The following is a 286714-nucleotide window of genomic DNA, read 5'->3' as shown; positions in this document are numbered from 1 at the left end:
AGCCCATGCGACTTTGGACAGGCACTTGTTCTAAAGACAAAAGGAACTTCAGAAAAAGAAATATGAACTTTGTGTTATCGGTTTGTTTTCAGGAGGGGTAGAGGTGTAGTGATTCTGAAACTCTCGTGTGTTATGGGACGAGCAAAGTAGCAAGTGTAGCATCTTCTTAAGAACCGGGTCCGTTGGCGGCGCCTGGGGGGCTCAGTGGGTCAAAGCCTCTGCCCTCAGCTCAGGTCATGATCCCAGGGTCCTGGGATCGAGCCCAGCATTGGGCTCTCTGCTCAGCAGGGAGCCTGCTTCCCCCCCTCTCTCTCTGCCTGACTCTCTGCCTGCTTGTGATCTCTGTTTGTCAAATAAATATTAAAAAAAAAAAAAAATGTAGGTCAAAATCTAAATGTAAAAAGTTATTGGAAGTTTTTGGAAAAGAATTGAGTCCTCAGAAGATGGAGCTAAATTAATTTTAATATCAAAATATACAGTAGTAGAAAACTAGAATTGGGTTTTTGTTAAAATGACAAAGTTCTTAGATGATGGGCCTATTCTCGACAACTTATAAACCAAGGTTTTTACGTGCTCCGAAAAAGTTACGTTTTGTCTTTATCGGGTCTTGGGTTACTTAAGTTGAATCTTTTTTTTTTTTCTTTTAAAGATTTAATTATTTATTTGACAGACAGAGATTACAAGTAGGCAGAGAGGCAGGCAGAGAGGGAGAGAGGAGGAAGCAGGCTCTCCGCCGAGCAGAAAGCCCGATGCGGGGCTCGATCCCAGGACCCTGAGATCATGACCTGAGCTGAAGGCAGAGGCTTTAAACCGCTGAGCCACCCAGGCGCCCCAAGTTGAATCTTATTTTTTTTTTAATATTTTATTTATTTATTTGACAGAGATCACAAGTAGGCAGAGAGGCAGGCAGAGAGAGGTGGGGGGAAGCAGGCTCCCTGTTGAGCAGAGAGCCCAATGCGGGACTCGATCCCAGGACCCTGAGATCACGACCTGAGCTGAAGGCAGCGGCTTAACCCACTGAGCCACCCAGGCGCCCCTGAATCTTATTTTTGATAAATTTCCCAAAATTCAGCTTCTAAATGAAGTCTTGAGTAGGCTTACTCGGTATGACGAACTATAAGGGAAGCCTTATCAAATAACTGATGATAAATCCTCTTAGGTTAGGTTTTGTGGGTGAATGCTAGAACCACTCCAGAAATTATACAAAATCCCTAAGTTTTTTTTTTTTTTAAGATTTTATTTATTTATTTGACAGAGATCACAAGCAGGTGGAGAGAGAGGAGAAAGCAGGCTTCCCGTGGAGCAGAGAGCCCGATGTGGGGCTCGATCCCAGGACCCTGGGATCATGACCTGAGCTGAAGGCAGAGGCTTTAACCCACTGAGCCACCAGGTGCCCCCCAAATCCCTAAGTTTTGACAGTTCCTAGTAGAAGGTCATGAGCTCTCCTTATAATTGATATGTTGTAGGTCACAGAAACATTTCCTTGTCAACTGCATTATGAATGCTCCCTAGTGCTTGAACCGTGACCCTCTGAATTGTCTTTATGGTCACCATTTGACTCTGATCCTCTTACAACTAACTGTCTCAGCTTCAAGGAGATCTATGGAAAGGACTTTGGACACATACAGGTTTCTGATACCTTTAAGATCCTAAAACTAAATTTCTAGAACTAGTGGGAAAACTGTATTTAAACAGAACAAGAATTAACAGGGGGCCAGAGAAATTGAGGAAGATTATAGTTTTTAGGACTCTTACTTAAAACGTTGTTTCTAAGGTTTGCGCTCTCACATTTAAGGAAGCTTTTTCTCTTACCCTTCTAGGACTTACACAAATTTGGTAAAATTTTCCTTTGTAAACTAATATGAAACCTTTCTCCCTGTCTCATCCCTCCAGAATTCAGAAACTCCCTGAGTCTCCTTTGATGGCATTTGTTATTTTCACAAGTTCAGTAAGACTCTGTCTCCTTGGTTCTGTTACCAAGGCTTTGACTGGAAGGTCATATTTGAGTGAGACAAGCATGGAGTCAGACATGACCAGACAGCTTTAAGGAACTAGGGTTGACTTTATGGAGCCAAGGAAGCCTGTTGGAAATAACTACCAACGTGCTACCTTGTTGACAGAGCCCCTGGAAGTCTTACCTGGTGAGTTAAAAGTCACTTCCTAGCAGTACTAGCCCCAGGATATTTGGGGGACCTTGAGAAGAGACTAAATAACCAAATCTTGTAGCTATTACAGGTAAAATCAGAGGGTAAGTGTTTGGCTTGGACTCTGATCTTGAGGCTATTAAAAGCTCAGTTTAGGGCACCTGGGTGGGTCAGTGGGTTAAAGCCTCTGCCTTCGGCTCAGGTCATGATCCCAGGGTCCTGGGATGGAGCCACACGTTGGGCTCTCTGCTCAGCAGGGAGCCTGCTTCCCCCTTTCTCTGCCTGCCTCTCTGCCTACTTGTGATCTGTCAAATAAATAAAATCTTTAAGCAAAAAAGTTCAGTTTAAAATTCTTTGTACAAAGTTCCAGCAGAGCAGATTTTTAAAAAACTTATATGGTCAATCAGTACTCCTGTTGCATTTACATAATTAGGCCCAGACATTAAAACTGGGCTTCTTTTGCCAACAAGTTAGTCTTAATTGGGCTGAGGGTAATTCTGGAAATCCTGTTTTAACCTACCTTTGTGGATGTTAAATTCTGATTCTCATTGCCTTTGAATGTTTGCCTCTAAAACTGGGCTAGATCCTGAATTCTTCTAGGTTCCTTGAGCATCTGACTAGGATTCTCTAAGGTTTCCAATTTTCTCCTACTTGACTTGGACTCCCTCTGCCCTCTTCCCGGAAGCCCTCTAAACCAGAGCTAGACAATTTCAGGTAAATGTCAGAGACATCGCCACAACAGCCCACGCTTAGAACATCTTTGTGCCGGTTGCTGTATGGGCCACTAGGACCACCAGGGGCATTCGGACTGAAGACTGAGGAAGATCCGTCAGCTTGCCACCATCTGCCCTCACTTCAGCTAAAGATGCTTCACGCCTGACAATCTAGAAATTTCTCCCTGGCTGCCCTTAGCACTCAAGTACTGGGTTAACAATCTGTTCCAACCAATCACATTTTTCCTTTGTTTCCATAGAAATGCCTCTTATTGTGGGAATGCTTGTACAATATAGGCCTAACTCTGAGAGCCTACCTCTGTTTAACTGAATTTCTTCTCAAGACTGGCTGCGTCATGAGACATGAAACAGACTTCTTCCCGAAGGTCCAGAACAGTTAAACTCTGGCTAGGAGGGATTAACGTTGATCCATAATGTTTGTGTGAGGGGAAAAAAAAAATCTGGGTCTTTCCCTCACTTCTCACCAAACCCTGGTCACTTCTCTATGTCTTGATAGTTGGAAACACAAGAGGGATCTACTTATTAAGGAACTTGGTTCGCCCTTTCTGTTTGCAGTTCCAGTGAAATTAGAAGGCTAGTCCCTGACTAAACTTCTTATTGAACCAGGGAATCAACTCCGGATGGGGCTTCCTTGCCTAGTTATCGAGAGGAGAAATCTTGATTCTTCACTTCGGAGAACATTTTTACCCTGGTGGGGAATAAGGGTTCATGAATACATGATCAAAAATCTTTTTATCCCCTTAGGCATGTTGGCCCATGGACCTGCTCAAGCACGAGCAGCCCCACAAAAACCATTCGGTTCGATGACTGCGCCCTGGGTAGTGCTGGACCAGAGAAAGACCTTGGGTTAGATTTTGGCAGAACAAGGAGAGGGCCATGCCAGGTAATTAGCTTCCTGCTGCATTCACGTTAATTCTCCAGCCGAAGCGGACAAGCCCCTGAGACAAGAATAGAGAACAAGCCCATTGCAGCAACAGATTCCTGCTCAAGTCCCTGGAGCAAGAGGGGGACGGGTTTTCTAGGCTTTGGGGATTAACCAAAATGAGCTTTTCTGTTGGGCTATTCTTTTTGTGACTTACCTGCTCCTGAAATTTGGCAAAATCAGGAATTGAAGCACCACAGTTAGGCCAGACACCGAACACGGCTTACAGTCAGGACCAAAACCATTTGTTTCCTCCAGTCCGGCCCTCGGCGGCTGTCCCGCAGGAAGGAGCTAGACCGGTCCTTATCCCCACCCCTGTTCACTGAGGAATGGCAAGGAAGCCCCGCAGCTCCCACCACATAGACCTATGGCTTTGCGTGCCTGGGACTGGAGTCACGGAGACAATTTTACAGGTTTTTAAAAATAGTAACAAAGTTGCCTGCCAAACAGCCTGTAGGATGCTGTTCTGCCTGACCTAAGAAATGTCAGGTGCTGTGTTTGCAAGAAGCAGCTTTGAGGGGGCACCTGGGTGGCTCAGTGGGTTAAGCCTCTCCCTTCGGCTCAGGTCATGATCTCAGGGTCCTGGGATCGAGCCCCACATCAGGCTCAGCAGGGAGCCTGCTTCCCCGACCCCCACCTCTCTCTGCCTGCCTCTCTGCCTACTTGTGATCTCTCTCTGTCAGATAAATAAAATCTTTAAAAAAAAAAAAAAAAGCTTTGAGTTTTACCAAGTCCCAGGAACTTCCGCCTTTGTAGTCCCAAGCCAGACTCACTAACGTAGGCACTTGAAGTGGTGCGGTACCAGCCACTGAAGCCAAAGGACTGACCGCCAGACGGGACTGGAGGGGCCAGAAGGGATAAAATGATCCAGAAAGGAATCCTACCCTGACCCAGTCCCCAATCAGCCATCAGCGGGACTCAAGCCCCTGCAGCCCTTACCCTGAATTTTCACCCTTTAAAATCACTGCTTTATAAACCGTTGGGGAGTTGGGGCCTTCTCCTGGGCCGTGCCACATCAATAAAAAGCCTGTCTTCACTGCAAAAGCTTGGTGTCTGTTTTTCTTGGCTTGTGGTGCATCTGGTGCACAAACTCCCTTGGTTTGGTTACAGGCTTAGTTCTGGAAGAGCCGGGGGGCCACGGAGCCTTCCTCCTTAAAGACACCCAGCAAGGTAGCAGTTTAAAGAGCATCTGGGGGAGGAATTTAATCTCCGAACACACTGGAAGCAAGGAGACTTCTTTAAGGATAAAAGAGCTGGTGGAGACTAGCTAGTCCTCCATAGGCAGACGCCTGTGGGAACCACTGCCACCATCTGCCACTGTGTGCCCGCAGCCCCCGCCCCCGCTCCTGCCCCCACACACCCTGCAAGCAGCCCCAGCAAGGACAGGCACCCTCCAAAGGAACTCCTGCCCTGGGCGACAAACCACACACCATAGCACCTGTAGTCCCTGCAGACAAGCCTTACAGCTGGCAGAGGGACGGGGGCAGGCATTGGGCCTAATTGCTGGCCTGAAAACCTCTCAGGGGCAGCACAGGGAGCGGGCCCAGCTGATAGATGGGATGTAAGTATTTGCAGTTTAAATAGATATAACTTGCAGTTTAAATATGAAATATAGGGGCACCTGGGTGGTTCCATCTGTTAAGGCTCTGCCTTCCGCTCAGGTCATGATCCCAGGGTTGAGGACTGAGTCCCACAACGGGCTCCCTGCTTAGCGGGGAGCCTGCTTCTCCCTCTTCCTCCGCTGCTCCCCCTGCTTGTACACACTTGCGCTCTCCGAAATGAATAAAAGTCCTTTTTTAAAAAATAAATACAATAGTGAAACTTGGCCTACATTTAGGCACCTGTAAAAGCAAAAAGAAAAAAAAAAATCACCAAAACACAAATGAAACTTGGTAAGACCGGTTTTCAACAATCATGCTGAACATAAGAGGCAAAAATAAAACAACTTACAGTAATCTAACAGTTCTGTAGTAAAGTACACGGAGAACAGACATTCTATGTAATACATAAATACATCCTGACCTGAGCTGAAGGCAGAGGCTTTAACCCACTGAGCCACCCAGGCACCCTGAGCCTAAAGAAGATTTAAAAACAAAAAAAAAAAACAAAAAAAAAAAACACAAAAAAAAACTGGCTCAACATCACACACTTAGACTCTCAGGAGGAATTCAAATCCAGGCCGTCTTGTTCTGAGTTCATGGCATTAATTGCTTTGCGCGGCCCCTCCCTTCATGGAAGAGTTGAAATTAACAGACTAGAAAAAGCTGAACAACTAAAAGCAGAAACTGGCTCTCTGCAAAGACCAGTAAAGTATATAAATCCCTGGTAAGTGCTGATCAAGAAAAATTTCACCCTTTGACATTTACAGGCGCTGCTTCTGAGCTCCTGGAGAAACTATACCTTAACATTTACCAAGGACAAAATGAGTCTGCAAAACCTCAGAGCAGGGGCTCTATTTCTGCCCTGAGGACACATTGTACATCTGCTTCATTAAAAACATCCTAAACAAAGACAAAAACAAACCTTGTTCCATAAGATTAAAGCCATATAGGGGGTGCTTGGGTGGCTCAGTGGGTTAAGCCTCTGCCTTCAGCTCAGGTCATGATCTCAGGCTCCTGGGATGGAGCCCCTGCTCAGCAGGGAGCCTGTGCTCCCCCTGCCTCTCTCTGCCTACTTGTGATCTCTCTCTCTCTCTGTCAAATAAATGAATAAAATCTTAAAAAAAAAGACTAAAGCCATATAGCCTTGCACATACTCAAAACATAAGATAAATCCTGTAATGTTCTGGAATATTCTTTGCCATGATGATTTGTGACTCTTTCTGTAAAAAAGATATATAACCCTGCACCAATGTTGCTTCCCTAGAGCATTCTCTTTGTGAAGACTATTTTTCTGGCCAGCTGTCCTAACTTAGGCTTGAATAAAACCCCTTTCCTCTTTAAAATAAAAAAAAAAATTTTAAAGATTTATTCATTTTACTCTGATAGACTGATTCAGATAGCATGAGAGTAAAAATGAGACTAAGAAAGGCAGCATACCTAATAACATAATTCAACAAGATGACAAAATACATGAGAGTATGAAGGATACCTCTATGGCAATACGCTTGAACACCTAAAGGAATTCTGCTTTCTTCCAAAAGCCTGAGTGTCCAACATGGACGCCATCTACTAGGCAAGGTATGCCATGTTATACTGTGGTAACAACCTTCAAATTCCAGTGGATCGGGCCTTTAGTTTCCCTGAATAACAGGTGGCCCACAGCACCTCATGGGGTCCTGTCCAATGAAATGGGAGTTGGTCCTTCCAGTGGCTCGTTTTCCAGGTCTCTAATAACAAACACCATGTTCCCAGGATTCAGGCAGTGCAAGGGCACATCTGCTGTTAAAAGGCACCCCCCAGCTGGGACACCTGGTTGACTCAGCTGGGAGAGCATGGGACTCTTACAGCCTCTCCAGGCTAATAAACCAAGCCAAGTACTTGTCATCAGACTTTGCCGGCAATACCTACAGACTTGGGTGACTCATCTCAGATTCCTGCACCTGCCGGAAGTGGCCATAGTTGCTCACCTGGTAAGGCTGCTGGGAACACTGTAAACAAGATCAGTTTCCCTAATTTCACCCACCCACTTTAGTTCCTTAAAGTTGTCTGATCCTATCTGAGTCTGAGTATGTCTCCCTCAAATAGGACATTCCGGTCAAAGCCTTGGTAATATAACCAATATTTCCAGTTGTCTCCTGTCATAAGGGGAACAGATTCTTATCGAACTTATGGACATAAAATACATTGCCATGGAAATGTAAAAATATTTAATGAGAATTTCTGAATTCTGGAATCAGGCAGAAAAAGAGATGTTTCATTATTTGTTTACAAAGGAATTTTTTTCCAGTTTTCTAGAAGTCCTTAAATCTGGAAGAACAAATATTAGAAAATTGGCAATATCATCTCTCTGGATTTGTTTAGCCCCATGTTAATTCTTATTCTGTCTGAATGCAGTTCTCCCATTAGTTCTGAAAATTCTTAGTTTTGTGATCATAAAGGTATCAGAAATCTGTAGGTGTCCAAAGTTCTTTCCATGAATCTCCTGAAGCAGGACGATTGGAGTAAAACAGTGACTGTAAGTGACAAGAGACTCAGAGATGGCCATGATTAAAGATTTGGTTAAAGTTCATTATAATGCAGTTGACAAGGAAATGCAGTTACTTCTGTGACACACAACACTTCAATAATTAGAATTACAAGCGATGGCATTCTATCAGACATCAAAACCTTAGGGATTTTATCTGGTTTCTGGAACAGTCCTAGCATTCACCCATACAACATAGCCTAGGACGATTTCTCATAACTTGTTGGCCAATGCTTCCCATGGAACTTGACATACCAAGTAAACAAGCTTAGCCAGTTAGAAAGATTTCCTTTATAAGTTGAGTTTTGGGAAGTTTGCCAATTATCAGAAGTTTTTAAAGCACAGGCCTACAACAGACACATGAACAAGTGCTCAACCTCACTTGGCATCAGGGACACACAAATCAAAACTACAATGAGATACCACTTCACACCAGTCAGAATGGCTAAAATTAACAAGTTGGGAAATAACGGATGTTGGCAAGGATGTGGAGAAAGGGGAACCCTCCTACACTGTTGGTGGGAATGCAAGCTGGTGCAGAGGAAAACAGTATGCAGGTTCCTCAAAAGGTTGAAAATAGAGCTACCCTACAACCCAGCAATTGCACTGCAGGGTATTTACTCTAAAGATACAAATGTAGTGCTCCGAAGGGGCACGTGTTCCCCAATGTTCATAGCAGCAATGTCCACAATAGCCAAACTATGGAAAGAGCCTCAATGTCCATGCCTAGATGCCCATCAATTGATGAAAGGATAAAGAAGTTGTGGTATATATATATATATATACACACACACAATGGAATACTATGCAGTCATCAAAACCCCCCAAATCTTGCCATTTGCAACAACGTGGATGGAACCAGAGGGTATTATGCTGAGCAAAACAAGTCAATCAGAGAAAGACAATTATCATATTGTCTCCCTGATATGAGGAATTCGAGAGGCAGAGTGGGGGGTTTGGGGGCTAAAGGAAAAAATGAAACAAGATGGGATGGGGAGGGAGACAAACCTTAAGAGACTCTTAATCTCACAACACAAACTGAGGGTTGCTGTGGGGTTATGGACATTGGGAAGGGTATGTGCTATGGTGAGTGCTGTGAAGTGTGTAAACCTGGTGATTCACAGACCTGTACCCCTGGGGATAAAAATACATTATATGTTAATAAAAATAATTAATAAAAAATAAAGCACAGGCCTAAATAGGATTACAGATTTACAAAACTTTAAAACTTGATTATCTATTTAGCCAAGATGGCAGTAAGAGATTCTAAAGGCAAATTTAAAGGGGTTGCATAACTGTTAGAAAACCTAGCTCTTTTATTATTAAGCAGATTCAACTTTAAGTTATCCAAGACCTGATAAAAGACAATACATAGAAACCATTTTTCCAGGTGTATTAAAGAAAAACCTTTGTTTACAGTTTCATACTACAACCAGACCAATGATCTAAGAAAATGCAGTCATTTTAACAGAAAAACCAAACTCCCATCTTAACCAGCATACTTCTGAAATTAAAATTTCATGGGGTGCCTGGGTGTCTTACTTGGTTAAGCGACTGCCTTCAGCTCAGGTCATGATCCTGGAGTCCTGGCATTGAGTCCCACATCCGGCTCCCTGCTCAGCAGGGAGTCTGCTTCTCCCACTGACCTTTCTCCACTCATGCTCTCTCTCTCTCTCAAATAAATAAAATCTTTTTTTAAAAGATTATTTATTGGGGCGCCTGGGTGGCTCAGCTGGTTGGAGCCTCTGCCTTCGGCTCAGGTCATGATCCCAGGGTCCTGGGATCGAGCCCCGCATCGGGCTCTCTGCTTGGCTGGGAGCCTGCTTCCTCCTCTCTCTCTGCCTGCCTCTCTGCCTACTTGTGATCTTTGTCTGTCAAATAAATAAATCTTAAAAAAAAAAAAAGATTATTTATTTATTTATTTGACAGAGATCACAAGTAGGCAGAGAGGCAGGCAGAGAGAGAGGGGGAAGCAGGCTCCCTGGTGAGCAGAGAGCCCGACTGGGGGCCCAATCCCAGGACCCTGAGACCATGACCTGAGCCAAAAGCAGAGGCTTAACCCACTGAGCCACCCAGGCGCCCCTCAAATAAATAAAATCTTCAAAAAAAATTCATTCCAGAAAGTTTACTTATTTATTTTTAAAGATTATTTTGGGGAGAGCACACAAGTATGCACCAGTGGGGTGAGGGGCAAAGCGAAGGCAGGCTCCCTGCTGAGCCAGGACCGGCGATCTCTATCAGGAGCCAAAACCAAGAGTCAGACATTCAACCAACTGAGCCACCCAGCCTACCCAAAAGACGAATTTTTAAAATAATTTATGCAGTCCCTATAGTCCTCCCGGTCATCTCCCATGTTGATATAGGCACATTGAGACAAGAACACCGAAGTGTCTGCCTCCTGGATCTGTGTTCTGTCCTGGTGGTGGGCACGAGGATGGGCTGATCAGAGCCCCCATCAGGAACGAGGGAGTCTCAGCTGTGGGGAGGCCACCAGCAGACGTTCTCAACTCTCAGAGGCTGTCAAGGATGGTCTTGACTGAAGAACTTCCTTGCCAAGGTCATAGCCTCTTCCCAGGTGGTCCCATCCAGTGACCATTCATAAGAGGGTAGCAAAGTCTGGCCCTTTTGCTCCAATTCAGGAGGGTTCTCAAAGGCACCCCATCTTTTGGAGCCTCAGAGAATCCGCTCAGCTTCTACCTAACCTTGCTCCCTTGCCCTCCCTTCTCTTCCGCAGGTGTCCGTAACTTTGATAATAAGCTTTTTGACCTACTCGTCTCCGTAATCTTTATCCCGACCACGCAAAAAAATTCCTTTCTCAAGATTCCCTTCTCACAAACCTTCTACAACTTTCCTTTTTAAATTCAGATTTTGCCCTAAGTTTTCCACTTTAAATAACCCGTCTCGCTTCCCCTGCATAGAGTTGTTTCCCTTATTAAAATTCTCAACTGGGGCGCCTGGGTGGCTCAGTGGATTAAGCCGCTGCCTTCGGCTCAGGTCATGATCTCAGGGTCCTGGGATCGAGCCCCGCATCGGGCTCTCTGCTCCGTGGGGAGCCTGCTTCCCTTCCTCTCTCTCTGCCTGCCTCTCTGCCTACTTGTGATCTCTCTCTGTCAAATAAATAAATAAAATCTTAAAAAAAAAATTCTCAACTGTCAGTAAGCGCAGTGGATCACCAAATCGCACACCTGAAACTAATGAAACATTGTGCATCAACCATCCTCTAATTCAAAACAAAAACAAACTGTTAGAAACCGTAGCTTCTAGTGAAAACTAAGCAGATTACGTATAAAACTTCATGAGACATTACACAAAAGTCTAGGTTTTTTTTTTCCCCTTTCCCCTCCCTGACAAAGTTTGCAACACAGATAACATGAACAGCAGGGTCCTACCTGACTTGTGAACACAGGCAAAAACGAAAGCTTTACATCAGACGCCGGTAACTCTAAAGATGTGTCCATTTTAATTAAACCAATGACCTTTGCACGTTTTCCTAGATGACATGAACTTGGAAAACATCTGGGTTAGTTTCTATCTTTCAGAGTTTAGAATACCTCGAACTCTTGCACAAACCAATTTTAGCAAAATCACCCAAGGTTAGAGAAAACAGCTCACATTTACAACGTACAGGGACCGCACACAAATACACAAGTAGGATCGAACGAAATCTTAGAGGCCCAATTTCCAAATACCTCCCTTTTATAAAATAAAAATCAAAAGGTGGTATTATAATTTACGGATCCATTTTTGGCCATTTTCCCCTAGAGTCTAATGGATATTGTTACCAAGCATTGCTGGGGCGGGGGGGGGGGGGGGTTGTGCAGTTTTGAAGAACACAGCCCAAAGGGCTACAGGCAGGCGCTGACCGTCATTTCCCATTTTTCAATCAGAACAAGGCTGCTTTTATCCAAAGACACTAGAAGCTCCAGCAACAAACCAAAGAAGCTCAGAGTACCTCTGTGAGCATCATTTATTTCTCCCTGAAAGTTGGGGCTGCACCAATTGAAGCAAATAGTTTTTTTGTTTGCTTAAAGGATTTTATTTATTTATTTATTTTAAAGGGGTTTGGGGGAAGACAGAGGGAGAAAGGGAATCTCAAGCAGACTCCCCTCCCAGCACGGAGCCCCATACCAGGCTGGATCTCACCTGAGATCATGACCTGAGCTGCTTAACCGACTGAGCCACCCGGGCGCCCCAGCCCCTTCCTAATGGAGCAAGAAGAAAGGCTAAGAGAGCCAAACCAAACGGGAGGAAGGAGAAGCTCACCTGCCCTCACAGAGTTCTCACCAAGAGATGTCTGTCCACACGGAAACCAAAAATGATTTCTTTGCCACAAGAGTTATAGTAAGCACCAAGGTCCCTGGCGGGCAGTCAGGGTGGGGTCCTGGGGACAGTCCCTAGGACAAAGAGCCTGGGCAGCTGCTTGCACTCCTCCCAGGACTCTTGTTGCAAGCTTGGGGGCCCGAACCCCCGCAAAGAGCTCCACGCTGACTTGCCCGACTTGTAACTGAACCAGGGCCCACAGCAAAGTCAAACTATGAGATACTGAGGATAGAGCAAGGAAAGGATTTACTGCAGAGGGAGCCAATCCAGGAGTCCGGCAGCATGCCTCAACTCTGCCTCCCGAAAGAAGGACAGTCTGGGCTAGTTAAAGGCAAAGCAAAGAAAGTTCTGGGTAAAAAGTTTCAGGTGCACCTAGTAGTCCTGTTAACCCTTTAGTTGCTGGTTCCATTTCCACATTGGCACTTCACGGGTTTTACTTGGATTTTAGGGAACCGTTCGGAAGTGTGGGGTTCTGTGTAACACATTACGATTTTTCCTATTTAAAATGGATATGGAGGGATGACTGGGTGACTCAGCTGGTTAAGCGTCTGTCTTCCATTCAGGTCATGATCCCAGGGTCCTGGGATTGAGCCCCGCTTTGGGCTCTCTGCTCAGCTGTGGGTGGGGGGTGGGGGTCTGCTTCTCCCTCTGCCTCCTGCTCAGCCTGCTTCTGCTTTCTCCTGTTTCAATCTCCATCAAATAAATACAATCTTTTTTTTTTTAAAGGTGTGTCCAGGGGTGGCTGGATGGCTCAGTGGTTAAGCCTCTGCCTTGGGCTGGGGTCATGAGCTCAGGGTCCTGGGATGGAGCACCACATCGGGTCCTTTGCTCAGCAGGGAGCCTGCTTCCTCCTCTCTCCGCCTGCCTCTTTGCCTACTTGTGATCTCTCTCTCTCTCTCCATCAAATAAATAAAATCTTTTTTAAAAAAGGTGTGGGCGCCTGGGTGGCTCAGTGGGTTAAGCTGCTGCCTTTGGCTCAGGTCATGATCTCGGGGTCCTGGGATCGAGTCCCGCATCGGGCTCTCTGCTCAGCAGGGGGCCTGCTTCCCTCTCTCTCTCTCTGCCTGCCTCTCTGCCTACTTGTGATCTTTCTCTGTCAACTAAATAAATAAAATCTTAAAAAAAAAAAAAAGGTGTGTCCATAGATAGACTTGTACATAAACATTCATTGTGTGTTCTTTGTAATAGCCAACTGTCTGCCAGCAGATGAATGGGTAAAAATTTTTAGTATATCCATAAAACAGGACGCTATTCAGCAATACAAAGGAACAGACTATTGGTGAGCACATGAATGAGCCTCAGAATAACGATGAGAGCTGAAAGTTGCCAAAACAACAAAAAAAGAGTACACACTCATGACAGCATTGATATAAATCTCTAGAAAATGCAAACTCTGGAGACAGACCATGGATCAGTGGTTGTGTGGGACTTGGGTGATGGGGGGGAGGAAGGGATTACAAGGAAAACTTTCCTAGCATGAGGGATATACTCACTATCCTGACCATGGTGTATCTCCATAAAAGCTCATCAGATGCTATATTTTAAAAATGTACAGTTGGGGGGCACCTGGGTGGCTCAGTGGGTTAAAGCCTCTGCGTTAGGCTCAGGTCATGATTCCAGGGTCCTGGGATGGAGCCCCACATCGGGCTCTCTGCTCAGCAGGGAGCCTGCTTCCCTCCCCGCCCCCCCCCCGCCCGCCTGCCTCACTGCCTACTTGTGATCTCTGTCAAATAAATAAATAAAATCTTTAAAAAATAATAAAAAAATAAAAATGTACAGTCGATTGACAATTAACCTCAAAAAAAAAAAAACCTATTAAAAATAGGAAATAACTTTCCAGTTAACATTTTTCGCACAGAACCTCCGATGGTCACGAACATAATTTTTTATTCCTGACATTAAGCGGAAAATGCTTCTATGTGGAAGACGGGACTAGAGACCTTGCCACACAAGTTCTCCCAGCCCAGGGGCCCTGTGGGTCCTTATTCTGAACTCTGCAACTCCTGCGGGTGTCAAGAGGAGGAGACCAGAAGGGTCTGGGGGTTCCCTGACCCCTAGGTTCTAAAAGCACCTGTACCGGCCTCCCCTGAAGCCTTCCGTAGCCTCAAACTTCCCGGTGTCCCCACATCCCTGTTGGGCGGCCTCCCGCTCCATGCTCCGCGCCGACCTGCTTTCTCTAGCTTGCAGACAATCTGAGAAAGCCAACGTGAGCCCCAGGCCTTCTGGAAGAGGCTTTCCAAAGTGGCCCATGTCCTCCTTGTACCCGTGCGAGCCCAACACAGCCGGCTCCCGTGGACTCCGGGCTGTTTCTGAGCCGCGCCCTAGGGGGCGGCGGCGGTGGCTGCGATGTGCTCAGTCGGCCACCAGGCGGCGCCAGGCCTCCCGCGCGGTGCACCTGCCCGCGGAACGTGCCGCCCTCCAGGCACATCTCTGCCTACTGCAGGGAGACAAGTCCCGGCAGAGGCATTGAGAGGCCGCCTGTGAGGGGGCCGAAGCCGTTCCCTGAGTTCCTCTGGACACCGATCTGAAAAGGTCCATCTGCGATCTCCCCTCCCACCCACCGACACCCCGTGGCGGCGAAGTCCTGGTTTGGGGCCTCTCCAGGCATCCCCTCTCCGCAGCGACAGTTCTAGAGATTCTGGTTTAAAGATCTTTCCGTCCTTACATAAACGTTTTCACCTTGGCTGTACTTGTGAATCACCTGGGGGGCCTGAAAAACCCCGATTCCCCGGGACATACGGAACTTCCCTCACCTTTCACTGATCAAAGCAAGTCACAGAGCCACATCTAATTTCAGGATGCCCGGGAGAAACAGCTGTCTTTGGTGGTCAGCACAACCATCCCAGCCCTCCCAGCGCCTGGGTGGTTCAGCTGGCTGAGCGTCTGTCTTCAGCTCAGGTCATGATCCTGGAGCCCTGGGATTGGGCCCCATGTCAGGTTCCAGGCTCAGCAGGGAGCCCGCTTCTCCCTCTCTCCCCTGCTTGTGCTCTCTTTTGCTATCTCTCTCTCTCAAATAAATAAATAAAATCTAGGGGCGCCTGGGTGGCTCAGTTGATTAAGCTAATGCCTTCAGCTCAGGTCATAATTCCAGGGTCCTGGGATGGAGCCCCGCCTTGCGCTCCCTGCTCAGCAGAGAGCCTGCTTCTCTCTTTCCCTCTGCCCGCCGCTCTGCTTACTTGTGCTCTCTATTTCTCTGTCAAATAAATTAATAAAATCTTTAAAAATAAATAAATAAGTAAAATATTAAAAAAAAAACCAAGAGAAATAGAAAATTAGTGAAGAAAAAGAGGTACCAAAGAAGATGATGCAGGGATTTTATAGGTCAGTTCTCTCTAATTTAAATGATACTCTCTAAAGAACAGATCACCCTGAAGCTATCCAAATTACTTTCAGGTGCAAAGCTCCCTTATGTGTCTTACGAAGTGAGCATTGTCTTAAAATCTGATAAGAATCATCATATAAAAATACATTATGGATTGGGGCGCCTGGATGGCTCAGTGGGTTAAGCCTCTGCCTTCGGCTCAGGTCACGATCTCAGGGTCCTGGGATCAAGCCGCATCGGGCTCTCTGCTCAGCAGGGAGCCTGCTTCCTCCTCTCTCTCTACCTGCCTCTCTGCCTACTTGTGATCTCTCTGTCCAATAAATAAATAAATCTTTTAAAAAATACATTATGGATGAAGCTCAGTTGTGGAGGGGTGTGCGAGAATTACAATGAAATTATTAGCAAACTGACTGCAGACATGTAGTAAAGGAATAATAATAGCAAAGGCTTTAGATAGTACCTACTGTGTGTCAGGCACTGTTCTAAAGGCTTTGCAATGTTCACTAATTTAATATTTACAAGGATCTACTATTTAGATGTTACTATTACTATCCCCCTTTTATAGATGTTATATTCCTTGCCTTAGAGCTGAGATGAAAAACGTGCAGTGAAGGCGAATGGAGAATGGCCGCTCGCAGGTGCTTCCCGCACCTCTTTTCCTGGCCCTAAGGGAATGTGGACTTGCGGGCCCTGCTGTCAGTTTGGGGGAAAGGCGGAGTAATGTAGGTGTCACAGCAGATGACGGCTAATGTAGTCATCTCTTCGTTTTTGCTGAGTGGAGGTTCATATGTGTCGGGGCTGTAAGAATCTGAGTCAAACCACTGAAGCCGATTTGGGGGAAGGGAGACAGTCAGGGAGGAGTAAAGGCTGCCCCCCAGCTCCCCACACACTCAGACCCTCCTCTTCTTCGGAACCCTGCAAAGCTGCTCTTTCATTTTCCTCTGTAGATTCAGAGACCTCTGGTGCCTTCAGGCCTCCGTGATTCAACTCTGAAGACAGGATCACATTTCAGAAACATCCATCTCCTTCCATCAGGCCAAATCTGTGTCTACCATTTTACTCATTTCTTGAATCTCAACTTCTTTCAAGCCCCCTGGGAGGCTGGACGGAAATGGCAGTGAGTTAGCACCCTAGCCTGGGTTGTAGGAGGTGGGGAGGCGGGTCATACATGAATCCGTTCTTTCTTTCTCTCTCAGGGGTCGGTTGCTAGGCCTGCTTTTCTTGGGTGTATAACGGACAGCCAAGTCCCCCTCCAAGAGCCCAGTGTTCCTATCTCTCCAATTCCACCAATGGGCAAAATTCTGCAGGTCCCACATTCTTTGGTCTGAGCTGAGACACTCCTGAAAAGATTAGGGCAAGACAAGGGAGAAAGAAGATGGGTTTTCTGAGCCTTCCTGTGCAGGACAGGGAAGCCCACTTATTAAGGCAATGAATATGGGGAACCCGTGGCCTGCTAAGCATGCTTCCGGTGTTGGCTACTGTGGTGAACAAAAGAAACTCCTTGGCTTCCTTGTACTTACACTGTTGAAGGAGGGGGTCCAAGCAATAAGCAAATAAAAAGGAGAGGCCAGTCAAGGAAGGTGGAGAAAGAGTGCTACTTGATCCTTGGGGTTTGGAGGAATCCTCTGTAGGGGGGAAGCACAGGGGCCAGAAGGTGGCGAGGGAGTGGGGACCAGGCCAATATCTGGGGGACAAGTATTTCAGACAGAGAGAACAGCAAGGACAAGAGTGCAGAGGTGGGATTGCTCATGGGGTGTCTGAGGAAAACGGTGTGCATAACTGATTCAGGCTTAACAGAAATGTGGAAATTAAGGTTGTTGTGTCAGACTATGGGGATCTTGGCTGCTGGTTAATGGCGTCCGCGCTGCTGGCCAGGTCTTATCTCCCAGGCCAGGCTCTCAGGAACCACCTGGCACTCCAGTTCTCTGCCTTTACCAAGAGGTTAGCCAGTAATTGTCTATTATTCTGATAACCCAAACTGATCCATGATATGTTTTTTGAAACCAACAGCACAGTGTTTCTGAAATGTTAATTTTTAGGAACAACAGCGAGTCTCTCGATGGGCTTGCTTCCAGCACCATCTGCACCGAAGTCCTGTCCTGGGACAAGAAGAGCAGATGACAAAGTCCTCTGAGCCCAGAGGAGAGATTTGGAATCTTCATCCTTGTCCTTAAACCCCAAAATAACCTCAGGGTGTCCTGGTTGATATTTACTCTGGAAGTTTATTTGACATTCATCTAAATTTCCTCCTTTCAGGCTCACGACAGTCCTGATATTTGAAGGAGAGCCGTAAAAGGACAGCTTGCAAATAGCTCCTTGTCCCACAGTGATATGATCGAAGGCTCATTTTACTGAAGGCAGGCTGCAGGGACAAACCTGTCTGCTTGGGGGAAATGCGGCACGAATAACTACAGTAAATAACAGGCGGGGGAGAGGCCATGTGTAGAAATGGGGGCTGGCGATCTGCTTCTATGAAGGGCCAGAGAGTAACTATTTTAGTTTTTGTGGGTTAAGAGGCAAAATCAAAGATATCATGTAGGTACTGACATAATAATACAGAAAGCACATTGTTGATGAGACTTAAAATATAATATTGAGTACAATTTATTTTTAACAGAGGTCTATTGGTTAGAAGAATGGATTTGGGAGGCACCTGGGTGGCTCAGTGGGTTAAGCCGCTGCCTTCGGCTCAGGTCATGATCTCAGGGTCCTGGGACCGAGCCCTGCATCGGGCTCTCTGCTCAGCGAGAACCCTGCTTCCTCCTCTCTCTCTGCCTGCCTCTCTGCCTAGTTGTGATCTCTCTCTGTCAAATAAATACATAAAATCTTTAAAAAAAAAAAAAAGAAGAATGGATTTGGGAGGGATAATATTTTGCTTAATTGGGGCTGAAAATCAGTGTTCCTAACACGTTCTTAGCTCATAGGCTATACAAAAATAGGCAGATGAAAGGATTTGACCTATAGGCCATGGTTTGCCAACCCCTGGTATAGAAAGTACTGTTTCAATGTTTAAAATGGGCCTGAGGGGCGCCTGGGTGGCTCAGTGGGTTAGGCCTCTGCCTTCGGCTCAGGTCATGATCTCAGGGTCCTGGGATCGAGCCCCACGTTGGGCTCTCTGCTCAGCAGGGAACCTGCTTCCTCCCCCCCCATCTGCCTGCCTCTCTGCCTACTTGTGATCTCTCTGTCAAAGAAATAAATAAATAAATCTTAAAAATAAAATGGACCTGAGGTTCCAGCTAACATTACACAGGGAGAGAAAAAAGTGGGGAGAGAGAGAGAGAGAGAGAGAGAGAGAGGCTTGAACAGATTAGAAGACATATATTGACACTCTGGAGATAATATGATCACACATCTATAAAACCAACAGAATCCATAACGTATTAGAACTGATTTTGTTGTAACTAATCAAAAAATGTCATCAAGCTTGCTAAAGAAATCAACTTATGAAAACCAATACTGTTTTTCTATAGCCAGAGAGAACTCATGATAACAACTAGTGGTTACAAAAACCGAAAACTAAAACAGAGAGTGGAAGCATATAGGAATCACCAACCACGAATATACAAGAAGATGACTAAGGAGAAAACTTTAAAACTCTAAAAAATAAAAAATAAAAAAGACGTAGAAGATGATCTGAATAAATTGGCAGACTTGGGGTTCACTTTGTGTTGACTCAGTGAACCCTGTCAGTCTTGTGACCTTCAAAACTTGTGCTGTGGTGACTTGTTAAGCAAAGCAGAAAATCAACCCGGGACACACGTCTCCCATTCCGCTGGATGCGAGTACACTTTCCTCACTGTATTTTGATGCCCAAGCAGAGTTTCCTTGCATATATTTTTAACTCCTGGAAGGAAACATGGCATATATGACCTGCTGAGTAATCCTAATTCGTACCTGTCTGCCTTTGAAATATTGCTCACTGGGGCTCTTTGCAGCAAATTTATTTCCCTTCCTTAACTCAATTTGTTTCCAGGCCCTAACAATGTGTTGATGGACAGTGAGGTAATACTAGGATGATAAGAAATTTAAAAACAAAACAAAACAAAACCTTGGGATTTAAATATCATGGTGGAGAATCCCTGGTCAGACTTGGCTGGGAGCTGGGGCCTCCAGTTCCTGAACAAAGTTACCAAGAGGCAGTAACATAGCTCCTGGTAGGGGCAGGTTCCACCACCTTTTGTATGATCCCCGATTCCATTAGATATTCTAGAAGATGTTTAAATGGATCTGACAACACGATGCCTTTCTCTCTGTGTGTCTTTTTGGCGAAATAACCCGCCTGGGTTGACATCAGCAAGATGGCGGAAGTGGTGGTGTGAGCCTTCATCCCCTCACAGAATCACCTGTTTCAGGCACCACTCGTGGGTGAGAATCCCTCAGTGGGAGTTGGAAAGTACACCTGGGAGGTTCCAGCACCCAGGTGGAGCAACATAATCCAAGACTAGACGCACCGAAGAAAGTTAAAGGAATAGTTTCACTTCACCGGTGTTACCGCCCCCCCTGGGTGGCACAGCTTTGGCGTGTCTGGGAGCTCATGAGAAAGCAGAATCTCAGGGAGGGTCACGGCTTCTTTATCCCGAAGTGAAGCAGTTGTAAGCAGCGGCTGTGAAGTGGCAGTCAAGTCTTAGTAGGACATAAGTAGGACGTAAGGCTGTGCAGTAAAAAGTCGCAAGCCTGCAGGCCAAGAAGGTGTTATGGCCCACTGCACCCAAATCCTTTGTTTCCAATGGGCTCAAAGTAGCCACTTTAAATTAAGAAAGGGAGATGGGGTGGGAAGGGCATAAATGCCAATCTAGAAAATCCCAGTGTTTCCAGGCTTAAATCTATGCTTGAATAAGATTTTTGGGGATCTGGTTATCGATATGAGAGAAGACAAGAGTTAAACGCATTGGAAGCCTACTACTGTCTTTGAAGAATTTGCATTGCCAAAAGAAATTTAGGTCTGGCCTGTAGCAAAAGCATGTGACTCTTTAATCCTCAAAGTAATCTCACCAAGCTTTGACAAGCGGAACTTGGGTGTGGCTGGTGTGCAATGAACCAGAAGCTCCCAGAGCCAGGGGCCACAGAGGACAGTGGACATAAGACCATGTTTCCACCACATTCTCCTTTCTCTCACTTCCTACAACTCAGCTTAACCACACGGATGAAGACAATGGTCCTAGGGTTGGAGAAACAAGATAGAAAGAACAGAATTGTCAGCATTGGAATGCTTGCTTCAGATGGTTCAGATGGTTCATGGGAAGGCAAAATTAATTCTATCTTCATTAAACCACACCGGATTATGGTAGGGTTCCCCCCTCTTTTTTCCTTTGTCCCTTTTTTAATAGCAGGCAAGGTAGATAAACTAATGAAGTGTCCCAAACTGAGATCTTGAGGTCCTTCCCCACTACACTGGTTCCTCCAGTTGACTGGAGAAAATGGCAATTCCATCCTCCTAGTTGCCCAGGCCAGACTTCTTGGAGGGTCGTGTATCCTAACCCCTAAGGATGCACAGCATTAAACCAGACATAGCATTTGTGATTTAGCTTGGTGCCTCCCAGAATTCCAGGCAGCACATGCATAGAGTGGGTCCCAGTTCTAGTCCTAAAAAGATTAATACTCTTCAACCAAAGATCACCAGGAACATACTGGAGTTGAACAAGTTGGGTTAATTATTGGAGGAAGGAAGAGCGTCACCATGGGGAACCATGAGCATCTCGGTAAGAGAGGGTTAGGAAGAACCTACTACAGCATTTGGGGAGGATCTGGGGAAGCTCTAGATTGGGTGCAGTCAGAAAGCAGAGGCAAGTCAGATTGGTTATCTTAATAAATCTTATCCATAAGGAGCGGACATGAGCATGAGGATAAAGACGTAAAATTCACTCATTTTAGCAGAGAGAGGGCATATTTGTGCAATGACCTTGTTTATATGATCTCAGAGTGATGTAGTCTGATGTTGATGTTTGATGAGATTGTTTATGTCTAATTGGATTAACAGTGGTCTAGCTGTGAGCATCATGCCAACTTGTGATAACACTGAAGCCTAGTGGTGGGAATCAGGCTGGTTCCAGAATAGCAGGGGCTGTTTTTTAACTTCTTAAATGGGTGATGGTATCTCCTTTGCAGGCCACAGGCAGTCAGCTTCCTTCTGTGACCCCACTGGCCACTGTGACACTTGCTCCCAACCCTGCATGAGTCACTGCATAAGGGACCCAGCTCTGTACTCAGAACCCAGAGGACGGTGCTGCTCTGGCTTGTTTGCCCACATCATTTCTTTCTTTCCCTGCCTTGTCCGTCCATTTCCAGAAAGACTGCTCTGCTTCTGATCTACAGACATCTTCACTCTTTGCTTGCCAGTGTTCTGAACATTTCTTGACTCATTTGCATCAAGTGTCTGGAGTTGGAGGGTAGGTCTCAGTGTGAGCTCAAGCTGCCATCTTGACCTGAGAACAACAGGGGGTCTTTCTGTGCCTCCCTCTTGGCTGTCATGTGACTATCCAGCCATCTCCCATCATGAATGCGGCCTTCCTTGTATTGTTATTGTTGGTAATGTCTTATGTGTTCTCAAGGGTATGTTAAACCATGCCCCTCTGGGTATTAGCTGTTCTATCCCTGAAGTGTTAACATTTAAAAATGAGGGGGTCCTATGGAGCACCTGGGTCGCTCAGTCAGTTAAGCATCTGCCTTTGGCTCAGGTCATGATCTCAGGGTCTTGGGACCGAGCCCTACATCAGGCTCTCTGCTAAGTGGGGAGTCTGCCTCTGCCCCTCCCCTCAACTCATGCTCTCTTTCTCTCTTGCTTTCTCTCTCTCTCTCAAATAAATAAATAAAATATTTTTTTTGACAGTTAAGCTTTTTAAAAAATATTTTATTTATTTATTTCACACAGAAAGATCACAAGTAGGCAGAGTGGCAGGCAGAGAGAGAGGGGGAAGCAAGCTCCCTGCTGAGCAGAGAGCCCAATGTGGGGCTCGATCCCAGGACCCTGAGACTATGACCTGAGCTGAAGGCAGAGGCTTAATCCACTGAGCCACCCAGGTGCCCCCAAAATCTTAAAGAAAAAAAAAAGAGGAGTCTTAGGTGCACTTGGGTGGCTCAGTAAGTTAAACATCTGACTCTTAATTTCGGCTTAGGTTGTGATCTCAGGGTCCTGGGATCGAGCCCCAGGTTGAGCTCCATGCTCAGTGGGAAGTCTGCTTGAGATTCTCTCTCTCTCTGCCCCCTTAAACCAATCAATCAATCAATCAATCAATCAATCTTTTTAGAAAATGAGGGGTCCTAGATTTTCTTGAAATCTGGCATCAGAGAGATGGCTACTCCATCTAACAGACTTGTTGCATCACTGAGAATTTTGTGTCTCATGCACAGGTGATTGGTTTTCATGTTGTTGCTATTGCTTCTCTCTTGGGTCTTCAGGCCCTTGTTTGCTTCTGTGTTTTCTCAACTCTGATGAAGCCAGACACAAATGAAAAGGATAGTTCTCTGGAATAAGGGGTCCCTGAACTGGACCTACTATATCACTTTAATAGACTTCAGTATGAAAACATCCAAACTGGGGACAAATGACACTAGAATGTGTACTCCATGTGTTTCATGCACATTTTCAGAACACATATAATAATGTGTTTTCTTAATTTTACTTCTTGTGATGAAATGTGACTTTCAGAATAAAATGACCTTCTTTGAAACTCTTTTTGACTTGTACAATAAAGCGTTTGGAAAAGATCCATAATTTTGACTGAGGTTTGCAACAAGGAGATAAAAGAAGTCTCAATAGTAATATTGTTCATATGCTTTTAAAACCCACTACAGTTTAAGACTTTATTAGTTATGGAAACTGTGTATGTTTGTGTATGCATATATATTGAATACAATACATGCCTCCAGTAATGCAGTGCCATTGATCTTGATGCATATCAGGGGAAAATCCCTTTTATGACAAGCACACAGAAAATGATAGCATGGTCTGACTTTCAAAAAATGCCTCACCATCTTTCCTATAGCTTTATTTTGCTAAATGTTTGTTTTGTTGTGATCTGTTGTACCTCACAGCACCATTGTGACCATGGTGATGCCTCATTTGCATGACATGTACTGATGTGTATGTTGTGTTTAACGTGAAATACATTGTCACTGAAGAGTCAAAAAAAAAAAAAAAAGGAGCTGCCTGGGTGGCTCAGTGGATTAAGCCGCTGCCTTCGGCTCAGGTCATGATCCCAGGGTCCTGGGATCTAGCCCCGCATCTGGCTCTCTGCTCAGCGGGGAGTCTGCTTCCCTCTCTCTCTCTGCCTGCCTCTCTGCCTACTTGTGATGTCTGTCAAATAAATAAATAAAGTCTTAAAAAAAAAAAAAGAATTACTCTACTCAGGAACTTCCCATTCTCCCTGAGAGGAAAATTCGCAGTCCACATAATGCCATATTAGGTCCTGTGTGAACTGGAATCAGCCCCACAATTCTGACCCTGGTTTCTTCTCTCTTAAAAAAAGAAAAAGAAACCTGAAACTAATGTAACATGTGTGTCAACAATCCTTCAATTAAAAAAAAAATGAGGGATCTCCCCCTGACTAGTTGACTTTTTACATAGCCTTTCGCCATATTTCAGCCAAGCAGACCAAATGCTGAGGTCTGGAGCAGTAAGTCTGAACCTAACTTATTCTTCTGATCTGGAGGCAGAGTACGATGTGGGGAGAGCCACATGTCTCTAAAGTCTTCCCTCATTAGCCTTATGTCCATAATGACCAAGGCATTCCTTTTGTATGACAACCCCACCCAGGTCTTGCTAAGTTGTATACTATTGCAAAAGGTTTATAAGTGGGGGCGGATCTTTAATTTCCTTTTCCCCAAAGCCTGTAAGCTCCCCAAAGAAGAGGCTGATGGCATTTTGGCCCCTTGATGCCTCCTGACTGGAGCAAGTGCAAACTGTGGAAGGTAGGGATTGCTCACACTTAATAGAATTTCATTCAGTGTGCTCACAATAGATAACCGTACTGATTGAAAGAGCTTTACCAAGAGAATGGAAGGACACTGACTATCTCCCAGGAGGAATGACATGGAGAAGCTGAGAAATGGGGACATGTCCTGAAACATGTTGAGCCGGTACCAAGGTCAGCAGCAACTGTCAGCACCATTGAAAAAGAGAATTCTAGGATGGGGCAAACTCTGGACACGACTGTCTTATCAGGTCACTAAAAAAATGGACAAATCAAAGGGCAAGTGGCACTCACAGGGACAGAGAATTACTGCAGAGGAGGGAGAAACTCAGGGACGATTCTGAGAAGCTAGAGAAGGGTTATGGGTTCAGAGGTCACGCCCCCTCCATTCATTTGTCATCAGCCCCACATCTCTCATATATACAAAGACAAACCACAGGACTGCAAGGCTAATCATTTATTGCCCAGGTAGAAGAAAGTCTTATTCATGGTAGAGTTCTCCTGGGTATGGCAAAGAGAGTTGGAAGTTAGGAGGAAATCTTTGATTCTTGGTCAGTTGATGAGTTTTCCTAGACAATTAGGGAAGATCCTGAAAATGCAGACAGAGCTGATGCTTCCACAAGTGATAATGGTGGAAATCAGGTCCCAGAACTTGTTACTAGATGGTGTGGGGACCATGGAAGGGAAGATCCTGGAGCCCAGATGAGGAAGTATTCACTCAGCACTAAATCAGCAGATGAAAAAGAGAACACAGAAATGTATTAAGCACTTCGTGGGTTGAATTAAGAGCAAAAAAAAATTTTTTATTATCAAGCCAAATGGTGAAGAAGAAGATATCAACCTGTGTTCTAACCTACGTTATTTGTCAAAATAGGGGAGGGAGGGCAATGAGTAAATGCCTTTTTTTTTTTCTGTTGCTGATTCCATCTTAATCTTCCCCAAACTGAATCTATGAAACAAAGAAAGGAAGCAAAGAGGGATGCTAGGCTTGTTTCTGCCATCTTCAGCAAGAGACATTTTGAAGAGTTTTTGATAAATGGAGAGATAATGGCAAAGCCATAGCTACCTTTTATTAAAGACTGACTTTATGCAACCCACATTATCTTAACGAAGCTCCACAATATATCTAAGCTAGGAAACCAAAGAGAAAATTCAGTCTATTTTCCAGCTTACAAGACAAGCAGGCGTTCAGACAGCTCTAGTCTGAGATAAAGTTAAGGATGTGCAGAGATCGAAGGAAGAAATGTTTGCCATACATTAGAGGGTGAGATGGCTTCTGGGCATGGAAGATAGACAATGAACACAAAAATAGGTGTGTGCACGAATATTCAGGAATGAGTATGAAACTCACACCCTGTTACTCTTTCCCCTTTTCAAATGTTTAAGTCTTAATCATTTTTAGCACATCATCAATTACTGAGGTCTTTCGCCAGCATTATGTCCACGAGGTAACTCGGTAGCGGAGACACTGTTGTTCCCCTTGTATTTGTTTAGGTCATTTGTTCAAAAGCTCATGGTAGGAATGAGTCCTGAACCCAGCCACTCCAATTCCACATCTCAAGCTCTCCCCATAAGCTTCCTTACCAAATTATTTTCATTATCATCTTTGGACACAAACCCCTAATGCTTCTGGAAGGCACTCATCCCTGGCCACCCTCTCCACCAGAGATCACCAACCTGGAGTCCTGGTCCTCTTCATTCCCTCGGGCCTGCAGACAGCGATCTGGAAAGACAGAGCACATGAGAACACTGACCCCAGTTTACTTTCCAGGATAAAACAAAGGGGACCAATTGGGGGGATTGTCTTCTCTTGGTTTTTTCCCCTTCAGTAACATTGGAATTTAGGAAGGGAAAGCCAAAAATAGCTAAACTTACCAACTTCGGTCAAGTCGATTATGTTTTCCTTAACAATTCCATGGTTTTGGCAATATTCCACAAACCTTTTCTTGACTTCTTCACCCACGTCTGGTTCTCGGGCTGTGGGAAGAGTGACAGGAACTGTTGTGTCTTAAGGAAGTCCCTGAGGCTCATGATGGGGTGGCTCCAGATGGACGGAGAAATGGACAGCACTGATTGGGTGCCTAGGTGGAAGTCTTGGGGATGAGTTATAACCTGTCTTGAATGTGACATCTTCAGGATATACTTCTGGCATGATGAAAGATGTTATCATTTTCCCATCACCAAGCCTGAGGGATTACCAAAGGTGAGCATCTGTCTTCAGGGGAGCTAAGACATTCCAGGATAAAATTGGGAGGACTGCTTTGTCTCCAGGCTTACCTTCCTTCCTCTCCCTCCCCACCCCAAGATGAGTGTCAGTGTGAAAATACTCTACCATAGAGCTCCATCAGTTGGAATGTGTGCTCCTCCTTGAAATTCACAAGATGAAACACAATATAGTCAGTGTAGTCTGTTTCAACAATGCTAAATAAATTGTATCCATCATCTGTGGAGGAAACAGAACACAGCTCAGAGCTTATTTGGTCCATGGAAAGCAAGGGAAACCCTTTACCTGGTCTCATCCACAAAACAAATTCAAGTGCATATGGTGGAAGAGATAGAGAGTGATATCTAATGCCTTCATCTACATCTCCCGTGGGCTTCATGAGGCAACATCCCAAGGGATATTGGTACAATGACTACTAGTGGTAGAAAAATTTAACCAAAGTGGCAACTTATGCTCTATCATCCTCCCTGAGGCTCACCTACCACTCCTGACCATCTCTGCCAACACTGGTTCTCTGTCCTCTCTACAAGCCCCGCTGGCTTTCCATACCCAGTGCTATATGCTGAGCCATGAGCTGTGGCAAGGCCCACCAGACATCATCAGAAATTGGGCAGGGAATGAGAAGCTGTCCTGCCACTTGTTTTTCTACCAATTTTCTTTTCTTGGTGGACGTACATATAACCAAACTGCCTTCTTTATCTGATGGTGTGATGTGGCAGGCATTGGCTTTTGGTATGCAAGATTCTTCCCGGTTCAGGATATTGTCTATGAGATGGCCCCCATTACATCATGTGCATAAACACTGATCGGGAATGGGTCAAGATTCTGAAAATATTGGGTTTAGTAAATTCTTGGGCTTGGAAGTAGAATATAGAAAGACATTTTCATGTACTTACACACAACACTATATTCACCATCCTTTTCTGTTTTGTCAGTAACCAGAGATATTTCAGTACACTGTCCGTCCACTCTGTAAAACAGAATAAGCTGCTGTATTGTGGACTAGCTCCCCCACACTCTACTTATGAGTTTCTGATTCCACTTAACTGTTGAACACTTTGGGGGTGCAGTTTCCAAAGAGCTTTTATTTGCATTATTTCACTTCAGGTGACACTTTAAGAACGAGTCAAAGGCTTCCATCACTGGTCTTCTGTCACCATTTCCCGCTATCGCTACAAACACCTGGTTAGAAAATTAGCCACGGACTCACCATGTGCCCACCTCTCAGAAAAGTGCTCTACAAACATTACCTCACATGGTCCTTGCCAAACACCACAAGGGAATTATTATTATCCTCTTTACGCAAGGGAAAGTTGGGGTGGAAAGAGATGAAGTTTCTTGGCCATACAGCTAGTAAGAGAGAGGTTCAATAGAGAGAGAGGGTGCCAATTCCAAATTTTGTGCTCCAAACCTATGCCACACTCCTTATGATTCTGAAATTCTCTACTCCTTACCTCCTCTACTCCTGCTTTAATATATTTTTGTCATTATTCTTTCCTCTGAATCTAGAAAAGGCCCAGGTTCTCTAGGTCCTGGATCAGTGTCAGGTAATAGGCTCTGATTTTGAGTACAGACCCGGGATGTATGTGTACGTCTGAGTGCCCCACGCAGAGTTCCAACGCCATATTCAGACTCTCGTGTTTCCTTTCCCAAGTGAAAAAGGCCACACTTACTTTGTATGCATGTTAACGAGCAGAGAAGAGTTGCTCAGGACTTTGATGTTTTTCACAAAAACCCTCATGCTACCACCTTCTTCTATCTTTTCCCTGACATCGGAGGCCACGAGAATGGAATACCAATATCCTGAGATCTGCAATAAATCAGTAAAATGATTGGGTAAGAAAAGAGGAAAGGGAACACCACAGAGACACATCACGTGTCTCCATGAACCCTGGCCTGTGGGCTGGGACTCATGATGGTGACATGAACGTGGAATTAGACCTCAGGTCAATTGGTGCCACATCCAGGGCTCTTTCGACTGTCCCTCCAGGGAGAAGAGAGGTCCCCCAAACATTGCCATCTTTTCACTTGGGACAACTGCTCTTAGTGGAAAGTCTGAGCGCCCACCCTCCGGTACAGCCATGTTGCCCCAGATTTCTCCATACCATCCCCCAGGTATGAAGCTACTGCACTCTACCAACTTTACCTTCGAATCATCGAAGTTTCTTCTCACAACATTGTTTCCTTCCTCGTGGGCACAGACTAGAATCAGCCCCAGACCCAGCAACAGCAGCTTCATTTTGGCAGGAGATGATACCGTCTTCCCCACAGTCGCTGAGAGGGCGTCTCTCCTGGATGGTGGCTCCACTCCCCAGCTCCTCTGTTTTTGTATCTGGTCTGGGTCTGGTTTTTTTGTCCAGGGGACACCACCTTTCCTCCTCCCACTCTATGAAATGGTCTGTCATTCACTGGTGTGGGGCCAAGGATTGTTCTTGCCCTTTTGAAACTTGGCAGTCTCATCTCTTTTAGATCTACTTGGTGGCCTTAAATTTCCCAAAACACATAGTAAGAAAAATAGTGGGGGAAAAAAAAGAGCTGCCTTTTGGAACCAGATTTAACCGTGGATCTGGCTTGGAATCAGAAAGGCGATGATGTGGGGTGGGAACGCACTATAACTGGGAAGAGGAGTGTGTAAGGGGTCAATATTTGACCACTCACATAGTGTGCAGAATTGGGCATGCCACTCCATTGTTACTAATTTCAGAAGCAAAGAGATTATCTCTACCAAAGATGATAGTACCTTTCATGAAACATTAAAATAGAGTTGATCAAAGAAGGGTCAAGTAAAATAATGAAATATGGTTTCGGGTATTCAGTATATTTTTATTTCTTTTCCTTATTCTCTGAACCACTGTGGTTTCCCCCTTCCCCCACAATGAACGGACAAATTGTTTAACGCTGTGTATAGCTCACTAGACCACAGGGCCTTGCAAGAGAGACGGAGAAGTGCAAGATGTCCTCTGTTCCTTCAGGTAACCTTCGGTGCAGTTGGGGAAATGCTTCATCTCCTCAAGAAAACCTTGATGCGACCAGCATATGAAATAACCCGACTGAGCAGGACTGAGTCCAAACCATCGTGGGTCAGAGAAGGGGTAACACTGAGGAGGTGGTATCACATAGAAAGGGCTTAAGAACCTGGCTTTGGAGTTAATGTAGATCTGGGCTTCCTTCCTATCTCTGCCATTTTGAAGCCATAAGGCTTTAAAATCTTTCTTCAAAATCTATTCCTTCAAAATCTATTCCTCATAGATTACTATAGGGATTCGATGGGATGATGTGTGTAGAACCCTCAGCGTAATGTCTGGCACATACTGGCCAGAGAATTATTCCTGGAGAAGGTGGGACTTGGCGTAGGTCTTGAAAGTTAGGGAGGGTATGAAGATGCGGAGGGCATGTGGGAAGAGCATTGCAGGTGAGTAGAGTCTTGGCCCCCCAGCTGGGGCTTGTCAAAAGCTGTGGTTCATGTATGCCTTGTGCCTTGTCCCCTTCTGCATTACCCCCAAAACAGAAAGAGGTTGGTGTCATGGACGGGGCAGAAGGCAGTGAACCTAGGAACTGTGGCATTCTATCTGCAGCTCCACTGAAAGAGGCACTCCAGGAACACCTGGGTGGCTCACTCGGTTAAGTATCCCACTCTTGATTTGGGCTCAGGTCGTGATCTCAGGGTCCTGAGATAGAGCCCCACATCAGGCTCTGTGCTCAGTGCAGAGTCTGCTTGAGATTCTCTCTCTCTCTCTCCCTTCTGCTGTGCTAGCTCCCTCACTCTTTCTCTCAAATAAATAAATAAATCTTAAAAAAAAAAAAAAAGTCACTCCAGCCCCTGTGACTATTCCTAATTCCTGCTCAACCAGCATCCAGGCACTGGGATTTTGAGTTCCATGTAACTTTAGCCACTATGGGTTGGCTATGGGTTTTCCTGCCCCTTGATGGAAGACTTGACCTTGAATTGGTGGCAAAGGCTGTGTACATTACTTCCTTCATTCGCTTAACCAACATCAATATCACAGTAGGGACTTTTTTTTGCTAGAAATAGGAAAATAGATTTTAAATTTATATGAAAAGGCAAAGGGTCTAGAATAGCCAAGACAAATTCAGAAATGATGAATAAGTTGGAAGATTAACAATATTCTATTTCAAGATTTTTAAATAAAACTACTATAAGAAAGACAGTGTGGTATTAGCATGATCAACACCTATACGAATGACTGGCTGATTTTTGTCAAGGGATATAATATTTTCAATAAATGATACTATAACAGTTAGCTGTCCATGCAGTGAGATGAATTTCGATCCTTACATCATATACAAAACTTAACACAAAATGGATCATAGACATAAACTGAAAACCTAAAACTACAAACTTTTCCAAGAGATCAGAGGAGAAGATCTCTGTTACCCTATGTTAGGCAAAGATTTTCTAGATACAATACCAAAAGGATGAGTTCTAAAACAGCAATTTCATAAATAGGATGGCATCAAAATTAAACAGTTCTGTTCTTTAAAAGTCACAAAAGAATGAAAGAGACAATTTGGGAGAAAATACTTGCAATTATATATATATATATATATATATATATATTATTTGTAAGCCAATAGTAATGAAGATGAGGAATAAAAGGGGGGAAAACTAAAATGTGATTTGACTCAATTAAAGACTGACCACTTAAGCCCAGAAGCAGAGGCAGAATTTCTTCCCTTCAGATGAGTGGAGCATAAGCTTTAATAGACATACGTTCTTTCCCAGTCCAGTGGAGAAGGAGAGAGAGGGTCTCTGGGAAGTCAAGGTTTTGTGGGGAAAGAGCTGAGAATGGACTTGCCCTTCCAGTTTATGGGCCCCAAGAAATGGGCCCCTTCCCTTCTGCTAGGGCACAAATAGCACCTCTGATGAGGCCGTCCCAGTCAGCACAATGACAGCAGATGGACTAAGTGTACTTTTTGGCCTCTCATGCTGTATTGGGAAGCTAGTCTTTGCACCTTATCTTTTATGGGATCAGCTGATTAGGGTCCTGACTCTTGTTAAGGGTAGTCAGTCATTCCAGGGAGGAACTGCCTAGGCCCCAAATATCTACCGATCTTTTTTTTTTTAAAGATTTTATTTATTTATTTGACAGAGAGAGATCATAAGTAGGCAGAGAGGCAGACAGAGAGAGTGAGAGGGAAGCAGGCTCCCTGCTGAGCAGAGCGCCGGATGTGGGACTTGATCCCAGGACCCTGAGATCATGACCTGAGCCGAAGGCAGCAGCTTAAACCACTGAGCCACCCAGGCACCCCTATCTACTGATCTTTTAAGACCAGAGAGTGAATATTCAATCCTATAGCCACATTTCAAACATGAAGCCTGAATCCAAACTGCTATATTACGGTAAAGTTGCATCAGCAACTTTTATAGTTAACTTTTATAGTTAAGGCTTTTAGGCTTCATCAAGCTTAGGAACAATCTGGTAACCGAAGAAAGAAGGTCTTGTTCAAAGTCACATTTGTTCAAGGCTGTGCCAGAATTCACTCACCAAGGCAAATAGTTACAACGAGGAGGCAACAGTACAAATATCATCTATCCAAGAGCCTGATACGCAAAAATAATATTTTAATGTCAGAAATAGAGTCAGAACTCAGTATTAGATAAATGCTTTATAAATATCCTTTCATTTCATCCTCATAGGAGCTTTATATGATAGGGATTATCCTGTTTTACAGAGGTATGAACTAAGATTCAGAGAGGTTAAGTCAACAGGTCAGGATCACACTGTCAGTCCGTAGGAGAACCCATATTTGAAGCCAAGACTGTCTGATTCCAGAACCCCGACTCTTAAGACTTCATTTGTCGAAGATCAAAGCTTGTTGTTTCTGACATGAAGGACAAATGGAACAGGAATAAGGAATGCTTTAGACACTCAGAGGCATCTGCCTGGTGGTTACAACTGGGGAAGCCACATGCAGAATTCTCAGAAACGTAGAACTCTGGGTGGAGCCGCCAAGATTCTGACCGAATGAAGTAACAACTCTTCTTAGTAAATGGATATTTGCTAATTGAGTGGGTGGATGGATGACATGAAGAGACTGTTCTTCTTATAAGGAATTAGGAGATACTTCCATACCAAAAAGGAAAATTTCTTCCCTTTCATTCATGGCTTCAAATGAAGAACCCAGTTACCAACACATTAGGACTTCCTCTCACACAACACCAGATACAGGACATTTTTATAAGTGACTCAAGAGAAGGGTGACAGTCTTCCAGGTGGTTGAGAAATGATTGGTCTACATTGTGACTCAGCGTGTGGGCAAGGGGCATATGGAATCCATATATGAATGGATAACAATCCATTTAGAGCCAGGCAACTGGACTGAAACGAATTGGCTGACTGGAAATGGACTTAGTGACCTTGTCTTCAGTCATACTTTTAATGAATTGAACAGATCACTCACTGAGAAAGCCAGTGGGAACATCCAAGCCGTGTTATATAATATTAAAACATTTTCAGTGCCAAGAATGGGAAGAAACACAAGCTTATTTAATTCATGTGCCAGAATGGAAGTATTTTTTGGTCCCTAGCACCCAGCGTGATTATTTATTCTCTTGGTACCAACTCAAATCCAGTTCAAAAATATCCACGCCCTTTATGAATGAAAGGTTGCTTGGGGCTAACAACATACCATCTGTGTCAGCTGGGTCCTCTGGAAAGCAGATACTGAGACAGATTTGGGGTGTAAAAGGCTTACCAGAGAGCCACATTTGCGATCTCTACGGGGCTTGGCAAATTTCACCCTCAGACAACAAATTATGCTTCTCTGGTGGGTTTTTTGGGTTTTTTTGTCTTTTGTTTTTTTCCAAAGGATGGACGATCACAGCTGCACTACACAGGCCTATTTTGCCTAAGGGAAGATATTTTTTGTTTACAAACATTTCAGCAATTCCCCAGATTATTCCATGGCAACTGCACGGAAAGTGCAGCAAGGCGCCGTGTGGCCCCTGGTGGCCAGCCAGAGAACCGCGCTGCGTCCCAGTCCCACTGCCCGTCAGCAGGACCTGGGGGAACAGCCTCTAGCGGCTTCCTTTCGTCCGGCATGCATTGTGAGGTTTCGGCCCTCCGGAGTACTAAATAGTGGCTAATTTTTGTCATATGCATATATACAAATATATATATATCGCAACTATTAGAGGAAGAGTCTCAGCGGTCTACAGAACTGGTACACGTTAGGGTCTGAAAATTGGAAAAGTCTGTTATTTTGACAAATTTGAGAAATCTAGCAAAAGCTCTTGGCTCTCATCTTCATCTCTTTGATTTCCATCCACAACCTAACCCTAATCCTAACCAATCTTCTGCACAGCTTGCAGAGCAAACTTATAAAAACAGGAACGAGATCACTTTACTCCACCGCTCAAAGCTTCCTCTTCCCATCCCACCTAGAAAACCGTCCGAAGGGCTTGTGGTGCTGATCTCTCCAAGCCCAGCCTCATGTCCCCATGTGCAAAATCAGATGGCATTCTTAATAAAAACAAAAATGATAGCAAAATAACTTCAAACTCGTGAGAGAATGTAATTTTGAACCCGCAGTTTACAAAATCCAGCCAAACTCTCCAATGTAGAAATAGGATCAACACTGTTTCACCTATGAAAAGTTGAACATATTTACTTCCACGAATCACTTATCGAGAAGTTTCTGGAGGAAGAGAGTCACAAAATGAGGAAGGAAGCAAAGAAAAAGAAAGATGTGGACCCGGGATGGTACACAAGAGAAGCAAAGGGAGATCCGTGAATAAGGGGAAAGGAACGTTCTAAGACAAGAGCAAGTACCTGAGGGGAGACGGGATCGAGGGCCAGGATTGCGCCTCCGAGTTAAAAAGAAGGAGAAGGAGGAGGAGGAGAAAACAGGAAGAAGGGGAAGAAAAGAAACAAAAGGCAATTCATACTTCCGCCACATACTTAATGAATTAAGAGAGAGATACATAAGGAAAGTAAAACTACAAAATAGTAAGTAACTCTAAGGAAAACTGATGTTTCTGGAAGAAAAGATGTGTAATAACATTACACCACTGAGTTCCAGTATAAGTCATATTAAGAGGGACCACATAAGGTAAGGCCGTGAGCGCAGCCACCTGTCTGGAAGTCTGCGAGCCCAGCCTGATACTGATGCTCTTTACCCATGGGAGCGTATATACTGCAAGTAGCCCTGGACGGGCTGGCGACTCACACTCCTGGATGTGTGCATGGCTCACAGCCCCGCGGTGCACCTGGCTCAGGGGGTATTTGATCCATGCTCCGATCTGCACTCAGGCAGCAGGGATTGACCTGTAAACTGACAGATGGATCACATGTATGGGGCTGTGTACCCATGTGCTTCTGGGAGGGGCTCATTTCCCCGGGGGTGAAACCCACTGGGACAAGGAGCAGGTGCATGGACAGAGGATGTTTGCACAATAAGTAAGTCTGCCATTCCTCACTCTCCGTTTGCATATGGTGCTCCCCATGTCCCACGAACAAGTATCACAGTGGACCCACAGTGAGTAGGAAGGAACTCTGTGAGACTCAAGAAAGGTGGAGTGTGTTGTACGGACAACTGAGGAAATACAGGTGCTGACGACAGAAGAGAGGACGAGCCTTCTGTTCCAAGGAGAAACCGCTTCCATCTCAGCAAGAAGCCAGTGGTGGTGTAAGAAATACAAACGATACCAAGGAACCGCATCTTGTCCTTTTTCATTAGAGATACATCCCTGCAATTACTAATGCTGCAAATTATGACAAAGACAGGAAAGAAAAGGTAGCACGACATGGAAATCCTTTTGAGTAAGTGGTCTTTACTCACTCATCAGGAAGCCGGACGGAGAGAGTGTTGGTGGAATGCACACATGTCAAGAAATGAAATGAAAAGTCAGTTAGTTTTGTGTGGCATTCTTCTACTGTTCTGGGAGAATGAAATGCATCTGCATGCATGAGTTACAAAACCCAACTCGTTTAGTTTTGGTGATTCTACATATGCACTGAATGCTGTTTATTGCATTTAAAGCCAACATGGCACAATAGGAAGATGAAAAGGAAAATTTATGCTAATAAATGACAATGAAGACCACAGGAGGGAAAAAAAAAACCTCTTCTATTGTTGTTCCTTTCAGGGCACAGTTTCCCTGCTTTTTTGAAGATTTTATTTATTTATTTGTCAGAGAGAGAGGACAAGCAGGCAGAGACAGAGAGAGAAGCAAGCTCTCTCCTAAGCAAGGAGCTTGATGCGGGGCTCAATCCCAGGACCCTGGGATCATGACCTGAAGGCAGAGGCTTTAACCACTGATCCACCCAGGTGCCCCCTGGAGCTCCATTTTAAAATGAGAGGCAAATCTTTTCTCCGAGGGCGAATCCACAATTACCTACAGGCACGGCCCTGGGAGGCTGTAGTTAAGGCGGGTGGCCGCTAGGCGGAGACAAAGCACGCGGGCGTGGGCCACCGCTTCCAGCGCGACCCCACGGGGGTCTAATTAGTTGTCCGCCAGACTTCCTGAGCGAGGTTAGCCCCCCGCCCGCTCTTTTCGGTCTCTCTCTCCCACGCGGCCCTCACCAAGCCCTGGAAGTGGGCCAAAGAGACCAGTCGAGAAACCTCTGTGGGCACCGGGAAGAAAATGGGGATCCAGAAAAGAAGGTGAGGCGGGGCGAACGTGCCCAACCCCGGGGAGACTGGGGCCACCGGGGCAGGACGGCAGGAGGGCCCGCGCGCGGCTCCGCAGGGTGCGGTGTGCCCGTGAGCTCGTGTGTTCACGCACGGGGTCATCCGGTTCTGGCGAGGACCGCGAGGGGCCTCAGGGCCCAGCACTTGGTGGCAGGATCACAGGAGGCGCGGAATGGTTTTGAGGCCTCCCAGGCTTAAATGAAGTCATCCAGGGCTTGGCACCAGCACCGCCTGAGGGGTCAGTCAGAGCCTGGATCAAAGAGGAAATCACAGGGCACCTGGGTGGCTCCATGGGTTAAAGCCTCTGCCTTAGGCTTAGGTCATGATCTCAGGGTCCTGGGATCACGCCCCGCATTGGACTCTGCTCAGCGGGGAGCCTGCTTCCCCCTCTGTCTCTGCCTGCCTCTCTGCCTGCTTGGGATCTCTCTCTCTCTGTCAAATAAATAAATAAAATCTTAAAAAAAAAAAAAAAAGGAAATCACAACAAAATTAGAGAATGTTCAGGTCAGTTAAATAACAATGAAAATGTGTCATATCAAAATCTGGGGTGAGGGGTGCCGCTAATGCCCTGTTTGGAAGAACATTGTAGTTATAAATGCTTTTCTTTTGAGAAGAGAAATCTAAAAATCAGTGCCCTAACGTTTCACTGTATGAGGCTCATGGAAGAGCGAAGTAAACTCAAACTAAATTGAGGGGGTGGGTGCTGCCTGCAGGGCTCCACCGCTCCTCTCCGTTGGCCTCCTTGTGCCCCTCAGTGTTGGGGTACTGGCCCTGGCACGTCCTTTATGGGAGCAGGGGTGGGTGGGCGTGGGCGGGGGCGGGGGCGGGGGCGGGGGGGTGGGTGGGCAGGTGCGTCCTGCCAGGGCGCACTGGGAGAGATCAATTAAAGCCCCAGCCCCACATGGTGGTGGTTTCTACCCATAGGGATCATTTCAACCCCCGCAGGTCTCACTTTGAGAGGAGTAAGATGGAGAAAGTCCCCAAAGCAGCTCTGGAACCCTCCAGATCTTTGTCACCAACTTCTCTTTGTGCTGTTAAAAATGGCTTTAAAGAGACCCCTTAGGTGAGACACACAAGCTTTAACACTTTATCAAGTGGCCAGTCTCCTTTTGGAGAACTGCAAAATGGGGCAAAAAGCAAAATATAATTTAATGACTGGTCCATTTTTTCTCCACCATTTTGGGATGCTACTGTTCCCATAAACTAAATTCTCATATATTTTTCTGTTTTCTATTCTCCAGATCCAATGGTTTCATCTGCAGTGTACCAACTACTTTGTTTCCTACAGACTACTATTTGAACTGCTTGGAGGGCAAGCCCCATTTGCTGCTCCTAATTAACATTCTTTCAGTTATTCAAATATACTTATATTTAGTGTGCTAAATTTTATTTTAAAATCCCATTGAATGACAAGGATGCTGAGACAATTAAATGCGGGAAATAGTTTTTTCAACAAAGGTGCCGGGATAACTGAATATCCACATGCAGAAGAATAATGGGCCCCTACCTCACACCATATACAAAAAAGTTACCTCGAAATGTATCATAGACCTAACAGTAAGCACTAAAACCGTTAAACTATTGGAAGAAAATACATAACTCTTCAACTTTGGGTTACAACAAAGGGACAAACAATAAAAGAAAAGAATAGGTAAGCTGGACTACATCAAAATTAAGAACTTTTCTGCTTCAAAGAACATCAAAGAAAAAAAAATTGCAAATTACATTTATAAGGGTTTAGTATCCAGTATAAAGAACTCGTACAATTCAACAAACAGACATAATCTAATTTAAAATGGGCAAAGAAAGGATCTGGACAGACATTTCTCCAAAGAAAATATACATCTCTGTGTATTTATAAAAATATTTATGAAAAATACACCTATTGTATGTGTGTGGAAAAATTTATGAAAATATACAGGTAACTTTATGAAATTTATGAAAATATACATGTAACAAAGAAAACAAGTATTGATGAGGATGTGGAAAAATAAGAACCCTCACATTGCTGGTGGCTTTAGAAAATAATCTGACATTTCCTCAAGAAAGTAAACATAGAGTTAACTTGTGACTCAACAATTTCACTTCCAGGTATATGCCCAAGAGAATTAAAAACATGTCCATACAAAAATTTATACATGAATGTTTACAGCATCATTATTCACAATAACCAAAAAGTGGGAACAACTGAAATGACCATAAACTAATGAATGGAAAATAAAATCTGGTAGACCCATACGATGGAATTTTATTCCACCATAACAAGAAATTAAGTACTGATTTCAAGGTCCATGGATGGACCTTAAAAATATTAATGCTAAGTGAAAGAAGCCAGCCACAAAAGGACACACATTGTTATTTAACTGATATGAAAAGGCTAGAGTAGACAAATCCACAAAAAGAGAGTAGATGAGTAGTGACCAGAGGCTGGAGGGAGAAGGGCAATAGGGAATTACTGCTAATGAGGTGATGAAAATGTTCTGAAATTAGATAGTGATGACGGCACCATGACTCTGAATATACTAACCACTACTGAATTATACTTTAAAAGAGTGAAATTTTTGGTGTCAGAATAACACCTCAATAAAACTGTTCCTTTTTAAAAATTTCATTGATTTGATTTAAATTTACAAATCAAAGATAAATTTTAAACAAATTGACATCTTTGTATTATTTTTCAAACACATTTCTTCATTTATTACATTATTCTATGTTCTTCTGGAAAATCTTCTCCTATAAACATCTCTTGGATTTTTCTTACTCCTGGTATTTTTAGATTTTTTGTCAATATTGTGACTGTCACTTTTCCTATCACATTTTCTATTTTTCTACTGAAGATAGTTTTTTATTTACACATTGTTGATAGACTATATATCTCCACCTTACAAGTTCTAGTTAGATTTTCTTTTTATTTATTTATTTGACAGAGAGAGAGAGAGAGCACAAGCAGGCAGAGTGGCAGGCAGAGAGAGAGGGAGAAGCAGGCTCTCCACTGAGCAGGGAGCCCCATGCGGGACTCGATCCCACGATCCTGGGATCATGACCTGAGCTGAAGACAGCCGCTTAACCAACTGGGCCACCCAGGTGCCCCTCCAGTTAGATTTTCTAGTCACCAAACATACCATCTCAAATGATGTCAGTTCTTTCAAATATTACTAGCTCAATTTTTTCTCTTATTAAGTTACCTGGGACCTTCAGAGGAATGCTAATAGTATTGACATCAAACATCATTTCTCATTCCTCCTTCTGATAAGAATGCTTCTGGCTATTCATAATGTTTACATAGGTTTCTAATAAATATTCTTTATCAACATAAGTTAGGTTTGCTTCTATCCCTAATTTAAAAACACCAATGCCTGTAGAACTTTGCCAAATATTTTTATATCATCTGCTAAGTAAATTCTATTAATGTACATTTCTACTTTTGAACTAGTTTGGAAGTCCTACGATATATCTCAGTATTGATTTTTACAGAACAGATTTGGCTTGCTATTCACTGAATATAAAATTTAACTTTCCTTTTATTTATATTTATATTCCTTTTCTTATAGATGTTGCTTTTTCCCTTTCTTTCCCATTGTCCTACTTGCTAGAGTTTGTCTATTGGCTCATCAAACATATTTTTGTCCCTATTTCATAGATGTGTACTTTTATACTTATTGAGGCATTTCTTTTATTTTCCTTGGTTTTATATCATTATTCTATTTCCCTTTTTCTGTAATGTAATACTTAACTTATGCCTTAATTTTATTATTTTCTAATAACTGTCTTTTTTCTGTTTGGCTTTATCCTTTAACAGAAAAGTTACTTACAAAATTATTCTGTGATTTTTAAATAAGTTTTGTGTTGCCATTTTAACTTATTCATATCTACTTCTTCTTCTTCTTTTTTTTTAATTGGACAGACAGAGGTCACAGAAGTAGGCAGAGAGGCAGGCAGAGGAGAGGGAGAAGCAGGCTCTCCATTGAGCAGAGAGCCCGAAGTGGGGCTCGATCCCACGACCCTGGGATCATGACCTGAGCTGAAGGCAGAGGCTTTAACCCATTGAGCCACCCAGGTGCCCCTTATATCTACTTCTTATCTTATTGTGGTTTTAAAAAAAAATGGGAAGGGTTGAATATTTCCCTTAGGAAGAGTTTAATATTTTCTTTGTAGACATATTTTTTAATGGACCATATACCATATGTACACAAATATATAAAAATATATGTATATACACTTTAGTGTATATATATTTTAATGGAATATATATATATATATATGTGTATGCGTGTGTGTATACACACACACACACACACATATTTCCAGCATTCATGGAATATTTTTAATGGACTATATATATATATATAATACACTTTGGCAAGAAACTATATATATACACACACACACACACACACACACATATATATATATATTCCATTAAAAATATTTCATGAATACTAGAAAATAATGCACATTTCTCTGTGACATATTCTCTTATATGGCTATTAGACAAACTTGTTAATTTAAAAAACTCAAACCTGCTATAAAGTTGTTTCTTTAACAGTGAAGAATAACATGAGAATTACTAAAAGGATAAAAGATGATATATAAACAATTTTCATCATCCCACTAAAACTTTGTGCCTGAAAAACCTTTTATTATAAGCAAATATATAAATATGTAATAAATTATTCAAACAAGGTTGGGGATAATTCCATTATAAGTTTTTATCTCAACAAGAACACATTTTCAGGATTAATTGCAAGAACAATGCTTTTACTCAGTACAAACAAAATGAACATTTTGCCTAAAGTTTTTCTTGCATTAACAATCGTGGAATTTCTTACCACTCAGTGTTCGGGTATAAGTGATGACCTATGGCTGCAGGCTCCGCACATGCATTACTCTGACAGGATTTCATTTCTAAAATGAGTTCTTTGATGTCGAATTAAAGATGTACTTTGACAGAAAACATCACTGCATTTATTACATTCATAAGGTTTCTCCCCTGTGTGTGTTTGCTTGTTTAGTAAGGGCTGAGCTTAAGCTGAAAGATTTCCCACATTCATCACACTGGTAGGGTTTCTCTCCCATATGAGTTCTCTGATGTCGAATTAGTGATGTTCTATAGCAAAATAGTTTTTGACATAGATTACATAGATAGGGCTTCTCACCAGAATGAATTTTTAGATGTTCAGTAAGGTTCAGTAAGGTGTGTGCTTCTGCTGAAGGTTTTTCCACATTCCACATTCATTACATTCATAGGGTTTCTCTCCAGTATGAATTCTCTGATGTTGAATGGAGGCTGGGGTATGACTGAAGGCTTTTCCACATTCCGTGCATTTATAGGGTCTTTCTCCAGTGTGAGTTCTCCGATGTCGGATTAGTGATGTGCTATGGCAAAAAACCTTCTGACATTCCTTACACTGGTAGGATTTCTCCCCAGAATGAATTCCCTGATGTTCAATAAGATGTGTGCTCCCGGCTGAAGGTTTTCCCACATTCAATACATGCGTATGGCTTCTTTCCAGTATGAATTCTGTGATGTTGAGTAAGGGCTGAAATATGACTGAAAGCCTTCCCGCATTCATTGCAAGGGTAGGGTTTTTCTCCAGTATGAATTCTCTCGTGATTTCTAAGGGATGACTTATGACTAAAAGTTTTTTCACATTTGCTACATTCGTAAGGTTTCTCCCCAGTATGGACTCTTTGATGTTGAATAAGATTAGTGCTCTGACTAAAAGCTTTTCCACATTCATTGCATTCATAAGCCTTCTCTCCAGTATGTATTCTTTGATGATGAATAAGATTAGTGTTCTGGCTGAAGGATTTACCGCACAGTTTACATTCATGCTTCTCTCTCATACAAATTTTCTTAGGTTCCATTAGTACTGAACTATGGCTTTACATTTAAACTGTTTCCAGAATACATAAGGTTTGAGATAAAAATGCATCCTTGCTTATATCTAATAAATTATTTTCCATTTATGAGTTGCCTTTTAAAAAAATCAACTGACACCTATGCTTTAAGCTTCTATCATTTATGTCATAATTATGTCATACTTATCTTTAAAAACTCTCAGTTGTTTGAAAAGAGTTGAGCTCAGGTTAAATATTTCCTGAAAATTATTATATTAATGATTTTCCTCTTTAACTGAGTGTCCTTGTAATTCACTTTTACTAGTGTTTCTCAAGTTGGTTATCAAATTCCAATTCTTCTATTGCCAAGTTTTAGGAACCATCATTTAGAAAAATGTCTAACATTATGCCATGACACTATTCTTTTTCAGAAGCTTTCTGCTTTGGAGTTGATGTTCTGACTTTGGATATAGTATCCAGGATTAAGGAAAAGACAGTATCTCTTACCTCTGGAATATAAAAGGAAAAAACAAAACTTGCTCATCAATAACAGAAAAATAATAATAATAGTAAAAATGAACCAGTGCTGTAATGAAACAAAAGATTATACAGTATAACTCCTGATTAATATGGAAGTCTAAAGAAGGGAAGGAGCAATACAGATAGGAGAGTAAAAGAAATGGAAACATTGAGACAAAATATATATAACAAAAAAAAAATAAAGACACAGGTAAGTACATGACATGAAAAAAGTCAGTGACATTAATTCAAATGAATGTTTTTGGAAAGCAGAGATTAAAAAAATAAGAAAGGAAAAGTGAAATGTGACTGGATAATAAAAACTCTGACAAACACAGAAATTCAATACCATATAGTAGGAGATAGGAAAACTAAAGTTTTTAGTAGCAAAGTGATAAATATGAAATATTTTAGATGAAGATGCTTGTTAATTTTATTTAAAGTGAATAATGAAAGAAAAAGGCTATTGAATTCAGTAAAAAGGATAAAATAAGTGTTATGGGCCTGGACTAGGATCATACTAGCAATAACTTAGTGTAGGAGTAAATCTAAAACACAAAAAAGAAGAAAGAAATTTTAAAAAACACCAACACTGATTATGGGGACTTTTTACAAAATGAAGTTTATAAGGATACAAGTTTCTTTGTCAATAACTTTGGAACTAATGGTCGTACTAATTGTTGTACTAACAGAGGAACTAACAGTACCCTAATAGTGGTACTAATAATAGAAATATTGAAGGAAAAGGAGGTGACTTAGTGTAAGTTGGTGATTTCATTTTTCATAATATTGCGTCTAAAGTGATTGAAAGTGAAGTGGGACATTTAATGGAGACAGACTCTAAGCAAGAAAACTATGGGGACAGGATTCAAATGCAATATTTGGAATAAAAAAAAACATTTCATGGAGTTAATGACATGGGAGGACTATGAAGATATCAGAATGCACAGACTCTCTGAGATAAAAAATAAACAAGTAGAAAGTAAACCTTAAAAGCATGTGCAATTGTGCTAAGGCAAAAGTAAAGCTAATTAAAAAAGCATTTGGAAAGGGACAAGAACAATAACAAAAAAATCAACTGATGTCACAGAAGCAAAGAAAAAACATCGAATGCAGCAGAAACTCTGACTACAGAAAGGACTAAGAACAGGGTGCTATCAAGAAAGAATTTAAGATTCAGGAGTGTCTTCCAAATAATGTTAGTATAAAAATAGAAGATAATAACCTACTTCAAAGACTACAACAGAATAGGAATGGAGGCTGTTAGCTACAAATGCAGCAAGTCTGGTAATGAAAGGAGAGAACAAAATTAAAAGGTGGATAAAAATTAAATTATGTTATGCAAGGAGTTCTTTTAAAAGAAAAACTTTTGGGGCAACTGGGTGGCTCAGTGGGTTAAAGTCTCTGCCTTTGGCTCGGGTCATGATCCCAGGGTCTTGGGATCAAGCCCCGCATTGGGCTCTCTGCTTGGCAGGGAGCCTGCTTCCTCCTCTCTGCCTGCTTCTCTGCCTACTTGTGATCTCTGTCAAATACATAAATAAAATCTTTAAAAGAAAAACTTTTGACTATTGGAAGTTAGAACTGAGAATGACTGAATTATGAAATAATTAATAAATCAAGGTCTTAAAACCTTGATGAGTGGAAAAGAATGGAGTCTGGGGTACAGAAGGACAGACTAATTAGCAGTAGAAGAGCTGATATCTATTTCTCTAAGATCACAGAGTTACGTAAGGAGATGGATAAAGATATGTAGATATGAAGCTGATGTTCGAACTAGATGAACTCAGTTTTTGACACCGATTAAAGGACTCTGCACAGTGGGCACTAACCAACATTTCTAAATCTACCTCCTGGTACCAATATTGTTACTACCACCAGCACAATGGACAGATGGACTGTTACTTACAAGGATTTCTAGCTATTTGGTTGTTACTTAGCTATCTGATTTTTTTCTTGGTTAAGTATTCCCCATTTTTTCCTGTTATCTATAAATAGGGTTCTTCCTACTTGAAAGATAACATCCAATTTAAAAAGCTGATATCCCGGGGCGCCTGGGTGGCTCAGTGGGTTAAGCCGCTGCCTTCGGCTCAGGTCATGATCTCAGGGTCCTGGGATCGAGTCCCACATCGGGCTCTCTGCTCAGAAGGGAGCCTGCTTCCCTCTCTCTCTCTCTCTGCCTGCCTCTCTGCCTACTTGTGATCTCTCTCTGTCAAATAAATAAATAAAATAAATAAATAAATAAATAAATAAAAAGCTGATATCCCATTCTTGGTTTAGGATATAGGCTTGGATGTTTATGATGGATCTCATAAGTGTGCCCTAAGTTGTCTTCAGGAACTCTGAGATAAAGGAATCTTGATGCTAAGGTGGCAAAATAAAACTATCCACTTACAATGTTGTGAAGAAAAGACATCTTAACTCTGTACGCAAACAAAATAAAACACCTCTGGTCCCCAAACTCAAAGCCCAATCTCAGATAAACACTTATAAAACATATTTTGATATTTGGGGGAAAAGTCACTGTAATCTGCATTAATTACAAAGCCTTACTTATCTACGGAGACAAGCCTCCTACAATTGCCATCACATCCCTTACAGTGTCTGATAATGATCTGGTTCTTTTCGTTCCTACAAGATAAAGTTCACCAGCACCTCCTCCAATGTCTCTGGTTCCTAACACATCAAATAACTACTCACTAAAGGATCACTCATGCAATCATTTATCATGGAAAGAGTAAAGCTAAGAACTGAAAATAACAAAGTGGAGGGCTAGCAAGTTGTTCAAAGACGATTTGCAGTTCTAAGTAAAAAAAAGTGGTTAAAAGTACATTATTTGGTGACACTATGTATCTGCTGAGAGTACAAAGAAGCAAAACAAGAGGAGAGAATGAGAACATTGCAATACGTGAAGGAATAAGGATGGAAGATTTTCCCAACTGATGACTCATAGATTCAAGAAGTCCTAAGCCAAAAGCAAGCTAAATACAAAGAAAAGCACATCCAAGGATATCATAGTCAAACTTCTGAAAATCAGGGACAAAAAAAAATCATAAAGCAGTATAAGAAAATAGGCATGGTCACCTCAAAATAGCAACCCTCTGCTCACTTCTCAGCAGTTAAAGAGAACCAACTGAAAATGCATGTTTCTGGATGGAAAGACTCAGTATCTTAAAGACACCAGCGCTCTCTTGTGAGTTGAAGGTACCCTCCCCACTCAAATATGCAAAAGTCCCAACCCCCAGGACCTCAGAATGTGACCTTACTTGGAAAGAGTTGTCAGTGCAGATAGAGATGAGGTCATACTAGAGTAGGGTAAGCCCCTTGTAAGTCATGTGAAGACACAGACACACCGGGAGTACACCATGTGACAATGAAAGCGGAGATTAGTTATGTAGTGTAAGCAAGAAATGCCAGAGACTGAGGGCAAACCACCAGAAGCGAGGGAGGATTCCCCTACAGGTTTCAGATGCATCATGGCCCAGCCGACACCTGGATTTTGGACTTCCAGCCTCCAGAATTACGGGACAATACATCTCTATTGTTTTAAGCCATGCACTTTGTGGTATTTTGCTAAAGCAGTCCTACAAAACTGATATGCCTCCCAATTTTACTTATAGAATATGCGTTTTTCTAAACAAAAACAAAATGAGGCCAAACGGGGACGCGTCCGTACTATGTAACAAAATATACGTAGGTTCATTGAAACAGGGTAGTCCTGACACAAGAACAGACAGAAAAAATAATGAAAATGAATAATGAGCCTAGAAATAGGCCCACTCTTTTTAGGGATGTAATGCATGATAAATGTGGCATGTCAAATACTTGGGGAAAGATGGAGATTCAATAAATGATCTTAGGACAAGGGCCTATCCATTGAGGGGAAAAAATAAACTTAACGCCGTTGCCTTAAATTGTTGGTGAATTAGAGTGAAACATTAAAAGTAAAACTACAAGGGGCGCCTGAGTGGCTCAGTGGGTTAAAGCCTCTGCCTTCGGCTCAGGTCATGATCCCAGGGTCCTGGGATCGAGCCCCACATCGGGCTCTCTGCTCCGCGGGGAGCCTGCTTCCTCCTCTCTCTCTGCCTGCCTCTCTGCCTAGTTGTGATTCTTCTCTGTCAAATAAATAAAAAATATTTTAAAAAATAATAATAATAAAAATAAATAAATAAAAGTAAAACTACAAAATAACCAGAAAACATATCAGAAAAATATTTTTATAACCTTGCAGTGGGAAAGTCCCTTAAAAATGTAAAACCTGGTGTTTATATAGGAAAACATTCAGATCTGACTACATAAACCTATAAGGCAATCAATGAAACTAAGAGAAAAGCCATACTGGGAGTAAATATTCCCAACTTAATAAAACAAAAGGATTATTAGCTGTATTATATAGAATTTCTACAAGTCCATTAAGAAAAAATATAATGCAATACAAATGTGAGCAAAGAAAACAAACAGGAAAATTACAGAAGAAACACAAATGGCCAAAACAAATGAAAAGATTTTCAACCTCACTTTTAATCATGGGAACTCAAATTAAAATGAGACCTCATTTTTCAAACATCAGATTGGCAAAGATGTTAAAATACAGATAATATCCAGTATTGCTTACGTATGTGGGGAAACAGGTGCTCTCATACAACATTAGTGGATTTTTAAACTGCAATAGCCTTTCAGGGAGGGAATTTTTTTTTTTAAAGGGCACTTATTTATACATATTAAAGTCTCATTATAATCACACCAAATTTATCATTGTTCGAATCATATATTTTAATAATAATCATGTTACCAGCAAAAATTAACCCATGGCACATTATACTTCCTCTATTATTACATTTATTGTACTTCAGTATTCTACTTTCAATGTTCTCTTTTCCTTCCTAGAGCATAATCTTCTTGAGGACAGTGACACTGTCTAACTTACTCTTCTGTCTTTAGCTCCACACATAGAACCTGGCACGTATCACACATCCAATAAATATTTCTTGAATGAGTGAGACTTCTCTCGAGTTCCAATCCAGCAGCCTTCATACAACAGCATCCTGCCAGTTACATCTGCTCCCTTAAAGAAGTATGACTTAAGACACTATTTTTCCGGGGCGCCTGGGTGGCTCAGTGGTTAAGCCGCTGCCTTCGGCTCAGGTCATGATCTCAGGGTCCTGGGATCCAGCCCCGCATCGGGCTCTCTGCTCAGTGGGGAGCCTGCTTCCTCCTCTCTCTCTGCCTGCCTCTCTGCCTACTCGTGATCTCTCTCTGTCAAATTAAAAAAAAAAAAATCTTAAAAAAAAAAAAGACACTATTTTTCCTTTGTCTTAAGAGTCAATCAGTGTATAGACTGTATTATGATATTACCATAAAAAATTCAGAGTGAACAGGATTAGGATCCTAAAATATCATCTGATCTGTCCCCCTTCTATGCAGACCTACTGACAGCTAAACCATCAGTAATTAGATTTTTCAACCCAGCATTTATGGAACATCTTCTAACTGCAAAGGAAGTTTAGAGTTAATGTTCCCTGTGGTCAGCTTTCCTATTTCTGAGCAAGGACTATAATCACCGATTTTTTTTTAAAACCCCATGTGCTTGGTAGGGCGCATTTTAGATGTTTCAGTGAGTACTTGTTGATTAAATTCTACAAACTGATATTTATTCCTTTTTCAGCTTGGTTTCTGGAAGCCTGCACCTCTGAATTCTAAACCATACCTCTGCTGTTGCTGGGTGAGATTTCTGGATCTGAGCAGCCAGACAGAACCCATGACAACCCCCCAAAAATGTCATCATAGACCCTGTCTCTCTTCCTAGTACACAGGTGACCTGACATCTGTCATTAAAACTCTCTGTGGTTACTGTTCTCTCAACTCAGAACCATCCCCACAATTCAGCCAGGCAAAGATATGTGACTGTCCTAATCTTTGCCATGTTCCTCAGATCATCTAACTGTGAATTCTTTGGGTTTTTTGGGGGGGCTGACTCTGATATTGTTAGAGAAGTAGAGACAAGAAAATGAACACAGGACCAGATGCTAGAGGTTTTTACCTTCAGAACCTTGCAAACAATGTCACAATATCAGGCATTTGAGCTAGAAAGAGGTTTGGGAAACACGACAACTAATTTCCTAGTTTTCCCAAGACACAAGTCCAGCCAGCAGGAGTTAAGAAATTGGCCTAAGGCCACACAGCTAGCCACGGGCCGCGCTAGCACTGTAGCCTCTCCCCCATTCTCAAGTGCGGAATTATTTCTCTCCATTAAAAATCGTCCAAGCACTACTGATGAAAAGAAAATGACAAGAATGACCAAAAGTATATTCTGAATTATCAGTCAAATCCAGAGATAAAAATTATTTAAAATTCAGGGGTTTAGAGGTTTTAGCAATGGGCTATTCAAGTTTTCCTGAATCTTTCTAAAGACATGAATACATTATAAATTAAGTGTTGAAATATTGATGAACATAACAAAGTATCCATTTTTAATCAAACAGGTAGACAGCTGTAAACATTTTTTTTAAAGATTTTATTTATTTATTTGACAGACAGCGATCACAAGAGGCAGGCAGAGAGAGAGAGGGAAGCAGGCTCCCCGCTGAGCTGAGAGCCTGACGTGGGGCTCAATCCCAGGACTCCGGGATCATGACCTGAGCCAAAGGCAAAAGCTTTAACCCACTGAGCCACCCAGGCGCCCAGCTGTAAACATTTTAAATGGACAGACTCCCAGCTGACACATGCAACTTGAATGCCTGTTAAGCAAATCTCCACTCACAAATGACAATGGGATCTGCACACAACTGAAATCAATATGCATTTCAATGGTTTTAGCCCAAGCTGATAATACAGACATCAAAGCTTTGAGAATTGGCTAAGGTGTCTTGTCTTTACTGTTTTTGAAATAAACTAAACTGAAAATGAGACACACTTGGAAGAGAAGGAAATCCTATACATTTAGCTCTGTTTCAAGAGAGCATAGTTGAGCTCTTCGAACAGAAATCCCTTGGAACTCAAGAACGACAGAAGCATAAAATAACTGTAGAGATTTCTTCCAAGGCATAACAGTGTAGGTGGATAGTATATCATTTATAATTTTTCTGGAAAAATTACTGTTCTTGATATATCTATTTAAAAATACATATATATATATATATATATATGAACAACAGAACTACCAAGAATTTTACCCAATAATTATCCCAGACACTGGTCTGGGTACATGAGAAGAAGTGGGATCTAACGCACAAGTAGAGGGGTTGGCCATAAATGAGAGGAAAGACTACATGGAAATACTTCTAGAAAGGCTGGTGAATGTGAGGGTGGAGAGCCTTTGGAAGTTCTTTTCTGGTTGTTCTCTTCTCTCGGTGAAACAGGAAGCAGGATCATCAGCGGAGGGTGATCATGGGGAAGGACCTGGAGGTCTGATGTGAGTAATGTGTTAGTTACTGCCACATAGTTGGCAGGAACGGGAGAGTAAAGAAAACAGGGAAATCGGGGCACCTGGGTGGCTCAGTGGGTTAAGCCTCTGCCTTCCGCTCAGGTCACGATCTTAGGATCCTGGGATAGAGCCCTGTATCAGGCTCTTTGTTCAGCAGGGAGCCTGCTTCCCCCTCCCCCACACCCCTGCTTGCCGCTCTGCCTGCTTGTGATCTCTGTCAAATAAATAAAATCTTTAAAAAAAAAAAAGAAAGAAAGAAAACAGGGAAATCATCTTTCAATCATCTTTCACCTGGATTGCTGCCTTAGTTCCTAATTAAATGTCCTACGTCTGCTCCTGTTCCCATGCAGTCTATCTTCAATAGAGCATCCAGAATGGTTCTTTTAACATATAAGCCAAATCATGTCACTTCTCTCCTCAAAATCCTCCTACAAAAATCAATAAATTGCATGTAAATTATACCGCAGTAGAGCTGATTAAACAAGAACTACTATAGCCAACTGCCTATGGCTTCTCCTCTCGCACTGAGTAAAAGCCAAATTCCTACACAGCCCTATGGGATCTGGACCCCTCCTACCTTTCCCAACATCTACTATGCTGTTACTCACTCTTCTGTCCACAATGGCCTGCATAAAGGCTCAGCACATTTGAACCTCTGGGCCTTTGCATTTGCTGTTCCCTCTGCCTAAGAAGCCTCACCCCAACCTCATATATGTGCAATGCTCACCTTCTCATTTTCTTAAAGTCTGTACTCAATGTCACACTCATGAATAACAGCGGTCCTTGGCTCTCCCTAAGCCTGTTACTCTAGTGTAGTTTCCTCTGCAAGTCACTATCTGACACACTTACATTTACTTGTTTATTGTCTGTGTGCCCACCCTAGACATTAGTTCTGTGTACACAGGGACTTTGCTTTGTTCACTGCTGTATCCCCAGTGCCTCAAACATTACCTGGCAAAAAAGCAGGCCCCCCATTAACATTTATTCAATGAATGAAAGAAAGAAAGACCTTTCCTCCCACTGGGCAAAAAGAAGATATTTCAGGAAAGAAAAAGTAAAACCGAGTTGCATTAAGATTTACTTGTATATCTTATGTGCACAAAGTTAAAGTTTCCAGACAGGCTCAAGAAAGTATGCCACCTGGAGTGAAGTATGAGATGGAAAAGTGTGCTGTTTCCTCAGTCTCAATTCTCACATGCTTCTCATAAGTGAGCATCTTGTTACGCTAGGAGTTATTTCAATATTTAAAGAATATATTTGGGGAGTACCTGGGTGGCTCGGTCAGTTAGGCGTCTGTCTTCAGCCCAGGCCCTGATCCCAGGGTCCAGGGATGGAGTCCCACATCAGGATCCCTGCTCTACAGGGAGTCTGCTTCTCCTTCTGCCTCTCCACTCATTCTCTCAATCCCTCTCTCTCTCAAATAAATAAATAAAATCCTTAAAAAATGGTTGTCTTATAAAAAAGCAAGGAACACATTTGGGTACATTTATACATGTATTACTACATAATTGCATACATTAATGTGTACATATAAATTATGAGCAGTTTAAGAAAATTTCAAAGGAGGGGCGCCTGGGTGGCTCAGTGGGTTAAGCCGCTGCCTTCGGCTCAGGTCATGATCTCGGGGTCCTGGGATCGAGCCCCGCATCGGGCTCTCTGCTCCGCGGGGAGCCTGCATCCTCCTCTCTCTCTCTGCCTCCCTCTCTGCCTACTTGTGATCTCTCTGTGTCAAATAAATAAATAAAATCTTTAAAAAAAAGAAAATTTCAAAGGATATTTAACTACATGTGATTTTTCAAACTTCAGGTAGGCACTTTAGAAATTAAAAACAGCTTAGGGTACAAATTGGTCTTGAAAGTTTTGCTCACCAAAGACTATGTGATCAGATCTTTCTTCTTAATGCCATCTTGCCTAGTCAACTAGAGACCTGAGAAGGCAGAGCTGAAAAAGACAAGGGCGTTGAGAAATCAGGACTGTCTTTACGGGAACCCTGTCTGACTACCTAGATGTGAATCAGAACAATCACTGCTCTTCATAGCCCACAGAAAGTAGGGAAGCAATTCCACACCTCCTTACAGAAGAGGCTTCAGAAATTTGCCTACAGGGGCACCTGCATGGCTCAGTGGGTTAAAGCCTCTGCCTTCAGTTCAGGTCATGATCCCAGGGTCCTGGGATTGAGCCCCGCATCGGACTCTCTGCTCAGTGGGGAGCCTGCTTCCTCCTCTCTCTCTGCCTGCCTCTCTGCCTATTTGTGATCGCTGTCTGTCAAATAAATAAAATTAAAAAAAAGAAAAGAAAAGAAAAGAAAAGAAATTTGCCTACAAAACAACAAACCAAAAAAACTTCAGGAGAAACTGTTTTTCAGAGGAAAGAGCAAAGAAATGGGTGTCAGAAGACCTACATCCTACATTGGGGGGGCGGGGGGGTTGCTACTAGATCAGTCTTCCTCTAATTCCCAAACAAGGTCTGGAGCGGCCGTCCCTGCCCCTTTGAGTATCTGATCCCAGCACAGCCAAAAGACCCGCAGGCCCACGCTCCGTCCTCTGACCTACCCACAGCTCCCAACCCACAAGTGACAGCCCAAACTGCGACCCTTATGGCTGGGATGCCCAGCCAGAGCTCTGCCTCCCCCTAATCCAGACACAGCCCTATACCCGCTAAAACCCAATGCAGAGACCCCCCCCCCCCCCCCGCCCTTGCACTGAACTCAGACGCGAACTCGGATCTCCAATTCTCCCATCTTTCTTCCGCCCCCGCCCCTGAGCCGGGAAGGAGGGTTTTCCAGGCCTCTCGCGCCCCTGCCCCAGCCCCTGCGGTCGTGAGGTGTCCTGAGCGGAGGTCCCTCCCCAACTACCACCCGGGGGCAGAAGTCAGGAAAAGAACAATCTCACCAGGCCAAAGAGAAATGAACGGCCCCGGACTATCCAGAGCCCCCTACTCCGCAAGCCAGGAAGCGCGCCTGCGCACGCGGCCGCCTAGAACTACATTTCCCAGCATGTTCTGCAAAGGTCGGGCGCCCTGGAGCCGCATCTCCTGCGGTTTCCGGAGTTGCCTTTCTGTCTCCTGGCTACTTGCAAGCTGGCGTGGCCTTCTTCCGTTATTTAAAAAAAAAAAAGAAAAAAGGATGGAAGAAAACTTTTCTCTTTTGCAATAAGCAAATATGAGTCCGAAGGGATGCAGGTTTTTCGTTAACCTTTTCATAAAAGGAACGCCTATTCATTATATTAATAGATGAATATAACCTTTTATTCAACAAGTAAGCTAAAAAGGGCAGGAAAAAAAACCAACCCCAAACTAGATGGAATTCCTTAACAAAGACATAATCACTATTAACACTGCTATAGACACAGTATTCTAAAAGTAAGTCTCACAGTCAGCCCCATTCTTCTTTGGAATTTGGGGATTTTTTCAGGACTGGTATGCGTATTCTAGACCCTTTGTAATGGTATTTTATTTTCATTTCAACTCAAAATTCTCATTTTTTCCCCAAGATTTTATTTATTTCGGGGGTGGGGGGGATGAGCGGAGGGAAGAGCAGAGGGAGAAACAGATTCTTCACCGTACAGGGAGCCAGACATGGGGCTGGATCCCAGGATCCTACGTGACCTGAACCGAAGGCAGTCGCTTAACCAACTGAGCCACCCAGCCGCCACAAACTTCTCATTGTTAGTATATAATATACAATTACTGTATTACTTCTATTCTGTAACCTTGCTAAATTCACTTTTTTGGATTTCTCCTTCTTCTTCTTTCAACAATATATCTTAAACGTGAAACTCTTAGAAAAAATTCAATACAATATGTGTAAGGCTGCACGTTGAATACTACAGACACCACACAGAGAAATTAGAGACCACATAAGTAGAGTGATATGTCATGCCTGTGGAAGGGAAAGTTCAAATTGCTGAGAGGGTTATCTCCAAATAGATTTATAGGTTTAATTAAATCCAAATCAAATCTCTTCGGGTTTCTTTGTAGAAATTGACAAGCTGATTCTAACATGATGTAAAAATGCAAAGGGTCTAGAATATGCATAATGATCCTGAAAAAAGAAGAATAAAGATTATTTCAACACAACAGAAAACTACAGAAAGGGGCGTCTGGGTGGTTCAGTGGGTTAAAGCTTCTGCTTCAGCTCAGGTTATGATCCTGGGATCCTGGGATTGAGCCCCTCATCGGGCTCACTGCTCAGCAGGGAGCCTGCTTCCTCCTCTCTCTCTGCCTGCCTCTCTGCCTACTTGTGATCTCCGTCTGTCAAATAAATAAAATCTTTTAAAAAAGAAAACTACAGAAAAAGTACAATGTGGTAAGCATAGATGTAAATATCAGAGGAAAAAAGAGAGTAAAATATATATATATATATATATATTTAATTTCTGACAGAGTGGTAATTCAATAAAAAAGGATAATCCTTTTTTTGGAAAACGTGTTAATCAATTGCATATCTCTATGCAAAAATATGTACCTCAATTTTAATTCACAAATATATTAAAATTAACTGAATATGGCTCTTAAACATAAATGGAGCTAAAACTAAACAAATCCCTAGAAGAAAACAAAGGGGAAAAAATCTTTATGACTTTAATTTCAGCAAAGATTTCTTGAACACAGAAAGCACAAACCATAGAAGGAAAAACTGATAAACTGGACTTTTCAAAAATGAAAAGTTTTCCTCCTCTGAAGAGACTGCTTAGTAATTGAAAAGACAAGCCACAGTTAGGGAGAAAGCATTTGCAAAATATATCTGAAAGAGGGAACTTGTATTTAGGATACAAAAGGAGTTATTATCACTCCATAATAAAAAGACTAATGATTTGATTTTTTTTAAATGAGAACAAGATTTGGAAATTTCACCAACGTAGATAAACAAATTGCCAATAAGCACACATAAAGATGCTCAGCATCATTAGATTTTAGGGAAATGCAAATTAAAACCACAAAGTAATACTCTACACACCTCCTAGAATGGCCACATTTTTTTTAAACTGAGGGACATTTTATAAAAATCCTGAAAAGTATCCTCAAAAGGACAAAATCGTGAAAAACAGGAAAGAGTAGGAAGGTCAGTTTTGTGATTTTTTGTTAACACTTGTTAAGTACCGTCCTGGGGTATCAAATGTCAAGGCAAAGTTCAACAAAGACTGCAAGGGAAAGTGAAATAAAGAAGTTTATTACTCGCAGGTCCTGGAGGAGTTACATCACACTCAAGGAGGCACATGGGGGAGGTTATGTCAGGCAGAGAGTGAGCAGCAAACGTTGGAGCATATGGCTTTACTAGGGCTTGAGGGTGTAGTGCTTTGGGATTCTTGGGCTAAGGCCAGATTGGTCAATTCAAACTAAAATGTATGAGTTTTTGGTAAGTGTTGCAGGGGTCTTATCTAAGGGAAGGATGCATAGTCCCAGGAGAGACTGTTTACCAGAAGGACTACTTACCTGTGACTCTTCAGGCTGATACCTGAAGGGCGGTTATATGAGGCATGCAATGAGGGAGGGGCTGGTGTCAATTCAAGTCCTCTCCAGGCCACTTACCCACAAAAATTGGATTCCAAGGAGGCAGTCTCGAGTAATTTAACTAACGCATCAATAATTGCAGGCCAGAGGAGGCAAAGGAGACATGATGACTAAATTCTATGTGAAATATCTGCACTGAATTCTAGAACAGAAAAAGGATAGTGGAATTCAAATAAAGCTTAAAATACGATTAATATTTATGTACAAATGTTAGTTTTCTAGTTTTCACAGATGTACAATGGTAACTTTAAGATGTGAACATCAGAAGAAACCAGGTGGCCGGCATATGGAAACTCTCTCTACCATCTTTGTAACTTTTGTAAATCTAAAATTATTTTCAAACAAAAAGTTTACTTAAAAAATCAATTGTGTGTGGGCTCTCTGCTTAGCGGGGAGCCTGCTTCCCCCTCTCTCTCTGCCTGCCTCTCTGCCTACTTGTGATCTCTCTCTGGCAAATAAATTAAAAAAATCTTTGAAAAAAATCAGTTGTGTGTGTGCATGTTTCTGGACATTCTCTTCTTTCCATTCTGTTGATCTAGTCTTATGCTTGACCAATATCTCTCTGTCTTTACACTTAGAATGATACTTACACTGTCTTGAAGTCAGATAGTGTTAAGTCCTCCGACGTTGTTAATTTTCCGGCTCTTGCACTTCCATACAAGTTTCCATACAATTTCTATTTTAAAAAAAAGCCTTTGGGCTTTTGATTGGTGTTGAAAATAGATCAGTGTAGGGACAAATGACATATTAACATCATTGAATAATTCGGTTCATGGAAGATGATCAACCTCTCCATTTCCTTAGTTTTAAAGTTTCTGTGAGCAATAATTTGCAATTTTCAGTGCCAAGCTTTGGTTAATTTATTCCTTTTTTATGGTTTATGATGTATTAGTAAGTGGATTCTTTAATTTTATTTTTCAATATTTGCTTGTTAATATGTACACATACAATTTTTTTTTTTGTATATTGGTCTTTTATCCTAAGAACTTGAAAAATTCACTTGTAAGATTTAATCTTTGAGACACCTGGGTGGCTCAGTCAGTTAAGCATCTGACTTCAGCTCAGCTCATGATCTCAAGGTCCTGGGATGGAGCCCTGTGTCTGGCTCCATGCTCAGTGGGGAGTCTGCTGGTCCCTCTGCCCCTCCTTCTGCTTGTGTTCTCTCTCCCTCTCAAATAAATAAAATCTTAAGTCTTAAAAAAAACTGATTTAAACTTTGTAGATTCCTTAGGATCTTAAATATATAAGATCAGGTTGTTATGAATAAAGATTTACTTCATCCTTCCCAAATTGTATGCTTTCTTATTTTTTTTTCTTTGCTTACTACATGGGCCAGGACTTCTATTACATCATTAAATAAAAATGAGGGGACGCCTGGGTAGGCTCAGTCCATTAAGCATCTGACTCTTGGTTTAGCTCAGGTTATATGTTGGGGTCTTGGGTTTGAGCCCCAAGTTGGGCTCCACACTCAGTGTGGAGTCTGTTTGTCCCTCTCACTCTACTCCTTCCCACCCCTGCCCTGCTCGCTCTCTCTCTCTGGAATAAATAAATATCTTTTTTTTAAATGAGGACAGATATTTTTGCTTTGTTTCTAATCTTATGTAGAAAAAAACCATAAAACTGGTTGAAGTAGAGAAGTTACCATCTGTTGATCATTTGTTGAAAGTTTTCATCACAAATGGATGTTGAATTTTGTCAAATGTTTTTTCTGCATCTATGGAAATTTTGTTTTTCCCCTTATCAAAAAAAATTGAATTACATGGATGAATAATCGATATTTAAAGAAAATACTGCATTTGGGAATACACTCCAATTGATCAAGACATATTTCACTTTTTTTTTTTGCCCATTGCTTGATGTCTCTCTCAACTCTGTATGCTTTACACCAAGTGATATTTTTAAAAGTCTATCATCTTTTTTAAAAAGATTTATTTGAGAGAGAGGGAGAGAGTTCATGGGGGGAGGGGCAGAGGGAGATAGAATCTAAAGAAGACTACCTGCTGAGCATGGAGCCCAATGTGGGACTTGATCCCATGACTCAGAACACAACCTGATCTGAAATCAAGAGTCAGACACTTAACCAACTGTGCCACCCAGGTGCCCCTCTACCATTAACTTTTGATGTCTCTATAAATGCACAGGCTTCATCTTCCTTTAATTCTATACATCTCAAGAAAGAGTGGGGGAAAAGCTATTTGTAATTTAGTTACATTTTGTCCTTTTATGTTTTTTAAGATGTGGGGAAAATGGTGTCATTTAGTATGGGAAGTAAGGCAGGTGCAAATATCCATATTCACTTCCAAATGACTCATAATTTGGGTTATGAATGCCATTTCTACAAAACTTGTAGAAAGATCACATGTAGTCATTACTTTGTTTTCCTGATTAATCAATTTGCAATTGACTCTTGAACAACCAGGTTTCAACTGTGTGGGTCCATGGATTTTTTTTTTTATTAATACAGTACAATAATCTAAATGTATTTTTTTCTTCCTTATGAATTTCTTAATAACGTCTTTTTTTTAAAGATTTTATTTATGTATTTGAGAGAGAGTGAGAGAGAGAGCATAAGAGGGGAGAAGGTTAGAGGGAGAAGCAGACTTCCTGTGGAGCAGGAAGCCGGATGTGGGACTCGATCCCAGGACTCCGGGATCATGACCTGAGCCGAAGGCAGTTGCTTAACCAACTGAGCCACCCAGGCTCCCTAATAACATCTTTTATCTAGCTTATTTAATTGTAAGAACACAATATGCAACACATATAACATAAAAATATGTGTTGATTGACTGTTTATGCTACCAGTAAAACTTCCAGTCAATAATAGATTATTAATAGTTAAGTTTTCAGAATGTTAAAAGTCATACATGAATTTTCAGCTGCACAGGGGGACCCTAATCCACATCGTTCAAGCATCTCCTATACTCATCCATTTAAAAAAATTTGTACTACACAGTGATCAAGCCAAGCACATGTGGTTGAGATTTTTCTACCATACTCTAAAAAAACTTTTGCTATTAGGCCTGAACCAAGATGTCTAATGTAATTTTTTGGAAACATGATTTTTCAAAGTTGCTTCTCAGTATGAATTTTCTGGTGTTTGATAGTTTGGGAGCTATTGTTGAAGGCTTTCCATGTCTAGTATATTCATAGAGTTTTTAGGCTTTATGAATTCTATGATGTGCAATGAAATTTTAATGACTGAATTGAAGTTTTCTCATTCCCTTAAAAGGGTTTCTGTTCCATATGAATTCTGATGAACAAAGAGAGTAGATTTCTTGATGAAAGCTTTCCTACAATTATTACATTCATAGGGTTTTTCTCCAGTGTGTATTCTATGAGGTGCAATGAGGTGTGACTACTTACTAAAGGTTTTTCCACACTCAGTGCATTCATATGGCTTCATCCCAGTACAGATTCCTTGATGCACAATGAGTTGTGATTTCTGGGTAAAAGCTTTTCTGCACTTACTACATTCATAGTGTTTCTCCCCAGTATGAATTCTCTGATGTTCAATAAACTGTGAGCTCTGGATAAAGGCCTTCCAACAATCATGGCATTGATACCCTTTGTCCCCAGGGTGAGTTCTCTGATGTACAATGAGATGACTTTTGAATGGAGGCTTTTTTACATTCACTATTCTCTAATGGTTTCTCTCCAGTGTGAATTCTGTGATGTACACTTAGTTTTGACTTCCTGTTGAAGGGTCTTCCACACTCATTACATCCATAGGGTTTCTCCCCAGTATGAACTCTCTGATGTACAATGAGCTGTGACCACCAGATGAAAGCTTTTCCATAGTCACTGCATTCATATGGTTTCTCCCCAGTATGAATTCTTTGATGAACACTAAGTGTTGACTTCTTGATAAAAACTTTCCCACATTCATAGGGTTTTTTCCCCCTGTGTGAATCCTCTGATGAATAATGAGGATTGACCTCTGGATGAATGCTTTCCCATATTGACTACATTCATAGGATTTCTCTCCTGTATGAGTTCTCTGATGTACAGTGAGTCGTGACTTCTGAATAAAGGCTTTTTCACATTCATTACGTTTATGGTTTATGCCCAATATGAATACTCTGATGTATAATGAGTCCTGATTTTTCACTGAAGGCTTTCCCACACTGAATACATTTATATGATTTCTCACAGGTTAAAATTTTCGGTTGAACAAAGAAGTGTGACTTTTGCATGAAAGTTGTGATGTGTTCACTAGATGTTCTGTTCAGATTATTCCTTTTCCCCAGTACATTGTTACATTCATGGTCTACCTCCGCAGTTAGTGGCTTATTGTTAATGAATTCAACTTGGTTCAAAAACTTGTCTTGGTTTTCCAGGTGATTTATCTCATCTTCAAGTATCCAGTCTTTAAAAGTTGAGTATACAATCATGTTATGGAGTATCACTTATTCAGAAATGCTCTTGTGTGGGGTTAATTCTTTCATCTTGAGTCTAATACAAAAGCCTGAAAAAAACCCAAGTGAAAATGATGTTATTTCACTCTTGAGCTCCGAAGAATACACAAAACAAAACATGAAAATAGAAAACAAATAAAGCTCTTCATTTTAATAGAAATAGATAGAAATCCGATAATGAGTGTAGTCAGCTTTGAAATGTAGGAATATGACCTTAAAACTCAAAGACAGAAGAAGAAACAGACATAAACAAAAAAAGGGAGCAATGGAAAAAAAACAATTGATGAACTCAGTGTCAAAGTTCTACATGGTATCACTGCCAATCCACCCCAAGGCTTTGTGAAGAGAACAGATTGAAAAATCATTTGAGGAAAGAAAGAGGAAGGATGCTAGCAAAGGAGAAGGAAGGTGAGTTAAAGTGACCAGCAGAGAGATTAAATCCACACTAAATATAAAAATATTCACAAATGGGACTCCTGGGTGGCTCAGTCAGTTAAGTGTCTGCCTTCAGCTCAGGTCATGATCCCAGGGTCCTGGTATTAAGTCCCACATCAGGCTCCTTGCTCAGTGGGGAGCCTGCTTCTCCCTCTGCCTGCCGGTCCCCCTGCTTGTGCACTCTTGCACCCTCTCTTGCTGACAAATAAATAAAAAAGATATATTCATAAATATAAGTAACCAGGCAGAAGCACAACTACAGGGTAGGGATTTCCAAGTACATGCATCTTAAAGAGTCAGATGACATAAAAAGCATAGGATAGGACAGGCTCTATTTAAAGGCGGGGGATTCTGAATTAGAAGAACAGGTAGTTTCAGAGGGAGAAAAAAAGGTAAAAAAGGAAGAAACAGCCATTCGTAATTGGGTGGTGGTAATGGGGAAAGAAGAAAAAGGGAAATTCGGGGTCCTGGAAAACAAAGAGAACCAGAAAAGCTGAAAATCTTCTTCAGTCCCGAAAGAAAGGAAGGAAGGAAAAGCCCTGCTATATTAACAGAGAAGAACTCCATAATATTTAAAAATCTTATGAAAACATTGTAATGTAATAAAAATGAACAAAAGAAAAATATAGTCCATAGAGGACTACTACAGAAAATCAGAAAAAGAATTTGTGCAGATATCAACAGAGGAAATTGTCCCTGCCAAAAAAGAGAGAGAGAGAGAGAGAGAGAGAAAGAAAAACCTAGCCATAAAGTAAAAGAAAATTTTGTCTAAACTCCAAACAGAATTAAAACACTCAAACAAGCATTTCAGGACATAGAAAACAACCATGAATCAGAACTTACTAAAAAAAGAGGAAAAGAAACAAAAAATGGAGTGATGAAAAAGAATCAGTTAAACTTGGAGGAAAAATGAAAGATTAAATCACAAGATGTGGGCAGGGGTAAGGAGAATTTAATAAGCACCACTGAAAAAGGTAGGAAAACAACCAAGATAAGAAAAATGATATTAAAAATCCAGTAAAAATGGTTACAGAGAAAGGAGAAAAAGAAGGCAAAGAAGACAGGCAAAGAAGGAATATTTATATTACTGGAGTATCTGAAAAATTTAAAAACACAAAGCAAAAGATAATAACTCTAAGACATACCATACTGAAAGGAAGGTGAGAAAAACAAGGTAATTAGAAAGGATATGAATATCATTCAGTAAGTTACTTTGATATAGGGCATATCTAAGATTGGGTGAATGCATAAAGGGAGGAGTGTAAGCCCATTTTGGAAGAATATGGTGCTAAAGATGTTAGCCAAAGGGCAGTTAACTGATCAAGAAATGTCCTAAATGACATGGGCATAAATAAGATCCAAAGTACAGATAAAGGGGTTACCGCTCTCTAAAAGTTAAGCAAAGAAAATGGACTGCATGGGTGTTAGATACATAGCAGGGTTATTTAGGTAATTGACAATCCCACAGCAACTGTCTTCAGCCACTTCTAGACATCTATGACCTTAAAGAATGACTTCTTCAAAAATACTTCAGAGATAAATGTCTCCTTAATCAGTATTAATCTTACAACCCTGTTTCCCATATGCTAGATTCTTACTTACCTGAATAGGCCCAACTTGAGATTTCTTCCTCCTTCATCCATGGATCTCCTTTATTCAATAAGATTACATCCGACTTTAGAGATTGACACCCTATTTACAGGAAATGATACAGGACTCAGGCGTTAGTGGACATCCAACCATCCTAGAACTCAAGTACACCATATGTGCACCAGCATAGCTAAAATTAAAAAGACTAGTATTACCAGATGTTGATGGAACTCTCATACATTGCTAGTAGGAAATAAATTGGTATAATCTCTATGGAAAACCATCTGGTAGTATCTACCAAAGTTAAACATACATGCACCCATAGGAATGTTTATACCCAATAGAAATAAAATGCTTATTTCCCCAAGAAGATGCATATTAGAATGTCCGTAACAACAACAACAACAACAAAAACGAACATAAAAAAGAAAAAAAAAGGACAAAAAGACAAAACTAAAGAACACTAAGATTAAGATAAAAAAAAATGCCCATAACAGCTTTATTCAATGACCCAAATCTTAAACAAGCTAAATAACTATCAACAGTAGAATGGATAAGTTGATGAACACCCTATCCTCATTAAATGGAATATGATGCAACAGTAAGGAGAAACAAATATTGTCAAGTGCAAAAACATGGATGAATTCCACAGAAACTACAGTAAATGAAAGATGCCAGACAATTACAGTGATTACACTTACATGAAGTTCAAGAACAGAAAAAAACTAATCTACAGTGAGAGAAGCCACAAGTATTTAATCTCTGAGGAGGGGTTGAAGGGAGCCTACTAGGATGCTTGAAATATTTCATACCTCGATCTGGGCAGTGATTAAATAACATAGGAAAAAAATTCATCAATTTGCATAATTAAGATTTGAGCACTTTACAATATATGCTCTATTTCAATTAATCTATGAAAACTAAGAACTTGGGCACAGCCCATTGTTTTTAACCCTCAAAGAATGAGCAGGATGCAGCACCCATTCTCTTTTCACCCACGTCCACTGGACTATTTGGTACTCAAAATCAATATTCTTTTGACCTTTGTAGCTTGAAATGAAGCTCATTAAACATGCAGAGACACAGCAGCATTTAGTAAATAAGAAAGGAAAGGCAGTCAATCGGGTACTTCGATGGATTTAATATATGTTCATCAATTCCTTGGCATTCTTCCCTTCAAGAAGTCCTTTCCTTCCCTTAAGCATGGGTTGGACTTGGTAACGATTTCTAATAAACACAATACGGTAGAGGTGAGTATGTAATTTCAGAGACCTGATCACAAAAGTCACTGTGACTTCCTTCTGGCTCTCCTGGATCACTCTATCTGGGGAAGTTTGTCATGTCATGAGAACAGGGCCCCAAGATGAGGAACTGAGATCTCTTGCCTGTGGATAGGAAGGAGCTGAAGGCTCCTGTCAACAGCCATGTGAGTGAGTTATCTGCAAAATGGATCCTGCCCTCCCAGCAAGCCTCAAGTGACAGCGGCCCCTGCTAACATCTGATTACAACCACATGGGAGACCGCAAGCCAGAGCCACGCAGCTAAGCCCTTCCAAACTCTTGACCTATAGAAATTTTTAGTAAAAAACGTTTCGTTTTCTTTTTTTTTTTTAAGATTTTATTTATTTATTTGTCAGAGAGAGAGAGCACAAGCAGGCAGAGTGGCAGGCAGAGGCAGAGATAGAAGCAGGCTCCCCACTGAGCAAGGAGCCCGATGCGGGACCTGATCTCAGGATCCTGGGATCATGACCCAAGCCGAAGGCAGTGGCCCAACTGACTGAGCCACCCAGGCATCCTAGAAAACATTTGTTTTAAGCCACTAAGTTTTGAAGTAATTGTCATGCAGCTGCAGATAACTCAGTATCCTTTGAGAGAAGGTATTCTTACTACTGAAACAAGGTTGCTATAGTTCTCCAGCAGCACATCCCTGCACAGGTTTCCTTGAGCAGAGTCCAGCTGCTGCCACTCCTCCCAAGTGAAGTCCACAATCATATCTTTGAATGACACAAATCCTGGCCACAGGACATTCCTGTTCAATCCAAAGTGAAAAACACTGGGTAATATGTGAAAGATGCTTAATTATGCAGAGTTCCTCATAATACATTAAAGAAGATGTTTCCAATGAGGACAGTTTTACTATGTGGGAGAAGCAGAACTCCTAGTAGAAAAACTCTACTACTGAGAACCATTCATCTTCTCTTTCCAGCAAGAAGCACATATTAGGCCACAACACAACCAGCATTATCTGATGGTCAGAATACAAATATTTTTGTATACAACTTGTACACAATACAAATTCCTGTAAACAGGAAGTTTACAGACTATTAAATGGAGACAAACAAGTAAATATATAAATGCTATCAGGTGTTAAATGGGTTATAATAGGAATGTGAAAGAAGAAATGATTCTATTTTGGGAGGTTGAGATGAGTTTTATAGAAGATATATAGTTATACAAAATGAATAATGAAAAATGTAAAAAAAATTTTAAGTAAAGATGAAATACTTTTTTGAAATGTTAAAAACGAATAGTGTAAACTCCAGTAAAAAACAGAGGAGGGAGAAAGATCATTCTAGATGGAGAAAGGAGTAAAGAAAAAAGCGATGGGGACATGAAAGAGAACATGGCAAATTCAAGGAACTGTTCATACTTTCGGAATAATGCTCAGATATCATTTATTCACTTACTGTTTTCACAATTTTTACATATCTGCATGCCACTCATACTATTTTTGACTTAATAGTTTTAACAACTCTTTTACTTAAAGAAATGATTTTAAGAGGAAACCACTAAAGGGAAACCCAGTATCAGTTCCTGAAATGAAAATAAAAATCTGCAAAACAAGCATAAACTGATGAAATGTCATGTATGGGGTTTACTTTAAAATATGCTGGAGAACAGGGACTTTTGTGTGGCTCAGCTGGTTTAGCAACTAAATCTTGGTCTCATCTCAGGTCTCGATCTCAAGGTTGTAAATTCAAGCCCCACACTGGGCTCCACACTGGGCATGGAGCCTACTTAAGAACAAAAAACATACAAACAAAAAACTCTAGAGAACAAATAAAGGAAGAGAGAGGAGAAAGACATAAGATTGGAAAAACACTGATAACTGTTGAAAATATATGAACAAGTTTATTCTTTTTTTTTTTAAGATTATTTATTTATTTATTTGGCAGAGAGAGATCACAAGTCGGCAGAGAGGCAGGTAGAGAGAGAGGGAAGCAGGCTCCCTGCTGAGCAGAGAGCCCAACGCGGGACTCGATCCCAGGACCCTGAGATCATGACCTGAGCCGAAGGCAGCGGCCTAACCCACTGAGCCACCCAGGCGCCCGAACAAGTTTATTCTTTATTACTCTTTGTTACTCTTTATTCAGGAGTTTATTAAACTGTTCTCTACATTTTTGTGTATGTTGGCATTTTCCTTGAAGGAACTTACAAAAATTAAATACAACAGAACCATTGTTTTAAAGTTTAAATTAAAATAAAAACAATAAAATGTAAGCAATATTAAATCTGATCAATTTATTTTTTAAAATACCTACTTAGAGATCATAAGAAGAATAGAATAATTTATTATCAATTAGTAATAAAGTACTGCTTTGCTTTTACTTATTTTTCAAACCATGATTAGGTTCTACCTCAATAAGAGAATTCAATTTGGGGCACTTGCGTGGCTCAGTGGGTTTAAAGCCTCTGCTTTCGGCTCAGGTCATGGTCCAAGGGTCCTGGGATCGAGCCCCGCATTGGGCTCTCTGCTCAGCAAGGAGCCTGCTTCCCTCTCTCACTGTCTGCGTCTCTGCCTACTTGTGATCTCTGTCTGTCAAATAAATAAAATATTTAAAAAAAATAAGAGAATTCAATTTTAAATGTGATGTAAATCAAATCCAACTATGATGTATCTGAAAGACGGTAGGAAGATGAGGGATGGCAAGCAATCAACTAAGAGTGCTTGGGTTTTGAACTAAGAAACTAACATCCCCCTCAAGTCCAGAGAATAAGAAAGAGCAGGTTTGGGTGGAGGTGAGAGGGGGAATCAAGAACTCTACTTGTCGGGGCACCTGGGTGGCTCAGTGGGTTAAGCCTATGCCTTCAGCTCAGGTCATGATCTCAGGGTCCCGGGATTGAGCCCCGCATCAGGCTCTCTGTTCAGCGGGAAGCCTGCTTCCTGACCTCCTCTCTCTGCCTACCTCTCTGCCCACTTGTCACCTCTGACTGTCAAATAAATAAAATCTTTTAAAAAGAGAGAGAACTCTACTTGTCCAACAGTAAAAGGCCAAATGATTCAATTTAAAAATGGGCAAAGGATATCAATAAACATTTCTCCAAATAAGCTATGCAAATGGACAATAAGCATATGTAAAGATGCTCAACCTTATCAGTCACCAGGGAAACACAAGTCAAATCCACAATGAGATACAACTTTACAACTAAGAGGATGGTTATAATCAACAAAATGGAAAATACAAGTGTTACCAAGGATGTGGAGAAATTGGAACCCTCATAGGTTGCTGCTGGGAATGTAAAATGGCGCAGCTGCTCTATAAAACACTTGGGCAGTTCCTCCAGAAGTTAAACGGAGAATTACCATATAACCCAGCAAGTCCACTAGTAGGTGGGGAAAAAAGACCCCCAGTAATTGGACAGCACCAATAGAAAGATAAGATGGATTCTCTCATGTAAAAGGAGAGAAACTATAATTTTAATCAGCCCAATGACCATGGGAAACAAAACCAGTTAGGATATTATGAGGTGACAAACCTGCACAAAAGTCAACAAAATCCATAAAATCCCTTGCAACATATCTTGTCATGTTCTCCAGTGGCTGCCACATCCTGAAGCTGCCACCAGGAACAGCAGGTATCCTGTTTGTCATTCTACTCCTGGAGTCATAGCTTAGGACTGGAGTCTGCCCAACATGGAAAAGAGTAAAGAACTTGCATTTTTTGCCTATTTAACCCCAAACATAAACCTTCCCCTTCAGAGCACATTTCTGATTGTAGCTGAAGGCTGTCATCTCCCTGATTTACATACTGTACAGCAATAAAGACTTCCCTTGCCTCTGACTAAATCTCTCCATTCCAGAAATTTTGGTTGACATAGGCATATACCCAAGATTTGAAAACACGTACTCAAAGAGATACTTAAGGCCAATATTCTTTTCAGCTTTATTTACAATAAAGCCAAAAGGTAGAAACAACCCAAGTGTCCATCAGTAGATGAAGGGATAAACAAAATATGTTTAGGTAATGGACTACTACTCAGCCATAAAAAGGAATGAAGTTCTGATACATGCTACAGCATAGATAAACCTCGAAAACATGCAGAGTGAAATGAGTTAGCCACCAAAGGACAAATTTCATATGATCCCACTTCAATGAAATATCTAGAATAAGCAAATTCATAGAGCCAGAAAGTAGTTGTGAGGGGACCCAGGGTTGTGGGGGTAAGGGAAAAATGGGATTTATTGCTCAATGGGTACAGGGTTTTTGTTTGGGATAATGAAAAACTTTTGGAAACAGAGCATGGTGATGGATTCACAAATTGTGAACATAATTAATACTACTGAATCATACACTTGAAAATGATTAAAATGGCAAATTTTACATTATATTTCACCACAAAAATTCTATTGGTCCAAATTAACTTTGGTTTAAGTTTCCTCTGTGAGATCATTCCCCCTGGTGTAGTTTCTATCTGTGACTCACCAAGAAGTAAACTCATGTTAGTTCGGTTATAGTACCAACAGTACTGATAACGTGATTTATAATAAGAAATATATATTTGGTCTTTGTAATTCGTGGCATAGAGCTCCTAAAACCCTTGCAATTTCCTGTGATGAAGGCAATAAAGGTGACTTTTGTTATGTTATGATAATGAGGTGGCTTTTGGAAAGCACCTAAGGAAAGGGTGGCTGGTCACCAGGGGAACCAACCAAGAGTAGACTACTGGAACTTCCAGTCCACTCCTGATTTTGGGGGACAGAGGTGGGGTTGAAGGTTCAATCCATCAGCAATGATTTAATGGATCATGCCCACAGCATGAAGCCTCCAGAAAGACCCAAGAGTTCAAAGAGCTTCCAGGTTGGTGAACCAAGAATGCTTCCACATGCCAGATGCCAGGTGCCAGCACTGGACTTCAAGCTTCTTTGTTAAGGACCTTGTCTTATGGCTGTCAATTTGTATCCTTTAACATTCTTTGTAATCAACTGACAATTGAGTGGGTAAATTGGTTTCCTGACTCCTAGGAGCCACACTAGCAAATTAATGGAACCAAAGAAGGGGGTTGTGGGAACCTCTGATTTATAGCTACTCAATCAGAAGCACAGGCAACAACTTGGACTTGTGATTGGCATCTGAAGGGCAGTCCTGTGGGACGGAGCTCTTGACCTATAGGATCTGACACTATCTCTAATGGGTAGCATCAAAATTGAGCTTAATTGCATGCAGGACAGCCAGCTGGTGTCGGGAGACTGATTGCCTGGTGGTAGGGGGGAAGAAACCCCACACATTGGAATTGGGTGCAGAATTACAGGTACATAAACTGGTGTTCCCCCCAAACTTTTAAAATCAGAGCCTGGATACTGTGATATGATAAGAAATATATATTTTGGTCTTCATCCCTGGTTCCTAGTCAGAATTTCTAAAACCCTTATAATTTCCTAAGCAATAAAGGCATGGTGAGCATCTTTATTCTAATATTTGGTCTTTGACTCTGGTTCCTAACACAAAACCCCTAAAATCTTAGAATTTCCTGGATGACAGGAGTGTCTTTTGTTCTAATGAGGTGACTCTTGATGAGACATTTTCAGTTAAAAAAAAAAAAGCACACACATCAATAATACATACCTTTAAAAAAAACAAATTATTTCAGTACTGAGATATGGTCATTAAAAAGATATGTAGCTAGGGGCAGTAGGTTGAGTACCCAACTCTTGATTTCAGCTCAGGTTGTGATCTCAGGTCATGGGATAGAGCCCTGTGTGTCCAGCCCTGCACTCAGCAGGGAGTCTGCTTGAGAGGCTTTTTCTCTTTCTCCCTGTTGCCCCTCCCCCACCCATGCTCTCCCACTCATCTCTCTCTAAAATCAAAAACAACAGCAACAAAAAGAAAAGATATGTAGGTAATTCTCATCTTCCCCCCCATACCTCAGGGGGTCACCTTGCACATCTAAGGAATGGATGTTCCCCACTTTTAAGACTACTATACTGAAACTGTACTACATAGTGCATATAACCAATGGAACATAATAGATAAAATCAGATATATATCTTCAAATAAAAACATTTAAAACCATATGACAAGATGCTTGCTAGCAATGTTTAGCGGAGTGATAAACCAACAGAAATGAGCAAATTCACTTGATTACCACTATCCATGAAGCATACTCACTTGATATTCACTTTGAGGCTCTCAATATATTGCATTTTAAAGGAAAAATATTTCATTATTTATTGGTTAAAAACTGCAAACCAGGGGCGCCTGGGTGGCTCAGTGGGTTAAGCTGCTGCCTTCGGCTCAGGTCATGATCTCAGGGTCCTGGGATCGAGTCCCGCATCGGGCTCTCTGCTCAGCAGTGAGCCTGCTTCCCTCTCTCTCTCTCTCTCTGCCTGCCTCTCTGTCTACTTGTGATTTCTCTGTCAAATAAATAAATAAAATCTTTAAAAAAAAACTGCAAACCAAAATTGATACTATTATGACCTTTTATAATATTAATTCCATAGACAAATTTCACAAACTTTTATTCATGGATCAAGGCAGATTTTTTGATAGCTATGTACTTGGGCCCCATGATTTTACTGCCTAGAAATTGAATTCTGCCTTGTTATTATGCCCCGTAGTTATTTTAGGAAACAGTTTAAGGAACAGCTATAGAGAGGTCTCCCGTGGAGTTTATCACAGGTTGGTAAATGTTAAAGACACTGACTATCTACAACATATGTATGCATCAAGAGAATAATTTTAAACCTAAGTGCCAAAAATTCTTTACTTCCCTCAAGAAAATATCATATTTAATGTGTAATATAAATCCTATCATTATAGAGGATATGCTTAACTTTAATGAACTATAAAAGATCCTATAACTTATATGACTGTATTTCATGTTTCCTTGGTCTAGATCTTCTATTTATTTTTCCAGACCTCACAGAGATTGTGAAGGAGACAGTTGACTACTGTGGATCTGGGGCTATAGAAATGTCTGGGCTGGGGTTTATAGACTGGCAAGTCAAGGTTTTAATGAGTGAGAATGAGTGTGGGTGAAATTATCCAGAGAGAGCAAGTGGGTTGAAAGACAGGCAAAGGGAAAAGGCAAAGCTTTGAGAAAGGGTCTTTGAGAGACTTCGGCTTTTAGCATTTAGTCAGCTACAAGACAGCAGTACAGGATATAAAGTCCATTCACCAGGTAGATCCAAGGGTGGAAACAAAACCTCCGGGGGAAGTATGGGAACTCTCCCCTGACCCTCACATCCTTACAGGCATAAAACGCATACAAGAAAACCTAGCACACAATGTGCGTGGAGTGCTGCCTGAACGCAAACTGTTATTATTCAGGGATGGAGTCCGGGTCACTGGTCTTGAACTAGCCCTGTGGCTTTAGGCCAGCCACTTTCCCTCAGTTCTCGCATTTGTAAAGTTAGAGGAAGATCATGAAATACTCATTTGGGTATTTCAGTGTTTGCTAACATAGAGAAGAAAGTTTCAGTGTTAGTGTCAATGAAAAGCACTTCAGAATCCATGCAGTTTTTTAAAAAATAATACAAGCCATATAATAGTGTTGTTACTGTTAAACAAGGAAGCTATTAAACGGAGGTGGTTCTAATGCCTTAGTAATCCTAGTAAGCAAACCCAAACCAAAGCCTATAAATGCTTCAAGTTTAAGAAATCAAAACCTAAGTACACCTAATCACCAGCGAGGCTTTCCCAAATAAGAAAACTGCTTAAATTATAGACAAGTAAATAACTGCTTTGCTTTGCTTCAGATCTTATCTATGAAAGTCTTGCCTCTAGCTCTTGTCAGTGGAGCATTTCTAACCATCTATAGGTTGGCGCTGCCCAGTTCTTGAGTTAATTACTACTGCTCAAATTAACTTAAAAATTGTAATAGGCCTTAGTTTATCTTTGAACATTACTACAAAATATCCAGCTCTAACTGATGCTGAATGACACTATGAATTAATTCTCAGGGTTCACTCAGCTCTTTTACTCAGATACAGTGGACGTCATGCTTTGGGCATGACCTCCCCAAACTTATGTCAGGAAAAGTTCTATTTGTGCTTCAAAGCTTGGCTCCAAAATCCTGTTCTAAGTTTTTTCCAGAGGTTACTGACATCTGGGCCTTTTTATGGACACAGCCACATATGTCTTCCTCTGTCATCATCATCACTGCCTGGAAGTGGGATTTTCAGTGTTTTTGTCTTTTCTTCCCTGGGGTCTGACAGCTACTCAAGGCAAGACTGTCAGAATCAGCTTAGTTTTCCTTTTTTTCTTTAATACATACTCGTATGTCTATTGAGTCTTCCACCATAATGTAAAGCTCATTCCTTCCTTCACTTCCACACATTTATTATTGTCACGGTTGGTAATGCAAGGTAGGAGCTCAGAGTGTGAGAGTGACAATGTAGTGTGTTCAGTGACCTGAGAGAGGCATGGCTGGCGCTGTGGGGCACAGTAAGACGTAACTAACTTGGTCAGGGACTGGGTGGTAGTGGCGGGGGTGTGGGAACGGGTTCTCACAGAGGCTAAGAACATGATTTTAACACCCAAGTCTTGGAAGGGGAACAGGAGTTTGTCAGGAAAACGAGGTGAAGAAAGAAAGTCTCAACAGAAGAACAGCAAATTCATACCACTTCTCATATGCCTGATAGCAGACTAATCCCAACTCTACCTCTTTGTTCAGGTGCTTCCATTTCTAAAGAATTCCCCTGCACTCCTATTTTGGGGGGGAATTCCATGCCAAAATTCCATGCCAAAAATCAGAGGAGTCTTATGCTTTGTAGTTCTTTTACACATATAATCTAAGTCAGGGGTCTGCAATCTACAGCCCTGAGGCAAATCTGGCCTGCTGTCTGTGTTGATAAATAAAGTTTTATTGGAACACATTCATGCTTATTCATTTACAGGGTGTCTATGGTTGCTTTTGTGCTATAATGGCAGAGTTGAGTGGTTGTGCAAAAATCTGAAATATTTACTATCTATTCCTTTACAGAAAAAAGTTTGCTGACCCGATCCAATTTAATGCTAAGGGAGAAATCACTATTATCCCTCTTACACAGAAAAAGAATCTGAGGCACCAAAAGGTCACGTTGCTGTTAGTGGTGCAGCCAAGATGTAAATTCCCAAAGTCTAACCCAGAGCTTGTTCTCCTAGACACTACACTACACCTCAATGAATGTCTTTTGAATATCAATTAATTCCTGTTGGTAAAGAGACAAAGATATAATTTGTCATCCAACCCAGAACAGCGTTGACAATGAAAAGAGGTGTAATTACTAACTATATCCGGACAAGGGGCACAAAACCTCTCCTGGGCAATCTGTGACATGTGATCACCCTAGAGATAGGAACTGAGATACACAAGACAGAGCAAAATACATAGATGAAATAATGAAAGATGTTTTATTTCATAATCCAGATAAGTGAACTTTCTTGCTTTAGAATCGTACACATATACATTAAGAATACTTTCTGGTGAATTTTTATGTTACTTTATTAGCTTATGATGCTTCATCTTACCCAAACAATGAAAATAATTCTTACTGTCCAAATACTCCAGGTTAATCATGTGTGTGGGGGTGGGGAGGTGTTCTGTTCAATATTCTACTCTATTCTCAGCTGGCTTATAAGGTAAGAGGACACGTGGTCAGACAATCCATGGAAATGACATGATGCACATCAGAAAAAAAAATGTGTAGAATCAGGAGCAGCAGATGTGTGCAAATGTGTGAAAGCTACTTAATTTGATACCAATTTATAATACAAATACTGCCTTCAGTCAATCAAATATACTCAAAATGCATCTAAAACTGGTGGTTCTTATAGATTATTAGAGAAAAGAGGTGCAATCGATCAGGGAAAGCACATACAATGGAAAAAACAAGACACCTAGGGTGGGGCCCTGGAAAATTTTAACTGGTGAGGAATAAAGGAAAGGGGAACTGATGATGGGAACAGAGGAGAGAGGGAGGGAGCAGAAGATCAAGAAGAATGGTGTCAGAAAGGAAGAGGGAAGTGTCAAATGTCAGATGCAACCAAAAATCCACTAGGATAAGGACGAAAAATGTCCCTTGGATTTAATAATAGCAAGGTGGTCTTTTTAGAAATTGTTTCACAGTATTGATGAAGACAGAGCCCTACCAAATTATACTGAAGCATAAATGTGAACTGAGGAAGTAGAAACACCAAGGTAATACCAGTTCTCAAGAAGCTTGTATATTAAGGGAGAAAAGGATGAGAATTCAGGTTACAAGTTGATATTTTTAACATATAAGGGAATTTTTAAAAGAGTTTATTTATCTATTTGACAGAGAGAGAGAGAGATCACAAGTAGGCAGAGCAGCAGGCAGAAAGATGGGGGAAAGCAGGCTCCCTGCTAGGCAGAGAGCCCAAGGCAGGGCTCAATCCCAGGACCCTGAGATCATTCCCAAAACAAAAGCAGAGGCCCAACACACTGAGCCACCCAGGTGCCCCAACATATAAGAGAATTTAAGCAGGTCAAAGACTGAATTATTTCTGAAGAAACACGTCTTCAGACAATTAAAAAGACACAGATCAAAAATTCAATGGAAAAACAGGACCGGTACTTCAATAATAATTAAAGATATGTAAATTAAACAATGAAATTTTCCATACTGATAACATTTTTAAAATTGATAATATCCAGTATGAAGATATCACATATGGAATTATTCACACATACATGTAGATGGGTGGCAGACATTTGGCGATACTCTCAAAATTTAATATGTGCCGAAATAACTTCAAAAAAGAGAAACAAGGGGCGCCTGGGTGGCTCAGTGGGTTAAAGCCTCTACCTTCAGCTCAGGTCATGATCCTGGGTCCTGGGATCGAGCCTCGCTTCAGGCTCTCTGTCAGCAGGGAGCCTGCTTCCTCCTCTCTCTCTGCCTGCCTCTCTGCCTGCTTGTAATCTCTGTCAAATAAATAAATAAAATCTTAAAAAAAAAAAGAGAAACAAAGTGGGTGGGCTTGCTCTCTTCACCTGACTTCAAAACTTAGTATAAAGTTATAGGAATCAATTTAATGTAATAGATAAATAGATAAATGGAACAGAGAGTCCAGAAATAGACTCTCACATACATAGTTAGCTGATGTTTATTAAACTTTAGTGTCGGTGATATGAGTGGTGGGGTTTATGGAAACGCCATGTGGAGTTTGTGGCAAGCTGCAGTAGAAGAACGCAGGGTCCTCAAATTCTGGAGCAAAGCCAGGCCATCTGCAATGGAGGATTAGATGTTTTTGTAAAACATCTGCTGGCAGGCTATAGCCCCCAGGTAAAGACAGAATGCATGACCATGGGACACTAAATGACTACACCACCAGAACTACCCAGTATGAGGGAGAGCCTGTCAAAACCATCAAGTCATGAATTAAGTGGGTTTCGAAAATATCCATTTTAAGATACAAGTGGAACATTCAGGAACAGCAGGTATAAGCAAGCACCCGGCACCCACGACTGTGACATCAGCATCCCCTGCAGGATCTTCAGGTTGATGCCTGAATTCTCTATTCTTTGTGGTCAGGAATGAGCAGGCAAGAGGAGAGATCACTCTCTTAGAAGAAGTGAATAAGCCTGATGTCAGTAGAAAGTGAGCTGCTATCACACAGTGTGGGCAGGGAAGAAAACATAGAACCCAGGGGCACCTGGGTGGCTCAGTGGGTTAAGCCTCTGCCTTCAGCTCAGGTCATGATCTCAGGTCCTGGGATCGAGCCCCGTGTCGGGCTCTCTGCTCGGAAGGGAGCCTGCTTCCCCCTCTCTCTCTCTGCCTGCCTCTCTGCCTGTTTGTGATCTCTCTCTCTCTCTGTGTCAAATAAGTAAATAAAAAATTAAAAAAAAAAAAAGAAAAAAAGAAAACATAGAACCCAGGGGTCCACTTCGTACACCTTGCCTAACTGTGACCGTAACTGCACAGGTTCTGGTCTGAGAAGGGCATAATGGCCAGTGTCTTATGTCGGCAGAGGCAGCTGAGAATGGATTATGGAAAAGTGAGATGATGATTTATTACCAACTTCTGGCCACTATAGCAGCAGAACCTGTAGTTTATCTCACTAATCTCTCTTCTAACGTCTCCCCAGGAAAAAAGAGACTCAGAAATTCTGGAAGGAAATGTGTGTGTGTGTGTGTGTGTGTGTGTGTGTGTGTGTGTGTACACGCATACAGAGCAAGGGATGTTTTTATGATAGAGTTGTATATCTAGATTCTTCTTCAAGGAAAGACTTGCTGCTTGGCTATGTGGGATGCTGGAAGAAGACAACCTCTAGCTGTCAAGTATGTGAAAGTAGGCCTCAGTTACAGAGAGCTGCCTCACCCAAGGTCATGCCCTTCACAGGGCAGCCCACATCTGATGAGCGAGCAAGATGGGGTATAATACAGTGAGTAGGAAAAAACACTCCAGAGCTCTTCGCCAGGTTGGCAGAGGCTTTGTTGGGCCTGAAATGTATGTAAACTTTTCCCTTTGTCCAATCCTAATTTTTCTCCTTCATTTCACAGGTATTGGTTTTAAATAAACATTGGATTCCTCCAGCTCTAGCTCAGTAACTGCCTCCGGAGAACCCAACCACAGTTCTGTTGTGGTCAGAGAACATGTTCTCGATGATTTCAGTTCTTTTAAATGTACTGAGACTTTGTGACCCAGCATATTTTCTGTCCTGGTGTTCAGACCATGTCCACTTGAGAAAAATATGTGACTCTACAACTTAGAATTAAAGTTCAATAAACACCAGTTAGGTCAAGGTATCTTATAGTGTTCCTCAGATAGCGTATGCCTTTGCTAATCTCTCTTTTTAAAAATATTTTATTTGTTTGTTTATATATTTATTTAGAGAGGGTGCACACAAGGTGGGGGAGGGGCAGAGGGAGAGAATCCCACGTAGATTTCCCGCTAAGCATGGAGCCCAAGGTGGGGCTAGATCTCATGACCCGGAGACCATGACCTGAGTCAAAATCAAGAGTCGGTCACTCAAGTGACCAAGCCACCCAGGTGCCCCTGTCTTAACTAATTTTTCTGCCTAGCTCTCTTGAGCTACCTAGAGAAGGATGTGAAAATCTACAATTATGATTGTGGAATTGTTGATACCTCTTTTCAGTTTTTTCAGTTTCTGCTTCTTGCACTTTGGAGCTCTGTTCTAGGTGCATAAGTGTTCAGGAATGTTATGTCTTCCTGAGGAATTAATCTTTAAACTTTTTAAATTGGCCTCTTTGACACTTTTATTGAGAAGTCTGTTTTGCCTGCTATTAATACACTCATTCACGCTTTTGTATGCTTACTATTTGTATGATATACCACTTCAATCCATTTAATTTTAACTTATCTGTGTCTTTTTAAAGTCTAGATCTTATACAGAGTGTAAAATTGGATCTTGCTTTTTTATCCCATTATTAAAATCCCTGCCTTTTCATTGGACAGTTTAGTCCGCTAATTTTTAAAGTAATTATTGCTAAGATTGGATTTAGGTCCACCATCTTATTATTTGTATTGTTCGTCTGCTTTGATTTTCTTCTTCTGTATTTCCCTTCCTATTTCCATTATTAATTTTAAAATGCTTTTGAGAGGTTCATAAACTTATCTGTTATGTTTTTGCCTATATCTCTTTGCTTTACTATTCAGTGGTTTCTCTAAGGATTGCTCTATCATCTTTGACTTTCATAGTCTCCTTGAAGTTGATATTGTACCAAATCGCATACAATTCAGAAACCTTTCTACATTATAGATCTTCCCCCATTCTTCATGCTAGCACTGTTACGTGTAATGCATCTAAATAACTTATAATCCACATAAGACAATGTTGTAAGTTTTGTTTCAAACAGTCCTAAGGGGGTGCCTGGGAGGCTTAGTCAGTTAAGCATCTGCCTTCAGTTAAGGTCATGGTCCCAGGGTCCTGGGATGGAGCCCCACATCAGGCTCCCTGCTCAATGGAGATCCTGCTTCTCCCTCTCCCTCTGCTGCTCTCCCCCCCTGTGTGCTCTCTCTCTGTCAGATAAATAAAGTCTTTTAAAAAATCCTAAGTATTGTAAAGAAATGAACAGGTTAAAATAGTCTTATATTTGCGGGGCGCCTGGGTGGCTCAGCGGGTTAAGGCCTCTGCCTTCGGCTCAGGTCATGATCCCAGGGTCCTGGGATCGAGCCCCGCATCGGGCTCTCTGCTTGGCTGGGAGCCTGCTTCCTCCTCTCTCTCTCTCTGCCTGCCTTTCTGCCTACTTGTAATCTCTATCTGTCAAATAAATAAATCTTTAAAAAAAAATAGTCTTATATTTGCTTATATATTTACCATTTCTGATGCTCTTCAGTGCTTCCTGAAGAACTGAGTTTCCATTTGGTGTCATTTTTTTTCAACCTGAAAAACATATGGTCTTCTGCAGAGAAATTCTCTTAATTCTTTTATCTAAGATATCATTATTTCACTCTCATTTTTGAAAGCTATTTTTGTTGGATACAGAATTTAAGGTTGATGGGTTTCATTTTGTTTTTCCATACCACTTGAAGAATACCGATCTACTGTCTTCTGGCCACCACAGTTTCTGATGTTGTCACCAATCATTAGAATTGTTTTTATCACATATAGTATGTTGTTTTCCCCCCTGGCTTTCCAGATTTTATTTTTATCCGTAGGCTTTAGCAGCTTGTCTAGGATTTCTTTTCTTCACACTTAACTGCTTAGATTTCACTGATATTCTCAAATCAGTACATTTATATCACTTACCAAATTGGGGGGAATTTCAGCCACTATATCTTCAAATATTTTGTGTATCCCATTCATTCCTTGCTCTCCCTTTGGGACTTCAGGTACACATATTCAAGATATTTTGTTATTGTCCCACAGGTCACTGAGATTCTCTTCTATATTTTCTATCATTTTCCCCTACTTTAAATCATTTCTACTGAGCTGCTTCAAGTTCAATTACTCTTTCCCCTATCATTTTCATTCTGCTGGTAATCTTATCCAGGGAATTTTAAATTTCAGACATTGTGTTTTTAAGTTCTAGAATTTTCTTTTGGTTTTTCTTCATTGTTTCTCTTTGTTTAGTTCTTTTTTTTTTTAAATCCTTATTCACTGTGAGTATATCTTTATTTCATTAAGCACCATTATAATTATATTAATATCTTCATATGCTCATTCCAACTTCTGGGTTGGTTGTCTCTTTTCTTGAAATGGGGTCACAATTTCTTAATTCTTTGACTGTCAAATAAGTTTTTCTTATATTCTCCGTATCATGAATGATAAATTGTGGAGAGTTTGGATTCTGTTATATTTCTCTGAAGAGTATTATTATTTTTCTTTTATCAAGTAATTAGCATGGTTGAGCTCAAACTTCAAACTAAGTCTGTGGGGCAGCAGCAAAAATAAAAGCTTGGTTCTCTTGTCTTTAACGGAAGCATTAGGAGTCTGTGCCAAATATGCATGGTTCAGGGGTCAGTCAGAGATTTGGGCAGAATTTATTCACAGAATTTGGATTACCCCTCTGTGAGTCTCTCTTCTCTGGGATCCTCTCACTTTCCAAGTGGCTCTGGTTGCCCTGAACTCAGTCATGTGGTTTTTCATCTCAAAAGACTGTCATGTTTTCTATCAAATTACCCACCTCTCTGCCACACCAACTTCAGCATGTCCTCGGGCTAAAAGCTGTGATCTAACTTCCTACATTCCCTTCTCCCAAATTTCAATGCACTCTCATAATCTGCTTTTGTTCAAGCTCCAGTACCTCATGACCCGGAGACCAGGTCATTGGTTGTGTGTGTGTGTGTGTGTGTGTGTGTGTGTGTGATTTTGTCCAGAGTTTATAACTGTTTTCTGTGGGAGGATCAGGATTAGTAGGACTCTACTTGGCCTTACCCCAGTAATGAAAATTCATTACAACAAAATAAAGTTAATTCAGGAAAATGGAAAAATTATTTGGAAAAACATTAAGCTTACTCTTAAACCGACAATCCTGAATGAAGGACTGTCCACATAATGATGGTGATATGCATTTTCCAACATATGTATATGTGTATATAAACATTATCTTCATATTAAGGAAGTATCTCAGAAACATTTTTAAATACTTTTTATTTATTTTTTAAAAGATTTTATTTATTTATTTGACAGAGATCACAAGTAGGCAGAGAGGCAGGCAGAGAGAGAGGAAGAGAAACAGGCTCCCCAGAGCAGAGAGCCTGATGTGGTGCTCGATCCCAGGACCCTGGGATCATGACCAGAGCCTAAGGCAGAGGCTTTAACCCACTGAGCCACCCAAGCACCCCTTTTAATTCCTTTCTTACTCTATAGGATGGCTTTCAGCATTCATTTCTACTATTCAGGCATACTTCCCCAGGTATGGGGTACTATTATGGATTCTCCAAGAAGTGTGGGAAATTTAACATGGCCATAACATGCAACTGTTTTATCCTTCTAAAAAGTGCAGATTTTCCACAGCTCTGGACAGTGAGGATTCATTCTGTGCATAGTACCAGACTTCCACCTGGTTATAAGTTACTGATGGAAAATGGCTTTCGCATTGCATTTTCCTTCTCTGGGAATAAATAAGTTACTTAGAAATGAGGTTCTAACATCCATGCATTGATTTTTCAATGCACGTGTGCACACATGCATGCACACACACACACACAATTTCATTCTCAATACTTACATCTGTTAATTCTCTGAAATGAGGAAATCAGGAAGGCAGGAACTTGAATGGGAACTATTTGCAAAGATGGTATTTGATCACATATTTGTTGAGGGTCCATCATTATGCCAGACTAATATCCAGGTGAAATATTTACTGAGCAGAATTGATCACTAGTAAAGTCTTGCTTATTGACCCATATGTTTATTCTGAAGAACAAATGAAGTTATGTAGTGAATGTACTGTGAAAATGTAAAAGGAGAAATGCATGCCAAATATTATTACCTTACATAACAAAACCATGTTTGTCTTTATGTCATTGTTTTTAGTGTAAAAATTAAAAAACAATTCAGTTGTATTTTTTATCCATGACTTATGAGGTAAAAAGTAATAATAGTAAATAGGTATGCAGTAGAAAATAGGCCTCATCTGGAAACCCAAATTGATTTACAGTACCTTCTGGAATACATGCTTAGGAGTGACTCTGAGGCCAAGTCTAGGTTCACTCAGAAAAAGTACAGTGATCCATTAACAATGTCTGCTATTGAACAAGAACAGGACACAGTGGCATTTGTTGCAACACATTTGAAATCCCAGATTGAGGGGTTTATATATAAGTACTCTGAATATGTGATAAAAAGGAGTGACTGTTCAGAAAATCACTTTCATTCACCTGCAATCACAATATATCTTTTTAAAAATATGGCATATAGAAGAAACACGGTGCTAAGTTACAATTGCAATTCATTATTTTAATAAAAAGATGAGTGTTGGATAGAAAAAGTCTTTGTGAATTCAATATCAAGTTTAGTAGCATATCCTCAGATTCATCACCCTTCATAACAGACATAGACACTTCATCAAACACCACCATGGAGTGAGCTCAGTGAAAATATTAACCAGTGTTGATGTACTCATATTAAAAAGATTTAATTGTGAAAATAACACATGTACATTATTTAAAAATTCAAACAGTATATAATAAAAAGGAGGTGTCCCTCCCATCTTAGTCCCCATACCTCTACTCTTTTGTTCATGACAACTACTATAAAGTTTCTTCTTTATTTTTTCAAACCAAGTCTATTCACATACAAATATATGTATACATACATACATACAAACATACATAGACAGAGAGGGACAAGTAAACACCCCTTTTGTACATCAGTAGGAACATACTATACACACAGTTCAGCAACCTGCTTTTTTCACTTAACAATACACAGGTGCTGGTAGAGAATGAGTCCCTATCCTCAGCCACTTTCTTTTATTTTTTCTTAATTTTGTGTTACTATTTTTTACATAAATAACTTTTAGAAAGTTTCCAGCTGATGTAGAAGATAACAAGACATTAAAAAAGGGTTAGGTGATAATATCAAAGATGAGGCTCATACCAGTGGCCAGATACACTTATACATGGAAATTAACAGATATGCAAATTCAATTCTCACATATGGAATTGTACATCCACTCAAGAATTCTCACATATGGAGTGTACATCCACTCAAGCAACTCAGGAATTGTCAGCATATGTAATTTGTTTCTCTATTGCTCTGATTATTCAGCTAATTAATGATTTTTAAAGCTTTATATTTGGGTCTGAATATATAAATAATTAATGATTATTTTTAAAAACAATGTTTTTTACAAAAGGTTGGTATCATCCATTGCTTCTACATAAGATTCACTTTCAAACTCTCTCATGTGTAATTAGGTGTGACTTCTTATTAAAGGCTTTCTAACATCCTTAAAATTCAGAATCCTACTAAGGTTAAATAAAACCTTTAGTTAGAATTAAAAGATTTCCCACATTTATTTTACTCATGAGATTTTTCTTCTGAATGAGTTTTCACATATTTGGTAAAGGATGTATTTTATTTGATTTCCCACATTTATTTCACTCATGAGATTTTTCTTTTGAATGAGTTTTCACATGTTTGGTAAGGGATGCATTTTGTTTGAAAGCTTTTCCACATTCATTACATTCATAGGGTTTCTCTCCAGTGTGGGATCTCTGATGTATAACAAGTTGTGACTTCACATTGAAAGCCTTTCCACATTCATTACATTCAAAAGGTTTCTCCCCAGTATGAGTTCTCTGATGTACAATGAGGTGCGACTTTTGGCTAAAAGCTTTCCCACATTCATTACATTCAAAGGGTTTCTCCCCAGTATGAACTCTCTGATGTTGAGTAAGGCCTTCAATCTGTTTGAAGGCCTTCCCGCATTGATTACATTCAAAAGGACTTTCACCTGTATGAGTTCTCATGTGGTAAGTAAGAGAAGAGCTATGTCCAAATGCTTTTCCACATTCATTGCATTTATAGGGCTTCTCCTTAGTATGAGTTCTTTGATGTATAATGAGGTGTGACTTCTTGCTGAAAGCTTTCCCACATTCATTACATTCAAAGGGTTTCTCACCTGTATGAATTCTCATATGTTTCGTAAGAGATGAGCTATACTTAAAAGCCTTTCCACATTCATTACATTCATATGGTATTTCACCCGTATGAGTTCTCACATGCTCAGTAAGAGATGAGTTATACCTAAAGGATTTTCCACATTCCTTACATTCATAGGGCTTCTCACCTGTATGAGATCTCACATGTTGAATAAGGTTTGAGCTATGTCTAAAGGTTTTCCCACATTCAGTACATTTATAGGGTTTTTCCCCAGTATGAACTCTCAGATGGTCAGTGAGGGCATGTTTATGACTGTGGGCTTTGCCACACTGAATACATTCATACGGTTTTTCTCCAGTGTGAGTTCTTTGATGTACAACGAGATGTGACTTTTGGCTAAAGGCTATCCCACATTCATTACATTCATATGGTTTCTCTCCAGTATGAATTCTCTGATGGTCAATGAGTCCTTGTTTATGGCTGAGAACCTTCCCACATTGATTACATTCGTAGGGTCTTGCTTTAGCTTGAGTTTTGTCACACTTAGTAGGAGATGAGCTATGGCTGGATGATTTCTCATGTTTCTCTCCAGTTTGAATTTTGTCCCGTTTAGTATCAGATAAGCTATGATGAGCTGATTTCTCATGTTTCTTGCCAGTTTGAGTTTTGTCATGCTTATTAGATAAGCTATGGCTGGATAATTTTTGTTTCTTTACAGCTTGATTTTTATCTTTCTTTGTATCAGGTAAGCTATGGCTGAATGATTTCTTGTGTTCTTTAGCTACATTAGGTTTCTTTTTTGCATAGTTTCTTATATGACCAGGTAAATCTGAATTCTGCTTCAAACTCTTTCCATGTGAATCAAATTTAAGTCTTTTTTTTGAAGGAACATGTTTTGTACTCACACTTTTTTCCCCCAGTGAACTATATTCACGGCCTTTCTTCTTAGTCAGATCTTTTCTCTTGAATGCAACTTCCTTACAGAGTTTGTTTTGAGATTCCTGGTGGTTCTCTAGCTGGTCATTACCTTGCTGGACTTCATCTAAAATGGAATTCAATAAGACATCCTTGTGAATTTTTGTCCTCTCATATACTGGAATATAACTTAGAAAAGCCCTATTGTGGGGCCGTATCTTTACTCAGGCCTAGTATCCCAAAGTGAGTGAAATACCAAGTGCAAATGGCCCTAACTTCTTGGACTTGAGGGGAAAGTGTTGTAGGAAAAACAAGAAAAGTTGATTGACAATAGTAATTAGATAAAACTTTGCCTGTTCATACATATGACCTTGCAGCATGGGATGGGGGGTGGAATAAACACAAGGAACAGTGACTAGGTAACAGATGAAGTTAAAAGAGCTTGTGATTGTAGTTGACATTTTTTGAGGTTTCTCCTCAGCCCAAGCATCCCAGCTTTGATAACAGCCAGTCCATCCATAGTATTTGGCTTCCACAGCCTTACTATATTATATTAATTCAACTCTCCATGGTCACCGTTGGAGACACACCTGGCTCAAACCATGGTGTCCACTAAGAGTCTTCCTCCTCTTATGGAAGTATGGAGCATACCTTTGTTTCTGCCAGCTCACTCTACTAATTACCAATTATAAATTTTTAAAAATAATTTTTATTTATTTATTTGACAGAGAGATAAAGCTCCCAAGTAGGCAGAGAGGCAGGCAGAGAGAGAGGGAGAAGCAGGCTCCCTGCTGAGCAGACAGCCTGATGTGGGGCTTAATCCCAGGACCCTGAGACCATGACCTGAGCCGAAGGAAGAGGCTTAACCCACTGGGCCACCCAGGCACCCCACTAATTATCAATTTTGAACTGATTCCCAGCTTTAAATGATTGCTCACATCCTTCCCTCCATACATTAAAAAATGACATATTTTAAGATATCTTCCCAGTGTGTATCTTCCTTCTCTGAAACCACCACACCCACACTGACATATGACAGCAACCGCGTGTGAACCATATGATCCAACCCCTGGTTGAAAACAATTGACTGGTTGGTGGTAAACAAAGAGCCCTACCTAGACCAATAATATTCTCTCTCCTAAGAATTTAGAACTGAAATTCAAAGACTTCTTTTAGCTAGGTATGGATACTACATGTGTAAAAATCCAAAAACTTAAAGAGTTGAGACTACCATTTTGAGGTGACTTTTTCAGTTATATGTATGGAAAAGCAGAAAAATCTTTAGGGTGGGAATTAAACAGATGCAAAGAGAAAAGCCGATATGAGTCTCCAAGAAAGAGAGAGAGACAAATTGAATAGCTGCCTGGGTCATAAAGGAACATTACATGAAAGTGAAAACTGGGATCAAACAGAAAAGAGTTATGATATTTCAACATAGCCAGGAAATACTATTCCTTTCATCAAAGACTCTTAAGAGATTAGTTCCCGTGGAGTAAAAGATCAATTTTTGTAAGTATAGATATAGTAGTATAGATAGAGTAGGAACAGGTAGAGTTGCCAGCTGCTTTTCCATTTAGGAAATTTTAAGTGATGCAAGCATTTTGGGGGAAAGAATATAACAAAAGCATGACAAAGGCGGCATCTTCCAGTGCCCAAGGATGCTGGAAAGAATAGAGGCAAATCTCTTTCTAGGAAGAAAGGGACCAAAACTCAAACCTTTCCCCTTGAGGTGAAACATTATAAGAACCCCTTATAATCATGGAGACTGGCCAACATGAAAATATACAAAGCACTGTGAGAGACATTTACCGTCGGCGGTGGAGAGGAAACTGAACTAGTGAAATGGTATAATAATAAAGTTATACTAGGAGAGTTGGGTCTGACAGAGCATGGGTTTAAGGCTGTAAGCTTTTCTTGAACCTGAGACAACAACTAAAACATGAATTTCAAGCTAAAATGACTATAGCTTCAGAAACTGAAGCGTATTGCTCACTAGACTCAGCAAATCATTGGAGGGAATAGAATAGCCTTTCCTTGAAGAAACTCCAAATACTATCTGAGAACCTGAACCAAGAAGAAAGTTACTGCAGCAATGGCAAAGATGTATTAGATGACTACCAGGACTATTTTTTAGTTATAACACCAAGTATCAGAGAGAAAAGTGAACATAGCCAAAATTGGAGCCACTAATGGATGAATTAAAACTCCATGAGGTCTCTTCATTTGTCATTTGAAGGACTACTCCCTCTGGTTTCAGGAAACTCATGGAGTCCCAGAAAATTCAGAGGACACTTGGACACTTAAATATATATTGTAAACATTCTGCTTTTGGGGGGGCTATTGTGATATAAATAATAATTGAATATTTTAATATTTGGTGGCAATATCAAAGATGAATTGTTGTTTTAAAAAAAAATGGACCTGACAAATGAGCTTAAGAATTGGAGCAACTTAGGTATGAGATAATATACACCTGATTTGAGTGATGTCTGAGAACTGAAGAAAACAAACAACCCAGGAACTGAGGAGAAGACAGTAAAAGAGAAAGCAGAGAGATTCCCAGGAACTCCGAGGTAGACAGGCCTCAAATCAAAGCAGACTCTGATAAAAATAGGGAAGGTGAAAGGAAGCTCTAATTTACAAAGAAAGATAGAAAGACAAAGCTTTCCATTTCTGATACTGTGAGACTGGGCTTTCCTGTAAGCAGGTAAAATATGAGTGCAACATGAAGAAACTGGAAATTTATCTGGGCAAGATCAATTTATCTTTTTTTTTTTAAAGATTTTTTATTTATTTATTTATTTATTTGACAGACAGAGAGAGATCACAAGTAGGCAGAGAGGCAGGCAGAGAGAGGAGGAAGCAGGCTCCCTGCGGAGCAGAGAGCCCGATGTGGGGCTCGATCCCAGGACCCTGGGATCATGACCGGAGCCGAAGGCAGAGGCTTTAACCCACTGAGCCACCCAGGCGCCCCAAGATCAATTTATCTTAAAAGTCACCAGTGTATAATAAATATCTTGACTCTTTTGAGGGAAATACAATAGAAAAAAAAAAGGGAGACAGAGTAGAAGACAAAACCTTAGGAACACTTCAGCAAAGTGAGAAGGAAGAGAATCTGGTGAAATAAATGTATAGAAGCACTTAGAAGAGAAGGCCAGATTCAAGCAGTAGAATTCAAGCCAGGTAGGCAAGAATTTCATGCTGACCGAAACTACCAAAATATGCACTGAAAGGTAAGCAGTGGTTACTTTAAAACCAGAAATTCACATATAGGCATGAATTCTGTAAGATTTGACTGCATAGGTTAATGAGTAAATGGAAATAATGACGCACTATGGGGTTAGAGCATTTCACAGTGAAAAGGAGGGACATGGAAAGTAATTAAAGGCAGGGGAGAATCATGCCAAGAGATTTGGTAAGAGGATGGATCTAAGAAGGTTTGAACACATAAGGAGAGAAACGTGATACCATGGAGTCCCAGAGTTTGAGTGATGAAGGGAAAACACTGAGGATATTGGGGGAAAAGAATAAAATAAAAACAGCACTGCTTTAAATAAGGTCAGCAGTAATGGGATTCTGAGAACTGCTCCTTCTGGAAGCTGAGTGATGGAGAGCACGGATGAGGAAAGACAATTAATAAGGAAGGGTCGGTTAGGCATCTCAGGGGCTGGTACCAGAGGTTCAGAGCTCTGGTTTTCCCCTTTTTTCCTACCACAATACAAATGGTGTGGCAGACTGTATTACTGTTCCCTGTGGAAAGACTGTACCTCCCAGACCCATTGTCGCTTGAGTCCTCCTTCTGGAAGGATTATACATTCCTACCCTGCTGAACTTAGGAGAAGCCAGGTGATCTGCTCTAACCAATTAACCAATGAAATGTGAACAAAAAGGGATTATCGACTATTTCCAATCAGTGATGTGAAGAGTGGTTCTACTCATTCTTCTTTCCTTTTGCCATGAGACCAGAATTTGCCAAATAGGGACCACTCCTTCAGTATAGGGCCAAAGGATTATGTGGGATAAGGCTACAGAGTGAACAAGAAACAAATCTTTCTTGTTGGAAGCCACTAAGATTTAGGGGTCATTCCTTAATAGAGCATAACTTAGCCTATGCTAACCGATACAAGTGGTATAAGCTAACTCCCATGAGTAGCACTGGCTTACAACTAAAATGAACCTCAGCCTCACACATGAAGAGGTTCATAGATGGAAGAGAGATTAGAATCTCTAAGGTTAAAGAACCTTTGTAGGTTGAACTCTTCCTCCCCAAAAAATTCTCATATTTTTCAACTGCTACTCCTGGTTAAGAAAAAAGGGTATGGGATCTTGAAGAAGATTTTAAAAATAAATTATTCATTGAAGAATTCCAAAGGATCACCAAAAAACTAGAAACTTACTTCCATTGGTTCCTGTTTGCTTGGGTCTTGCTATTTCACTGGGACCACCTTGTCTGGGTCTTTTGCCCTTCCCCAACCATGGCTCTTCTCCTTTTTCCAACTTGGAGATCATGTCTGGTTTGGGAGCTTGAAACCCTGCTCACAAAAAATGGCAAAAATTGAGTGTTAGGAAAACAAACATCCCAGAAATCAAGCCCTAATATTTGGACTTCAGAACCCTGAGAGGATAAAGAATATATATATACATATATATATGTATATATATATGGCTTCTAAGAGGAGAGGCGAGAGAGGAGAGGAGAGGAAAAGAGAGGAGAGAAGAGGAAAGAGAGGGAAAGGAGGGATGGGAGGGAAGGAAGGGAAGAAAGGGAGGGAAGGAGGAAGAGAGAGGGAAGGAAGGAAGGAAGGGAGGGAGGGAGGAAAGGAGGGAGGAAGGGAGAGAATATATGGTTTCTGAAATTTCACAATGTGGTTGCCCATGTACCCCGTCTAAGTAGACCTTCCATTTTGGAGACAGGGGCACAAATATCCTGCCTCATACCCAAAGAGATTAAAACTCTTCGATTCATAATAGCCAAGGCCAAAATTATTAAGAACTTTAGAGAGAAGGTATTACAGTGGACAGATTTTGAATTATGAAAGAATTGTCCTTACCCATTGAGGCAAGGTTGCTGTAGTTCTCCAGCATCACATCCTTATACAGGTCCCTCTGAGCAGGATCTAGTCGCTCCCATTCCTTCTGGGTAAAGGCCATAGTCACATCTTTGAATGTTACCGATCCCTGTAATAGCAATATTCCTATTCAGTCTAATTTTATCCACATTAATGGGTGATTTGCACGAGATAATAATGATTTGCTCTTATCTCAACCATTCAATGTTGACCATGATATTATATAGGATACTAATTCTTCACCCACATCTGCATTTTTTTTTTGAGAAACAAAGATCATATTAAGAAATGTCCCTGTTAAGGACTGAATATCTGTGTATCCCCAAAATTCACATGTTGAAACCCTACCCTCCAATGTGATGGCATTAGGAGATAGGGCCTGCAGAAAGTAATTAGAATTGGATGAGTGCATGCAGATGGAGTCTCTGTGAATGGGATTAATGCCCTTATAAGAGTCATAAGACAGCTTGCTTCCTCTCTGCTCTCTCTGCCAAGTGAGGATACAACAAAAAGTCTGCAACCTGGCAGAAGGTCTCATCAGCTCCCAACCATGTTGGCACCCTGGTCTTGGGAATTCGAACCTTCAGAATTGTCAGAAATAATTTTCTGTTGTTTATAAGCTACCCAGTCAATAGTACTTTGTTGTAGCAGCCCCCAAACGACAGTCCCATTGGCAAATTTGTTTATTCAAGAGGATAAAAAAATTATACAATTTTCAGAGAGAAAGAAAATTATCAAAAACAAAAGAATTAGTCTTTATCTTTTCTTCTATAACAAAAGACAATGGACTAGAGTTCTGAGGTAGAATCAAGCCCCTTGATTTTTATAACCAGCCAAAAGATCATTCATGTTTGGAACCAAAAATAACATATTTTAGGCATGTAAGGATGCAGAAAGTCTATCACTTTTGTGCTTTATAAATAAAGAGAAGGGAAAAAAAAGAAATAAAGAGAAGGAAAGGGACACGGAAGAGGAGGAGGAGAAAAACAATGATTTTTTATTTTTTTTAAAGATTTTATTTATTTGTTTGACAGACAGAGATCACAAGTAGGCAGAGAGGCAGGCAGAGAGAGGAAGGAAAGCAGGCTCCCTGCTGAGCAGAGAGCCCGATGCGGGGCTCAATCCCAGGACACTGGGATCATGACCTGAGCCGAAGGCAGCGGCTTAACCCACTGAGCCACCCAGGTGCCCTAGGAATGATTTTTAAAAAAAGGAAAAGTGCATCAGAATAAAGATCTCAATTGGGAAAGATGAAATATACAAGAAAGAACTATGAATAATAAAACCTGTCAAATGTCTAGTTATATCCAAGTAACTTGATAATGTTCTTGTACAACTGTTACAAAAGTATCCTTAAAATCAAGAGGTGTGACGTAAGAAAAATAAGCAGGACTACAACTGGTGGGGGTGGGGGATGAGGGAGAAATTAAAGCATGTTAAAGATTCTCCTCTTATTAGGTAGGTGAGAGGAGGATGACACAGGTACTGGAGAATTTTGCCATCAAGAAATACACGTTCAAACATATTTATCTCACATTGATAAATGACCCCCCCACCTCCATAAGCCACCAATCAATTAGCTGCCATATGTCAACAATCTGTAACCTCTATAGACCTCCAGTCATTGATTTCTAATAAGCTCCCTTATTGATTGCCACTGGCCTCCCAATCACTGGCGTTAATTCCAAATGACTGATCCCAACAAACGTGCCGATCACTGACAGCAACAGATTTCCCCCAATCACTCCCCAAACATTCCAATCATGTATTCCCAGGGGTCCTTCAAATACTGATACCCATGGAACACAGTCTATCTCTGATATGACCTCAAACCCCTATCCTACCAATCTGCAATCACTGACACCAACAGAACTCCACCAACAGTGGCCTTTACAGAAACCCTAATCACTGCATTATGCCTTCAACCTCTTCGGCCATTGTCTTCACCTGCTCGCTTTACCTGAAATCTACCGGTCTCCTGAGAACACTGCTCCCTTACAAGGTTCCCTAGCTGAGGTTGTTTGTTGAGGCTTTACCATGGCTCCTGTACCTCAGGGCTTAAAGATGAGCTAAATGATGACTTTCAATCATTTTTCATACATCTTTCAAAATCCCTATCATGTTTAGAATATCACTAGATTTTATGGGGCACCTGGGTGGCTCAGTAGGTTAAAGCCTCTGCCTTCGGCTCAGGTCATGATCCGAGGATCCTGGGATCGAGCCCCACATTGGGCTCTCTGCTGAGTGGGGAGCCTGCTTCCTCCTTTCTCTGACTACTTGTGATCTCTGTCTGTCAAATAAATAAAAATCTTAAAAAAAAAAAGAATATCACGAGATTTTAAACCATTAATCCTCTGGTTCAATGATTCACTAGGCAAACCCACAGGACTCAGCATATATTTGTACCCGTAGCTATGATTTAGTACAGCAGAGGAACACACAGCAAAACCAGCTAAGGAGAGATACCTGGGTGGCTCAGTGGGTAAAGCTGCTGCCTTCAGCTCAGGTCATGATCCCAGCATCCTGGGATCCAGTCCCGCATCAGGCTCCTTGCTTGGTGGGGAGCCTGCTTCTCTCTCCGCCTCTGCCTGCCACTCTGCCTGCTTGTATGCTCACTCTCGCTCGCTCTCTCTCTGACAAATGAATAAATAAAATCTTAAAAAAAAAAAAAACCAGCTAAGAAAATGGTGGGTGGGGCAAAGTCTACAGAAACCAGACACAAGTATCTGAGTCACACAGGACATACTTGATTCCTCCAGACGTAAGTTGTGAGAATATGCGTGAAATGTTTCCCGAGGAAGGACCGCGGAGACTCAGTGGCACTCATTGGCACCCCCTGCCTGGCACACACAAAGATCTTACATTTCCAGAAGGAAATCAGGAGCTCGGCATAAACCACATTGTTGACCTAGTTTAGGCACAGTGAGACACTTTTATCATTTCTGGAAATGATGGGAAGCCTCCTGAAGTCTAAGTTCTCAGACATCGGCCAAAGGTCAACTTGCAAGCAGTCTTTTCTAAGGATGCTCTTTGGGGCCACTTAGGTCAACTTTTGTGCACAGTTATTCTTCCTCATTCACTGAAAACCTGACTACCATGTTCCTCTTCATTCCAGCTCCGGTACTCTCGCGACATCAATGTAGAGGAGCCATTCCACAGCCTGGCCTTTCTCTCTCCTGACTCCAAAAATCTTTTCTCACACCCAGACTCAGCCATCTACTCATCAGCCATCCATTCCTTAAACCTTGCCACATACCATGGCAGCACCGCTCTACTGAAGACGTACTATCCCCAACCATTGTTTCCTATGCCGCCAGCCTACTTCCTCTACTACTTCCATGCCAATAATTCTCCAAAAGCATTCGGCCCCCAGAGCCATTGATCCCAACCACTTTTCCACAATCTTCCATCACCACATTTCTTCTCTCTTGCCTAGACTGTTTGTTCTAACACCATACACACTCCATGGAAAACAGCTTTAACTTCCGTGCCCGTTTTCTTCTCCATTGTACTTACCTAGCAAAGCCTCAAACTTAATCAAACTCTCCTCTTCATCTCTGCCTGCAACCTTTCAGCTGAACATTCCAAGAGAGAAAAATCAAACAACTGAGTTGCTTGGACCCACTTCAGGTTTATAACACGTATTGCAAATGGTTATCCAATACTGAGAGTTTCCTGTTCCTCTTTCCAAGATGGGTATTCCAAACATTCTCCTCTTTTCTCTCTGAAATCTCCAGCATCTGCTACTTTCCCATTCTCAGCTGATAAATTCATCTTATACTTTCAAAGAGAAAGTATAAATGGACAAGCACTACCTTGCCTTGTTACCACCAATTCCACCAATGTTTCCAAAACCCCTATCATTGTCTCCTTTCTATTAAAATGGAAGAAGTGTCCCTTCTCTCACCTGAAGCCAGTTTCTCCACTTATGCTCTAGATCCCAACCCCAAAAGCCTTCTCAAGGAATTCACCCTCTGCAATTAAATTCTTTTCTCTTTTTTACTACCTATTTTTCCCTTTCTACTCAATCATTCCTACTAACATACAAAGTTGCTTTAATATCAGTTCATCTAGTGAAAACCATTTCTTAATCTCATGTCCCATCTAATGTCAGTGTATTTGCTCCCTTTACAGCAAAATTCCTGGTGTCTCTATACCTGCTGTCTCTACTTCATTACCTCCATTCTTTCAACTCATTCCAACAGGACTTTATCCCTATCACTCCACTGAAAAAGCTCTACTCAATCAAAGTAGCCATTGAGCTACCTCTCACCAAACTCAAATCTTTGCAGTCACGTGTCCGGGACTCACAAGAGCATATGACACAATGGTGACAACACAAGTCGTATTGTCTTGAAAAGTTTTCTTCTTTATGCTTCTTTGACACCACATTTACATTTTTCATCCTATCTCAGTGGCTACTACTCCTCATTCTCCTTCCCCTCCCCCCACTCTACCAAACCTCTAAATGTCTGAGCTCTGTCCTTGGTCCCACTTTTCTTCTCTAGCTGCCTTCCCTTCCTCAGTGATCTCATCCGATCTCGTGGCTTTAAATACCATCTCTATGCTGAAGCCTTTCACATATGGATTCTCTAGCCCAAACCTCTCCTAAGTTCTAGATTCATACATTTAACAACTACTCATTCTCTGGTTGGACATGTAATGGGCATCTTGACTTGGCCAAAACAGAACCACGGTCATCCAACTCTGCCTCCCATTTATATCCACCAAATCTGGTTGTCTCCAACACAACCCTTTCTCAGAAAAGGGAAACCCCTTTATCCAGTGCCTCAAGCCAAAAGTCGAGATGTAAGTCTTGATTCTTCTCTACCCCCATGTCTCATATCAACTCGTCAGTAAGTCTTACTGGCTCATCTCCAGATATATTCTGGATCTGATTTTTCATTTCCCTGCATTTCCCTATCCTAACCCATCATCATGTCTTAACTATTGTGATAAGCTCCTAATGGACCTCCCTGCACCTTCGCACACACACAGGGACAATCCAGTCTCTAACTACCACAGGCACCAGAGTCGCTTGGCTCCCACAGATCACAAGCTGCCACACACCTCCCCAGTCTCTGACACACCACAAAGCCCCTATTTCCCATCCCCAGAGCCTTCCAGACTCTGGCCTTTCCCTGAGTGCCGCAGACTCCCCGCATCCCTGTCACCGCAGATCTCCCCGAACACGGATTACCATAACCTGTAGCACCCGCGGACCCCGCAGGACCCCCATCACTGCCCCACAGATCCCCCCAAGCGCAGACCACCCCTCCTCCGCCAGAAGGCCCTCCAGCATCGCCTCCAATTCCAAATCGCTCCTCTCAGAGACTACAGTCACCCTCCAATCACCGACCCCCCATGAGACCACCTCCGACCACCAGGCCGCCCCGCCCCGCCATCGCGCTCACCGACGCGGTGCCCGCCGCCTCGGACACAGCCATCTCCGCAGGACACCCGGCCCCGTCGGCTTTCCCTGCACTCCTCCTCCGGTCCACGCTCTCCCGCTTTGTGAGGATCCGCTTGCAGGCGGAGGCCGACATGGCGGCGGCTCGAAGGCGGCCTCAGCGCGTCCCGGGGCTGCCATGGCGGCGCCCCTGGGTATCGCGGCCGGGCGCGGCCATCTTGACCGAGGCTCTGCCGTACAGCGGGGGTCCGCGCTCGCTGCCGGCGCGCAGGCAGGTGGCGGGTGGGAGGGCCTCGGTGGAGGGTCCTGAGGGAGCTGCGAGCCGGCAGAAAGCGTGCTCAGTTCCTCACTGCACCGTGCCTCACGGTACCCGACGCCCAGGGGCTTGGCCCCCGAAGGCCGAATTTGGAGTTTCCCCTCGAATTGGTCACTGCAGCCCGCTGCCGGGAAATCCGCAAGCGTGATGCCCAGCAAGGACTCGAGGCAGCTGGGATAGTAAGAAAGATTGAGGGACGAAGGAGAAAAAGCCCGATCCTGTAGACACCATTGTTTTATAGGGAAAGAACATTTATTCACTACTTCAAAACTCCCGAAGTACTTCCTGCACATCTACTGAATCCCAGGAACTATGGCAGGCATTGTGGATGCAAACACGAGAAAAACTGACACACAGCCCCTACCTTCAGGGACCTATGGATCCAGGGGAGGACACCACTATTCTTCAAATAAGCACACACGGGAAATGGACAATTAGAACGATGAAAAGTGCTTCTAGGAAATACGCAAAGTGCCAGGAGAGATCATAATCTACTCTCGGGAATTTTGAAACTTTCCCCGATAGCAGAAAGATGAACAAGGGTGGACATAGACAGCGTTTCAGGTCCAAGGAATTGCATGAGCCAAGGCCAGAGCACCTCCCACCCCTCACCCTCACCCTCAGGCAGAACACGGAAGCTTCCTGATCTCCACTGAGAGCCCCCCTGGGATATCATGGGCCTCTGCTGCCCCATCCTTTCTAGGGTCCTCACCCTTCTCCTTCATCTCCAAGGGACAGATTTCCCTTGCAGGCAGTGCCTCCGCATTTTCTGTGGCAAGGACCTCCACTCTCAAAGTTCTCCTCGCAGGGCTCTTGCCCTGTAGCCCATCCCACATCACCCAGGTACATCCCTCTGAGTGAGAGATGGAGGAAGAGCCAGGGAGTGGTGTGCCACGCAGGTAGGAAACCTTATGACTACGCAGGTAAATGAAGCATGGGGCCTGGAAAGCTCCTACCCCCGAAGGAATTCCGTCAAAGAAGAGCTGATCTTGGGGGGTAAGGATTGCAAAGTGGCGAGCTAGAAGCACGCTACGTCTTGAGTGGAGCGCTGGTTACAGGGGTGTGTGGTACATCTGTGGACGGGTTCTGATGTGTGCACTGACACCACTGGGCGCTCTAGGACTGCGGGTAAAATCTCCTTAATGTTCCTACAGTGCAGCCCCGAAATAGGAGAACCAAAGATGAATGAACGCTTCAAGAGACCATCAGAATACACAGTCGCAGCAGCAAAGGTTTGAGGCAGGAATACATTTATTGCAACCCGTGTAAACGAGGCATTCCGCGGGGAAGGAAACACGTGGTTTCACGTGGGCATCAGACACCCTCTCACAGGACGAACCCCTCACACATCCCGTGGCTTATGGCTCGTCTGTCACAGTATACGCCTTGCTGGAGGTTTAAGCTTCTCAGGCTTCGTCCTGAAGAAACCCGGTCTCCAGCAGCCCCCCTCCCCCCAAAAAGGACAAGTGTGTTTTATTTTTCGGTTAAAACAGGGAAACACCTAAGGACCAGAAAGCACAAATCCCGTCCCTCCAGCGATCTGAGGCCACCAGAGGCACAGAAGGGTTTCGCTCTGACAGCTCATCCTCGCGGGGTGTCTTCCGGACACCTGGCCGGTGTCCCTGAGCTGGGGTTGGTGGCCGCGGAGCTGCGGTCCGGCCGAAACCCGTTCCGCGCACCGGCGGGTCTGGGCCAGGCTGGCGGCGAGCTGTGGCGGCGGTGCTCAAGGTGCGGTCCGGGACGCCTGCCCCCGCCTGGGGCGCGCCCATCCGACCGGCCCGCGGCAGAGCCGGAGCGCCATGCACCCCTAAGGCTCGGGCTGCCCGGCCAGCAGGGCGTGGAGCCGGGCGGCCGCCCAGTGCAGGGTCGCGCCCGCGTGCGCCAGGTGCCAGGCGAGCCAGGCGCGCTGCGAGGCCGAGGGTTGCGTGCGGCGGGAGGGCCCAGGCAGGAAGGCTCCCCCCGGAGCCCGCAGCTCGTCCAGCGCCACCTCCAGCGCGCCCATCCGGTGCCAGAGCCTGGTGGTCACGGCCACCAGGGGATCGCGCGCCTCTGGCTCCAGGTGACCGCGGCGGTGCTTCGGGGAGGCGGGGCGGGCCTCGCCGCTGTCCGGGCGACGTCTGCGGCCGGTGGTCCTCACTGGCGATCTGGGCCGGGTCCTCCTGCCCTTGTGGAGCCACGGAGAGGGAGCAGCAGCACCTGCGCGGGAGAGAGAGGGAAAGGGCTTTTGGTGAGTGTCCAAGGACCAGGGTGGGGCTGGGGGGTGGGGGATCGCTTACCCTTCCGGGGGCTGGACTGCCCCACTCCCATGACTGCCCCACCCCCATGACCACCTCACCCACCACGACCCAGCACGCCCCACTCTGGTGGCCCCTTCCAGGATCAGAGGGGAACTGGTGCCCAGTCTTGCAAGCCTTCCTCTCAGCCCCATAGTGCTCTGGGAGCATCTCGCCAGTGGTGGCTGTGTATGTCTCCTCCCCCTGGGTGCCTGGTTTGGCACGCTCCCCCCCATCCAACACACACACACACACACACCCACACACACACACACACCCACACACACACACTACAAGCTCCATCTCCACCCCTGCAGAGGCCCAGCCCAGACACCTACCTGTTCTGCCAGGACGTCCTTCTCCAGCGCAGTCAGCCTGCTGCTCCTCTCTCCTCCTTTGGGCTGGCCCTGGTCCTCCCCGGCCCTGCTCCTCCCACTGTCCATTTTCTCTGTGGGGCTTGTCAAGGGAGCCATCGGGGCTTCTCCATCGCTTGTGCCTGGAGCCCTGGGGCATATGGCTCTGCCTGGTGATGGCTGTCGGGGGAGAGAGAGGAGAGGAGTGAGTGGTCTGGATTCTAGGGTCCAGGGGACTAGAGGAGGCTCCAAGTCTGACCCTGGTCCCTAGTGGCTCCACCCCCAAAGGCAAGATTCCTTTAGTTCTCCAGGGCCCAGCCTTTTCCACCACTGTGCGTGTGTGCCTGAGCTGCCCCGCACGCGTGCTCCAGCAGCCCTACCCTCCAGGCCAGACCCCAAGGACGGCTCAGCTGGCACAGCCCGTGACCACAAGCAATCTGACCTTCGCCTTTGGTTTGTTTCCCTCACCGCTTTCAGCAGTGGAAGGGTTAAATCTTCCCGGTTGTGAAAATCGCTAAAGGGAAAACTCATTTACAATGAGGTCAGGAAGGGCTCCTTGCTGAGTGTGGAGCCTGCTTAAGATTCTCTCTCCTGGGGTGCCCAGGAAGCCTCTGCCTTAAGCTCAGGTCATGATCCCAGGGTCCTGGGATCAAGCCCCGCCCCACATTGGGCTCTCTGCTCAGCTGGGAGCCTTCTTCCCCCCACCCTGCCTGCCTCTCTGCCTACTTGTGATCTCTGTCAAATAAAAAATAAAAAATCTTAAAAAAAAAAAAGGGATTCTCTCTGCCCCCCCCCGCCTCTCCCCACCCCCATGCACCTGTGCATGGCCTCTCTCTCAAAATAAAATAAAATAAATAAAAGTAAAAATTTTTTAAAGTCATACTAAATAAAATAAAATGGGGTCTGGAGGCCAGAAGGGGTTGTTCTCACCCCCCACAGAACTGGAGGTCGATCAGTTGAATCATCAAAGACAAACCCCAGGAGGAAATGATGTATGTTGCCTCTCCTACCAGAAACGGATTAGGCCAGCAACTGAGCCCTCGAGAAACCCTCATCACCTTGAACCCGGCTTTTCTCCCCTGAGCTTTCCTTCAAAACAGGCCCACCCAACTTCCTCCTTCTTCTCCATCAAGTAACATTCCTCTCCTCCGTTTGTTGGACTGGCCTGTGGATTTGCCAGAGCTAACCGGTCCTGAATGGCAACGCCCAGCTAGTCCCTCCAAGAAACCCATTTTTGCTGGTAAAATGACTGACTTTTATTGTTATGGTTAACAGGGGGCCTGCTGCTCTACCCATCCCAGCCCAGTTTCTTGTGTCTCCCAAACCCTCACAACCATCATGCCAAACCTGTCTCCGCAAAAGAGAAGCCGGACCCCTACCTCCTGTGCCCCGCGAGCCCTGTCTGGTCTCCACGATGCCGTCCTTCCTCTGGCTTTCACGGGAGCCTGGATCTTCTCCTTTCTCTGCAAAGCACAGGGGTGCCTTGGGGCTCATCCCTTTGTAATTTCTGTGGGAGTGACCTCGGCTCCCCGGGGGCTCCTGGCCAGACCTTCTGCTCCTCGTAGCCGTAGCCACTTCCATTTCAGCCAAGTCTCCTGCCCGAGCCACGCGTCTGAGCCACACGTCTGGACGCCTGAGGAAGGGAAAGGCCACTGACCAGGCAGGCAGAGGGCAGGCCTTCTTATAGGGTCCCAGGGCAGCCTAGCCCCTCCTCCTACCGGGTCAGCGAGGGACCACACCCAGGCCAGGGGAAGCCGGGGGATTACACCAGGCCCTCTGTGGGCTCTCGGTCCTGAAGCTCTTCCCGGCAGACCCAGTCGGCTCTGAGTGGTATGCTGACTTCAAGGAAGGTGCAGTCTTTTGTTGTTTGCCTCTGGTTGCTTCTCTCATATTTGTTTTCACAGTTCCACGTGTTCATATGTGTATCAGCATGGCTCGCCCACATGCCTGAATTAGCACAGTGTTGGTAAAGTTATGAATCACAACTTCAACAGGTCCAGCAAAAGTCAAGGTCGTCTGGTCCTTTACACCAACACCACACTAATTCAGCATGGCTCGTCCACATGCCTGAATTAGAAACCAGTCCCTGAAGAGCTTCAGGACCGAGAGCCCACAGAGGGCCTGGTGTAATCCCCCGGCTTCCCCTGGCCTGGGTGTGGTCCCTCGCTGACCCGGTAGGAGGAGGGGCTAGGCTGCCCTGGGACCCTATAAGAAGGCCTGCCCTCTGCCTGCCTGGTCAGTGGCCTTTCCCTTCCTCAGGCGTCCAGACGTGTGGCTCAGACGCGTGGCTCGGGCAGGAGACTTGGCTGAAATGGAAGTGGCTACGGCTACGAGGAGCAGAAGGTCTGGCCAGGAGCCCCCGGGGAGCCGAGGTCACTCCCACAGAAATTACAAAGGGATGAGCCCCAAGGCACCCCTGTGCTTTGCAGAGAAAGGAGAAGATCCAGGCTCCCGTGAAAGCCAGAGGAAGGACGGCATCGTGGAGACCAGACAGGGCTCGCGGGGCACAGGAGGTAGGGGTCCGGCTTCTCTTTTGCGGAGACAGGTTTGGCATGATGGTTGTGAGGGTTTGGGAGACACAAGAAACTGGGCTGGGATGGGTAGAGCAGCAGGCCCCCTGTTAACCATAACAATAAAAGTCAGTCATTTTACCAGCAAAAATGGGTTTCTTGGAGGGACTAGCTGGGCGTTGCCATTCAGGACCGGTTAGCTCTGGCAAATCCACAGGCCAGTCCAACAAACGGAGGAGAGGAATGTTACTTGATGGAGAAGAAGGAGGAAGTTGGGTGGGCCTGTTTTGAAGGAAAGCTCAGGGGAGAAAAGCCGGGTTCAAGGTGATGAGGGTTTCTCGAGGGCTCAGTTGCTGGCCTAATCCGTTTCTGGTAGGAGAGGCAACATACATCATTTCCTCCTGGGGTTTGTCTTTGATGATTCAACTGATCGACCTCCAGTTCTGTGGGGGGTGAGAACAACCCCTTCTGGCCTCCAGACCCCATTTTATTTTATTTAGTATGACTTTAAAAAATTTTTACTTTTATTTATTTTATTTTATTTTGAGAAAGAGGCCATGCACAGGTGCATGGGGGTGGGGAGAGGCGGGGGGGGGGGCAGAGAGAATCCCTTTTTTTTTTTTAAGATTTTTTATTTTTTATTTGACAGAGATCACAAGTAGGCAGAGAGGCAGGCAGGGTGGGGGGAAGAAGGCTCCCAGCTGAGCAGAGAGCCCAATGTGGGGCGGGGCTTGATCCCAGGACCCTGGGATCATGACCTGAGCTTAAGGCAGAGGCTTCCTGGGCACCCCAGGAGAGAGAATCTTAAGCAGGCTCCACACTCAGCAAGGAGCCCTTCCTGACCTCATTGTAAATGAGTTTTCCCTTTAGCGATTTTCACAACCGGGAAGATTTAACCCTTCCACTGCTGAAAGCGGTGAGGGAAACAAACCAAAGGCGAAGGTCAGATTGCTTGTGGTCACGGGCTGTGCCAGCTGAGCCGTCCTTGGGGTCTGGCCTGGAGGGTAGGGCTGCTGGAGCACGCGTGCGGGGCAGCTCAGGCACACACGCACAGTGGTGGAAAAGGCTGGGCCCTGGAGAACTAAAGGAATCTTGCCTTTGGGGGTGGAGCCACTAGGGACCAGGGTCAGACTTGGAGCCTCCTCTAGTCCCCTGGACCCTAGAATCCAGACCACTCACTCCTCTCCTCTCTCTCCCCCGACAGCCATCACCAGGCAGAGCCATATGCCCCAGGGCTCCAGGCACAAGCGATGGAGAAGCCCCGATGGCTCCCTTGACAAGCCCCACAGAGAAAATGGACAGTGGGAGGAGCAGGGCCGGGGAGGACCAGGGCCAGCCCAAAGGAGGAGAGAGGAGCAGCAGGCTGACTGCGCTGGAGAAGGACGTCCTGGCAGAACAGGTAGGTGTCTGGGCTGGGCCTCTGCAGGGGTGGAGATGGAGCTTGTAGTGTGTGTGTGTGGGTGTGTGTGTGTGTGTGGGTGTGTGTGTGTGTGTGGGTGTGTGTGTGTGTGTGTTGGATGGGGGGAGCGTGCCAAACCAGGCACCGAGGGGGAGGAGACATACACAGCCACCACTGGCGAGATGCTCCCAGAGCACTATGGGGCTGAGAGGAAGGCTTGCAAGACTGGGCACCAGTTCCCCTCTGATCCTGGAAGGGGCCACCAGAGTGGGGCGTGCTGGGTCGTGGTGGGTGGGGTGGTCATGGGGGTGGGGCAGTCCAGCCCCCGGAAGGGTAAGCGATCCCCCACCCCCAGCCCCACCCTGGTCCTTGGACACTCACCAAAAGCCCTTTCCCTCTCTCTCCCGCGCAGGTGCTGCTGCTCCCTCTCCGTGGCTCCACAAGGGCAGGAGGACCCGGCCCAGATCGCCAGTGAGGACCACCGGCCGCAGACGTCGCCCGGACAGCGGCGAGGCCCGTCCCGCCTCCCCGAAGCACCGCCGCGGTCACCTGGAGCCAGAGGCGCGCGATCCCCTGGTGGCCGTGACCACCAGGCTCTGGCACCGGATGGGCGCGCTGGAGGTGGCGCTGGACGAGCTGCGGGCTCCGGGGGGAGCCTTCCTGCCTGGGCCCTCCCGCCGCACGCAACCCTCGGCCTCGCAGCGTGCCTGGCTCGCCTGGCACCTGGCGCACGCGGGCGCGACCCTGCACTGGGCGGCCGCCCGGCTCCACGCCCTGCTGGCCGGGCAGCCCGAGCCTTAGGGGTGCATGGTGCGCCGGCTCTGCCGCGGGCCGGTCGGATGGGCGCGCCCCAGGCGGGGGCAGGCGTCCCGGACCGCACCTTGAGCACCGCCGCCACAGCTCGCCGCCAGCCTGGCCCAGACCCGCCGGTGCGCGGAACGGGTTTCGGCCGGACCGCAGCTCCGCGGCCACCAACCCCAGCTCAGGGACACCGGCCAGGTGTCCGGAAGACACCCCGCGAGGATGAGCTGTCAGAGCGAAACCCTTCTGTGCCTCTGGTGGCCTCAGATCGCTGGAGGGACGGGATTTGTGCTTTCTGGTCCTTAGGTGTTTCCCTGTTTTAACCGAAAAATAAAACACACTTGTCCTTTTTGGGGGGAGGGGGGCTGCTGGAGACCGGGTTTCTTCAGGACGAAGCCTGAGAAGCTTAAACCTCCAGCAAGGCGTATACTGTGACAGACGAGCCATAAGCCACGGGATGTGTGAGGGGTTCGTCCTGTGAGAGGGTGTCTGATGCCCACGTGAAACCACGTGTTTCCTTCCCCGCGGAATGCCTCGTTTACACGGGTTGCAATAAATGTATTCCTGCCTCAAACCTTTGCTGCTGCGACTGTGTATTCTGATGGTCTCTTGAAGCGTTCATTCATCTTTGGTTCTCCTATTTCGGGGCTGCACTGTAGGAACATTAAGGAGATTTTACCCGCAGTCCTAGAGCGCCCAGTGGTGTCAGTGCACACATCAGAACCCGTCCACAGATGTACCACACACCCCTGTAACCAGCGCTCCACTCAAGACGTAGCGTGCTTCTAGCTCGCCACTTTGCAATCCTTACCCCCCAAGATCAGCTCTTCTTTGACGGAATTCCTTCGGGGGTAGGAGCTTTCCAGGCCCCATGCTTCATTTACCTGCGTAGTCATAAGGTTTCCTACCTGCGTGGCACACCACTCCCTGGCTCTTCCTCCATCTCTCACTCAGAGGGATGTACCTGGGTGATGTGGGATGGGCTACAGGGCAAGAGCCCTGCGAGGAGAACTTTGAGAGTGGAGGTCCTTGCCACAGAAAATGCGGAGGCACTGCCTGCAAGGGAAATCTGTCCCTTGGAGATGAAGGAGAAGGGTGAGGACCCTAGAAAGGATGGGGCAGCAGAGGCCCATGATATCCCAGGGGGGCTCTCAGTGGAGATCAGGAAGCTTCCGTGTTCTGCCTGAGGGTGAGGGTGAGGGGTGGGAGGTGCTCTGGCCTTGGCTCATGCAATTCCTTGGACCTGAAACGCTGTCTATGTCCACCCTTGTTCATCTTTCTGCTATGGGGGAAAGTTTCAAAATTCCCGAGAGTAGATTATGATCTCTCCTGGCACTTTGCGTATTTCCTAGAAGCACTTTTCATCGTTCTAATTGTCCATTTCCCGTGTGTGCTTATTTGAAGAATAGTGGTGTCCTCCCCTGGATCCATAGGTCCCTGAAGGTAGGGGCTGTGTGTCAGTTTTTCTCGTGTTTGCATCTGTTAGGGCCGTTATTAAACGAAACGGGACTGAGACAAAGTGAAAGTTATTTAAAGCTTTATTTTATGATAAGAATTAAAAATTAGATTGATCCACCAAGGGAAGGAGACTGAGACAAGGTGAAAATTATGCAAAGCTCTATTCTATGCTAAGCATTAGAAGTCAGACTCCGAAGAGAGCGACCCCTCCCCATCTTAGAGACTACCTTTTATAGAGCAAAAGCCTGGCCACACATAGGTGGCCAATGAGATTGTAACACACAGAGAAAGTTGTATAGTCATGTTAGGTCACACACAGGTGGCCAATTGAATTACAATTTACCCTATAGTAGTTGTTGTGAACTAGCCTGTTACTCTGGTCAGAATTGGCACTCAAGTTTGGCGCCCAAAAGGCAGAGTTTACATTCTTCGGTAGGGAGACAGTATGTGTACTTTTTTTTTTTTTTTTAAAGATTTTATTTATTTATTTGACAGTGAGAGAGAGATTACAAGTAGGCAGAGAGGCAGACAGAGAGAGAGAGAGAGAGGGAAGCAGGCTCCCTGCCGAGCAGAGAGCCCGATGTGGGACTCGATCCCAGGACGCTGAGATCATGACCTGAGCCGAAGGCAGCGGCTTAACCCACTGAGCCACCCAGGCGCCCCGAGTATGTGTACTTTTATTGATTGGATGTCTCCACTTGGCCTGACTGGTCCTTGTATTCTGGGCTCTGTTATCAGGAACTGGCCGACCTGGCCTTGTATTCTGAGCTCTGTTATTAGGAACGAGCCAACCATATTTTACTGGTTTCCCAGATTTGCTTTTAAGCAAGTTTCTCAGGGGAGAGGGGGACAGGGTCAGTTTAAGTTTTACTGCACAAACAACAAAATGGCTTTTTAACCAAGATGGGGTCACTCTGGCTAAATAGGTCCTTACATTCCCCCCTTTCTTTGGAGATTAGTCAAATCCTTGACTTTTTAGCCAGTTTTATGTCCTTCTGTTGTAAGGGGTTATATTGAGCATGTAAGACTAACATTTTTATCACTCCAATTTTTTGTGTAAATGACATTAGGGTGTTTATAATGTAGCGGCCAAAAAGTAACATTAGTAATAGTAAAACCGGGGCCTGCAATTGCTGATATTAGGGAAGGTAGCCACAGAGACCAGTTGAACAAAACTTTATATTATTCCTGGGAGTTCCTGTGTTGTTGTTAGCACTCATCTAGTCTTTTTTAAATGGCTGCCAGACTGTTTTTAATGATTTTAGTGTGATTTATCCAGAAGTAGCATTTTTTGGTTAGGACTATGCAAGAACCCCCCCCCCCCCACACACACACCCTTTTTTCTAGGAATAGTATGTCAAGTCCTCAGCCAGTCTTTTGTTTCCTTATTATTTTCCCCTGAACAATTTTGACCCTGAAATCTTGAAGGTAGTTGAAGGGGGAAGGTCTCATCTTCTGTAACTTCTCCCTGCTGAAAAGGGGCATAGAGTTGTCCCTACCTATTTGGGTCAACATTGATCAGTGGAGGAACGTATAGGGGAGTTACGAAAGACAGAGGCAGCTGAATCCAGTGTTGACAGTGAAGAAGTGTCTCTGTGCGTGGGAAGGATCATCTGTCATTATGAAGTCATTGCAGTAACGGAGTCTCGGCACCAAGTTGAGAAACATTGAACAAAGCAACATATTAAAATTAATAAGGCTATAAGAATGAGAAGCCCGAAAAGGAGATTTATCCATCCATCGCCAGTCTCCAGAATTAACTTTGTCAAGGTTTTTTTAAGAGTCTGGTTTATTATTTTTTTTACTTATCTAGAGTTCTGGGGCTGGTAGGCACAGTGTAGTTTTTAATTAGTGCCCATGGCCTTGGCTAATGCCTGTGAGACTGCACTCACAAATGCAGGGCCATTGTCTGACCCGATCATGAGAGGTAATCCAAACTTAGGAATTATTTTTTAGTAGCTTTTGGCTACCACTCCTGCCATTTCATGTTTGGTGGAAAAAGCCTTTACCCAGCCTGAAAAGGTATCCACAAAACTTAACATACACCTGTGTCCATATTTTTCCTGTTGTTAAACATCTTTCTGTTATTCCCATCAACTCAGTCAGATTTTTTTCCCTTTAAATCCTTTAATTTTCTGAAGGTGGTTTTTTTTTTTTATATATCTGGGGCTGACTGACTGGCAAAGGCAAGATCATCTAAATGAGCTATTGTGCAACTTTTCTGAAGTTTACCTCAAGTTGTTTAGTTTAGGTAAGCAAACATTTAAAGACAATCAAATTCAGAATTTAATATTCACAAAGGTGTGTTATGGAAACATAATTTTTCTCTAAAATAACCCTCATTTTTAGAGATAGTCAAATCAGGACTAATTTATTTGAAAAACAATTTCCCTTTTAACAAACTTGGCCTAATTATTTACATAAGTTCAGCAAGAACAGTGAGTGATCATACAGATCTTTTAGAATCTGCTTTGCTGGAACTTTTTATAAGGAATCTCTAGGTTGAAGTTGTAATAGTCTCTCCAGGCCAGAAGTGAAGTCACATACATGTCATCAGACGTGTCTGTAATACCAGTCAATTTGGGTGAATTCCTCTTCCTGAGGCACCCAAAGTATCCTGAGGTTCCTGCACCTTCCAGGAGGTGATATTCTTTACTCACCTGTAAAGGTGAGGCTGCTGGGAACTCTGTAAGTAAGGTATCAGGCCTACAGTTCCAAGGGGCTTTATGGCTCCAGGTTTTATAAAGTCAACCTAGTTCCTTTAAGCTGTCTGGTCATATCGGAGTCTTTTTTCAAATATGACATTCCAGTCAAAGCCTTGGTAAAATAACCAATGTTTCCAATACTGTCTTGTTACAAGGAGGACAGATTCTTATTGAACTTATGTAAATGACTGATGGTCACGGAGGAAAGAATACTTACTGAGATCTTTTGAGTTTCAGAGGACTTAAATAGAGAGAAAAGTTGAATGCTCTGATTTGTTTACAAATGAATATTTATTTTAAGGAAACAGTTGCCCTAGTCTGGAAGAGCAAACATTAGAGAACCAGCAATTTTAAAATGAGACAAAACATTAAGAGACAACATTATAATCTTTTAGTTCGTTTAGTCCCATGTTATTAATTCTGGTTTAGTTTGAATGCAGCTTTTACTCCTGGAAATTCTTACCCATTTCAGTTTTAGGATTTTTAACTTATCCTGAAAGTCCTTTATATGAATTTCCTTTAAGGCAAAACTTATTTTATAAGAGAATTAAGATATTGTTCAAGATTTAAATCTTGAGGAATTTTGTTAAAACCTTTTAAAGCACATGCCTAAATAGGATTATGGATGTTAAACACCTGATAAAACCAATAGAAACTGGTTTTTCTGGGCAGGCAAAGAGAAAACCATTTACATTTTCTTCTTAACAGTAGATCAATTAATCTAGGAAAACTTTGTACTTGAGTGGATCGCCAATATAGATTTGCCATGACACAGGTTATAGGCTTCCTTTTTTAAACACTATGCCTCATTCGAACAGAAACATTTTATAGGAAAAGATTCATTAGTTCTTTCCCCCCCTCTTGTGAATAAATCCACCAAAACTGATCTAATATGGTCAAATTTTCAGCGTATTTTATTGTTTCCCTTTAAACCTATAAATCAAGGCAAATAAAAGTTACTTCCCCCAAGTCTTCTACAACTTACTTCATACCCTCAAGTTTACCTCCTTTCATGTTCTGGTGCAATCAGATATTTTTACTTTAAGACAAAACTATTCACTCTCTTAGGTCCTCTTTTTTGTGTGTACAGTTAAACTTAGTTCATTCTGACCACACCTAAAATTCCTTTTCTGAAGATTTCTCCTCACAAACCTTCTACAACTTGCTTTTGCATTCAGGTTTTGTCTCAAGCCATTTCCTTCCAAACAACCTTCTCATTTAGGACAAAATTACCTTCTCTTACCTTTAACAAAATGCATTCTCATTCCTTAAATCTTTCTTACATATCTCCTACCTTCCTACATACAGGGTTGCTCTCTTTATTTCCATCAGCCTTAGTTACAGTTAGTAGAATTTTGTACTCTTAGAAACATCTTAATCTCTAGTGAAGACTAAACATAAACCAATTGTGAACTGTTATAACAGAATTCTTTAGAAGGCAAATTATGAATCAGTTAAGTGCAAAACATGTTTACCAACAGATTTAAATATTTTTAGTCTTTTTGCAGTAGGAAGTCAAAAGCACAGACCTATATCAAATACTCAAAGCTTTAGCATTTTAGCCCATTTGGTTAAGACCTAGATGTTCGTGTTTTTTTTTTTAAGATTTTATTTATTTATTTGGCAGAGAGAGAGAGATCACAAGTAGGCAGAGAGGCAGGCAGAGAGAGAGGAGGAAGCAGGCTCCCTGCTGAGCAGAGACCCTGGTGCGGGACTTGATCCCAGGACCCTGAGATCATGACCTGAGCCGAAGGCAGAGGCTTTAACCCACTGAGCCACCCAGGCACCCTAGATGTTCATATTTTCATTCCATTTGTCGTCCAACCAAAACTTTAAACTTTCAGGTTACCAAAGACTTTGAAAGTTACTTTAGCAATTACCCATTAAAATTTTGAGACAATTAACCATCAATTTGGTCATCTTCTGCTAACAGATTTTAACAAATAAGATGAGTTTATTTGACCTTTAGAAAACTTTGACAGAATAAAAGCTTCCTATTTATTGCTGTAATTTCAAAGACATGTTTATCTTAATTAAACCAACAAACTTAACTTAGTTCAAATACAGACTTACATTTTATCTGGGCCCATTTCACTTTGAATGTTTAGCTGAGGCATGGGTGGGAAGATCTGGAATGGGGGGTCTTAGGTCCAGGCAGTGCTCTTCTTGTTTCCGGACAGTGAGGAGAGAAGGAGCCTTGGTGCCAGAAGCACTGAGGATGGTCTAGAGGCCAGTTATGCAGGCCGCACCCAAGTTGGTGCAGAAACAGAAGAGGGAGACAGAAGAACCAAGTGCTGCCAGAAGGCAGAGAAAGGGTTTCCAGTTTTAGAGCTCATCAGCTCCAACAGAGGAGCAGATGCCATGCTTTCCCGTCAGCAACGGGGGGGGGGGGGGGGGGGGGGAGGAGTTAGGTAGCCTTGTCAGGCCAGAGAAGACAAGGACTCTTCTAGAAACAAAGGGAGTTTCAGTAGTTGCTTAGGAATATTCCTTAAAGCCTCTGTCTCGAGTTAGACTAACCACAGTTGGCTCCAGTTATAGCCATTAACATACAACACAACAGGCAACAAAAAGACAAGACAAAGACAATTGCAGACCCAGTGGCCGGTGGGGATTTTCTTGGTCCCCTGACTGCCTAGGGGGACTTGAACCCCCTGGCAGGTCCTTGACCACCTAGGGGGACTTGAACCCACTGACGATCTACCAGTGGAGGGATGGGGCATCCCCACATTCACTCCAGCCCTGGGGAGCATTACTATGTCCAGTTTCTCCCTGGTGGGCCATACCCTGAAGCTCCGCAACCAGGCAGACAGACAGACAGACAGGATCTTACTTCCGGAGGCTTTTCCCAGAAATTCTGATGCTGGCCCAGATTTCATTGTTTAATCCCAGAAGAGCCCCCAGTGTTAGGTCCATTATTAAATGAAATGAGACTGAGACAATGTGAAAGTTATTTAAAGCTTTATTTTATGATAAGTATTAAAAGTTTGACTGATTGCCCAGGGGAATGAGACTGAGACAAGGTGAAAGTTATGCAAAGCTCTATTCTATGCTAAGCATTAGGAGTCAGACTGACCGGTCAGGGCCACCTCCGAAGAGAACGACCCCTCCGCATCTTACAGACTACCTTTTATAGAGAAAAAACCTGGCCACACATAGGTGGCCAATGAGATTGTAACACACAGAGAAAGTTGCATAGTCAAGTTAGGTCACACGTAGGTGGCCAATTAAATTACAATTTACCCTATAGTAGCTGTTTGAACTAACCTATCACTCTGGTCAGAATTGGCACTCAAGTTTGGTGCCCAAAAGGTGGGGTTTACATTCTTCAGTGGTTAGGGAGACAGTATGTACTTTTACTGATTGGATGTCTCCACCTGGCCTGACTGGTCCTTGTATTCTGGGCTCTGTTATCAGGAACTGGCCGACCATATTTTACTGGTTTCCCAGACTTGCTTTTAAGTAAGTTTCTCTGTGGGGGTGTGGGGGTGTGGGGGGGTTGTGTGGGCAGGGTCAGTTTACATTTTACTGCACAAACAACAAAATGGCTTTTTAACCAAGATGGAGTCACTCTGGCTAAATAGGTCCGTACAGCATCTACAACGCCTGCCATCGTTCTTGGTGTACAGTAGATGCGCAGTAAGTACTTTGGGAGTTTGAAGTAGTGAATGAATGAGAAAGCACTGATACATAGGATCACGCAGTTTTCTTTCCTTTCTTGGTACAGCTCTACACAAGACCAGCTTGTAGGACATTTCCTGGAGACCGTTGTAGGAAATTCCTCATAGTCCAGAGTCAAAATACAGGCTAATAGAAGAGACAGAGTTAGAGACTGGGGTACCTAAAACTGTATATTCGGTAAGTTCAGCTGATAGCAAAGGAAATAATAGAATATATCAAACGTGGATACAACTGGGCGCCTGGGTGGCTCAGTGGGTTAAGCCTCTGCCTTTGGCTCGAGTCATGATCTCAGGGTCCTGGGATCGAGTTCCACATCGGGCTCTCTGCTCAGCAGGGAGCCTGTTCCTCCCCTCTCTCTCTCTGCCTGCCTCTCTGCCTACTTGTGATCTCTCTCTGTCAAAGAAATAAACAAAATCTTTTAAAAAAAAAAGTGGATACAACTTCCAAGGATTTCTTTGATATTACAAGTTTTTTATTCACTGAGACAATGCCTTAATATAAACTTAATATAAACTATATATATAAACTTAATATAAACTGTCACATATGGAAGCCATGCATTGATCCTTATAGTTTTTACAAAACTGATTCCAGAGTAAGATTTTCTCTTACTCAACTTGACAGCCGAGGGGGGAACGTCTGGTCGTGTCTGCGCTCTGCAATCTGGGCACACACACCCCTTCACTGTCCTATGAAATCAAAGATGGCGGGGGAGTAGCACAAAGTCTGGTTGACCTATGGCTTGGGTGGAGTCTTCCACTCCCACAAAGAAAGGCTTCTGAAGATTAGGTAGTATTTTCCTTTGTTCCTATAGAAATGTATTCAGAGCAAAATGAAAAATTTAAGTCCCAACACCTCTGAGCAGGAGTCATGAGAATCTCAGAATGGGGGGATGGGGAAGGCTACTATCGGCCACTCAACTCCGGTCGCATGAGCAGCCTACGTGAGCCCTCAGGAAGAGCTGGAGGGGACATTTCCATGCCCTGAGCCTCCAGTCCTGGGACACGCTGAATACTCCCAAACCGGCCCAGACAATACAGAGCACTGGACTATTAGAGGAAAGAAATATTGCTAGAAATCCTCGCTAGTGATAAACTGGGACCCTTCTTCAGAGGACTGCCAACATGAGGGAAATAGGGTTTGTTACATGTATGCAGACATTGTTTCTAGAGGTTCCACCTCTGGGTGGATGGGGGTGGGGGAATGGTTTCAGGCTGGTGATGAAAACATTCCCAAACCCAGCGGGCAAAGCGAGGGTGACCTAAGCTCTGACATCCTTGACCCATTGTCCCCAGGGACAGCTCTGATGGCTAGTGGCCTAGGGCTCTGCACCCAGCCTGTCACGTCTTGGTTTGGATCAGGTGCTTTTTGTCCTTTGCTCTTTTTGGAGGAAGAAGAAGCTGAAAGAAACACCTGTCTTGTTTTTATTTTGACAAATGCCACATGATTTCACTCGTATGTGGAATATTTTTTTTAAAGATTTTATTTATTTATTTGAGACACAGAGAGAGAGAGCATGAGAAGGGAGAAGGTCAGAGGGTGAAGCAGACTCGAGCTGAAGCTGGGAGCTCAACGTGGGACTCGATCCTGGGACTCCAGGATCATGACCTGAGCTGAGTGCAGTTGCTTAACCAACTGAGCCATCCAGGTGCCCTGGAATATATATTTTTTAAAAAACCAAATGAATAAACAAACAAACAAAAAGCAGATTCAGACCTATAAATATAAGGAACAAACTGATGGTTTTCAGAGGGGCCGATGGGCAAAATGGATGCAGGGGAGTGGGAGAGTCAGGTCAGTTCTGGAATGAGTAAGTCACAGGAGTAAAAGGTAAACATAATCAAGCCCATTACTTAGGTGTTGAAGGACGCAAAGGGAAGTTTGTATGATGTTCAAACAAATAATTTTGTGTTTGTCTGTTACAGCAGCTAACTTCACTTTGACTAACAGAAGCCTATAACAAAAGAGCACACCAGAGGAAAGTTCTCCACAAAAAAGCAATTTCAAATAGTGGAAACAGCAGATACTCCCTGAAAATTTGCAAAAGCAAATGGTAAATGCAAAAATTGTCAAGTTGTTTAAGAAATAGAAACCATGTTTTTCTCTCCAAACTTCCTTGTGGAAACTGAAGGTGTACAAGCAGGATGCGGGCTTCTGATATTTTAGAGCTGATGCAGAAACATTTAGGGCAGATGGACTTCTCGTGCTCAGCAAATAATAATAAAGAGGGTTCCAAGTTCTACTTTCCTCTTTAATTCCTAATTTTTCTTCTGGATTTGTTAAAGGAGAGGAACGCACACTTTACTTTCCCCTCTGACAAGCTCCAAAAACACACTGTATTACTTCGGCTTCAGTTAGCTACTGAGTTCTTGGAAGTTTCTCTGGGCTATTCCAAAAAGGTACAAACCTGAAGATTTTCTACCTTCTTCGTCTTCTTCTTTTTTAGATTTTATTTATTTGAGGGAGAGAGAGCAGGAGCGGGGAGTGGGAGTGGTGCAGAGGGAGAGGAGAAGCAGACCCCCACCAACCAGGGAGCTGAATGAGGGATTCCATCCCAGGACCCTGAGATCAGGACCCAAGCTGAAGGCAGACGTTTAATGGACTGAGCCACCCAGGCGCCCCTGCTTTCACCTTCTGCTCCCGTTGTTCCTGATGGGGACCAAAACTGGAGGGAAAACTATCCAGAAGGGTTTTATGCAAGTAGCACTGTAGTTTGTCCGGCAGGTTGAAAATTGTTCCAATGACAGAAACAGGTGCCTCTGTCTCCGGATTTTGGGATCCTCTCTTTCTCATGAAACTTGAAGTCGGTCCTGACATTGCGGCATGACTTGGAAGAGATCCTTTCCAGATATCTCAAAGGCATGAGGTTTTCTTGCTTTCCAAGCCATGGCTCCAAGGCATGTTCCAGGAAGGAGAACAGCAAATCTGGAGCAGAGCACCCCATGGGCCATCTGCAGAGACCCAGGACTCCAGAGTTTCTGGGATTAGGCGAGACGACCGCGAGGGGGCGCGCGGCCACCGCTCAGCCGCGAGCGCTGGTCGTCTTTCGCTGCTCACCAACGGCCAGCAGAGGGCGTCCGACTCACGCCAGGACCAACGGGCACCTCCGTGGGTGTCCTGGGTCCCGGCGATGCGGCGACACTTCCCGGGCGGGAAGCCAGGCTTGGTTTGCCGCAGGTCCCGTTGCGCGTGGGGCCGCCGCCCAGCTTGCGAGACCCGCCGGGGCTGAGCAAATAGTGAGTTAAGAGCTGTCTTTCCCTGGTTCCCCTTTCTGCAGTGGGGGAGCCCGGTTGGACTGACGTCTCCCCGGACTCTTCTCTGAAACGCTGAGCCCAGGGCCTTCAGTTTCACGGACTTGCCCCATCGCTGTATTCCTGAGTTTCTCAGGTAACGCTTTAGCGAGACATTTTACTTATTTCACACATGTATCCATTTATTGAGAGGCGTTTGGGGGCTCGAAAGAATCACCTGGTGTCTTAATGTTCCTATTCCAGATTATTTCTGGGGAGAGATCCCGACCCAAATTCAGAGAAAGGGAAGCTTACCTCCGATCGGGGTAAAATATACAAATATCGGGACCTTTCATTTGAAAGAGTTGGGGACACCTCCAGTGCTAGGAAAAGCCATGCGGTGTAATAACTTTTGGGGGGGGGGGGGTTCAACACGGATTTTACAAGCCTTGTGTCCACCTGCCATCCTTGTCTCTTATCACATAGCTGGTCACGAGTTGGACCATATCCAAGTTTCTCTTTCATTTCAATAAAGTCGGTAAGTCTTTCTTCTATTGCCACGACAGGATGTGACAGTATCGTAGTGCGAACATACCCTGTCATCTCACCCACACCTTCAACAAGGACATTTGTTGTGCAATTAAAAATAAGGAAGGTATTGTGCTTCTATTTTCTCTACAGTATTTCAGATGGAACGTGATTTCTTAGAAGCATTCTACTTTTGTGTTAAATGTTATTACACAAATGAGGTGGGGGAAGAAAGCTATAGCACTGGACAAACACATGGGATGGTCCCTGCCTCTAGAAACAGGCCCAGACTTGAGATGTCATCAGAACATTACAGAATGCTCCCCTCCCCACAAGGTGACACCATGGCCCGAGTCAGCCTGTGTAGGAGGGAACAACTGAAAGAGCCACAGGACACAAAGGGAGGAGGAGTATCTATGGAGGCCCAAAGTTACAAGCAGAGGGCCACAACAAGGACACTAGAGGCACTAGAAGTTTCTGGAAGCTAGAGGGATGCAAACATTAAAAACAGCTCAATTCCTGGGGCACCTGGGTGGCTCAGTGGGTTAAAGCCTCTGCCTTCAGCTCAGGTCATGATCCCAGGGTCCTGGGATCGAGCCCCGCATTGGGCTCTCTGCTCAACAGGGAGCCTGCTTCCTCCTCTCTCTCTCTGCCTGCCTCTCTGCCTACTTGTGATCTCTATCTGTCAAATAAATAAATAAAATCTTAAAAAAAAACAACAGCTCAATTCCTAGCCAAATTAATGTTAAGCCCTCACAGAGAAGGCCTGCTTAACCTCAGTTCACATCACCCAATTCAGCATGCCTGGCTTTCAACTAAAAATGATCAAACATGCCAAAGAAAAAAGGCTGAATGTCAGTCAGAAGAGTGATCCTGGTGGCATTTGAATTTGCCCTGTTCGATCCTCCCCCTGGTTCCACAGTGGCTTGTAAGTCAGCGGGCTCACAACCAAAATTGCTGCGGAAGCCAGTGGTAACAGCCACAGGAGAGGACTGTTAGGGTCCATGATCAAAGGAGCGAGACTGATAGAAAGTGAAGGTCAAGCAAAGTTTTATTTTGTGCCAAGCATCAAGAATGAAATTGACCGGTCAGAGCGTCTCTTGCAAAAAGGCGACCCCTCCCAGCCTCACAGACTAACTTTTATAGAGGTAGTATAGCCGGGCTATACACAGGTGGCCAATGAGATTGCAATATACAGAGAAAACTGCCGAGTCATGTTAGGTCACACACAGGCGGCCAATTCAATTACAATTCACCCTAGTAGATATAAGCGTGCCCCACTGATTGGCTGTCTCTACCTGGCCTGACCCGCCCTTGTATCTGGGCTTTGCAAGTAAGTTCCTCTGGGAGGGGCAGGGCCAATCTAAGTTTACTGCATAAACAACAAAATGGCTTCCTCTGATTAAGTAGGCCCTTACAAGGACAAATGGTTTTGGCATTCTCCCCCCTCAAAGGCCCATCTCCAGAGGATCGTCACTATTTGACCTCTTGTTCCCCTCTTTGTCTTTATTCATCTAACTCAGAGCTTTACCCCCCCCCCCCCGCCCCCGAGGAACGAGAGGCTAACCAAAATCATAGAAGAAAATCTAAGGAATGAGGTGTCCATAGGAGGAAGGCTGAAAAGCATTTATGCATCATGGGGCTGATAGGGATCCACTACGAGGCCCCGAGCCCCTCTCCTTGTTAGGCAAGAAGCAGGACACAGCTATGGCTAATGCACCCGAGTCCAAGTGAACGTACAAACATCACAGTGGGGGCAGCTCAGCCCCACCGAGAGCACCTCTGCACACCGATGACATCCTGCCCGTTGTCACCAAGTAGGATTAGAAGGCAGGCAGGCACCAAATGCCCCTTCCTCAGAGAAGGCAATGCCCAAACTGGACGTGTAGGCACGGGTTTTTCTTGGGCTTAAAGACAAACCCCATGTGCAAACCCTTCAGAGATGGCGTCAGTGTCCTTCTGGAGGAGATACACCATGGAGAAGTGTGTACTCGCATGCGTGCATGTGCAAGATGGTGATTCTTGGGCATGCCAGTCCTCTCCAGGGACTGATCATTCTATCCCCCTCCTCCTTCCTCTCTTACCACTCATGCCACCCCAAATTTTTCCTCACTGTCCTCATTTTTCCCAAGGTGCTCTGTGCGGCTGTAAGTGGGACATTTTCCCCACGGATGGCTGGCAGATCCTTCTGGCCTGTGATAATGCCATCAAGCTAGCCCATGTGGAGAGCCTCCATGGAAAGATGCTTCCCTTCCTGAAGGTACTGAGCTCAGTGGGGAGTCCTCACTGTCAAGTTCAAAGTTAAACCAAAGGCATAACTAATACCCATGACCTATCCTGTTTGTGAACCCCACACAGATGAGCACAGGAGGATCACGGAGGACTCTCCCACCCTGGAGGACATCCTGTTTGCACCCGGGACAGGATTCTGCATGATGTCATAGAGATCAGTGTAAGGAGGACAAGGACACTCACTGGAGAGCGCTAGCCCAGCCCAAAACACCCCCATGGGCATGGTCTTTATGCTCAAACAGAGGACCATGTGCACTTTCTGAGATGGAGACCAGTACTCGGAAACATCCTTGTCATTCACCAGCAGGTGACTTTGCCACCCCAGACTGTTTCCTTGCTTTGACTCACTTCCCCAAGGCACTCTGTGTGGCCGCAAAGGGAACATTCCCACCAGTGAGCACTGACTGGTGCTTCTGACCAGCAGTCATGCCCTCAGGCCAGCCAAGGTGAAGAGTCTGCTTAGGCAAGGGCCCCCTTTCCTCAGGGTATGCACTCAGCGGGAGACCTCATCACTCATTGTCAAGGTCCGAGTGAAACCACAGATCTGGCAGATACCTACACAGCCTGATTCTAGGACCTGGCTGGGTCAGCCTGGAACCCACCCAGGCCTCCCTCCCCACACCCACCCCACTCAGTTCACACCCAGCACCTCCTCCCTGTGGCAGTGACTTTGTTCCTTCTGGGGGGTGGGAGGGGAAGCTCACGGAACCAGAAACAGAGGAAGCTTTGTATGCATTCCCAGCTATGAAGGTAGTCCCCACGGCAGTGCTGGGAAGTAACCTGCACTCCTTGTGGGTGGGCTGAAATTCCCTGGAAAGCCGTGACTGTCACATGCTCCTCACTCTCAGTTTTGCTAAGAAGACCCTTTCCTGCTCTCCCCAGTCTTTCCCTCTTGCCAGGGAGAGGAAGAGGAGTAAAGGGTCTTGCCTTACTGTCCCAACCCCACCCCAGGCCTGGAGAGTTCATGCCAGCTGGCCCAGGTCACTCCCCACAGAGTCACACCGGGAGGCCCTCACACTGGGTATCAAAGCCCTCTCTAGGGCCCTGGGAGAGGACAGGGCATCAGAGCATTTGGGAACCTTAAAGGGGCCACTGAATAAGAGATGCCTGGCAGTTGGCCAGGCGGGGAGGAGCTCCCACATCTACCTCCATGTCTGCTCCCCACCTCATACCACAGAGCTGGGGTTTCTGGTCCCTTCCGCCCCTGCTGCAGGTGGCAGGCCTCCAGCAGGATGGCCAGGGCTGACGGGGGCAGCTGCCCGCTGCTCGTCATCCAGGGATTCTGTTGTCTCCTGCCATGGAGAAAGCAGGCCCAGTCACCTCCAACTCCCCCAGGTGGTGTGAAATGGAAACTTACTTGCTCCTGACCCATCCTGAAAGCTGAAGGGGGATGTCCGGTTGTGTCTGCCCTTGGTAATCTGGGGACACACACCCCTTCCCAGCTGTACCAAATGATGGGAGGTGTGGGAGCAGGACAAAGTCTGGTTTATCTGTGTCTTTGGATGGAGTTTTAGGGTCTCACAGAGAGAAGCTTCTGAAGGTTATATAGTATTTTCACTTGTTCTTAGGGGAAAAAAAATGAAATTTTAAATGAACAGTGCCTCAGAGCAGGTGCAGTGCACCCTACACGTGCCCAGATGTGCACCCCCACTGTTCCTTTCTCCCTGCACCCCTGTCACCTTTGAGAAGCCAAAGCAGTCCCTCGGGAAGAGCCCAATTTCTGACTTGAGATCCAAAGCCATATACACATGTGGAGGTAAAATGGCCAAGAGGTGGAGAAGAAACTTTCCCGGGACTTCTTGACATAGGAGCTCAATGCAGTATGATTCCGAATCTGTTAGTGAATTCCTAGCAGTGAGTTTAGGTTAGACTGGGAACATATGGGGATGCAATGGCTGATGGGATTAAGGTGAAAGTTTAGGTGAAAATGGAATTTTTTAAAAAGAGAGCTTGAGTTTTCTACATAAAGTGAAGAAAAATCAATATATGTATATCACATATTATGTTAATAACATATTTTCAATTAATGTATTAATATGCTATGGGTTTTAGTATATGTGTTTAGGAAAATGCACGTATTCTATAGGGGAAGTTATAAATTTTGAATCTCTGGTGTTGGGAAAATTGGACAGCCACATGCAGAAGAATGAAACCGGACCATTCCCTTACACCACACACAAAAATAGACTCATAACGGATGAAAGACCTAAATGTGAGACAGGAATCCACCAAAATCCAAGAGGAGAACACAGGGAGCAACCTCTGTGACCTCAGAAGCAGCAACTTCTGGCGAGACATGTCTCCAAAGGCAAGGGAAACAAAGGCAAAAATGAACTATTGGGGCTTCATCAAGATAAAAAGCTGTTGCATGGCAAAGGAAACAGTCAACAAAACCAAAAGACAACTGACAGAATGGGAGAAGATATTTGCAAATGACATATCAGATAAAGGGCTAGCATTCAAAATCTATAAAGAGCTTATTGAACTCAACACCCAAAGAAAAAATAATCCAATCAAGAAATGGGCAGAAGATATTTCTCTAAGGAAACAGACATTTCTCTAAAGAAGGCATACAAATGGCCAACAGACACATGAAAAAATGCTCAGCATCACTCGGCATTAGGGAAATTACAAATCAAAACCACAATGAGATACCACCTCACACCAGCCAGAACAGCTAAAATTAATAAGTCAGGAAACAACAGATGTTGGCAAGAATGCGGAGAAAGGGGAACCCTCCTACACTGTTGGTGGAAATGCAAGCTGGGGCAGCCACTCTGGAAAACAATATGGAGGTTCCTCAAAAAGTTGAAAATAGGGGCGCCTAGGTGGCTCAGTGGTTTAAGCCTCTGCCTTCGGCTCAGGTCATGATCTCAGGGTCCTGGGATCGAGCCCCGCATCGGGCTCTCTGCTCAGTGGGGAGTCCGTTTCTCCCTCTCTCTCTGCCTGCCTCTCTGCCTACTTGTGATCTCTCTCTGTCAAATAAATAAATAAAATATTAAAAAAAAAAAGTTGAAAATAGAGCTACCCAACGACCTAGCAATTGAACTACTGGGTATTTACCCCAAAGATATAAATGTAGTGATCTGAAGGGGTACCCACACCCCAATGTTTATAATAGCAATGTCCACAATAGCCAAACTATGGAAAGAGCTCAGATGTCCATCAATAGATGACTGGATAAAGAAGATGTGAGATATATATATATATATATATATATTATACTCAGTCATCAAAATGAAATTTTGCCATTTGCTACAATTTAGATAGAACTAGAGGGTATTGGGGCACCTGGGTGGCTCAGTGGGTTAAGCCTCTGCCTTCAGTTCAGGTCATGATCTCAAGGTCCTGGGATTGGGCCCTGCATCGGGCTCTCTGCTCAGTGGGGAGCCTGCTTCCCCCTCTCTCTCTGCCTGACTCTCTGCCTACTTGTGATCTCTCTCTCTTTCAAATAAATAAAATCTTAAAAAAAGATCTAGAGGGCATTATTTTAAGCAAAAATAAGTCAATCAGAGAAAGATAATTATCATATGATTTCACTGATACATGGAATTTAAGAAACAAAAGAGGATCATAGGGAAAGAGAGGAAAAAATGAAATAAGATGAAACCAGAGAGAGAAAAAAGCCATAAGAGACTTTTAATCATAGGAAACAAATGGAAGATTACTGGAGGGGAGCGGGTGGAGGGATATGGTAACTGGGTGATGGACATTAAGGAGGGCATGAGATGTAATGAGCACTGGGTATTATATAAGACTGATGAATCACAGACCTGTGTGTAGGAAACCAATAATACATTACATGTTAATTTAAAAAAACAAAATGTAAACCACTTAAAAATACTTTGAATCTCATCTTTGTATCAATGTGGTTGAATATTTGATGGAATGTTGCCCATAAAATCTTGTATTAAACATAAAGCTTCTTCATTGACATAACCTGGAAAAAAGAGAATTGGAATGTTTAAACAGAGACTTTTATGGGATGTGATTGTCTCCTTTACCTAAGTATATGATGAGAATGAATATTATGTCTGATTGAGGAATGCTTCCCTTACCTAGTATTATAAACCAGAAGGCATGCAAATTTGTCCTTCAGCCAGTGTTGAGTAAGCATGCTAAATGGAACCTATGAGATTACCCAAGTACGATACAGGTTGTTACTTTGGAACAATAAAGGATACCTGGTGGACAAACAGAGTTTACCACTTGATAGTGACATGTTAGAGAATGGAGTGCTGGTACCAAAAGTTTTCCATATAGTAGACTTGTAGGGACCACAGGCTGAGCTCATGACAAATGCTCATGAGTACCACCCAGCAGCAGCTACTGAGATTTTGGACCAGAAAATTTCCAGACATTGTGGTACAATGTATGCCATTTGAGAGTCAATTGCTTGCTTAAATGAAACTTATGAAGGACACAAAATAATCAAAACTTGAAATACCCATAAATGTCTTGGGTGATGTTAGAGAAACACTTTAATGGGGGAGGGCAGGGCCCAGAAGTGTCCCATAATAAAATGGAAAAGGTTTGTGCAGGAATGTCCTACAAGGTAGTACTTCTCATATTCACAAGCAGGCAACTCATTTCCCCCTAAAGGAAGCACTCAAGGAGTTGCTGGATCCCATGACCACATGGACAATGCCTTATGAATATGTCTCTACTGATCAACACAGTGTGGCTTGGTTCATAAGTGTCAGTTCCAAGTTGAACAAACAGCATCATGTTTGGACCACCACTCTGACTGAAGAAAGTAAAAACATCAGCTCAGCAGGCTGAATTGCAAATTGTTTTCCCTGTGTTTGGGTTTTTACCACCTCCGGGATGATGGCAAGTAGCCTGTCCATGTGATCAGGCAGACGGGCAGCGGAAAACTAGACATCTAAAAGATTGCCAGTATGAGGCAAAGAACTAGGGAAATCACTAGGAATTTAAGAAGTGCATTAAAGTAAGATGTATCAATACCCGTCAGAAGAAGCTCCTTCCAGGACTGTCAGGTGAATGGAACTGGCAAGTCCATATTCTGGTGCACACAACTGAGTTGGCCATCGTGAGGGAGTTGCAGCAAAGCAGGGATGAACTGATTGCTGACATATTTCTCTTGCACCCCACGATTCACAAAATGTCGAAAGTACTGTCTATCATCAAGAGAGACCAACTACAGATACCCAACAGGGCAAATTTCTTAGGAGGAAGGCTCCATTCATCGTTGGCAAGTCAGACTGATGCCGGTGGCCCTGGAGGCTACAAAAGGATCCTGACAAGAGTAGACACTAGACTTAGCTTCACATACCCAGTAGTAGATGAAAATGCTCAGGGTACTAAAATGACTGGAACAGACAAAACTGTACCAATTTGGACAGCTAAGTTACCTTTCTTCAGATCAAAGAACACGTTTTACAGCCAATAGTGCCCACTAATGAATAGACAAAGAGATATTACATTAAATAGACATGTTACATGTCATACTCACCTTCATGGTTTAATAGAGGATTGAAATGGGTAATTGAAACATTTGTTATCCAAATGGAGATAAAGACATGAAGGTCTGGCTTACATGCATTCATGAGGAAGTGCTTACACTCAACATGAGAGCAGCCAGGGGAGGGTCTCACTCAACAGATTCCTCTGCTTTGAGGGATCCAAGGCAGAGGAAGTTAGAAAGGATGTTAGTTCAACTCTACAGTTTTCAGCATGTCACTTTAATATTCCTTTTCCCCTTTTTTCCTTTTCCTGGAAGAAGCATTAAGGAAAGAGCAGACTCCAAAACCAATATCCTCACTTCCAGCTGTGAAGGCTGCAATTTTCTGTGTGACACTGGGCAAGGGAACCTCTAAACCTGCTTCCAATTTCTGTAACAATAGGGTTATAGAAACAATCTCACAGTATAGTTGTGAACATCATCTTAGTAACATATGTATTGAACATTATGGTTAAAGAGCAGATAATTTCTGATGGAGCAGGGAAAGGCTATTTAGATCCAAACTACCCCTGCTTGAAGGGACAGACTCCTTTTGTCCCTTTCAAGGGGGTATCTGAAATATAGCTTGTCATGGGAGCTGTCCGTGGTATTAATTCACCAGGGCTGGCCTCACACTCCTCTTGGGAAGTCCAACTTGGTACTCTCCACGTACCATTCTCCTGGGGTCTGAGTGATGCCTCTATCTCAGCCAGAAGCCTTGCCTACAATAAACGTGCTGACTGTACCTCCTCCCTGCCCATTCCCTGCCTGCCAGCTCAGCCCTTTTGTGAGCCTTGTGGAATAAGGGCTGACTCGAAGGCATCATAACGGGATAGGGTTTTTCAGTATCCATACTCCCAGCTCTGTAGATTTAGAATGGGACAGCTTTCTGGGTTTGGCTTGCCCATGAACTCCAGCTGCCAGAGAGAAGTGCCAGGCTCCAGCTCTAAACTTCTATAGAGGAGATTCATCACTCCTCCCAAAGCCCAGGAATTGTTTAGCTCCTGCCAGAGCAGTGGTTCTCAACTGAGGGCAATTTTATCCCTCAAGGGACACCTGACAATGTCTAGAGATGTTTTTGGTTGTTCCAAGTCAAAGGAGGGGACATTTGTTACTGGATTTCTAGGGGATAGAAGCAAAGGATGCTCCCAAACATTCTGCAATGTGTAGGACAGTTCCCTACAACCAAGAATTATCTAGCTAATTTGACCCAAAAATTAATGCCAAGGTTGAGAAACCCTGCTCTAGGGTTTGAGGCAATTTGACACGGTGACTAGAACTTTACTGGATGTTGAGGTTTTGCTCAATGTTCTTTATTTACCAGCTATTACCTTGGCCAAATCGCTGAACTACTCTGAGGCCCATTTTCTTTTTTTTTTTTTTTTAGACTTATTTATTTATTTTTAGAGGGAGAGAATCTCAAGCAGAATCCATGCTCAGTGTGAAGCTTGATTGGGGCTCGATTTCATGACCCTGAGATCATGACCTGAGCCAAAATTAGGAGTCAGACACTTAACCAACTGAGCCACCCAGGTGCCCCATGAACTTCACTTTCTATGTACAAATGTTTAGGTTCCTGGACTGGAAGGCCTCGAAGTCCCTGCCAGTTCAAATGCAACATGTCTTCATAAATACGTGCTGAGTACACTACTAGGAACCAGCATTCTGTGATACTCTGCATATAAAATATAAGGTGATACATAAAATATCAAAAGAAAAGGAACAGAATGGGAGGGGGGAGCTGATAAAAGGTTACTACCCAAATATACACAGAATTTAGGCAAACAAGTATACAGACAAAATACAGCTTGTAGATTCTCAAGTGGTGAGAAAAATGATATCTTTGTTAGCAATTAAGGAGATACAAAATGAAATAACTGTGTTACTTTTACTAATCTCGGGAAAAAATCAATGCAATGTCTTTGGGACTGTGAGGGGAAAAAATGCACTTATATATGCACTGTCTCCCTCTGAACAAACTTTCACCCTGGCACTATGAAACAGCAGTTACAAACTGGGATCAAACCATTCCATCACTAAAAGTAGACTTACATCTATAAAGAGTCATGCTAGCTTTTGGACTGGAATTAACACATCAGCCTCCTTGGTTCTGGTGCCTTTAGACTCAGCCAAGAAGGAGACCCTCAGCTCTCCTGGGTCACCAGCTTGCTGATTTGCCTGCAAACCCTAGGATTTTTCCGCCTCCATAACCATGTGAGCCGGTTCCTTATAATAAATCTATGTCTGTATATATATAAAAGAATTAATGGGAACACGCCATTCTAAAGTACAGTACTGATTCACCCCCTTATTCACTAAACAGCAAGACACTGGATTTAAAGAATTCGTTTCAGAATTAGGAACAAATGCCCTTATCACACCTTCCTCTGGTCTCTTAAATTAATCTTGACTATCACCTTCAGAGTTAATGGGGGCCAAAGGGTACAAAGATTCCAGAAGAAAAGAAATGCCATCATGGATTGTGAAGTCCACTCTTCAGGAGAAGCCTCTTTAAGGCTGCAGGTGTATCTCTTTCTATGTGGAGGTCTCTGCCTGAGGCAGTCAGTGTTCCTCATCTGTCCCTGTACACAAAACTCTGTTTTTTTTAAGATGTATTTATTTTAGAGAGAGAGCATGGTGGGGAGGGACAGAGGGAGAGAAAGAATCTCAAGCAGACTCCCAACTAAGCGTGGAGCCTGATGTGGAGCTCGATTTCATGACCCTGAGATCATGACCCAAGCTGAAATCAAGAGTTGGAAGAATGACAGACTAAGCCACCCAGAAACTGTTTTATAAGAAGGAGCAGAAAGAGGTTGCTTCCAAGAATGTCATCCTTCAAGTTGACACAGTTTGGAGATGGAGACCTCTACCACGCTGGTTTCAGTTATTTGATTTAGCCATGCCAAGAGGGGGAAAGCACACATCACAGGAACGTTGGAAATTACCTCTCTTAAGACCATAGTTGTAGGCGCCTGGGTGGCTCAGTTGGTTAATCGACTGTCTTGGGCTCAGGTCATGATCCTAGAGCTCCAGGGTTGACTCCCAAATCAGACTTCCTGATCAGCAGGGGGCCTGCTTCTCCCCCCTGCCCTTCACCCACTCATTCTCTCTCTCTCTCTCATTCTCTATATCTCAAGTAAATAAATACAATCCTTTTTAAAAAACACAGTTGCATGACCCCCCCATTGCATTAACCCTGAGCGTGAGGAAACAGACCTCTTTATTCTACTTGTAGGTCAGAGAGAGAGAAATAACTAATACCCCCAGCAAAAAGTACTACTAGAGGAATGAGTCTAGGAAGTATCCCTCTGCTCCCTAAAGTCTCACTTACTTGATCTGGCAAACAGCCTCTTGCCTTTTCAGAGGACTCTTCAATAGAGGAGTCAAAGAGAATCAGGCAGTAAATGAGGCAAAGACAATGAAAAGAAAAGCAGACACTGAAGTGGAGTAAATGGTGATACAACAGGACCAAAGGGCAAGTACTTGGCTCACTCCTGGCGTGGGAGTTGGAGGTGCATACACATGGTGGTGGGTCAGTGTTGCACATTGCAAACCACAGAAGTTGACTGCCTAAGAAATAGTGAGTCCCCACTTACTCGCTAGTCTGGGCTAGACTTTGGAAGGGACTCCATCAAGGAGATTCAGGCTCTGGAAGAGGATAGAGGAAACAATTTCCACCCCAGACCATCTATGGCTCTCTGACCTTGCCACATTACACAGGAATTTGAGCACTTAGGTAGCTTTCATGGCATTTCTCTCCCTCCTTCTAGGTAAGGCTGGCCATCATCTTGGTCAGCTGCCAGGTGCCATTTGGAGGAAACCAAGAAGGGAACCAAAACTGGGCTCTGAAGTACCAGACCTCCAGCAGACTTCCTACGTACTAGCGGCTGAGGAGCGCATAGTCCATTGGACGCTGGGCTGCTACAATCACCAAAATGTTCTTCACATACCATTTGGCATGTGACACTGCAGGTGTGGGCATGTGTGCATACTCCTGTCCATGTGTACATAAACACATGCATTTACTGCACTTACTTACTTAAACATTTGTAGAGACATCTTAATGCATGCCTAGATGTGCAAGTGGAAACTGACCTGTGCACATAGATTCTCTAAGGTCACAGCTCTGCTCTGCTTCTCAGAGTAAGCCCATTAGTGTGTGAGGTGATTCTGTCTATATCTTTGGTCAAAGCCAACTGGTTTTTGGTCCAATGATGCCTGGGGCTGTCTTGCAGACAAATCTCCCAACAGAGCTCTTTCCAGGTGGATGTGGAAGAAGGGATGACTGCCTGGGGTTCCATGGATGGGGCAGAGGCCATCACTGCCTCTATCAGTCAGGGCACTAACATCGGTGCCCACCCCCCAGGATCCTAGGCAGTACAGCCAAAATAAGTCATTACCAAGCACCTAAGCCATGCCAACACTATTGTGAGCTACTGTGGTGGTCTTTCCCTTTTGTAAAGACCCCATATCTTTGCTTCAGGAGTTTCTCTTCCCGGAAGTTTCTCTTCCCTGCCTGTCCAGGGTCAGTGTTCAGGACTCAGGGACACTTATGCATTCAGAAAGACTTCTCTTGTCCCCACCACCCCTCTCCCAAGTTGGAATTAGTCACTACTTTCCTAGGGCTTCTCTAATTCATTATTTCTGTGTTGGTGCATTATACTATAGTCACCTTAGTTCCTGCCTCCCCAGATCACCAACTATAGCATGGGGAGACCTGCTGTGCATCTGTCTTTGTGTCTGCACCATCTGCTATAGTACAAAGCGGGTAATAAGTCTCCTTGATCTGCAACAGCTCCTCAACCTTGGGCAGTTAATGCCCCTGTGACTGGGACATGGGGAGAACACTCATCCTTCCTCTGATTAAGGCAGGTAACATTTAATCAGGGCTGGGCACTGTGCTAAACTCTGGGGTTATAAAGGTACAGGAAACATACTTCCTATCTCCTCAGATCTTAAGGTCTGGAGGGAAATACAGAAATTTTAAGTACACAGTTTTAATGACATTGGGTACAGAGGGAGGACGCTGATGTTTCACATACTCGGGCCTCAGAGGAACAACACAGATGCTGTTATGCCCTGCTCAGTCCTTTACCTGATGTCTGGGACACTGTGACACCTGGGAAGGGCCAGCAAAGCGATGTGCCTTCCTAGTGAGCTGCCCAAACCCTCCGGGGCTTGGGGCTTCACTCCTCTGCCAGGATGAAATGCCTGGGTGGGGACACCACTGTTTTCAGGGGATGAGGAAGGTTCTTCCTCGCTTGGCCCAGCCCAGTACCCAGCCAAGTGCCTGAGGGAGGAAATGTCATTCCTATCAGACCTGATCTCAATTCCCAACCCTGGATCCCCAGACTCCCTGGGAAAGACTTTCTCTGGCCTCTGAGATGCATAACAGAGACAGATAATCTAAAGGCTATTAGGATGGCTATCATAAAAAAAAAAAAAAGTTAAGTATTGGCGAGGATGTGCAGGAAAGGAAAGCCTTGTGCCCTGTTGGTGGGAAGGAAAATGGGGGCAGCCACTGCGGAAAATAGTATAAATTTCCTCCAAAAATTAAAATTAGAACAATCATAGGATCCGGCAATCCCACTTCTGGGCATATCCCAAAGACAGAAATCATAGTGAAGATAGAGTTCACTCCCGTGTTCACTGCAGCAATATTCACAATAACCAGGAATATGGAAGCAACCTAAGTGTCCACTGGTGGATGAATGGATAGAGGAAAGGTGACATATATACAATGGAGTAGTACTCGATCATTAAAAAAGAAGGACATCCTGCCATTGTGAAAACACGGGTGAACCTAGAGCACATTACGCTAAATGCAATAAACCAATCACAGAAAGACAAATGCTATATGAGACCACTGATAGGAGGAATCTAAGACAGTCAGACTCATAGAGGACAAGAGAAGAATAGTGGTGGCTGGGGGCCACCAGGGGTGGGGGTTAGTGGGGGGGGACAGGAAAGTGTTAGTCAAAGGTACAAACTTTCAAATAGATAAGATGAAGACTTCCTCGGGACCTGCTGTATAGCACAGTGCCTATAGTTAAGAATATTGTATTGTATACTTTTAAATTTGCTAAGAGGCTGACTTTTGGGTTAAAACTTCATATCACAAGAAATAATAAAGAATTTGGGCAGGAAGAAATTTTGGAGGTGATGGTGTATTTGTAGCACACACCGTGATGATGGTTTCCTGGGTGTACATTGGTCCCCACATTCATCTCATTGTCTACACCCCATACGTTTTGCACAAGTCAACCATACCTCCATAAAGTGGGTTTTGTTGTTTTTTTTTCTTTTTTACAAAAAAAATGTTGCTTCACTAAGCAGTTGTCAAATCCCAAATATTTCTATATTGTCTTGCCACAAAGCCTATTTTTTCCAATAAGAAAGCTACCAGAACTTCATTCTCCCATAGGAACTATTGTCAAAGTGATTCTTTCCACAACCTCCCAAGATCATTCCTCTCCTTTACCCAGAGACCCGTCATGCAGGAACTGTGACTGCTTTCTTTTTTGTGAATCTGATGAAAAGTACGGATTCTCTCTAAAGGAATGACCCTGCATGTGTGATACCATGTTTTGCAAATAAGTTCTGTGGCTATTTGACAAATGTCCTTGGATCCAAGTTTTTTAAGTCTAGAAAAGGAATATTTGACCTCTAAAACATCTCAGAAGCCAAGGTGATGATTCTTTATTAAACCGGTCAAGCCAGTCTAGACAGTGATGATATACCACTGCTTCTAGAGGGCTGCTCCTTCTCCAGGGGACGTTTGGTTCAGACTGACCAAAGTCAACTGTCCCAGGAAAGTTCATGCCTTCAAATATTTCTTCCCTCACCCTCCTTGCTCCTCAAACATGCTGAGCCGGTCTTGATTCATTGCACAGGTGAGGGGTAGATAACTGCAGTGGAGAAGCAGGTGGGCAGGTGAAAAACTTCTAGTGGTAAATCAAGGCTAGGGTCCAGCCCAGCTCTCCCAGCAGTGTTCCTGGGTCCTTGGCAAGCCTGATCCCTAGATCCCTGGCCAGCACTCCTCCCTCCCTCTGCTGTATCAGCACCCTGGGCCCACCTAGAGAGTCACATTCAAGGAAGATGCCTCCATAGAGAGAACCCAGCTTGATCGAGGGCTCCCAGCAAATACAAGAAACTCAGAGAAGGGTCATGGTGCAAGTGGTAGGAGCTCACACTGCTTTCTTGCACAGATGGTGGTGGGTGGTTCTGTATGGTCCCTGCGTGGTATAGGAATGGGGGAGTGGGCCTTCCTCAACCTTCCAAAAGTGCAGAAGCAGGGTGTTGCTTCTGCTGTGGTGTCCTTTGGAGATTCAGCTCTCATGCTAGATCACTGTCTCACAGGAAAGAAGCTTACGAGAGTATTCTGGAGAGATCAAAATCTGACACAGCCGTGGGCCATGCATACCCTTGGCTTCAACATTTACATTCAGTCATGCTTTCTATGTAATCTGGGAAATGGGTATAATTACTCAGACTCATGACAGACTCACTGGGCTGTTTCAGATGAGAATAACGAAAGTCCCATGGACTCTTCTGTCTTAGGGTGAAATTAGACAAGCTCCATTTGTAGGCTTCATCTTCTTATATGCAAAACACGTTTCCAGTGAGTTTCTATACTCCTCTTTCAGGGAGCAAAGAACATATCAAAGCTTATCTGCGAGGCTTGCACAAGAAAGAGCCTCATGGCTAAAATTCCAGAGAACTCATGGTTACCTAGAATTTTCTACCAGATTATTTAGCCTTGGGCTTCTTTTCAAAAAAAAAAAATGTTTTTCTTAAGAAAGAGATAACAGGTGTATAATCCGTCTTTTCCTACTAAAGCTTTGATAACACCTGCTAGGGTATCCGAACTCCTTTGTCAAGTTCTGCAGAAGTTTCCCGGGGGCACCATAAAATAGCACCTTTCCCTGTGTAATCTGGAAGCCCAAAAGCACCGGGGGGCCTTGGACTCCAGGTGCCACCTCTCACCCATCATGGGGCTCATCTGATCTTCCCCAGTGCTCCGCTGCCCGTGGGGAGAGATCACCTACTGCGCTCCGGGAAGTCCGTGTCGGGGCCAAGCTGCGGTTCTGTGCAAACTGTCTTCTGACGTGGGCCTCGGGTGTGGGGAGGACAGCGGTAATCATTCACCTTGCTGCGGCCCTCCGGGGTCAGACGTCTCCCAAGCACGGATCAAAACGAACACCAGCGCCACCCAGTGGCCAATCCCCTTTAAAACAGCGTCTCTTTTCTGGAGCTGCTGCATGTGACGATTAATGATTAATCACTGGAACTGTGGCTAAATGGGAATCAAACCCAGGCAGAGAACGGGGCGGCGGGGGGCGGTGGGGGGGGGGGCAGGGGGCGAGGGAGCGATGCAGCATTCCTCTCTGCACGCTGAGCCTCTTGATGTCTGCAGAAGAACTGATCTGGGGTCAGTGAGCCAGGGCTTCAGCCCCGCGCTCTTCCCTTGCTCGCTACTTTTGCTGGCATGCATCCCTTTTCTCCTCTATCAGATCGAAAACATTTAACAAGAGGACCCCAAGGTGCTGTCAGGCCCAAATGTCCCATAATCTCTGTTGTTCTCTTCTGTCCTCTCCGGACAAAGAGAATGGGGGAACTGTAAGGGAGGGCCTGATTTCTGGCTGGTCACTGGTTCCCACCATTTGCTAGCAGTTCAGGAGCCTGGAGGGGACAACAGACACACACACAGCATCTCAGCTCTTCACAGGACGCTGTCACACAGCCCTGTCAGGAAAACCAGTGTGAGGGCGATGGTTCTCCCCATTTTACAGGGGAGAAAACAGTTTCAGAGACACTGCAGAACTCATTCGGAGTCAGACACGGACTCACAGGAGGTTAGTGCTGGAAAAGATGTCAGAGATTAAAGGAAGATAGTCCCCACTGTCACTTTCCTGAGAAGGAGACAAGATGATGGGACCAGGCAGTAGCTGTGGTAGTACCCTTAGGTTCCAAGACCCCTGGTCCTGTGATCTTCTCTTTAAACTGTGCCTCAGGGGCACCTGGGAGGCTCAGTTCATTGGCTGACTCTGGGTTTCAGCCCAGGTCGGGATCTCGGTGTGGTGAGATCGAGCCCTGCGGGGGTCTCTGTGCTCAGTGTGGAGTCTGCTTGAGATTCTCTCTCTTGTTGTCCCTCGTCCTCATCTATAGACTGAGGATGAGAATAGTGTCCAAATTACACAGTGCTTGTGAGCACTTAGAGGCAAGTAAATAAACACAATAAACACAGCTCAATAACACAGCCATTACCATCACCCCACCTGCACTGGCCTTTCATCTCCATTTAAGATTTATCCATGACACCTTTGCTAGAACTACCCCAAGCAGATTTTTCAAAAAATATTGACTCTCCCGTCATCCTTGGCGGTGGGCATAGAATGAGGTGGGTGATAAAGACCAGCGATAGAGTTGAAAGCATATCGCGTGAAGGGCGTGGATGTGGCCATAATTTGGGGAACGGTTCTCTTGCAGGTGTAAAGGAGTAAAGAGCCTGACAGTCGCCCCTGCCCTGCAGAGATGAATGCCATGGGAAGGGACATCCGGGCCCAGCTGGCAGCCCACAGAGAGTTATTGTCACTGTGTGTCTGGCCTAGCCTGAAGTCCCTTGAAAGAAGGGCAGCTGAGTCCTGGTGGCAGTGAGTGCCATCATCAGAGCACAGAACAATGCCTGTGTGTGTCCCCGCCTCTCTCCGTACAGTGCTGCCGCACATTGCACAACACCTCACGGTTTATCAAGGTCAAACTTGGGCAGATTCTATCCTAGCCCATCCTCCCAGCATCCCTGGGCAGGGTGCAAAGAAGGTCTGTCTTCATTTCACAAGGCTTCCATCTTCGTTTTACCAGCTAGAAACCAAGATGCGTGGGCGGTTACGCAACCTCCCATAAGGTCACAGAGCTAGGGCCTGGCTCAGCCACGCGGGGAACTAGGGTCTGACTTCCTGCTGGGTCCCGTCCAAGCCGCTCCTTCAAAGGGCTGCACCGACCAAGTGATGTCAGCATTGGCCATTGCTCTGCTCAAACCCTCCATGGGTGAAGAAGCTTCATCCACTCCTGTGTGGTCCCGCTCTTCCGTTGTCTCTCTTCTCTGTACCTGCTCTGAGACCTGAGCATACCGCCCAGTGCTGGGAGAGACTGCGTCAGCATCACCAGTGAGAGGAACACAGTTTGTGCTCCAGGAAACCTAACCCTAACCCCAGACCCTAGGACGATGATGTGCCATTTCTAGGGGGAAAAAATTTCTTTTCTAACAATTACAAAGAACCTCTGGGTATGAAAGAAAATAGCCTGACACACTATTCCACTCCTAGGTACTTACCTAAAATAAATGAGAGCCTATGTCCATAAGATCCCTTGTACATGAGAGTTCAGGTACAACACGAATATAGATTGACAGGAAATAATATATCTGCACAGTGGAACACTACTCAGTAATTTAAAAATAATTTGAACTATAGACAATGACAGGGCTGAATCTCAGAGACATTAGGTTTACCAAAAGAAGCCAGACACTAAACAGTATTCACTATGTGATTCTATGTAGATGACATTCTAGAACAGACAAAATAAACCTTAGTGATAAAAATTAGAACAGTGGTAGAGAGCAAGAGGGAAGTGGCAGGAAGAATTAACTAGAAGGTCACACAAGGTAACTTTTTAGGATGACGAAAGTGTTTCTATCCTGTATGGGGTGATGGTTTTACAGGGGTATATTTTGGTCAAAATTCACCAAAGTGTACATTTATGCCCCATTAAGTGAAGACATTAATAATTTGTTAAATTGTGCATCATTTTTAAAAGTCCAAATTGAGGGGAGGGTGAGTCACTTTAGGAAAAAATGTTTTCCCCATAATTCTACTCACACACACATTCGCTTCTGCACATATGGTTCTCTACATAGTGGTTTTATACATATTGATTTTATGGTCACTTTGGGAACATTTTCAGAAGTCATCCTTGGCCTTCTGTTGTTCAGTCAACCCAGCATTGTGTGAAAACCTCACCACATGCCTGGGAACGTCTTGAGGTAGTGGGTTGAGAATATGGAAGCAAACAAGACTCAGGCTCATCCTGGGGGAGCCCACAACAGCAGATAGGAAGTAAACCAACAACCACTAAGGCAAGAATGAGGGAAAAACACCAAATATTGTTAGAAGAAGAAGAAAAAGGAGAAGGAAAAGAAGAAGAAGAAGAAGAAGAAGAAGAAGAAGAAGAAGAAGAAGAAGAAGAAGAAGAAGAAGAAGAAGAAGGAGAAGAAGGAGAAGAAAGAAGGAGGAGGAGGAGAAGGAGGGGAAGGAGGAGGAGGAGGGAAATGGAGAGGAGAAGGAGGGGGAGGAGGAGGGAAAAGGGGAGGAGGAGGAGGGGGAAAAGAATCCCCAAGGCACTGTGGTGTCAGGGAAACTGAGTCCTGAAAACGGATTTGACAGGCCAAGAAAAGGAGAACATTTAATTGCAGGGAACAGCTTATTTCACTCTGGCAATAATTAATCCTTGCTTACTGAGCACCTTGATGGGCCCCCTAAGGTAGACCATTTTGTTTGCCCCTAAGAGAGGGCCTCTGGAATCAGACTGCTTGGGGTCTGTCCTTGACCTGCTGTGTGCCCCGAGCAAGCTACATGGCCTCTCTACAAAGATGGGGATCAGCAGGACATTCCCACCATTGGCTATCATGCTGATTAGAAAAGATGGTCCATGTGGAGTGGTCAGCATGGAATCAGGTCCACAGTAAAGGCTCAGTGACTGTTGGGTACCGCCCAGCTGACAGCTGTTACTGTCATCCTTCATATATGCCAGGACCTTGGGCAGGCCCTGGAAATTGAGGAGAAAACCCCACATTTGTATGACTCAGCTCAGGCTGCTCTAAAAAAAATACCACAGACTGGGTGGTTTAAACAACAGATAGCTATTCTCACAGTTTTCTAGGCTGGGGAGTCCAAGATCAAGGTGCTGGCAGATTCTGGACCCTGTGAGAGCCCACTTCCTGGTTTGCAGATGGTTGCCTTCTCACTGTGTCTTCCCAGGGCAGAGAGACCTCGAGCCCTGGACTTCCTTCCTTCTAGAAGGACACTAATCCCATCCTGGGGCTTTACCCTCATAACCATATTTTAAGAACCTAATTCTCTCCCAAAGGCCCCACTTCCAAATTCCATCGCACTGGGAGTTAGAGCTTCAACGTATGAATTGTGTGGGGTAGAGCGGGGGATACAAGCACTTGGTCTCTAGCAACATTCGAGCTGGCGAGACAGAGAAGTTGACAGATCGTTGCGATACTGCCTGTGCTAACAACTTGGCCAAAGAAGGAAATCTAGAGATTCTGTGCTACTGATTATCTTTATTCCTCTCCAGAGGCCCGAAGGAGGGAAATGACTTTCTTGAGTTTTGAGGACACTAGACAGCACAGTTTGGAGTCAGGTCTCCTGAGTCTCAGTCCAGGGGGCAGGGGGGTGAGGGGAAATGTCCACTGTTGTTTATCTCTCCAAAGGAAAAAGACCTGTATCCTTGCTCCTTTGAATTGACTAGAGCTCTGATGAGAGTTTTCTGGAAACGGCCACCTCTCAGTGACTAGAGAGATAATCGAGGTTGCCCCTCTACCTGGTTCTTGTACTCAGTCCAGTGATACAGCAATACGTGCAGGCAGCTTTCTGGAAGGTGACAGCTTCATCCGTCCCCCTGCAAACCAGGCAGGGACCTGCTGATGGTGATGGTCTGCAGAGGAGGGTGTCTCGGGCGCCCAGAAATGGGAGGAGAATTTCACAAGCTGTATGAGAGTGGGACCCAGACAGACCAGCCCTGGGGCCAGTAAATCACATAGTAAATCAACACGGGCTCCGGCTGGCCAGAAGCAGTGGCAGCCCTAGGGTCTGTCAAGTAAGAGGCTGCCCATGAACTCTGCAGCATTTGTGACCCACAGGGACCTCCCGGGGGGTGTCTCATAGCACACACTCAGCAGGCACCCCTTCCCCTCACCCCCTTCACCGGAAGTGCCACACGCATGTAGACCCACATATGTGTCCACACACACGCATATGTGATTCCAGCGCTCGGCCGCATTCTCAGCTCACACGCTCGCTTGTGCAAACTCGGACTCGCCCTCTCATTCTGACTCACAAGCACAGAATTACAAACCCTCCAAACACACGTGCACCCACGCACTCACCATGCACAGGGTCCACTCCTCATCCACACGCAGGCGGCCCCCCCATCCACGGCGCTGTGCTGGTCTCCGGGCCAGTCACGTGTGCTTCGCCAGTAGGGGGCATGTGGGCATGTTCGGGACAGAGCGCCGGGGAGATCTGGGTACTTACAGCAAAAAAACCCTCCCTGGGGGCGCTTGGGTGGCTCAGCGGGTTAAAGCCTCTGCCTTCGGCTCAGGTCATGATCCCAGGGTCCTGGGATCGAGCCCCGCATCGGGCTCTCTGCTTGGCTGGGAGCCTGCTTCCTCCTCTCTCTCTCTCTGCCTGCCTCTCTGCCTACTTGCCTACTTGTAATCTCTGTCAAATAAATAAATCTTTAAAAAAAAAAAAAAACCCTCCCTGACTTAGAGACCTCCGTGTGGTGCTGAGTCTGAGCAATATCGGAGCCCCAGTCCAGGCAAGATGTCTGTTGAGGAAACAAACAAAGTACCACCTGCTTCTCTGTTTCCTTGGATTTGCCTCTGAGTCACTGTTGGGGTTTCAGCTCTTTATTGTCAAATGTATATACACCTTTTGTTTGGCTAAATACCAGCCAAAGGAAGATAGAAATGACGTTAATTGTCCAGTCCCTAAAGCCGGATCGGCAGCTGCACGGTTGAGATCTGGGGGTGTTGCCTTTTAGGCTGGAGGCTGTTCAGAACGGCTGTGGTGTGAAGGGGGTCCTCCTGGGACCCTGATGTGCTGCTGGGGTCTCAACTTCCCTATCCAGACAGAACCCAAGGGATAGAGCTGTGTCTCAAAGACATTCCTTTTTTTTTTTTTTTTTTTTAAGATTTATTTATTTATTTTAGAAAGAGTGCGTGCACCAGGCAGGGAGGCCCAGAGGGAGAGGGAGAGAATTGCAGGCAGATTCCCTGCCGAGCAGATGTGGGGCTGCATCTTAGGACCCTGAGATCCTGATTCAAGAGTCGGATGCTTAACTGAGCCCCCCAGGTGCCCCTCAAAGACATTTGCTGGTGGGTGCGCATCATTTACCCGCTGCTGCCTCAGACTAGGACCAGAGCGGGGCTCTTCACAGTGCCTCCTACTCCCACCCCCATCCCCTTCCCCCAGGCAGAAAAACAACTTTTACTACATCAGAACAGAACCAGCTTGGTCTCTCCCAAGGGGATGGAGTCAAAGCCAAAAGGTTTGTCTCTCACTGACTCCCTTCCCCACCAGACAGAGCAGTGGGCTCCGCGATTGGTTGACCTGCGTGAGATTGCCATCTAGGGAGTTAAAAGTGATACAGTGTTAGCAGTTTCATCTGTTTCAAATGAATCCTTCATTATACGACTGGAGATAAGGTAAACAAATCCGAATGGTTTTTCCAGTTGGGTCCTTCCTCCAGTATCAACTGATCGTTTGATTTACGATCCATCGAGGGTCAGAATATACATAGTAGATAAACAAGGGCATATTAACAAGATGTTGCTGTCTGACTTGTTTTAAGGTTACCTATGATGAAAATCAGTTTTCTTCCCTTTTTTTTTTTTTTAACCAAGGAGAGAAAACCTGCTGTAGAGGCAAATTTCCATATACAAACTAAAACCTTGCTTTGCCTAATCTTCCCTTAAAATTAGGAAATAATGTGCAATAGGGATTAAGATTTTCAGGGACACATTCAGGACTCTGCCCCTGGCATGGACCCTCCATAGGGAAAGAGAGATGGAGTCAGCTCACACTTCCTTTCCATAAAAACTAACAGTGCAGGGTCGAATCTCTTGATAAGCACTTACTCTTAAAAACCATTTGTGGGGGCGCCTGGGTGGCTCAGTGGGTTAAGCCGCTGCCTTCGGCTCAGGTCATGATCTCAGGGTCCTGGGATCGAGTCCCGCGTCGGGCTCCCTGCTCAGCAGCGAGCCTGCTTCCCTCCCTCTCTCTCTGCCTGCCTCTCTGTCTACTTGTGATCTCTCTCTGTCAAATAAATAAACAAAATCTTTAAAAAACAAAAACCATTTGTGGGCACCTGGGTGGCTAGTCAGGTAAGTGTCTGCCTTTAGCTCAGGTCATGATCCCAGGGTCCTAGGTTCGAGCCCCTGCATTGGGCTCCCTGCTCAGTGGGCAGTTTACTTCTCCCTCTCCCTCTGCCGCTCACCCTGCTTGTGCTCTCTCTCTCTGTCAAAATAAATAAAATCTTTTAGAAAGCATTTGTGTGTGTGTAGCCACATTCAAAGCAGCATTGTTCACAATAGCCAAGAGCTGGAAATAATCCAAGTCCACAGACAAGATGAATAGATAAACAAAATGTGGTATATACATACAGTGGAATGTTATTCGGCCTTAAAATGGAAGGAAAGCATGACATGTGCTCCAACAAGGATGAACCTTGAGAACATTAAGCCAAGTGAAATAAACCAGTCACAAAAAGATGGATATTGTGTGACTCTGCTTATATGATACATCGGGAGTAGTCAAACTCATGGAAACAGCAAGCAGAACGGTGGTTCCCAGGAGCTGAATGGGGCTCGGGAGAGGAACGGGAAGCTGTGGTTTAACAGGTAGAGTTTCAGTTTTGCAAGATGGAAAGTTCTGGAGACAGATTGCATAACAATGTGAATGTGCTTAACACTGGAAAATGGTTAAGGTGGCAAATTTTATGTTGTCATTTTACCACAGTTTAAAAGGGGGGGGGGCGCCTGGGTGGCTCAGTGGGTTAAAGCCTCTGCCTTCGGCTCAGGTCATGATCCCAGGGTCCTGGGATCGAGCCCCACATAGGGCTCTCTGCTCAGCGGGGAGCCTGCTTCCTCCTCTGCCTGCCTCTCTGCCTACTTGTGATCTCAGTCAAATAAATAAATAAAATCTTTAAAAAAAAGTGTTTTGTGAATCAGTTGTCATCCACTGAGTGGGAATGTGTGGACAGCTCTGTTTTTCATACCTTTGGGTCCTACAGGTGTGGGACAGTCTGAGGGGCTGGACCTCTGAGCTCCAGGCGGCTCTGATGGAAAGTTCTCGAAGTCCGTGGTCTTTCTGCAGGAGGCAGGGGTGTCAGGCCTGGGAGTCCTTTGCAGCTGGAGTGGACAGCCTCGCAGCAGGTATGAGTGGAGCCTGTCAGGAAAACTCAGGTCAGAACCCCTGTAAGCAGGGAGCCTGTGACTGAGAATTCTTGGCGGTATTCCCCGCCTCACCCCTGGCTTCGAGAATGAAGGGGTCAGCACAGAACTGTCCTTCCTAGTGAGGCCCAAACAAAGCAGTCTTTTCTGTCTCATCTTGTCTCACGTCCTGTTGCTTGCTCTGGTTTGGCTAAAGGCCCTTCTAGACTGCAGGAAAGTTATAAAGGGAATAAAGGGAAAGTTATTCCCTTGACAGGCTGAACAATGGCCCTAAAAAAAAAAAATCCAGGTCTTAACTCCTGGCCCCTGTGAACATTACTTATCTGGCAAAGGAGACTTGCACACAGTGTCGATTCGAGGATTCTGCGATGGGGAGATTACCCTGGATTGTCTGGATAGACCCTAAATGTCATTGCAGACTCTGTCCTTTAGAGGTAAGCAGGGGACTGGACACAGAGGAGTGAAGGCAAGGTGAGATTCAAAGAGAGATTTGAAGTTGCAACTGTCCAGCCCTTGAAGGTGGAGGAAGGTCCCCCCAAGGCAAGGAATGCAAGAGCATAGCTCCAGAAGCTGGGAAGGATGAGGAAAGGACTGTCCCCTAGAGCCTCGGAAGGAGTGATGACTTAATTTCATCCCAGGGAAACTGGTTTCGGACTTCTGACTCCCAGCTGTGAGGAATCCATGAGTGTTGTTTAAAGCCATCAAATTTGTAGTAATTTTTGAAAGCAGCCCTTCGTGGTAGGCTGGCTGGCCCATTCCCTCCTTCGTCCCAGCAGGCTTCACACCCACCAGAAGGGGATGAATGGGGAGTCTAGAGGCACTGAAGTGTATTCTGCATTCCTTGGGGATCTCTACTGGAATGTGGGGGAGCAGAGGGCGGGGGATGCAGCATGAGAAGTGCCCCAGCAGGGAGAAAGAGAGTCAGCCTCACCCCGACTCCCTGAGAACGTGGAAGCAGGCTACAGGAACCCCCAGGAGCTGCCCTCCATGTGCTCAACAACCCGGATGAGCAGGGTCAAGTTCCGGAGCAAAGAAAAAGCTCAGAACCCTTGCAGACATGTTTCAGGCAGGGAGGAACCTGGGTTCCTACCGTCAGTCTTCAGAACAACCAGGTCCAGAGTCAAAGTTCACCATCTCCGAAAGGGGCAGAGCCCCAGGGTCAAAGACAGAGCTTAACTGCTCACATTTGACTCCTCCTCGCATGTTCCCTCATGTACCCTGAGAGTCCTTCCTGGAGAGGCCCCGGGGGAGGACCTGGAAGGCCGATACCACAGCCCTGTCAGAGCTGCCCGTTGGTGAGCATTCTCTGTGTGCCTAGTGCTAAGGTCACTCCCCTCATGGGCTCTTCTGAGGAACCTTATTGCTTTTGTCCCCTGATCATGGTGAATTTTTCTGTCATTTATATTCTACCTTTTCTTGACTGTCTGTGAGCTGTCTCAAAGCCTTTGTGTGGCGGCAAGACACATTCATGCTTTTTTTTTAAGATTTTATTTATTTATTTGGCAGAGAGAGATCACAAGTTGGCAGAGAGGCAGGCAGAGAGAGAGAGAGGAGGAAGCAGGTTCCCTGCCAAGCAGAGAGCCCAATGCGGGGCTCGATCCCAAGACCCTGAGATCATGACCCGAGTGGAAGGCAGAAGCTTAACCCACTGAGCCACCCAGGCACCCCAAATGGTTGCTATTTTAAAAACACTTTCAGGAAAAGCAAATGTTCAGGACACTCCCCACCCCTGGTTTCACTTCACCTCCACTAAGTGAACCCAAGGGATGAAGAAGAAATCAGCTGGGTTATAAGTGTCCCTATTGTCTACGAAGACCTAACAGATAATCCCCCGAATCCAAAGCCACCATTTTATTTTGTCGGAGATCTTGTGGGGCAGGACTTGGTTGGACAATTCTTGTTTGGAGTCTCTCACATGATTTCACTAAGCTGCCTGCCAAGGCCATGGCCATCTGAAGGCTTGACTGGGCTGGAGCTCCAAGGAGGCTTCCCTCACGGGTTGCCAGCTGACAGCTGTGAGACCCGCGGGCCGCCAACTGGAGCATTTACGTGGAGCCTCTCCATGTGGCCTGAGCTTCCTCACAACACGGTGATCTCAGAGAATTTAGGGTTTGTTTATTTGTTTTTATACTTAGTAGCTCAGAGGCCTGACAGTGGGAGACCTAATATATAAAATCTCCACTGCCTTAAAAAACAACAACAACAACTTTCGGGGAGCCTGGGCAGCTCAGTCAGTTAAGCATCCAACTCTTGATTTCAGTTCAGGTCACCATCTCAGGGTTGTGGGATCGAGCCCCGCTTGAGGATTCTCTCCCTGTGCCCCTCTCCCTGCTCTCGTGTGCTCTCTCTCTCTCAAATAAATAAATCCTTTTTTAAAAATAACGTTCTCGAGACATAATTCATACACCATAAGGTGTAAAAGTTTACTATAGTTACAGAGTTGTAGAACCACTACCACTATCCAATTTCAGAGGTTTTGTACCACCGAGAAGGAACCCCCCAGCCATTATCTGTTACTCCCTGTTCCTCCCTCCCTCCAGGTCTGTCCTGGCGTGGAGGCATTGCTGCCCCTCTCTATGACCAGCTGGGCCCACTGTGCTTCTTCCTGGGTTGGCCAAAAGCTGGCCCAGAGGCCCCTTGCTCTGGGCCCTCAGTTCTCACTCCCTCTTCTAGGCTGAGAGATTCCGTGGGTGGGGAGAGGGCAGCCCTGCTTTTCCTTGTGCTTCTCCGTAAATTATTTTCTCACTTTTGCCAAAAGCTGCCTCTAACCCGCCCAAACTCTCATGAGAAATAAAACTGTCATGTCTCACAGGCTGCTTGGCTTTCTCCCACTTCCTTCCTCTGAAGCAATGAAGCACAAGCCATGAACCTGCTGGGATTCATTCATTCATTCATTCATTCATTCATTCATTTAATACACATTTATTAACAGTCTGCTTTGTGACGTGAAATGTTTTAGGAACTGGGGGTGCCTTCCTGAACAAAAATGCAGAAATCCCTGTTCCGCTGGATCTGTTTGAGTGGAGAGAAGGGAACAAGGAATAACCAAATTAAAGAGCATGTCGCAAGGTGGTAAGGACTACGGGGACATACATACAGCAGAGCAAGCAGGACAGGGACTGCGAGAGGGATGGCAGTTTTAAATAGGGAGGTCAGGGTAGGCCTCACCAAGAGACTGACATTTAGGAAAGACAAGGAAGAAATGCAGGGAGAAAAGCCTGCGTGAAAAGCCCTTTACTGGCTCTCCTTTGTCCGTGAATAAATTCCTGACCTTAAACATGGCCTTCAGCTTGTTCGTGGCCTGGATCCTGCTTTCTCCAGTCCCACCAACACAAAGTCCACTACGTAAACACACACACACGCACGCGCACACACACTCTGACCAGCTTTGAATGTGTGGACTCTCCCTGTGTCCCACACAGCAGGTAAGGAATGTTACTCACAGCACAAACATAACATAACAGGGTTCGTGAGAGAACACAGGAGGCTAGCTGAATGGAGCAACATGGAAAAACAAACAGAAGTCCCCGCTATAGGGATGCCTGGCTGGCTCAGTTCGTAGAGCATGCATCGCTTGATCTCAGGGTTCTGAGTTTGAGCCCTATGCTGGGTGTGGAGAAAAAAAAAAAAAAAGAGGCTTAGCCATAAAGTGAGGCTTCCGACCTCAAGCTCATTCATAACTGCAGATCATCGGCATGTGGCAGAACTGTTAGAGGTCATCCATTCCACCCCTCGGTGGGGCCCAGGGAGGGATGGTGGCATTCTTGAGGTCACACAATCTTAGCTGCACACCAAGGTCAGTTATTCTGCAGGAATAACATTTTATGCATGCAAGATTTTTTTTTTTTTTTTTTTTTTTTTAATGAGACTTCAAGTTCCTCTATTGAGTGTCAGAAGGAGAAATGACCTGTTAGACTTCCCCTCCACCAACAGACCACGGCTGAACTGAGTGCCAAAGTTAAAGGGCCTGTTGTGGATCTCTGTGACGTCCCAGGCCGAACTGTCTTTCCTGACTGAGGATTCCGTCGGGGGGCTCTAGTTTTGTGCCAGAAAACAAGGGTGGACTCTTTGTTGTTCCTCAGGAGGAGGGGACTGTCAAAACACAGAATCCGGAAAGAATCTTGCCGTGGACCGAGGCTTGGACCGCTCTGGTGTGATCTAATGAGTTGGGATTCTGTGGCTGGCTGCCTGGGAGCCAGACGAGGGGAGTCTCTGATGGCTCAGAAAGAAAAGAGGGCATTTTAGAACTTCAGGGCTAAAGTGTGATAAGCATAACACACAGGAGGAAGTTAGAACTAAGTGAAAAGGTCATCAGATTGTGACAAAGCCAACAAAAACAGTCAAATGAATAAAGCTGTGTTGTCAATACTTCTATAGGGGGATGGAGGTGGGGGGTGGTGAGGGAGTGCATGAGAGGCTGCTTATGTGAAGGTCAAGTCTTCTTACTCCTACTTCCCCAGATGATTACACCTAAATCACCTAATCCCTCCCAAGCTCTTGAGGCCGAGATGCTTTAAGAATATCCGTAAGCCCTTTTCCCCATTGCTTCCTTCATGGACTAGTGTCTCCCTCCCAGACCTCCTCATGACCTCGGTCCCATATTCTCTCCCTGAGGCTGCTCCCATCCCTGACTTCCCTCTAACCCCCACTATCCTTCAGATCGAGGTTCTTAGAAGCTGCGTGACCCTGAGCAAGTGTCTTGACCTTTTGCAATCTGCTTCCCGTCTAGAAGCATTTGCACTGGTGATGAGCAGGCCTACCAGTTACTGAGCCAGCTCCCACTGCTGGGTTCTGTGCTGAAAATTTAACATAACTGTCTTCGTCTAAGCCTCACAACACCCCTATGACATAGATTCTGTTGTTATTTTCATTTTATTGACCAGGAAGCTGAGGCTCAGAAGCATAAAACCATTTGCCTGAGGTCCCATAGCCAATACTTGACTGGCTCAGGATTTGAACCAGGCTCAAGTCCCCTAGTATTGTCTCTGGTAAGATTTCTCTGAGGATTTCCTTTTCCCACAAAAGGATTGGCAAAGGGTTACTAAGTATATTTAAAAATGAAATACTGTTAGGGACACCTGAGTGGCTCAGTGGATTAAGCAGCTGCCTTCGGCTGAGGTCATGATCCCAGGGTCCTGGTATCCAGTCCTACATCGCTGGCTCCTGGCTCAGTGGGGATCCTTCTTCTCCCTCTCCCTCTGCCTGCTGCTTCCTCTGCTTGTGCTCTCTCTTTCAAATAAATAAATAAAAATCTTTAAAAATAAATAAATAAAAATTTAAAAAAAGAAATACTGTTAAAGGTCGCTCATCCACCAGAAAAGTCTCCCCATCCAGGCACCAAAACCAGGTGGGTGAAATGGACAGACAACACACTAACAGAGATACCAATAAGAAAAAAGTTTATCACCCTAGTAACCCAAGAAATACAAGTTAAAATTAAAACTGTGTATTGCTTTTTGCTTATCAGATTGGGAAAGACAGGAAAAGAAAGACTACATTAAAGCCCCGGGGCGGGGATGATTTCATTTACTCCTAATTTGTTGCTATTTTGTCCATAGAATGGACTTGACAATTTTTCCATTCAACATGTTAAGCTTCGCGAGGTTTATTAGAAGAGCAATAAACTCTGTAAGGATAGTTGCAAAGACAAGTCAAGTGCAAAACAAGGTAAGGGGCCGAACGGAGCGCAGGAGGTGGCCCGCGCTGCGCTTGGGGTCAGGCTGGCGCGCAGCTGGCTCCGTAGGGATGGGTGCGCTCCAGGCCTCCAGGAGTGAAGCCACGCGCGGGGACCACAACTCCCAGGTGCCCGCGCGCCTGCCTCGCCACAACCATGTGACCTCGCGGCCCAGATCGCGATCGCGGCGGCGGGGGCGAGACGGACTCGAGCGAGGAGTCCCCAGCGAGCGGCAGCGGTCCCTGCGCCCGCCCGGCGCGCTCACCTCCAAGGTGAGTCTCGCGGCCACCGTCAGCGGCCACGCGGAGAGGGTGGACGGGAGCAGGGTTGAGGGGACGCGGGAGGCGGAGCCGGCGGTGGCTTGGCTGTGTTTTTTTTTCCCTTATCCGTGCCTTCTGCTGGCGGTCAGTCCGGCCCCGACGAGCAGCGGGGGCGCGGTGGGTGAAGACAGACTTGGCGGAGGGCATCCCCTGCCCTGGGCGAAGTGACTTGGGAGAGATTCCGGGGGGCCCCCATCAGAAGGAAAAGTCCCGTGCACTTCACGCACCGAGCGCACGCCCCAGGGCCGGCTCCCTGTTCTGGCCAGCTGGTGGTCTGAATCTCAGATCCAGCTGCTTTCCATCCTCCCTACGTTTGGGTAGAGTCGTGTTTCAGACAAACTGGCTATTTAGGCAGAATTCACCAGGGTGGAGAGAATGACAGCTTGCAAGACTCCTTTTGATCTTTGAAGAAATCATCGTCACCCCCATAAATATCATAGAATTTAAGATACAGGAAGCCAATACTGGTCATTTAGTCAAACGTCCTCCCCCACCTCCTGCTAGCCTTCTAAAAGGGGAAATAGATGGGAAGAACTTGTGAAACGTTCCTGAGCCAGGCAAGTGCGGGACAGGGTCCTTAACCTCCCCCTGAACTGTTGGGTTTATTAATGAGAGAGCTCTTCTCAAAGTATAAGTAACCTCGAATGCGAACATAAAGAAGAAAACAAGTCCCCGATTGCTCTCTTCTTCACCACAGCCCCTCCCTACCGAGGGTGGGGCCCTGAAGAAGGCACAGATAAGTTAGACTCGGGGCTGGAGGCTGAGATTCTGCCTAAGTGGAGAAACAAATGTAGGGTGCTGCCGCTTCCGTACCTGACCACAGGGCCCTTTAATTTTTTTAAAAAGATTTTATTTATTTGACAGAGAGAGAGAGATCATAAGTAGGCTGAGAGGCAGGCAGAGAGAGAGAGAGAGAGGGAAATGGGCTCCCCGCAGAGAGCCCAATACGGGGCTCGATCCCAGGACCCCAAGACTATGACCTGAGCCGAAGGCAGAGGCTTAACCCACTGAGCCACCCAGGGCTCTTTAATTTAAATGCAGCACGAAGTCGGGATGTGCTGATTTGAATTTTTCTCCAGTGAAAAAGCAGGAGTGGGTGAGTCTTTGGTTTTCCCGGACTCCTCACTCCCCAGTCAGTTGGAACTACTGTCTGGGCGCTTCCAGCTTGGAACATATTAAACTGTCCGTCTTCCTCTGGCTCCTCCTGCTCCTCCTGCTTCAGAAGATGCCCTAGCCATCTGCCTTCTTGACCCAGTTAGGTGTCTCCCAGGGGCCTTCCTCCCCAGCACCCGCAAGAGGCCTCCCCTGTGCCTCCTTCTCACTGACTGCATTCACCCTGTTGTAATGATCTGTTCCCTTCCCTCTCCCCTAACCGATGGTTTGTCCCTTGAGGGCCAAGGACTTGTCTCATCCGTCTCCATATCTCCAGCATCTGCACCCCTAGCAAAACCAAAGTCAGTGTTTGTCAGCTGAATTACTTTTATTGCTTTGTGGGTGTTCAAGTCTACAGCAAAAGCTTTGAGGCCCCTGAGACAGCTGGCCCAGGCCCAAGGATGATAGAAGGAAGCCAGTTAAGGAACTTCTCTGATTAACTAGCCGTTGGGGACATTCCAGTCATGCCAGTTGCTTTATTAAGTGAACTCAGAGAAGGGGCATGGTGCAACGCCTGCCACCTTCCCCACTGAAGAGGTGGTGCTCGAGGCTTCTGCTGAAGCTGAATGAGAGGAACTCCAATGTAAATGGAGTTTCACAGGATGATTTGGACTTGTTTTCGCATGTCCGTCTTTCGCGAACATCTTGCCATATTGACAAATGTGCCTTTTGAAATCATAACAAGGGACATCTTTGGATAGTAGGACTCAAAGTGATTTCTGCTTTCTTTTTGGTACTGTTTCAGCTTTTACGTTAAACAGGTACCTCCCTCACATTGGGGGAGTAAGAAGCTGTTTTTATTTTATAATTCTTCCACAAGATTTTTTTTTAAAGATTTTATTTATTTATTTATTTATTTGACAGAGAGAGAGAGACAGTGAGAGAGGGAATACAAGCAGGGGGAGTGGGAGAGGAAGAAGCAGGCTTCCTGCTGAGCAGGGAGCCCGATGTGGGGCTCAACCCCAGGACCCTGGGATCAACCTGAGCTGAAGGCAGATGCTTAACTATTGAGCCCTCCAGGCGCCCCTTAATTCTTCCACATGATTTCTAAATGGCTGCCTAGATTTCCATTTTCTTCTTAGGAGGTCTTGGGCAAATCCTTTTCCCTGTTGGGACTCATTTTCCCCATCTGGGAATGAAACGGGGCTAGAGAGGGGCCATGTTGGACTAGATCAGTGTTTTTCGCACTGAGTTTCAGCAGAGTTCGGAGTGCCCTCCCCTCTTCACTCAGTGCTCTGGTTTTATATGGTGGAGTTACAAGGAAGATTTTATTTGCTGGTAATCCCTGACCAAGGGAAAAGAAAGAAAGGGAGGGAGGAAGAAAGGCAGGAAAGAAAGACTGAAAGCCAGGGGACTAAAGCCTCTGAGAAAATTATATGCCCTGGGGATGTGCTGCCCAGCCTGGTGACTATGGTTAATACTACTGTACTGTTTTTTTGGGTTTTTTTTTAAGATTATTTATTTATTTATTTGACAGAGACCACAAGTAGGCAGAGAAGCAGGCAGAGAGAGAGGAGGAAGCAGGCTCCCCGCTGAGCAGAGAGCCCAATGCAGGCTCCCCGCTGAGCAGAGAGCCCAATGCAGGGCTCGATCCCAAGACCCTGGGATCATGACCTGAGCCGAAGGCAGAGGCTTTAACCCACTGAGCCACCCAGGCGCCCCCTGTATTGTATGTTTGAGAGCTGCTGAGAGAGTAGGCCTTAAAAGTTCTCATCACAAGAAAAAAAAATTGTAACTTTGTGTGGTGATGGATATTAACCATCTTAGTCTTAATCACAGTCTTAACTGTGGTGATCATTTCACGATATGTACAAATATCGAATCGGGTTGTACACTCGAAATTAATATAAAGTTACACGTCAGTTGTACCACAATAAAAAAAAACCAAAACTTTCTAAGGACACTCTGGGTCTGACATTTGGGGAGTCTAATACCTGCCTTAGAAGGCAAAGGCTTCTGTCACCCGATCCTGCTTACCCAGATCTCCTTGGCTGGAGGGCGGAGCCGCTGTTGCTGACCGAGGTCCTACTTACCCAGCTATGAGAGAGGACCTTCCTTTTCCCACCCCAGGACAGTGAACTAATATTCATCCCTCCGGCTTTAATCTTGCCAAGCACAGCCATTAAGCCTGGAGGGGGTACTGAGGATTGCCCCCCGGCTTCCTTCTTGTCCTCCTTTCTTGGCAAGCAGGAGACAGCCTAGTATCGTGGAATGCACAGCACTCTGGCATCCAGCTGGACCCGGCTTTGAATCCCAGCTCTGCCAACTTACTAGTTTTGTGACCTTCAGCAAATGATTTAACCCTTCTGAGCCTAGTGTCTCCAGTTTTCTCTTCTGTGTGATGGGCCTGACCGTCCCTGTCACACAGAAGACGGTTGTGAAATGAGGTAATGTATGAGAAGCGACTGATGCCACCCCGAACACAGGCTGGGCAAGGCGCTCTTTGAGAGGGGAGTTCAGATGCCTGCGGCATGGTCTATGTGTCTACCTTTGTTCTTTCCGTAAGTCTGGGAGCTCGTCAAGGGCAGAGATGTTAAACTTTGTCCAGAATGCTGGGCACAGAATGGGGTCAGCAAATGTTTAATGAATGAGTGGACAGAGATGGAGTCACATGGAGACAGCAACCCCTGGCCCCTCCATGATACACACGGCCGGAACAGAATGACTGGGGCCCTGGGGGAAAGAGAAGCAGTCACTTCTCAGCCTAGTGCTTCCCCACTGGGTTTGGAGGGCCCAGAGGGGACATCTCATCATGACCTGAGGACACTGAGCTGTGTGGTACCCCCCGTATCTCACGTCCACCTTGAGTAGGGCCATCTCAATGATAGCTCTGCTGCTGACCCACTGTGGGACCTTGGGTAAGTCTCTGCCCTGTCTGGCCTCAGTTGGTCCTGATGACCACCCGTGGCCCTTCCAGCACTTAAGACCAGTGACCTCGTTCCTCTGGGCCTTTAGGGGAGGCTGCTGGAGAGCATTAGGGACCACAACTCTTACTGCCTTGAGCAATGCAAATTCCCTTTTCTTTCAGATGCATTTCATCTTCTCCAATGAGGTGGTGCTTCTGTTTGATTTCTGGAGTGTCCACAGTCCTGCAGGTAAGAGTGGGGAAGCCTAGCCTTGTAGCTTGGAAAGCCTTGTAGCGCTGGGCAGTGGAGAGCCCGGTTCCCTTTAGCAGCGCTACCCTCTGTGGACATTCAGATGAGCCTGACTCCTCTTTCATAAGCACTGAGCAGGAAATTGGCATTTATAATTCCAAGCATTGTTCTTCATGTCACAAAAGGCTCCATTATCTCACTGATTGTCACAAGGCCCAGAGAGAGGCCAAGGATACAGCCTTTGCCTCTATGACACGAGAAGGAACTGAAGCTCAAAGAGGGGAAGAGGGTCACATAGCGAGTAAGCATCAGAGCCAGAGCTCGATCGAGGCCTTTTGTTGCCTCTTAGCACCCACCTAGCACCTACCTCCTACCATGTCCAGCACCAGCTCGGAAGTCCAGAACAGCTGCTGCTAGCTGGACCTCACATGAGGCACCAGTTTGCAAGAGAATGGTACTGCTTTGACTTGAAAAGGCAGAGCTGGGCCCAAATTCATGATGTAGTTGTTTCAACTTAAGTAACTGTATCTTTAAAGTAGATGGGAAATGGCCCAAGTGCCCAGGCCTGCAGGTGCTGATGAGATAAATCACGGTCATCCCTACAGCGGGTCACCAGCCCCTACCACCCCGAAAGCCCAGTCATCGCAGCATTCCTTCTCAAGGTTCTGGGTTAACTGGGCTCGGCTAAGCGGTCCCCACTCACAGCCCGTCACGCAGGTGTGGTCAGACAATGGCTGGAACTGGAGTCCTCCTGAAGGCTTTCTCACACTCGTGTCTCCCGGTTGCTGCTGGTTGTCAGCGAGGACCTCTGCCTGGGGGGTTGCTGGCGGAACACCAAAATATGGGGCATCTCCTAGGGCCTGGGCTTCCCTGTGGCAGGGCAGCTGGGTTCCAGGAGCGAGTGTGTCAGGAAAACGAGATGGAAGCGCACGGGATTTTTAAGGCCTTAGCCTTGGAAGTCACAGAGCCTCACTTCTACCTTGCTTGGGTGAGGAAGTCACAAAGGTCTTCTCAGCCTAAAGGGAAGGGGCCGTGGACCCCACACTTGACGGCAGGGGTGCTGACACTGTAAGAAGAGCATGTGGGGTGCGGTGGGGCGAGGTGGCCGTCCTTGGACAACAGACTGTATCACAGATACCGTGAAGCCACAGAAATAAGGCAGATCTGTGTACACGGAGGGGAACCTCTCTAGGAGGTGTACTTGGATGACGTCAGACATGGAAGCACACACACAGGTCGATGCCTACAGTGGGTATCCTTGGAGAGCTGCAGAGGAAAAGGCTCCGGGGAGAGGACTGGGGTTTTAGGGACTGGGCTGGGAAGAAGACTTACTTTTCACTGTATACCCTTTGGTCCCAGTTAAATCTGTACCATGTGCATGTAATTACATGTAATTTTGTATTTTAAAATATCACCTGCATCTTTTGTAGACGATTTCCTCCTGGGAGCCCAATAAAATAACTATAGCTGGCGTATTTAGTATCCCTCCTTGTCTTGTAAAAGAGAAGTAGCAATTAGCTGCTAATTTTACAGCAGCTTTCATAAGCACTTCATGCTTTCTGTAAAATAACTTAGCGGTGTTTTCCACTATTATAAAAACATACACACAGTATTGACTTTGGAAAATTAGGTGAGAAGAAAAAAATCCTTTATATCCTAGTTTGCTGAGGTAATTATGACTCCTTTGCTGTATCTGCCTCCTTCCAGACCTTTCTTTATACACACTCCTACTCAGGACCTTGACTCCTTTGCTGTATCTGCCTCCTTCCAGACCTTTCTTTATACACACTCCTACTCAGGACCTTGCTATACATGCTCTTTGCCTAACAAGAAGTCCTGACAGAGACTTGTGCCACCTGCATGGGGAGCCGCGGGGGGCAGTGGTGTGTGATCTCTTCGCCCACTGCCCTTGGCTTTTCCACACCTGGCTTCTCTTCCTGATCTCACAGCTGTACCCCAGTTGGCCATCCTTCCCAAGAAGGAGCTGGAGGGCAAAGAGACAGTGAAGTTTTGAGCCCACGGTGGGTGGGGACGAAGATGCAGAGAGAGGGAGATGGAACGGATTCAGGGGGACCAGGTGGAGGTGCTCCGCTGCTTCATATCCCAGGGCCTGGGGGAAGCTGTCAGAAGCGGATCAGGGCTTGCTTGGCCAGGTCTCTGCAACTCGGCTTTGTTTGACAGGCATGGCCCTTTCGGTAGTGGTGGTCCTGCTCCTGGCTGTGTTGTATGAAAGCATCAAGGTTGGCAAAGCCAAGCTGCTCTACCAGGCCGCAGTGAGCCTGTCCATCCCCACCAGCCAGCTCACTGAGGAGACAGACCAGGATTCTTCTGGCTCAGACTCACCCCCGGTCAGCAGAACCCGCCTCAGGTAACAGGCACAGCTGTGGGCCATGGCAGCATACTCACATTCACCCTGAGAGAGAGGCTGGGCCCAGAGGGCATTAGCCCCACTTCATAGGAAGCAAACTGAGGCCCAAGGAAGGACGAGGACTTGCCAGAGTGCTTACGGTGAGTAAGTAGTGAGGTGAGCTCGAGCTGGGGTCTCCTGATGCCTAGGCCAGAGCTCTACGAACAGCCACTCAGGAGGCTCAGATCTTCAGAACTCGGGTGCAGGCCCCAGTCCAGCAACACCGGCATCCATCCAGTCCTCCTCCAGATCTCAGCAGCCTTTCTTAGGTCACTAAGGCTTCCATACCCAGGCTGGAATCTGCAGCTGTTCCTACACAAATAGTAAGGATTGCTGTCAGCAGCGGACCAGTCTTGGCAGGGGAGCTCCCTCTTCCCTCCTTCCCATCCCAGTCTGCTAAGGCCACGCCACGGGGCCCCATGTCAGCCCCTCTCCAGCTCCAGCGGTACTTGCTGAGCCTGCCTTTTCCTTACATGGGTGGTCTCTGCTGTTCACACCCAGGCTGCAAGGGAGGTATTCTTATCCCTCCTTTACGGATGAGGAAATTTAAGTTCAGAGAGGTTAAGGTATCTGTGCTAAGCTACAGTAAGTAAGTGGCCAAGCTAGCAGATTCAGAAGGAATCTCCCACAGCGGATTCAGAAGGAATCTCCCACAGCGGATTCAGAAGGAAAAACCTACCTGCCTTACTGATGATTTTGTATTATCCTTTATCAGAACATGACAGGATACATGTCTCATTTTCCCTTTTTGCCTTGGATGCTAGGAAGCTCAGAGCTGAATGTAGTAGAGACGTGATTACCCAAGGCTCCTTGTACAAGCCCCTGTCCCCTAGCAGTGGTTTCTCATGTATCTCTTCAGAGAGAAGTCTCTTCTGGGTCCAGCACACAAATATAAATAAGCTGGTCCTGGAACTCAGCAGCTCTAATTCCTGACACCAGCTCATTATCAACATTAACCTGACTCTCCTTTTCATCTAGGTGGTTTTTCTGTCACTTTGGCCAGTCTCTAATCCATGTCGTTCAGGTGGTCATAGGCTACTTCATGATGCTGGCTGTCATGTCGTACAACACGTGGATCTTCTTCGGCGTGATCCTCGGCTCTGCTGTGGGCTACTACCTGGCCTACCCGCTTCTCAGCATGGTTTAGCTGGTGAGGGCTCTGCAGGCACTGGGGGCCGGAGCGAGCTGCGGCCCCCTCCTGCAGACACTGAACTTCCAGCCCCGTGTCTCCTGTTTCTTCTGATGGCTGTTCCTCACCGCGCTCTCAGCTCCTGGACACGTCCTGCCGAAGCCAGCACTTGCTGCCCAGAGTTCAGAGGCCCCTGCAGCTACCTCTGCCCTCAGCCAGCCTGGATGGGGCCTGGGCATAGGCGTTTTGTGCCTTAATAAGGCTGCTGTGACCTGAGGGAGAATGAAGAGACCAGAACCTGGGGGCAGCGTTGCTGAGCCCATGAGGACGTACCTCTCTGACTCAAGATTAAGAATTTCCAAAGATCTTCAAGACAGGGAGAGGGGTTCTGGGTGATGAAAGCTACGGAAGCTGCATACCTTCTGCCCTCGTGATTTGTGCCTTATAAAGAGGAGCATCTACCACTGGCTTCCTGACCTCTTCTGTCTGAGGGACAGAGACCGAGCTGGCTCCTTTGTCTCACCTTTCTGCCTTGGGGGCACATAAAGATGATCTGTTCTGCGGATCACGGTGACAAACTAAGACTTTTCATTTTTTCCCACTGAACTCCTGGTTCGCAATTTTGCACATGAATCCAAAATTTTCAGCGAAATGACTTCATCAGATTCCTGATGGATATAGCAGCATCTGCTAGGAACTGTTTCTCTTTCTTGTGGGGCATGACAGCAGATTCAAGGCCGAGAAGCGAGACTCTTCTCAAGGCTCATGACCTATCCGCTGCATGGTGAGCTGCTCCCATCAGACAGCACTGCCTGCGGGAAGAAGGCAGTCTAATGGCTTGGGGGGCCCAGGGTGCTTCTCAGGACCCCAGTGCTCCCTTCCTGCTCCTGCTTTAATGCAGAACAGAGAACTACACTGAATATTCAGTACTTCGTGTTCTCTAGTTCGAACTTAACTGCTCACCCATCACATCTCTGGGGGGCAAACACGGCTAAGCCACAGGGAGTGTCGGCTGAGGATGCAGGAAGCAGCCAAACCAAAGCATTACACGTAGAGTTAGGTGGGACTCTCCAGACGGTTCGCTTGACAGAGAAGCAAACACGAGACCCAGGGAGGGAACATCACGGCTGGATCCTGGAGTGTCTATGCTCACGTACCTCAAGGGCTAGAGGAAAGACGGTTTTAAGCTTCGGGAATTAAACAAGAAATAGATGTTTTAATAAATATTATTTTTAAAGTCTGTGGCCGTTCTTGTGTTTCTGCTCAGACAGCAAGCACATGCCACCCCTGAAGCCACTGCAGGAGCTGAGGGGGGCGGATGCAGCTGGTAGTGCTGGCTGCGGGGGCTGTCCAAGGACAGGGTCTGTCCATCTGCTAGAAGACAGCTCTGTGCTCCGGGTAGCCAGCCCTGGAATGCTGTGCCATCAGGCAGACTCTCCACGACCTTGCCTCCCCGAGAGTCATTCTCACGTTCACACACCACATCCCGACTAGGCGCTGCCTGGTGTGAGAAAAACTAGCTGCCATGTGGGCTGCAAAGCATCTTCTCCCCCTGAGGGCAGCAGCAAAACCACTTTTTATTTTGCAGTGAGAACCGTAACAAAGTATGTGACACCTTCAGAATTGACCAGTGCAACGCCCCAGCTCAGCAGCTAAGTGCAAGGCTGCTCCATGTCACGAAGGGGGTGGGGGGTAAGGTTTCCGGGGTCCAGCGCGGTATTGCTGATGGAGCCTCACGGATCCAGTTCCAGGTACTAAGCAGCTAAGGCTCTCTTCCTGGGAGCACTGCTACCAGGAGCACTTCCACGGGTTGTCGGCAAGCTCTCGGTTTGATACGCTGGTAATATGTGTGAGTGCTTTTAAAACATGTCTGCTCTAGAGCTGGTTAGACTAAGCATTTCAACATTCTTCATGGCCGAGTCACAGGTGGCACTTTCTCTACCTGAAGTGTTTTTTTGTTTGTTTGTTTTTGTTTTTTTATTTTAACAGACCTGTGTCTAGTGATTTTTACGTGCCAGGCAGTGTTCTAAGCACCTCACGATATTAACTCATTTAACCCTCACAACCCAGCAGAAACTCTTCGTCCTTGTAGAGAAGAGGCAGCTGAGGCACAGAGAAGTTAAATCGTCACCCGGCTCACGAGTGGCAGAGCTGGGCCACAGCGCCAGGCAGGCTGGCCTGAGTCTGCTCCTCAGCACAGCTGAGCGTGGGGCTCACCGGGTAACTGGGTGAGGCCGCGAATGCAGACAGTGGGGCCTGAGAGGCTGGAGCTGGGTTTTACCACAACAGGGCAGAGATTCTGTTTCAGGAGATCTGGGCTGAGGCCCAGGAGCCTGGATTTTGACGAGCACCACTGCCCTTCTTCCCCCAGCCCAGTGATGGATGCCCCATGGTGGACAAGAGCCCAGGCTCCAGAATAGGCTGGCCGGGATCTGAATTCTCGTTCTCCTGCTTCCTAGCTGTATAATCTCAGCCAAGTTAATTTAACTCTCTAAGCCTCGGTCTCTCTATCAGACGGGGTAAGTGTCTTCTGCAAGGGTTGATGGAGATGAGACAGTCTATGTAAAGTGTTCAACAACAAAGTCCAGCCAACAGTGGTTCTGACTGCCTCCCAGCCCCACTTCCAGCACACAGGCTCACAAAGGATCTGTCTTCACAAGGGATGGGGTTGGGCCATCAGTATCCAGGATTCTCTCTTATAAACATTTAAAACCAGGGAATATTTTTATTAAAATTATTCTCCTTCTCTTGAAGACTGGTTGCATGGTCTTTGGAAAATCCTGAAGTAAGTAAAATAACCACAGATATTTTCTCACTATTCTTCTCTGCATTCGGCCTGCCCCCGAGTCCAGAGGGAATGGAAGCCGCTCTCAAAGTTAGGAATCAATCAGGTGTCATGATGAGCGACACCGCAATGGAAGGACCCTCCCACCTCTTGCACAGGGCTTCCCAGGGTGTAGAACCAAGTGTGCCAAGACAATACGGCCAGTTTCTCAGGTAACCACAGTGCCTCAAGCCTTCCTGCGGCTAGGATGAGCTGGGACAGCAGAGTGGTGACCTTCCCTGAAAGCCTGAGCTCCAGGGTTGGGTGCAAAGAGAGTATGGCACAGAGCTTTTGTGCCTGTTGAGCAACCCCGGTCTGTTCCAACTCCTACCCTGACATTCCCAGAGAGGAGCACAGCCAGCTTTAGAACCAAATTCAATTTCTCCCCAAGAGCTTGAGGCAAGTTTCATTGCAGACATTTATTTTAGTTTTTGTTAATTTCAAATATTCATTGACCTCTTTTATCAGAGTTAAGGCAGAGAAAAGACACATGTCCCAGGACTGCAGGCAAGGCTGGTAACTGAACCAGGGTGTAGATAGCAGAGTCCACCAGGCAGACCTCCCCTGAGATGACATGTCCTGCTGCTGGTGCACAGTTGCGCATCGGGAGGCAGATTCAGTCTGAGTTAGTTTAGAGAATAAAAAGCTTGGAAGAGGGCAGGATTCTTGTAGATGACTGGCTGCAGGCAACCCACCAGCCCTTCCTCCCAAGGGGACTCTGAGGCAGGACCCCAACGTTGTGAAGACAGGCTCACACTCCTCTCGGACCAGCCGGGCGGGGCGCTCAGAAGTTGGCTAAGTCAGGTATATGCGCTGCTGTGCTCAGAATGCTCACCTTCACCTCACCCAGTGCCTTGTCTAGACACAGGGCTGGCTGTGCAAAATCAGGCTTAGGGAAGGGTCAGTAGAGAAACCTTTGCACCAGTTTCCTGGGTCTTCATCCCAGCCAGTCAATGTCATCGTCATCGTCATCGTCTCCAAAAAGGGGTGTTGGGGGTGGCCGTCCCTTCATGCTCTGACAAAACAGGAAAGAGCCGTCAGTCCTCACCTGTCCCTGCACCAGATGGCCTTCCCGCCTGTGTGAGGTAAAGTGAACCAACACTATTCCCGACTCCAGGTTGGGAAGGAGGGTGTTGCTTAGGGTTTTACTGAAAGGACTAAGCCTGCGGCCAGCAAACCTGGGCTTCGAGATAAAGCTGAGACAAGCAGGCAGAGAAGGGAGGCAATCTCCCAACACACAGAGAAGAAGACCAACACTGAGCTAGTTTTGTATTTATTTGTGAAACACGTGTATTGATTTGACAGGTTTCTCCTCATGCAGTGACATACATTTCACGTGGGAAAAGGAGGTCAATGGGGGAGAGATGGGAGTGGGAGGAAGAAAGAGAGAAGCAGAGCAGCCCTAAGAGGAGAGAGAAGATGCAAGAAGATGAGAGAGGCTGGAAGAATACAGCTCCGTCTGAAGAAACACTGTGGCCTGTGATGGCCTGTCTGGACGTGACCCCACCACGTGAGACAGCTGAGTTCAGATGCTTGGCCAATCACCAAGTGGCGAATCCAAGAGATGAAGAAAGCCCAGGAGCACAAGGCCACTGCCCCCAACACCCTGGTCCTTCCCTCACTCCCTCCACCCAGGTAGTAGGAAAAGGGAGTTTAACAGGCGATGGAGGAAACTCTCCCCCACTTCTCATGACTTGAGTTTCTGGTCTTTTTCTTCTGGATTGGTGGGGAACAGGTCCCACGGGGGTAGAAGGGATTAATGCTGGAGAAAGGCACACACGGAGTATCCCCTACTCTGAGCTACTCTGGCCCAGGGTCAGTCTTCACAGGGCCGGCCAGATAGAAGGCAGCGTGATGGGGTCAGGGGTCCCTGGTAGAGACCTCGTACCTCTCTCTGGGCATCAACTAAATGATCTTTAAACTCTGACAGTAGTGAATTAAAAGGCTCACTGCTTCTGCTTTATTCCAGCTAAAGTTCTGGCTCTGCATTACTAGCATTATAACCTAGAGCACATTACTTACCCTTGCTGAGCCTCAGTCCTCTTTGCTACGAAATAGGATAAAATCCTCAGTGGGTTAGTAGAGTATTAAATGAGAATGTCTGTGAAGTTCTTAGAGTATCCCAGAAATAGAAATGAACTCAAGAGTATCCATATTAATACCAATAATATCCTGCTTAACTAAACATTCCAACTACATTTAGAGCAGCCACTGGGGATACTCGATTGGTTTTTTTGTTCTTATTTTTAAGTGCAGAATTCATATTCAGAATTCCTGAATGAAAATCTAATTCTTGGGAAGAAATGCCAACAAGAGGAAATGGCACCCTTCCCCCCAGAGGAGCGCAGGCAGGAGGCAAGGGCGTTGGTACATTCAAGCCTGCTCCTTGCTCTGCCACAGCCATTTCCCCAACATTCTGGCAAAAGGCAAAATCCACTCTGGCTGACACATGAGGGGAGAAAAATTTGTCCCCAATCACCTCACATTTCTGTCCCCAGGACAGGCTGAGCTGAAGCTGATCCGTGTTCTCCACCCACATTTTGCTCTGGTGTCATTCCCATCAGAGCAGTCAAATGTCCTGGTGACAGTCTAACTCCACACGGGGGGACAACAAATGCCAAGAATTGGGGCTCTGATCCAGGCTCTATAAGCAAGCCACCCTCCGGTCGTCCGTCACTCAGGAGCTTTGTAGAGCGAGGTCATGCTATCAGTACTTAACCTAGTTTCTGCCCAGGGTGTTGTGAAGATAAAACAAGGTAGCCCCTTGGAAAGCAGGCTGAGGACGCGGAAAGGCCCAGAAACAGGTGGTTTCAGAAAGAGCCTGGGGTTTCAGTCCTAGTTCTACCACTAACTCCCTCGGTGGCTACAGGTAAATCATCTTTCTGAGCCTCCGTCTATGAATAAGGATAGAAGTCAAGAACTTCCAAGTCCCTTCTGATTGTAAAACAGACTAATCCCTGAGCAGATCTGAGGGAAGCCGAGGCCTCAGCATTCTAATGCAGGACTAAGCAGCCCAACTTCCTTCACTGAAAGTAGAAATCATTCCTGCATGGACGGAGATCGTGACCCTTTTTTAGGAATAAAGTGGTATCTGCCCATCCCCACCAAGCTTACAGAGCTGCCCCCTCCCCGCCCCACGTCTGCTCCCACAGGGCGCCGCACACAGAGCCCAGGGCACGGGCCACCCACAGGCTCCACTCCTCTTCTCGGAGCCAGCAGGAAAGGGTGCCCGGGTGGTGGTGTGAGGACTGGGCAGTGCCTGGGATTTCCTTACCACCTCATCTTCATCCTCCTCCTCAGCCTGTGCTTTGGGCCTTGAAACTTTCAGAGCTGCCCCTTTAAATAGTTCATCTTCTTCATCCCCTGAGAGACTGAAGGAAAAAAATCAAGAAAATTAAGTCACAGAAAATAGTGCTATTCCTATTCCTGTTCTAGGCCACAGGGCCCATGAGCTCTGGAGAAAAAAATCCAACAGCTCTGGTAATCACGCAGGGATTCCTCCTGCCTCCACCCACGCTGGCCTCCTAGCACTCCTGACTCCCTCCGTGACCTACAGCCAGAGTGATCTTTAACAACTAATATAATAATCAGGCCATGTCACTTTTTTGTTTAAATCCCTTTAATAGCTTTTCACAGTACCTAAAATCCAAACTTCTAAGAGTGACACAAAATCTCACGAGTCTTGTCCCTACTTCATTCTCCAATCTCAGGTTCATACCATTCTTCTACTTACTGTGCCCTCCTTAGTTCTTTGACTGTCACGTCCTCCTACCAGAGGGCCTCTGCATGCGCTCTGCCTGCTTTCCGCAATCTCTTCCTCCCAAATCTCAGCACTGAAGGCTCCTTTCCATCCTTTGGGTCCCAGTTTAAACATTACCTTCTCAGAATCCTTCCCTAACCATTCTATCTTGAGGTAGTAGAACTCCCCTTTATTCTCTATTTTAATAATAGAGAATTTCTTTTTCTAATCACTTTTTTACAGCATACTATTACTATGTATTTGTCTTCCCCACTAGACTGTACATTCCTTACGAGCCCAATCCGCCTTGCCTTCCCCCCTACTGCAGTGCTGAACACAGAGCCTCTTACTTAGCAGATGTTCCTGAATAAATACAGGAATGAATGAATGAGTGAATCAGACAGTCCTTCTCTGAGGATGAGTTACCAGCCCTGGAAAAACCAGTGACAACCTCCACACCCAGCTCCACCAGCTCCACACTCCGCTCAGGAAGACGTACCTGGCGCGCTGAGAACAGTGGCTGGGGCCACCTGCTGCTCCGGCAGTTAGTGAACCTGCCTCTGTGTTCCCTAGTTCCTTAAGGGGAGCAGTGCAGTTAGGGACGCCCTCATCTTTCTTGAGCTCTGGAGGCTGAGGCTCTTCTAGACTTCCAGGCCCCAAGGCCAATGGGTCCTCATTCATGGAATGTGAAGTCAGAGACAGTCCCGTGGAGCTTTCTGGTTCCCCGACACAGGCATTTTCCAATGGGCTGGCAGCAAGTGTCTCTTCGCACTCAGAGTCCACAAGCACGGGGCCTGGAGGTTTAGGGGGAATTGACGTTGGGGGCCCCAGAGGTCTCTGGGAGGGGATACAAGCCAGTTCAGGTGGGAGGGAATCATCTTTCATCTCTGAGAGCACCTCTGCTTCTGTAGGCTCCCCTTCCCTTCCCTGCACCTCATCCTGGGGAACAGGGAGGGCCTGAGGAGGCAGGGGGGCAGCCTCCTGGACTGCCTGCTCCGATGACACCCGCGGGCACTCTGGTGACTCCCTACTAAGGGGCGCTGGAGGCGGCCCAGAACTGGCCGACACCGAGTGCTCCCGGGAAGGTGTCTGGGGCTGCTCTTCTTCCTCCCCCTCCTCTTCGTCATTGCTGCTCTGTCCCTTGTCTTGCTCGTGCTGGTTTAACAGCTGAAGAGTCACCATCTGTTCAAAAGCCAAGGAGGAGGAAATGCTCACCCTCAGGAAAGCAGCAGGCACTCCACTCCTCCGCTCCCCGACAGCACACCTGCTTGTGCAGGTCGAATGCCTGCTTCTTCCTCTCACCGGACGCTGCCCTCGTCTCTCCAGATCAAAGTCATGCCACTTATCCTGACTCTTGAGGCACAGTCTCCAATACCTTTTAAATTTAGGATCCCTTCGAAGGCCCTTAAGCCACAAGAGCCCCACTTCACTGCAACAATCGCCAGCCATCGGTACCTTGATGGTGTTCATGATGGTCCCCAGCACGGCCCGGCCGCTGTACGAGTCCTCCAGCTCAAACTCTCCCCGCAACAACTGGAACACCTGGTTCATGATCTTTTTGACCTAAGGGAAGACACGAGGAGAACAAAACAAAATCTGTGCTGCCAAAATCAGCCGGAGGGGTTGGGAGGGCTGAAAGGAAGCCCCTGGGGCACCAAACCGTGTCACAGTGGTCAGGACCCAGGACACCGAAGGCCGTCACTGTGGAGAGGGCGATGTTAAGTAAGAAGAGCCACTGGTGGAAGGGTTATCAAGGACAGGCAAGCTGCGGCCCAAGTGTGTCGATGCCTCCACGCACTGCGGCCACCACGGGAGCCGCCGAGGGCTTTGAGGACTGGTGCTAGCAGATGCTGGGCACGCTCCTCACTGCGCCGACTTGGAGACACTTCCCTTATCTGTCAAAGCCTCAGGACAGGGCCCTCTGGGATTTGTCACCGAAGTGATACATTCCAACAAGCTTATTTTTACTGAAGTCAGATAAGTGGTGTATCACTAAAGTCAGAAAAAAGGCTACCAACATAACAAATTGGCCACATTCTTCCTGAAGGCCTGATAGGCACATTCAATCCCTTGATATGACCTGGGTTGCTTCTTCGAAATGCCCACTCACCTTCTCTGACGGGTCAGCAGCAGCAGCCACAACTCCAGACATGTGGGGCTTGGTCTCCAGGTCCTTGGTGTGCTGTTCATTTTGCTGTGTCAGGGCCTTGACTTGGGCCTGGAGGGCCAGACACTGCAAAACAACAGAGTGTGACTGTGGCCTTGGGAGCCTGGACCACCAGGTGAAAGTCAGGACACTGGGAGGACGAGAACCATCCTCAGCATCCAGTGTTAACATCAGGTAGGTCTGCTGGTGTCCATACGCTCCCATCCCCCCAAGGCCTGCTGACTCAGGGCACTCTTTTTCCTCATCCCTCGTCTCAACTCAGAACTTTACCTCCTCTTCTCCACCAAGGTCGCTTGCCTTGTTCCTAATAAGGTTCAAGACCACGATGAAAAAAGGGGGGACGTGTAAGTCCAGTGACACAGACTTCATATGAACACTGACCATTAGAAGCAGCCTATTCACCTGCAAGACTACCTTCGCCATCTCTGAGTCAAAGATCTTTAACTAGATACTGTAAGGAAAGAAAGTCACCCCCAGAAAGGGGGCTGTCATTCCATGACCCTAAACCATCTTCCATCTCTGTCACTTTCATGCCAGTGACTTACCCAACCCAGGCCGCATCTCACCCCTGTGCCTCTGCCCCGGCGTTCTGCCGCCTTCTGCACCGCACTTCCCCTCGCCAATGCTACTGGTCCTTGGCTCTGCTCCCTCAGGCACTTCCTCCTCTGGGCCCCACAACACTTCATGCTTATCTCTGTTTCTCTCTGGCTCCCTTTCTTGACTGTGATCTGCTTGAGGGCAGAGCTCTTTGTAAGCCCTTTCCCTAACACAGTATCTGAACTACCACTGGCACTCAATAAATATTTGCTTCATAAATGATCAAATAATGGAATTAAACACATTCCAGAACACTAGTGTTGCTTTTCCTTTTTCTAGGTCATGAACCTGTCTTCCCAAAATCAGTATGTGAAAGATTACCGATAAACTGGAGAGCTGAACAAGCGTGGTTTGCTTTTCAAGCTATTAACACCTTTCAGGTTCAGAAGGATTTACAAGACCCAACCTGTCTGCCTCAAATCACCTAGGCCACCTAAGCTACCTGGCCTGGGGGAACGCCCACCTTTTCCTGTAGGTGGAGCAGCTTCTGCTGCGTGGCCTCTCTCTGTGCGCACACTTCCTGGTACTGCAGCTGGTGTGCATCCTTGGCGGATGCCAGCAACTGCTCACACCTGGCTTCCCACTGGGTCTGCAGCTCCGCCTGTACCAGAGACAGCTGTTAAGAGAACGTCATCAGCAGATCCTGGGGCAGAGGTGTTCGCATCTAAGGTAGCCCATCTTTCCTAAGGCAAAAAGAATAAGCTAACAGCCCAGATTTAATAGGGACACAACTATCTGAAAGACCACGATTACTCTGAAAGTAAATGTACTTTGTGAATATAGGTACGCAGAGGTCATCAGTGGCCAGGATTCTAAAAGCTACTCTAGCCAGATAAAGAGGTGGTCAGTCACCTAGAGGAGAGGGCCATACTGTGATCTTTTCAGAGTCTGGGCCCTGAATGTCACAGGTTCAGGTGAAACAGTTTTGTCAAAATCCCCAGAGAAGACTAAACTGAGGGCACCAATTCACTCAACAGTCAGACACACAAATATGAGTTTATGAATTTACGAGGAAAAAGGTCTCTGCCAAATGAACTAGAGATCCAGGTGTGTCCTGTCACTGTCCCTGGTCTCCTTGCCTGATTACCTAAACAAATCCCTTCTCCTCAAGGACAATAATGGGCCTGAAGGATGGTGTCTGCTGGTTGAGGACTCTGGCCTTAGGATGTTTGGAATCCCTTTTTCTCAAGGACGATAATATGCCTAAAGGCACATTTCCAAAGTGCTTCGATTTCCCATTACCTGCTCTGCAGCTGCTTGGTCTGTGGACACCCGAGCCTTTTTCAAGAGCTGCCGAAGCTTGTCCAATTCCTCCTGGTAGGACTTGCGGATTTCGTCAATCTCCTCCTCAGCCTGGCAGCGCTCTTGAACAGACTTCTTTTTCCTTTCAGAGAGGTTCTTAGGAATAAGAGAACTATCATCAGCTCTAGCTGTCTCACAGAGGGTAAATGCAGAAGATGGTGACGGTGGTTGATAGTTTTTGACCTGGGTCCTTCCGGAAACAATTCAATGTTTAATTTTTCTTCTATTTTTAAATTCTTGGCTCCTGAGTGACAAAAATTGTAATAAGAAGAAGGAAAACAAGAAGGTCTTTATCTACCATTCTATTAAGAGATGGGGAACATCTTAACAGTGGTCAGGGTACAAGGAAGTTGACACTTTCATACCTCCTAGTAGGAAACTAAATGGGTCTCTCTTTGGATGGCAATTTAGCAGTCCTGCGGAAGGATTCTTAAAATACATCCAGAAATTCCACAAATTATCATTTATCTTAAGGAAGCAATAAATCATGTTCACAAAGACTGTGGTACAAGGATGGTCACTGTAGTGGTATCTATAACAATGAAAAACTAAAAACGGCCCCCCAAAATCAGAAGGAATTAGGTTTAAAAAAAAAAAAAAAAAACCCTGATAAAATCATAGAAAATACTGAAAATGTAGACTAAGTTTATCCCCTAAAAAGGCACTAGGCTACAAAAGCGTTACTAGAGAGTTTTATAGAAATCTCAGAAATAGTTTGTTCTTTTCATATTTAAACTGTTCCAGAATAGAGAGAAGAAATATTCCCACTTTGCTTAATGGAGCTAGTTTAGGCTGACCTTAAAATTTTAACACAACAAAAGAGACTATAAATACTAAGTGATATTTGTAACATCTGTGAGTGACAAAGGATTAATACCCTCAGTAATGTTTATAAATCAAACTAATATTACAACAGGAAAGAGGACAAAGGACATTGAAACGTGTTACAGCAATTCTAATTCAAGCAACTCATTTTATGGAAATGCTCAAATGAATTTTCAAAAAAAGAATTATATAGTCCAAGGGGATGTCCAGAGCAGCAATACTTGAAATTGTGAAAAAACAGAATCATAAATACCCAACAGTAGATAGTTAAATAAGTTATGGTACAACCTTACAATAGACTAGACTACTGCGCTGTAGTTAAAAGGAGTAAGAAAGTTTTCTTTTTCTTTTTTTTTTTTTTTTGAAGATTTTAGTGTTAAGCAATCTCTACACCCAATGTAGGACTTGAGCTCACAACCCCAAGGTAAGAGTCATGCGCTCTACTGACTGAGCCAGCCAGGCATCCCAGAAAGTCCTCATTCTTACTAGTACAATGTCCACTATGTAAAAACAAAAAAAAAAGCATTAAACATGATCCTATTATAGTTTAAAAACGATCAGTATACATATATGTATGCACAAGTATGTAGGTGTTTTATACACACAGAAAACAAACCGCACAGATAATCATACACTATTTATAACTGTTACCTCTAATACGTGAGATTAGAGAGGAAAAAAGATAAATTTTATTTCATACTTTTCTGTATTATTTGTATTTGTTACAATGAGCATGTGTTACCGTAATTTTTAAAAGGAAAGTAAAGATGTTATCAACAGTTAATCCTGGCCACTTGGGTCCAACAGAGAAACTTTGGGTGTGGAACTTACCTTTTCCAGAGATTCCTTCTCAGCTCGGAGATCAGCCAGCTCCTCCTCCAGGGACGTCACCTTGAGCTCCAGCTGTCTCCGGGTTTGCTTTTCACTTTTGAATTTGGACTGAGCTTGCTCCGAGGCCTCCCGGAGTTCTAATACAGGACGGCAGAGAGACTGGCTGCAGAACCAGAACTGCAGGGGCCCCTGGCATCCCGGCCGCTGCCCCCACCGCGCCCTGTGGCCTCTCGATGCGACCACATGTGCGCCGTCCCCGCACTCCGTTCAGCACCACCTCGCTGACCGGAGAAAAGGGGATCTGGTCCAAACCAACTCCACCACCAACCCATGTTCATATCTGTATGTGTGTCCCCTTCTCCACACACAGAATGAAAAAGAAATGCTTCAAATCATCCAAAACCACCTTTGAAACGTATCATGCCGCAATCCCATTTCAACCACCATCTCGACACACTGAACAGATCTTCACTGAGCGTCAGTTCAGGCCCTGTCTCACCGCCTTGGTAGGACATTCCCGTCCTTCTTGGTAGCTGGGACATTCTACCAAGACTTTTCTTTTCAAACACCAAAAAATGCCCAAATAAAGCAACTGGAATATTTCTTAAAAAGGTAATGCATCAAAATGAAGTTGGTATGAAAAACTTCTGAGGTTAACTGTCCTAGGACACCACAATAGCAGAAAAGATACGTGTACAACATTCAAATCTAAGACTGTCCCCCAGGCGCACCCAGGTGATGCTCTCTAACAGGGAAGGGGCTTATCCTCAAGGTATCACTCTATCAGCTGACATCAGTGTTTTCAGCTCTTTCAGGCAAGTGAACTTCGCTTCTTCCCCATTCTGCGGCTGCCCAGCTACACCCTGCCCCTGGTCCCATCTGTGTCTTCCACATGTTTCTATACACCACAGTGTGTGAACCAATGCGCTGGTGTTCACAACCCTTCTATTCAAGGCCTTGTGTCTGGAGCAGCACTTTTATGCCAGGTACTGAACTCATGCTAACTTGGAGGAAAGGACTTCGCAGAGATGAGCAAGATGCCCATCCTTGTCCGTCATAGGCTTGTATTCTAGAAGGAATACAGACATATAAATAGTGCTGATTTGAGACTAACTAACTGATAAGGCTGTAATAATGTACTCAGAGGTAAAAGATTCTAAAGGCGATCAAATGTTCTAGAAAAAAACGGCGAAGTTTCTGAAAAAGATTTGGGAGAATTGGAGACAAATACTGGTGACAGTGGACATAGCAGGTCCAGAGAAGAGCATGGATAAAAGGTAAAACCAGAGCCACAGGATGGGCTGAAGCTGCAGCAGGCTGACCAGTATGACCAAGATGAACTGAGCAACAGAAGAGGAAGTAAGCCAAGCTGGAGGGCTGGAATCCATCCTTTAGGAAGGAGGTGGCTGTTACAGGAAGCGTTTCTTTCTTAAACTTGAACTGAGTCACCAGTTAGAGGAACACAGTAAACTCTTCCAGGCCCCTGAGCCAAACACAAGTACCAAGACAGTGAGGGCAACACTTGCGAAACTAAGTGGGAAAGTCGTCGCGGATCAACTCCAGATAAACAGTCATTTCTTTGGTTGTCCTTTATGTTAAGCAGTGGTGTAAGTTTATACCAATCTACTTCCATTTTTGCCTCGGTCCTTCACAAATTTCATGAGCATCAAGCCAAATGGATTTGAAAGGACAGAATTTTTTTATTTCTATTTTTTTATTTTTTAAAAGATTTTATTTATTTATTTGACAGACAGCACAACTAGGCAGAGAGGCAGGCAGAGAGAGAGGAGGAAGCAGGCTCCCTGCTGAGCAGAGAGCCCCGCGTGGGGCTTGATCCCAGGACTCCAGGATCATAACCTGATCCAAAGGCAGAAGCTTAACCGAGTGAGCCACCCAGGTGCCCCATATTTTTTTTTAATTAAGTGAATTCTACCCTTCAACATTGGGCTTGAATTCACGACGCTGAGATCAAGATGCTCTACTGACTGAGTCAGCCAGTAACCACTCAGTTTAATTCCTTAGGTTTAAATGGTGACCCTCCCAGTCCCTCCTCCAGGGACGTACCTGGGAGCTCTGCCTGCAGTTTGGCAAGCTGGCCTCTAAGGAGGTCTGTCTCCTTCAGGCTTTCTGTCAGCTCCATCTGCAGCTCCGTTTCTTTTTTTTGGTGAGCAGTCACTTTCAGCTGCAGACGGGAGACCTGGGCGGTGGCGGCTGCTAACTCTTCTGTCACCTTGACCTGAACGGTAACAAAGTATGACGCCACGTCAAACACCGGTGTCCCTTGTCTCCAAGTGATGACCCAACCTCACACACTCTACGCTGACTGAACTGGTAGGAAGGGAGCTAAGGCACCCTCAACCTGCATTAAGTGAACATCAAGCTTTCAAAATGGGCCACGTCTCTAACCCAGGAACTCCCTTGCAGAAGAAATCTGTCCTTAGGAAGCACTATGCAAACTTAACAAAAATCTTGCTACAAGGTGTTCGATGCAGACTGTTTACAGCTGCAAAAGAATAGAAAAATAAAATGCTGGAAAATGGGCTTGCTTAAGCAAATTATGATACATGAGAAATGGTATTCCTGCCATTTTCTAACTTTTCTAGAATACACATGTATTTTTCTTAATAAGAAGAGGGTATTTTAAAATTCAATTGAATGCCTTCAACCGCAATCAATGTCTGAGTCTGTAGTTTCTCCCTAATGGTCCTGACTACCCATGGAAGGATGATGGAAAGCTCAGCCACCTGACGGTGATGCTCTGGGTCCCTGGAAGAAGAGAGCTAACGAGACGGCCATGCTTCAGTTCTTCGTGTGCTCCACGTATTGCAAATGGTGCCCTGGCCTGGCCTCACAGAAGCTATATGCTCTCAAATAACAGCTGATGAAACCACAACGACCCCTTGGAGAAGCCCCTAATGATACTCTGTGTGGTAATGGTGATGATTAAGAGGATGGTCAATAAAACAGAATGGTAAACGAGTGACAAATACCACATCATTGTCACCTGCACTGATGTGTTTCCATAGAAATGAGGAGAAATGAGATGATAAGAAAGGCAGTGAACAGTTGCTCCACTGGTGACCAGTCTTAACATTTGGACATTCAAGCATACGTAGGAGGTTGGACCATCTCTCCTACATTACTATGCCGCTACTCCTCTAACTCCTCCTACGCTATTCTACCTGATGTGCATTTACCGTTGTCTCCTTCCTACTGTCACTTGTCCCTTCTCAGGCTATTCACCATGCCCCTGCAGATGTAAATGTTCCAAAGCCTTTACTGGTTTGCTAGCTTCCATTTAAAATCTAGTATTTTGGCTCTCCTAAATGTGAAGGAAATAAAGTAAGTTAAAAGTGTATATAAAACAAAAAGAAACGGGCTATGAATGAGTATCTGAGAGTCCACTGGCACACTCTCTCTTTGACCAAACTTTAGTCAGGTTCTTCTGAGCCCCTGACCTTGGCCTCCCATCCTGTCTGAGGCCTGCCCTGTCTAGTTTTAGCAAGAATCCTGCTATGTCCGTTCAGAGAGAGCCCTCCCCCTGATATCTGAACAAGTTCTTCATTCTCGACCTTTGGTATCCAGGTCCTTCCCCACTCATTAGCAAGAATCCTACTAGGTCAGTTTACCAAAAATCCCCCCACCCACGAGGTCTCCTCTGAATAATTTTCCAGCACTGATCCCTCATCCGCTCCTCAGCTACGACTCTCCCATCTGCCCTTACTGTGTGGAGTGGAGCCCACTCTTTCTGTCCTACTGCAACAGTCTGGAATAAAGTCCTCCTTACTGCTTCAGGAATTGTCTGAATAATTTTTTCTTTAACAGTATGAGACCTAAGATACTTAACTTTTGCTGTTCAGTAGCCGTAGGTTTTTACCTGTTAAACACAGAAGACAATGGCAACTAGAACTTCCAGAGAGAAGAGGGGCTTTCATCTATCTGCCCCAAACAGAATCAAAGTTTAAGTCACTGTCCTGCCCCACATGGCCTACTGGGACCTGACCTCACACAGCACCCAGAGAGCTTCATGTCTGCCTGCAGCTTGAGAGTTCACAAATACCACAGTGAGGGCCACTTACAAAGGCCTCGCAGCAGCTAAAACCACTGGAAGGGCTGAAGGTCACTGGACAAGAAACTGTGAGATGGGTGGTCCCTCTCTCACCAAAGGACAAGCGGAATGAAAGGTCACTCAAAAGCTCTTTTTATCTCAGGGCCTTACTTGGAAAGGCCTAATAGAAGTATGATAAGTAATACTCTCACCCAAACACACCTGTGTGCACAGAGAAAACAGCAAAGGGATGAAAGGAAAGCAAAGGCACGGAGAATGCAGGGTCTAGAAAAACAAGTAAAAAGAAGCACTCAAGTCAGAAGCAGGAAAATGGTATCAAAGCAAAATGGAAATTTGATAAAAGGAAAGACACAGTTGACTGGAAGTGAGGCCCTAGGCAAGCTGCTTCCTCTCTCTGGGCCGCAGTGTGCACTCTGTAAAACAGGAAGGTCAAACCAGGTGACCTCCAACAACTCCTCCATTAGTCCAGGGTTTTCTGTGGAAATACTAACCCCGTCACAGAGAAAAATAATGAATTCCATTCACCAAATGTCAACTGAGCACTCAGCCCAAACTCTCTCAACTGCATTTAAGGCAGAGAGCTGCCTCCAGGGATGAAAGGACCTTGATGATCTCCCTTTGGGAGGATAGCCCTCACAGGGACGACTGTCAAGTAAGCAAGAAGTGGACCAGATGGAAAGCAGGGGGAGTTGAGCCTTGGAAAGTGTCACTGAGTCAAAGTGTCCAAGTGAGGCGTGTGATACTTGGTACCCAGCTCCCCAAACACAGCGCTCCTCAGCCCGGGAGATGCTCTCAGACAGATGTGTGGGAAGCATGGTGCCTAGAACCTGGTGGGGATTTAAGAGAGCTGTTCTCACTGTTGTGACTACTGCATGTTCTGCTATTAAAGACAGAGCATCTACCAGCTGCCTGACACTGTGCCAACCATTTTGTTCATCAATATGGGGCCACTGGGTGGCTCAGTTGGTTGAGCGTCTGACTCCTGATTTCAGCTCAGGTCATGGTCCCAGGCCCATGAGATCCAGCCCCACGGTGAGCCAGAGTCTTCTTGAGACTCTCTCCCTCTCTCTGCCAGTTCCCCTGCTTGCGCACACGCTCTAAAATAAATAAATAAATCTTAAAAAAAAAAAAAAAAGGAATCATGTGGGTGGATTAATAAGCTAACTCTTGGGACTGGCAAACTCTGACCTCCAGGCCAAACTGGCCTGTTGCCTGTTTTTGTAAATAAAATTTTACTGGAACACACACACACCCCCCACTGATGTGCAACATGAGAATCACATGATGACGTTCCTAAAAACAAAGGCACCCAGCTGCCATGGCCAGAGCTTGCGGCAAAAGAAACCACAAAGAGCAGCGAATCCTAGCTGGCTGTGCATCAGAGTCAAGAGGCGCATCTGAAAAGTACAGATTCAGCCCTCAGCTACATAATGTTGAATAAGAATCTGAAGATGTGGGATGCCTGGGTGGCTCAGTTGGTTGGGCCCCTGCCTTCGGCTTGGGTCATGGTCCTGGGGTCCTGGGATCGAGTCCCACATTGGGATCCTTGCTCGGGGGGGAGCCTGCTTCTCTCTCTGCCTCTGCCTGCCACTCTGCCTGCTTGTGCTTTCTCTCTCTGACAAATAAATAAATGGATAAAATCTTAAAAAAAAAAAAAAAAGAATCTCAAGGTGAAGTTTAAGAATACGTATTTTTAATCAAGCACCTCCAGTGATCTGGAGGCTGCCAGACTAGAGTGTGGGAACCACTGATCTAGAACAAGTTCTAGTAATTAGACCTGAATAACAGGTCTAACAGCTCGACCAAACAATATACTTGGGTGTCCCTGCCAGGCCTACAGGCTAAAAAATTAAATGAAGAGTAAATGAGAGCAAGAAAATAAAAGTAGAGGAAGGAGAAACAGTAAAAAGTATGGTTACTGGAGAGTGAGGAGACTCCAGAAGTGCTGAGCGATGCCAGCATCACAGGCTGCTGACCTTGATCCAGGCCCGAGCAGTCAGCCACAACAAACGAGGGACGGTGGGAAGCAGCAGTGAGACCGGATTGGGGTCAGGTTGGGAACGGGGCTATGCGGGCAAGGCACTGCTCATCAGAGGGTAAGGGGTCAGAGCTAGTTCTTTCCGGGGCACTATAACTAAGAGAACACAGAGAACAGTAACAGCATGAGACATAAGTAAGGAATCCTCAGCACTATTGGACTATGAAAAAGTGAGTAAGCTCCCATGGGTTATAAAGTACATACCACTCAACTCTCCAAGTGTTCAGGAACAATTCAAATACAAAATATAAGCTGTTACTTAAACCTCAGAGATAACAGCAGATGGCTGGGTCAAGATCTCCAGCTGAAGAACAGTAGCCCAAACCGAACTCCACTCCAGATAAACAGTGTCCCTGGAGCAGCGACGGGAGAGTGACAGGAGGAGTGTCAGCATCAGCCCAAGCCAAGACCCACCAGTCTTCCTTGCAGCTACTCCAGGAACAGGTCGAAATGCCTCCTTCTGAATGGATTGAAGCCAGGCAGCAGTACTTAAAAATGCTCTGGCAGATGTAGATGAAGGAATAAGCTAGACAATCCTAAATTTCACTAAAGTGTTTATTACATGGCACAATGGGAATTTTCTGCTGATTGGGTCAGGAGAATAAATTTCATTTGCTAATAAACAATGTAATCCTCACCTTAACCAAATTACTAACACCAGAGATAGTTCTTGAGTCAATTCATTGCAAAGCGCACTTTAAAACAGAAGTCTGGGGACTCCTGGGTGGCTCAGCTGGCTAAGCATCTGGCTTCAGCTCAGGTCATGATCCCAGAGTCCCAGAATCGAGTCCCCCATCAGGCTCCCTGCTCAGTGCGGAGCCTGCTTCTCCCTCTGCCTTCCATTCCCCCCTGCTTGTACTCTCATGCTCTCGCACGCTCTCTCTCTCTCTGGCAAAGAAATAAATAAAATCTTTATAAAACAAACAAAACAGAAGTTTGGGGGTGGGGGATATAGTAAAATCTGTTAGAAGCTTTCTGGTTCTATTCCCAATGATGGCAAAAATTTTTTTGCTGAAAAGCAGACTGGTAAGTACGTACACAGGAGCACTCCTTAGCTCTACACGTCCTGACGGGCTTTTCTCTCCCTCGTTACTTTACCTTCTCTTGTTCAGCATGCAATACTCTTGCCTGTGTGTTCTCTGTGGCTGTTTGAAGTGAGTTGTTCCTCTTCTCCATCATCAGGTTACTCTGCTCAACATATCTGTGACATAGGGGAAAAGAGATTTATCAAGCACTGAGTGTATGCCAGACACAACCAAGTCCCATCCGGTCCTCACAACATTGCTCTACACCTTCAAAAAACAGTATCAAAGCATTTTGTTTTCCTTAGAGCTGAGGTAATCAAGTTTGGAGGTGGGAACCTGGGCCAGAATTGAACTGCTTTGCATAATGAAGAGAAAAGGAACTGGAAGCATGTGTGGTGAGGGGGAAGGAAGGATGAAAGAGGAGAGGGAAGAAGAAAAGAAAGCACTTTCCCCCTCACATTCCCCTGCCACCTCCCCCCACCCCACCAAGTAGGAGACAAGAGACACTAGAAAAGAGAAAAATGGAAGAATGATTTTCTAAGTGAAATGCAATTTGCTACATGTTTCCCTGACCACACACTCCCACTCCCCCACCACCAAATTCTTCAGAAGGATCTAGAAAAAAATTACATGATGTTTGGGTTTTATATGGAAATCAGTGAAGTTCTGGTTGATGAAAGAGCCCACAGACTAGAGAGAAGAGCTGACAGTATTTTTTTTTTTTTTTTAAAGATTTTATTTATTTATTTGACAGACAGAGATCACAAGTAGGCAGAGAGGCAGGCAGAGAGAGAGAGGAGGAAGCAGGCTCCCTGCTGAGCAGAGAGCCCGATGCGGGACTCGATCCCAGGACCCCGAGATCATGACCTGAGCCGAAGGCAGCGGCTTAATCCACTGAGCCACTTTGACAGATGAAGAAGTAAGGGCCAAGAGGAATAAATACCCAAAGCCACACAACAAAAGAGGAGCAGAGCTGGTATTCGAAACAGGTCTGCCTGACATTACAGCCTACTGTGTTCTTTCGACCAGAATTCCTCTCAGAAAACAAGTAATTCACATGACAGGCAGGAAACAAATAGCACCAGTATACATAAACTACCCTAAACAAACATGTTTATCGGGGCACCTGGGTGGCTCAGTGGGTTAAGCCTCTGCCTTCGGCTCAGTTCATGATCTCAGGGTCCTGGGATTGAGCCCCACATTGGGCTCTCTGCTCAGCAGGGAGCCTGCTTTCCCCCCCACCCCGCCCTCTCTCTATGCCTGCCTCTCTGCCTACTTGAGATCTCCCTTCTCTATGAAATTACAAAAACAAAAACAAAAACGAACATGTTTATCCAACTTGGGTATTTACAAATGAAACCCTTTGTCCATCCTAGCCAGTGCCCCATACCTGTCATTACCTCTGATTTCGTTCAATGAGTTCACTAATCTTGTCATTCTGTTCTTCTATCCGACTGCTCTTTTCAAGGAGCTCTTGCTTCAATCTTTCATTTTCCTAAAATCAAAATAAATAATGTATAACTTAAGTTTTTGGGAGAAAAGTGCCAGATATAAGGGAATCAACTTGAACTGACAGGTGACTGTTACAAATTTTGAGATAAAAAACTAGAACTTATGTCCACATTGATGTAATATTTAAAACATCAAATCATACTAATAGATATAAATCACGATGCCCAACAGATTAAACATAGAAATGGCCACAAAATGAAGCAAAATTCTAAAATACAGTCCAAAAGAAATGTTTCCTTGTGACTCTATAGTGATAAGTCACTTGGACCAAATTAGGCTGTAATGGATTTTCCAGAATTTCCCAACTCAGTGTAGCACTGATCACATGCTATCTGGGCAGCAGAGGTTTTAGAGGGTAGTGCATCCTGGAAGAGAAGGGGGTAAGACCTCCAGGTTGTGTTCTCTTCTCGATCCCTCTTACCTGAATAATACGTTGGATGTTGCTCATAATCATGCTTGTTTCCATAGTAAGCGCCATGCTGGGAGGCAGCAGGGAACTACCAGCACTGTGCTTCTGTAACTCTTCAACCTACAAATGTGGGGACGGAAAGACTTTGAGAAAAATTTTTAAATGGAGAAATAAAATTTATCCAAGAGCTGACCACTTTTTGGAAAGGCTTAACAAGTTTCTGAGACAATCTCTAACATAAGCTGGAGTTTTCTTCTGCCAACTGGACGCCAAACGAAAAACTAAGCTTCTAGGGAAATAAATGCTGACTACTAGGGATGCAGGAAACCAAGTAGGAGTTTACCCATAGCCCTGATTGCTTCCTGTCGTGCCCACTGTTCATTCCCCCACTTTCAACTCACCCACCTTCGTCATGAGATGATCCATTTTATCAGCCACTTTGCTGACTGCCATACGAATTTCAGTGTTATGTTGCCGGGCTTCAGTCATGAGGAATGAAGCCATGTCACCAGATCCTAAGCAGACAAAAGCCAAAAAGAACCTTATGAAACTAGAGCAGAAGGCACTGTATGAGGAAAAGTCAATAGCTCTTTCAGCATAGGAAAGAAAGAAATTAACATCCCAAAATAGTAGGAAATGCTGTAGGTGATTCACACTGTCAGAAGACATAGAAGACACAGAGGCAAAAGGGCTCCAAAGCTAACAGTAAAAAAGCTCTGCTCCCGCAAAATCCATCGAGGGGTACAGCCTGGTCCAGAGCACAAGGATGCCCACTTTGGTCTGCCGCAGCACTAACAGCTCAGACTGCTTCTCCACTCATCCAACTGCAAGCCAGACATGGTACCAGGTACCAGGGGTTCAGCAACGAACGAAACCCTTGGCAAGCTCAGTCTGGTGGGGAGACTCACATGGAAACAGATCATTACAACAGAGTGCTTTAAGTGCAAAAAATGGACCACATACAAGGTACAAAGAAAAGCAACATTAACTCTTTAGTGACACATATACACAGTTATGTCTGTGAGAAGAGAGGAAGAAGGGATGGTAACAATCAGGGAAGGCTTCACAGAGGTGAGATCTGATGGCCTTCCAGATGGAGAAGTGGCAGGGTTTCCAGACAAAGGTAGCATCCATGAAATCCTTACCAATCTGGGACCACAAATTACATTGTAGGATATACTGGCTCCTTCCTACCACTGTCATAATACCAAAGATAAGCTACAAAACAAGAAGGTAGAATAGCATGCCAGCTTTTTACATTTTATTTTGTTTTGTTATAAAAAATTACATTTTGTTTTGTTTTTTTATAACAGTGTGCTTTTATGCACACTTGGTACTTGTATGAAAGATAACTGAAAAGTTACCCAAGTAACTGTTAACAACAGTTTCCTATGGTGGGATGTGATGGAGTAACTTTTCATTTTATACTCTTTTGTGTAGACTTTTTTATAAAAGCATATGATTACCATAATTTTAAAATGTTAACAAAGCAGCTTTCAATTGAGATACCGAACACCCTCCAACAGTTACCATGCTTTCTCCTGATTTCCCCAACATTTCACTCTCTTACTGTTTTCTAGAAACTCTACAGAGCCACACTGATTAAGCAACAGAAAAGCGCTGGTGGGAGAAAATGCAAGAAACAAAACAGAAAGTGGGCATAAGGTGGTTTGGGGGTGTATAAATGTTCTAAAATTGGATTGCGGTGAACTCTGTTGTGCAACTCTGTAAACTTACTGAAAAAAAATCCTTAAATTATATACTAACATTGAGTGAATTGTATGATACATAAATTTCACCTCAACAAAGCTGTTAAAAAAAAAAAAGCAGAGATCTGTTGGAGTGAAAATGGAAAGGGGGTGGGAAGATGGAGAGCAGAGCAAGAGTGGAAGACAAGACACGGAGGGCCCATGGCCTACCTTGAAAATGGGGAGACTGAGAGAGCGGAGCGGGGTACAGGGGCCGGGCGGGCTGCAGCTGGGAGGTGACGGCTGATGTGTGGGGATAAGTGTAGGCTTGCATACCTGCATAGGGCTGAGAAAACGCCAAGGTATAGTCAGGGCTCTCTCTCTTCTGCTTCATCTGTCTTAATGGAATAAAGAGATTAAGCTGGAAGGAGATGCAAATCTATTAAAGCTGGAGACAGATGAGACTGGATTTGGTAGTGAAAGGCACTGCAGCAGAATTCTCTGTGTCATCCAGAGACACAGCACCAGGTCACTAAAGTCCTACCCAGAAAGTAAGGGAAGGCTGTCTCAGGTCACTCCCCACTCTTCTGGCACTATGATTTAATTAAGTAGGAGTTCAGTTCCTGGCTGTCAGGCCTATTGATGGTCTAAGAAACTGTAAAGAGACTTGGCTGAGGGTGCCCTGGGTGGTTCAGTCGGTGAAGTGTCTGCCTTTGGATCATCAGGTCATGATCCCAGGTTGCTGAGACAGAGTCCTGGGGCTCTCTGCTTGGTAGGAAATCTGTTTCTCCCTCTGCCCCTGTGTGCACACGTGCGTGTTCTCTCTCTCTCTCTCCCCCGTGCATGCATGTGCGCAAAAATAAATAAAATCGTTAAAAATAAATAAATAAATAAGTAAAGACACTCAGCTGAGTTTCCATTGGGATCAAAGGACAGGTGTTCTTTGGGATTCCAAAGTAAATCCACGAGTCTCCAAAGGATGGCTCTCCCCCGCAAGACTCTGATGCTCTTGTGACCAAGAGCTCTCCTTTTCCCCTGAACCTTGGTCACCTGAACTATGAGATGACAACGGTAATGCCACTCAGGGTTGCTGTGTGGACTAGATAACGTGGTATATAGATAAAGTTCCTCAGAACTGGCAAATTAAGTGCCCAGCAGATAGTAAATGCTCGATGAATAGCAGCTTTCTTTTAAATGATGATGGTTATTCTTCCTTGAGTTAAGGAAATCCAACTCATTTCCAGGGACAGATAAACTACCCATCCATTATTTAAAAAAACAAAACCAAAACCAAAACTTAGTCTATGGGACAGAATTGTCCACTAGGGAGTAGGGAGAGGGCAAGGTGGGATTTCTTTTAATTCTAATACATCCTGTTCCAATGGGGCACAGCCTGCTCACCATCACTCCCACCAGTCTACTAAGAATCACCAAGGAAGTCAAGCCCTCTTATCATTGGGAGTATGTTCACCCACCAAATGTGTCATTAGTAAGAGTCCACTATCCTGGCAAACAGCAGAAACAGACTACGTTCTGTGAAAACAGAAAAAAACCCTACTTTCAGAGCTCCCTTTTGGAGGGTAACTAGACAACAGAGTGCAGCTGTATTTTCTATACACCCCCAACCTACAAGTATTCTGCTACCAACAGTGCAGAACCTTAGCCTCTCGGTTCTAGCAGACCAGAGCAGGGGACTTGCATTTATATATCTCAAGGAGAGCTGTGTGCAAAGGAGAGGACACAAATGCTGACTGGGCCTTTACTGTTTGCCAGGCCTTGTACCAGGTGCTCTGCCTGTTCTTGCCTTTCGGCTTTACAACAACCTGCAAGGGAGATAATCCTTATCTGGTTTAGAGATGAGATAGTGGCCGCTCAGGAAGGGGGAAAATGACAGATTCTGATGTGGGGAACTGCTACCACAAGACTGTGCAGGAGGGAGAAGAGGGACGGACTGACTAGAACCTAATAAGTTACAACCTGAAACTGATATGGTTTAAAAACATTGTTACCTGAAAGGCCTGGGCATGGCCAGACACAGCAGAGTGCGAGTCGAGAGATGCAACTTGCATTAAGGCAGGAGAAGGTGCTTGGAGGCCAGAAACAGATGGCTGAGGCGCTACAAGAGAGCAAGAAGTTTGCACTGTCACCCACCCTGGTTTCTTGGTTCAAGTCTGGACTAGGACCTTACATACTGCCACAGGCTTCAGACTTGACCACTCTCCTCACCTGCTCTCCCGAAACCAGATCTACTGGAGTCTCAGGAGCAGGTGAGAAGAAGGAACCTGGGGTTCTCGGGCACACGTGACTCAGACCTACAGTCCCGTCTGCCGACGGGAAGTGCACAATTACACACAGGGAAGTGTCTCAGCTGAGAGCACAATTCCGAAACTGGCAAGGCCACGCGGCTGGAGACAAAGCACGCAAACCAAACCCCTCTCCAGGGTGGAAAACGCTGTGCGCAAGGACAAACTGTCAAGTCCTACGCTCTAGTCCAGCTCTCAGTACTCAGACAATGCAGCCCGGCGACTTACGGACTGGGGATGCTAACTCTGGTTATCTGCAGAGCAGGAGAGGCCCCTTACCCTGTGCGGCCATCTGCGGCAAGGCTGGATGTGTCGGCGGCAGGGACGGCTGCGCGACTGGGGCTGCCACAGGCGGTGCAGCTCCTCTCGGAGCGTTCGCATCCTGAAACAGGAACAAGCACTTTGGTGACTAATGTATGTGGGTCCTTAGCTGCAGACCATGCTCCCTGTCAGTGTTTTTAGGCAAAGAAGAGGAAGGAAAGGCCAGAGTTTAGGGTGTGGGCTGTGGGGAGATCCCTTCTCCCTGTAAATCATACCAAATAATTAAGTATATTTAATTTCCTCGAATGTTCTAAATTGTTGATGTTTTATTGACTGAAGCAGCTAAAGTGACTGCTCTCCAGAATGTACCACCTTCCAAACCAGCGGCTACCCTTTTAACCTGACCAGTCTGTTCCCACGGAAGAAGGGACTCTTGCAAAGAAACCCAGGCAACAGTGCAGCCTCCTCTCTCTGCCAGATCATCTCCACAGACCTCAAGGTACTCACTGAAGATCACACAGAGCAGGATTCACTGCCCCTCATCACACCTGGATCGCTTTTTGGATAATGTGGTTTTAGAGTGTTTTGTCCCCATTCTTTCTTTTCATAAAAGTCAAAGCAATGTGGGTCCCTACTGTAATTCTAAACAAAGTTATCCAATAAATATCTTCCCCAGTTCACACAAGGAAAAGAAAAACTTGGGGCACAATATACAGTGCTTTGCTATCCTACAGTTCAAAAGCTGAAATCTCTGACATTCTTTTACTTTAAAACTTCCCTCTGTCCCCTGATATTCTCAAAAACACATTATGCATTTCTGGAAAAGCATGCTAGTTTTATATTGCTTCAGCTCTAAATCCACCTAAATGTCTAACAATAGAATGAAAGGAATATGATAAATCGATCTTAACGGAACACTGAGCTACCTTTAAAGGAAATAATGCTTTGTTTTATTTACTTATGTTAATTTGTTATTCATATTGGTATTAACATAAATATTCACAATACTAATCTAAAAATCAGGTTACAAAGCAATAATAAAGAATACACTTCTTGATAAATATATATTTTCTTTCCTTGTAATCTGAATCATTCTACAATGAATAAGTAGCACTTAAAAATTTTAACAGTATTACCTTATTAAAATTTAATTTCCAGAACCAGCTAAAAATCAAACCTATAACAAAAAGCCCTAGAAACCCTATCTTCCTTTAAAATGTTAAATCTAGTGCTCGCTTTGGCAGCACATATACTAAAATGTTAAATCTACTTGCAGCTTTTCCAGGAAGAAAACAAAATTATGAAAAATAAAGCCTATGCTAGAAAAATTTTTTAAGAGCATCACCTTTGCTTTCGTCTTACATCAAAGTCAAAGAATCCTACAAATCAATCGCTATTATCTCTGTGAAGTGTTTCAATTCAACTGAGAGGATGATTTTACTCATTAGGTAACTAAAAACCAATGGGAAAAGAACTAAGTTAAAACTGAGCTACTTCACAGGGGCGCCTGGGTGGCTCAGTGGGTTAGGCCTCTGCCTTCGGATTGGGTCGTGATCTCGGGGTCCTGGGTTCGAGCCCCGTGTCAGGCTCTCTGCTCAGCAGGGAGCCTGCTTCCCTCTCTCTGCCTGCCTCTCTGCCTGCCTGCGATCTCTGTCTGTCTAATAAATAAATAGAATCTTTAAGAAAAAAAAAACCTGAGCTACTTCATATCATACATCAAATTCCATATGGATTAAAATTTTACATCTAAATATGAAATAATAATATTTTTTGAAAACACATGTGATGTTTATAATACCTGACAGTAAGAAGGCTTTCTTTTTTTTTTTAAAGATTTTATTTATTTAGTTGACAGATAGAGATCACAAGCAGGCAGAGGGGCAGGCAGAGAGAGAGAGGAGGAAGCAGGCTCCCTGCTGAGCAGAGAGCCCGATGCCGGGCTTGATCCCAGGACCCTGGGATCATGACCGGAGCTGAAGGCAGAGGCTTTAACCCACTGAGCCACCCAGGCGCCCCCCAAGAAGGATTTCTAAGCATAACGTCAAAAGCAAAAAACAAAGGGAAAAAACTGATAGATTTCACTGCAACAAAATTTTCGACCTTCAAAACAATCACAGCACATACAAATCCAAGAAGGCAGTACAGTGCCATCTTTAGTAATAGGTAACATCAGTGGGAAGACCAACATTTCCCAAGAGAATCTAAACATTCAATCAACAAATACGAATTGAGCATCTTTTACAGGTTGGGCCCTATGCTGCCTAATGTGTGATTTTTACTGACAGCAGAGTCTAGTAGAAGGCTATACAGACTACTTAACCCCCATTCTTGAGACAGATGTGGGGGATAGCTTCCATTTCTCAGGGGAAGTGCTAATCACAGTGGAAACACATGTACCATTTTAAATAAAGCTTTCTACATGATGATTCTGGGTTACAGGCAGAAAAAGTGGAAATCTCAACCAAAAGAACATAACATAACATAGAAGTGTCTTCACTATTTATTCTAACGGAACCCAGGGGTCATACCTCGATTTCTGAATCATTGGAATCCAGCTGTGGTGGAAGGATAGGGAGCATGGGCTGGCCCATTTTAGCCATCCGAGAGATCAACTTAGCTTTGACTGTATCAGGATTCTAGAAAGAGGAAAGTCACAAGAATCACTATAATCAAGGCTCAATCCTTTAGCTCAGTCTTTGGCTCTGCCATCAAACCCTTCCACTAGTGCCCCTGCTATATCGATTTGAAACCATTTCTTCGACAAAATGAGAATTAACGATTTCCTGGGTCACAATTAATAATAGCAGGACAAATAATTCCCTATATGTTGGAATGGACAAAGTGGTTCCATATGTATTGCTTCATTTCAATCAAGTCTGCCCGGCAGGCATAATTTGTCTCATTTTACACAGATGAAAAACTAAGTACAGATCAAGGGAGGGAGGCATCTTAAATGACAGTACCCTCTGAAAACAGTGGGAGCAATTCAGCAGACAGATATTCAGAAGCGATTTGGGGGGAAAAGGAAACAGGAGCTCTTTGTTCCAAATTCAGGTTCATTCTGCTCTGACTTGGCACTGACTACTCAATAGTCCCTGTGCTAGAAGCATCTGTATCCATTAACTTGTCCAAAGTGCAGCCTTCAGAGTGGGGTGTACATGTTGATCTACTGGGTATAAAAGAGATGATCATGGGCAGCTGGGTGGCTCAGTCAGTTACGCATCTGACTTGATTTCGGCTCAGGTCTTGATCTCATGGGTTTTGAGATGGAGCCCTGTGTTGGGATCCACACACTCAGCAGGGAGTCTGCTTGAAGAAATTCTCCCTCTGCCCCTCCCCACACCTTTGTGGGTGCAGTGCACACGTGCTCTCTCAAAAAAATAAATAAACCTTTAAAACAAGAGAGATGACCATAACCTCTACTTTGGAATTATCTCTAAGCTGTGGTAAATATAAGACATCAAGCTTATTTACAGGGATGGACAGTACTTTATGTATATAATTTATAAATAGATAGATACACTGGGAGTATGTGTTCATTCTTCCTTGTCTGATCGGAAGCACATAATCAAAGAAAGCTGGGTTCATCAAAAGAGGACTAGTTACATAAACTATATCACACAATGGCATACTGCAATCTACAGGAAAAAAAAGAAGAAAGAGGGAACTTTCTGTACACTAACATGGAAAGATATTGTTATATGCACTGTAATATATAAAAGGCATAATAGATAATATATATACTATGCTGTATTTTATGAAAGGAGGGAGAAATAAAATATACATTCCTATCTGCTTCCATCTGCATAAAGAAACACTGAAAGAATATATGTGAAACTAATAAAAGCAGTTACCTAAAAGGAGAGTGAGATGGGATGGGGTACAGAGGTAGGGTTGACAGCGAGTCTTTTCAATGTATACCCTGTTATACAGTTTTAATAACTGAACCTTATGAATGTAATTACCTCCTCAAAACAAAAAATAAAAACTTAAATGTAAAAAGAAAAAAAATGGATAGTGAGTCTTGCTTCAATAAAAAAAAAAAAAAAAAACTTTAAAAAGACAAAAGAAAATTTTAAAAAAGGTTGGAGACCACTAGTCCACTGGAAGCTCCTGAAGCTTAGAAACAGGTGACAAAGTAGCTCTGTCTAAAAGTATCACAGAACCAATACTAAACAAATTTTGTGACTGTTCAAAGATCCGAGATTACAGTTTTTTAATTTTCTTGATTCTTTGGCTTAACCTTCCAATTTTCGGAGATCACTTTTTACACATACCAGATCAATTATCTGCTTAATAATTCCTGCCTTGGGCTGAATATAAACAAGTAAACTAGGGATAGAGAGAAAGTAATCACCAATTTCACTCCAAGCAATTATCCTGTTTCCCAACATGGTAGGTGAAGGCCACAGGCTTTCATCTCACACTCACACAGCAAACTCAGATGCCTTCCTGAACCTGGTGGGGCAGCAGGAAAGTACAGTGCACATGCTCCCAAAGGCATTCAAATCCTAATTTTACTACAACTGTATGCTAGTCTTCCCATCTTACAGTTAGGGAAACAAACACAGAGACCAATTCAAAGTCAGCTAGTTGGTGAATTAGTGCACAATTCATCTCAGAGAACCGAAGTGTGAAGTATGTAGTGTTAGCAGTAATTATAATAATAGTAAGAGCTAATGTTAACTGAGCTCTTACAATATGCCAGACATGATACTAAAAACTCCACACACGTTATTTCATTTAAATCTCAAAAATACCTCTTGAGGATAAAAATCTTCCTTAGAAGATTCCTACTCTACGTAAGCTCGAAGCTTAGTGTTTTGCAAACATATCATAAAAACCCTAACAAAAGGGTCTGTGAGAATTATTTCTATTTTAATAATGAAGAACAGAGGATCAGAAAATTAGATAATTTTCTCAAGGCCATAAATTTACAAGAATGAAGATTTGAACCCAGATCGGCCCATGCAGAAGCCCATCTAATTTATAATAACTCCCTAAGAAGGAGATATCAATAAAGTAGCTTTTTTTTTTTTTTTTTTTTTGGTGTCTAACCTAACCTACCCCAAGGCACAAGAAACCTTCTCAGTAGACTGGGAGTAAGAGACAGATTTGTATACTCACCGTATTTGCTGTAAGCTGTTCACTGAGGGAGTTAGATTTGCTCCGAAGGGCCGGCTCCCTGAAACCAAGTAAGACATATGCTGAGGTAAAAAAAAAAAAAAATCCCAACCTATAATCACAAGTCCCAATTATGCTAGAAAAACAAATTGTTTTTGAAAATGTTGGCCAATTCAATGGTTGCAAAACAGAATCGTAACCATTCTTCAGTTTGCATTAATCTCTGAAAGCTGGTGAAAATGAGTAATTTTCCATTCAAATTCTTATCATTTATATTTTCTTCCTTCGGTATGTATTTTATGTTTATGCCTTTTACCCAGTTTTCTTCCAGAGTTCAGCAGGTATGCATACACACCTAAGTTAGTGCACTTAAAGACTATGAATGTTAATCCCTCGTCAGAAAAATCTTGATGCTAGCATTTTCCCCATTTCTTTCATCTCATTTTTTTCCAATTATTATTTTTTTTTATTTGTCACAGAGAGATATAACAAGTAGGCAGAGAGGCAGACAGAGAGAGAGGGGGAAGCAGGCTCACCGATGAGCAGAGAGCCCGATGTGGGGCTCGATCCCAGGATCCTGAGATCATGACCTGAGCTGAAGGCAGAGGCTTAACCCACTGAGCCACTCAGGCACCCATTTTTTCCCAATTATTTAGAATTATTTTAGTGTTCAACCTTCCCAATTTCAGAATCCCTCTAAGGATAACTTTTGTGGACAATAAAAGAGCATGATACAACTCCAGGATCTGGGATGCCTGGGTGGCTCAGGCGGTTGAGCGTCTGCCTTCGGCTCAGGTCCAATCCCAGGGTCCTGGGATCAAGTCCCACAGGGAGCCTGCTTATCCCTTTCCCTTGCCCTGCTGCTCCCCCTGCTTGTGCTCTCTGTCTTTAAAAACAAAACAAAACTCCAGGATCTTACCCTGATTTGAAAGGCACCGATGTGGGTGGTGATACAACAGGGTCTGCAGAGAGGCCATCAGCACCTGGTATGGGAGAAGGGGCCGCAGAACCCCGGGAACTAACGCTGTGCCCATCAGAGCCAGAATCTCTGGCAAACTTGACCTAGGGAGCGATCAACCACAGTTGGAACAGGCTACAAAAAGGCACCTTGTGCTTTCCACTGTCCTTTCTTTTACTTATTCTTCACTACACAAGTCATTACCTGTTTCCTTGTAGCAAATCAGACAATGTAGATAAGCCAACAAAAATAATTAATCACCCGCAATCCAACCACGATACAACAACACTGCTACAATTTGGGATGCAGTATTTCACATTTATATCTATGTGTGTGTCTGTGTATTTTTTATTAAAAAGGGTCATACTGTTTTGTGACTGGCTTCGCTCACTCACTTAGTAACATATGTCCATGTTACTAAATTATTAATCTACAACAGCATTAGTAACTACTGAACATTGTATCTCATTTCAAGGGTCATGTCCATACCTGCCATCATCTACAGGAAAAACTCTCAAAAAGATTTTGAGAACAGAAGTCTTATATACCTATGCTGCTACAAAATATATTTTACCAATTCCTGGTTGTTAGATACCCAGTTCATTCCTAATTTTCCTGTCACATCACAAATAATACTTCAATAAGTTTCTATCTATATCCTTGCACATACTCATTTCCAAAGTATAAATTCCCAGAAATTAAATAGTTGGGAGAAAAGTATGTTCATTTTTAAGAATTTTGGTATATACCACTAAATTTCAAACTACAAAAGATGAACTACTCCATACTCTACAAGCAGTGTGTAACGTTCTCCTGACACTCATCACTCTGGGTATTATTCTGTAGCAGCCCGATGACTTTAATAAGCATGTCAATTTGTTAACAATGGCCAAGGGGCGCCTGGGTGGCTCAGCTGGATAAGCACCTGCCTTCGACTCAGGTCATGATCCCGGGGTCCTAGGATCCAGCTCTGCATTGGACTCCATGCTTGGCAGGGAGCCTGCTTGTCCCTCTCTCTCTGCCCTTCCCTCTAGCTTGTACCTCTCTCATGCATGCTCTCAAATTTAAAAAAAAAAAAAAAAAAAATCTAAAACAACAGTCAAACTATGGAAACAGCGCACAGTGTTCATCAAACTGATAAATGGATGAAGAAGATGTGGTGCACATAAGAGACTCTTTTTTTTTCCATAACAGACTCTTAATCTTGCACAACAAACTAAGGGTTGCTGGGGGTAGGGGGTTAGGGAGAGGGTGGTGAGGTTATGGACATCGGGGAGGGTAAGTGCTATGGTGAGTGCTGTGAAGTGTGTAAACCTGGCGATTCACAGATCTGTACCCCTGGGGCTAATAATACATTATATGTTAATAAAAAAATTAAAAATTAAAAAAAAAAAGAAGATCTGGTGCATGTATACAATGGAATATTACTCGGCCATAAAAAAGAATGACATCTTGCCATTTGCAATGACGTATTTTTTCCTTATGGTAACAAAATGCCAGTCTTGATGGATTCAAACTGGTTTGTTATCTAAAACCAATCATGACTTCCTCAAACTCAGTGGAAAATTGAGACAAAATATAAAAACTGTGAAAAAGGCAGCTAAAAGCACATGAGTAAAAGAAGGTTGGAATGACCCAGCAGAGATAAGGGTGTTCAGTTAGGAAAGAGTCATCAGGAAGAAAAGCGTATCATTGATTGCAGCAGGATTAACAGCCACAATAAAGATAACCGTAATATTTATTTTCTGTATTGTATTTTGTAGTTTATAGGCACAACCACTATCACATTTGGACCTAATACACACAGTGTAAAGCAGACAAGGTCTTTTTTTTGGGGGGGGCATTAATTTATTTAACCACAACTCGTTACAAATTTTATTGTAGAAAATTATACACCCTCTTGATATTTTTTTTTAATGGAAAATAAGGAGAATGTAAAAAGAAAAAGTTTCTGAATTCATTACCATTCCCCAGATAAAGTCGTTTTTTAAAAAAATTTTTTAAATATTTTTTAATCTATTTATTTGACAGACAGAGATCACAAGTAGGCAGAGGCAGGCAGAGAGAGAGAGAGAGAGGGAGAGAAGGAATCAGGCTCCCTGCTGAGCAGAGAGCCTGATGTGGGGCTCGATCCCAGGACCCTGGGATCACGACTGAGCCGAAGGCAGAGGTTTTAACCCACTGAGCCACCCAGGCGCCCTTTTAAATTTTTTTTTTAAAGACTTTATTTATTTATTTGACAGACAGAGAGAGAGATCACAAGTAGGCATAGAGAGAGGGGAAGCAGGTTCCCTGCTGAGCAGAGAGCCGGATTCGGGGCTTGATCCCAGGACCCTGAGACCTCTGCCGAAGGCTTAATCCACTGAGTCGCCCAGGCGCCTCTCCCCAGACAAAGTCACTTTTGATCATTTCTTCAAACGCTTTCAGAAATATTCTATGAAAATATAAGCATATATGTATCTATCTGTATAGATACATGTATATGTACATACATACGACTGTGTAAATATATTTATATACTTATACGTTAAGTATTTTTATGTTTACATGTATTTGTATACACACACAAGAGATCATACTATCTGTACTGATTTGTGACTTGCTTTTTTCATGTAACAATAGATTTTGGATGTTCTGTAAGAATTGCATAAAAGTCTACTCCGTGAAAGACCATAACTTAATCAGTTGTTTAATGATGGCTATTTGTTTCCAGATTTTGCTATTATAAATAATGTGGAAGAGGGAGGAAATGATGTATCTCTATCTACGCACAGATATCTTTGCATACTTATGTGAATACAGAAATACAATGAATTTCTAGCCATGGAATTACTAAGGCAAAAGGCAAGTGCACTGGGTAGGAATCACTCTTTCACAGACAGAATAATCACTCTTTCACAGACAGAATAAGAAGGTTAGTGTAGCAAAGTGATTTGTTTAGTCACCACCTCTTCTAAACTCTAAATAGAGCACCAGGAAGGACGTAAACCGTGGTCTTTAGATTCCATTGCCCTTTCCAACTATACCATTTCTGCTTTAAAAAAAAGTCCCTGAATTTGTTTTTTCAAAGGTATTTATTTATTCATTTTACCTAAAGGCAAAAAGGACTCATCAAACACAAAGGAGCACAATTTCACTCACCCGCCTAATCTCCACCTCGTACACCAGGATCGAGTCCGGCGACTGGGTCCATCCCATTACTCCTTCAGAGCCAGCAGCACAGGCTGGAGGGATGACAAGCAACCGCTTCCCTCCTTTTCTCATGCCTAGCATCCCATCCTCCCAGGCCTTCAGGAATCAGAGAAGAGGAAAAGCTCATCAGGACACAAGTCTCCTCGTAAGACAAAATGAAGTCCCAGATATTAGGCTCCTCTCCTCCACACTTTCAGGTTTAGACCTCTTGAAAGACATCAAATTCAACTATAATCCCCCGTTGGTTATAAGAATATCTAGAATACTGCTGTTATTCACTTGTAAAAGCCAGCGTATCCGGGGTTAGATGAAATATGCTTATCTCAGGTGATGAGAGAAATTAGAGGAGAGGACAATGGTATTAAAAGAGAAATAAAAGCTATCATTCATTAAACACATTTCCCAAGTACTCTAGTATGAGCTTTACTTACATTATGTTGTTTAACCCCTAAAATAACCTCATAAGGTTAGGAGCATTATCTCCATTTTACAGGCAAGAAAACTGAGGCTTACAGAAGTGAAGCAACTCACTCAGGATCAGATCCCTGATAAACTGTTAAGCCAAGATGCAACACCAGATCAGTGTAGCTTTAAAGGTTATACCTTCACCCCTCTCATCTACAGGAGGCAGTTTCCAAAAGATTTTGGGAAGAGGAGGCACAAACAAAGCTATGAAGACAAACTTTCTGTCATGCAAAATGGCAATGAGGACTTTTTCCAATGAGTGCTTTGACACGTCCTAACACAGTGATACCCCACGTGTGTAAAATACTCTTTATTCTATAGAGCACTTGCACAGCTGGTAAAGAAAAGCTTCACAACATGAAGTCAAGCTCTCAGATTCCAATCCCAGTGTTCCTCTTGCTCTGTGGTAGCTGCTTCCCACAATGACTGGGAAGTGCTGATTCAAAGCAACTCAGACAGGTAAGAGTCACCCATTATGATAAATTCTAGAAGGAACAGTTTCATCTCTTCCCCTTTTAGGCTATGCAAAAGATTTAATAATTTCCTCAGAGTCACACAATGAAAAACAAAGAGTAAGGATTCAATATATTCTCATAGGTAAAAATTTCCTAAGTAATGTAAACATTTTTCTCCTCCTACTTTTTAACCAAGCCTTACCAGACTCAGAAAATACACCCAGGTTAGAAATTTTACAAATTAATCACAAGTGATAAAGTCATATAGAACACAGTTAAGCCAGTACCTTTATGACTTTGCCTGATCCCAATTTCAGGCGCAGCAGCTTATCTTTGTTAGCAGTAGAGTCCAAAACCTGCAATTTGATCAAAGTAAATGAGGTCAGCCGATTTCAAAAATAATAGTAATCATGTAATAGTCAATACGGATTACTACAGTATTAATATCAGATTAGCACAGTATTCCTGGAATAAGGAATGTCAAAATACTGTTGGAGGGTGAGGAGGGAGGTTTTGTTTTGTTTTTTAAGATTTTATTTATTTATTTGACAGAGAGAGATCACAAGTAGGCAGAGAGACAGGCAGAGAGCGAGGAGGAAGCAGGCTTCCTGCTGAGCAGAGACCCTGGGATCATGACCTGAGCTGAAGGTAGAGGCTTTAACCCACTGAGCCATCCAGGCGCATAAAGGGGGGAGGTTCTTAAAATACCTGAAGAGAAAGGCTCACTCAGATCATGGCTAAATTGGGACCTGAATGTACATTTTTTTGACTCATAGTCTAAAGCTCTATCTATATCATACTGCTTTTGAGAACTTAAGGATATTAAAACACAAAAGTGCACTCTATTTATAGCATCTATTATACAGAAAACAAACAACTATGAGGAAGTTCTAAAAAGAAGTTTTAAGACCTAATCCCATAAAAATAAATTTAAGTTTAAAATTGATATAGGAGGACAAGATACACATGAACAGGGGCGCCTGGGTGGCTCAGTTGGTTAGCCAACTGCCTTCAGCTCAGGTCATGATCCTGGGGTCCTGGGATCAAGATCTGCATCAGGCTCCCAGCTCCACGGGGAGTCTGCTTCTCCCTCTGACCTTCTCCCCTCTCATGCTCTCTCTCTCACTGTCTTTATCTCTCCAATAAATAAAATCTTAAAAAAGAAAAAGATATACATATGAACAATTACCAAAAATGATACTTAGGAGATTGGTTTCCATTCTAAATAGAAGAGACAGAGTAGCACTGAGCAGATTTCACCTGTCAGCATTTGATGACTATGCCCCAAAAGCAGTCAAAGCAGGGTTCCTAAAAGATTTCTATTTGCCAACAGCAGCAATTCACAGCAGTAACACCTTACGTTAGTACTCGTGCTATTTTAATTACAAATGAACTTGCAGGCTGCATTTCCTTACCTGGCCCAGCACATGATTCTGAAAGAGCCAGCTGGTATAGGCCACTTCCAAAGAATCTCCAACGTCTACAGCATGGCCTTCTGCTACAATGAGGTCCTGGGAGAGCACTGCATCTAGGGAGGGGGTGCTGTTGCACTTGGCAATGCACACCTGCGAGATGAAATCACAGCAGTATTAACTTAGTTCAAGCTCAGTAAATATTCCCTCCATTGTCGCTAATGCTCTTTTCCAAACAGTGGTATCCACTAACAAAACTGATTACATGTTTAGAAGTAAGCCATTCCAAAGTCAACAATCTTGCCAGGAATCAAAGTGCCTAAGAGTAAGGCTTTGGAGTCAGACTGTCTGGGTATAGATCTGGGCACTGCCACTTATTAACTTGTGGCCTCGGCCAAATAACTTAACTTCTGTGAACCTTATTTCATACAGGTATTTTGTAATTTGGAGATTAACAACTCTGAATTTACTAGGGTAGTTATGAAGATTGAGCTAATACAAACACAGTCCTTGGCACGGTGCCTGGCAAATAAGACTAAGTACACAACAACCATTAGCTAGCATGACTATAAGGATTTTACCTTTCATTGTCTGGGAACCCACGAAAGAAAGGAGAACTTCTAGAACAATTTCAGAAGTCATTTCTAAAGACAATGAACTAGAAAAAAAGGCCCTTTATAAAACCATGCTACATTCCCAGATTTGCATGTTTACCACCTACAGACTTAGTCATATCCTCTTAGCACAAATCTTAGACAAAAGAGTCAAACACATCTTCGTGAAGTCTTACTTTACCGTCAATTTTTTAACATGGTCTATATTACAAATTTGCTACTCATTTTCTTAAAAGAAAGGTTTCATTAGTGTAATCAAATAAATGCTACCTAAAACAATGACAAGTCACTTTTTACCAAGCAAATAAGATTAAAAAAAAAAAAAAAAGATAATTCTAAATGTTGGAAAAGGTACAGTGAGAAAAAAGATGAATGTGAAATAGTACTATCTCTCTGAAAAGCAGTACACCAAACTGTCTACAGAACCAAGAAATATTTGGACTCTTTGACCCAACCTTCCACTTCTAGAAATTTAGCCCAAGGAAATGATCAGAGGTGGAAAAAAAGGACACAGAATTATACACAACAATGCTTGCTATTGTATCATTTATTTCAGACAGAAAGCAATCTAAATGTGTAAACGCAAGGGAAAAATTAAATAAATTAAGGAACATTTATACTCATATTAATTTTTCATATTGTTAAAATATATAGCAAGATATTGAATTCTTAAAGGGGTATACCTACTTATGTACACTACATATAGAAAAAAGGAAGCATATTAATAGTGGTTACCTCGAGCAGTGAGATTTCAAGTGATTTTTGTACAAAATGCTTTTCTAAAGCATCTACAAGGATCATTTAACTTTATAAAAATTCTTTTAAAATACTGTTTTTAAAAGATATTTTTATTTATTCCTTAAAATAATTTATGAAGTAGAAAGTGTTTTAAAGTCTGTTTAAGCCTTTTTTCTCTTAAAGTCTCATTTTCAAGCAATTTCAGTAAGTATTCTTATTATTTCCTTGAAATATAATTAGCTCAAGTGACAAATTTAGTGGGCTTTTAATGCATTAATAAAACAAAGCAGGTTGTGAATTTTCCATACAGTTTCCTAAAATCAAGGGAAATCCAGGCCTTTCACAGGAAGAATAAGATGGTATTACCTGTTTATTGAACTCCACAGCAGTCTTTTCGGACTCAAACATGATGGACCAGTTTTGTCTCTGGTCATCATAAAAGGTGCTATAGTTATTGGGCCGAACCTGGGGAAAGGAGAAATGTTGGGATAACTCAATGACAGGCAGTTGTCTGTCTGCTTAATCTGACTGCTTAAACTCACAGAGAAAGGCCCTGACTCAGGAGGACCCAGAGATATACAGGGAATTTCCTCCTCCCTCCCACCCTCCAACAACTATCCTTTGGTTCATTTCCCAGAATGCTGCCAAGAGACCTTTTTGAGAGGCTCTGTTAAGATATCCACTCTGACGTCTAGAGCCAGAAGCAGTAGATTTAATTCCCACCAGGTACACACAGAACAATCTCTCTTATAAACTCATCCCAAAGGAGCTGATGATTCCAATGTGGGAAGTCTTACCATTAGCTCAAAGTTCAGATGAATCCTGGCAACAGTAACTGACTGTTGTTGACTGATATAAAGAAGAATCCTATACTGTACCCAGTAAAGGTGGGCCGGAAAAAAAAAAAACAAAAAACAAAAAACTGAAGTTAAAAGGAAATAGAAAATCAGCAGTAGGATGATGTCAGGGGTTATGCTTCTAAGAGGCATAAAACTCGTAACTCACTTGATCCCTTAAAGCTTGGGTTTTAAATTCTATCTTCTCACTATCCATTTTCATCTCCTCTCATCTTGGCCTTACTTACTCTTTTACCATAATTAGCGATTATTTTGTTGGTGTTTTCAGTGGTATGAGGGTGACAAGAGATCTACAAATGGCCAACACATACATGAACAGATGCTCAACATCATTAGTCATAAGGTACAATAAAACCACAAAAAGTGGTTTCCCAGAACTCTGCAAATGTCCCACGGGCAAAAACCAATCTTGTGCTTAGAGCTCCTCTAGTTTTTGCTAGTATCTCCTTTGCCCAGTAGCCTCTTTCACTGGGCCATACCTGCCTCTTAGTCCCCTCCAAGGCATCGTATCAATGAAAGAACCAAGGGAAGGAAATAGCTCAATGGCTTTTCCCTCTCAAATTTTAGTTCATCTAATCCTCATCATGTCCACAGCTCTCCGGTGAGTTTAAAAATATAATTTTTGCAATTTATCTTTTTTATAATTGTTGCAGTGGGAACTGCTGCCTGCCACAACCTACTACCTCCTACTGGTGGTGAAGGGTGGTGAAGTCCCGATACCAGATTTTTAAAATCCAAATGGCAACTCCTGAAGAATTAATATATCCAGATAATAGTCATGGGTGGCTATTATACGATAAAATCAGGGATAACTAGACATCGTTTACCTCTGGATGGGAGAATGAAGGATTTAAGGGACATAGCAACCAATTACAATGTATAGACCTTATTCGACCAGCTTAAAACTGTTTTAAAAAAAAAAAAGGAGATAGGTAAATCTGAACACTAGCTGGCAGTGAATGAGATAAAAAAAATTATTGTGGGCTTTTTTAAGGTGATAATTACATAATGGCTATGTTAGGAAAAAAATCCTTGGGGTATACACTAAAGTATTTACATCTAAAATTGTATGCTGGAGATACAGTCGAAATAATCTGAGCAGAAGAAGGAAGACAGGCTAGAATTAAGATGAAATAAGATTAATAACTCTTAGAGCCCAGGAATGGGTTTCTGGGAGTTCATTATTCGAGTCCCACAATTTTTATATGTGTTTCCAAATTTCCACAGTTAACTTTTTTGTTTGTTTTTAACACAAATGAGTGTTGTCCATTACATTAGTTACCTTGAACAGGTCATCTTATCCATATCTCAGAGTGTCTTAGGAGCATGGCCCTTAGTTCACTGAACCTTTGAAATGCCAGAATTTCTTATGCTTCTCTCAACAATGTTTAAAACATTCTGGAGCAGGGGTACCTGGGTGGCTCAGTTGTTAAGCAACTGCCTACGGCTCAGGTCATAATCCCAGGTCTTGGGATCAGTCCCGCATTGGGCTCTCCGCTCAGCAGGGAGTCTGCTTCTTCCTCCCTCTCTGTCTCTCTCATCAATAAATAAATATTCAAAACAAAAACACATTCTGGAGCAGAATTTGAAACTAGATACAAGCCACATGAGGAAATCAAGCATTGGGACTTCTAGCCACATTTCTTTTTGACCCAAACCAACAGTATGCTGTGTGTTCCACTGCCCACCTCACTGTCAAACTTTCAAAGGCTAAACATGGTCATTGATTCAGCCATAAAGATAGAATACTCTAAGCAGAACACTAAGTGTTTTTCATTATCTAACAAAGGGATGTCCTTGGTAAATGGTTTACTCTACAACTCCCCAAACTCTTTAGTATCATATCACAAAGGTCAAACTTAAAAGACTTTGCACGGTTGAATTTGTTTTAATGCACCGTAGTAAGCAAGATGTGACTATAAATGTTATTTATGTACCTTGTATTAAAAATTCACAAACAACATGAACAATCATTCTAATCCTCTGACACAAGAGACATGGGGCGAGTCTAAGTGAAAACTAGCTCATCAGTATGATCTGGGAAACCTGAACGTACACGAGACACGGGGGGCATTCTCACCTCTCTGGTTGCGTGATTCCCCAGGACTGCAGCACCAAACTTGCCCTGCTTTACATACTGACCATTTGTGCTACAGAACCAAGAAAAATAATAGGTATTAATACTTGCTTAAACTAAGTAGAACAAGCTTTGTCCTCTGCCACGTAGAAGTGGGGAATCTAGTCATTCAGCCTCAAGAAAAGGACAGAGGTGTTTATAACAGAGGTGAACAGTTTATAATTTAAAGCTCTTATACTCCTTTACTCTCTAAATATCTATTCATAATATCTCAGTGGAGTGAGCACTTAAGAAAGCAGGTGTTGAGGGTACAAGCACTTTCTAGAGAGAGTATACAAGACACCGGCTCTTCAAAGTGTTATGTGCAGAATTCTCTAACTGAAATGTTAAAAAGCATGACTGATCCTCTGCCTATGGAAGGACTGTGCAGCATAACTGTGTAGCTCCTTTGGCCACCGACAGAGACTTATTGAGAAAAGACAGGAGCTTAACCTCGCATCCCACACCCAACTTCAGAAAGCATTCCTTCTCGGCTACTTACTATCGATACGCGTGAACTGCTGCCGCAGCAAATACGGTGAAGGTGCCTGCTGGAGGGGGCGCTGCTTTTGCTGGCGCTGCATTTCCTGGAGATGAAGAAGAAAACAAAGATGTCATTTATGTCTTTCTTAAAATGGATTTTTCACCACTGAAGCAGCTTCAGAATTCTCCTTTACATCTTAAAGTTAAGTGGGACAATGTTTTCATGGCCATTATCCTTATATGACCCACAGAACAGCCCTATGACTTCATCTGGGGATGATGACACGGAGGCTCTATGCACCCGAGTGCAATGACACATGATAGCAGCAACCCTAGGACTAGAATCCAACTCTGGTTCCATTCCAAACAAGTCTCGGGGCTGGACGAGAGGCCCTGTCCAGAAAGCAAAGTCATATTCCATCTACGTTCTTTTCTTATTCCAATATTTGGCCAGCTCTAATATAAATAAAATTACTTCCCCTTCCCTTATTTTGGGCTAGAAAATTAACGATGACATTCAGATCATATCCATAACTTCACTTTTCCAGTGATTCGGGGGAAGACTAATGTTTTAAAACCGGGTATTTAGAGAAAACTGCATATTTATATTCACCGCATAATGCATTGGTGGAAGAGTAGTGAGAACACCCGCACAGACAAGGAAACCAAGAGGGATCTGAAACCCGTCAATCAGGAACTCCCTGCTCAGCACTAGTTAGGTCATCTGCATGACAGACCCCTGCTATCCCCTGAAGGAAAGTAATCTTGCAATAACCATCTTGCTTTTTTGCCTACTGTAACTTCCTTGTTCTTGCTCCCTTCTGCCTATAAAAGTCATTTTGTTCAACACCTCAGAGCTCCTTTCTATCTGCTAGATGGGATGCTGCCCAATTCATGAGTCACTGAATAAAGCTAATAAGATCTTTAAAATTTACGCGGTTGAATTTTGTTTTTTAACAATACTGACACATCTTTTTTCTGATTATGGACTACATGTACTCTATAATATGCAAAACTTAGCAAATGCAGAAATGGATTAAGAAAATAAAAATGACTTGTAGTCTCATCAATTAAAAATAAATGTTAATAATTTGATGTATTTATTCCTGGTCCTTTTTCAATACTTCACGGCTTTTTTCTTACATTTTTTAAACAAATTCATGGTATAATTTGACAACCTCCTTTTCTTATTTAGTACTAGTAGTTCTTTTAAAACAGTCTCCAAGACAAAATAAAATAACCCTAAAAATGCTTTTTGGTGGTTACATAGAATACTGTATTATTACTTGACCAGAATTTACCCCATGTCCTATTATTTGACATTTCTTTGGACTGTTTCCAATTTTCCTCTATTATAAACAATGCTGTGGTGAACTTCCTAAAAACACATTTTTTGTATGTGCCTCTAATTATTTTGAGATAAACTCTTAAAACTGGAATTATGGGGTGAAGGAGTGTAAAACATTTTAAGGTTTTGTTACATCCTGCCCAAATACCCGAGAAATGTCGCACCTGTTTATAGCCCCACAGGCAGGGTGAATATGCCAGCTTTGCATGCCTGCCTACAACAGGAGACTAACTTTTTAAATTTTTACCAAAAAAAGAGGGGCAGTAGAGAAAAGGGAAATGCCATGTCACTGTTGTTTTCATTTGCATTTATTGATTAGAGTGAAGCAGAGATTTAACATTTTCTAAAGATTTGTATTGGTCCTTTTGTTTTGATTTGTTTTGTTTTGATGAATTACCCACTTGTTGTTTGGTTACTGTCCCAGTCTGGTCTTCGTGTTTTCCTTATTATTTTATAAAAACCAACAACATAGTTGTCAATTCAACCTGTACTGCCCAGTTGTATGTCACATGGCAATAAAACTTTTCTTCTGATAAGCTAGCTTTAAGGGAAAAAAGAAACTAAGGCCAGAGGCTTTGGTTATCAGGACAGGTGTGAAACACTGAGGAAAAAATACTGTCTCCCCAAGGTTAGTGTAGCATCCTCCTTCAAGTTAGTTCTGCTTCTCCCAGTATGCTCTCCTCTGCTATCTGATACCCTGGAAGCAGAATTTGCTAGAAGGGTAATCATGGATTTGCTAGAAGGGTAAGTCAGATGCCCACAATCGTGGGATCTTCTCATTGGCTTAGCTGTCTTTCCTCTCCGAAATCAGTATTGCAAATTCTGAATTCCCCACCGACAAGGACTTCTTTTAATATGTATTTACAAATTTATCTATCTTTCCTTCTTTCTTTGAGTAAAGTTTTCCTGAATTACAGTTCTTCGTGTCTGTTCTTTTCCCCTTCCTTTTTTTTTCCTAGTGTGTGCATGCATGCATACCCCTCCCTCCACACACATACACTCCATGTGTTGAATCTTCTTTGCCATCCTTAATATTTGTCACACTTCCTTTTGAAACATTTTTGTCTCTCAAATTTTTTATTTTTTAACAATTTCCTCCTGTTAACCTTCTATTTCTCTTCAGGTATAATCTGCTGTTTTTATTCATTCTTATGTTCCTTCTTGTTTAGCCTTCATTTCTAAAATTTTTCTTATATCTCTAATTCTTTCCTGAATCTTGTCACTTCTGAGATTTTTCTAATTTCATTTATGTTCTCATTTCATGTCTTATATTATATTATATATTATTTTCCTAATGTTAACAGGTGGTTGTAGTTTTTGATCTATTCAGTAAGAAACATTCTCACGGAATAGAGCTCTCACTGTAAGGATATTATTCTGTTTTTTGCTCTCTCTGTTCTTATAACTTGACATGGAGTTGGATTCTGATAAGTTCCTACTGCTCATTTTAATGCAAAATTTGCTTTTCTCAACTTTCAGAAGGAGGGAGGGTTCAAGGTGGCTTTCTTAACTTCATAGAGCTCCCTCTTCTGTTGCTTTCAAATAGAGCTCAAAAATATGGTGGCTTCCCCCTGAGACTTCTTGCTTCTATTTCTATCCCTATTTTTATATGTATCTTTTCTCCTTCACTTCTATTATATCCCTATCCTCCTCAATTTTAATCCCATTCCCAGCTGGTTCTTCTCAGTGTGGGGACCTGTCCTAGAAGGTTACCCTGGGGGATGAGTTTCAAAAGCTCATAGGAGCGGGATGCCTATGGCTCAATCGGTACAGCATGTGACTCTTCATCTCAGGGTCATGAGTTCAAACCCCACCTTGGGCACGGAGCCTACTTAAAAAAAAAATAAGTTCACAGGAGGAAGACTGCTCCAGTTCTTTCAGTCCCCATTATTAACCCCTTGATCCTACCTACAACGAGAGCGGGTAAAACACTTTCTGATTTCAGCTTCACCTGCCAAATTTTCCATGAACATCTGGTGGCTGTTTTGGGGTTCTTCCATGCTCAGATTTAGATGTCCCATTGCTACCCTGTTTTCTCTCATGCAAATGCTGATACCACACAAGACTTGGAGCTGTTAGTGGTTTGTCCAGTCCTGTTGTATTTTGGGATATTCATGAAGATAGCTTTTCAACTGGATTTATTGTAAATATTATCCATAGGCTTGTCTTTTGTATCTGCTCTATTTTTATATTGAGATCTGAAGAGACTCAAAACTTACGCTGCAGCCACTTTCCCCACAAAGACTTCTTACACAAATATCCCTTGAACAGAAATCTCCTAGCTTGCTACTTTTTTTCTTTGTAAATGACTACATAAAACTGTATCAGTAATTTTTAAGTTGAGATGCCTCTGTAATTCCCCTTTAAAAGTATAATTAACTCACAGTTGTTGTTTTCCGATTAAAACAAAATCAAGTTACTTCATTGGCTGGGGACTGAGGTTGTTTACTTTTATCCACATCCATTAACTCAACCGCTTTAAACTGAGTCAGAAACACACTGCTGCTGAAGAGCTTGTGCCAGAGGAAATGTAAAGGCAGAGCATACTAGAAATCTGGCCCGGTCATGGCTTGGAGAACAGGACCAGCCATCTATATAGCAACGCTGCCAAAAGTGACAGGTAAGATTTAGAGCAGGGGTCGGTAAACATTTTCTGTACAGGGACATAGAGTAAATATTTAAGGCTTATGGGCCATATGATACCTGTTACAACTCTTCAATTCTCAATAATCTAACAACATCCTCAGTGCCAGTATTGTGCCCAACATGTAGAAGGCACTCAATACTTTTCATTTTCATACAACAATTTAATGTCCCTTACCATCTGTTCTGCTCAGGACTATTTCTATCAGTTCCCCACTCCTCTTTAGGTTCTTACACAAAGACTGAAAAGTGTAGAGGCAAGAGCTGTGGGGAGAGTCAGGTCAGGGTTCAAATTTCAACTATGTCACTTACCGCTGTATGACCTTGATCAAGCCCCTAAACCTCTCTCAGCCTCTAAAGTGGTGGTAGTCTTACCCATTTCACAGCACACTGCTGAGAAAACTAAGTAAGGCAATCTATGTAAAACACATGAGACCAGACCGAAAGCAGGCATTTTAGAAATGATAGTTGCCCCTTTCATTCCTTTCATTCAACAGATGTTCATTCAATGTGTCTCCATCATGATGAAAGGTACAGGGAATACAGCACTAAGCATTGTCCAGTTGGGAAAAAGTCACTGTCAGCATACATCTAACCCATCCCACCAACACATTGGACAGTGCCTCAGGCAGCATTAGAGAGTGCTGTTCACCTGGGGCAAAAGAGTTTGTTTGCCTGAGATCTTCCTCCCCAGCTTCCAACAAAGGGTACACTATTGAGGTGCTGGAATTTGGGATGTCAGAGCTTAGAGAGGAATGCACCACTGGCAGTGAACTTGGCCAGACTGCTTAAGAATGGACAACCTGGCATGTCATTTTTGGAAGTCTGCTTATTCTTTCAACCAACCTGTTAGGGACCAATTCTAACCTTTTCACTTACCTGTTGCTGCTGCTCCTGGACCTTTTTTAGGCTGCTTTGGGGCTGTGTACTGGAAGAATTCATTTCCATGGCCAGCAGATGCCTGATCCAGTCCAAAAAGAGAGGCCAATCTGGCACTGTTAGTAGAAAATGAAAATGACATTTCATTTGATGTATCTCAAACCTGGAATCATTATAAAAGCTGCTCACCTCCAACCCTGAACAAACACCTCCTTGACTGCACATCCCACCATACTGGAAAGTGTCTTTGAAATCAAGATTTTATTTCTGGGGATGCCTGGGTGGCCTAATCAGTTAAGCATTGGCCTTCCGCTTGGGTCCTGGTTCCAGGGTCCTAAGACCTAGCTCTGCATCAGGCTCCTTGCTCAGCAGGGAGCCTGCTTCTCCCTCTGCCTACCACGTTCCCCTTGCTTGTTCTCTCTCTCTCTCTTCTCTCTCTCTGCCAAAAAAATAAATAAAACATTAAAAAAAAAAAAGATTGTATTTCTGATCTAAACAGGATCAGCTGACCTTGCCTGTCCACAGGACTTTGGTCAAGGCATTTATTTTGGACCTCAATTTCTGTGTATGTAACTGAGGAGATTGGTAAATTGATCAGATGCTCTCTGTGGTCTCTTTAAACTGTAAATTCTTGCATTTAGCAAGTCATAGTTTCCTACTTTTACTCATTTATTACACTGAAATAGAACTGTACTTCAAATTTACTCCATCAAACATGGTCCTATCATTTAATCTAACAGTCAGAATGATTCTTTCCCATCCCTGCAATGCATCTCCTGCCCCAACCATCCCTAAGAAACTGCTCTTGTTAAGGTCATCAACAACCTCTTTGTTACTGAACACAGTTTATCAGTCCTTATCTTATTTGGCCGTCATCCCACCTTTTGACACTATCAACTAATTTGTTTTTCTTCAAACAAACCCCTCCCTTGACTTCTGTGGGGATATTTGCAGGGGTGGGAGGGACTGGCCCCAGACATCAATAAATGCTAATGGGATCCCTCTCCTGTTGTCTTCCCATGTCCCTGTCTCTGGCTCCTTGTTTAACTCCCGGGCCTCTTCTTCCTTTACGCAGCTTTTTATTTTCATTTTTTTAAGATTTATTTATTTGAGAGAAAGGGAAGAAGGGAGGAACTTTAAACAGACTTCTTGCTGAGAATGGAGCTTGCTCTCATGACCACTGAGATCACAATCTGAGGATCTGAGCTGAAACCAAGAGTTGGACGTTCAACCAACTAAGCCACCCAGATGCCTCTTGCCCAACCTTTTAAATGCCCATTCTCCCAGATTTCACTCTCCCTCTCCCTTGGGAATCTAATTCATTTATGTTGGTATCAAGTGCTATCCAAATGCTGATAATGTTCAAATCTGTATCCCCAACTCAGAATGTGCTCCTGAGTGTCACATATCCCACCAGCCACACAAATGCAACATGACCACTAGAGCTCCTATCTTTCAATTCCCACTGCCCCAGCAAAACCTGCTCTCACTCTTGTGTTCTTTTCTCTTGGTGAAAATACTTTTTGTATCAGAGTCCCCAAGACCTCCACCAGGTTCAGTGATTCAGCAGGACTCAACGAACTCAGCATATAATCATACTCATGGCTAGGATGTATTACAACAACAACCAAAAAATAACACTGCAAAACCAGCAAAGGGAAAAGGCACATGGGGGCAAAGTCCAGAGTAAATGGGAAGCATCCAAGAGTCCTTTTCCAGTAGCGTGACCCTGGACACATTTAATTCCTCCAGCAAAGAGCTGTAACAAGATAAAGTAGGGTCTCCCAAGGAAGCTCATTAGAGTCTCAGTGCCCCAGGTTTTTTATGGGGGGTTGGTCACACAGAAATCCCCTAGCATGAACCAAAATTCTACACTCCCAGAAAGAAGGTTCAGTTCAATATAAACCTATTGTTTGTACAGTTTAGGCACAATGAGCCATGCACCATTTACAGAAAGCTTTGCATCAGTGTGCAGAACTGTTTACCGGTCAAGGTCCCATACGCCAGCCAAGTGCCAACCTGTAAACAGGACTTTCTAAAGATGATGCTGTCAAGTCTCTTGTGTTAACTCTTTTCCACATACACAACCAAAACCGAAATCTGGGCATCACCCTGGTGCTTTCTCCCCACCCTGGTGCTCATGACCAATCCCTGAATCCACTTGATTTTACTTGCTCAATACTTCTTGAACCCATCCATTTCTTCCCATCCTCACTGCCACTTCCCTAGTTCAGGTCACCATCCTATCTCTCTAACTAGAATTATTCTGACAACCTCCCAATTTATCTCCTTGTCCTGGTCTTGCCTGCTTCTTAACCATTCTCCACACTGCATCCACAGTGATCTTTCTAAAAACCAAACTTGATCAAGTCTCTTTCCTCCTTAAAACCCTCAATAACACCTCAGTATTACCAAGATAAAAATCCAAATTCCACAAGACAGCTTTACAAAGTGCTTCAAGACCTCACCTCTCCATACTTCCCCAGCTTCCTAACTGGCCATTTTTCAACTCCAACTGTGTGCTATGCAGAACTTTTAGTTTCTCAAATAAGGCAAGATCTTTCTAATCTCCAACCTTTGGATATCCTGTTCCTTCTGCCTGAAACATCCTTCCTGTTGCTTCTCTCCCCTGGAAGTTGCCCCTCATCTCAGAGTCTAGGTTAGATGATCTTCTTAAGGCCTCCCACAGGAGTCTACTTCATTCGTTCTAGAAATATGTACCGACACTGTGCTAAATGCTGAGTATATATTCATGAGCAAGCTGAGTTCTATTTTCAAGGAGCTTATATACTCTAACAAGGATATTAGATATTACACAATAAATAATTGCAAACTGTTACATAAGATATATAATAAGTAGCTGTTGTATGGAATTATACTCCATATAGATTAATAGAAGTTATTCAATCAGTTATGATATAACATGATAATTGACTTATAATCATCACTTGACTATATTGTTCCTAGCATCTGGTATACAGCAAGCTCAGTAAGTTTGAACTTTGAGTTCCTACTCAAAGTCTAGTCTAGCTCTGACCTCTTCTTCAAAGGCTTCTTTGGTTTAGGTAATGTAAATATTGAGGGGTGCCTGTATGGCTCAGTTAGTAAAGCACTGCAACTCTTATCTCGGGGGTTGTGAGTTCAAACCTCATAATGGGCACAGAGATTACTTAAAAAAAGAACAAAAACAAAACAAAAAAAAAAACCACCTTTAAAAACATATTGAAACTGCACAACTTTTGGAGGCCTGTTCCCCCCCAATAATTTTAAGTATAATAATACATACTAACATTTTGCAAAATAAATTGAATATGATTTGAAACTATTACCCTGTTTTCTCAAGGTAGTATATTATAAATTTCCTTTAAGTTTCCTGCACATGGGGTCAACAATGCCTCCCCTAAAGGACTAAGAGGTTAAGTGAGATTGCAAGTGTAGAGAGCAGTGCTGTCCTAAATAAGACTGAACAAATGCTAATAAAATTAAGAGGAAACCAAGATCTCTCCTTTAACCGAGGCCTAGGCAGATTCCCTAAAAGAATAAGATTCTGACACTTGGGTGCCTCAGTTGGTTAAGCATCTACCTTCAGTTCAGGTCGTGATCCCAGGGCCCTGGGATCAAGTCCCATACCAGGTTCCCTGCTTGGCAGAGAGTCTGCTTCTCCCTCTACCCTTCCCCCCTGCTCATAATCTCTGTCTCTCTCTCTCTCTCAGATAAATAAATAAAATATTTTTTAAAAAATAAGAAGGGGCGCCTGGGTGGCTCAGTGGGTTAAGCCTCTACCTTTGGCTCAGGTCATGATCTTAGGGTCCTGGGATCAAGCCCTGCATCAGGCTCTCTGCTCAGCAAGGAGCCTGCTTCCCCTGCTCTCTCTCTGCCTGCCTCTCTGCTTACTTGTGATCTCTCGCTCTGTCAAATAAACAAACATCTTTGAAAAAAAATTTAAAAATTAAAAAAATTTAAAAAATAAGATGATTCTGGAAGAGTTGAACAATGCCTTTAACACAGTGAAAATTTTACAAAACTTAGAACCAACTTAGTTAAGATATAATAGTTTATGCAAAGATAATTGATAAGGAAAGAATGTCCTTGTTAGTTTCAGTATGGATATGGGTCTTGGATTTGCTGTTTTCATTTTGCTAGTACGTTTTTTTTTAAGGGAAAAATCAAAATGTCATATGTAAACTATGTTTTCCTAGATGCTCTAAAGGCCAGCCAGTTGATGACTGCAAAATCAATCCAAAGTCAGGTCAATCCAATTATCTTTCAGATCCTTTCTTTTTCCTTTCTTTTTTTTTTCCTTTTAAGATTTATTTATTTATTTTTGAGAGAAAGAGAGAGAGCGAGAGCGAGAGCGAGAGAGTGCGCATGCGTGTGGGTGTGCATGAAAAGAGAGTGGGCAAAGGGAGTAGGAAAAGCAGGTTCCCACTGAGCAGGGAGTCTGAGGTGGGACTCAGTACCTGAGCTGAAGGCAGATGCTTAGCTGACTGAGTCACCCAGGTGCCCTCCAGGATATTTTCTATTAATATTTTTAAATGAACTCTATAGACTTAGGAGCATAAGTTTCTTGTAAATTATTATTTTTTCCACTTCTGAAGTATTCTCAAATGCACACATTTCTCTATGTTACCAAGAATGGGCTTGCCAACTCTGGACTTGAGTCTCTATGTTTATAATTCACAGGAAAAGTCATTATGGCATTAATTCATTAAAAAAAAAAATGTTAGCCAATACATTTCGTTGCCAAAGTCTTTACCTAACTTTAGCTTTATACTCCTTTTCTTTTCTCATCAAAAATGGTAACACAGGGGCACCTGGGTGGCTCAGTCAGTTAGGCGTCTGCCTTTGGCTCAGGTCATGACCCCAGCATCCTGGGATCAAGCCCCAGTTCAGGTTCCCGGTTCAGTGGGAGGCCTGCTTCTCCCTCTCCCTCTCCCTGCCACTCCCCCTGTCTGTGCTCTTTCTCTCTGTAAAATAAATAATCCTAAAAAAAAACAAAAAAAAAAACGGTAAAACATAGAAGTTGTACTATATTCATGTATTTTTAAAAAACAGGCATTCTTTTTGCTGTTAAAGTATTTCTTTTATAAACTATGGCATCAAACATCTACTTCGACAATAATAATAATGGGCACATGGCAATGTAGCGGAAATCTGCTTGCCTGATTTCAAATCCAGGCTCTTTCACTTTTTAGCTGTGTGACCCTGAACAACCTACCTCTCTGACTCTTAATTTCCCATGTACAAAATGGGTATGATAGCAAAAACTACCTAATAAACTAGTAGGGAAAAGTAAATATGAGAATATGTATTTATTACTTGGCATGGTACCTGTCACAGAGTAAGGACACAATACATGTTTTATATTCATGTGCACATATCCTATTACCTTGAAATGTCCCTTGAACTCAGATTACTCCTGTAAGGGAGAAAGCACGATCAATCAATGCACAATTGACCTGCAACTATAAAATGCTATTAGCTGAAATGAAGTGCCATACATTTAGCAGACATTCACGTATTTCTTCACTTCAAAGTCATGATGGTAGGAAAAGAGCATCTGGAAGGGTAAACATGGATTTGAAAAGGCCTGGAAACTTGGAACACAGATTATCAATCATCTCAACAGCCATCTCAGGCACTAATATTCCCACTTCTACCAGGCTTGAATATCCTAAATGGAATCAAAACACTTGAGAATTAATAAGCAAGTATATTTACAGCAAACTACAGTTATAACAGGAAGTTGAAAGCAGTGCAATACTTACTGTCATATGTTCTACTTCCTCAGGAAAAAACAAAGAAGGAATAGCTGAATCAGGGACGGTTGGTAAAACTTTCAATATTCTCAATCTTAAATTTGATTTGGTTTCTCTGGCTATTACTAGGAACAAAAATAAGTGATCTGTACAACTTTGTTTACTAAGCCTTCTATCATTCAATTAGCTGCTGTCTGTGTTTAGGAGCACAGTTTTAAAGAAAGATTTTATTTATTTGAGAGGGAGAACAAGTGGGGGGAGGGGCAGAGGTAGAAGCAGACTCTCTGGAGAGCAGGGAGCCCAACCTGGAACTTGATCCCAGGACTCTGGGATCATGACCTGAGTCAAATGCAGGTGCTTAATGAACTGAGCAACCCCAGCATCCTAGGAGCACAGTTAAACACTTAGAACTAAAATATCTCATGTCCTTGATGGGCCTGCTCAGAGCAGGATAGCTGAGCCACCAAGAACTATCTCAGGCCAGGAATCTAGAAAAGAACACATGACTGGTGTTATCTACTCTGTCATTTTGAGTCAGTAGCAGACTGCTTGTTGCACAAAAGTTGGGAGCTTTGGGGCACCTGGGTGGCTCAGTGAGTTAAAGCCTCTGCCTTCGGCTCAGGTCATGATCCAGGGGTCCTGGGATCGAGCCCCATGTCAGGCTCTCTTCTCTGCTCAGCAGGGAGCCTGCTCCCCCACCCTTGCCTGCCTTTTTGCCTATTTGTGATGTCTGTCAAATAAATAAATAAAATCTTAAAAAAAAAAAAGTTGGGAGCTTTCACATTCATTTACAGACTTCTCCCAGATATTTTGACCTAGGGAAGAATGTGAATTTACAGTATCGCTTATAGGGGCACCTGCATGGCAAGTGTATAGAACAAATGCTCACTCTTCTATACCTTGGCATATTTGCCAAAGTATATGTAAATGATCACTCGGTATTATAAGCTGTACAAAGAGAAGGCAAGCACTCTTGACTTCTTCCCTTGATAGTTTTTTTTTAAAAAGATTTTATTTTTATTATTAGAGAGAGAGAGAGAGAGAGAGACCACGTGTACACAGGAGCCGGGGCAGGGGTGCAGAGGTAGAGGGAGAAACAGACCTCCTCCTGAGCAGGAAGCCTAACAAAGGGCTCGATTCCAGGACCTAGAGATCAGGACGTGAGCTGAAGGTAGGTGCTTAACTGAATGAGTCACCCAGGCACCCCTCTTGATAAGTCTTTAAAAATAGAAATAAAATACTAATTCTCAAGGTGGCAACAGTTTGTTTCAACCAAAATTTTTAAAGACCATGAAACAATTATAATCTTTCCCCTTGATTGTTAAGCTTGCTCTGTAGTTTCAGCTTGCACAGCCATATTTGCAGTAACTCACCATCATACAGTGAGTCCTGCCTGTATTTGGTTCTGATTTCTCTATATCCTTATCAGCACATGATTGTCTTTTTAAAAAATATATTTTTTATTTAATTATTTGACAGAGATCACAAGTAGGCAGAGAGGCAGGCAGAGAGAGAGGGAGAAGCAGGCTCCCTGCTGAGCAAAGAGCCTGATGCGGGGCTGGATCCCAGGACCCTAGGATCATGACCTGAGCTGAAGGCAGAGGCTTTAACCCATGGAGCAACCCAGGCACCCCCATTACTGCCTTTTTGATAACAGCCATTCTAGTGGGTGTGAGATGGCATCTCTTTGGCTTTTATTTGAATTTCCCTAATAACTAATGATGTTGAGCATCTTCTTATGTACTTATTGGCAATTTGTACATCTTCTTTGGAGAAATATCCATTCATTTTGCTCATTTTAAGTTGGGTTCATCTCTTTATTTTTCACTTGAATCTATTTGTTAGCTCATTAGATTTTTTTTTTAATAGGTGAGTTAAGCCTAAATCAAAAAGGTAACTACACAGTCAACAGCAGCAGGCTGGACTATGTGGAAATTTTAGTGAGTGTTTTGGGTGCAACCAGGTAAAAGGGGCAAAAGCATAACTTAACTCTAAAATAACTGAGCAACTGAAAGAACCCAAAGCGGAACTCAGGGGATGTAGACCATCTAAAGTGAGAGCAGGGTGGACAGGGTGATAAGGGTGAAAAAAGGATTTAAGGGTAGGTAATATACAGCTAGTCACTCACGGTGTAAGTCAAAAGATCCTATTCAACACCAAAAGAGAGACAATGTCATTTTATCATCATTCTTGTACTGAACTCTCCAACAGAAGCGACTTGAGAACAGGCACAGTAGCTTAACCATTTTTGTAACCTCTTAGCAGTAAGATGAGGAGTGTAGGCTGGTGTATTCATCATTCTTCTGTACATTCTTAAATCTCTTAAACATGTGTTCAAAGAAAGGGCTCTGCAAGGATCAGGATTGGCAGCTCACTTTCAAAGGAGTCAAGCTGTCTACAGACACATCTTGAGGGAAAAAGCTAAACTGATTATGGGAAAAGACAAGACCCTGCCTCCTGAAGTCTTGCACCCCAGGCTAGTATATATAACGACTGGGGGCAGGGGATAGCGACTGCAGTCTCTTACATTGGTTTTAAGCTTTAAAGTGCAATTCCACAACTATCATTCATTCCACGGGCACTTCTGGAGCACACATGACGTACTGTGCTGAGCGCTAGACACATGAACAGCAAAAGCGGTTCTCTGTTCCGTCAGGGTTCATAAGCTAATAAATTCGGTGTTGCAAGGATAGAGGTAATCAGCCTAGCTGTGGGAATAAGGAAGAGAACGCAATGCATTCTGCTTGCGTCTGTGAGAGAAGGGAAAGCCCCCAAAGGTGACATCGGGCTGGGCCTTGAAGGATGCTGGAGCTGACCCACAAGGGCCAATTCTGAAGTGTCACTGCTTTGTCCGCGGGGAAGAGTAAGTCTCCTATCGGCCCCAACTCACTCCTATAAAAACTCTGAGGCAGATGCTGTCATCAGTAATCACCTCTACTTCACAGAAGGAGAAACTGACCCACAAAGCAAAAGGCGAACCCCAGGGCCATACTGAGTGACAAGGGACATGCCAGGTCCAGAATCGAGGTGGACAGACACGGCACAGTTTCCAGCTCTGCCCGGATTCTGAAACCTGTAGAGCACCGGAATGTGGCAGGGGTCTGGACCCGGAAGTTGGGAAGAAGTCTGATAAGACTGCGACCCCACCAACCATTTGCCCAGTTCTCTCATTACGCCCTCTGTCCTACGCTTCCCAGTCACTCACCCGCCGCTAGGAGAGAGAAAGTCGGTGTCGTCTTCGTCTCCCGCACCGAACATCACGGTGCCTTTCGCCCAACGGTAGGTGGGAAGCAAGAGTGTTTTCGGGCCTTTCACCGCCGACGTCGTGAAAGGCCGCGGTGGCGTGCTGCTTTCCGGCAGGACGAACTCTCGCATGGTGGCTCAGCGGGGAGGGGTCTAGGCTCCGGAGAAGTTGGGGGAAAGGCAAATGGGAGGTCCTCACGGGCACGCGCGCCCGTGACGTAAGGCTTCACCAGCCTGCAGAGGCGGTGAAATCCGCGGGAGCTCCGAAATCCTGCACACGGATTGGCCGACGAGGCAGGGGGCGGGGCAGGGGCGGGAATCAGCGGCCTCGGTGGCGGTCGTGGACACGTCGAGCCCGGCAGAAGTGGAGGGGGCTTCGGAAGAGGCGCGGGGGTGGTGACGGGTTAAGGTTCTAAGAGGGAGGTGCCGGTGGCGAGACTCGATCTGGAAGGTAAGCACCCGCGGTCGCTCCCCCACCCCTGGCATGGGCACAGTCCCCTCTCCCTAGGGACAAGGACCCTCCACGCCACTCTTTTCCGCTCTGCGAAAGGAGAAAGGGCCCGGGACTGGCAGTCTGGAGGCTGAGCTTTCGGCCGGGCCCCTACAGTGACATAGTTAGAGTGACCTTGGGGCTGGGTGCTTGGTGCCTCACTTTCCCCGTCTATAAAACCGACCTGTCGTCCCTCTCGCTTATCCTCTGTGGCCGACGTCCCTATTTATTCAACGGGCTCTTTGTCCAGTGTTTCTCTGTGCCGGCTGCTCAGGAAGCTTTTAGACCTCAAGTCATCGAATTCAATCCTAGTCTCCTCATAATCCCAGAATTTGCAATAGGGAAAGGAAGTAATACGCACTTGGAGGACTAGTCCGAAGTCATACAGAGTAAAGGGCAGACTGGGGCTGGATCCCTAGTCTCTTGATTCAGGACTGAGTAAGCTGATGGGTGAAAAAGAACCTTATCAACTCTTAAGTACTGTGCGCCCTTACAGAGTGGTTATTGCTAGACTGCGGCGTACGTTTCGAGAGAATTGCCCTCCCTATGCAGGTGAGGTGCAGAAGAGCAGGGATATTCTGGGGGTGAGTGATGGAAGAGAGAAAACTTTAGAAGCGAAAATCCCCAGTTCCAGCCTTGGTCTGGGTTTTGCTTAGTTGTTGTTGTGTTTGTTTGTTTGTTTGTTTTTTGCCACAGACCTAAGTCAACATCAGTTGTTGGGGACTTCTCTTCTTCAGTTTCCACCTTCTCTGTAATCTTATATCAGTATTTCTGGTATAATTCTTCAAACCATCTCCAGGTAAGCCTGGTTTAGCCAATGTGTTGGTAAACCTGTAATGTATCACTGTAGCATCCGTTTCCATAGTTCTCAACTGGAGTTGTTTCATGCGGAGCTTCTCTTGATCAGGTTAGGAACAACAGGTGTCCCTTACCTGGGTGTTTTAGTCTGTTAGCATGAAATTGAAATGAAATAATTGGTAGGATTCAGCTCCTAGAGAACTTCGTACTTCTTGTACTTCTTCCCTTGTTCGGCTTTTTATTACAGTTTTTGTGCTTGTACTAAATTGTAAGCTCCTCAAGGACCAGGACAGTTTTATTCATCTTGATGTCACCTGTGTCACAGAACACTATGCCTTCTTGACCATAATGGATTCTTATTCTTTTTTAGACTGAGTAATGGAATTCATCTTTATTCCCATTCCTTCATTTATGCTCTTGGGATTTTTTTTCACCTGTGAGCCAGAGAACCATGCAATGGCTCTTGCCTTCCAGAAAGATAAAAATGCTGTACTAGCTGTGAACTAGTTGAAGATAATTTTACTGTTATTTAAAGCTCTAGGGGAGGGGGGAAATGGGGATGGAACAGCTAGAAATAGTATATGTAGCTCTGATTTTTGTTAGTAAAGGATTCCTCTGTTAAACTGAGAGACAAGGCTGTTTGTTGTCTGCTCCCTGTGGCCATTTTATAGATTAAGATGGTTAAAGCAGTGAAGGCTGACAGTGTGAAAACAGTGATGGAAATGGAATCCAAGCACTAGAACTGGAACCCTTTGCAGGAGCTCTGTTTAGATTATGAACTTGGCTACCTCTCAGGAGAGGGAGAATGAACTGCCTAAGTGACATCGCTTTTTCTAACCCCTTTCCCCAGTGCTGGTCATGGTCATTCTAGCACTGAAACATCTGAATCGTGCTTAAAAAAAAAAAAAAAAAAAAAAATTCCTGAAAGATCATTTGAATGCTAATCCTGAATTCTTGAGTTGGGGATGTTTTTCATCCAGGGCATTTAAGTAGCCTTTTTAGACAGGCAGGCATGTAAAATCTGGATCAGAGTTTTTGCTAGTTGGGACACGGCAAATATGCATGCCCAGGTCCACCATTGTGGGAACACAGCTACTAGTTCTGATCAGCAGTATGAGAAAGGAGAAGATGGTGGTGAGGCTTCCTCAGTCTTGCACAATTTGAACTGCAGGATTAGGTACATCTAAAAAGCCACTGCCAGGGCACCTTGGCTCAGTGAGTGAAGCATCTGACTTTTGATTACAGCTCAGGTCATGATCTCAGGATCATAAAATCGATCCCACATCAGGATCCATGCTCAGAGGGCAGTCTGCTTGAGATTCCCTCCCCCTGCTCCTCTCTCCACTTGTGTGCTCTCTCCCTTGCGCTCTCTCTCTCTCTCTGAAATAAATAAATAAAATCTCTCTCTCTGAAATAAATAAATAAATTAAATAAATAAATAAATAAATAAAATAAAATGGAAAAAAATTTTCTTAAACAAATTTAATAAAAGGCACAGTCTTCCTGCATTAGAATATTGGACCAGGAATTTAAAAATCTGAATTCCCCTCCCAGCCCTTCTAACTCACTCTGAGTTAGAAGTTAGAGCCTGGGCCAGGCTCCCTAAACACTTTGTAGAAGGAGTGGTTTAAACCCGGATATCTGTTAAGTACTGCTGGGGATACAGAGGTAAGGAAAGCACAACCCTGATCTCAAGTTTGAATTAAGCATTTTTGTTTGTTTGTTTTGCTTAAACACAGTTTTTAGGTATATTTATAAAATATATTGACCCATCTTCCCAAAGATTAACCAGGAAGTGGCAATTTTAACAATTTCTTTCAAATTACCCGTAATTTGGGGGGGACACTGGGTGGCTCAGTTGGTTAAGCATCTGCCTTTGGCATAGGTCATGATCACAGGGTCCTGGGATAGAACCCCGCATGCATCTGGCTTCCTGCTCCACAGGGGAGCCTACTTCTCTATCTCCTCTGCCTGCCACTCCCCCTGCTGTGCACATGCAGGCTCTCTTTCCCTGTGTGTGGCAAATTAAATAAAATCTTTTTTTAAATTATCAGAATTTTGCTATAGAGGTGATAATTTTTATATCTAGGTACACCCATACTGTACTAATGAATGCATTGTAAATATTAAACTATAAAAATTATTAAAGTTCAAAGTTATAACCAGGTTACATGATAGGTGTGATGCTAGCAATATGAATTGAATATAGTCTTGGGGGAATTGGTATAGTGTTCTTTCTGTCCAGTCACTAAAAACAGAAGAATGTCAAACACAATTCAAGAAATATCTGAAAAGGGACGCCTGGGTGGCTCAGTTGGTTAAGCGGCTGCCTTTGGCTCAGGTCATGATCCTAGAGTCCTGGGATCGAGTCCCACATCGGACTCCTTGCTCGGCAGGGAGCCTGCTTCGCCCTCTGCCTCTGCCTGCCACTCTGTCTGCCTGTGCTCTCTCTCTCTCTCTGACTAATAAATAAATAAAAATCTTTAAAAAAAAAAAAAAAAGAAAGAAATATCTGAAAAACTTCTTCTATGTGTAAGGCACTGTTCAGGGTGTTGCCTGGAATGGGAAGATGATTAAGTCATTGTTGTCCTCAAAGTGCTTATAGTCGAACAGTGGGGATAGTTGAACTATACAAATAATTGTAGTAGAAGACAGCAAAGTAAGGCCCATAAGTAGAAATTAATTATTGTAGGTTTTCAAAGGAAGAGGAGATTATATCTAGTTTGGAGGATTATGTGGGGTTAGATAATGGGCTTTGAAGATGAGTGGAATTTCAAATGGAAATGAGGAACTATGGTTCTCCAGGTTGAGGGGGTGGCTTTGGCAAAACCACAGAGACAGGAGAGAAGGCAGAAATTTCTTACAAGACTAGAATTGCCCTCTAATTTGATGCAATTAGGGCCAATAGTTGGCCAACTAAAAAAATAACTTAAAATAGGTAATCATACAGATATTAGTTACACACAGACCTTAGCCATTTGATTTTAACTTAAAGCATAAACATCTTTTTGCCAGTCTTTAAAATAAGCCTTTTCATGGGGTGTGGGCCCCAAGGATCTGTGAACTACAGCATGAGAGCCAAACCTTGTCCTAGCCTTCTGCCTGTTTCTGTAAATAGTTTTATTGGAACACAGCCATGCTCATTTGTTGACGTATTATCTATGGCTACTTTGGCGTACAAGGTAGAGTTGAGTAGTTGTATGTATCCGTGTGACTCATCTTTATCTAGTCTTTCCAAAGCTTTCAACTTGGTTTTCATGCAAACTATCAGTCCACGTAGTATAGTAGCTTAATTCTTAAGCGCTGGAGCCAAATTGTTTTGCCATTTATACAGATCTTGGGCACGTTGCTCAGTTTTCTCCTTTGGAAAATAGGGACAATGATATTATCTAATTTCTAGGGTTCTTGTGAAGATTATAGGAGTCAGTCCATGTAAAGCACTTAGAACAGCATCTGGCAGGTAGCAAGTATTAGCTGCTGCAGTTTTCCTCTTGTCACACTTAATTGCTTTATGTAATACTTTATTAAATTATATTCTTACATTAATAAGCACAGCTGGCATAAGTTGATTTCTGAACAGACCTACCTGACAATTCATAAGGACACAACTTCACTGAGGGAGAGAAAGAAGTTTTAATCTAACCATGATATTAGAGACTAGGCTGGTTAGTGTGTTACCACTTAAATCAGTTAAGTGAGTTCTGTGGGATCATTTGCTAAGAGTATAAAACAACAGAATACCTAGGGAAGTAGCAGATTAAAATTGAAAAGGAGGGGCCCCTGGGTGGCTCAGTGGGTTAAAGCCTCTGCCTTCGGCTCAGGTTGTGATCTCATGGTCCTGGGATCGAGCCCCGCTTCAGGCTTTCTGTTTGGCGGGGAGCCTGCTTCCCCCTCTCTCTGTGCCTGCCTCTCTGTCTACTTGTGATCTCTCTCTCTGTGCCAAAAAAAAAAAAAAAAAAATGAAAAGGAAACCAGGGCCATATTTGTCTAACAGCTTGAAAGCCAAGGGGATAAATTCCTTAGCTATGTAGGAAGTGGGATTATTTATTCTAAATGACATGATTGATATGAAAAAAATCCAAGTGGTTTAGGAGTATATGACATAAAAAGTAAGTTTCCCATTTAAGTATCTGCTTCATTTTTCTTTCTTTCTTTTCGAAGATTTTATTTTTAAGAACTCTTCCCACCCAGCATGGGGCTCAAACTCATAGCCCCGAGACCAGGAGTCCCATCCTCCACTGACTGAGCCTGCCAGGTATACCTCCACTTCATTTTCCTAATAGTCCTTAGAATGTGGAGTTGTTGGTGAGGATTGAATGAGATAAGACGTGGTAAACATTACTTGGCAAAAAGGTATTAGTCCTTAAAAGCTGCAATCCAGTTTTTCTTTGGATAATAGTCACAATTTTGATTTGAGAATAATAAAGTTTCTAAGTGTTTACAGTGACAAGATGACTTTAACTAGTGAAGATGTCAGATAAGTCAGTGACCAGGCATCCCCCAGGTAACTCTGCCATTTAAAGTTAGCAAGCCGGTGAAGCAGTGTAGATCTTGATCTCAGGGTCATGAGTTCGAGCCCACTTTAAAAAAGAGTTGGCAAGCCAGGCATGTCTGGGGGAAAGGGAGGAGAGAAGACAGGGCAGGTTGATAAAATGGGCCCTCCCACATGCAGCTTTAGCATAATAAAGCCATTTAGAAAGTCAGAAGTATTCTGTAGTTTGCTACAAGAAGTCTTCAAGAGGCTGATACTTAATATGTTAAAACGAGCCATTTATGCCAAAAGAAAGCTTATAGTAGGGGCTGGGAAGGAAATGCTTTTGAAGTTCCACGGCTTTGAGTGGTATTTCAGCTTTAGGTAACATCCCCAAGCAGAGGAGGGGCCTGTCCTTAGGAATGCTAAGCCCTGCGGAAAAGGAAACGGTTGAGAAGGGTCCACCCTACCTCTTTTCCTTTACACAAAGGCCTTAGGCTTTTATATACAACCTGCTTTTGTAGGTTGAGAACTTATGCAGCACAGCATAGTGAGATAGAAACCTGCACTACAAAAGTAAATAGGAGAAATTATTTGGAGGGAATCTATACCTTATAGGGAGCAAATCTAGCAACCAGTGAGGTGTTAGAGGACCTTTTCAGCCAGGTTGAGTCTTTCTCCAAACAGATAATAGAGGTGTTAATGAGACTGTGCTGAGTGGTCACAGTTTTGAAGCAGTAGAGCACCTAGAACTTAGTCTTTTGGTTTTCAAAATCAAAGTTAAAGGCATGCTGCTAACTATGTCCTTGCAGGCCCCCATTCCTCTCTCCTACCTTTTTTCCACCTTTTCTGATAACTTTTTATCAGCTCCCACACAACCCTGTGCATGATCTTTTTCTGAGTACGTCATATACTGGTTTTCATTATTTGTATGTATCCCTTCTCCAGACTGGGCTTCTTGAGGATAGGGGTTCATCAGAGTTCCATCACTCCATAAGTACACAATACATTAGAGTGAGTTCCTCAGGGTCACACAGATAATAAGTACCAGATCTAGAACCCAGGGCTTCTGATTCCTAGCCCAGTACTTTTCCACCACACAATGCAGCCTCCATCTGAGGTATTAAACAACTTTTCTCATTTTTGTGTATATTCTTTCAGAGCATTTTCATTATATCATCCTTTATTAATTTTTTTTTTTTTAAAGATTTTATTTATTTATTTGACAGAGAGAGATCACAAGTAGGCAGAGAGGCAGGCAGAGAGAGTGAGAGGGAAGCAGGCTCCCTGCCTAGCAGAGAGCCCGATGCAGGACTCGATCCCAGGACCCTGAGATCATGACCTGAGCTGAAGGCAGCGGCTTAAACCACTGAGCCACCCAGGCGTCCCCATCCTTTATTAATTAAAAGGAGGGTGGAGGGGCCCCTGGGTGATTCAGTCAGTTAAGCATCAGACTCTTGATTTTGGCTGAGGTCATGATCTCAGGGTTATGAGATCAAGCCCCATGTTGTGCCCAAGCTGGAGGGGGGGGGAGTCTGCTTAAGATTCTCTCTCTCCTTCTTCCTCTGCCCCTGTACCTGTGTGCGCACACCCTCAATAAATAAATCTTTTTTTAAAAGGGGAAGGGAGGAGTAAAATAGTATTTAAAATGTTTTCTAGGGGCGCCTGGGTGGCTCAGTGGGTTAAAGCCTCTCTGCCTTCGGCTCAGGTCATGATCTCGGGGTTCTGGGATTAAGCCCCGCATTGGGCTCCCTGCTCTGCAGGGAGCGTGCTTCCCCCACCCCCACCCCCTCCTGCCTCTACCTACTTGTGGTCTCTGTCAGATAAATAAATAAAATCTTTTAAAAAAAAAAATAAATAAATAAATAAATAAAATGTTTTCTAGTTTCTGCCTCACACCAAATTAATTCCCAATATTCACAGGCAAACCAATTATATTATGACCTAGATGATTAAAATCCTGTATAACGTTAACTAAAGGAGAATTTAGGGACGCCTGGCTGGCACAGTCAATAGAGCATGCGACTCTTGATCTCAGGGTCATGAGTTCAAACCCTACATTGGCATGGAGCCTACTTTAAAAAAAAAAAAAAAAAGGAAAATTTAAGCAAGGGGAACCTTTGTCTGCCTTTGATTATAACAGGAAGGCAGTTAAAGCAGTGTTTTGGTGATGTGTGTTTATCTGATTAGCTTGTGTACTTTAAATCCAACTGTAAGAGGCTCTATACGTTAAGTGACATGAAAGTGAGCCCTATGTGTGACTGGTACATCTCCTTTTAGAGATTAATTGTGTCGTCTAGTGAGTAAGCAAACTATTACTAATTATATTCCATCCTTACTGTACCTTAGAAAGTATTTTGACATATTTGATCCTTACAACCTGATGAGATTGACAGAGTGTAGGTATTTTTATATTCATTTTGCAATAAAGAAACTAGCACTTGTTGGGTTTAAGTGATTTGCTTGGTGTCCTGGGGCTGACATATGGCACTTGTTTCTATAGCTCAGAGCCTCTCATGTCTAGTCCAGTGCTTTTGCTTCTCTTATCACACTGTCTATAAAACACTGAAATCTACATAAATCATACTAAAGCACGCAGGGTTAGCCCGTTAGAAACGTATCAAGACTACAAAAGGATCCAGTCGGAGGGTACGAAAGGGTGTATCTCGTGATTGCTGGATTTCAGGATATGGCTTAGCCAACAACAAAGGGTGTCGGAGAAATGGAATAGAGTAGCTGAGAGATCCACTCCCCTTGGACTTAGGCCCTTCTGTCATTGCATAACTAAAAGACCTTTTCAGTTTGTTTGCTTGACATATCAAATTTGAGTTGTCCTATTCACACCAGGCAAATAAACGCTTCATTAAAGGCCTTTGTGAAGAATGTACTTGTATACTTGATCTTCTTTGTACAGAAAGGTGAGAGTGGGCAAGAGAAACAGGAATGTCTATGTTATTGGTCACAAAAACAGGATATGTAAAGCTCAGAAATCCCCCCTGCTTAGCTGCTTGACAGCAGACCCGTCTGGAGAAATGGGAGGTTTGGGGTAAGTGATTAGACCACTGTTACAGAAGCCTTATAGGAAAAGTAGATGTTACGGATTCAGTGACTAAAGAGTACATTAGGGTCATTGTTTAATAACGTGGGCCTCAGCTTCCTCACCTGTAAATTAGGAGAGTTGTACTTGATAATGTAGTTTTTGAAAATAGGAAATATATTCACATGGTTCACAACTCAAAAGATACAGAAGGATATTTAGTGAAAAATGTTCCTTCTGCTCCTACCCACATCTGACCAGTTTCCCTCCTAGGAATCACAATGTTATCTCTTTCTTATGCCCTGACCCCTAGAGATAGTATAGGTGTTTATAAATAATGTGTATATACTTTTAACCCTATTGAATTTTTTTATAAATGCTAACATACAGTACACCTGCTTTTTTTCATATCATAACTTGGAGATCATTCATATAAGTATATAAAGAGTTTCTTCATTCTTTTTTGTTTTTTTAAGATTTTATTTATTTATTTGACAGAAAGAGAGATCCCAAGTAGGCAGAGAGACAGGCAGAGGGAGAAGCAGGCTCCCTGCTGAGCAGAGAGCCTGATTTGGGGCTTGATGCCAGGATCCTGAGATCATGACCAGAGCCAAAGGCAGAGGCTCAACCCACTGAGCCACCCAGGTGCCTAAGAGTTTCCTCATTCTTATTTATGGTTGCAAAGTATACCATTTTATGGAAATATAATTTATTTAATCCATGCCCAATCAATAAATATTTATGTTGTATTTTCAATATTTTGCTATCACAGTCCTATGACAGATAACTTTGTTCATATAACATTTGATACATGTGTCAATGTGTCTTTAGGACAGATACATCTGATGCTTGAACAACATGGGTTTGAACTGTATGGTTCCACTTACAGGTGAATTTTTTTTACAGAACAGCACATAAATATATTTTCTCTTCTTTATGATCTTCTTAACAATTTTATTTTCTCTAGCTTACTTTTTTTTTTTAAGAATTTATTTATTTATTTTTGAAAAAGAGGAAGAGAGAAAGAGAGCACCAGCAGGGTGAGGGGTAGATGGAGAAGCAGGCTCCCTGTTGAGTAGAGAGCCTGACGTGGGGCTTGATCCCAGGACCCTGGGATCATGATCTGAGCCAAAGGCAGATGGTTAACCGACTGAGCCACCTAAGCATCTCTCTACCTTACTTTATTGTAAGAATATAGTATATAATATATATAATATATATAAGATACAAAGCATATTAATCGACTGTGTCATAAGCAAGGTTTCCAGTCAACAGCAGGCTCTCAGGAGTTCAGTATTGGGGAGTCAAAAAGTACACACAGATTTTTGACTGCTTTGAGGTTGGTGTCCCAACCACCATGTTGTTCAAGGGTCAGCTGTATTTAGAGGTGGAATTACTGGCTCAAAGGGTAGGTACATCAGACAGATAATTAAACACTCTTCTAGTTTTGGTATTCTATGAGATTTTAATTGTGAATGAACAGCAAAAGAGATGGGAAGGTATCATTTTCTTGAAACATCTTAATTTTTTAAATTGATTTATTTATTTGAGAGAGTGTCTGTGGGAGGAGCAGAGAGAGAAGGAGAGAGAGACTCCCAAGCAGACTCCCCGCTGAGTGCAGAGCCTGACATGGGGCTCAACCCCACTACCCTGAGATCATAACCTGAGCTGAAATTGAGAATAAGACACTTAACTAACTGAGGCACCCAGGCACCTCTGAAGCATCTTAATTTTTATCTCTTGTTATTCAGAAACTACATCTTTAAGTAAGGGCCAAGTATAGACAACCTCCCCAAAATAATGTTTAATTACAAATTTGACCAAAGTCACCTACTACATCACGATCCTGTAGATTTTTCTAGTGCTGTTTGGTGTGCTGTATTACTCAGGAGTTAATTTGTAAGGTGAATGTTACAAACTCAGGACAAAATGGGACGGGCTTCTAACTACTTTCACCAATACTTACCACATAGAGGATTCAGAAAATTAGCTATTTATTGCAGTCCATCCATGGAAGCAAGGAAAGTGGAAAAATCAAGGAAGAGAGGATAACTGAAATGTCTGTGTGTGGTTTTCACTGGCTTCCCAGGTTTTTGGTGACTGTGGAATGTGATAATTTTGTGAAATGAGTGGTACCCATTTCAGATGTCTTTTTGAGGAACTAGGGACCACAAAGCAGACCAGAAATCTGTCATCCCCTCATGCCTCCTGACTAAACCTATTCACCTTCCTTCCATTTCTCACCTCCATCATTCTCTCTCTAGGTGTCTTAAGCCATTTGTGAAACTTGTTCTGTAAATAGGTTTCAATCAGAGCCTCTATCCTCTTCATCTCTATATTTCCAATAGGCCCTGGGCAGAGGGTACTTGATAAATACTCACTGAATTGAGTTGGGTAGATGTCAGAGTGATCTTTCCTCTGTTTGGCTACTCTCAAGGTGCCACATCTTTCCTTTTCTCGTATAGTGTGAACACCTTCCAGCCCACCCCTCTGCACAGCTAGTATGGTTCAGGAAGGGACAAAAGGCCAAGTAAACTATTTTAAAGAAGGGTGTGTGCATGTGTGTGGGGTTTGGTGTTTAAGGAAGTGTACACACACTTTCCTTTTGGCTCCCACTGCCATTCTTTGTGCTGTGGTTAAAAATTCGGACCTCACTTACTTAGCTACATGCTAGTGGGAGCTGTGGAATTAGACATCCTCAAAGAAATAACCTAGGAATAGTCAACTCAAAATAAACATGTATCTTTTTATCCCCACAAATCTCATGTGTATGAAATCATAAAGATAAAAGGGAATACTAGATGAATACAAACTCTGGCTTATAAATAAAGTTGTACGTTTAGAAGAGACAATTGAATCAGTGTTGACTTTTCTAATTTTGGAATAAAGAAACTTGTCTTTAGGCCATGCTTTGAGTACTTAGACACTCTCTGGGATAGGAGATGGCTCAGCTTGCTTGTACACTCTTAACCCCTAAAGTTACAGGTGAGAGGATGACAGGCCTCACATGAAACTTACCCAGATAGGTCCCATCTTTTCAAATATAAACTTTCTTGAATGCCAGGCTCCCAAGGGAGATTACTTTTGGATAGCTTAAGGTGGATGTCTCACTAGGCTTCTTTCTGCCTATTGTTTGGACTATTTGTACAAGGGCCATAAGCTTTCTAGCAACTAACCATGAAGAGAGTTTCCTTTATTACGGTTTCAAAATACCACAGTGTATGATGCTGTGTTGTAGCTTAGAATTAAAGGGCAGAATTAGTACCCCTTCCCTGCCCTTAATAAACTAGGATGTAGAAAAGATGGGATTGGCAAAAACATAATGTATCATATTGGCAAAAACATAATGTATCAGGTGCCCTTAAAGTTTATGTTCTTAAAAAATGTGTATGACATTCGAGGGAAATGCAAACACAAACTGGACGCTTGAAGCTATTAAGGAATTATTGTTAATTTTTCAGGTGAGTTAATGGTATTGTACTTTGTTTTGTTTCTTCTAAAGTCCCCTTCTTTTAGAAGATACAGAAATGTGGGGGGCGCCTGGGTGGTTCAGAAGGTTAAACCTCTGCCTTCAGCTCAGGTCATGATCTCAGGGTCCTGGGATTGAGCCCTGCATCGGGCTCTCTGCTCAGCAGGGAGCCTGTTTCCCCCTCTCTCTCTGCCTACTTGTGATCTCTCTCTGTCTGTCAAATAAATAAAATCTTAAAAAAAAAAAAAAGAAAATACAGAAATGAAATACAGAAATACATACAAATAAAATGTTTTAGTATCTGAAATTTGCATTAAAATTATGCAGGCCATGGGAATGAATGGGATATAGACTAGACAAGGCTGGCCTTGGGTTGATAATTATAGAAGTTGGGTGATGAGTACATTTGGCCTACTTTTGCATATATTTGAAAAAAAAATTTTTTTTTTTAAGATTTTATTTATTTATTTGGCAGACAGAGATCACAGGTAGGCAGAGAGGCAGACAGAGAGAGAGGAAGGGAAGCAGGCTCCCTGCTGAGCAGAAAGCCTGATGCGGGGCTCGATCCCAGGACCCTGGGATCATGACCTGATCCGAAGGCAGCGGCTTTAACCCACTGAGCCACCCAGGCGCCCCATATTTGAAAATTTTTATGATAAATTATGATATCTTATTTAGTGTTTCTTCGATTGTGAAATCAAAACACTGCCTCAATGATCCACACACCATATTATACTCTCTCCACCTTCATATCCTACCCACTGAGCCTGCCTGCCCTTTCCTCCCTAGCCTCTATCCACTCTAATGAGGTGACTTAGAAAGTCCCGAGGTCTTCTAAGTTTGGTTGCCCGTAAAGCCAACCAATGTGATTGGAGAATTGGAACTTTCAGTCCCCAGCCTCCCAGGAGGAGAATGGGGCTGGAGATTGAGTTCAGTCACCAATAGCCGAAAAATTAATCAATCATGCCTGTGTAATGGAGTCTCCATTAAAAAAAAAAAGAAAAAAAAGAGCTTTCAGCTTGGGGAACCATAATACTTGCATGTACCATAGTGCCAAGACAGAAACGCCTTTGTTCAGGACCTTGCCCTCCTTTTGTCAGGCTATTAATTCATACTGTTTAATATCCTTTGTAATAAATCAGTAATCTATTGAGTAAATGGGTTTCCTTAGTTCTGTGGGCTGGTATAACAAATTACTTGAACCGAAAGAGAAGGGGTTGTGGACACTTCTGATTTTATATCCAGTCAGAAGTGCGGGTAATAACCTGAGTCTGTAATTAGCATCTGAAGTGGAGGGCAGTCTTCTAGCACTCAGCCCAAACTGTGGAATCTGATGCTGTCTCTGGTGAGTGTCAGAATTCAGTTGAACTGTACGAGGCCAAGCTGGTATTGGCAAATTACTTGATGGAGAAACCACCCAAAAAACGCATCTTTTATAATTAGAAGACAGGGTGAGAGAAGCCTGAAACTTTGAGACACCTCGAAGAATATGGATGCAGATTGGAATCCAATTAAAGCAAATTACTGACCACCCGATTCAACAGACATCCTGGACATCCCTATGGGTGAAGTTAAATGGCTGGGATTCACTAGCTCACCCCGAACACTCCCAAAATGAGAACAGCAAAGGTTAGAAAGAACAGTGAGCTATGGAGCAGGGAGTAAAAGACAAATCAAAGACAGAGAACTGAAGTTTAGAGAGAACAGTAGATGCGGAAGTAATAATGCAATACAGCATTCCAGGGTCACTGTATTTGCGCACAGTGTCACGAGATCGGCGCTACGGGCAGCCCTAGCCTTGAGGAAACTAACTTGCCCTCTCAACTACTACGCTGTCACCTAAGTGAGCTCCTTGTAACAGTCCTGAAAACAATCCTGTGAGGTAGCTACGTTTCTTACTCTGATTTTTAGAGCTGAGGCACAGAGATATTAAGTAATTTGCCCAAGGGCCTACAACCAGCAGGTACGGTTTTACCAGTTAGAGAATGAATATGCTCCCCACGTCCTTGGAGAGCCGCCATAAAAAAGAAAGGGAAAATACTTTCTGCCCACAGCTTCCTACTTGTGGCTTTTTGTTTGCTTTTGGTGGGCTATTTTGGATCTCAGAACTTCCAATCTCGAAAATGTAAGAGTTCATGGTTAGGGACAGACCTTGGGAGCAAATCTTACTTTCACTAATCATGTTGGGAAATATATCCAACAATTTCTTCATACAGAAGTTTGGTTTTTTTCATTTGTGCATTTCCTGTTTGAGATCTGTCTTTTTGGTAGTTCAGTGACTGTAATTCACAACCAGTCTAGGAAAGTAAGACTACAGGAGATTCCCCTTCATCTTGAACTCAAAGATTTTATTTACATAGTAGGTTAAAACAACAACAACAACAAAAACAACTCTATCAGATCCCGAAGATGAGCCATTTGATATTAAATTCAGTGTTAGCCCAGAAGGTTCTTTGATTATCAGGTGATAAATTTTAAATGAGGCTAGGTTAGCTCTCTGAATAAAGCAAATGCTTTATTTTAGTTCCTGGTTGAATCTTGACTTTCTTTTCCTGTTTCTTTTTCTCTTTTTTTAAGCTCTCACTGGTTAAACATCAAGTCCTTAGATTCTGTGTACTGTGTATCGTATATCTCTGTAATTCAGAATTATGGTTCTCGGGGTGCCTGGGTGGCTCAGACATTAAGCATCTGCTTTCAGCTCCGGTTGTGATCCCAAGGTTCTGGGATCGAGCCCTGCATAGGGCTCCCTGCTCAGCAGGAAGCCTGCTTCTCCCTCTCGCACTTCCCCCGGCTTGTGTTCCCTCTCTCACTGTGTCTTCTATCAAATAAATAAAATAAAATCTTTAAAAAAAAAAAAGAGTATGGTTCTCAAAGTTTAGAGTATATATAGCTTGATAAATAGCTAGATTCTGAGGCCCATTCTCTGCCAGGAGAGTCACTGGTCTGGAGTGGGGTCTGTAATTTTCATTTTTCACCGGACATCACAACTGATCCTGATTCAGACACTTTAAGAAATCCTTGAGCTAGAAAGAAAGTAATTAACATGTATTATTTACTATGTATGTCATTAATGTATCAGTCACTTTCATATATATTTTTACATTTTGATGTTCAGAATACTGTGAGATTTTGTTTCCTAGTTGTTTTTTTTTTAAGATTTTATTTATGTATTTGACAGACAGAGATCAAAAATAGGCAGAGAGGCAGGCAGAGAGAGAGAGGAAGAAGCAGGCTCCCCGCTGAACAGAGAGCCCGATGCAGGGCTCAATCCCAGGACCCCAGGACTATGACCTGAGCCAAAGGCAGAGGCTTTAACCCACTGAGCCACCCAGGAGCCCCATCTTTCCTAGTTTTATATGGATGCATTATCCCACAAAGTTTTAGTAACTTTTTCTGAGCTTCAGAGGTGACAGAGGCTTTTGACAGCACTCTGACTCCCAGATCAGGAGGACTCTTGCTTGTACTGTTTCTGCTTCAGCAAGGTATCTCTCAGAAGAGAGGATTAAGATTGGTGGATTGGAGGGTCACCTGACTGGCTCAGTCAGAAGAACATCTGACTCTTGGTCTTGGGCTTTTGAGTTCGAGCCCCATACTGGGTGTAGAGATTACTTAAATAAAACTTAAAAAAAAAAAAAAAAAGATTTGTGAGTTGGAAAATGTTACAGAGCGGTGTGAACAGAATGCTCTGAAATGTGTTTGATGAAGCCACTAAGATGTTAGAATATCTAAAGCAATCAATTAATATTCACAGCATCTCTAGAAAAGTTAGGTGTGCATTTGTTTCTCATGAAAAATATCATACACACCTAAACTTTTCTAATTGAAATTTAGGCCCTAAAGATGAGTTATTTTCTTTACCGAGGAAACTGTGACCATAATGATTAAATTACCTGATGTAACAGAAAAACCTAGGCTAATAACCAAAATTTCCTCATTTTACTAACATTCTTTCAGATTGTAATCACAGTAAGGGCTAAGGGCGGCTGCAACCCATGCAGGGCCAGAGAATTATCCAGAGGTCTGCTGCTGAGTCAATGGTTGAGAGCGATGGCTCCTTGTGATAACATTTAGCGTTTAGAAAGTTTGCACAAAGACATAATAATCAGAGGTGACCTGGTATCTTAAAGGAGTAGAATAAATGATGACATTTTTAGAAGTCTGAAAATATATAGTAGAATGGCATTTTGGGGTTTCGTGAATTTGAACAAATTTGCTGAAATGTGGCCTGGAGCTCAGACCGCATGGAGTCTTTTCTCACCTTACTTAGAGCCATGCAGAGGTCGAGCAGTCAGGAATACTGCAGGTAACCATTTTAGCCCAGATTGTGTGCCATAGCATGGTAGAGGGCATTGCAAGCCACAGCTGCTGTGCAGGTAGTAACAGCCAGACTTAGTTCCTCCTGGACAGCTTAGTGGGCAAGGACTTCAAGATTTGGCAGGGCCCTTGGATAATGGGACATCAGTTTACCCTGAAAGCGGGGAATAGCCTCTGCATAGAAACAGGTCCACATTTCTTTCCAAGCCACTCTCAGTTTTCCCGGATTGCGCCCAGAAAGCAAAGTATCTGACTTGGGTACCGAGAGACAGGGACACAAGATAGTTGGATAAAAGTACCATGACACAAGTAATAGAACACTAGACTTGAGGTCAGAATCTGGATTCTGATTGCAGACTGTCTCTAGACTGACTGCCACATGCCCTCAGCTCGTCTGTTAACCTTGTGTACCTCAATTTTCTGTCTGTAAAATGAGTAGCCATTCCTCTTTAACCCAGGCCCACCTTTAAAGTGCCATAAAGTTTGGAAACACGCTACATTGTTGTGGCTCAGCAGAGAATAGCCTGAGAACATGCCACAAAAGTAAATGAGGTAATTATTGGACCCAGACTTGGAATCACAAATATTGAATGCCTTAAAGGTATATTAGACTGCACAGAGCCTAATCTAGGCTTATGATGCATTCTATAAACAAGATGTGAGTTTTCTTTAATCTCATTATTGAGCACTCACAGAGCATAGTGGTAACTCACTGATGCCAGAGGGGAGGCAGGTGGGAGGATGGGTTAAATGGATTATGGGGTCCTTGCTGTGATGGGCACCAAGTGTCGTGTTTGAGTTGCTGAATTGTGCACCTGAAACTGGTGTTACGCAGTATGTTAACTGAGTGGGATATAAATAAAAATTTTTAAGTAGTAGTAATCATAACTCAGTGAGGGGCGCCTGGGTGGCTCCGTCGGTTAAGTGGTTGCCTTTGGGTCAGATCATGATCCAAGGACCCTTAGATCAAGCTCCACCAACGGGGAGTCTGCTTTTCCCTGTGCTTACTCCCCCTCCCCCATTCATGCTCGTGCTTGCTCTTTCTCTGTCTCAAATAAAATAAATAATATCTTTAAATAATAACTTATGGAGTAATAATCCTTTTACATATGTTTTTTGGTCTTTTTTTTCTCAGTATTTCTTCCCGTTCATTATTTCATGTGAATCATGTAATGACCCTGAAGGAGAATAAGACCAATGTTATCTGTTCCCCTGAGTTCTAGATGACACACTGAAATTCAAAGATCAGAAGTGGTTCTCAAAGAGTTAGGGTGATTTTTGCCTCGCAGGGGATTTTTGGGCCACGTCTGGAGACATTTTTTAATTGTCACAACTGGGACGGTGCTATTGGCATTTGGCGGGTAAAGGCTAGGGGTGTTGTTAAACATACAACAATGGGCAAAACAGCTCATACGACAACAAATTATTCAGCTTCAAATGTCAGTAATGCCAGAATTGAGAAACTCTGAGATAGGTGTTTTGTCCACAAGAACACACAGCGATAGAGTTGGATGGACCAGAATCCAGATCTTGGACTCAGTCTAATGTGTTCTCCACTGTCCTCAAAACATTTGAGCATTAAAGGCTAGAATCACACAAATTCTAGATTTACTGCTACTGTTTTGAGGAGGTACAAGTGAGAAGTGGGGTTTGTTTACATCACTGTTGAAGGTTTCCACGCGTAGTACAGATTGTATAATCCAATAAAAGTCTAAGCACTTGCCATGTGCCTCGCAGTCTGCTGTCCATGTCCTGCAGGGATCTTGGTCTGCCTTTATCATATTTTTCTATTTATTGAGTAAATACCAAATTTGAATCACTTATCCAAATACTGTTGAAATCTGGACACAACCCTTTAGCAGTCTCTGTACACAGTACCTACTGATAACCTGAAGAGTTTATAAGAAATGTCACCAGGACACTCAGCTGGAAATTAACAGAGCTGGGGTTTGAATACCCTCTGACTCCAGACTCATGCTCAGCACTATTCTGTAAGCTTAACTTACCGACAAAGGGTGGCGTGGAACTTGAAAAGCTCTTACAGTCCAAGATAGCCCGTATCAAATATTCTTCAGTTTTGCCCTTCAAACCATTTTATAACCCAGAAAATTAGAAATTTTCCTTCCTATGTTTTAACAGATGGCTTTATGGTTTCTGGCAAGTTAAAGGACTATAGCCCATGGTTCCATAAGGATTTTTTTTTTCTGTGAATGCCTCACAGAAGAACTTGAGCAGAAGAGCAAATAAAGTCCACTCTGGGGCGCCTGGGTGGCTCAGTGGGTTGAACCTCTGCCTTCGGCTTAGGTCATGATCTCGGGGTCCTGGGATCGAGCCCCACATTGGACTCTCTGCTCAGTGGGGAGCCTGCTTCCCCCCCCACCACCTACTTGTGATCTCTGTCTGTCAAATAAAGAAATAAAATCTTAAAAAAAAAAAAAGTCCACTGCATAGCAACAAAAGTACTCTGTGAGAAGGTAAATCTGATATCACTTCCCTGCTTCTTACCCTTAAAGAGCTGCCAGTTGCCCTTAGAATAAAATTTAGTCTCTTGAAATGACTCAATGTGTTCTATTCATATGACCTTGAATGCTCTTGGTTCTTTTCTATTTATTTATTTGTTTGACAGAGAAAGGCACAGCAAGAGAGGCAACAGAAGCAGGGGGAGTGGGAGAGGGAGAAGCAGGCTTCCCGCTGAGTAGGAAGCCTGATGTGAGGCTCGATCCCAGGACCCTGAGATCATGACCTGAGCTGGAGGCAGACGCTTAATGACTGAGCCACCCAGGCACCCCCCCTTGGTTCTTTTCTTGCTTAGGGATGCTGCTCCCTTACCTTTCTACCCAACTCCAGTAATTCATGAATCTGTCTGAAGTTACCTCCTTAGAGAGGGCTTCTCTCTTCTCTCTACCTGCCACCCCCCATCTAAATTAGTTTTTTCTCTGTTTTTCTCTGCCACAGTACCATGTTTAGTTCCTTCATACCATTTATTGTGATTGGTAATTGTATATACTTAAACACATTATTTATTTGTTTACATACTAAATGAGGGCTTCCTCTTCCTAGAGTAAGCCCCCAAAGGCAAGAATCTTGACTTTTGCCCCTGGATACCAAAAACTATATGGATTTTGTAAGAATTAAATAATTTTCGGGTGCCTGGTGGCACAGTCATTTAGCATCTGCCTTCAGCTCAGGTTATGATCTCAGGGTCCTAGGATCGAGCCCCATGTCAGGCTCCCTGCTCATCAGGGAGTCTGCTTCTCCTTCTCCCTCTGCCTCTCTGTCTGCTTGTGTTCTCTCTCTCTCGCAAATAAATAAATAAATTCTTTAAAAATAATAATAAATTTTTAAAAAGAATTCAGTACCTTTCAAATGAATGAATGTTTATTGAATGTTCTTCCAGATGCAGTAAAGAGGTAGAAATGAGAAAGTTTACTTGTCCTCAAGGAACTTGCTGTGTAAAAATAGTATTTTATATTGTGTGTTTTAAGAACTGTAAGCCAAGTTTTCCATAAGAGAAGATTACCAGGGAAATTCAGAAAAGAGAGATTTCTTCTGTCAAGAATCCAAGGAAAACCTGATGGAAGAGATGGCATATTAAGTAAGCCATAAAGAACGAGCTAGAGGGGCGCCTGGGTGGCTCAGTGGATTAAGCCGCTGCCTTCGGCTCAGGTCATGATCTCAGGGTCCTGGGATCGAGCCCCGCATCGGGCTCTCTGCTCTGCCAGGAGCCTGCTTCCTCCTCTCTCTCTGCCTACTTGTGATCTCTCTCTCTGTCAAATAAATAAATAAAATCTTAAAAAAAAAAAAAAAAAGAACGAGCTAGATTGTAAACTCAAAAGAGCAAGGGCCACGTTTTAACTTCACCCAGATCATACTCAGGAAGGGAGGCGGTCATGACAGGGAATGACATAAGCCGGAAAGTCATGCAGGTGTCAAAGTGCTCAGTTTATTCAGGAAAAATGAATAGGTCAGTTTAGGTGGAATATTTGTGAAAAGGATTAGTTTGAAATAGGCTGGAAGGTAAGTCAGTAACAGAAAGGAATAAATGCCAGATAGTGATCATAACGTGAGCATAACCAGTATCAAAAGTTGGATATAAAGTTACTGAGGTTTCATGGGGCACCTGAGTTGTTCAGTCGTTTAAGTGTATGCTTTTGGCTCAGGTCATGATCCCCAGGTCCTGGGGCCCTGAGTCAGGCTCCCTGCTCAGCGGGGGAGTCTGCTTCTTCTACTCCCTCTACCCTGCTCATGTGCTTTCTTTCTCTTTCCAATAAATAAATAAAATTCTTTAAAAAAAAATACTTAGGTTGGGGCACCTGGGTGGCTCAGATGGTTAAGCGTCTGCCTTGTGCTCAGGTCATGATCCTGGGGTCCTGGGATCAAGCCCCACATTGGGCTCCCTGCTCAGCGGGAGGCCTGCTTCTCCCTCTCCCTCTCCTGATGCTTGTGTTCTCTCTCTCATTGTGTCTCTCTCTCTGTCACATAAATAAATAAAATCTTTAAAAAAAAAATACTTAGGTTTCTTGGGGCACCTGGGTGGTTTAGTCAGTTGAGCGTCCGACTCTTGGCTTCAGCTGAGATCATCATCTTGTGGGCATGGGATTGAGCCCTGTATCGGGCTCCACGCTCTGTGGGGAATCTGCTTGAAGTTTCTCTACCCCTTCTTCAATGCGCTCACTCATTCTTTCTCTAAAATAAGTAAATGGGGCACCTGGGTGGCTCAGTGGGTTAAGCCACTGCCTTCGGCTCAGGTCATGGTCCCATGGTCCTGGGGTCGAGCCCCACATCAGGCTCTCTGCTCAGCGGGGAGCCTGCTTCCCCCCCCACCCCTGCCTGCCTCTCTGCCCCCTTTTGAGCTCTCTATCAAATAAACAAATAAAATCCTTAAAAATAAAATAAATAGGGGCGCCTGGGTGGCTCAGTGGGTTGAGGCCTCTGCCTTCGGCTTGGGTCATGATCACAGGGTCCTGGGATCGAGCCCCGCGTCGGGCTCTCTGCTTGGCGGGGAGCCTGCTTCCTCCTCTCTCTCTCTCTGCCTGCCTCTCTGCCTACTTGTGATCTCTGTCGGTCAAATAGATAAATAAATAAGTATTCTTTAAAAAAAATAAATAAATAAAAATAAAATAAGTAAATAAATCTTTGATTTAAAAAAAAGTTACTTAGGTTTCTCTTTGCAGACAGTTGTTAGTTCAGGGGAGTAGAACCTAAAATGCAAATTACAACTTCAGAAATATATGTAAATATTATCTGGAGTACAAATACTGGTTTAGCTTTGAGCACTGGGTCTATAATCAACATCATCACCACCAAATAGCAAGATTCAGGTTCCTGCGAAACACCATCTGTACTTGGCTTGTCTGGAAAGAGAGTGTTTGTTTTCTTACATTTCTAGAAGAAAGCAACACACTAGCCTGACAAATCCCTAGCCATGTTCAGTTAGTACAGAATTTGTATATCACTGAAGGATTCCATGCAGTGCCTTCTGAGGTCCTTCCAGTTCTTAGATTTCTGTGACCCACCAATTAAGGGATAGTGCACTCAGGTTTTAATTTCAGGTGGTCTGCCTGTAACTGAAGAAATGTCTCCTGCATCTCTTTCCAGGCCTAATTGTGTTTCCCCTATCTTTCGTCAATATCGTTCTATCAATGTGATGACCGAATGAGAATAGGCCTCGAATGAGAATCATAACATTTCAGGGTATTTTGTGAGACCTAATCCAAGCTGGGGTTCTTGGGAAAGGCACAGTGCGCTCTGAATGTTCAGAGGGCTTAGCAGGACACCTCGGAAGATGAGGAAGGTTTGTTGCATCAGAGATAGTAAGGATGGGCCTTCCAGACTGAAGAAACAATGTGAGCAAAGATAGAGGGAAAAGCGTGGGATTTGTCCAGTTCAAGCTTTGGCCATTGGACTTGTTTGACTGGTATTCCAAGTATGTGCAGGCAGGAAGGTAGGTTGAGGCCTTTGTTTTAGAGATCTGTGATCTCAGAACCAGGAAGTTAATAGACAAGGGAGAGGTTGGTAGGCAGTGCTTTGTTTTGGAAGGGTTTTTTGTTTGTTTGTTTTTTTTTGTTTGGTTTTTTTTTTTGAGCAGATAAGTAGAGCCATGCCTTTGGTAGATTAATTTGTCGTTGGCGTATCACATGGGATGAACAGGGTGGAGGGTACTGTTAGGAAAACCCATGTTTGTAGGGATGCCTCTGTGGCTCAGTCGGTTAAGCTTCGGCTCAAGTCATGATCCCAGAGTCTGGGATCGAGTCCCGCATCCCACATCGGGCTCCTTGCTCAGTGAGGCACCTGCTTCTCCCCCTGCTTGTGCTTGCACTCTCTCTCTCTGACAGATAAATAGGTGAAGTCTTACGGGGGGGGGGGGGGCCATGTTTGTAATAGAATTGCTGATGGCAAAAACCGGAGGCAAACTGGGTGAATCTTCTCATGTACTTGGGATTAGGAAAAGTGATCAAAACCATGACTTTTAATGGACACCAAATTGTGACATTGGGTAAATAACAAGGCAGGTTGAACAGAATACATTCTGGTCGGGGAGTGAGGATAGGTAAATTCTAGCAATGCGACCTCCCCAGCTTTCTAGAATAACATTGAACAGGGATCAAGCCCCACATCGGGCTCCCAGCTTGGGGGCGAACCTGATTCTCCCTCTCCCTCTGCCCCTCCCCCTGCTTGTGCTGTCTGTCAAAAGTGTTTTCAGGTTGATCTTATCCTATAGTTTGGTCTGTTTTTTGTTGTCACTTTCTAGAAAGTTGGACTTATCCAGGTTTAGTGCCCTAGAGGCTTGATTCATATAAAGGATCTGGATTTGGCATTTCAAGCCCCTTGAGGGTCAACAGCAGTGTATTCCTTTCTTCGATATTTTTTTTCCTTTCATCCATTTTTAAAACAGGTGTGAATTTTGTTTACAATCTCCTTGCTCTCGTGACCAAACATATTTTCTAAAAGTATCTATGAAGGCAAACTAGGCCAGAATATGTAAATGTTAGATTCTCCCAAGCACTTTGTGATTCCGTACTCTAGGTTTCCATAAAACGAATAAGTAGAACTGGATGAGTTTGTAACCCCTTCCAAGTCTTAAAAAGTTCAACTTGTCTATGTTATCCTATATCACCTACATTTTGCTACTTGTAGTATAGAGCTATTGAATACTTTCTAGGCATATCCATCAAATATTATTGTATAGCATTTCACACTCACTACAGTGGCAGAGAGAAAACTCTCTGGTTTGAGGTTTGCCTAGTGTCTCATTAACAGATTAAGGAATTGGTTTGTCTGTCTTATGTCTAAGTTGCCAGGAAAGAAATGCAGAGAAAGACAATTCATTTCAGCAAGCTCTTACTACTGTGTGCAGGATGTTAGAAAATGAAGGAGTTTATGGATTAAAAAAGACAGGGTTAGGGCGCCTGGGGGGCTCAGATGGTTAAGCATCTGCCTTCAGCTCAGATCATGATCTCAGGTTCTTGGGATGGAGTCCCACCTCCGTCTCCCTGCTCAGTGGGGAGTCTGCTTCTCCCTCTCCCTCTGCCTCTCCCCTCAGCTTGTGCTCTTGCTCTCTCTCTCTCCTTCAAATGAATAAATAAAATCCTAAAACTTAGAACTTACAATCCAATAGTAAGGATAGGGATAGAGAAGAATTCTATTCTCCTGGAACCTGGCCTGAAAAAATGTAGAATTAAGTTTTAGCTCTGGTGAAACTTGACTAATCATATAAGTCAGTGTTTATACAGTTAAGGAAAATGAAGCTATAAAATAGAAAATTACTTGCCCAATACAGCATTTATCACCTGCTTCCCTTTCATGTTCAAACTTGTTCTCTTTCCTTTGTATTTTGTTGCTTACATGGTAATAGCATGGCCCATTCATGTTTCCCCAGAAGGCATAGGTGATCTAGAGATTGGATAATGGCATTTTAAAAATTAAGTTTGTTGGAGCGCCTGGGTGGTTCAGTCAGTTGAATGTCTGCCTTCGTCTCAGGTCACGATCCAGGGCTCCCTGCTCAGCAGGCAGTTTGCTTCTGTCTGCCTCTCCCCCTGCTTTTGCACTTTCTTATTCTCTTAAATAAAAAAATAAATAAAAAACCTTTAAAAATTAAAATGAAGTTTGTCTTTAGCATGCTTTCTCTTGAAAATGATAAGCCTCCCTGACTGGATATTCTCCACATAATGGGTTCCATGCAATGACCTGTCTTGCCCCATGGGGCTTCTTATCCACCTTGCTCTGTCTGAGCAGCTTAATGAGGTGGACTGGACTCTTGGAAAGATGACATTTAAGATAGACAGGGGTGACCTTGAACCCATATCAGGAAACAAAGTGCTTGTCTTAATCTGATTAGAATCAAATTACAAGTTTGCCATCTGTTTTGTGTGGATCGTTAGAATAAACATAGGGCAGCTCCTGAGTTACCATCTTTTTTTACTAACATAGATCTTCTTAGGCAGGAACTCCTCAGTGAAAGAGCTACTCTCAGGAACTCAGAGCTGCTCTTTTATTTTTCTAAAAACTTGTCAGTCCATGCCACATTTCTTGTTTCCCTAGATCACTGGCCACTCGTAAATGAAGGCTCTTTAAGTTTTAAATGTAATTGTTTGAAGTAGTTTTCCCCTTTATGACTCTGGCTGTTGGCTACTTGTGGTGGAGCCCATCAGTCTGAAATATGAGTAATTCAGTCACGTAGATTCTGCTATTAATTGGAGTATGGAGACCGTACCTACTTTGGGTTTTTTCCATGAAAGGTGCTTTCAGGGAATCAAGCTCAGCCTATCAAAGTAATAGAGCTCACTTTGGTAGATGGTGAAGAAAATGAAAATAATATTGACACCAGCGAATAATCACAACCTTAATTCTTTGCCAGTTCTATTAACATTTTCTCATATCAGCCCCTCCATGGCTGTGAAGAAAAACCAGGAAACATTTGTTACAGATGATCCCTGGGAGTTATTTTTATTATCAGCAAAGGCAAAAAGTTACAAGGGAAAACAGTGGCCTTTATTTTATTGAAGATTCTTTTTTAAGATTTTTATTTATTTATCCGAGAGAGAGAACATGCTGGGATAGGGACAGAGGGAGAGGGAGAAGCAGGCTCCCCAGTGAGCAGGGAGGCAGACATGGGGCTCGATCCCCAGGACCCTGGGATCATGACCTGAGCCGAAGGCAGACGCTTAACGACTGAGCCACCCAGAAGCCCCAAAGAATTTTTAAAAGGATAAAAATCTAAATGATTTTGTTTTTGTCGTGGTAGTAGTGGTAGTGATGTTGGTGGGGTTTTGGCGATTACACTCCTAAATTCTGACTCTCTTTATAAACCTACAGTCATAGCAAGTGCCCTGTCATCTCTTATCACCTGCCAAAGATATTCGGGGAGAGGAGGGGAATGTGTGTGTGTGTGTGTGCGCGCGTGTGCGTGTATGAGTTTAGGGTCTTTTACACTTCTTTTTCTTATTGGCCCAACCTATTTTTCTCTCTACCTCAACTTCATCATTTTACTGACTGTGTTTAGTACATCAGTGGAGCAGAACTTTGTAAGTTTTTGCCAGTTCTGTCTGAGAACCTGTGTAAGCCTATGATTTACTCCAGCCTTTTGTGAATATAATTGGTAACATTAAGTATCTCTATGATCACCTTACACCTCAAGAAAGACATTGGCCAAAGAAAGACAGCTACAGTATCCAGTGGTGTGGTTACATTCATACAATTGTGACCAAATTTCTGCCAGTCGATTTGGAGTACCAGAATGAGGCCAGGGCCATGGGGTTGAGTGGAACAGCATCATAGCCTTCAAGGAGAAGGGTCTTCCCCCTACATATTCATCATATTATATTCTCCTTCCCATTTACTGGGAGCTACTACTTTTTTTTTTCAAAACAACTCCAGCATATTGGGTTGGAATGCCAAGGGGTGGAGGGACACCTAAACCCTGTTTTATTAATGCATTATAATCTCTTTACTTCTACATCTCCTTTACTGCCTCCCTCCCCAAAGGACAGTGTGAGTGTGGAATTCATAAAGCCATCAAGAGAATTTTAAAGTTCACCTTCACTTGAAACAAGGCCAGAGCTATTTCTCAGAATATCTGCTGACCCTGTGCAGGTCGTCAAAAGGCAGGATTAGTGCAGTTGAACTGGTTGCTTGATCATGAGAACAGAGTCCATAAGCATGAATCCCTGTTTATGGTAGTATAGTGTCTGTGACCTTGAATTTTCCCTATCTGTGCCTGTCTAAAGCTTATAAGTAACCAATAAAAATAATGACTGCAGAGAGCAGACGAGCAACCAGATTTGTTTTTGTTTAATGGTTCTACAAATCTAAAAAGGAACCTGACCTTAATCGTCAGAAGAAAAACTTTCTTCCTAATCTTCCTTATCAGGAAACTCTGTAGGTAGTCTCCAAAAGAATTCTGCGAGACTCCAGATTTTATCTGTCTTGTGCTGGGGAACAGGGACAACGTGGCAGATGTCTGACCGCTTCTGTGTAGTCTTTTTGTCCCGGGTCTAATCTCCATAGTTCCTGTGGATTACCATTTCTTATCCATCATTGTGTAGTACCAGGGAAATAAAAAAGAATTGGAAGTTTAGAATAAATCTATTAAAATTAAGGTCAGTGCTGAGACTCAGGATGGGCCTGAGCATTCAGCCTTCTTGACAATTTCCTAACTTCCATTCATAAATTCATGTTTATTTTGCTAAAGATGCTAGACTTTGCAAACAATCCGGTCCTCTCGTTAAGCTTTTCATTGTGCCCTTGTTGGGAGGTAGGAGGTGGACAGGAATAGAGGAAACTTCTTTTTTGATGGTCCTCAGAAGCAGACGGAGAAGGAATTAGACTCTTGAATACAGGAAAGTTTTGGAAACTATGTGTATAAATGCTGCACAATACTTACGAAGTGGGGGAAAAGGGGAGACAAAATGAAATGCAAAGCTTATGGTGTGCAGCGTGGACTGTGCCATCTCCTTTTCCAGATCTAACAGTCTTCAGGGCAAGAGAAACAAGTTGGCCTGTAGCCAACTTAAGTACCCAACTGAAGATGAGATGAATATTCCCTAGAAACTGAAGAGCATAAGTCTTCCTGAGAACCCAGCTTCTTAGCTATTCTATGTGAACTGAGTTCCCTAGAAACACTCTTGACATATTTCCAGGAAATTTCCTACACTAGAAGAAGGAGCTCTTACAACCTAGAGCTGTTCTGAACTATCCATGTTCACTTTGTCCATAGCCACTTTGTGGTCTCAGGAGACAGGGTAAGTGGGAAGGGTCTTGAACAGTTAGTTGTCTTGGCTAGGAGACTTTGTGAGAAGGAAGAAAACAGCTAATACTTTGATTATATCTTCTCCCACAAGGTTTATTCATTGGAGTTTCCTTAAGGTCTTTTATCCTTATCCTATTTTATCCTATCCAGAGTGCCATTTGTGTGGCACTCTGCTGGATGCTTCCTAAGCCTTTTATCTCCTTCATGCTCCCAGCAACCTCCATGATCTACTAGCTCCAGAGAGGGTGAGGGACTTGCAGTGGAGGTGTACAGCCAGAGCACCTTCAAAAGCCCTCTACAGATGTAGATGTCATTGAGCTTCTCACTCCATTCCTCAATATAAAGATGCTTCGCCAGTATGGATCCCTCTTAAATTCTGTTAGAGAAAATGAGTTTGCCTGAACTGGCAAAAATGTAAATGAAAAGGGACGCCTGGGTGGCTCAGTGGGTTAAGCGTCTGCCTTCGGCTCAGGTCATAATCCCAGCATCTTGGGATGGAGTCCCACATCGGCTCCCTGCTCAGTGGGAGTCTGCTTCTCCCTCTGCCTGCCATTCTGCCTGCCTGTACTCTCTGTGTCTCTCTGACAAATAAATAAATAAAATCTTTTTTAAAAATGCAAATGAAAATACCGTGTTCCTAATTTTTCCACCTAGCTCTAAACTCAGCTTGGTAACTAAATATTGGGGGAGGATTTTATTGTAGGTTGAAAGTCAGGAATCCTGAGATTTTTTTTTTATTGTTTTTCCGTTTTATCCTTGAGTCATATATTCAGATTTTTTTTGTTGTTAATATTCTTCTTTATAAATAATTGGTAAATCCAATGAAGTAGAAAGCTAAGGAGAAGAAGAGAAGTGAACAGTGGAGGTTTTAAACAAGAACAGGAAGGTTAGCCTGGAATTAACATATTCACATAGTTCTAAAACCAGAAATCCAGTGAATCGGTAAATATAAAAATTTTGCTGAGGTTCCACCTGTCACTCATCATTACTAACCCATCCACAAGTTCCATTAATTGCAGTTGGTTTACAATTCAGAAAACTTGATTCCATAAAAAGGCACAGAACAGCTACTTTATAGACCTTGACCCCAATTCTGAGAGACAGTGACGTGGAGCTACGTTAGAGAAAACAGTTCTTGGACAGCAGCAAGTGGTTAAAGTTGGCTGTGGAGTCTAGAGAAGCTTGAATAAAGCAAAGACGAAAGAGCACAGTTGGTGATCAAACCACTTTTTTCAGATTACAAATCGAAACAGCAAATGGTATCGCTGTGTTGCTGTTTTTGATTTATTCTCACTTCAATACCCATTTTTATTCTGAAAGAAACTTTTCTTGGATCTTCTTAGATTAAAGCTGTCGAAGAAACCAGACTAACGCTAACCAACTGCCACATTACCTCCTGTAAGTAGAATTTCTCTTTTAGAGAGAGAGAATGAGTTAGGAGTGTTTGATTACTATAGAGGATCCTTTATCCAAATACATAGGGCACATCAATGGAAACTCAAGTAGGAAGAGAAAAGGATATAATTGCTTTTATTTTTATGCTTTAATAATAAGTCATACATATAGATATAGATATCTATATATATCATTTGAGGTTGGCATCTTCCCTGGAGCAGGCTTTTAGTAAGCCAAAGGGCTTACCAGAATTAGTTTGAGTTTGTGCCTCTGGTATATGTTTGCACATTAATCCGCCAGATTTGTACCTTCCTATTCGTATACCATTGAGCACGCCTTGCCTAGGATTCCATTACAAGAAATCCATTGTCCACTCACGATGAAAGGAAGTAGATTCTATTCCTCCTCTATTTCCTAGTATATTTGAATGTGAAATTTATCCTACAAAGATGACACTTCAAAACAGGTGCATACTTTGAAAGGTGTTCTAAAGATTTATACAAATGAATTATTGGGCCAGCGATTTGTGTGAAGAGATTTGATTACATGTCTTCATTTAGCAGGTTTCTCTGACTGGTAATGAAGTACCTGAACAATTAGGAAACTGTGGGTCTTAAAAACTGTTGATGGGAAGAATATGTGAAAATAAATCAAGGATACTCTAGGGTACAGATCTTAAGTAGTTTGTGGTGCTAAGATCTTGCTTTTTTTTTTTTTTTAAGATTTTATTTATTTATTTGACAGACAGAGATCACAAGTAGGCAGAGAGTCAGGCAGAAAGAGAGAGGAGGAAGCAGGCTCTCCGCAGAGCAGAGAACCCGATGTGGGGCTCGATCCCAGGACCCTGGGATCATGACCTGAGCCGAAGGCAGAGGCTTTAACCCACTGAGCCACCCAGGCGCCCCAAGATCTTGCTTTTTAAATTGACCTTTAGGAGCTCCTAGGTGGCTCAGTCGGTTAAGCATCGGCCTTCGGCTCAGGTGATGATCTCAGAGTCCTGGGGTCAGGCCCCATGTTGGGCTCCCTGCTCAGCAGGGAATCTGCTTCTCCCTCTGCCGCTCCTCCAGCTCATGCTCACTCTCTCTGTCTCTGTCTCTTTCAAATAAATAAATAAAAACAAACACACTGACCTATGCATGTCTTCTTATGCCCAAAATGAAAAATGATAATTGTTCAGTCCCCCTTTTAGGTTTTAGCCTTGAGGCTCCTTGGGGAAAGACTGTATGTCTGGTTCATCTCTGTATCTCCCTCAGTCTTTTACACCAGAAGACACTGCAAATAATCACTGAATTGATGGCCAGAATTCAGGTTGATAATGTGAAATGAAGTTATCCTTTATGGTTTTCTTTTGCTATAATCACTTTCCAAACCTTATTGGAAGAGAACAAATTGTGACTTCTACTTGAGTGTCTTCATGAGGATGTATTCTATCTTCCTGGCTGGCAAAAGTCTTTTTATTCCTACTTTGCTGCACTTGCCTAGCTTTTAGGCTTTAGATACCTCGCGTTAAATACCAGGGATCTCTCCATTCTACCCCTATTCTTTAACTGAAAACTGCTGCCCCCTTACCATTTTTCCCATCATTGAAATTTGATGGGTGCTGTCATGTTGATTATTTTTGTGTGTTGTTTTTTATTCTTTGCTATAAAAACTTTATGGACAAAGAGGCTGTTATATATGTCCTTTATGTCCCTGGTATTAATAATACCAGATTGTCAAGCTCTGTAATTACGAAGTAATATAGTGTCTGCCATGAAAGTTATTTACATTCACAGTTGAACTTTGATTTTCCCTTACTGGTGCTTTGCTTTGTCCTTTACTAGAAATATGCAAGCCTGTTTCTTGAGCTTGCTTTCATAGAATCATGAGATGGGAGATTGAAGAGGGGGAGATAGATGGCTGAATAATTGTGCTTTTAAATTATATATGACTCCCTGGATCTATGTAGATTTCCTGTCTAAGGTATGCCTCTTCTCCACCTCTTAGTAATGTTGCCATATTACCTTGTTTGTTTCCTTCATCACACTAATCACATCATGAAATTGCTCTGTTTACTTTCTTGTTTTTCTTTCCATGAGTCACCTTGTTTATCTTACTCACAGAATTATTAACTTTTAACTCAAGAGTTTGGCACATAGTAGGAGCTTAAAATATTTATTGATGGAATGAAGCACACTCAGCTTATGAACATGAATACCTACTTGGAATTTCTTTTTTCTCTTCTTTTTCTTCTTCACCTTTTTTTTTTTTTTTAAGAGTTTTTTTTTTTTTTTTTTTTTTTTAAAGATTTTATTTATTTGACAGAGAGAGATCACAAGTAGGCAGAGAGGCAGGCAGAGAGGCAGGCAGAGAGAGAGGAGGAAGCAGGCTCCCTCCCGAGTAGAGAGCCCGATGTGGGGCTTGATCCCAGGACTCAGGGATCATGACCTGAGCCAAAGGCAGAGGGTTAACCCACTGAGCCACCCAGGCACCCCTTTAAGAGTTTTTTTAAGTAGACTCTACACCCAGCATGGAGCCCAACTCAGGGCTTGCACTCACAACCCTGAGATCAAAACCTGAGCTGAGGTCAAGAGTCAGAAGCTTAACCAACTGAGCCACCCAGGCATCCCCCTCTACTGGGAATTTCTAAAGCCCTCTTTCCTCCACAAACTAGAGTCAAGGGACACATAAAGAGAATCCACCAACACCTGCCTTTCCACCCTCCTTCACTTTCCACTCCCCACCGCCACACCAGCTACAGGCATTTTTGCTGCTTCGTTTTTGTCCCAGATGGACTTTGCAACAAAGCAGTGATGTGGTAGTAAAGATATAAGGCTGAATACGCAGTTGTCTGGACTTAATTTAATAGAGAACATTCAATTTATACCTTGTTTTCAGTGTTCTTAGCTCCAATGCTGAGCTGGGGTTGAAATTGTATCTTCTGAGCACAGTGCTTGCCCAGGGCAGTAATAGACCTTTCCTCAAGTTTAAATTAGCCAAAGGTTGGTTGTCCAGTATGTGAAAATGTATTCTTAATACCTTGATTGAACACAGGCTATCCAATTAGGTGAATTATTTGAAGCACTTGCTTTTTAGCTCCTGACATTTATGATTAGAAAGCCTTAGAGCAGTTAAATTTCATTAATGGCATCAATTTGTCCTCTATTACAAGTTATCTGTTTCGGGCAACCCAAAGAAACTACTTCCTTCTCCTTGTCTTAGATTTATATTTAAACATTGGCCACATCTGTTAAAGGAACGACTTTGCAGAATAAGGTTTATGTCTCTGAAACCCTAGGTGCAAATCCCTTGTGCCACTGTCTCCGAAGGTAATCCCTGCTGGATGAAATCCCACATAAATAAATAATTATCAGGAATCAAAATTTAGGCACCTGCCTGGCTCAGTTGGTAGAACATGTGACTCTTGATCTCGGGGTCATGAGTTCAAGCCCCATGTTGGGCATAGAGCTGACTTAATTATTTTTTTCAAAAAGCATCAAGGTTGTATACTGTGAACTAATTATATATAATTCTTTTTCTTAAAAGAATCTTCTGCTGACTCAACTTTTCCTGGAAACCTGGACCATTCCCACCATAAAGAGATAAGCCACATGGCTCACAACACTACAACAGTACCTTCTCACCATCATCACCCAACCACTTCAGCCTCCCACTCCCACTCCCATGGCGGGGGAATGGGCGACATGATGATGGTGAGTGCCACAGGAGAGGCTGCCCTTTTACAACCACTTGGGTAATAGAAATAATCGAGTTTCAGGACTGGCAGGTTATTATCTTTAAAGGTCAGTTTACCCGTGAGGAAAAGCACAGATAGACTCGACAAGACAAGTGATTTGCATGGGGCGCCTGGGTGGCTCAGTGGGTTAAGCCTCTGCCTTCGGCCCAGGTCATGATCCCAGGATCCTGGGATCGAGCCCCGCATCGGGCTCTCTGCTCAGTGGGGAGCCTGCTTCCCTCTCTCTCTCTCTCTGCCTGCCTCTCTGCCTACTTGTGATCTCTGTCTGTCAAATAAATAAAATCTTAAAAAAAAAAAAGACAAGTGATTTGCCCAAGATCATGCAGCAGGTTAATTTCAGAGTCACACCAGAACCAGGATTTCTAGGCCTCTGCTGTATTCCTTCCTTTCAGAATTGACCCTTTTCTGAATTAAGTTCCGGTTTACATGCTTTGTATAGAAAAGATAGTACACTTACCACGATAAGCACTGAGGAATGTATAGAATTGTCGAGTCACTAGATTGTGTACCTGAAACTTATATAACACTCATGTTGACTATACTGGAATAAAAATTAAAAAGAGAGAAAAGGTTGGGTTTGGGAAGGAAGCAAGGGAGAATACTTGTGGAGCATGTCTGCTGTAGGAATGCTGAGATGAAGGAGAAAGCCTCCTACTTCAATGAATGTCTCTTATTATCCCGATCTGACCCTTTGAAATGCTCTCAGCTTCTTTATGTGAAATTCTCATGTAGAATCTTCAGTCCTCTCTGACTGACTTGTTATGGTTTATCGGCAGCATATGACCTTCTACTTCGGCTTCAAGAATGTCGAGCTGTTGTTTTCTGGTTTGGTCATCAATACAGCTGGAGGTGAGTAAGCCGCCCTCATCAGGTGGTGTTCAGAGGGGACACTCACATGAGAGACAGTGACAATCAGGAAACCGGGCACCTCTTCCTCCCGTAAGTACTGAAAAGTTATGGTTATGATACGTAATCATCATCTTCTTACCTACCCAGAAGGTAAGGATACACAATGTTATAGTAAACCTCTCTTACAGTTCTACAGTAAACCTCCCTTAAATAACATGTATATGTTATGGGGGGCCTGGGTGGCTCAGTCAGTTAAGCATCTAACCCTTGATCTCAACTCGGGTCTTGATCTCAGGGTTGTGAGTTCAAGTCCTGCCTTGGGCTCCATGCTGGGTATGGAACCTACTTAAAAAAATAATAAAGAAAGAAAGAAAGAAAAAATAATAACATGTGTGTGTTTTAGAGTTTCTGGAAGATAATTTAGATACTAGATAGGAGTCTTTCGCAATCCATTTCCTTTCATCCTTTTTTTGAGTGCTTCCTTATTTGGTAAGTTATTGATCCTGGACATAAGACTATAGTCAGGTTAAAATGACGTAAGAAACATTTTGGGCAAATAGACCACAAAATAACCTTGGGTAGAAAACTGTTGATCCAGTACAATCCTTCCATTTTACAGAGAAATTAAGGCTCAAATACTGAAATGATTAGCCCTAAATCACAAAGCGTTGCTGTGTCAGCGATTGGACAGGGACCTAGACTTTCTAGATCTGCCCTCTCCAGTGCTCTTTCTAGCATACCATACTGGTCTACCTCTTTCCTGATTCTTGGCATGGCTCATCTTACTGTCAGACCTACTTTTGGGATAACCGATACCCATTTTTATGTGTCTGTGATGAGTGAGCACATGCCTTACGTTCAAACTGCACAGGCTCCATTGTCGGTTGGACTCTTTGAAGGATCAGGTCTATCTTTGGAGCCACAAAATCAGTTTGGGGAAAGAGAGGGGCATATAGTTCATGTAGTGTGTTAAATCAGCAGTTTGCGTATATTCGTAGAATTACCAACACTTCACAGTGTGAAAGACTTAGAACTGAAATGTCTGAGGGCGCCTCAGTGGTGCAGTCGGTGAAGCGTCCAACTCTTGATTTTGGCTCAGATCGTGATCTTAGAGTCTTAGGATTGAGCCCTGTGTTGGGCTTCGCGCTCAGCATGGAGTCGGCTTGAAGATTCTCTCTCCTTTCCCCTGGCTACTCCCCACTCCTGCTCGTGTTCTTTCTCTCTCTCAAATAAAAATAAATAAATCTTTAAAAAGAAAAACAAAACTGAAATGTCTGTTCAAGAAATAGTACTTTATTTTTTTTTTTAATTTTATTTTAATTCTAGTTAGCTAACAGACAGTGTTGTATTGGTTTCAGGTGTACAGTGTAGTGATTTAACAATTCCATACATTACCCAGTGCTCATCACAAGTGACCTCCTTAATCCCATCACCTATTTCACCCACACACCCCCAACCATCCGCATATTCTCTATAATTAAGCGTTTCCTGATTTTTCTCTCCCTTTTTTATAACCCTTTGTTCAAGGAAATAGTCAACACTTTAAAGTGATGTTTTATTCCCCTTTTGCATATTCTACATTGTGTCATAACAAGCCAACTTATGACACCAGGTAGCCAGGCCTGAAGGTGATTATTGTTCAGATGATTTTTTGTGGTATAATCAGAAAATGAATATATTCTCCAGTGGAGACAATGGTTTTCACTAACACCATCTTCACTCTCTGTCTGTCTGTCTGTCTGTGCAAGTAGAAATGTAGCAATATAATGTATTCGGAAATTGAGAGTAGCCCTCTTCTGTGTTGTCTCTCTAGCTGTCTAGCTTGGACAGCAAACCAACTAGTGACTTCACGCATGTGACCATACCACCATCTTTTCCTTCCCCACTTAGAAATGGCTGGAGCTTTCGTGGCAGTGTTTTTACTAGCCATGTTCTATGAAGGACTCAAGATAGCCCGAGAGAGCCTGCTGCGCAAGTCACAAGTCAGCATCCGCTATAATTCCATGCCCGTCCCAGGACCAAATGGAACCATCCTCATGGAGACACACAAAACTGTTGGGTAAGAAGACTGAACAGATCCAGACGGAAGTTCTGGAGGGCTGGATGAGTTAAGCACCAAAGCAGCTGTTTATTGGCAATAGCCCTCTTGTTGAGTTAGTAGTGACTCTGTATGATCTTGGTGAAAACCGTCTCTGGAGGCTTGGGTTGTGAATCCTAAGCAGGCCAAAGGAGGAATGATAGGAACCCTCCTTAGCTCAAACATTTGTTCTGAATTGTAAGCTTGGTCACTGTGGAAGAAGGTAAGGAGTTTATATTTTAAAATATTTGCCCAAATTGAAAAAGGAAAAAAAAATTATCAAAATAATAATACGCACATTAAAATAAATTCAGGTCAGGGTGTAGAAGAATGGCAGAATCCAATTGATTCTCTTCTATAAAAAATTTCATCCCTCAGCTCTACTTTCATTTTGTTTACAGTATAAGATGTACAGATGTCTGTATTCTGTCAACGAAAGCATTTGGATGACTGCTAGTTTTCCAAACTATTGGAATAGTTTGGAAAATTCGATTGGCAGATGCTTTTCGGGATTTTTTTAAAAAATTAACATCTAATGCATTATTTGTTTCAGGGGTACAGGTCTGTGAATCATCAGTCTTACACAATTCACAGCACTCACCATAGCATATACCCTGCCCAATATCCATAATCCAGCCACCGCTTTTTGGGATCCTTGAGTTTTAATAGAAATGTAGGTCTTAAACCGAACTGTAGTTCAAGGAATCCTATGGACCAGTGTGCTGCTTTCAAGTAACCACAGTGTTGTTTATTCCCAGTGTAACTCATGAGCTCATTGAGGCCCAAACGTGTGACTTACCAGAGGTTACGGAACTAGTGAGTGGTGAGGGGCTAGCCAAGCTTCCTGACCCCTGGTTAAGTACTTTGTTTTGTACCCCCAACCTTCAGTTCTCTTGCCATTCTTTAGAATATGAATGTTGCCAAGGTGGAAGTCCTGAATATGTTCAAATAAGTGCGGGGTGGGGAAGGGGTGGGGAAGTGGTTAGGGCGTTCCTTTTAGAAGCCAAGGAAGAGGTAAGTTAGGAGATTAGTCCTCCTTCCTCTCCTCTCCTCCCAAACGGTGTTCCTCCTGCTGATATTGAACCATATCTGGCCAATACTTATTACCCAGGCAGCCCCATCACGTTTCATTTCCAGGGATCGTAAACAACATACGTAACACACAAGTAGCCATGAGTTGCCGGGATGGCTGTGAAGGAGTCTGGTTCAAGCTGAGCTCCTGACCACAGCTGCTCCCCCTTTCTACCAATCTGCAGAGCTGCCCGAGCACTCCTAAGGGTCCCTGATGGTTGTGTCCCTGTTTACTCTCCAGGCAACAGATGCTGAGCTTTCCTCACCTCCTGCAAACAGTGCTGCATATCATCCAAGTGGTCATCAGCTACTTCCTCATGCTCATCTTCATGACCTACAACGGCTACCTCTGCATTGCGGTAGCAGCCGGGGCCGGCACTGGGTACTTCCTCTTCAGCTGGAAGAAGGCAGTGGTCGTGGATATCACAGAGCATTGCCATTAACGTTAAACTCCATGGTGCAGCCTTATTGATTGCAGTGGGAAGCAGTTCAAGACTGAAAGACATGATTCCTACTCCAGTCTTCCCTTCTCGCTCCTTATCTCCTTACACACACACACACACACACACACCCCTGCTCAACAGAGGTTTAGCCTACAGTCTCTGAGCTAAAGTGATAACCTCCCTGTTTTTTTTCTAATGAGCTGAGATTCCCTCAGGAGATGTCCTCCCTCCCCCATCATCCTAGATCCAAATTATATGTTCTTGTCCAAGTCAGGTAGCTTTCTGTTCAGTGACTTGATTACCTGCTTCCTTTTGAGTCTCCTGTTTTATTTGGAAAATAGACAGAATGTGAATTTGGTGGGTTTTTTCCTGGGCGAGTGATGGAGAGAGATTCACTTCAGCTAGGATTGATGGCAACTGAGGGAAATTCCTGTCCAACTAAACCCAAAACCCAAACTTAACATTGAAAAGTGAGTCCCAGTCTTTGTATGCAAGGAGTATGAAGTACATTGTGCCTTTTGGTGTGATGAGTGGTACCGAAATCTTGGTAGTTTGCAGAAGGGTAGTTTGAGACTAAATATGGGCCTGGAGCTTGCAAAAGTGTGTGTGCATTGTTGGGGGGCTGACTCATCAGCTTGTGTTCCTGCTTAACATTTTGATCAGAATGAACTTGTCACAAATGTCAAAAAATGACAATCAATTTGAGAAAAATATAAATAGATATTTTAAAATAAAACCATTGATATTTTACTTTTGGTACCTTGGACTATCGCAGCTGAATGAAGCAAAAGAGTGTGAATTGTTTTCTTTTGTTACTGTCTTCACATGCTGGCCTCTAAACCAGTGGTTTTTAAACCTTAGCCTGCATCAGAATCACATGGAGGGCTTGTTAAAACAAGTGTTAAAACACTGGTTTCTGGGCCTCAACCCAGAGCCCCAAAATTGGCATTTCTAACAAGTTCCCAGGGTGATGTTCCTGCTGATGGCCAGGGGACCACACTTTGAGAATCTCTGCTTTAAACTAAAGAAGTATCACCAGGTGAGGTGAGCTACTTGGTACTGGGCACAGGAATTTGAGTTGACGATTGGTAGGTGGTATGTCTAAGCTTCACTCGTGTACTAAATGCTGCTGGTCAATACTTAATCATTCCACAAACGTATTCAGCTCCAGGTTTGTGTACGTGTGCCCAGGGCCTGTGCCCAAAGTAACTTTTATCAGTATGTATGAAATCACTAGTCTTTAATTTTAAAGGTCTGTGGTTTCTTGGAAGTAGCTGGAAGATTGAGGATGACCTTTGATCTGCAGTATAAAATCAGCCAGTCATGGGTCAGAAGGGCAGAAGCCCAGCCCTCCCTTTGGAGAGGTTTAGAGTACGGTCTGCTGATGACCAGATTTTCCTCAGGGCCCAGCATCCATGTCCGCACCAAGCAGATCCTCGTTCTCTCTGTGACTGTCTTTGTTACTCTTGGGGGTTTCAATAGATCACATGTGGCCAAAACCTCTTTTTCTCAATGAAGAACCATCCTGGATTTTTATTCTGTTCTGTTGTGAGTTTACACTATAGTCTGGTCCCCAGTCCAGACAACCTATATGAAGTGACTCTTCCCGTGTTAGTCTGTTAATCCTGCCCTCCTTGGTGCTAGACTCCAATCGTGCCTCAGGGCAGAGGACACAACACACAACTATTCTGTTGGCCTCTGTTGTGGTTTTGGAGTTTGTACGTTCTCTGTGGGTGCCAGTTAAATATTGGAGAGCAAGGAATGTGTACTTCTGTGGCTTTAAACCAAGAGAAGGTTACGAGCTTACCTGATCAGGGGTAAAATCTGAGAACGAACATTTAGAGTTTTGTGCTTTTCTCTCATTCCAACCCCTTGTGGGGCTGCTACTTCGCATGAGCGCGGTGCATGACGGTTAGTGACAGAGTCCAACATGAAGGTATAAGTTCCCAGTTATTATCTCAGAAACCAAGGAATAATAAAACCGTGCGAAATAAAAGAAGACTGATGGAATAGTGACCCTGGTGCTTGCTCTCTAGAAATCTTGGCCTAAGCTGCTATAAAATACCCTTTCAGAAACAGGACCTTATCAGTAAGGTAAGAAAAATCAAGGCCAGTTAAGACAAAATGCTGTGAATTTGAAACTCAGTGGAGAAACATCAGTCTGGGATAGGTTTTTCAGTGTTTATGACAAAGTGTCACAAAAAAACCTGAATTCCAGCAGTTCTTAGATTACATTGCCAAAGGAAAAAGTTATGAAGGAGAAAAAATTTAAAGCTTAAATTCCATCTTTCTTGAGCTCTTAGATTATGATAATGATCTCATTGACTTTCATTTCTGTTTCCCTGTTGATTTGGAGTTTAGTGCCTGACTTCTTTGTTCTTTTGGATCCAAAAGAACCAAGATCCAAAAGACCCAAAATCTTTTCCTCCTTCTCTGTTCACCTGTCTTAGAAGCCTGTATCCCCATTTCTTTGGCCCCTTATTGTGCTTTCCTTTCCCTTTCTTTCAGTTTAATCCCATGTGTCTAGTTTATGAAATCTCCCTAGCCCTCCTGAGGCAGTGGAGATAGATACCAACCAGAAGTTGTAAAACTTAGTAGAGACCTGACGCACCCTTCGGGGAGAAATTGTCCTGTTGGAATTGCTAGAAGGCTGGTAAAGGGCTACCTACTGGTACCATCCACAGAGTCACAGAATCTTAACTGCTTTCTCCAATCTGTGTTGGAGGAACACTCAGCCCCTCATTGCCCACAAATGGGGAATCCTCTGTGTCCACCAGGGAATTAGAAATTAAGGTTTCTTCACTACTTCTATGGTAGGGCTGTCTGGAATTCTATTTCAGACTGTGAGGCTCTGGGCTTGGCCTCTAGCCACAAGGGGTTTCTTATAAGGAGCTGGAAGGGGAGGGGGCAGGGGTTACACGTTCATGTCATTTCATTTTGATCCCGCTCTCTCCAGCTGCTGCTTTCAGAAGATAAATCTAAAGATACAAAGTCTGCATTTGATATAATGCCTTAATCACTGAGTCTACAATTCATGTTGACCGTTTTAGATTGTAAGCTCCTGGAGAGCAGTATTGCTGTAGTAGGAATATTTTAACAGTGTCATATGTAACAGAACAAAATAAATATTTTGATTTTGTGATTCTATGCATGTCTTTCTACCTAGATAGGAGAATAAGTGATCTCTTCGTTGGCCATTACCATCACTTTTTTTTTTTTTTTAATCTTACTTGATGAAGAGATACAGTGAGCAAGAGAGCGAGCACAAGCAGGGGGAGCAGCAGAGGAAGAGGGAGAAGCAGGCTTTCTGCTGAGCAGGAAGCCCCATGTGGGGCTCGATCCCATGAAGGCAGACGCTTAATGATTGAGCCAACCAGGCATCCCAACCATCAATTTTTAAGATGTCAGTCTTAAGTTGCAAGATCCCTTTATGTTTTCCTCTCACTCTCTTCTTATTCTACTTAAAATGACAACCTTGGGGCACCTGGGTGGCTCAGTTGGTTGAGTGTCTGACTTCTGGTTTCAGCTCGGGTCATGATCTGAGGGGTCATGGATCAAGCCCAGGTGTGGGGCTCTGTGTTCAGTGGGGAGTCCACTTGAAGATTGTCTCTCCCTCTCCCTCTGCCCACTCTCTTTCTCTTTCAAATAAATAAATCTTTAAAAAATATAAAAATAACAAGCAGAAACTTCCTGCCGACGGGTCCTGTCCCCATGCTTTAATAAAACCTTTTTTCACCAAAAATAAATGAATAAATAAAAATAAAAATGATATGCTAGGGGGCCCTGGGTGGCTCAGTCTGTTAAGTACCTGCCTTCGGCTCAGGTCGTGATCCTGGATTGAGCCCTGCATCTGGCTACCTGTTCAGCAGAGAGCCTGCTTCTCCCTCTCCCTCTGCTGCTCCCCCTGCTTGTTCTTTCTCTCTCTGTCAAATACATAAAATCTTTAAAAAAAAAAAGTTTTTTTAAAAATGGTAAGTTAGGGGGCTGATCAGAGAGCCTGATGTGGGGCTCGATCCCAGAACCCTGAGATCATGACCTGAGCCGAAGGCAGCGGCTTAATCCACTGAGCCACTCAGGTGCCCCATTTCTCCCGGTTTTTTTTGCCCTTCCATACTGGCCTTTGTGGGCTTCAAGGTGATATTACTCAGTTTTCCTATCTAGAGCCTGACTTGCTGTGTCTTCAAGACTAAAATTACAAAATTGAAGGCCCTTGATCAGACTGGAAGAATAAAAATTTTGTAAGAATAGCTGGAGGGGGGCGCCTGGGTGGCTCAGTGGGTTAAGCCGCTGCCTTCAGCTCAGGTCATGATCTCGGGGTCCTGGGATCGAGTCCCACATCGGGCTCTCTGCTCAGCGGAGAGCCTGCTTCCCTTCCTCTCTCTCTGACTGCCTCTCTTGTGATTTCTCTCTGTCAAATAAATAAATCTTTAAAAAAAAAAAAAAAAAGAATAGCTGGAGGAAGAAGAGAAACTATATATTCTCCTTTCCCTGCCTCTCACATTCTTTTTATTTTTTTTAAGGATTTTATCCATCTTCAAAGAGAAAGGAAGAGAGCACATGAGCATGGAGAGGGGCAGAGGGAGGAGAAGCAGACTCCCCAGGACCCCGAGATCATGACCTAGCTGAAGTCAGACACTTAACTGACTGAGCCATCCAGGCGCCCCCTCCTCCACATTCTGAATACCCAGCCTTAACCTACCCCTAGAAAGATGGGGTAAAATCTTGCTAAGGGGTCTCTTTAGAACTGATGATTCTAGAGGTTCCTTCTACCACAGCTGGCAGTTCCCTATAGTTGAATTAAATGGTAAAAACAACAGAACATGATTTTTTTTTTAACTTTATTTACTTTTTTTTAGTAATCTCTACACCCAAAGTGGGCTTGGCAGTCATGACCCCGATGTCACGAGTCTCGTGCTCCTCCAACTGAGCGAGCCCGGCACCCTGGACATGATTCTAAATCATCCTCTCAATTGGCTCCTCGGGAAAAATTTTTAGTCAAGTTGGAAAAGGAAGGAAAACCAGAGTGACGCTAATTCTTTTTAGGAGCATTCCTATTATTGTGTTTCCCTCCACTGTGCCCCCCAAAATTACACTCAGACTAGCTACGACGCCATTCTGTAAACAGATTCTGGAAACCCACAGCTTGATCACATTTACACAAAATCACTAGAATCTAATCTCCACAAGGGCAGGGATCTTTGATTTTGTTCACTGATGTTACTAAGTGCCTAGAATAGTATCTGGCACATAACAGGCACTCAATAAGTACTTGCTGAACAGATGAGTTGGAAGAAAGTCAGTGACAGGGATCAAATGCAGGTGTTCCGTGCTTCAAGTCTCTCAATAAAGGTGGGAAGAGTGATGTTACCGCTCGTAGCAGTTACCTTTTAAAGTCTGAGGGTTAACAGTGCTAGGATTATGCTTCATTAAGGGTGTCGCACACTTTTCCAAAAATATATTTATTTTAAAAAACAAAAATGAGACAAGTTTTATAGAGTCAGATTTTCCGGAGACAAACTAGAGTTTCGATTTCCACTTCGAGCAAAAGTTAAGCATCAGTAATCTCATGCAGAAGTATTTCTCTGCAGGAGGAAAACATTCTGCTTGACTGCAAGCACTCAGTTCTCTAAATCTTGTTTGTACTTCTGCCATCATTCTACTCCATTCCAGGGCTCTGGCATGCAAGATAATCCGCCTCTAAAATTCGAAACTTCCAAATTGAGATGAACGATTGTTGGGTTTGGGTTGGGGTTTATAACCAATTCGATCATTAATCATTTGCTCCCTGCTCTTGGGGTCATTGCTGAGCCCAATGGCGCCTTCTCCATCACTGATTCCTACGACGTCCACTTCTTCCTTTTGTTTCTTACGGGTCTGGAAGTATAAAAATCTTAGGATTAAGGCAACATTCTCTCCATTAGCAAACCTTTATTTGGCACCTGCCAGGCACTAGGCATAGGGTGAAGGCTAGCGTTACCGCCTACAGAACAATAATGTAAAATCCTAGGTTTAAATGAATAAGCGGAAAAAAAAAAAAAAGAAAAAAATGAATAAGCGGACAAGCGGGGATACAGGGACGTAGTGAGAAAAGATAAAACCCCTACCCTCCCGGATGTCACAGTCTAACAGGGAAATAAGTAAATAGACAATGACAACATAGGGTGATCATGGTATGACAGAGGAAGGTCCATACTGTGAGAAGATACAAAGAAGAGGTAAGGAGTTGGGTGTGTCATGGTGGAGCTTCAGAGCAAGGAACTGCAATTAGAAAAACAAATAATATAGGAGAAGATGATGTTAGCTGAAACTCCTGTGGTCATCATTTCACAATATATGTATATTACACCATCATGCACTACGCCTTAAACTAAGTACACAGTGGCATATGTCAGTTATTTCTCAATAAAACTAGAAAAAAAAGATAAGTTGGCAGACGGAGGAGAGAAGGGTGTTTTGTTTTTTTTTTAAGATTTTATTTTTAAGGGGCGCCTGGGTAGCTCAGTGGTTTAAGCCGCTGTCTTCGGCTCAGGTCATGATCTCAGGGTCCTGGGATCGAGTCCCGCATCGGGCTCTCTGCTCGGCAGGGAGCCTGCTTCCCTCTCACTCTCTCTGCCTGCCTCTCTGCCTACTTGTATCTCTCTCTGTCAAATAAATAAATAAAATCTTTAAAAAAAAAAAAAAAAAAAGATTTTATTTTTAAGTAATCTCTACACTCAACAGGGGGCTTGAACCTACAACCCCGAGATCAAGAGTTGGATGCTCTACCAAATGCACCAGCCAGGCACCCAGAAAAGGGTGTTTCAGTAAAGGTATTATTCAAGAGAATAGATGGAAAGATTAAGTGACTGGTAAAGCAATAACCACCAGAAATTAAGAGTTTCACTGACACCATGAAATTAAATGTAACAGGAATACAAGATTTTGTGCTGTCTTATTAAAACACCTGAATTTCGAGGTTTTTGTTTTGTTTTCAGGTAAAAAGTTTGGCTCTTGGGGTGCCTGGGTGGCTCAGTCAGTTGAGTGTCTGACTCTTGATTTCAGTTCAGGTCATGATCTCAGGGTCATGAGATCCCGCCCTGCGTGGGGTTCCAGGAGCTCAGCCCAAAGTCTGCTTGAGATTCTTTCTCCTTCCTTCTGCTCCTCCCCCTGCTCACATACTCTCTCAGATTAATTAATTAAACCTTAAAAAAAAAAAAGGTTTGGCTCTTAAGTCACAAGTAACTGCAGAATTCACCAAGTCAATATCTGAGTTTGCTCTTTTTTTTTTTAAGATCTTGTTTTTAAGTAATCTCTACACCCAACCTGGGGCTTGAACTCACAACCTCGATATCAAGAGTTGCGCAATCCACCAACTGAGCCAGCCAGGTAGCCCTCAGTTTGATCATTTTCAAGGACAGACTAACCCTTATCCCATAACCACCAGGACCTGACTAAAAAGAGGATATTACATAATAATGTTCTCTGAGAAAGCGAACAAATATTTTATCTAGCATTCCTTAGAAGAATGGCTTGACTCCTCTAACCACTGGAATCGCCCCCATTCTTCACAACTTACTAATGAACTCAGCATTAAGTGCCTTGCCAGTCATAGTATCATACTAAGTCAAATATTACTTTATATATGTGTGTGTGTATAAAATGACCTTTCTGAGTTACTCTCTAGTGAGTCTACACTACCAGTAAGTAACATTACAAATAGCTCAGTGAAAACAGGTTAAAAGGTGAAAGATATTATCATTTTATAAGCCATGAGAAACTGAGAACGTCCAAATGGTATGAAATCATTTAAAAGGCTTCCCACCATGAACAACTGCTGACTGTTTCAGAATCCAGTCATCAAAATGTAATTAAACTAATTTCAGTAACAAATGAAATACCAGTTTCTATTGGTGTAATTTCATTTTAGTCATGGGCAAATCTATCCCTCCCTACGTTGCTCTAAAACAGGTCAGGGGCACCTGGGTGGCTCTGTGGGTTAAATCTCTGCCTTCGGCTAGGGTCATGATCCCAGGGTCCTGGGATTGAGCCCCGCATCAGGCTCTCTGCTCAGCGGGGAGTCTGCTTCCCTCTCTCTCTCTCTGCCTGCCTCTCTGCCTACTTGTGATCTCTGTGTCAAATGAATAAATAAAATTTAAAAACAAAACAGGTCAAACGCACTAGATAATTGCCTTTAGTAGACAGACTAACTCAACAGTGAGCTGATTCTGCAGAATCAAAGTTCAGCATTCCAACACTTTATGAGACTCATTACAGCTAAAGGTTAAATTGTAGTGAAAGGACACTTCAGGAGAAGGCAACCGAGGGTGCAGATGCACCAAAATTTAAGTTGAAGATAACCTAACAGTGGAAGATAACGTAAAGATAAAGTTAAATGAGCAAGGACTAGGCCACAAATGACCTTATATGCCATCCTAAGGGATCTAGACTTTACTCTCAGAGCCATTGAAGAGTTTGTCTTATTAATGGATATCATTTAATACTGTGGGATAAGCTACACTTAAAAATACACATTGAGGGGCACCTGGGTGGTTCAGTCATTAAGCATCTGCCTTCAGCTCAGGTTCGAGCCCCACATCAGACTCCCTGCTCGGCAAGAAGCCTGCTTCTCCCTCTCCTTCTCCCACTCTCCCTGTTTGTGTTCCTTTTCTCATGGTCTGTCAAATAAATCTTTTTTAAAAAATCAAAACAAATACATATTGATGGGGCACCTAGGTGGCTCAGTCTGTTAAGCATCTGCCTTCAGCTCAGGTCATGATCTCAGGGTCCTGGGATCGAGCCCCACACTGGGCTCTGCACTCAGCAGGGAGTCTAATTCTCTCCCTTCCTCTCCCTCTGCCCTACCCCCCACTTGTACTCTTTCTGTATCACTCTCAAATAAATAAATAAATATTTTAAAGAAGAATACATACTGAGCTTCTACCATGATGCAGGGACGAGCTCCTTCCCCAATGCTGGGAACTCAACAGTGAAGACGACAAACGTGATTCCTACAATCAGGTTTCCTAATGTAAATGCTACAATAAACAAATCATTGTAAATTATAATAAATGCTATAAAAATAAAAGGATAAAGTGCTTTGGGTCACCTGGCTAGCTCAGTTGGTAGAGCATGTGACTCTTGAGCTTGGAGTTGTGAGTTCAAACCCCACATTGGACATACATATTACTTAAAAAATATATACAGTAAAAATAAAGTGCTTTGAGAAACCCTAAGGAGGAACAGCATGGATGGGAATGACACCCCTAATCTGACTAGGGTCAGAAGCAGCCTCTCAGACTGAAGAAATGACATTTAAACAGACGTGAAGACGGGAAGAGGAAAGTAACATGTACAAAGGCCATGAGTGATGAACAGCTTGGGGTGTTCAAGGAAATGAAAAAAAGCCAACGTGCTTGGGGTACAGAGGCCAAGGCAAAGAATGGCAGGAGCTGAAACATACAAAATTCTGAGGAGCCAGAACATACAAAATTTTGTAGGCCACGATAAGCAGTTGAAATTTTATTCTAAGTGCAGGAAACCACTGAGTTTTAAGCAGGGAAATGACATGATCTGAAAATTTGAAAGGCTCATTCTAAAAACCTGATGTAGAATGGATTAACAAGACAAAAATGGAAGCAGGAAGATACTGAGAATGCAACTGAAATTTCAGAGAGGTGATGGTTACTTGCACTAAGGTAGTAACGTGGAGGTGCACAGGGTGAACCCAAAGGGTAAGGAAAAGGAAGAACTCAAGAGTGACTCCTAGGTTTCTGGCTTGAGCAGCTGCAGATACTGACACAGGGAACACCTGAAACTGGCTTGAGGAAGAAATCAAGAGGTCTTTTATTTTAACATGTTAAGTGCAGGAGACTGAACAGTGACTCCAAAGCTCTCAGGATCTAATTCCTGAACCTCTGAACATTGCCTTATATGGAAAACGGTCTTTGCAAATGGGATAAGGATCTTGAGATGGAGACATTAGCCAGGATTATGTGGGTGGGCCCTAAATGCCATTCCATGTATCCTTGTAAAAGAAGACAATGGGAGATTTCACAGACACAACAAGAGAAAGCAATGTGATCTGGGATGCAGAGATTGGAAAGATGTGGCCACAAGTCCAGGAATGCCAGTGGCCACCAGAAGCTGAAAAGAGTCAAGGAACAGCTTCTTCTCTACAGTCTCTGGAGGGCACGTGGTCCTGCTGACACCTTGATTTGAGACCAGTGATACTGATTTCAGATTTCTGACCTACAGAATGGTAAAGGAATAAATTTGTTGTTTTAAACCACCAAGTTTGTGGTAATTCGTTATGGCAAGCCACAGGAAACTGACACATTAAGTTTGAAACCCTGTCCAGCAACCACATAGAGGTTTCAATAAGGTGTTGGTAAAAGGGTCTGGATTTCAAAAGTTAAAGTTATTGTTTTAAATATCCTTAAGGATTTGGAAAGTTGTACTCTTACCTCCAGGTCCTTTCGAATGCTCTCAAACTCCTCAATGTCATCAAGCTTCAGCTCCAGGCGGGTTGGTTTTCGCCGCAGCATACTGAGATCAACGCTAAAGGCCAGACCCAGAGAACTATCAGCTGTTAGAAATAGCAGAGGAGGAAAAACTGGAGGTGATAAAGCTTGGCTACAAATACAAGATCAATCTGTCAGCATACATGCTAAAGGAATGGTGATACAAAAGACTCATTTGGGCTCACACATCGACTTCTAAGTCATTAGATGAGTGATTATTACATGATGGAGATCCATAACTCTGCAATTCAAAAAAAAAAAGTCTTCAAGAAAAAAAAGAGCAAGCTACCTATAAAAAAGAGAATTCGGGGCACCTGGGTGGCTCAGTGGGTTAAAGCCTCTGCCTTCAGCTCAGGTCATGATCCCAGGATCCTGGGATCAAGGCCCACATCGGGCTGTCTGCTCAACAGGGAGCCTGCTTCCTCCTCTCTCTCCCTGCCTGCCTCTCTGACTAGTTGCAATCTCTGTCTATCAAATAAATAAATAAAATCTTAAAAAAAAAAAGAGAGAGAATTCTAGGCAACAATCACTTTAATCTTAGATTCCAATCACATCCAAAGAATTATTCTAGTTCAGAGAATAAAGTTAAAATAACACATCTTAATTCAGTATAATTACTGGGAGAGTACATACGCCAATAAATGAGATCAACTCTGCATGAGAACTGTGACAGATCTGTGGTCACTCCTGAATCCTTAAAATCAGCTTACTAAATCTCATGAAAACTCCCTATAACTCACCAATTCACAGAGTTATCCTCAGGGTCTAAACAGGTCCTAAATGGAAAGGTCATTCATTAAACAAACACTTCTTGTGCTCCTGCTCCAGAGTTAAAAGGCATAGTCACAGCCTGTGGGGAAAACAAACACGTAAACAGAAAATTGCAACACACTCTAATAAGGACTCAGATGGAGGACAAGGCAATGAATGGCATCACACAGGCACCCAATCCAGTCTGGGTGGTGTGTGGGGTAGACAGGGACATGGAAGATTTCCTGGAGGAGATCTCTTAGCTGACTTGTGAAGGGCAGGCAGAGAAAGGCAAGAAAGAGAGAGAGAACAAATAGACAAAGAGGCTCAAAAAAAACAATCCTGAGGCTGAAAGCCCAAGATAATGCTTATGCTAACAAGAACCAATTTTTTTTTAAAGATGATGAAACTCACCACGTCAGTTTAATACCTGTTAATGGCATCATCTTTATATTTTCCATAACACCCAGCAGAGTACATGTGTTGGTGAATAAACTGAGACACCCAAATAAAGTGAAATGAACTTTTCTTGAGCACCGTGCAACACTTTCCCATTCCTATTCTTTACATTTTTATTTGAACACAGGGACCCTGTGCTGCTGGCAAAATTACCTCTATTTTATAAATGAAGTTGAAGCTCTTCAGTTCGGTTAATAAATATCAGCCTCCTGTACAACTTACACACAGGTCTAGGTGGTGAGGATTAAATGAGAATGATGTAAATGAAAGCTCCTTTAAAGTACGTCCAGCTATAGGGGTGCCAGGCTGGCTCAGTCAATAGTGCATCAGACTCCTGATCTCAGGGTCATGAGTTCAAGCCCCACACTGGGCATGGAGCCTACTTAGGAAAAAAAAAAGGCGGGGGGGGGTGCCTGGGTGGCTCAATCGGTTGGGTACCTGCCTTTGGCTCAGGTCATGATCCCCAAGTCCTGGAATCCAGTCCCCTCCCCTGGCTCGTGGGCACATGCACACATCCTCTCTTTTATTTAAATAAATAAAATATTTTTTAAAAAGTATGTATGGGTATAAATTATTATTAGATCTTTCTAGGATGTAGCTAAAGACTACAAAGTATACAAAGAAAGAAATGTATCCTTCTATGAAGCTTGGAACAGAACAGGTGATGTTCTCAACACTGGCACATTACATTTCATATTGTTTTATATAGTTTCAGAGAGTATCTTAGGGCACCTGGCTGGCTCAGTCGGTGGAGCATGGGACTCTTCATTTTCAGGTTGTGAGTTTGAGCCCAAGGTTGGGTGTAGAATTACTTAAAAATAAAATCTTAAAAAAAGACAAAACTAAAATAAATAAATAAATAAATCAGAAACGATCTTAAATCCAATGTAAACAAATGGTAGAGTAAGCCAAAATTCCAAGGGAGAGTAAGGAAGTAAAGAATATTTAAAAGAGAAAAGCCCTGCTCTACATTTTCTTACATTTTCGTCCCTTTTCTGCAAACTGTGTAAAGCTCGCCACTGGGAGGCAGTACAGAGTAAAGGGCAAAGGTGCTCCCTCAAGAGGCAAAGGGCAGAGGACAGATTCTAATCCCACAAGCCACTGATCTTGGACAGTCAGTTTCATCTTTCACTAGACTTTAGTCTCCTTCTGTTCTGTACTCTGTCGTATAGACTGAACGAGGCAAGGCACTGTAAGTTCCTGGAACATAAATGGCATTTAATAAACGCCCAATAAATAATAGCTATTATTATCTTAATTGTCCTTGCAGAGGTTTGGGGAGGGGGCTCTGCCCAGCTCGAGGAACACCAATATTTTGAGCGTCTCCACCCCCGACACGAGGGCAAAGCCCTGGTCTTGTTCATCTCCGCTGCCCCAGTCCCCAGCGGAACACAGGGCCACGCAGAGTTGGGGGTGTGCCCTTGACGCCCTCACAGGCATCCTCTCCCTATGAGTCAGATACAAAGACCGGGCTGAAGACAGACAACAGCAGGCCGTGGCTCCTCCCCGGATCTTTACTTTATTTCTGCGCTAGAGGGCTCTTCGAGCTTAATCTGCCGCCACTGCCCAAATCCACCAAAAATTCCCCCAGCTCAGAGGAAGGGCCTGGTAAAACTTCCCGACAGCGGAGGAGAACAGCACTCCCTCCGCAGCTCCAGAGTGGCACTCCCGGGTCCAGAGCGAGGGTTTCCATGGCCTCATGGCCCTCCGCTCCAAGAGGACGGAAGCCTCTCGGAAAGCCAGGGGCGACGTCAGGGCTGAAAAGCCCTCCATTCGCTCCGGAGTTCAGCACCGAGCCGCGGGACTCAACGAACCTACCTCTTTTCAAGCCGGCTCAGACTCTTCCCGGAACCCCGGCGCCCACCGCGAATCTTCTGCGAAGCGAACTGGACTACACTTCCCAGACTGCTTTGAGCCTCTCCCCGGCAGAACCTCGTCTGCGCGTGCTTTTCTCAGAGACTCTATGGTTCACGTTACTCTTTGCGCCACGACGCTTCCGTACTACAACTCCCATCATGCTCCACGCCTCCCGCGACGCTGCGTCTGCCCTCGGCCCACTTCCGATCCTTGACGTACTTCCGCTTTGTTGGGCGCGCGGTGGAAGGTCTGAAACGTAGAGCTCGGCTTTTGCTGTGGTTTCGCGGCTCGGGAGCTCAGTATGGCTACCTCACGAGCTTCTTCCACGGTACGGATCTCAGCTCACTCTGGCGAGGAACACGGAGGGGCCTGGGGGCGGGAGGAGCGGTTCTGTGAGAAGGGGCTGCTTGGGAACGGGCTAAGGTGGTGGAGGACTGAGGTGAAGGGCTGCGAGACTTGGTCCTTAGAGGAGCAGCGTTTGATCACTAAGTGCGTTCCGGTGTTTTAGTTCATTTGCACCTCTCACTACAGCCCCGAACTGTAAATACCTCTTCCAGCTGGTCCAAAAACGGAGCTCTGGAAGGGAGTAGTGTCTCGGCTCAGATTTATGTGTACGTCACATTTCTTAATTGTAGTAAGACTTCCTAACTTCATATATATTGTCCTACGGTCCTTGATATTTCTCCTGTGATGAGCAGTAGCCTTGGAAGTTTCGTAAAACCCAAGAGGAGATTGCAACGGAATGATGTAACTATGTTCCAAAGCAAATCTGTGATAGAAAAATTACCAAGAGTAATTAACTAGTTTTATTAACTTCTTCCTATCTGCAAAACCTAAGTAATTGAGAGACACCCCCATCCCGGCTGCCCCCAGCATGAAGATATCTTAACCGGTGACCAACTTGTTCTTTCCTTTGAGGCGCTCCATCCTTCAGCGGAGCCTAATAAATGACTGAGATTAAGGCTCAGGTTAATCCATGTCTTTGATTTATCAGGCAACCAAAACTAAGGCACCTGATGACTTAGTTGCTCCTGTTGTGAAGAAACCACACATCTATTATGGGAGTTTGGAAGAGAAGGAGAGGGAGCGTCTGGCCAAAGGAGAGTCTGGGATTTTGGGAAAAGAAGGACTTAAAGCTGGAATTGAAGCAGGGAATATTAACATAACCTCTGGTAAGATGCAAATTGTGAGTCTCTTTATCTTTGTATCATAGTCAGAAATTTCAGTTAGACCTGGATCTGTGTAAGGCCATCCTTTGCCTACCCTGGTCAGTATCATCCAAAGAGCCTGTCTCTTGAGACCTTTTATACAGTTTTTCTTCCACTGAGTCATTAGTAATCTTATCAGGAATTAATCAGTGTGTGTTTGGATTCAAATTTATCCCATTTGTCTTCTGAAGATCTAGTAAAGTTTTGGCATTGGTTTGGAGCAACTCTGGTTTGTAACATTTTTTTCCTTTTTAGTTTCCCAATTTTTAAGTGAAAGATCTGTTTTAAATCATAAATGTAATATTTTTTTAAACATTTTTAAAAATTTATTGGACAGAGAGAGAGACGTCACAAGTAGGCAGAGAGGCAGGCAGAGGGGGGGAGGGAAGCAGGCTCCCCGCAGAGCGGAGAGCCCGATGCGGGGCTCGATCCCAGGACACTGAGATCATGACCCAAGCCAAAGGCAGAGGCTTAACCCACTGAGCCACCCAGGCGCTCCAAAAGTAATATTTTTATTTTAAAAGAAATCAAAGTGTTAGGGTGCCTGGGTGGCTCAGTCAGTTAAGTGTCTGTCTTTGTCTCAGGTCATAATCTTGGGGCCCTGGGATCAAGCCCCACATTTGGCTCTGCTCAGCTGGAGTCTGCTTCTCTCTCTCACTCCTGTGCACATGCCTGCTCTCTTTTGCTCTCTCTCAAATAGATAAATAAATCTTAAAAAATCAAAGTGTAGTAATGTGTAAAGTAGAAAATCCTGTAAATTTTATTGGCTCTATATCTTTCTGATAACTTAATAAAGCTGTAAAAAATAATTTTTTTTCACAAATGAAACATATACAAGTTGCTTTGTAACTTGCGTTTTTCACGGATACTGTTGAGGTTAGCTTTCCACGTCAGTAACTAATGGTCCTCTATATCTTTATTTATATAGAGAGTGCACAGGCATCCCAAGCAAGCTTCATGCTCACCTGGGAGCCCAATGTGAGGCTCAGTCTTATGACCTGAGATCGTCTCTAAAGTTGTAAATGTTTGTCATAAGAAATTCACAAACAGTACAGAGAGTCGAAAATGAATAGACTTCTCTACAGAAAGGACTTCTCTTAAGTTTCTCATTGATCCTCCCACACATTTTCTTTTCTATATAGATGCACTTTAATGACTTTTAACTCTTTAAACTGTTTTAGGCTGTATCACCACTGTAATTCTCACTTTTTCATCAAAATCCTTGTATTCGGGGGTGCTTGGGTGGCTCAGTCTGTTAAGCATCTGATTCTTGATCTCAGATCAGGTCTTTATCTCAGGATTGTGAGTTCACCTTCACTTTTGGCTCTTCACTGGGTGTGGAGCTTACTTTAAAAAAAAAAACCACGTATTCAGTGTGGGTTTTAAAACTAACTGCTAGATTGTTCAAAAAGCCTATATAGTCAAGACATGGATGGAACTGGAGAGGATTATGTAATTGAAATAAGTCAAGCAGAGAAAGAAAATTATTATATGGTTTCACTCATATGTGAAACATAAGGAATAGCCCAGAGGACCACAGGGGAAGGGAGGAAAAACTGAATGGGAAGAAATCAGAGAGGGAGACAAACCATGAGAGACTCTGGGAAATAAATTGAGGGTTATAGAAGGAAGGGGGGACAGGGGATGGGGTAACCAGGTGATGGGTATTAAAGAGAGCAGGTGTTGTGATGAGCACTGGATGTTATACGCAACTAATGAATCGTTGAACACTGCACCAAAAGTAATAATGTACTATATGTTGGCTAACTGAACATTTAAAAAAAAGCCTATAGTAAAGGGATAGCATTTTCATGGTAGTTTATTAATTATATTTGTAGATGTCCCCAGATTGGGACTTCTTTAGAGAATAGCTTTGGCAAGTGTTAAAATAATATGTCTATTTTATCTTCTGGATAGGAGGTCATTTGCTGAAGGTGCTTCGTACTCTTACTTTCTCATCTTAGTTATGTGTGTTGTTTTTTTTTTTAAAGAATTTATTTATTTGACAGAGAGATCACAAGTAGGCAGAGAGGCAGGCAGAGAGAGAGGGGGAAGCAGGCTCCCCGCTGAGCAGAGAGCCGGATGCGGGACTCGGTCCCAGGACCCTGAGACCATGACCCGAGCCGAAGGCAGAGGCCCAAACTACTGAGCCACCCAGGCGCCCCTCATCTTAGTTATGTGTGTACATAGGTGTAAGGTTGTCAAAATAAGATGATACGAGGGGTGCCTGCATGACTCAGTCAGTTAAGCATCTGACTCTTGATTTTGGCTCAGATCATGATCTCAGGGTCATGGGATCTGAGCCCTGTACTGGCTCTCTGCTCAGTGGAGAGTCTGCATCTCCCTCTCCCTCTGCTCTTCCCCGCACTTATGCACATGCTTTCTCAAATAAAATCTTTTTCTTTTTTTAAGATTTAATTTATGTATTTTACAGAGACACAGCGAGAGAGAGACACAAGCAGTGGGAGAGGGAGAGGCAGGCCTCCCGCCAAGCAGGGAGCCCGATGCGGGGCTTGATCCCAGGACCCCGGGATCATGACCTGAGCTGAAAGCAGACCCTTAACAACTGAGCCACCCAGGCGCCCCGCAAATAAATAAAATCTTTAAAATTAAAAAAAAAAAAAGTAAGATGACTTGAGCTGTTTTCCTTCCTTTTAAAGCTGTGTCATTTAGTTTTTTGTGTTTGGCACAATTTAAGAACCTGAGAATCAGTAAACTATGAAGTATATAATCGACTAGTTCTTAGAGAATATACAGACTGCAATTGTAAGAAATTATTTTTCCCCCATTTGAAGAAGATCTCGTGATTATGCTGATAATTGCCTGTTCTTTTTATAGGAGAGGTGTTTGAAATTGAAGAGCACATCAGTGAACGACAGGCCGAAGTGTTAGCCGAGTTTGAGAGAAGAAAGCGAGCCCGGCAAATCAATGTTTCCACTGATGACTCAGAGGTCAAGGCTTGCCTTAGGGCCTTGGGGGAGCCCATAACGCTTTTTGGAGAGGGTCCTGCTGAAAGAAGAGAAAGGTGCCCTTTCTAAATTTATGCTCTCTTTTTTAATCACAAGGTTCTACTTTCAAATTTTAGTTGATACTGTAGCTAAAACTTTAATAGATGTCTCAAATAATGTTAATACCACATCTTACTAAGTTGTTTTATATAGTTTAGCTCATAATCTGAGTAAGCCAATTTTTTATTCTGCTACTAATTTTTCTTTATAAACTGTGAATAAGTTGTTAACATGCAACCCCCCACCCCCACAATATGGAATTGTGTGTTGAGTAAATATTTGTTGTCGAACTTTGAAAATATAGACAATGCGCACGTTCCCCTTGTCAGTGTGGTAAAACATAACGATAAGTATTGGGGGGTGGTTTTTGAAAAGGGGCACTTTCCTCTGATGATACTCTTGTGATTTTATGGTTTTGGAGTCTCTTAGTGACAGGCTAGTCATCTGCGTGATAAGGACCTCCTTTGTCTCTCTGTCCACTGTCCCATCTCTCCCTTTCATCGTTTTTTTCTTTATTTGTGTAGTCTGCACATTTAATCACTGTAAAACCTCTACTGTATCTCATGTCCATTAAATAGAACCAGTAATGCTGGGCTTGTTTAAATTACAAGGAAAAAAAAAACAACCACTGTGTATCAACCCAGTATCTTACAAATCCAGCCTGGCTGGCCACAAGGGTGGGGAGGGTAGGGGAGGCGGAGGCTCCCCTGGGCAAGTGGCTGGGTGGCAGGAAGAGCTAAAGGACAGAAAGAAAAGGACAGATGGGAGGGGACTGGTTGTCCTTAGGGGAGGGGTGCAAAAGGTCCTCCAGAAGAGTGGAACATGGGGAGTGGACAGGTCGGTGCTTTCTCCACCAGTGCTCAGTGTTGGAGGAGGCGCTGTGTGCCACCGTCTGCCTACCGCTGGCATTTGGAGAATAGTGACCCATGAGCCCCGGACGTGACGAGCCCCTCGGATTCATGGATGACAGTCTGCTCCTGCCGCCATGGTCTCCTTTTCCTTGAGGCTCATCTACTCCTCAGTGCACTGACTCTCTTCGGGCCTTCTCCCTCATTTACTCTTCGCCCTGCTGCCAACTGACGGACCACTGCCACATGAAGATTACTCTTTACTAAGGTCACTGACTCATCTTTAATAAGAATGGCCCTGTCAGCCGCTCCCTCCTTGAAAACACTCCCTTTCATAAAACCAAATCTTAATTTCCCTCCTGTTTCTCTGGCTAATTCTTCTAAGCCCCCTTTTTCCTCTGCCTAACCTTTACATAAATCGCAATTCTTCCCCATATTTTGCCCTCACCCTGGGCAATCAGATCCACTCCCGTGGCATCATTTAGTGTGTATATTCTGATGATTCACAGATCTCTGTAGCCTAGATATTCTGTAGGTACTTCAAACTGGACATGTCTAGGTTGAACCCATTTGTTTCCCACCCTTCTCCTATTCTTGCAAATAACACTACCATTCACAGATTTTTGGTTGCTTCACGTCCTTTGAAATCCATCAGCAAACTCTATTTCTAGATTTATACCGAAAGGTACCTCCAGTGTGTCCTCTTTTCTTTACCTTCATTGCTTTCACACCTAGATCATTGCAATAGCCCCAAACATGTTGTGTTAATTGTTTACTTAAATCCATCAGTGTCTTCTTCTTAAACATAGAATAAAAAAGCTGTTGATCATGCTCTTCAACCTCTTATGCCATTCTTTCCCAGTTTACTAAACTTAGAACCCTTAAGGGTCCTCCTGAATAGTCAAACTCTTTTTCTGTTTTTCCCTCTTAATTTTTTTCTCTTTTTGTTCCCCTCTCTTGCCTTTTAAAGCCTTTTTATTCTTTTGGTTTTAGCTTAAATACCACCCTGTCAAAGAAGAATTTTTTATCATCTGACCCTTTATAACGTAGGCCCCTTCATTATTGTCTGTCATGGTATGTTACTTTCTTAATAGCATTTTCAAAGGGTATGCTTTTATTGTTCTTTATCGTTTGTCTTCCAGCCAACAGCAAAGTCTGTCTTATTGTGACTTTAGGTAAACGTCTTGAGTCCCTCCTGCCACTGTCTTAATTCAGTCCACCAATAAGAGTCAGAGGATCCTAAATAGTAGGTTCATTTCCCTGCTTATATTATTCCCTCTTCAGCCCGTTCTCTCTACTTTCCCAGGAAATCTTTCTCAAATGTAAAATCGTCCTTACTAGGCATAAGGAGCTCTTTATGACCTGGCCCCGACTTACATTTGCAGTCCTCTCTCACACCAGCCCTTCTCTGGCACTCCATGCCCCAGCCGTACTGAAATATTTGTGGTTCCAAGCTCACCACTGTTTTCTTACCTTCAGACCTTTGCATTTGTTGAACCTTCTGCTTCAGCTGTCCTTCTCCATTCTTGACCTATTGACCTTACTATTTGAGGACTCAGTTTACGAAACACCTCCTCTGTGAAACCTTCCCTGGTCCTCTGCAAGCCTAGGTTAGGTATTTCTTTTATGTTCCTCCTTAGCACCCAGGACATACCACTGTTGTAATACTTAGTATAGTGTATTGTGGTTCCCTGGCACTTTCCACCCACCTTCTCTGCCACCCCTCTCCCCTCTGCCAGGATTATGCTACTTGGAATCAAGAACTGCTTCTTAGTCATTTTTGTACACTTAGCACCTCAGTCATATCTGGCACATTGTGGCACTGAACAAAGATTGACTGTCTTCGTAGACCAAATGGTAGCAATATTGGGGCTAGTTGACTTTAAATTGAATAGGGTAATTGCTTACAGTTCAGATTAGGGAATCTTCAAATAAAGAAGACTCAGTGAACGAAATCACATTGGAGTTATGCCTGGCTGGCTCAGTCAGAAGAGTGTATGACTCTTAATCTTAGGGTTGTGAGTTTAAGCCTCACACTGAGTGTACAGGTTACAGAAAAGGAAAGGAGAAAAGAAAGGAATTTAAAAAAAGAAATCACACTGGAAGTTGAGGCATGACAACTTGACTCTTAAAGAAGGTTGTTTGGCACTTAAATGGTGAGAGAATAGGGCAGTCTTTCTCCTTTTGACACACTTCACAGTCTCATCTCAACTCCATTTAAATTCTAATCTTTTTTGTTATAGGTTGAGAAATATCCTCTCAGTTGTTGGTACTGATGCCTTAAAAAAGACCAAAAAAGATGATGAGAAATCTAAGAAGTCCAAAGAAGAGGTAAAATATGTCTTTGGCTTCACAGTACAAAAGTGAAGGAAATGAGGGATTAGTTCTCTCATTTTCTCTTGTCATGGTTTGCTTTGCTAGGGGGAAGGGAATGTGTCTGAGGATTCCACCAATTAGGAATAGCTATTGGCAATTGTTTGTGGTTCCTGTGTAGGTGTAAGTGAAGGTAGGTATAAGTGGGTTTCCCATTCAGGAAAAAAAAAACATAGCATTCCTGGTAAAACTTTTAACAAGGAACGGGAAGTAATCTAATAAGAGTTCGTAAACACACAGTAGAAAGCACATGTGCCTGATTTCATCCTATTACTGAACTAATTCACCTTTTTTGTGGGCAGTTACAGTAGAAATAGAGAATTGACAGCCATGAGATGGGCAGGAATGCTTCAGACTTAACATTTCTGCTCTTAATTTCACTTTCAGTATCAGCAAACATGGTACCATGAAGGACCAAACAGCCTGAAGGTTGCTAGACTGTGGATTGCTAATTATTCACTGCCCAGGTAAAGAGAGCCTCTAGAAGGAGAAAGAAGCATATTTTTTCTTGTTTTCTCTCAAGGACTGAGGATCTGTTAGAAAGACTGTGGTTACATGAAAATTGAGTGGTAGGGATACTCGTGTGGAGCCTTTTTTCAACCTGTTCGCTCACGGTAATCATCTGTGCCACAGGGCAATGAAACGCTTAGAAGAGGCCCGTCTCCATAAAGAGATTCCTGAGACAACCAGGACCTCCCAGATGCAAGAGCTGCACAAATCTCTCCGGGTAAGAGGCTCTCAGTGATTGTCCAGTGTAGTAAGGGCTCTTAAATACTCATTAGATGGCCTACTGTGGCCTACTGCATGAAGGTAAAGGCAGCTATGATTATGCCGCCCTCCTTACACGTGCTGTTTGGGAGGAGCCATCAGTTAGGGTGGCAGGAACCTACTGTGGCTGGTACTCAGTGGAGGCCTATGGTTCTGCTTTTTAATTCACTTCTAATATGTCAAAGCTGTGCTTTAGCTCTTTCCCTGGCTTTCCTTTGTACGCTGAGTTGACAGTGAAAGTAATGATACTACTAGTGTAAGAGACAGCATGCTGGAGTTCCATCCATGAACATAAGTGTCTCAACAACAAGAGACGTATAGAAGAATCTTGGGGAGTGGGCTAAAACTAGAAAATTGGGTGTTCTTATTGTGGAAAAGCCAAGACACTTTGGGGTTAGCCTATTAATGTTACCATTTGTCCTTTTTTTTAAGTCTTTGAATAATTTCTGCAGTCAGATTGGGGATGATCGACCTATCTCCTACTGCCACTTTAGTCCGAATTCCAAAATGCTGGCCACAGCTTGTTGGTAAGTCCTGTTTTTACAATGATATTTTTCCTAAGTGGAGGACAGATTCAGGGAAAAAATAAAAAATAAAACAGCCTTTGTCTTAGATGTTCGTTTCTGTCCTTACCTCTGCTGCTCATGATCGCACCAAACTAGAGACACCAGTTCTCACCCGTTACATTACACAAGATAATCTGCACTTTGCAGTTCTTTCTGTTCACAAGGGACCCCAGAGATCCATGACATGCTGGTCATGTTCTGGACGCTAGCATTTTGGAGCAGATACATAGTTTATTGACTGACAGGTTTCCACACCTCAATATAGCTTTTCTTTTTTAGTTAGGTAACCCAAGCAAGATACTCTGTAAGCGTAAAGCAGGGTGAGATGATGTTGTGAACCATTTTGCCTTAATAGTGTGTGGTATGTGGTAAGGACTCAGTGAACATGAATTACTGTTTTTATCTTTCCTAGTTTGCCACTACGTATGCAGAAAGCTCTTAGGATGTGATAACTTTGTTGTTTCGCTCTATTTAGTTACTTTTGTGGAACATGGCCATCTAGTGAGAAGGGAAGCTTCCTTATGTTGTTTGCACAGGAACTACTTGACAGGGTAGAAAATGAGATTGGTTCAGGAGAAAGCCAAGGACCTACTCACATCCCTCTATCTCTCCAAGCTTCAGCTACCTTCATTATAAGTAGAAATGGTTGTTCATACATTATGTACCTCACAGGCCTACTATAAGAATCATTTGAGGTGTTAGATATAAAAGTAATTTGTTGGAAATTTTCTGAAATAAAAAGTCTTCTAAAAAAAACTTTTAAGTACTTCGTAAGCAACAAGATACTATTCTTATTTAAGGATCATTATTAATATTATTCTTTCATTATTAATCATTATTAATATTATTAATTCATTATTTATTATCATTATTAATTAATAATGATATCATTATTAATATTATCATTTTTAATATTATCATTATTAATTATTATTATCATTATCGTTATTAATATTATTCTTAGATACTTTAATTCATCCTACCTTCCTTCACTAATCAATCCAAATGTTAGGGAGCATAGCAACTTGTACTATATTAACTCTAGTCCTGTAGAGGCATCTGGTTGCATGAGATACGGATGCAGCTTTCTTCTATAAACCGTCAAATCATAAGCCTTTAGTTTTTCTTTTCTGTGTACCACTGTGAAGTTTATTGGGGGAGAGAAGAGCTTGTCCTTTAGGAATGTTACCAAGGTACCTTTTCCTTCCCAGACCAACCCTGGCTGAGATGCTTTCCTTTATATTTGATAGGAGTGGGCTTTGCAAGCTCTGGTCTGTTCCCGAATGCAACCTCCTTCACACTCTTCGAGGTGAGTTAGAATTTTGTTTAAACCTCACTTGTAGGCACCTGGGTGGCTCACGTGGTTAAACGATTGCTTTTGGCTCAGGTCATGATCCCAGAGTCCTGGGATTGAGTCCCACATCAGGCTCCCTGCTCCATGGGGAGTCTGCTTCTCCCTCTGACCTTCTCCCCTCTCATGCTCTCTCTCAAATAAATAAAACTTTTAAAAAGATTAATAAATAAACCTCACTGGTGGGCAATCCTGTCGGGAACCGTCTCACTCTTGAGAGCTTTTTCTGTATCTTCACTTAATAAATTTCTGTTACTTTACTCCATCAGTACATACATACATACATACATACATACATAATCAGTCAATCTCACTCTTCTTCCCAGTGTGAACCCTGTCAAACAGCAAAACTCTACCATCCTGCCTGCCTGACACTCAGACCCAGTATGCTCAGATTTTTTTTTTTTTTTTAAGATTTATTTGAGGGAGAGAGAGAGAGCACAAGCAGGGTGAAGGGCAGAGGGAGAAGCAGACTCCCTGATAGGCAGGGAGCCCGATGGCCGACTTGATCCCTGGACCCTGGGATCATGACCTGAGCCAAATGCAGATAGATGCTTAACCTACTGAGCCACCCAGATGCCCCCACACAAGATTAGTTCTTGATTTGAATTGTCTTGGTTTGGTTCTCGCCACAAGGCTGAAAGACGTGACTTTATACACAGTGTTAAGATTTTTATTCTCGTGTTACTGGCATTGTATAATCTCTGAACCCAAAAAAGTAAAGGTTGTATTTTGCTCTTTTTAATGTAATTTAAATATTAATTTAAAGTCTTTTTTTTAATAGTTCAATAATCACTTCAATACCCTATTTGTCCACATGTTCCCTAATACATATTGTGTTACTCATCATAGTCTGTTTTGCACATAAATTGTAAGGGGTGGGAAACCTTTAACTTTGATTTCTTACACTCCTTCAGGCCATAACACAAATGTAGGAGCAATTGTATTCCATCCAAAATCCACTGTCTCCTTGGACCAAAAAGATGTCAATCTGGCCTCTTGTGCTGCTGATGGTTCTGTAAAGCTTTGGAGCCTTGACAGGTGAACATGACTCTTCTACCCATACTGCAGTTACTAAAGTAAAGGATTGCTTGGTTATCCTTGGGACCTGAAAATCTGTCATCTAACCCCAGAGATGGTCTGAGTCAGGGGAGCGTGGTGTGAACATAGAATGCAGGATTTCTTTCTTCGACCTCTTCTCACCAGAGGAGTTATGTCAGGTTTTTGTTTGTTAACTTTGCACCTTGATTTTTCCCTATAACATAGTAGCCATTGTTTTCCCAGTCCGGTTATTCTAGAAAGATCTGTTGACACCTCCTGTGAAATACTCTGACTTGGAGAGAAGCACTATTGGGTAGATGAACTAAAGAGAACATTCTTGGCAGCACATTGGCTCCCAGCAGATGACTGCAGGGGAGAGGGCAGTGAAGTTCTGAGGCAATATTGTGAAGGTTGTGGGGATTCCTCCCAACACCATCCTCCTTTACCTAGAATGTATTTTCCCATTACGACAGTTTGGGGTTTTTTTTAATGTGTTTGTGATTATTATTTTCCAAGAAATTTGTGAAAGCACTTTGTTGGCTAAAGGAAATCTGATTTCAGTTGCTTAATTTTCTTTCTTTGGGAAAGCACATGCGACTTTCCTGCCAGGTTTTTGTACAGAGTTAATTAGTCTCTACTCTTTGCCAGACAGTCTTACCTCTGAGCACAGCCAGTTTTAATTGGCTTTGGTATCACTTAGCAATATTTGTTCCCCTAGGGCATTGATTAGCTCTATGTATGCACATTGACAAAGTTCCCTTTTTAATTGCCCTCTTTAGGGTTCGTGTTTACTTCCTTTCACTGGTGTTTCAGTTCTTTTTTCTTTGGTTGCTGGGGAGTAGAATTTAATGGCCGCCAGAGGAAACTTAAGCCTCTGTTTAGGAGCTGCTTTTTTTTTTTTTTTTTTTAAACAAGTCTGTTTATTGAAAGGCTCTGAAAATATTGTAATAAGGCTTTCAACGACATCTAACAAATTTTCAAGATATTGACAATATGAAACATTAAGAATTTACTTCAAAAAATCCAAAGTTTTCTAGATCATTCCAAATCATGCTGCCTTTGGACTTGGTTAATACTTGCCTTTTTTTTTTTTGTCTAAACCAGTGACCCAAATCCCAAATGCCACTGTCTTTTGGACCTAAAGCTGGGAGTTTTGGTTTGGGCCCCTCTCAGCCCGAGGGAGGCTGGGCAGCAGCCCTCTAACCGCGTCCTGCCCCTGCTGGATGGCGATGCGGGCCCCCTCCCTTTCCTACCCCAGGCCATCAGCCAAGAACCACCCTGAGGGCCAGAAGCCCCGAAGCATGGATGTGGGAGGCCACGAGGAGCTGCTTTTTTCATTTGCATCCTTCAACAAGCTAAAATTTGAGACGAATTTATCTTTAATCCACTTGTACCAAAACTATTTGATTCTGTAGCTTTGCATCCCTCTCAAAATATGTTTTCTTTCTAGAATCTCAGCTCTCCTTTGGTGTAAAGAGACTATTTTGCTTGTTAGGCTGAATTATCCTTTATTGTTCTCTAATCCTGAATGATCATAGCATTAAGCATTGATTAGCATATTGAATTGAGATAAAGCAAGAGTGTGTGTATTGAAGTACTACAGGCGGCGCAGGAAGACTACCTGTGAGCACAGGAAATAGCCCCAAATCTTTTAAGACTTTGGGAAGTAACATAAATTGTTAACCCTACATTTTTTTTTTAGCCCTGTATTTTTAACTGAGTTTAGTTAAAATTTGGCCTTTTAAATCTACAGAATGAGTGTGTCTGTCACAACAGTTAATAAATTCAGTGAACATTTATGACTAGAAAGTAGTTTATTCCCTTCTATTGATTCTTTTTCAGTGATGAACCAGTGGCAGATATTGAAGGCCATACAGTGCGTGTGGCCCGTGTAATGTGGCATCCATCAGGGCGTTTCTTGGGCACCACCTGGTAAGCCATCCTCTTTCTATTCTATCCATACAGACCTGTGGCATCCTGTTAACCCTGACAACTAACTGCCAAGGAAATTTTCAGACCAGAGATCTTCAAGTAGGATTTTCTTGGGCTGCAGTGAATCAGAATTAGAATATATGATAAAGTTTGGATCAAGTATATTTGCTTTTAAACTTCAGTTAATCTGAAATTTCAGTAATTGCCAGAAAATTAGAATTTTCACTCTTCTCTTTCTTGACCAATCCTACTGGTGTTTTTTGTTTTTGTTTTTTTTTCCACTGCACATTGTATTGAAATCTCTTTGCTTACAAGTTGGTCTCCCTTTCTGGGGCATCTGGCTGGCTTAGTCAGTAAACCATACAGCTCTTGATCTTGGGGTTTTAAGTTCAAGGCCCACATTGAGTGTAGAGATTACTTAAAAAAAAAATTTAGGGGCACCTTGGTGGCTCAGTGGGTTGAAGCCTCTGCCTTTGGCTTGGGCCATGATTCCAGGGTTCTGGGATCAAGCTCCGCATCATGCTCTCTGCTCAGCAGGGAGCCTGCTTCCTCCTCTCTCTCTCTCTCTCTCTCTCTCTCTCTCTCTGCCTACTTGTGATCTGTATCTGTCAAATAAAAAAATAAATCTTCAAAAAAAATTAAATTTTCTCCCTTTCTGGTTCTGCAAGCTCATTAAGGACAGAATCTGTTAAATACTTTTTTTTTTTTTTTTGGTAAAAGATTTTATTTATTGATTTGAGAGAGAGCACGAGCAAGCGGAGAGGCAGAGAGAGAGCAAGAAGCAGACTCCCCACTGAGTAGGGAGTCAGACATGGGGCTCCATCCCAGGACCCTGTGATCATAACCTGAGCTTAAGGCAGATGCTTAACTGACTGAACCACCCAGGCGCCCAAAGGATTTTTTTTTTTTAAGATTTTATTTATTTATTTGAGAGAGAGACGGAGAAGGGGAGAGGGAGAAGCAGACTTCTACTGAGCAGGGAGCCCCATGCAGGGTTCCATCCCAGGACTCCAGGATCATGATCTGAGCCAAAGGCAGACACTTAACTGACTGAGCCACCCAGGCACCTGAGAATCTTTTTTTTTTTTTTTTCCTTTTAAAGACTGTATTTATTTGAGAGAGAACGCAAGTGTGGGAAGGAGCAGAGGGAGAGGGACAGGCAGACTTCCTGCTGAGTGCAGAGCCCAATTTGGGACCTGATCTCAAGATCCTGAAATCATCACCTGACCAGAAACCAAGAGTCAGACACCTAACTGAGCTCCCAGGCACCATATTAAAGAACTCTTTAACTGAGATACAATTTACATGCAATGGAATAGATTTATTTTCAGTGTACAGTTCAAATGCATATGCTCAGGTAACCCACATCCCTGTCAACGGACTATTTCCATCACCCTGGAAAGTTTCCTCATGCCCCTTTGCAGGGGACTCCCCCTTCCACTGTTAATAATTTCTATGAACGTAAATTAATTTGGTCTGTTCATACTCTGTGAACTTGTTTGTTCCTAACTTCTTTCGCTTAGCATAATGTTTGTAGGATTCATTTCAGGGCACCTAGGTGGCTCAGTTGAGCATCTGGCTCTTCCTTTCAACTCAGTTCATGATCCCAGGGTCATGAGATTGAGCCCCACATCAGGCTCCGTGCTGGACATGGAACCTGCTTGAGATTCTCTCTCTCACTCTCTCTTTCCCCCTCTCTCTCAAAAAAGGTGGGGGGGGGGGGAGGGTCATATATGTCACGTGTATCAGTAGTTCCTTTTTATAGCCGAGGAGTATTCAGTTGTGTGGCTCTGCCACAGTTCATCCATTCTCCTGTGATGGATGTTTGGGACTTTTCCAGGTTTGGGTCAGTCAGAATAAAGGTGCTCTAAATACTCTTGTGCAATGTTTTTGGCAGACATGTTTTTCTTTACTTTCTCTTGAATGAATAACCAAGGATGCGGTAGCTAGGTCATAGAGTAGCTGTATGTTTAACTTTTTTAAAACTCCCAGCTGGTTTTTCAGATTGGTTGTATATTTCACATTCCCAGAATTCTGCTTGCTTCACATCCATGCCAGCATTTCGTGTTGTCAGTTTTACCATTTTGGCTATTCTGTCAAGTGCATAGTGAAATTTCATAGTTTTAATTTTTATTACTCTTATGACTCATAGTATTGGGTATTTATATCATCTGCTTATTGACCATTTGTAAATGCTCCTCTGTGCAGTGTCCAGATGCTTTACCTATTTTTTTAATTGAGGGGGTTTTTTTCTTTATTTTTACACTATTTTTACACACAGTTCTGCCACCACGTATTTGTTTGTTTGAGGTTTATTGAGGGGTAGTTTTTTGGTTTGGGGTTTTTTAAGTTGTGAGTGTTTTGTTTTGTTTTGTTTTAAAGTTTTGTTCTATTTAAGGGATTCCTGAGTGGCTCATTCAGTTGAACATCCCACTCTTGATTTCGGTTCAGGTCATGATCTCAGGGTTGTGAGATTGAGCCCCATACCGGGCTCTATGCTCAGCATAGAGTCTGCTTAAGATTCTCTCCCTGGGCCCCTGGGCCGTGCAGTCAGTTGAACATCTAACTCTTGATTTTGACTTGTTTTTGTTTTTAAAGATTTTATTTATTTATTTGAGAGAGAGAACACACAAACGGGGAAGTGGCATAGGGAGAGGAAGAAGCAGGCGCTCCACTGAGCAAGGAACCCAACATGGGACTCAGTCCCAGGACTCTGGGTCATGACCCGAGCTAAAGGCAGATGCTTAATCACCTGAGCCACCCAGGTGCCCCGACTCTTGGTTTTGGCTTAGGTTGTGAACTTCGGGTTGTGGAATTGAGCCCCGAGTCAGGCTCAGTGTGGAGTCTGCTGGAGTTTCTCTCTCACTTTCCCTCTCCCTCTCTTGCTTGTGCGCGCATGGCACGTGTGCATTCTGTCTCTCGCTCTCTCTCTAAAATAAAAAAAAAAGATTCTCTCCCACTCCCTCATACTTTATCTCTTTAAATAAATAAGTAAATAAATAGTAAGTTTTATTTATTTAAGTAATCTCTACACCCAACATGGAGCTCGAACTCACGACCGTGAGAGGAGTCGCATGTTCCACCAGCTGAGCCAGCCAGGCACCCGTCTACCACCAGTTATTGAAGAGACTTTGTTTTCCTGTTGAAATTGCTTTAGTGGCCTCATTAAATGAACCACACTAAGTGACCCACAAAAAAATGTGTGGGTGTCTTCCTATACTCTCATCTGTTGCATTGATCTATTTCCTTATGGCTGATTTTTGTATCCCCAACATCAGTTTAAGGCCCCCAGAATACTCAGTGAGTGAAAAGACTTAACAGTGGAATTGAGAAAGACGACAGCAGTCTCTGCTGGGCCATTCTTAGGGAATTATATTCTTAAAATAGCCACTGAAATAAATCTGTAGGAAGTCCATGGTTTCCCAGGTAGCACTCAGACAGATATGCTTAGTTGTTGAGGTATTTTTTTATGCCAGAAAAAATTTTTTGTTAATATGGTTGTATGAATAGTAAAGAGGGACACAAGCAGAGGGAGAGGTAACAGCAGGCTCCCCTCAGAGCAGAGCGCCTGACACTGGGATCGTAACCTGAGCTGAAGGCATGTGCTTAACCGGCTGAGCCACCCAGGTGCCTCATCAGAAGCATAATTTAAGCTGCAGGTGTTTATAGTACTTTACACATTGTAGAAACTGAATATTTGCCTGTTCATTGTTGGTTTGATTTTTTTTGTAGCTATGACCGCTCATGGCGCTTATGGGATTTGGAGGCTCAAGAAGAGATCCTGCATCAGGAAGGCCACAGCATGGGCGTGTATGACATTGCCTTCCATCAAGATGGCTCTTTGGCTGGCACTGGGTAAGCCTTCTTCCACCTAGCCAGGGGCAGCTCAGTAGTTCACCCGTTATGTATCCCTGCTTCCACAGAGAAATGGATTCAAAATATTCACTTACAAATTATTTTGTCAGGGGACTGGATGCATTTGGTCGTGTTTGGGACCTGCGCACAGGACGATGTATCATGTTCTTAGAAGGCCACCTGAAGGAAATCTATGGAATAAATTTCTCCCCCAATGGGTAAAATAAACTCATTGATTGAGGGGTGGGAAAGATTACTGGTCAGAATGTACCTTTGTTTCTAACTTGGACACTACATCTGATCGTAGCTACCACATTGCAACTGGCAGTGGTGACAACACATGCAAAGTGTGGGACCTTCGACAGCGGCGTTGTGTCTATACCATCCCTGCCCATCAGAACTTAGTGACTGGTGTCAAGTTTGAGCGTAAGCTTTCCCCCTTTTTGCCTAATCACAGGACAGACATTGCACTGCCATGGAATGCAGGCCATGCTTTAGCTTAACTTGCATGCAGAATAAGGGAGAATTTGGCCTCTGTTGAAAAAAGAGCACATTATAAGTTCCTTCCCTCTGCCATATTTTTGGACAGCTATGGCACAGCATGCTTCCTGTTTTGGGAAGTAAAGATTTCCGTAAATGCTTTGAGTCATTTTTTCCCTAAAGTTATAAGCAGTGAATCCGTAATGTTACTCTGAAAAGATTGTCAGGGAAAGAGCCAGAGGACCTTAATAATGTTATTCATTTTCTAAGTCTGTAGTCCTTTTTCCCTGGAGGCCTCATAGGAATGTAGATGAGAATATTGGGCTTTTCCAAATGGGGAAATACTTGATACTTGAATTCCTCAAGCAGCTCCCCTTCTTTTCTCTTAAAGCTATCCATGGGAATTTCTTGCTCACTGGTGCTTATGATAACACCGCCAAGATCTGGACCCACCCAGGCTGGTCCCCACTGAAGACTCTGGCTGGCCATGAAGGCAAAGTGATGGGCCTAGACATTTCTTCTGATGGGCAGCTCATAGCCACTTGCTCATATGACAGGACCTTCAAGCTCTGGATGGCTGAATAGGCAAGACCATGGACAAAGGACTAACTTCAAGCTCTTTCTTAAGAGCCATTTTCAAAAAAGAAAGGAATTGATTTGTTTTGTTCTATCATGTTTTTTGCCAATTGCCATGTATAGGCCCTCAAAAGAATTGGATTTCCAGGTAAGCCTCCGCTCCAGGTAGGCAGCTCAATCTCTGGGTGTTGATGAACCCCTTTTGTAATTGAAATTTTTATTTTCATCTTTAAGCCCTGCCACGGACTATGTAGACATTGTGTTTATTATTTTTTTATTTGAATGCCCTATTGCCTCCGTGACAGCACTCAGGATTGTGACTGGCTCCTTTTTTAATTTTGAAACTTGGCTTTCCATTACATGGTACATGCTTCAGGACTACATGTGACCCACAGAGCAAGGCGGCTGAGCTGTAGTCTGGAAGCCCTCAAGTAAGGGGGCACTGCTCGCTACACACTGGTTAACTCTGCCTTGACAGAGTGGAAACCTTCCCTCTGCCTTGAGAACAGGAAATGAAGAGGTGGACCACAGCTGTGCTCAGGGTGCCGGAGTAAAGAAGATTTTACCTCTTCCTGTTTGAGTTTGCTTGGAATGCTAACCACATCGGGAAGTTCAGAACTGAACATTTGCCCTGTTTGAAAATGTCTTTCGTTTTGCTTTGAAGTTTGGCATCCTTTGTTACGCCAAAGCTAGGCCATTGTGTCAAGAGGCAGTGGAATTTCTAGAAAGCAAACACGAAGTCTCTGTTGTGCCACCGCCTTTGTATTGGTTATTCAGAGGATGTACCTTTCATGCCAGGGTAACTGGGAAAAATCCCAAAGGGGTATTCCTCAACATCAACTTTTTTTTCTTTATTATGCACTTGCTACGGAGTAAAATCCTATTATAAAAATGTCCTTTAAAGACTTATTTTGTATAGTTAGGCATTTTCTGAATCCCAGCCATTGGTCCATAGAGGTTCCCCCCCTTTTTTTTTATTTGAGGTATAACAGGTGCTATCAAATATGGCTTATTCCAGTTTTTCTCTTCCTTGTAAGCACTGTGCTAATACTTGTACTGCCTCGTAGGCCTGACTGTTAGCAAACTGGGTCTAGGCTCTGCAGTTCGTACTCATTGGCTGTGCAGCAGTCACCTTCACCTCTTCCCACCCCCAGGCACACAACCGCCAAACACAAAGTACGCAGTAAATTCTGACAAAAATACATGAATTTGGAAGAAGAAAGGCTTGCATGTAGAGAAATGGAGAAGGGTTTATACGATGGCTTTTTTTTTTGAATGTTCAAAACACTTCATTTGCTGTTCCAGAGAGGCTGACAGTGGCTTAGTCTAACTCTATCCTGCAAACTATGAGTGTGTGGTAGGATAGCTAAATAATCTCTTTTGTCTAATTTTAATTATAGCCCAAGAGTTGGCTATTTTGGGTGCTGGTTAAGCTTCTGAATCACCGTCTCTGCCCTCTGTTGGGCATTTAGCACTTCGCTGTTGTTTAAGTATTAGTGGGCTCTATTTCCTCCGTAGTTGGCCATGAAAAATAATTTTTCATTATTAACCTTTATCGTATGTGTAAAGTAATAATGAACATTAGTGTATTACCATGCAGTCTGGATATAGTGTATTAACAAATGTTTTTAGATTTTCAAATTCAAATTTTACTATTCCATTAAACTTTTTTTTTGGTTCCAAGAAGTTTAGAGATAGCCATCAGGTGAATACATTTCATGTAAACCTTTGGCAAAACCGTCCCCTTGGGGAATATACATTACTTCATTGTAAGGAGGCAGTTACCTGAGCAGCATAAACCAAATGTAGCATTTCATAATGGGAGAGTCAGAGCCGCCACTTAAAAGGATACTTCCCGCCTAAAGACTGTGCCAGGCATGTTAGACTCCTCGTTTAATCCTCCCAATCTTCTGAGTTAAGGCATATTCCCTTTTTACAGACAAAATCGAAGCTCAGAGAGGTTAAGTAACTTGTTCAGGTTTACCCTGTCAGTGAATGGTAGAGCCTGGTATGTCTGTGAACTTAGGAAGAGATTTCATAGAGCTTTATTGAGTATGTTGGTAGCACTGGCCAGACAGAATGACCAGTCCAGCCACCATGGCCTGTTTCCTATACAATGCCAGAGCTTTTTAGCCCTTCTATCTGTGACACCTCCCTTGTGATGAGCCACAGCATCTTAGTCTGACTTCATGCCAAAGGGAGTCGTGGGATTTCACCACCTCTACCTCATGAACTAATAAGACACCTGTCGTGTTACTCAGCAGGAAACTGTTTGCATCTTGGGATAGATGTTTTGTTGTGTGGAACTGTCTTAGGCATTGCAGCATGTCTTAGCGTCCCTGACCTGCGGAGTAATAAAAGTCAGAAGCACAACCCACCCCCTTCATTGGAATACTAGAGATGCTTCCAGACTTTTCTGCATGCCCCAAGGTTACAACTACTGAAGGTGAAAACGGAAGATACCCTGCTGTTGGGTATATCCTCCCCTACCCCAAAAAACTCAAACCTGTATCTTTCCTTACTTGCCTGGTGTATTAGCCACTCCAAGAACCACTCCCCAATTCTGCTTTGACTAGAGGCTTCCACCACTTACCTGGCTGATGAGCTGGAACAAGACAACTAAACCTGTGGAGCCTCAGTTTCACCTGTAGAATAGGGACAAAGCTTCCTTAGCTCAGAGCAGTAAACTCAAGGGTAGAGGCAAGTGTTCCTTCCTGAGTGTCCCCTGGTTCCTCTCCCTTTCCTCGCGGCTCAGAGAATATGGGCAAATCATTGCCTAATTTACTTTCCATGAGGTTAAGGAACAAGGATCTGTAAAGAAATGAAGTCAGCAGGGAGAGGTTGAGTCCCAGCTCCAGTGTAATTATCTTTGATGGCACAAATGGTAGGTGTCAGTCCCCTGGCAGGATACGTAGGTGGCATTCCAGTTTTATAATGGAGAATTTTCTTCACGTTGGTTTTTAACACCATTTGGTCCTACTAAATGTGAAATACAGGTCTTGGCTATTTGGGAGTATCTTGTACATTAAGATCCCTCAAGAATTTATAGAAGTTCCATTAAGCACAAAATTTTTAGAACAAATAAAACCGACTCAGTTTCTGACCTCTGAAAGTTTATTCCACAAATCAAGATCTTTTCATAATTGTGATGGTGTTTTAACCACTTTGAGACTGTTCCAGAGCCGTGGGCCACAGGGCAGTATTAGAACTGGGGAACCAGAAGGGGGTTTAGACACTGCAGAGGTAGCATCTTGTAGCCAGACAGCCAAAGCATCTAGTTTGCCTTGGTTCTGAGATCCTGTCATGTAAAATGAAGACCAGGGTCCCCTGTCTGCTTGACCTGGGATAGAAGCTAAGGCTCTTCCTCTGTCCAGGGCTTCTCCGCTTTACTTAAGGTCAGAATTCCATTGCCTGGAGGAGGGGAGTGGGCGCTACCCAACATCCGGGTTTAATCAGAGCCTCTGCACCAGGAGGAATAAACACCTTTTCTCCAAATCCCAGATTTCTTTTGACCCACTGACCCTGGTTTCTTTTATCTTTAAACTTTTATACTCTAAACACTCCATAAAGCACATACTGACAAGAGGTTGTCTGGTTCAGGAAGCCACTGAGTGAACATGCCCTCCTTGCTGGTAAAGGCTGTCACCCATGGATAATCCCACCCGTCTCATCCCCTAGGTCTGACACAAGATGGGCCAAGTAAGTGGTGGTTGAATGAGTAAGTGCGTGAATTCATGAGTCCACACCATTTTTTCCTGGGACTGGTGGCAAGACTTTCAAAGAGAAAACTGAAAGAAAGCATACACATTTGCTCACAGAATTGAAGCTCACTTTTGCAAAATTTTAGCAACACATAATAAAAGGAGCAACTCAAACGTGAGCTGAGTTCGAAGCAACTCCATTGAGAAATGCAACTTCCTCTCTGGGCTAGTCAGGCTCCTGGATACCGTGGTCCAGCCTTTTGGCACAACTTGCTCTGTAGCCCTGTAATCACACGTGTGCTTCTCTGCCTTGGCCCCGTGGCTCACACCCAGAGGTCTCTTCACATCTTTTCCCAGCCTTTTAGCTTTCAGAGGTTCTCATCATAGTTAGGAATCTTTCCAGAAGCAAACATGTGGACTGATACGTTGTAAAAATGAGCAATACTACGAAGGAAGACAACCCCAAATGAGGCTGTGCAGTCCCCGTGCCCAGCAGTAGTCAAGAAAGGCTTAGATCCAGGGCTCTAGTGGCTCAGTTGGGTAAGTGTGTGACTCTTGATAACTCAGGTCTTGATCTTGGGGTCGTGAGTTCAGGCACCATGTTGGGCTCCACGCTGGGCATGGAGCCTACTTAATAAGAATTTGGGGAGGGGGGTGGGATTTTTTTTAAAGGCTTGGTTCCTTGTCCAGAAACAGCACTCACCCCACACCCCAGAGGAATTGCCTGGTCCAAAAGATGGAGAAGATGAGCAACAAAGTGACACTGAGGATAACGGCCATCAGGTAAGCAAAGATCCGGAACTGAGGGTTGCGGAAACACTCCCTCAGAGAGTAGCGGCTGGGGATGGGAATGGGCAGAGACCTGGTGGTAGCGCCCATGTCTGGGTGCGGCCCTGTTTGGCTCCCAGGCTCAGGGCCTAGGTCAAGTGTATAGACCCGGGGCTGGCGCAGGAAGTAGCGACTCTTGGGCTGGTCCTTGAGACAGAGCTGGTGGCCTTCCAGGATGACATGGTGGGGCTCCAGGCGAAGCAAGGTGAGCACGGCAGTGTCCGTGGGCAAGTCAGTGACCGGCTGCCCAGAGGCCAGCACAGTGGGCTGGCGGCAGAGCGGGCACAGCAGCCGCCGCCGGGCTGGAGTCACCAGGCTGAGGTGGGCCAGGCACTCCACGCAGAAGGAGTGACAACAGTCCAGCACTTTGGGGGTATGAAATGTGTTGTTGAAAGGGTTCCAGCAGACAGGGCACTCGGGCTCCTGGCCCTGCCCCTCCGCCATCCTCAGATGAGACGCTGGGAGGCCTGGCAGGAATGTCCTGGCAGAAAGGGAAAAGGAGCAAAGGGATATCTGTTGAGTTCCATCCTTGTGCTTGGTCCCAGACTAAGCGTTCTGTGCCTTGTTAAAACATACCGTCACCCACATTTCACAGATGAAAAACTTAGATTCAAAAGATGTACCAGCTTGTTCCAAAGCACCCATTTCCTAAGCTGTAAAGTCTGGTGCTCAGGCAACATGCCCCCCCCAATCAGGGAAAAGGCCTGAGTCATCCCACCGTTAGTGAATTGCCACTGGAGGGGACTGCACCCCCGCTCGGGAAGTGGAAAAAAGTGCTCCTCTGCTCCATGTGACTGCCCTTGACTTCTCAGACTCCAAGGAGAGGGAGGGAAGCTCGTCAGTGGTTTGTGTTATAAGACAAATACTTCCTTCCCTGCTACCTCAAGTCCCTGAGTAGTGCAGAGATGGCCTTTGTGAATTCCCTGGTCTGTCCCTCCCCTGGGGACAAACGCCAGGCCCTCTTTCCCTCCTCCCACTGGGCTACAGGGCCAGCCCTCCAGAGCCCATATGCCCAGTTTTTGTGCAGGGGCACCGCACTGGCCCGGCAGGGGGACCCTGCCAAGGCTTTTCCCCTTGACCTGGAAGCTTAGGCTCCCTTGCCCAGGTCCTCTGATGAGCCCTTCCAGAACCTCCTAATACCTGGCCTCCCTTGGCCCCTCCTCCCTCCCTCTGTTCCCCAAAACCCCAGGGCACTCACCTGGGCTTCCTCGGTACTAGGGTGGTCAGGCAGACTACCTGAAGGACCCAAGGCTCCAGTCTTTCCCTCTCCTGAATCCACACGGCTTTGGGAGACTGCCTTCTCTCCACCAGCCACCAACCCTGGGGCCCGTCTCCATGGCAGCACACACGCAGCACCTGGAGCTGCCAGGTGGCCCGGGCTGCAGCCTCTTGAGCACATCTGCCTATGGCACAGGCCACAGAGCTGCCTGGGTGGCAGGGGCGGGGAGGTGGGGGAGCAGAGCTCCCCCAGGGTGTGGCGAACAACCAACCGTGGAAGCCAAACATCTGCAAGATCGTGGGCGGTCTCTTCAAGACCTTGAAGGTCTCCATGGCCTGGGAAGGTAGGAGTGGCAATTTCCTTTTTCTAGATTATAGAGAGGGTAAGTGAGCCTCTGAGCTCTCCTGGGTCCTCATTTCTTTTCTAAAATGGCTAAAACCTCCTCCTCACACAGAGGCTGCCCACCCTGCGCTTGGGTTGCTGTGAACTTGATGGCTACACAGCCTAAAATCTCTGCACCTCAGACTCAGCAAATTTGTTTATTTCTAAGTAACATCTACACCCAATGTGGGGCTCAAACTTTTGACCCAGAGATCAAGAATTGCATGATCCTCCGACCGATCCAGCCAGGAACCCAAACTTTCTGATAATTTAATGTACCCAAGTAGCTGTAACCACAGCAATCTTGCTGCCATCTTTGTTCTTAGAACACAGCCTGGCAGGCAGTGACCACTGAGGTCTTAGAGTCCGAAGGCTGGCCATCTCACCACCCTTGGGGACTTAAAAGAGGGAGTCAGGAAGGAGGAGAGTTCCAGCCCCACTTCCCCATTTCACTCAGAAACACCTAGCTTTTCTCCTATCAATCACTTGAATAAGTTGAGTTGAGCTGCCGAGGGGGGACCAAAAAAAGTTGAAAAACCGCTTCTCCATCCTAACCACTCACATTGCAGATGGGAGCCAAGAAGTGACTCTCACCAAGTCCCCCCGCTAGGCAGTGGTGTCACCTGCTGGATGTGCGCTAACCACCATGCACTAAGTGTCTGCACCTATTAGGAGATTCCCCAAGCCGTGAGTCTCTCGTAGGAATCCAGGAAACGTGCAGGGAGTTTGGGGGAACCAAGCCTCCCTGGTGCGCCTCCTAAGGCACCATCCACCCTGACTCAGTTGAAACCCGAAGCAAAACCTGCTGACACTCTCCTGCCTGCCCATGGCTTCCTGGTTTCCTTCTAGACTTCTGTCACTGTTCCACGTAGGGAAGACGAAACAAAGGTATGCAGAAGGAGGATGGAACAGCTCTGGCCGAAGCTGGGCGAGTTTACCAGGGATCCTTAACTACGAGCGCCTTCTGTGGACCACGCAGTCATTGTACAGTTATTAAGGTATTGAATGCCCACTGCATGCCAGGAGTTGTGCTAGGCACTGGGTAAATAATGGTGGACCAAAGAGGCACGACTTTGACCTCATGACATTTAGAGTGTAATGAGGGAAAAAGACATCTAATGAGCAGTGGGCAGTAAATATGTAATGCGTGCTACAAAGGACAGAAAGGAAAACGGGCTTAGGGTTAGGAAACCACCAGGGAGGGTTGCAGCAGAGAGGGTTTCTGAAAGCTATGTCTGAAGGAGGGCAAGAAACCAGCCACGCAGCCTGCAGGGTAGGACATTCTGGCCTAAGGGAATAGCAGGTACCAAAGCCCCAAGGTGAAAAAAGGCTCTGCCAGATTGAGGAAGTGAAAGAACCCTGAGGTTTGGTGGGTGGGGCTGGAGTAGGATGGTAGCTCCGAGAGACCAAGCCAGGGAGGGTGGAGGCGGGCCTTGGAAGCTGGGGAACAAACCTGGATTTAATTCTAGGGGTGAGTGGGGGGCGGGGTCTCATCACCATTCTTTTTTTTTTTTTTTTTTTTTTTTATATTTCATTTTAAAAACACCATTCCAGGAGTGTTTGGTTGGCTCAGTCAGGTAGCACTAGAGTGGCTCTTGATCTCCGTGTTGTGGGTTCGGGCCCCATGTTGGGTGTAGAGATTGTTTAAAAATAAAATTTTAAATAATAATAACAACACCATTCCAGCTGCAGAACAGAGAACAGACTAAAAGGGACACTGTGGAAATAAAAGACTGAGGGGCTTTAACGTTCAGGCTGGAATGGCGGTGCTTGACTTAGACCAGGCCATGGCAGAGAAGATCAAAGGGATGGAATAAAAACCATCTTTAGAGGGGCACCTGGGTGGCTCAGTGGGTTAAGCCTCTGCCTTCAGCTCAGGTCATGATCCCAGGGTCCTGGGGTCCAGCCCCGTATCGGGCTCTCTGCTCAGCAGGGAGCCTGCTTCACCCCCCACCCCCCATCTCTCTGCCTGCCTCTCTACCTACGTGTGATCTCTGTCTGCCAAATAAATAAAATCTTTTTTTAAAAAATCTTTAGAGATGAAATCAAAAGCACTTCCCAAAAAGCAGTGAATAACATAGATTCTAGAACCATGTTTTTGAGGCTCATGACCCCAGATGCACTGCTTGTTGCAGCTGTGAACCCAGTTGAATTGCTTAACCTGTTGTGCCTGTGAGGTCTGTTGAAAAGGAATAAAGTAGCATGTCTGAAGGTAAAGCTCTTAAAGTCCGGCACCCAGCAAAGACTACCCATGAGATGGTTGCCGTTATCCCTGCAAACGGATTTGAGAGGGAGGAAGGATGGAGGCTGACTTTGAAGCCATGAAAAAGGTTTCTGTGTTGAGCTTTGAGGATCTCTGAATTCCAGAGTGTGTCCGAAGCAGACCTTTAGTACTTATCACAAGACTTGAAAGGTAATAACCTTGACCCAGCAGTGCCCCAACTGGGAATCTGTCCCATGGAAATAATCAAGGACCTGTGCGAAGACTTGATTGTAGGGACACCCGTAGAAGCACGGCTCTCACTGTAAAGTGTGGAAAACTACATGCTCCTTCAATAGTGGGACATTAATTAAAGACATTCTGCTCCAACCACGTGAAGAGACATTCTGCAGCCTTTAAAATGATGTGATAAGGGGCACCTGGGTGACACAGTTGACTGAGCCTCCAACTCTTGGTTTTGGCTCAGGTCATGATCTCAGGGTCCTGAGATCGAGCCCCGTGTAGGACTCGGCGCTCAGTAGGGAGTCTGCTTGGGATTCTCCTCCATCTGACCCTCCCCCTCCCTCTCTCTCAAATCTTCTTTTTTTTTTTTAATGATGTGATAAAACATCTGTTAATGTGGAAATATGTTTGTGATATGCAAGTAAGTAAAAAGAACCAGTAATAAAACCATATCATGATACTATTCAATTATCCAGTACATGTGTGCCCTGGAAAAAATGTCTGGAAAAACAAAACACCAAAGTGTCAACAGTGGTTATCTCTGGGAGTAAGATTATAGGTGGGTTTTTTTGTTTGTTTTAAATTCTCTTATCTGAAAATCCTCTAACTTTACTATAGTACAACAAACTTGCATTACCACCCTTAAAGACCTCCCCTCCCCCCCAAAAGCAGACTTCATTTTCTCAAGTTCCATGGCCGAAGCTGTAAAAGGCCGTTCAAGAGGAGGAATAATCAGGCGTCTCAGCACCTGGGCCCGTATCTGCCAGGGTCCCCACTGACAGCCTCTGCTGTTTCAGGCACAGCAGGGCGGAGTCCAGCCTCTCAGGACAGACTCTGACCACGTATCCTCCCGCCGCTGCCCCCTGCATGCGTCGCTGCTGTAAGTCCTAGACACCACCCCAGAGGCATCACCTCAGTCTGGGACAAAGTCAGCCAAATAGTACCTGCAGCATCTCCCCAAAGTGTTGGCTCTCAAGAGGAGAGAGATGAAGAACTAGCATTTTTTAAAAAGATATATTTATTTGAGAGAGAGAGAGAGTGAGCAGGGGGGATGGGCCGAGGGAGAGGAAGAGTCCCAAGCAGACTCCACACTGAGCATGGAGCCCAATGTGGGGCTCGATCCCACAACCCTGAGATCATGACCTGAGCTGAAACCAAGATCCAGTGGCTCAAGTGACTGAGCCCCCCACTCCCAAGTGCCCCAAGAGCTAGCATTTTTACAGGACTTCACAGTTTACAAAGGGCCCCCCTGTCCTGGCTAGGATCTAAGTGAGGCAGCTCACATCTGTATTGATGATTCCCTTTTACAATATTAGCCCATCTGCATAATGCCATTTGGTTCCCCCCCAATTATTTATTTATTTAATTTATGTCATCATTGTTTTTAAGTAATCTGCACACCCAGTGTGGGGCTTGAACTCACAACCCTGAGTTCAAGAGTCACATGCTTGGGGCACCTGGGTGGCTCAGTCGGTTAAGTGACTATCTACCTTCAGTTCAGGTCATGGTTTCGGGGTTCTGGGACCAAACCCTGCATCGGGCTTCCTGCTCAGCGGAGAGCCCGCTTCTCCTCCTCCTGTTGCCCCTGCTTGTGCTTTCTTTCTCTGTCAAGTAAATTAAAAAAAAAGAAGAAAAAAAAAGCTTAAAAAAAAAAGAGTCACGTGCTCTACCAACTGAGCCAGTCACATGCCCCAAGACCTTCTGATTCCTTAAAACCACCCTGTGAGGGACACAGGATAGGGAGTTGAAAGTATGCAGGCTTTGGAACCACAGTTACTTGCTTTGCATCTAGATAAATGGCTTATGCTCTCTGTGCTTCATTTTTCTTTGTAAAATAGGCTAATAATCCCACCTCAGAGCCTTGCTGTGAGGAAGGGATAGTATCTGTAACGTGCCCAGCAAAGCCCAGCAGGTGCTCAGTACACAGCTGGCATGATAGTTTTATACCCATTTTATAGATGGGGACACCAAGGCCAGCATGTGAAGTGCCTTGCTTAAGGCTTCACAGCTAATGAACAGCTAACCTTGAAAGCTGGTCCCAGTGTTCATGCTGTTGACAGCAGTGCCTCTCAGGACAATGGGGTCCTGTGTTCCACCCGTCCCCCTGTGGCCCTCTGTGGCTCCTTACCTGCTTCCTCAGAGTGTCCTCCTCCAGTCCCCAGGGTGGCTGTGCAGCATATGCTCTGCGCTCTAACTCCTTTTGGCTTGGTTTCCAGGCAGTTGTGGGCGGGTCTTCCTCGCCTGGGTCTTCTGGCAGCTCTTGGCCAGCTCCGTTTCAGGTTTTCCTCTTCCTTCTGATGACTTTGGACTGTCCGTGCTCAGTGGGGACAGCCCGGGAGCTCTGGTTTCCTCCTCCTCCTGTGAGTCACTCTTGCTTCTCTCGAAGGAGGTCAAAGTCCCTCACCCTTGCAGACCTCTGTTTTGTATTGGGTTGGTTTCCTGCCATGTCTGACTGCACAGCCTTGACTCACACCCAGTCTTACTTTGATGGAAAGCAGGGCATCTCTGAGAATGTAAGAGGGAGCAGAAGATGGGCTACGTGGGCACAGTTTGCGGAG

General features: G+C 43.7%; 9 protein-coding genes across 18 annotated transcripts; 3 read left to right on the top strand and 6 right to left on the bottom strand.

Moving 5' to 3' along the window:
* Nucleotides 1-24953: 24953 nt before the first annotated feature.
* Nucleotides 24954-53055, bottom strand: LCN9 (lipocalin 9). The gene is made up of 8 exons (XM_046023203.1): nt 53026-53055; nt 52003-52075; nt 28374-28510; nt 27597-27670; nt 26809-26919; nt 26352-26453; nt 26154-26199; nt 24954-25200 (listed from the first exon to the last, which is right to left on the bottom strand). Exons 3-8 carry the CDS (start codon nt 28439-28441, stop codon nt 25191-25193), a joined length of 411 nt encoding a protein of 136 aa, XP_045879159.1. The 5' UTR covers nt 28442-28510; nt 52003-52075; nt 53026-53055; the 3' UTR covers nt 24954-25190.
* ZNF883 (zinc finger protein 883) lies at nt 41036-42658 on the bottom strand. Its single transcript, XM_046023202.1, is given in 5 exon segments — nt 41036-41361; nt 41363-41547; nt 41549-41579; nt 41581-41816; nt 41818-42658. Coding segments are annotated over 5 exon segments (981 nt in total). The 5' UTR covers nt 42223-42658; the 3' UTR covers nt 41036-41237.
* A 28723-nt stretch (nt 53056-81778) lies between the features above and the next one.
* ZFP37 (ZFP37 zinc finger protein) lies at nt 81779-93851 on the bottom strand. 2 transcript variants are annotated; one of them, XM_046021928.1, is made up of 4 exons: nt 93720-93851; nt 88288-88414; nt 87634-87768; nt 81779-83363 (listed from the first exon to the last, which is right to left on the bottom strand). In XM_046021928.1, exons 1-4 carry the CDS (start codon nt 93849-93851, stop codon nt 81817-81819), a joined length of 1941 nt encoding a protein of 646 aa, XP_045877884.1. In that variant the 3' UTR covers nt 81779-81816. The 2 variants fall into 2 exon arrangements, with proteins under 2 accessions (XP_045877884.1, XP_045877885.1); XM_046021929.1 differs by lacking the exon at nt 93720-93851 and adding an exon at nt 90772-90804.
* Nucleotides 93852-142815: 48964 nt separating this feature from the next.
* On the top strand, nt 142816-151970 carry SLC31A2 (solute carrier family 31 member 2). Its single transcript, XM_046023798.1, has 4 exons — nt 142816-142908; nt 147137-147203; nt 149385-149571; nt 150589-151970. Exons 2-4 carry the CDS (start codon nt 147137-147139, stop codon nt 150755-150757), a joined length of 423 nt encoding a protein of 140 aa, XP_045879754.1. The 5' UTR covers nt 142816-142908; the 3' UTR covers nt 150758-151970.
* A 1975-nt stretch (nt 151971-153945) lies between these two features.
* Nucleotides 153946-206732, bottom strand: FKBP15 (FKBP prolyl isomerase family member 15). 3 transcript variants are annotated; one of them, XM_046022518.1, is made up of 28 exons: nt 206578-206732; nt 197614-197729; nt 192763-192847; nt 192225-192294; nt 190085-190159; nt 189654-189752; nt 187939-188088; nt 186811-186879; nt 185553-185699; nt 182373-182515; nt 181457-181514; nt 178858-178965; nt 176348-176450; nt 175775-175881; nt 173997-174111; nt 172483-172592; nt 172090-172197; nt 171557-171651; nt 170230-170332; nt 165089-165260; nt 163025-163161; nt 161309-161464; nt 160530-160682; nt 159413-159535; nt 158758-158865; nt 157802-158484; nt 156838-156934; nt 153946-154578 (listed from the first exon to the last, which is right to left on the bottom strand). In XM_046022518.1, the coding sequence occupies exons 1-28, from the start codon at nt 206628-206630 to the stop codon at nt 154501-154503; spliced, it is 3621 nt and encodes a 1206-aa protein (XP_045878474.1). In that variant the 5' UTR covers nt 206631-206732; the 3' UTR covers nt 153946-154500. The 3 variants fall into 3 exon arrangements, with proteins under 3 accessions (XP_045878474.1, XP_045878475.1, XP_045878476.1); XM_046022519.1 differs by having other exon boundaries at nt 160530-160667; XM_046022520.1 differs by having other exon boundaries at nt 170260-170332.
* A 178-nt stretch (nt 206733-206910) lies between these two features.
* SLC31A1 (solute carrier family 31 member 1) lies at nt 206911-247160 on the top strand. Of its 4 annotated transcripts, none has more exons than XM_046023217.1 (7): nt 206911-207066; nt 207802-207904; nt 235786-235840; nt 239363-239529; nt 240350-240422; nt 242313-242481; nt 243812-247160. In XM_046023217.1, exons 4-7 carry the CDS (start codon nt 239428-239430, stop codon nt 244011-244013), a joined length of 546 nt encoding a protein of 181 aa, XP_045879173.1. In that variant the 5' UTR covers nt 206911-207066; nt 207802-207904; nt 235786-235840; nt 239363-239427; the 3' UTR covers nt 244014-247160. The 4 variants fall into 4 exon arrangements, with proteins under 4 accessions (XP_045879173.1, XP_045879174.1, XP_045879171.1 ...); XM_046023218.1 differs by lacking the exon at nt 235786-235840 and adding an exon at nt 212065-212158; XM_046023215.1 differs by lacking the exon at nt 235786-235840.
* Nucleotides 247161-249456: 2296 nt separating this feature from the next.
* CDC26 (cell division cycle 26) lies at nt 249457-257684 on the bottom strand. 2 transcript variants are annotated; one of them, XM_046021904.1, is made up of 4 exons: nt 257540-257684; nt 255253-255362; nt 254456-254549; nt 249457-249887 (listed from the first exon to the last, which is right to left on the bottom strand). In XM_046021904.1, the coding sequence occupies exons 2-4, from the start codon at nt 255303-255305 to the stop codon at nt 249711-249713; spliced, it is 324 nt and encodes a 107-aa protein (XP_045877860.1). In that variant the 5' UTR covers nt 255306-255362; nt 257540-257684; the 3' UTR covers nt 249457-249710. The 2 variants fall into 2 exon arrangements, with proteins under 2 accessions (XP_045877860.1, XP_045877861.1); XM_046021905.1 differs by having other exon boundaries at nt 254456-254577; nt 257540-257579.
* An 89-nt stretch (nt 257685-257773) lies between these two features.
* PRPF4 (pre-mRNA processing factor 4) lies at nt 257774-276492 on the top strand. Of its 2 annotated transcripts, XM_046021898.1 has the most exons (14): nt 257774-257906; nt 258573-258750; nt 261625-261811; nt 264886-264973; nt 265403-265482; nt 265649-265742; nt 266216-266310; nt 267600-267658; nt 268618-268741; nt 270584-270673; nt 274406-274528; nt 274639-274746; nt 274836-274954; nt 275400-276492. In XM_046021898.1, the coding sequence occupies exons 1-14, from the start codon at nt 257880-257882 to the stop codon at nt 275591-275593; spliced, it is 1566 nt and encodes a 521-aa protein (XP_045877854.1). In that variant the 5' UTR covers nt 257774-257879; the 3' UTR covers nt 275594-276492. The 2 variants fall into 2 exon arrangements, with proteins under 2 accessions (XP_045877854.1, XP_045877855.1); XM_046021899.1 differs by lacking the exons at nt 257774-257906; nt 258573-258750; nt 261625-261811; ... (1 more) ...; nt 265403-265482; nt 265649-265742 and having other exon boundaries at nt 267561-267658.
* On the bottom strand, nt 270664-286451 carry RNF183 (ring finger protein 183). Of its 2 annotated transcripts, XR_006820684.1 has the most exons (3): nt 286285-286451; nt 278178-280594; nt 270664-270788 (listed from the first exon to the last, which is right to left on the bottom strand). XR_006820684.1 is itself a non-coding variant. In XM_046021903.1 (2 exons), the coding sequence occupies exon 2, from the start codon at nt 280555-280557 to the stop codon at nt 279985-279987; it is 573 nt and encodes a 190-aa protein (XP_045877859.1). In that variant the 5' UTR covers nt 280558-280594; nt 286285-286451; the 3' UTR covers nt 277401-279984. The 2 variants fall into 2 exon arrangements, 1 of the variants encoding a protein (XP_045877859.1); XM_046021903.1 differs by lacking the exon at nt 270664-270788 and having other exon boundaries at nt 277401-280594.
* Nucleotides 286452-286714: the final 263 nt, after the last annotated feature.

The sequence above is a fragment of the Meles meles genome, chromosome 11 (genome assembly GCF_922984935.1).
Source record: "Meles meles chromosome 11, mMelMel3.1 paternal haplotype, whole genome shotgun sequence".
NCBI classification, from domain to species: Eukaryota; Metazoa; Chordata; class Mammalia; order Carnivora; family Mustelidae; genus Meles; species Meles meles.
The sequence above is the reverse complement of the archived record's forward strand: the minus strand, read 5'-3'. Positions and strand labels throughout refer to the sequence as shown.

Coding starts and splice junctions, on each gene's coding strand:
- LCN9 (XM_046023203.1), bottom strand. CDS start 28,441: ATGAGGGTTTTTGTGAAAAACATCAAAGTCCTGAGCAACTCTTCTCTG. Junction 27,671..28,373: donor CTCGTTAACATGCATACAAA/GTAAGTGTGGCC, acceptor TCTGTTTTACAG/AGTGGACGGACAGTGTACTG. Junction 26,454..26,808: donor CCAACTGATGGAGCTCTATG/GTAGAGTATTTT, acceptor CTCTTCCCACAG/CCCGAGAACCAGACGTGGGT.
- ZFP37 (XM_046021928.1), bottom strand. CDS start 93,851: ATGTCGGCCTCCGCCTGCAAGCGGATCCTCACAAAGCGGGAGAGCGTG. Junction 87,769..88,287: donor CAGCAACCTTGCCTCAATGG/GTAAGGACAATT, acceptor TTTTGTGAGCAG/GGTTTCAAGCTCCCAAACCA. Junction 83,364..87,633: donor GCAAACAGGAACCAATGGAA/GTAAGTTTCTAG, acceptor ATTCCATTTTAG/ATGAAGTCCAGCAAGGTAAT.
- SLC31A2 (XM_046023798.1), top strand. CDS start 147,137: ATGCATTTCATCTTCTCCAATGAGGTGGTGCTTCTGTTTGATTTCTGG. Junction 147,204..149,384: donor GAGTGTCCACAGTCCTGCAG/GTAAGAGTGGGG, acceptor TTTGTTTGACAG/GCATGGCCCTTTCGGTAGTG. Junction 149,572..150,588: donor GTCAGCAGAACCCGCCTCAG/GTAACAGGCACA, acceptor CTTTTCATCTAG/GTGGTTTTTCTGTCACTTTG.
- FKBP15 (XM_046022518.1), bottom strand. CDS start 206,630: ATGTTCGGTGCGGGAGACGAAGACGACACCGACTTTCTCTCTCCTAGC. Junction 170,333..171,556: donor CTCATTGAACGAAATCAGAG/GTAATGACAGGT, acceptor CCTATGTCACAG/ATATGTTGAGCAGAGTAACC. Junction 161,465..163,024: donor AGAAGGAATCTCTGGAAAAG/GTAAGTTCCACA, acceptor CTTATTCCTAAG/AACCTCTCTGAAAGGAAAAA.
- SLC31A1 (XM_046023215.1), top strand. CDS start 239,428: ATGGCTCACAACACTACAACAGTACCTTCTCACCATCATCACCCAACC. Junction 240,423..242,312: donor GGTCATCAATACAGCTGGAG/GTGAGTAAGCCG, acceptor TTCCCCACTTAG/AAATGGCTGGAGCTTTCGTG. Junction 242,482..243,811: donor GAGACACACAAAACTGTTGG/GTAAGAAGACTG, acceptor TTTACTCTCCAG/GCAACAGATGCTGAGCTTTC.
- CDC26 (XM_046021904.1), bottom strand. CDS start 255,305: ATGACCTTTCCATTTAGGACCTGTTTAGACCCTGAGGATAACTCTGTG. Junction 254,550..255,252: donor GAGGATAACTCTGTGAATTG/GTGAGTTATAGG, acceptor TCTGGCCTTTAG/CGTTGATCTCAGTATGCTGC. Junction 249,888..254,455: donor GCATTCGAAAGGACCTGGAG/GTAAGAGTACAA, acceptor TTATACTTCCAG/ACCCGTAAGAAACAAAAGGA.
- PRPF4 (XM_046021898.1), top strand. CDS start 257,880: ATGGCTACCTCACGAGCTTCTTCCACG. Junction 261,812..264,885: donor CCTGCTGAAAGAAGAGAAAG/GTGCCCTTTCTA, acceptor TTTTTGTTATAG/GTTGAGAAATATCCTCTCAG. Junction 267,659..268,617: donor CCTCCTTCACACTCTTCGAG/GTGAGTTAGAAT, acceptor ACACTCCTTCAG/GCCATAACACAAATGTAGGA.
- RNF183 (XM_046021903.1), bottom strand. CDS start 280,557: ATGGCGGAGGGGCAGGGCCAGGAGCCCGAGTGCCCTGTCTGCTGGAAC.